The 288,358-nt window shown below is 42.0% G+C and overlaps 1 protein-coding gene and 1 long non-coding RNA gene across 3 annotated transcripts; one reads left to right on the forward strand and one right to left on the reverse strand.

Moving 5' to 3' along the window:
- Positions 1 to 84,342: 84,342 nt before the first annotated feature.
- On the reverse strand, positions 84,343 to 223,720 carry RAB28 (RAB28, member RAS oncogene family). 2 transcript variants are annotated; one of them, XM_075858195.1, is made up of 8 exons: positions 223,374 to 223,720; positions 175,815 to 175,911; positions 168,770 to 168,858; positions 161,964 to 162,093; positions 98,941 to 99,044; positions 96,109 to 96,186; positions 87,711 to 87,809; positions 85,457 to 85,545 (listed from the first exon to the last, which is right to left on the reverse strand). In XM_075858195.1, exons 1-7 carry the CDS (start codon positions 223,446 to 223,448, stop codon positions 87,717 to 87,719), a joined length of 666 nt encoding a protein of 221 aa, XP_075714310.1. In that variant the 5' UTR covers positions 223,449 to 223,720; the 3' UTR covers positions 85,457 to 85,545; positions 87,711 to 87,716. The 2 variants fall into 2 exon arrangements, with proteins under 2 accessions (XP_075714301.1, XP_075714310.1); XM_075858186.1 differs by lacking the exon at positions 87,711 to 87,809 and having other exon boundaries at positions 84,343 to 85,545; positions 223,374 to 223,715.
- A 38,811-nt stretch (positions 223,721 to 262,531) lies between these two features.
- Positions 262,532 to 266,334, forward strand: LOC142728997 (uncharacterized). Its single transcript, XR_012877950.1, has 2 exons — positions 262,532 to 262,612; positions 265,895 to 266,334. It is a non-coding gene; the product is annotated as an uncharacterized LOC142728997 (long non-coding RNA).
- Positions 266,335 to 288,358: the final 22,024 nt, after the last annotated feature.

The following is a 288,358-nucleotide window of genomic DNA, read 5'->3' on the forward strand; positions in this document are numbered from 1 at the left end:
TAGCGGTATTATTATAGTAATGTAGTGTTATTATTATAGTAATATAGTGTTATAGTAGTTCAAATAACTAATTGATTAACAATAATTTTGTATTGTATCAAATTTGAAAGTAATGCGGCCCGTCAACTTCCCATTTTTTCTATATGTGGCCCACTTACCCGGCTGAGTTTGAGACCCCTGTTCAAGACAATGGTGGACATATTAATGTCCTAAAAGTCATAGGCTCCAGGAGAAGAAGCAAGCCTGCCTGGACTTTTGGTCTTTACAGCATAAATAAAGAGTAATATCAGAATCACAATTTCAAAAAGTTGGGTTTACCTAACATTTTCTCATAAACACCATTGTATGTTTCCATTGACAAATCAAAAAGTGTAATAACAGGAACACTTTCCCGTCTATTTAATTAATAAGATTTACAATAAGAAAAATAAGGATTGCAGCAGACATCTTGAAGTTAAAAGGAAATAACTGAAATGAATGCAAAAATCGTCCAGGTTCAAAAAGGTTTTCTACACTAGAGATATGTTCTTGTAGGTTATTATATGCATTGTAAATGCAACAAGGTGTATCTATATTTTTGACATTAAATAATTATTATACGGCCAGGGTCCTACATACAGTTTTGTTTTTGCTCAGTTTTTTTTATCCAAAGCCATACGTGTATCCAAAAAGTGCACCAAAACTGCATATGTGTGATCCTGACCTAAACATCTGATTATGACCCACAGATCTCATGAATGGTTTAATGCTGATGCAATCCATTAATAGAGAAGCAGCCGTGATATAGGAGTGAATGAGAGTTACAGAAAGCTCTTACAAAGAGCACTTGGAGGGTTTCGAGTAATTTCAGTACATTATTATGGTCTTCACTAAACACGTGATAAGGGTCAAAAAAGGAGAACATTACTACACACAGCAAATATTTTGTGAGCTTTATAACATTTCTTTAGTGGTTATAATTTTGTCATGACCATTTTATGTACTGAGCGTAGAGCTAGATAAATATAATAAAATCTGGCAACGTGGTAAATAGAGATGAGTGAACCTGCCCCATTCTATTCACACAAGATGAGTAATGGGACCTGAATTACTCCTGGCATATCAACTGACCAATTCTTTATTTACAGTCCCAAAAAAAAATAAAAAAATAAAAAATACTAAAATAGACAGTACGGGCATAAGAGCAGTGTCCGGGGCCCATGGCTCTTAGTCAGTTAAAGCAAAATTTGAGTGAACATCAGGCAAAAAAATTGCTCCTCCATTGCAATTTGTTAACCCATCACAAGCGTATCATGTCCCTATGGTTGGTAAGGGTCCAGGCCTCTCTTGGTCTGACTGTGTATTATACGAGTATACAGTAATTAAAGGGGTTGTCTCATAAAGACAACCCTGTGCGTTTGCCCAATTAAGGAATATGTACGTCCTAGAGGTGGTCCCTTACTCAGGGCCCCCTTTATGAGCCAGAACCAAGGGATGCTCTGTATGATGCATTAAATGGACGCCTATTGATTTGATCATGTAATGCGGCTGCTTCAGGAGAAATGTATAGCCACTCACTTCTTCCCCTGGGTATAACAGCTGGTCTTCGGGGGTTAGAAAAGACAGACCCATGCCAGCATCTGTTAAAAAGGGGTTGTCGTATTTGCCCCCTGTTCAATAATGCTATGGTTTTCAGCTAATACTTTTGAGTATGCCTTTTGAACTGATTTTCTGGCCTTCTATGACAACAGGGCCAGATCAATTTTTGTGGAGGGGCAAAAATATTCTCTGCGGTGTTCTCATGATACCACCACAATACCCAAATAACATAGCTATAAAGTGCCTAAATAATAATGCCATACCATACATAATATTATTAATAGTGTCGAAGTAACAGAGCTTATACAATGTCCAGATAATATTGTTCAGTTCCCAGGTTTCCAAGGGAGAGCCTTGTAGTTGGGTAGGTTGGTGGTGGCACCATGGCATTTGCCCCGGTTGTCCTCCTTACAAACCGGCCCAGCATGATACATTCAAAGGGGTCTAGGAAGTCGAGGCATGGAGGGAATAATAGCTGTAAGTGATTTAAAACAGCTCTGCATAGTCAGAAATATTCCCCCACCCTTGCAGGGGTGTTTTTCACCACGGAAAGAAAAGTCACCATTGACCAAAGTCTTAAGTACATCTCATGAGCAGTGAGAAGCAGTTCTGAGTCTGAGGACTGCACGAAACTTCTCACTATATCTCAGTTTCCTGGAACCCTGTGAATGAGGGGGAAGAGGGATAATGGGGTTAACTTCAGTTACGTCATAGGAATCTATAGGGATTCATTGCCTGCAAGAGTATCAGCAGTGCAAAATTATAATTAAAAAAAAAAATGGCATGCAAAAGAATTAGAATTTTTTCCCAGAAAATATAAATAATTAACTGATGTATCATAATGGAAAATGTACACAAAGAATAAATATTGGGAGGTGCTGTTTTGGGAGTCAAGAAGCGCAGGATACGCACTAATTGAGAGCACTGGTTTGCTGGACTGTACCGGCACTGAACAGGCTCCCCCTGAAGAGACTTCCAGAGGCATGGCCGCCATTTCAAACTCCCCTATAGAGTGTATCTTGCGGTCTCCAACACCCATCCATAGTGCAATTTACAACTTGACATGCACATCCTATTGACTTGGGAAGATAAAGTTCAATATTTGCTGCTGGATACACTACTATTAGGGTATGAGGACCGACTTTTTCCTGGCACGTCATGGAAATGTTTGATCTACCTTTGGGAAAGATACAGGGGAATTATGTTATACTAGCAAATACTATCTACAACGTCACAGTAATTGAGCTTTCATATGACAGCGAGAAATAAGTAGATTGTCAAACATGGTGAAAATTGGCAAACAAGAGGGGTGTAGTGCTCCAAAACAACACAAGAAGTCGCAATCTGATATGGATAAATTTCTTACACAACGACCGCCATCTACTAAGAAGAGTACCACCTAAACCTGCACCCAGTTGGAGAATATAAACTCCTCGGGGGACAGCTCAGGGGAGGAAGATCCAAGGGGAGCCTCTGTTAAGGATCTGCCAGGCACAGCTTCTGTATCCACGCCCATAGGTAATCAGTCTGCACCTGCTTCTATGTCTGTGAGACTGACTCCATCTTCCACCACTCAGGATGGCAGGCTTAGGAGTGGGAGAGCCTATCACAGCCTGGCCAGACTGAGCTAGCTCCCGCCCTCTGTCTATTTATACCTGCCTTTCCTGCTCCTCCTTGCTTGTGATTCTTCTCTATTGGTTTCCTGGCCCTGCTGCAGCTTCTTGAACTACTTGTCCCTGCTTCGTATTGACCCTGGCTTACTGACTACTCTTCTGCTCTGCGTTTGGTACCTCGTACACTCCTGGTTCGACTCGGCTTGTTCACTACTCTCCTGCTCTGCGTTTGGCACCTCGTACTCTCCTGGTTTGACTCGGCTCGTTTACTACTCTTGTTGCTCACGGTGTTGCCGTGGGCAACTGCCCCGTTTCCCTTTGTGCTGTGTTTCCTTGTCCGGTTGTCTGTCGTGCACTTACTGAGTGTAGGGACCGTCGCCCAGTTGTACCCCGTCGCCTAGGGCGGGTCGTTGCAAGTAGGCAGGGACTGAGTGGCGGGTAGATTAGGGCTCACTTGTCTGTTTCCCTATCCCTGTCATTACATAATCACAAGCCCATATAACTACTCTACCCTGGTCCCTCACACCACTATGGACCCCCTTGAGACCCTGGTTCAGCAAATGCAGGGTCTCTCCCTACAGGTCCAGGCCCTGGCTCAGAGGGTCAACCAGCCTGATGCTACCATGGTAGTGCCCCTCACCTCACCTCTTGAACCCCACCTCAAGTTGCCTGACCGGTTCTCAGGGGACCGGAAGACTTTTCTCTCCTTTCGGGAGAGTTGTAGGCTCTATTTTCGTTTAAAGCCCCACTCCTCAGGTTCTGAGAGCCAGCGGGTGGGTATAATTATGGCTCCTGACGGCCCTGAACTTTCCTCCGTTGATCTTTTCTTTTCTGCTCTCGGACTCATTTATGACGAGACTGACAGGACTGCCTTTGCCGAGAGTCAGCTGTGACCTTACGTCAGGGTAAGAGACCTGTTGAGGAGTATTGCTCTGACTTTAGGAAGTGGTGCGTAGCTTCTCGGTGGAATGACCCTGCCTTAAGGTGCCAGTTTAGGTTGGGTCTGTCGAACGCCCGGAAAGACCTGCTAGTTAGCTATCCCTCTTCTGACTCCCTAGACCAGGTTATGGCTTTAGCGGTATGACTTGACCGACGTCTCAAGGAACGACAACGTGAGCGTTTATGTGTTTTCTCCTCTGACTCCCCCATGATGCCTCCCGAGGTTCCGTTGCTTCGTTCTTCCACGGAAGACTCGGAGGTACCTATGCAACTCGGGGCCTCCGTGTCCCCCCAACAACGTAGAGAGTTCCGCAGGAAATATGGTCTCTGCTTTTGTGGGGATGACAAGCATCAAGTAAACACCTGTCCTAGGTGTAAGAATAAGCAGCCGGAAAACTTCCGCGCCTAAGTGATCATCGGGGCGGTCACTTGGGCGCACAGGTATTTCCCGTAAATATGAAACGTAATAAAATCTTGCTTCCCTTTTAGGTCTCTTTTGGTGGTAGGTCTGCTACCGGCAGTGCCTTCGTGGATTCAGGGTCATCTGCTAATATCATGTCTGTGGAATTTGCTATGTCTCTAGCTATGCCTTTGATTGATTTGCCTAAACCTGTCCCGGTAGTGGGTATCGACTCCACTCCTGTTGCTAATGGTTATTTTACACAGCATACCCCTGTTTTTGAACTCCTTGTTGGCTCCATGCATTTGGAGCTGTGCTCTGTACTGTTGATGCAGGGATTATCGTCCGATTTGGTTTTAGGCCTTCCCTGGTTGCAGTTGCATAATCCCACGTTTGACTGGAATACTGGGGATCTTACCAATTTGGGTAATGAATGCTTGACGTCATGTTTTTCTGTTAATTCTATTTCTCCCCCTGAGGAGGTGAACACGCTACCTGAGTTTGTTGAGGACTTCGCTGATGTTTTCTCTAAGGAGGCCTCCGAAGTGTTACCTCCTCATAGAGAATACGATTGCGCTATCGATTTGGTACCAGGAGCTAAGCTCCCTAAGGGTAGGATATTTAATCTCTCTTGTCCCGAACGTGAAGCCATGAGAGAGTATATCCAGGAATGCCTGGCCAAGGGTTACATTCGCCCCTCTACTTCTCTGGTAGGTGCTGGCTTCTTCTTCATAGGGAAGAAGGATGGTGGTCTTAGGCCATGCATTGACTACCGTAACTTGAATAAGGTCACTGTAAGGAACCAGTATCCCCTTACTTTGATTCCTGATCTCTTTAATCAGGTTCAGGGGGCCCAATGGTTCTCTAAGTTTGATCTACGGGGGGCGTATAACCTTATCCGCATCAAAGAGGGGGATGAGTGGAAGACTGCGTTTAACACGCCCGAAGGTCATTTCAAATACCTCGTCATGCCCTTTGGGTTGTGTAATGCTCCCGCGGTCTTCCAGAATTTCATAAATGAGATTTTAAGAGATTACCTGGGGGTATTTCTTGTAGTGTACCTTGATGACATACTTGTGTTTTCCAAGGACTGGTCCTCCCACATTGAGCATGTCAGGAAGGTGCTCCAGGTCCTTCGGGAAAACAAACTGTTTGCGAAGACCGAAAAATGTGTGTTTGGGGTGCAGGAGATACCATTTTTGGGTCAACTCCTCATGAATTCCGCATGGACCCCGCCAAGGTCCAGGCTGTGGCGGAATGGGTCCAACCTGCCTCCCTGAAGGCGTTATAGTGCTTCTTGGGGTTCGCTAATTATTACAGGAGATTTATTGCTAACTTCTCGGTCATTGCTAAGCCTCTTACGGACCTCACTCGCAAGGATGCTGATCTCCTCCATTGGCCTCCTGAGGCTGTCCAGGCTTTTGAGGCCCTTAAGAAGTGCTTTATCTCGGCCCCGGTGTTGGTTCAGCCCAACCAAATGGAGCCATTTATCGTGGAGGTTGACGCGTCCGAGGTGGGAGTGGGGGCTGTCTTGTCCCAGGGTACCAGGTCCCTCACCCATCTCCGTCCCTGTGCCTACTTCTCCAGAAAGTTTTCGCCCACTGAGAGTAACTATGATATTGGCTCGATGGGCGTTATTTTTTACCAGATTCAATTTTTTGGTTACCTATAGGGCTGGATCTAAAAATATTAAGGCTGATGCACTGTCGCGTAGCTTCATGGCCAGCCCTCCTTCGGAGGAAGATCCTGTTTGTATTTTGCCTCCAGGTATAATCATTTCCTCTATTGATTCTGATTTAGTCTCTGAAATTGCTGCTGATCAAGGTTTAGCTCCCGGGAACCTTCCTGAGAACAAGCTGTTTGTTCCCCTGCAATTCCGGCTAAGGGTACTTAGGGAAAATCATGACTCCGCACTATCTGGTCATCCAGGCATCCTGGGTACCAAGCACTTCATTGCCAGAAACTATTGGTGGCCTGGTTTGCCTAAAGACGTTAAGGCCTACGTCGCCGCTTGTGAGGTTTGTGCTGGGTCCAAGACTCCCAGGTTCCGACCAGCGGGCTTACTACGTTCTTTGCCCATTCCCCAGAGACCTTGGACCCATATCTCCATGGATTTTATCACCGATTTGCCTCCATCTCAAGGCAATTCGGTGGTGTGGGTTGTAGTAGACCGCTTCAGTAAGATGTGCCACTTTGTGCCCCTCCAAAAACTACCCAATGCTAAGACGTTAGCTACCTTGTTTGTCAAACACATCCTGCGTCTCCATGGGGTCCCTGTCAATATTGTTTCTGACAGAGGGGTACAATTTGTTTCTTTGTTTTGGAGATCCTTCTGTAAAAAGTTGGAGATTGATCTGTCCTTCTCCTCTGCCTTCCATCCTGAAATTAATGGCCAAACCGAGAGGACTAATCAGTCTCTAGAACAATATTTAAGGTGTTTTATCTCTGACTGTCAATATGATTGGGTCTCCTTCATTTCCCTCACCGAATTTTCCCTTAATAACCGGGTCAGTAACTCGTCAGGGGTCTCCCCCTTTTTCTGTAATTTTGGGTTTAATCCACGGTTCTCCTCCGTTTCACCTGGTAGTTCCAACAATCCCGAGGTAGAGGTCGTTCATCAGGAACTGTGCACAGTCTGGGCCCAGGTTCAGAAGAACCTAAAGGCGTCCCAGAGCATACAAAAAACTCAGGCAGATAGAAGACGTTCTGCTAAACCCTTGTTTATGGTCGGGGATCTGGTGTGGCGATCGTCAAAGAACTTGCGCCTTAAAGTCCCGTCCAAGAAGTTTGCTCCCCGGTTTATAGGGCCGTACAACTTCATTGAAGTCCTCAATCCTGTCTCCTTCCGACTGGAGTTGCCCCCATCTTTTCGAGTTTCATGCCTCCCTCCTTAAACACTGCTCCCCGTCCTTGGCTCCCTCGAGGAAACCTCCTGTCCCCGTTCTCACCCCTGAGGGGGTAGAATTCGAGGTGGCCAAGATTGTGGACAGCAAGATGGTCCAAGGCTCCCTCCAGTACCTGGTCCATTGGAGAGGATACGGGCCTGAGGAGAGGACTTGGGTACCCGCCCGGGATGTTCACGCTGGGGTATTGGTCAGGAGGTTCCACCTTCATTTCCCCAATAAACCAGGTCCATCTAGAAAGGGTCCGGGGGTACTGTTAAGGATCTGACAGGCACAGCTTCTGTATCCACGCCCATAGGTAATCAGTCTGCACCTGCTTCTATGTCTGTGAGACTGACTCCATCTTCCACCACTCAGGATGGCAGGCTTAGGAGTGGGAGAGCCTATCACAGCCTGGCCAGACTGAGCTAGCTCCCGCCCTCTGTCTATTTATACCTGCCTTTCCTGTTCCTCCTTGCTTGTGATTCTTCTCTATTGGTTTCCTGGCCCTGCTGCAGCTTCTTGAACTACTTGTCCCTGCTTCGTATTGACCCTGGCTTACTGTCTACTCTTCTGCTCTGCATTTGGTACCTCGTACACTCCTGGTTTGACTCGGCTTGTTCACTACTCTCCTGCTCTGCGTTTAGCACCTCGTACTCTCCTGGTTTGACTCGGCTCGTTTACTACTCTTGTTGCTCACGGTGTTACCGTGGGCAACTGCCCCATTTCCCTTTGTTCTGTGTTTCCTTGTCTGGTTGTCTGTCGTGCCCTTACTGAGTGTAGGGACCGTCGCCCAGTTGTACCCCGTCACCTAGGGCGGGTCGTTGCAAGTAGGCAGGGACTGAGTGGCGGGTAGATTAGGGCTCACTTGTCTGTTTCCCTATCCCTGTCATTACAGCCTCCTTGTCTATTCACCTGTCGCAGCAAACTATGCAGAAAATAATTGAAAATGCTATTAAACCAGTTGTGAAAGAATTGAAAGACATTAAATACGAAATGAGAGAACTCAATGGCAGGGTCGAACACCTGGGGGAAACTCAGAGTTCGCTCCCCCATAATAGCAAAGCCACAACTGACGCTTTACAAACCTGCCAAACTCACCTGAATAGCCTTCTTACTTATGTCGAAGATCAGGACAATAGAGGTAGGAGGAATAATCTCCGCTTGAGAGGAGTGCTGGAATCTGTCCCCGTTACTGAGATAATGGTCACTACCAATGCCATCCTGAAATCGCTATTAAATGCTGACCTAGCTGCATCTTTGGAGATTGAAAGATCCCATAGGGCATTGAGACCTAATCCTAAGGATGGAGAACCGCCTCGTGATATAATTTGCAGAATTCTCAACTCTACACATCGAGATGCTGTTCTTCTGAAGTCGAGAGAAATCCAGTATGTGACTCATGATGGTCATAAGATTTCTATCTTCCAAGATATCTCACGGGTAACTCTCAACAAGCGGAGACAACTGAAACCTTTAACGGACATTCTTAGGGATAGAGCCATCTCCTACTGTTGGCTCTTCCCTTTCAACCTATCGTTTGTGCTCAAGGTCACTCTAAGGATCATTAAACGTCCAGAAGATCTTCTCCCAATATATGACGACCTGGGACTTGATCCGACTAAACCCTTGTCCTGGCTACTGATCACAGACTTTGCAGGACTCCCGGATCTTCCGGAAGTCATGCCGCGGTTTCCTGCTAAAGATTGCTCCTCACACAAGAGACTTACCAACCCGATGGATTGATCGCATGCGGAGCTCTCCTACGTCTTCGGAAAAATGCTTGGCAAGTAGTCCTTGAACATCACTTGAATGTTTTTTATGTTAATTCTTTCAAACAAAGTTATGATATATAAATAGTTCTGTAGAGCTGAACCATGGGAGAAAAATGATATGATATGTATATCTAATGATGTGCCTCCTATCCATGCTTACATAGACTCATACAAACTCTAATATTTTTGCTGTTTATGTATTAACTTGTGTATACTGTGCATGTAGTTAATTCTTTCCCCTGATATCTCCCGATATCTGGGCAATTGTTATTTTGCCAACATCCTACTTGGAGTCAATTCATTGTAATTCTTGACTCGTGTTTATCCTGTTTAATAGTTGATAAAAAAATTTCAACTTGATTTCTGTTAACATTATAAGTAATCTATTATTGTATAATGTCCACAGTACATTTTATTCTTGGAATGTAAAGGGGTTGAACTCGCCCACAAAGCGGTCTAGAATTTTCTAAACTCTCAGATCAAACCACACGGACATAGCGATCTAGCAAGAAACACATTTTGCTCAGGGTAAACTCCCGACTTTACCATGTACATATTTCTCCAAATGGTACCATTCACAGCATCACTCCTCCAAGAAAAGGGGGGTTACGATTTCATTTAAAAAAATCTATCCCTTTTTCTTTAATCTCACAATTAAACGACCCGGAAGGCCGGTTTCTGTTTAAGCGACCCGGAAGGCCGGTTTCTGTTCTTGAAAGGGACGATTGCAAATACACTGGTTACCATAGCTGGCCTATATGCCTCTAATACCCAGCAGATTCCATGGATAATTGACACTCTGACACAATTGCAAATTTTTCAATCAGGTACAGTGAAGGAAATAAGTATTTTATCCCTTGCTGATTTTGTAAGTTTGCCCACTGTCAAAGTCATGAACAGTCTAAAATTTTTAGGCTAGGTTAATTTTACCAGTGAGAGATGGATTATATATATAAAAAAAAGAAAATCACATAGTCAAAATTATATATATTTATTTGCATTGTGCACAGAGAAATACGTATTTGATCCCCTACCAACCATTAAGAGTTCAGCCTCCTCCAGACCAGTTACACGCTCCAAATCAACTTGGTGCCTGCATTAAAGACAGCTGTCTTAAATGGTCACCTGTATAAAAGACTCCTGTCCACAGACTCAATTAATCAGTCTGACTCTAACCTCTACAACATGGGCAAGACCAAAGAGCTTTCTAAGGATGTCAGGGACAAGATCATAGACCTGCACAAGGCTGGAATGGGCTACAAAACCATAAGTAAGACGCTGGATGAGAAGGAGACAACTGTTGGTGCAATAGTAAGAAAATGGAAGACATACAAAATGACTGTCAATCGACATCGATCTGGGGCTCCATGCAAAATCTCACCTCGTGGGGTATCCTTGATCCTGAGGAAGGTGAGAGCTCAGCCGAAAACTACACTGGGGGAACTTGTTAATGATCTCAAGGCAGCTGGGACCACAGTCACCAAGAAAACCATTGGTAACACATTACGCCGTAATGGATTAAAATCCTGCAGTGCCCGCAAGGTCCCCCTGCTCAAGAAGGCACATGTACAGGCCCGTCTGAAGTTTGCAAATGAACATCTGGATGATTCTGAGAGTGATTGGGAGAAGGTGCTGTGGTCAGATGAGACTAAAATTTAGCTCTTTGGCATTAACTCAAATCGCCGTGTTTGGAGGAAGAGAAATGCTGCCTATGACCCAAAGAACACCGTCCCCACTGTCAAGCATGGAGATGGAAACATTATGTTTTGGGGGTGTTTCTCTGCTAAGGGCACAGGACTACTTCACCGCATCAATGGGAGAATGGATGGAGCCATGTACCATCAAATCCTGAGTGACAACCTCCTTCCCTCCACCAGGACATTAAAAATGGCTCGTGGCTGGGTCTTCCAGCACGACAATGACCCGAAACATACAGCCAAGGCAACAAAGGAGTGGCTCAAAAAGAAGCACATTAAGGTCATGGCGTGGCCTAGCCAGTCTCCAGACCTTAATCCCATTGAAAACTTATGGAGGGAGCTGAAGATCTGAGTTGCCAAGCAACAGCCTCGAAATCTTAATGATTTACAGATGATCTGCAAAGAGGAGTGGGCCAAAATTCCATCTAACATGTGTGCAAACCTCATCAACTACAAAAAACGTCTGACTGCTGTGCTTGTCAACAAGGGTTTTGCCACCAAGTATTAAGTCTTGTTTGCCAAAGGGATCAAATACTTATTTCTCTGTGCACAATGCAAATAAATATATATAATTGTGACAATGTGATTTTCTTTTCTTTTTTTTTATATAATCTATCCCTCACTGGTAAAATTAACCTAGCCTAAAAATTCTAGACTGTTCATGTCTTTGACAGTGGGCAAACGTACAAAATCAGCAAGGGATCAAATACTTATTTCCTTCACTGTATATGTATTGTGGGAGGGGATTTTAATCTTACCCTAGAGCCTATAGTAGATTCCTCTAATGGACATTCCCAACAGTCATTTAGGAGTTTGAAGGCGCTCCATAGAAAATTGTCTGACTTACAATTCAGAGATGTTTGGAGAACCTTTTTTCCATTCACCAAAGATTACACATATTATTCTGCTCATCATTCCTACCGAAGAATTGATTATTTCTTTGTTAGGTCTCAACACGTTCCACTAGTAACTTCTTCTACTATTGCTCATATCACAGTCTCTGACCATGCACCAATATTGATGAACATGAACATTTTATCACTACCCCGAAAGCCATATACATGGAGACTCAATGAACTCCTTCTTAATAACGATAAACATAAGCAAAGTGTAGCAACGGTTCTCTCAAACTTCTTTCTGGAAAATGGGCAGGACCAAACCCCGATGCCCATAGTTTGGGAATCTCATAAGGCTGTGAGTTCATATCTCTGGGTTCACATGTAAAAAAATTACATTGAAAAGAAATTGATGATGTTTTGAAAAAGATATTACATCTGGAGGGAAGACATAAAATATCACTGGCGACTGAGGTTCAACAAGAGCTTACTGTACAGAGGGAATATTTGAAACAATTGCTGAACCTCAAGGCAGCCAAAACATACTTGTATAATCACAACAAAATGTATGTTCACGGAAACAGAGGGTCCAAATTGATGGCTACTATGACTAAGAAGAGACAGGAACAAACATACATGAAAGGTATATGTACTGAGGGAGGTCATTTACTTACAGAAACGGCTGACATTGCTAAAAAGTTTCAATCTTATTATGATCTACTTTATAACCTTAGAAATAATGAGTCCGAAACAGAATTGCATGAGAGGACATTAAAAATTGACATCTTTTTGAGAGATTTACCATTGCCTTCTCTTACTCCTTCCCAACAAGAACTTCTCTCTAAACCCTTTACTCTCTTAGAATTAGAGACTGCCCTGAAGAATACTCCCTTGGGGAAAAGTCCTGGACCTGATGGTCTACCTTCTGTATATTACAAATCCTTTCCAGACATACTTTTACCTCAGATGTTAAATACATTTAATTCCCTTCTTCACACTATGAGATTTCCCAAACAATCTCTGGAGGTGCACATTTCTATACTACCCAAAGTGGTAAGGATACCGCTGAATGTAGTAGCTATAGGCCAATCTCTTTGTTAAATGTAGACATTAAGCTTTATGCGAAATTATTAGCCAATAGACTCAAGCCTTTATACCCTGAGAATTCTAAATTTTATACACCATGCTGAGAAAACACATGTACCAATGGCCTTGCTATCTACAGATGCAGAAAAGGCATTTGACAGAGTGGACTGGTTAATTATGAAGTTGGCTCTACAAAAATTTGTGTTACCATTAACAGCTATCATGCAAATTATGGCTTTATACACCTGTCCGTGGGCGCAAATACGGGTTAATGGCACTCTCTCACCCTATATTACTATCTCCAATGGCACCAAACAGGGGTGCCCTCTGTCCCCCCTATTGTTTGTACTCACTATCGAGACACTAATCCAACATATTAGGCAGAACAAACTTATAAAGGGCTTACGGATAAAGGATCACACTCATTGTACAGCTGCCTTCGCGGATGATCTCCTCATTATAACATCAAATCCTGATAGATCTTTCCCTACCTTATCAGAGATATTTTTTTTTTCTTTATCAAAGATTTTTATTTTGAAAATACAAAAAATATAACAGCATACACAGTGTTTCATAAATTTGAAAACTTTGCACGCAGTGCAATATAATAACTTCAATATCGCATAAAATTTACAGAAACATAGAAACAGCAGTAGGAGGTAGCCTCCCAATCAGCAAGTATAAGCTAAATAAGAAATGCAATGAGAATAACCGTACCATAAGTGCAGTGGGATTAGTGCAATATTTAGGGAAACCAGTCCCCACATTTGATAAGAGTTGTCACATATAGGTGCACATTATACTTTAATACTAACACAGACACAAGACAACAAAGGGAAACACAAACGGACATAGCACCCAACAGTTGGCTATATAGGTGTTTCAAAAGAGGCCATCCAGCCAGAGAGGTAGATCAGTACCATCCCGGAATCCGGACCACACTGCCCAAGTGCGGACAAAGAGCTCAGATTTACCCCGATCAGCGGACATCAACTCCTCCATCCTCATAATCCCGTTCACCTCCGTTACCCATTCCTTCAAAGAAGGCACAGTACTGGACTTCCAGTGACGAGGGATAACTGTTCTCGCTGCAGTCAAAAAATGCCGAAAGACACCCTTTTTGAGGTGTGGGAGTGATCCAGGAACCATGGAAAGTAAGCCAATGGAGGCTGAAGTCTGAACCTCAGTATGAAAAAGTTTGTTACCAAGATCAAAATTTTTTCCCCAAAAGGGACGGAGCTTGGGGCAGTCCCACCAAATGTGCAGCATGGTTCCAGGAGCCTCCCCACACCTCCAACACTCATCAGATACATTAGGAAATATCCTATGCAGCAAAGCAGGACAGCGGTACCATCTGGTGAGTATCTTGTAATTTTTTTCCTGAGCGAAACACGAGGTCGGTAACTTGTGCGCCAGGAAGAAAGATGTACCCCACTCCTCAGCAGAATGTCGAGTCCCCAATTCCTCGTCCCATGCTGTAGTGAATGTCAACTGAGAGTAATCATATTTAGGTAGAAGGATCCCGTGTAAATAGGACAACACATGAGATGGGGCAGCAGTCAACAACAAATAGTGCTCCAGAGGAGTCTTATCCTGCAGCAATACAAGACAATCGCCCATGGAAGAAAGATAGGAGCGTAACTGAAAATAGGACCACCATATTGAATGTCTCCCTGGGCAGGCCTCAGAGACAACAGTCTGTGACAAAATTGCACCCTCAGGTGTAAGAGTCTTAGCCAAATAACCACCGTCCTGCCTCTCCCAACAGAGGAATGTGTCCACACCCACCGCCGGAGGGAAGGAAGGGTCATCAAAAAGAGGAGTCAGAGGACCTGGACGGTGAACAAGGTCCATCGTAGCAATGATCCGCTCCCAGACTACAAGAAACTGACGTGTGAGGGAAGGCAGAGAAGACGAAGGTCGCTGGAGAACAGACAACCAAGGCAGAGACGACAGTGCTAGGGGAGACATAGCCTTCTCAATGGGCACCCATTGCTTACCCGCACCTGAGCGGAACCAGTCTACCAATCGCATGAGGACCGCAGCTTGGTGGTAGCGTTTAAAGTCCGGCAAACCCGCGCCCCCCTCCACTTTTGGCAGACTAAGGACAGCAAAACGAATACGAGGCTTAGAGGAGCCCCATACAAATTTGGTTATGGCCCTATGCAAGGTTTGGAAGAAACTCGTTGGTACTATGATAGGGACGGTCTGGAATATGTATAGGAATTTGGGCAGAATGTCTATTTTAACCGCGTTAATGCGCCCAAACCACGATATGCGGTTCCCGCCATACGACATTAGATCCTTCAAGGTACGCTGCAGAATGGGTGTGTAATTCAAAGCGAACATATCCAACTGTTGTGTGGGGATATGCACCCCCAAATATTTTAGAGATTTAGATTGCCACTTAAACGGGAAGACCCGAGCGAGATGAGTGGCTAGAACAGTATCAAGAGATATATTCAATGCCTCCGATTTAGAATAATTTACTTTAAAATTACTCAGATGACCAAATCGCTCAAATTCCCCCGTCAAAGATGGCAAGGAAATCATGGGATTCGTAATGTACACAAGGAGATCATCAGCATATAGCGCCAGTTTGTGATGGTGTGCGCCTACACATACACCATTGATATTAGGGTTGTTCCGCAGTGCCACGGCCAGGTGTTCCATGACCAAAACATAGAGTAGAGGTGAGAGTGGGCACCCCTGCCCCGTGCCATTAGTAATAGACAAAGAGTCAGATAACAAACCATTAACTCGAACACGGGCCAGAGATATTTGACTATTTTCATGACCTATCAAACTTTAAGATTAACCCAGTTAAATCTCAGGCCCTCAATATCACATGTCCCCCTCAGATGATACTTGCAGCCCAGACTCAGTTTCCCTGGTCTTCCTCATGTATAAAATATCTAGGTCTGCAGATTTCCACGTTTCCGGATTCCTGGTTTGCACTCAACTATAACCCACTGTTAGACAACATCTCACTGATTATGAAATCTTGGAATCTCCCATATGTTTCTTGGATTGGACGGAGTCATTTACTAAAGATGCTCATTATCCTTAAACTGACATATTTGATGCAATCTATGCCTATATATTTGCCTCAGAGTTTTTTTTCCGTAAAATCCATAAGCTTTTATTGAATTATATGTGGAATGGGAAGGGGCATCGCTTATCCTTAAATACCTTGACTCGTCCGAAGCATCTGGGAGGGATTAATTTCACAGACTTACAGGTGTATTATCAAGCGATTCAGCTGGGTAGAGTTATTGAATGGCAACCTCAATATCGGCCTAAACTGTATGTACCGGTAGAGGAGGAAATTTGTGAATCTTCCTTGACGCAAGTACTCATTCGTTCTGATTATTTAGGGGGCACTGTACCTAGAGTCAATTTATTGACAAAAGCAGCCATATGGGTGTGGAAAAGGTTGTCTCCCACAATGGCAATAAGTCCCTCGCCTTCTCAATTGATGAAGGTAGGCGATTTACTGGGTATGGAAGACCCAGACCCGAAATTATGATCCTCCTTACAAAACTCTTTAAAGGGGAAAGGGATTGGTGACATAATGCTAGATGGAACTTTTCCTCCGTTTGAACTATTTCAGCTTACATTTCCTAACACACCTATTAATCACTTACATTACTCTCAATTTTTATTAAACTTTAGGAATCTTTCGAAACAGGGCTCTTTCCTACGAGATCTCAAATGGTTTGAACGATTGATGTCTGTGACGTAACCTGTTCCTATACTTACCTCCAAAATATATAAAAATCTCATCCTGAATGCACACCTTCCTCAGTTGTCTTATATTCGGGCCTGGGAATAAGGGTTAGATACTACATTTAGTCCTACTGACATATCTCATATATTTTAAAATTGCTTTGGCCCCTCTAGGTGTGTAGCTATACAAGAGACGACTTACAAATTGGTGAGTAGTTGGTATAAAACCCTGGCTCTCCTTCACAAATACGACAGCAGTATCCCCCAGACTTGTTGGAGATGTTTATCACATACAGGCTACCTACGCTCATATTTGGTGGGAGTGTCGCCTTATTAAACCTTTCTAGACTAAAGTAGAGGACATATTGTTATCCATTTGCCCACAGGCTCCTAGGTTATCCATGAAACTTGTGTTTTTAAATTTGCACCCAATTCTTCCGAGTTCATTTAATAGGGTGTTGTGGTTACATATGCTATCAACTGCTAAAGCCATGATTCCACTTTACTGGAGGAAGGAAGATACTCCTCCAATCTCTCAATGGTTGAATAAAATTACCCAGATTTCTAGACTGGAGGAGTTATGTCATGTAGCTGAGAGAACCATAGGGAAATATAACCGAATTTGGTCTGCCTGACATGCCTTTCTTCAAGATCCACAACAATACGGTAGACTCTCTTCATAGTGTGTAGAATTAATAGTCCACTTGAGTACAACTTCCTCCTCTACTCTTTATGTCACCATTTAGTCAATTCCTTTTAGACGGTCTAGTGGTATATGCTGGGGAAGTTAGCTCTCCTTTTACACATACTTGCATTCAGATGTGTCATTTACTTATTGCAGAAATTCCTTATAGATATGCATGTACTGACTTCGTGGTTTGCTGATTAGAGATATTTCTCTGCAGTTTATTCTGTAATGGTTTAATATGTTCTTGTAAATGTATGTTCACTAAAATATGTTATTGTATTGCAGTTTTTGCTACTGATGACTGTACCTTTATTGAGTACGTTGTTGTAGAGCGACAAAACTAATAAAAATATATTTGAAACAAAAAAGGAGAAATATTTTGACTACATTCCTAGATAAGTGTAATCTCAAACTGCAAGAACAAACAAACACGGGGCAGACTGAACAGGGCAAAGCTTCCCTGTATAAACCGAGGAATGTCCATTCACATGAAAATAAACGAATATAATGGAACAATCTAAGCTGTGTTCTGGTGTAAGGCAGCCACATAGATCAATGCCGGCTTTATGTGCAAGACACCACTGTCATAAGTAATAAAGGAAAGCAAGTACAGTATCAAGACATAAACAGAAATCACTTCTCTGAATAGTCGGCATATGGTTCTTTTCAAGCGCTGCACATTTACTCTGAACATGTCATGGGATGTGGTGTTTTGGTTAGAAAGAACTTAAGTCACTTAAGGACCTGAACAATGCGCATGTATACTTGGTCTCTTTAATAATGTATAAACATATGGTGATCCGAGGCTTGATAACAAAATATGACTGACTGTCTAGTATTGGCAACACCCAAAAACACTTAAGACTGACAAGTGAGTCCAGAAGGAAAACAAACTTTTAGTGTTAAGTGCAAGAAAAAAAAAAAGATCTTGCTGCATCCGTACAATTTACAATGTCATAAATCATTAATCATGTTGTCAGCCGAGATTTTACACATGCTGTAACCAATTTACGATCTTAAAGGGCGTCTCTTGTTGGGTGGTAACTGGTACTCTTGACATTGTCCTTACCAAGTAGTTGTGAGTTGCAGAATACGAAGCAGATCCTAAGTTTGTTATAAGCTACAGCAAGGTAGAACTAGAGCTTAGTGGCTGAATTGGGAAGTTCCTTCAGTGTAAATGGGGTGAGTTGTATACGTCTGCCATTCGCATGAACAGGCGGTAGAGAGGAAAACATGGCATAGAGCCTAAGTTCTCAACACAGGTGTTACATGATATGTCTGTATGGGGTGCTCGCACTGTCCACAGTGTATGATCATAGCCTTGGGGGTATGTTAATGAAGTTTATTTGAGTAGGGGGTACTTGCGTTTAGAATGTTACTTAGAGTGTGAATATGCACCACATTGATTGAGAAAACATGACAGGAACCAAATTGGTGACATAAAAATGCTAAGGAAGCTCATTATTTTACACTTAAGCTGGCCATAGACTTGAGATAAAGGTCAGCCGATCCCGCTGATTTCAGATGATGATCTCATATGTATGGAGGCCTCTTGGCTGCCTCCGATGGAAAATGTTGATTAGGCATATCGGATTTTAATATGCCCAATCCTTTGTTCCAGCAGGAGATAAGTTGCTGCCAGAGGATTCTGACAGCCGCTTATTTTCCTCTCTCGATCACAATAAACACGCATGCTCGGCCGAGCCAAACATGCATGTTTATGGTGGAGTAAAGAGCAATTGCTGTCACCCAAATAGCTTTCTGAAGTGTATGGCCAGCTTTAGTCTGTGGCTTTTACTTCCAAGTGACACTATAGGACAGATGGATGGAGCAGGGCTGAGGTTAGCGACCCACGTCACACATAACTATGACCAGGAGAATTGGTGTGGTGGTGATGTGGTATGTTTGCCTCTCCACACTTTAGCGCTGTCTCTCCCTGCCAGCTTCCACTGTTGTGGGTCCCTTGGCAAGGCTGACGGGGATATCAGTTGACAGGTATGCATGTACTGGTATACCCGGCTCTGCTGCATACCATTACTGAACCCTAAACTGTCTGATTACCCTTTTGCCCACTGTATCACATACCCAGCTCTTCTACATCTCTGTAATTTTTACTGGTACCATTGGGGTACACAGGACTTATTGATTAGCTCTAATTCTTTTTTTGAACAGGGGATGATCAAAAAAAGCTATTCCTCCATTTTTTTAAAGTTATAAATAACGCGCTAATTTTATAGTATGCGTCATTACGGTAATACTAATTGTGTATTTGTTTTTATATTTTCATTTTATTCCATAATAATACATTTTGTAAGAAGGAAAGATGTGTTTTTGTTATTTTTAATTTCAGAACACTTTAATAAAATTATTATTGAGTCCTGACCATGTGATCGCTTGATCGGTTTAATATTACACTGCAATACCTATGTAGTGCCATGTATTATGCTTGTCAGTGTAACACAGATGACATGGGGGAAATATACGGCTAATGGTGCCACGGGAATAAAGGGGTTGATCAGGGACATAGCTAAAGGCTCATTAGCCCAGGTGCAAAAGTTTTTATCTGCCCCCCCCCAACTTTTTACGGCTGACGGCCGGAGCCTACCTGTAACTTTCAGTGGCATTGCCAGGTCTCTTAAGTGAACCCATTAATGCAGCACCAGCAGCCATGGCAGTTGTTAGGGTTTTAAAAGATCAGGTAATATCATGTGGGATATTACTGTAGTTGCAGGAGCCTGTGCTGTTTACTACATAGGCCCCAGTTACTACAGTCACTGTAGACGGACGTGGTGCAGGGTGGGGGGGGGGCAATTGCTTCAGAGCCCGGTCGTAACTGTGACCACTGCGACTCTTTTAGCTATGCCACTGCCCTAATCCAAACCGAAATAGACTTATGTGACAGCTTAACAGGCAACAAAATTCTTGAATTATCAGTAGGGAATACCTGTGCGCCTAGGTAATGTCACGGTCCTGGGGTATGTGGACCCACTAGGCCGCTTCGCCATAGAGGAGTGGCAGCTGGCCAAACAACAGTCTATGCAAAAGTCTTTAGCACAACAGTACCTGTAAGAGTCCACACAGACTCGAGGTGCAGCAGACGCTTTGGCACAGATAGTTCTTGGCACAGATGATGCCTGACGTGGCAGATGACACCAGACGTGGCAGATGATACCAGACGTGGCAGATGACACCAGACGTGGCAGATGATACCAGATGTGGTAAATGATACCAGACATGGCAGATGACACCAGACGTGGCAGATGATACCAGACATGGCAGATGATATATATACACACACGACTCCAACAATAGGCTTAGATTCGGGAACAAACACAGCAATAGGATACAGGATACGGAGGCAGGATACGGGAAAACTGGGAGCAAGATACAACTAAGGGACCATTTGCAATACAAACATGAGTAGACAACAACAATGCTCAGGCAAGGAGTGGAAGAGCAGGGCTCTTTTTATAGTCCAGGGTGATCTGGGGATGATTAGATAACTTTTTGTAGGTGTGCGCACTGGACCTTTAACGCCGGGGGAAGCGTGCGCACCCTAGAGGGCACTGCCGAGCAGTGCGGCTACGTGTGCTGGCATCTCCCAGTAGGGAGATGCTGGCAAGAAGTCAGAGGTCTGCGGTCACAGCCGTCGGGAGGTGTGGAAAGCCGGTGGTCCATGACCGAGGCCGTTACAGTACCCCCACTTACGCCCCTCTTCTTGGGTCCAGAGCGTGAGAAATGTTTTTTATTGAGGGTAGGGCATTAAGGTTCTTTCTGGCTCCCAAGACCTCTCCTCAGGACCAACCCCTTTCCAGTCCACCAGATAGAAAGACTTTCCTCCTACTATCTTGTAGTCCAGAATCTCCTTCACCTCGAAGACGTCAGAAGAACCTCTGGGAGCAACTGCAGAACTAGGAGATTTACTGTAGAGGTTCAGAACCACAGGCTTAAGGAGGGACACATGGAATGAGGAATGGGAATCCTGATAGTAGGAGGCAGCCAAAGCTTATAGGACACAGGGTTTATTTGTTGCAAGAAAAGGACCGAGAAATTTGGTAGCGAACTTGTGAGAAGGCATCTTGAGACTAATGTTTCTTGAGGATAACCAGACCTTGACTCCGTGAGAAAATTGAGGAGGAAGCATTCTTTTTCTATCGGCATGCCTTTTCATGCAATCAACTGCCTGAAGGATCGCAGACTTGGTTTGCTGCCAGATGTGAAGGAAAGTCCCAAATGAAGAATTAGCTTCCGGTACTGGAGTCATGGCTGGTACAGGAAGGGGAACTCGTGGATGCATGCTGACTGTACACAATGTAGAAAGGAGAAGAGGCGATAAACTCACTAGTATGGTTAGTGTAAGAGAAGTCTGCCCAAGGCAGAAGTTGTATCTAATTGTCATGTTGGGCAGAAACAAAATTACGAAGGTAATTCCCTAATATTTGATTGGTCCTCTCCACTTGACCATTAGACTGTGGGTGATAGGCAGAAGATAAGTCCAGCTTTACATCTAGCAGATTGCAAAGGGTTTTTCAGAACTTGGACGTGAACTGTATACCCCGGTCTGAGTCAATATGCAGAGGTAGTCCGTGCAGACAAAAGATGTACAGAATGTACAGATTTGCCAGGTGAGGAGCAGATGGAAGGCCGGACAATGGAACCAAATGTGCCATTTTATAGAAATGGTACACCACTACCCAGACCGTAGTACATCCAGCCAAAGGAAAAGGTCAGTAATAAAGTCCATAGCGATATGTTGCCAAGGGGCATCAGGCACTGGCAGGGATAGGAGCAGACCAGCAGGTTTCGAATGGGTAGACTTGTTTGAGGCACAGTTTGTACATGAGGAAACATAGTCCACGACGTCTCTAGGCAGCATGGGCCACCAGTAGTGATGAGATATCAAGTCCCGTGTCTTAAGGACACCAGAGTGCCCAGCCAGTTTAGAATTGTGTCCCCAGAGGAGAATTTTGTCCTGTCTGCAGAACGAACAAAAGTCTTTCCGGGGGGAAGGTCTCTAATTTGCAGAGGGTTAGTGGCAATAATCCTGGAAGGATCTATGATATATTGAGGAATTTCCTCAGAGTCATCAGTATCAAATGACCAAGACAGGGCATCAGCCTTCACATTTTTGTTTGCTGGGCGGAAAAAGAGCAGGAATCGGAATCGGGCGAAAAGCAGTGACCATCTGGCTTCGCGAGGATTCAATCGTTGTGCAGACTGTAGGTACGCGAGGTTCTTGTGATCCGTATAAATGATGATAGGATGAAGAACGCTCTCCAGCAAGTGTCTCCACTCCTCAAAGGCCAACTTGATGGCCAGTAACTCCCGATCCCCGATGGAGTAGTTGCGCTCTGCAGGAGAGAATAGTTTGGAGATCACTTTATAATTATTAATGTTATATTCCCTAAAATCAAAAGTTACATATCTTACCCATAGGATGTCTTTAGATATAGTGCATCCCTTACCCGATCTGTAATGTGCACTGAAGGACAGGGGACCACGTAAACAATAGAGGCGCATTGATGGACTCGGTGGTCATGTGATATATCAGGTCAACGCTGCACTCATAGTGTCCCCTGGCAGGTATATACAAGCAGTTACTTGTACAGTGCTTGCAGGGGCGCTATGGGTGCAGTGGTCATGTGATACAACACATCACCAGCCTCTATTGTTTACATGGTCCCGTGTCCTGCAGCGCACTTTACAGATCGGGTAAGGGGTGCACTATATCTGAAGACATCCTATGGGTAAGTGATGTAACTTTTCATGGTAGGGCATATGACATTAATACTTACAAAGTGGTCAACCCCTTTAAATTCTATGACATAAGAATTACAGAAATTATAATAAAATGTGATAATCTTCTTCAGTTACCATCCTGTAACTATCTTTACAGCATACATTTCAATTTAATTACACTCCTGACTTCATTGTTTTACCTTTTGGAAATAAATACTATTGAAAACAAAGACTCAAGAGCTACACCTGAAGGAAGGAGACGCAAGATATAATAGAATATCAGATGTCCTTGACAGGTCCCTCATGCAATTCAAAAGGATAATAATAATAATCTGGTATATTGTGTCCACATACTTGATCTTTCTATGTTGCGGTCTATTCTTAAGAGCATATGGTATATGTAGACATCTTTTCAGCTACGTGGTTGATTGACACGGGGAAAATATAGGATACAAACTGCATTTCCATAGAACTCATACAGATAGGAGAAGCCATTCTCATAGAAGAGATCCTTTTACAGTACAGTATATACTGGCCCATAGCCAGACGACTTGTGCAAGTAAGGAAATGTTAATTTTTCCCCAATCTTTTATTTTATAATGTAAAGGGAACGATTAAGAACACCTGTACTGACCCATGAAATTTATAGGACTGTTAAAGAATTTATATTACATTAATAAGCAGGTGGTCTATGCTACCTATAAAAGCTGGGCTTGTACTGAACTGTACTCTATTTCAGCCCATCCAATAAGCCTGATGAGAAACCCATTAATATTATCAGACCATGTTTACATATTTTTGACAATCAGAAGTATTTTATGTTTTTGATAAACCTTGAGATTTTTTATCATATCATTATTGTTTAGGACTTTAACTATTCAGGATCAACTCTCTGCTATGTAGCCCCAGTGCTTTCATTTATCAAACCTCCAGTGTCTATTATAATATATTCCCAGGAGTCCCCAATGTAAGAAATATGATGGAAAACACATAATATAATTATAACACCTGGCCTGCGCATACATGCATTTAATAGTTGTTTTACAGGTTAGTTATATTGTTCAGAGTTAAATGTGGAAATTATGTCTAATCTTCCAGGCCATCCATTAAAATTAAAGACTTTTTGTTTGTTTGGTTCCAAAAAAAATAGACGTTTTTGCAATTTATTTATTTTGCCTATTATGTTTCTTTATATAGTTACTTGAAAAACGACACACATCCAGCAAGTTCAACCTTTTTCAGACCCGGCTGTTTGATCCAGAGGAAAGCAAAATGAAACCTACTGGACTACTAAGGCCAATTTTACCTCATGGGTGAAAAAAAATCCTTCCTGACCCCAGATAACCCCAGATAGTTTCCCTGGATCAATTGACCATTAGTCATTACTATGTTAATTATAACTGTAACACCGGCAGTAGCTCCTGCTCCTGCTGGAGGTCCGTGCCGCCTGGTCTCATACCTCCTCCAACGGCCTGTTCCTCCCCCAGGCCGTCAACGTTTGCTGGTATGCTCTGTTCGCGGCCGCTATGTCCTTAGTGCGCGAGCGCGCTCTCATTCCATCTCTTAATGGGCCAGCGTGCAGGAAATTCAAATTCACCCAATCGCCACCGCTACCTACCTGGTGCCTGAGCAACATTGGAACAACCTAGTGTTATCCAGAAAAGGTTCAGGTGTGTATATGATTCCAGTTTGCTATTGCTAATCCTCTGTGGGAACATCAGGGACCTGAGACCCGTGACTTGCAGTGCTTCTTACGGACCTTCCACTCGATCTTTGAGGAACCGGGGAGAGTTTCTTCGGCTGCTGCATCCCTGCTGACCCTACACCAGGGAGACCTCTGCGTGGGCGAGTATGCTATTCAGTTACGTTTCCTGGCTGATGAGTTAACCTGGAACAACGAGGCTTTGGTGGCCACATTCCGGAAGGGACTGTCTTCGGGGATTAAGGACGAGCTGGCTGCTCGCGATCTGCCATCTACCCTGGACGATCTTATCCTACTTGCAAACCGGGTTGACATGAGGATCCGGGAGAGTTCCCAAGAGGTTCTCTGGGAGAGAGAACTTCCTAGGCTGGATTCTACTTTCCAGCAATCCTCCTCAGTCGTCCCACCAGAATATCCTATGCAGTTGAACCATGTCAAATTGTTTATCCAGGAGAAACAACGCAGACGCACCTCTGGACTTTGTCTGTATTGCGGCCTCGGAGGCCATATTGTGTGTCTGTGTCCCCAGAGACCAGAGAGACCCCATTGCCTAGGATTGGTTGGAGAGACAACCCTAGGTGGAACAGTACCTAATAAAGCAGTAGTATGTGGTTACTACTCAAGACTTTTTTCTTCTGCAGAGCGCAATTACTCTATTGGGGATCGGGAGCTATTGGTGATCAAATTGGCTCTGGAGGAGTGGAGACATCTGCTGGAGGGCGCAGCTCACCCCATCCTGATCTACACCGACCACAAGAACCTCACCTACCTTCAGTCCGCTTAACAATTAAATCCCTGTCAAGCCAGGTGGTCGCTGTTCTTCACTCGTTTCCAATTTGTGCTCCACTACCGTCCCCCTGACAAGAATGTGAGGGCCGATGCCCTGTCCAGGTCATTTGAGACGGATGACACGGTGGAGTCTCTTCAAACTATCATAGACCCGTCCTGCATTATCACTGCCAATCCTTTGCAGGTTAGAGACATCCCTCCGGGGAGGACTTTTGTTCAATTAGCAGACAGGAGAAGAATTCTCCAATGGGGACACAGTTCTAAACTGGCTGGGCACCCTGGTGTTCGTAAAACCTGAGACCTGATTGCTCGTCACTTTTGGTGGCCCACGCTGCCCAAGGATGTTGTGGACTTTTTATCTTCTTGCACGGTGTGTGCTTCTAACAAGGTTACTCACTCTAAGCCTGCCGGCCTGCTTCAACCTCTGCCTGTACCCAACGCCCCCTGGCAGCACATTGCGATGGACTTTGTCACTGACCTTCCTCCCTCAGCAGGATGCAACACTGTCTGGGTGGTGGTGGACCGATTCTCGAAGATGGCACATTTTATCCCGCTGACCGCCCTTTCTTCTGCTCCCCAACTGGTGAGTCTCTTCATTTAGCACATCTTCCGCTTGCATGGCTTGCCTCTTCAAATTGTGCCCGATCGGGGGGGGGGGTTCAGTTTACCTCAAAGTTCTGGAGGATTCTCTGTTAACTCCTGGATGTGAGATTGGACTTTTCCTCAGCCTATCACCCCCAGTCCAATGGGCAAGTCGAGAGAACCAACCAGATCATGGAGAATTATCTCCGTCACTTCATCTCCTTGCAGCACGATAACTAGGTACAGCTTCTTCCATGGGCCGAGTTTTCGTACAACAACCCCACAAGCGAGTCCACCACTTCCACTTCGTTTTACATTGTATACGGTCAACATCCTAGAGTCCTTCTTCCAGTGTCTACTACTTCTCAGGTACCCGCTGCTGACTCTGCATTTGGGGACTTCCTGCAGATCTGGCAACAGACCCGGTCCTCTATTTTGCTGGCTTTCAATCGCATGAAGCGAAAAGCGGATACAAGAAGAAGAGAGCCGCCGCAGTATCTTCCAGGTACCAAGGTCTGGCTGTCCTCACGGAACATTTGTTTGAAGGTGCCTTCATACAAGTTTGCTCCCAGGTTCCTCAGTCCTTTTGAGATTCTGCAACAAATTAACCCTGTCTCCTATAAGCTGCGGCTGCCTGCTACCCTCAGAATCCCCAACACCTTTCATGTGTCCCTCTTGAAACCAGTGGTCCTGAACCGCTACAGCAAGACTTCCAGCTCCACAGTTGCTCCCAGCGGTTCTTCTGATGTGTTCGAGGTGAGTGAGATCCTGGACTGCAAGAGGGTAGGAGGAGGGAGTTTCTACTTGGTGGACTAGAGAGGGTTTGGTCCTGAGGAGAGGTCCTGGGAGCCGGAAGAGAACCTCAATGCCCCTGCTCTCGTTAAGAAGTTCCACTCTCGCTCTAGTCCCAAGAAGAGGGGGCGTAAGAGGGGGGATACTGTAGCGTCCATGGCCGCGGGCCGTCGGGTCCACTCACCTCCTGATGCCTACAGCCATGGATCTGTGAGCGCTGGTCCCCATCTCCTTCCCAGGAGAAGCCAGCGCTCACTTCCGCTCCGGTACGCTGTGTCCCGTAGGGTGCACACGCACACTCGTGCCCACTCTTCAAGGGCCAACGCGCGCACATGTAGGAAATCATCATCATCAACACACATGATTTCCTGGACTATAAGAGGGCACCAGCCCATCTGATCCTTGCCTGAGCATTGTTAGTAATTCCAAAGTCTGTCTTGCAAATGGTCCCTTAGTGTTTCCCGTTCCAGTTGTTACCCGTGTCCTGTTACCTGTTCCTGTATCCCGTGCTGTGTTCTTGCTCCTGTGCCTACTAGTAGGAGTCGTGTCTACTGCATCTGTGTCTTCCGCCACGTCCTGTGTCATCTGCCACGTCCAGAGGGATTCGACACATCTGGCACAACCTGCGGCATCTGTGTCATCCGCCACGTCTGGCGTTACCTGCTGCACCCATATCCATCAGTGCCAGAGTTGCGGCCACTGTCTGGACTATCCAGGTACCCTTGTGCGGGACTTTGTATTGATGGGGTTTCCTGTTGTTTGGTCAGCTGCCTCCCTGCTACGGCGGTACGGCCTAGTGGGTCCACAAACCCACAAACCGTGACAAGAACCAAGCTCAGTACATATATACAGCACCAAAACAATGCTCAGTACATATATACAGTACCAGAACAAATACAGCTCAATTTAGTGCAACCCCTGCCATACAGGTTTGTACAGCGTAAAACTACAGCTCCCAGCATGACCCGAACAATGGTAAGGATATGCTGGGAGATGGCGTTTCACAAAAAAAAAAAATCATATCATAATCAAACCACCCATCATCTCGCTGCAGATCATACACTGACTACATTACTGATTAGAGGCAGAATAAACATTTACATTAAGTGAGTGTATCAGATTCTAGTTCTTTTTCTCTTTTCTTCTCCATCAACTCCAGACCTCTATGATGACTTCTCACATCCACAGCCCATTTCTGCAGTTTTTTGCTCAGTTGTCTTCAGCTTCTGACTTTTACATTTCTGCTCCTATAAACGAAGATAAAATTCTCAACGCTTATAAATATAATAGCGCCATACACTGTGTCCCACACACACACCGTGCCCCCAGTAGATAGTGCCCCCATAGTCCCTCCGTAGATAGTGGTCCCATTTAGCCTCTGTAGATAGTGCCCTACATAGAAGCCCCTGTAGATAGTGCCCCACATAGAAGCCCCTGTAGATAGTGCCCCACATACAGGCCCCCATAGATAGTGCCCACATATAGCCCACCTCTGTAGATAGTGCCTCACATATAACTTCCCCAGTATATAGTGTCCCACATATAGCTCACCCCTGTAGACCGTGCCCTACATATAGCCCCCCTGTAGATACTGCCCCACAGGTAACCCACCCCTGTATATAGTGTCCCACATATTGATCCCCCTGTATAGTGTCCCACATATAGCCCATCCCTGTAGATAGTGCCCTACATGTAGCTCCCCATCTAGATAGTGCTCCACATCCCCACATATAGAACCCCCCTGTATATAATGCCACTCACAGTTTTATTAGAAAAAAACAAAACTTTACATACTCACTTGACTACATTGTAAGGCGCTGAATGGTCGTGGCCATTCAGCACTAATGTATGTAATTGGATCTGCGTGTTATAGACGCAAGTACAATTACTGCAGGAGGGGGTGGCGGCCACCGCCTGAGCGGAGAATCTCATCTCGCCTCGGTGCGGCCCTGTGCATACTATAATATTCTTTTGTATCTAAGTCCAGAGGATGCAGATACAAGTGAATGTGGCTGTCGCTAGCATCGGGGGCCCCCTCCGGTGCTAGCGACGCCATCGGGCATGAGGGGTTTAATGCCACACGGCTCATTAATGTTAGGGGCCAGGCAGCACGGGGCCTATAGTGGCGTCGCTATGGCTGTAGCAGCTATTACGGCTGCTAGCGGTGCCACCGGGCATGGGGGGGCCATGTCGGTGGGCGAAATGTGCCCCTCATGCTGTGGGCCCAGCAGTGTTAGGGCACTGGACTTAAGGAAGAGATAAGTGTCTAACATGTCTAACAAGATGCACCAAATTTATCATACAGCTAGTTTCATCCTGTCTTCATTAGGACAGAATTCATAAATCTCCGCCAATGAGTTACTTTTAATGAGGGCACCACAAATCATGGCACACTTCTGCAGCATGGCTCTAGGGATTCTGACCGTGCAATTGTATAATAATGTGTGGTTGGCCTCCCTGGGTCCACACTGCACCTGATATTTCTGTTTTGTTATTTTCTTTTTCTTTTTTTGTTTTCTTCCATTCTTCTTTTTTTTTTTTATTCTTTTTACTCTTTACTGCCAGAAGGGGTGCTGTCCTCTGTCAAATAGGGGTTAGCAATTGAATGAGGTAATTAATTATATTCTGTGATTGTGAACTTATATATTGTCTTTATAACAATGCCTATGATTGGCTGTGTATGACTTTAAATGACACCTCTATACTCCCACCGTTAAATTTGCTCAGGAGGAAGTCACATGGTCATCCAACCAGCCTCCAACTATGAGAATCTGGTATAGTACCTGTAACTACCCTTCTCGTCAAATCACCGCCTTATTAGGCTGAGTTCACATGTGCATTGTGAATTCAGTTTTTCAGTTCTGTCATAGGAGCACAAAAACAGAATTCAAAATGTGACGGATTGGTCACTGCTGCAGGCTGCACTATTTCTCCCTTCAAATGGACCGGAATCTGCGGCAGAGGCTCTGAACGGAGCCTGCGGCGCAGATGTGAACAGAGCCTTAATTTTTCCTTTTTTCCTTTTATATACTGGATTGAATAACTCCAGCCTATGGTAAATTAAAATAATACGGCAGAGGCCACATAACTTGTAAAATCCTAAAATATACTATTGAAGACTATATTATTTTTTTATTAGGGACTACAAGTACTTGCAAATCTCAGACACATTACAGGAGACAAACTTTCATGTTCCAAAAATAAGATAATATTTGAATTCATAATATTGGTAAAAGAGCTGCAAAACACATCAAACAGCAAAGAGAAACATCTTGGCCATATTTATATGTATGCTTTAATTCCTTCCCCATTTACTTTGATATTTAAGGATTTTATATATTGTAACCTATCTCCAAGATTAGATTGTGGAAAAGTCAATTTCCAAAAGAGCCAAGCCACACACCACATATGGTTTATAGGATTCCACTGAAAAGTGCACTTGAAGTGTTATTTATGTAAGTCTATATGTAACATTGTGCGTCTTTATCCTGAAGCACCACAGGGCAATAGCCGCATTCCAATAAGCTTCTTTGAAATTTAAAAGACCAACGTATACAGTATGTTTCTTATATAGAAGAACGGTTAAAAACATTCCCAAAAATATCTGTAAATGTTTTAGTAAATTATACATAAAGGGAAACTCTAGCAAAATAAAGCTTGCTAGTTCTTCATGCTCTATAATGTTGCTAAATTTTCTTAGAAGTGCCTATATAGGTATGGATGGTTGTCTGGGGAACAGTGCGGAGATCATCATTCCTATGATCCGTGGTAATCTTAGCTTGCCAATTGCTTTAGTGCTCGAGGGCCGGTGGCATATATTGATGTACCAGCACTAACACTGCATTTGGCCTATGCTATGAGCATGGAGCCTGTACGAGAACACTTGTAGTGCCTCTGGCTCTGTACAATGCCACCACATTATACAGATATTTTCCCATATAAGCAATGCTTTTGATGGAGAATGCCACGGATATTCAGCATACATATGGAATCCAACAGAACAAACATCTCTATGTCTTTGTATGTGATCGGCGGCATGTAGAGGTATAGTAGGGCCCCAAAGGTGGCTATGGATGGTGTATTACAGATCTGTACAACTAAGGGGTTATATGCACTTGTAATATGTCCATGTGCATGAATCCTAGCACTGAGGAAGAAAGGCACGAGACCCAAGTGCTACATTGTACATAGGTATTTTTTTTGGGCGGGGGAAGAGAGGTAGTAGCACAGACTTTTTTTCTGTAAAATAAAACTACGATTAAAGAAGGGGGTTAGTTTTACACACAAAAGACATTAGTTAATAATCTCGTTATATATGCCCCTTGTAACAATGCTGGCAGGCTACAAGACAGCAGGACTTGTGAACCAACCCCTCAGTCTAAGGGAACCTACATCTGCTGACTTACACTGCTGATTCAGCTGGGCCCACGTTTAATGTGTCCATAGGGTTCTATTAGCTCGACGGTGTCCAAAAGAGTGTACTTTTGGACTCTGCCGGACTGATATACGTCTGTATATCTTTTTTTTTTTTAACCGGTTAAGGACTAGGCTGTTTTACAGCTAAATGACCAAAGCAAATTTCACAATTTTGCTATGCGCTTCTTTAGATGACTATAACTCTGCAGGTGAATAAAGTTCATCTTTGAATTTTACACTCTTTTTAAAGGACAGATAGGGATTTGTTTTAGTGGCATTTGTCAGTATATATCATTTTTATTTTTTTCTCTAAAGTGGGCAAAATTGGAAAAAAATGCAAGAATTTAGCAATTGCGCCAGTTTATGCTAGCATTTTTCACACACGGTATGGACCACGGACAAAATTAATCTCCTTTCACATTCTTCCACTTCTCCCGTGCATGGGGATACCAAATATGTGTGCCTTATTCACTGTGCGGGCATGTGCCAGGGCTTGGCATAAAAGGAGGCTTTTCGGCCTTTTCGGTCCAGGAATTTTGCATTTGATTTTATAGCAGCATACTGTTTTCTGGGGGGCCTAATGCTGCTGAAACATTAGAAACACCCCATAAATGACTTCATTCACACAATTAGACCCCACAAGGTTTCCTTCAAGGGGTTTATCATATTTTTAGCAAGTCCAGTTTTCTTCTGAAAGTTTCTTGAATAAGATGGAACAAAAAAAAATCAGCTATTTTTTAGCAAATGCGTCAGTTTAGGCTAGTATTTTTCACACACGGTATAGACCACGGACAAAATTCATCTCCTTTCACATTCTTCCACTTCTCCCGTGCATGGGGATACCAAATATGTGTGCCTTATTCACTGTGCGGGCATGTGCCAGGGCTTGGCATAAAAGGAGGCTTTACGGTCCAGGAATTTTGCATTTGATTTTATAGCAGCATACTGTTTTCTGGTGGGCGTAATGCTGCTGAAACATTAGAATCACCCCATAAATGACTTCATTCACACAAGTATACCCCACAAGGTTTCCTTCAAGGGGTTTATCATATTTTTAGCAAGTCCAGTTTTCTTCTGAAAGTTTCTTGAATAAGATGGAACAAAAAAAAATTACCTTTTTATTTAACAAATGCGTCAGTTTATGCTAGCTTTTTCACACACAAAATGGACCACGGACAAAATTCATCGCATTTCACATTCTTCCACTTTTCCTGTGCATGGGGATACCAAATATGTGTGCTTTATTCACGGGCATGTGCCAGGGCTTGGCATAAAAGGAGGCTTTTTGGCCTTTTCGGTCCAGGAATTTTGCATTTGATTTTATAGCCGCATACTGTTTTCTGGGGGGCCTAATGCTGCTGAAACATTAGAAACACCCCATAAATGACTTCATTCACACAAGTAGACCCCACAAGGTTTCCTTCAAGGGGTTTATCATATTTTTAGACAGTCCAGTTTTCTTCTGAAAGTTTCTTGAATAAGATGGAACAAAATAAAATCAGCACTTTTTTAGCAAATGCGTCAGTTTAGGCTAGTATTTTTCACACACGGTATAGACCACGGCCAAAATTCATCTCCTTTCACGTTCTTCCACTTCTCCCGTGCATGGGGATACCAAATATGTGTGCCTTATTCGCTGTGCGGGCATGTGCCTGGGCTTGGCATAAAAGGAGGCTTTTTGGCCTTTTCGGTCCAGGAATTTTGCATTTGATTTTATAGCCGCATACTGTTTTCTGGGGGGCCTAATGCTGCTGAAAGATTAGAATCACCCCATAAATGACTTCATTCACACAAGTAGACCCCACAAGGTTTCCTTCAAGGGGTTTATCATATTTTTAGACAGTCCAGTTTTCTTCTGAAAGTTTCTTGAATAAGATGGATCAAAATAAAATTAGCAATTTTTTAGCAAATGCGTCAGTTTATACCAGCATTTTTCACACACGGCATAGACCACGGCCAAAATTCATCTCCTTTCACATTCTTCCACTTCTCCTGAGCATGGGGATACCAAATATGTGTGTCTTATTTATCACATAGAGAAGTAGGAGGGCGGACGATAGAAGAAGCTTATTTCACAAATCGCTTTTTTTCAAAGCTGGTTTTACAAAACTCAACAGAGTTTCTATAACACTTCCAAAATATCTGCTCTTGAAGCAGAAATCCCAAAATATTCATCTAGGGGTATAATGGGAATTTATTTTTTTGGGTTTTCTAAAATAAGAAATTGCAGGTTTATGCAAATGGAGCCCTCCAGCAGATGAACTTTAGAGAATATACAAACATGACATCCACCCCCCACCCACCCATTCCCTCCCTCACCCTTGGAGTAAAATCAGGGGAAAAATAAAAACGTAATGTAGGGCAAATATATTTTCAACAAATTAACTAAAATCTAATAATTCAGAACAGTGTGGTATTTTTTAAAACATGGCTCAATGCACAGGCCTGGTTGTGAGGGACATGAGGGACAGAAATATCGGGAATCTTTGCGGTGCCCGTCTTTTCTGCAGACGCGGCACTTTTTCTGGGGGTTGCTTCTGGTTGGTGTTGGGGGAATCCGACTGATGAAGTGTCTTTCAGTCAGTCGCGTGACATCCTCAGACTGGGGGCATTCTCGGGTGTCCTGAACATCAAAAATGAGGCCTTCAATAATTTTCTCCTGGAAATCCAGGTATGTGTCTCTGCCTCTGTTTTTTTTGTAGAGCACAAATGAGTTGTGGATGGCCACCTGTAACAAATAAATGGCCACTTTTTTGTACCAGGTTTTAGTTTTGCGTTTTACTAAATAGGGCTGTAAAACCTGGTCGCTTAAATCCACCCCCCCCCCCATGTACTTGTTATATTCGGACACGCTCACTGGTTTGTGCTTGTCCGTTGTTGCCCCCCTTTCCCTCACTGCCACTGTTCCTGCGGTATGAATTGTGCTTAGCACATACACATCTTTGCGATCCCTGAACTTGACTGCCAGCAATTCTTCAGATGCATAAGCACAGGAGTCCCCCTTTACCATGCGCTTCCCCACTAATTGCTGTGGAAAACCAATTCTGTTTTTGCGCATGGTACCACATGCCCCAGTCCTTGCAGCATGCAAATGCCTAAACAGGGGCACACTGGAATAAAAATTATCACAGTACAGGTGGTACCCCTTGTGAAGCAGAGGCTGCATTATCTCCCACACGATCTTACTGCTGGTGGAAAGATCAGGGGGGCATCCAGGAACATTTATTGTGCGGTCCCGCCCTTCATAAATTCTGAAGGCGGTGGTATATCCTGACCCGCTTTCACACAATTTGTAGAGCTTAACGCCATATCTTGCCCTTTTTGAAGGTAGATATTGGCGAAAGCTAAGTCTGCCATGGAAGTTGAGGAGGGATTCGTCCACACTTACATTCTGCTCAGGTGTGTAGAGTTGCAGAAATAAATTATTCAGGGAATTTATTAGCGGTCTTATTTTGAACAACCGATCCCGGTTTGCATCGGTACTTGGGGGGGCCTGTGCGTTGTCATTGAAGTGGAGGAACCTCATTGTTGTCTCATAACGAGACCTGGGCATTACTGCAGAATATACTGGGGTGGCTTGGGCGGGTCTTGTTGACCAGTAAGACCTAATGGAGGGCTTTTTGACAATATCCATATTTAGGGTGAGCCCCAAAAAATGTTTTAATTCCAGCAAATTGGTGGGCGTCCAATCTCTGGCATGGGTGGATGAAGGTTTCTGCCTTATATATTGAGTGGCATATAAATTTGTTTCGTGGACAATCTGATTTAGGATGTCGTCCGTTATAAATAAATGGAAGTAATCCATTTGGACAAAATTTGTATTGTCCACGGTTATGCCAGGAGTGGCAGTAAATCCGTGGATTCTAGGCCCAAAAGATGGGGCAGGTGCCCATACAAGAGCCTGGACTGAAGGGACCAGGCTGTCCCGTGCTACAGCGCTACTTGGCCCTGCGCTTTCAAGTTCTGCAGTTTCAACTGCATCAGGGACAACGTCCCCTGAAGATGAACCTGAAGTGACGCTGTCATCGTCACTACCTAAAACAGGTTCCATCTCGGACGCCATCTCTGATGCGGTCTCCGACTCAGACCACAGCATGGCGTATGCCTCCTCGGCGCTAAACAACTTCCTCGCCATAACGTAACTAACACTAACACTAACTAAACAAATTGTTTTTTTTTTTGTTTTTTTTTAATATAAAACACACAAACTAACTGCTATATATATCTACACTACCGCTAACAAAAAAATAAACCGCTATTGCTATATATATTATATATATGTGGATATATATATAATTATATACTCCCTACCTGCCTATTCTAATAGAATAAAAGATAGAAAGGTAGATATATAGAAAAAAAGATAGATGGATAGATAGATTGTATAGATAGATAGAAATCTATCTATACAGAGAATGTTTTAGAGTGTAACTGTATTTTTTGTGTAACTGTAACTGTAATCTTCTGGCAGCAATTCTCCCGAGTCTCTTCTTCTCCTCAAACTGAAACAATGTTTGAGGAGAAGAAAAGAGGCAGGAGATTTACTGCCAGAAAAGTGAAAACAAAACAAATGTGGTCGCTGTGATAGGTTTTCACAGCGACCACATGTTCAGGGACCATCAGATTGGTCCCTGATACTCTGCCCAGTGCCCAGAGCTGTTGGTAACAGCGTGGGCACAGGGCTGTGTGCACGCGATCGCGTGCACACTGTTTTCTATGCAGAAATGCATGTGATCGCTGTGATTGGTTGTCACAGCGATCACATGTTCCAAAAGATTGGCCCCTGACATTCTGCCCAGTGCCCATGGCTGTTAGCAACAGCCAGGGCACAGAGCTGTGTGCACGCGATCGCACGTGCACAGTCTCTGAAGTGCCGCCGTAAATAGTCTATAAATACGGCCAGCGGTCGGGAACCTGTTAAGGATGGAAATAACGTAGTATACTACACTATTCCATTCTGTGGGATCCTGCAAAAAAAAGTATACCGTATATGGGTATACATTTTTTTTTACTTGGGTGCCTATGTGTGACGGATGCCACTGTATGTTAAACGTATACCTTGGAATCCCCCAGAAGAGCATCAGGTAGCGCTTGGCCCGGGGATTTCGGCCCACGTATTGAAAGTGATGTCAGAGACTCCCTCTAGGAGCGGAATCCCTGGCCATATTGCTGCCCACGCTCTTGCCAGGGATTCTCGCAATACAAAGCCCCTAACGTCACTATCCATATATGGACAGTGACGTCAGGGGCTCCTTCAGGAGCCGAATCCTCAGCCAGGGCATTGCCGATGCTCTGGCCGGAGATGCCGGATTCTCAAAGCCCCTAATGTTACTGTCTATATATGGACAGTGACTTCCTGGGGTTGAGCGCTTAAAGTTGTGCTGTGCCTCGGGAGTTCGGGTGACGTATCCCATGGTATGTCTATACAGTGGGATACATTGGTGCCTTCCATTGGAGGTATACGTCCGAACACCTCCCGACGTATACCTCCGACGGAAGGAAATAATGTGAACAAGCCCTTTAAATCAGCCTATCTCAAATTTTGCCTCCTGGCAGCAAGAACAGGATTTTCAGGGAGGATATAGCTGTAGATTACTTCATCAAATCCAAACTGCTGTTATGTGGTCTCTTTTTATTAAAGTATTAACCATTTTAATGGTATTTAGAATGAATTGATCTCTCTGCTATAGGTAATCTGGCTAAACAAGTATTTGGAGGCATACTGCTTGTGTAATTTAGGTACCGGTACTTATAGCAGGATATAATCCAGTGGTGGACAAATAATAGATCATAAACTTTCAGAAGGTCTAACATATAGATCTGGATGTTAGGCAATCTGACCATTCTGTTCCTGGAAAAACTGTCTCCTGATAATATTAGGGTAAGCATCATATGATTCAATCTTATCATTGATAGACTTTTTCCCTTTTATTACCTAGTGTGGCTCAGCACTACTATGTCATATTTAAAAGTGTCTCCCGATCCAGAAAAGGTTTGGGATCTCTACAATCAGGAGCTGGTGTAAGTCACACTCCCTAATAGCTAATAAACACTGTAGCTACAGACACACAGAGGGTAGGAGCAGCATGGTCATGTATGAAGAGGTCAGAGTGGGGAGCAGCACAGTCATGTATGAAGAGGGCAGAGTGGGGAGCAGCACAGTCATGTATGAAGAACACAGAGTAGGCAGCAGCACAGTCATGTATGAAGAGGGCAGAGTGGGGAGCAGCACAGTCATGTATGAAGAACACAGAGTTGGGAGCAGCACAGTCATGTATAAAAAAGACAGAGTGGGGAGCAGCACGGTCATGTATGAAGAGGGCAGCGTGGGGTGCAGCACAGTCATGTATGAAGAGGGCAGAGTGGGGAGCATCACATGCATGTATGAAGAGAGCAGAGTGGGGAGAAGCATGGTCATGTATGAAGAGGACAAAGTGGGGAGCAACACGGTCATGTATAAAGAGGACATAGTAGGGGACAGCACAGTCATGTATGAAAAGAGCAGAGTGGGGAGCAGCCCAGTCATGTATGAAGAGAGCAGAGTGGGGAGCAGCATGGTCATGTATGAAGAGGATAGAGAGGGGCAGCAGGCTGTTCATGTATAAAGAGTACAGAGTGGGGAGCAGCACAGTCATGTATGAAGAGAGCAGAGTGGGGAGCAGCAGTCATGTATGAAGAGGACAGAGTGGGAAGCAGCACAGAAATGTATGAAGCGGGCAGACTGGGGAACAGCACAGTCATGTATGAGGAGAGCCGAGTGGGGAGCAGCATGGTCATGTATGAAGGGGACTGAGTGGTGATCAGCATGGTCATGTATGAAGACGATACAGAGGGGCAGCAGAACGTTCATGTATAAAGTAGACAGAGTGGGGAGCAGCACGGTCATGTATGAAGAGAGCAGAGTAAGGAGCAGTACAGTTATGTATGAAGAAGACAGAGTGGGGAGCAGCATGGTCATATATGAAGAGGATAGGGTGGGGAGGAGCATGGTCATGTATGAAGGGGATAGAGAGGAGCAACAGAACGTTCATGTATAAAGAGGACAGAGTGGCGAGTAGCACAGTCATGTATGAAGAGGGCATAATGGGGAGCAGTACGGTCATGTAAGAGAACATGGCTGTGGGGTAAGTGTAATGTGTAACTAACTGCGGCTGCTATCACTATAATCGGGGCACTAAGGCATCTGAAAAGGGAGTATGCAAAAAGATTTGCAGCAGTGATCCCTGGTTCCCTAAAGGATCACCTAAGGTTCCACAAATTAGATGCCATAGTGAACATGTTCAGCTACTCCTAATACAATCTATTGAGTTTTGTTATAATCCAGTCCATTTTGAAAAAGAAGTCCATCTTACGTTTTATGGTAGACTTGATGGGTCTTTTCTGTCTTCAGCCATGACACTGCTGCCTCCAGCTATTATTTTCTTAATAACACTGGTTTGAAGATGTCTGGTCTTAACATTAATTTAAACTCCTGATTTAGCTCATTCCCGGCTTCAGCCATATTTAGAATTTACAACATTAGGTTTGCTCATGAACCTTTTTTAATTCCCTCGTAATAGCCGGCTCATGAACATTTGATATACTTAGGTGTTGACAAAACGCACAATATTTTTCTTGAACATTTTATTAGTGGATAGTTTGACTCTCCGGTTATGTTACTTTTATGAGCAACTTGAAGACACTTCAGCAGTATGAGAGATTCATGCCGGGTGCCAATTAAAGATAGATCCATTTTACTGTAATGCTGGTCTTTTACAAGTAATACCACTATAATCACCTTGGGAATTTGAGGAAGACTGTAGAGCTAGTCACTGAAACAGGCTCAGATTTGATTTGGCAGGAAAAATAAACAGGTCTCTGTTTTATTTAGCAGCTGGCATGAAATAAAGCCATTTATTTAAAAATACTTATTCTGCCAGACAACACAGAGTCTTCTGAATAACAAATATAATTATACTTTATGATAAACCCTTATTAAATATAGTAATGCAACATCCATAAATTCTAAATGATTCTACAAATATTTCCTAATTGGAATATGCAAAAAAGTTGTCCAATCCAAAGCAGTAACTATTTAATGATCTAGAACAGGACTGGCTTTTTCAGGATGGGATCTACTTTTTCTGGAGATTGAGTTAGGTGATCCACTAGGGGATCAGGGGTAAACAAAGGTGGGACGCAGAAATATTGCTGCAAATTTGCAAATGAACCATAAAATTTGGCAAGTGCAAAAGTTTAGGAACCCTGTCAGTCAGTACATAGAAATCAAAGCCTTCAAACATTTCTTGTAAACTTACAGACTAGTATTCATTACAACTCTTCCTTGCTAAACACTTCTAGTTTAGAAATTTTCTTTGGTTGTCATGCATCCATTACATTGTCTTGTGAAAACCATTACTCAATTTTTACTCTTTCACTTCTTGAAGTTGCTCAAGTTGAATAGTGAAGTATATTTTAAATCATTGTTAATATTTATTAGACTAGAGTCACCTCTCTATCCACTTAGGCCTAGTTCACACCTGCGTCGCAGGCTCCGGTACAGTGGCGTAACTACTGCGGTAGCAGCTACGGGGCCAGCGGCTGCTACGGGGCCCGCGGCTTTAGGGGGCCCGTGCCACCAGCCGACACGCCCCCCCCCCCATATGCCTGGTGGCGGCGCTAGCTTTATGGCTGCTACAGCAGTAGCGCCGCTACTATGGGGCCCGCGCCGCCGAGCCTCCAACAAGTATGGGCCAAGCGACACAGGCCCACTCATGCCTGTAGGCGTCGCTAGCACCGGAGGGGGCCTCGGTGCTAGCGACAGCCAAATACATGCACTAGCGCTGAATGGCCCGACCATTCAGCGCCTTAGAATGACGCTGATTGGCTAGCGGCGCGATGACATCATCTCGCCGCTTCCATGCTTGAAAGGCCCTGATTGACGGGGCAACTCATTCTGCCCCGCCAATCAGCGTCATTGAACTACGCTCATTCAGCTCCTGCAGACCTGCTCAGAAGAGAGCAGATCTACATCACCAGTGAACAGGAACGGGATCATGTGAGTATGTAAAGTTTTTTTGTTGTTTCTCTCTCATAAAACTGTTAATGGCATTATCTACATTTGGGGCTCTATCTATAGGGGGGTCGTCTATATGTGGGCCACTATATACAGGGGGAGGTCTATATGTGGGGATGTGGGGCACTAGCTACAGAGGTGGTCTGTATGTGGGGATGTGGGGCACAATCTACAGGGGGGGTCTATATGTGGGAATGTGGGCCACTATCTACAGGGGGGTCTATATATGGGGCACTATCTACAGGGTGGTATATATGTGGGACACTATATACAGGGGGAGCTATATGTGAGACACTATACAGGGGTGGGCTATATGTAGAGCACTATCTATAGGGGAGCTATTTTTAGGGCATTTTCTATAGGGGTGGGCTATATGTGGGACACTATATACAGGGGTGGGTTACCTGTGGGGTACTAGCAGCAGGGTGGCTATATGTAGGGCACCGTCTACAGAGGTGGGCTATACATGGAGAACTACCTATAGGGGAAGCCATATGTAGGGCAGCACGGTGGCTATGGGGGCACTATCTACATGGGGCACGGTGAAGACATCTGAGCGGAAAACTGCAGAAATGGGTCATGGCTGGTAGAAATCCATCATAGATGTCTGAACCGGAGGGAGAAGAAAAGAACTAGAATCTGAGACGTCACCGGTGAGTCACTTAATGTAAATGTTTATTCTGCCTCTAATTAGCACTGTATGATCTGCAGCGAGATGATTATGATAGGATTTTTTTATGTGAAACAGCATCTCCCAGCATCTCCTCACCATTGTTCGGGCCATCCAGGGAGCTGTAGTTTTACACCGTACAAACCTATATGGAAGGGGTTGCACTAAATTGAGCTGTATTTGTCCTGGTGTTGTATATATGTACTGATCTTAGTTCTGATGCTGTATGTAAGTACTGAGCTTTGTTCTGGTGCTGTATATATGTCACGGGCACAGGGTATGTGGACCCACTAGGCCGCTCCGCCGTAGCGGGGAGGCAGCTGACCAGGTCACAGTCTAAGCAGAAGTAAATGGCAGACAGTAAGCTTGGGTACCTGAAATAGTCCGGGCGGTGGCTGTGGCTTCAGCACGGATGGAGGCAGGTGTGGCAAGTGGCGCCAGACGTGGCGGGCAGTATCCGATGACACTTGACGTGGCAGATGGCACTTGACGTGGCAGACGGCACTTGACGTGGCAGATGGCACTTGACGTGGCAGAAGACACTTGACGTGGCAGATGGCACTTGACGTGGCAGATGGCACTTGACGTGGCAGATGGCACTTGATGTGGCAGAAGACACTTGAACGCGGGTAGGCACAGGAACAACACGGAATACAGGAACGGTAACAGGGCACGGGTAACAGCTGGAACGGGAGACACTACAGAACCATTTGCGAGACAGACTGGGAAAGACTAACAACGCTCAGGCAAGGATTAGAGGGCCGGGTGCCTTCTTATAGACCAGGAAATCGTGGCAGTTGACGGTGATGACGATTTCCTAATTGCGCGCGCTGGCCCTTTAAGGCCGGGCGCGAGCGTGCGCGCGCACCCTACGGGATCCAGCCGAACGGAGCGGAAGTGAGCGCTGGCATCTCCTAGGAGGGAGACGGAGGCCAGCGCCCACAGATCCATGGCTGCGGGCGTCGGGAGGTGAGTAAACCCGACGGCCCGCGGCCATGGGCGCTACAGTATCCCCCCTCTTACGCCCCCTCTTCTTGGGGCCAGAGTGAGAGAGGAACTTTTTAATAAGAGCAGGAGCACTGAGGTTCTCTTCTGGCTCCCAGGACCTCTCCTCAGGACCAAACCCTCTCCAGTCCACCAAATAGAAAGTCCTTCCTCCTACTCCCTTGCGGTCCAGGATCTCCTTTACCTCAAATACATCAGAAGGACCGCTGGGAGCAACTGTGGAACTAGAGGTCTTGCTGTAGTGGTTCAGGACCACTGGTTTCAGGAGGGACACATGGAAGGAGTTAGGGATTCTGAGGGTAGGAGGCAGCCGCAGCTTATAGGAGACAGGGTTAATTTGTTGCAGGACCTCGAAAGGAGCAAGGAACCTGGGAGCGAACTTGTATGAGGGCACCCTCAAGCGAATGTTCCGAGAGGACAGCCAGACTTTAGTCCCCGGAAGATACTGAGGCGGCTCTCTTCTCCTAGTATCTGCCTTTCGCTTCATGCGTTCGACCGCCAGCAAAATAGAGGACCGGGTCTGTTGCCAGATTTGCAGGAAGTCCCCATATGCAGAGTCAGCAGCGGGTACCTGAGATGAAGTCAACAAAGGAAGAGGGACTTTGGGATGTTGACTGTACACGATGTGAAACGGAGTGGAAGTGGTGGACTCACTTGTGTGGTTGTTGTATGAAAACTCCGCCCATGGAAGAAGCTGTACCCAGTTATCGTGCTGTGAAGAGATGAAGTGGCAGAGGTAATTTTCCATGACCTGGTTGATCCCATCAACTTGCCCATTGGACTGGGGGTGATAGGCAGAGGAAAAGTCCAAACTCACATCCAGGAGTTTACAGAGGGCTCTCCAGAACTTGGAGGTAAACTGAACCCCCCGGTCAGACACAATGTGAAGAGGCAAGCCATGCAAGCGGAAGATGTGCAGAATGAAGAGACTTGCCAGTCGAGGAGCAGAGGGTAGGCCGGTCAGCGGGATAAAATGTGCCATCTTAGAGAACCGGTCCACCACCACCCAGATGGTGTTGCATCCTGCTGAGAGAGGAAGGTCCGTGACGAAGTCCATAGCAATGTGCTGCCAGGGGGCACTGGGTACAGGCAGGGGTTGAAGCAGGCCGGCAGGCTTGCTGTGAGTCAATTTGTTGGAGGCACACACCGTGCAAGCAGAGACAAAGTCCAGAACATCCTTAGGTAGCGTGGGCCACCAGAAGTGACGAGCGACCAGGTCTTGGGTTTTACAGACACCAGCGTGCCCAGCCAGTTTAGAACAGTGTCCCCAGCGGAGAATTCTTTTTCGGTCTGCCAACCGAACAAAAGTTCTCCCCGGAGGGATATCTCTAAGCTGCAGAGGATTGGCGGTGACAATGCAGGATGGGTCTATGATCGTCTGAAGGGACTCCACCGTGTCTTCCGTCTCAAATGATCTGGACAGGGCATCTGCCCTCACATTCTTGTCAGTGGGACGGTAGTGGAGCAGAAATTGGAAACGGGTGAAGAACAGTGACCACCTGGCTTGACGGGGATTCAGTCGTTGAGCAGACGGAAGGTAAGTAAGATTCTTGTGGTCGGTGAAGTTCAGGATGGGGTGAGCAGCGCCCTCCAGAAGGTGTCTCCACTCCTCCAGGGTCAATTTGATAGCCAGCAGCTCCCGATCTCCAATGGAATAGTTGCGCTCAGCAGAGGAAAACAGTCTTGAGTAGTAGCCACATACTACTGCCTTTCCTTTGTAGCTCCTCTGGAACAGAAGTGCGCCTGCACCAACAGAGTAAGCGTCCACTTCCAGTGAAAATTGCAGAGATACGTCAGGGTGATGGAGGATTGAAGCTGAGGTGAAGGCTTTCTTGAGGCTAATGAATGCGGACTCTGCCTCTGGAGTCCACACCTTGGCGTTCACACCCTTCTTGGTAAGGGTAGAGATGGGGGCCGTCAGAGAAGAAAAGTTCGCAATAAACTGCCGGTAGAAGTTGGCGAAACCCAGGAACCGCTGTATGGCCCTTAGGCCTTGAGGACGTGGCCATTCTAGGACAGACTTTAGCTTCTCAGGGTCCATCTTAAGGCCTTGATCCGAGATGACATAGCCCAGGAAGGGCAAAGACCTCTTTTCAAAGGTGCATTTCTCTAACTTGGCATAGAAGAGATTCTCTCTTAGTCGCAGAAGAACTTGACGAACATGCCTCCGATGGGTCATCAGATCTGGGGAGAAAATTAGAATATCATCGAGATAAACTACAACACACGTATAGAGGAGATCTCGGAAGATGTCATTAACGAACTCCTGAAATACTGCGGGAGCGTTACACAGTCCGAAGGGCATCACTAGGTATTCGTAGTGCCCATCGCGGGTGTTAAATGCCGTCTTCCATTCGTCACCCCGGCGAATCCGGATTAGATTATAGGCCCCCCGCAGATCTAGCTTGTAAAATTTTTTGGCTCCTTGTATGCGATCAAACCGCTCGGAAATGAGTGGCAACGGGTACTTGTTCTTGACCGTGATCTGATTGAGACCACGGTAATCAATGCAGGGTCGGAGAGATCCATCTCTCTTTTTAACGAAGAAGAATCCTGCCCCAGCCGGGGAGGAAGATTTTCGAATAAAACCCCTCTCCAAGTTCTCCTTGATATAGGCTGACATCGATAAAGTCTCTGGCAAGGAGAGAGGATATACTCGTCCACGGGGAAGAGAAGCATTGGAACCAGTTCAATGGGACAGTCGTAATTCCGATGTGGAGGCAACGTCTCAGCCTCTCGTTTGCAAAAGACATCCGCAAAACTGGCATACTGAGAAGGTAGATCGGAGAGTGACTGAGGCAGAGGAGGCACAACAGGACGGACTTGTGACAGGCAATGGCTATGGCATCTGGAACCCCATTGAAGAACTTCTCCAGAACTCCAGTCGAGTGTCGGGGCGTGTAGACGGAGCCATGGCAGACCCAGCAGGATATGATTGATAGCCTTGGGTAGTACCAGGAAGGAGATCTGTTCCGAGTGAAGAGCTCCGACCCGTAGTGTCAACGGCTCCGTGATAAGCATGATCGGATCAGGCAACGGTAGACCATTCACAGAAGCAACTGCCAGGGGTCTCTCCAGACGGACTGTGGGTAGTTGAAACCGGTCCACTAGATCCTGGTGGATAAAATTAGCAGCCGCTCCAGAGTCAAGATAGGCGGAGGAAGGATGTGATGCCTGTCCGGTGACGATGGCCACAGGTATCGACAATTTGGAAGAGGTTTTAACGTTTGGATACGTTCCACCTAGAGTTGCCTCTCCAATCAACCCTAGTTTCCCGGTTTCTGTGAGCATTGGCGCACAAAATGACCCTTGAGGCCACAATACATACAAAGTCCAGAGGAGCGTCTGCGCTGCTTCTCCTGTTCAGATAACCAGACTCTGTCTACCTGCATGGGTTCCTCATTTAGCGCACTAGGAGTGGACAATAGTGGTCTCTGCCAGAAGGTCGCCACCAGTGCCTCATTGTTCCATGCCAGCTCAGCTGCTAAGGTACGAAAGGAGATAGCATACTCCCCTATTGTGGAGCCCTATTGCTTGAGGGTCAGCAGAGTGGCTGCGGCAGAGGATGTTCGACCCGGCTCCTCGAACACAGCACGAAAGGACTGCAGGAACAAGGCTAGGTCTGCGGATACAGGTCCTTGTTGCTCCAAGATTGGGTTTGCCCATGCGAGGGCCTTGCCAGCGAGGAGGGAGATAATAAATGCCACTTTGGCCTCCTCGGAGGGGAAGAGATGAGGCCGTAGCCTAAAATGCACTGTGCATTGGTTGAGAAATCCTCTACATGCTCTGGGGTCACCGTCGTAGCGAGGAGGAAGAGGCAGAGGAACTGAGGATCCGGAACAAAGAGGGGGAGCAACAGGCAGTGGCACGGCAACAGCTTCAGGGGGAAGAACCGGGGGTGGAACAGCGAGTAGATCCAGGCGGACCAGGATAGAATTCACCGCCTCAAGGAGTTGATCCTGACGTGTGCGGAGGTCCTGCATCTCTGTCTGAATCTTCTGTACTGGGGTCTTGGGCTGGCCAGCGGGTTCCATGGCCTGAGCGTACTGTCACGGGCACAGGGTATGTGGACCCACTAGGCCGCTCCGCCATAGCGGGGAGGCAGCTGACCAGGTCACAGTCTAAGCAGAAGTAAATGGCAGACAGTATGCTTGGGTACCTGAAATAGTCTGGGCGGTGGCTGTGGCTTCAGCACGGATGGAGGCAGGTGCGGCAAGTGGCGCCAGATGTGGCGGGCAGTATCCAATGACACTTGACGTGGCAGATGGCACTTGACGTGGCAGATGGCACTTGACGTGGCAGAAGACACTTGACGTGGCAGATGGCACTTGACGTGGCAGATGGCACTTGACGTGGCAGAAGACACTTGAACGCGGGTAGGCACAGGAACAACACGGAATACAGGAACGGTAACAGGGCACGGGTAACAGCTGGAATGGGAGACACTACGGAACCATTTGCGAGACAGACTGGGAAAGACTAACAACGCTCAGGCAAGGATTAGAAGGCCAGGGGCCCTCTTATAGACCAGGAAATCGTGGCAGTTGATGGTGATGACGATTTACTAATTGCGCGCTAGCCCTTTAAGGCCGGGCACGAGCGTGCGCGCGCACCCTACTGGATCCAGCCGAACGGAGCGGAAGTGAGCGCTGGCATCTCCTAGGAGGGAGACGGAGGCCAGCGCTCACTGATCCATGGCTGCGGGCGTCGGGAGGTGAGTAAACCCGATGGCCCGCGGCCATGGGCGCTACAATATACGTATGAGATTGGTTTTGATTCTGTGTATCTATGTACTGAGCTTGGTTCTGGGGATGTATTTATGTACTGAGGTTTGTTCTGGTGCTGTATTTATGTACGGAGGTTGGTTCTGGTGCTCTATATATGTACTGAGCTTGGTTCTAGTGCTGTATTTATGTATTGAGGTTGGTTCTGGTGCTGTATTTATGTACTGAGGTTGGTTCTGGTGCTGAATATATGTATGGGCTTGGTTCTAGTGATGTATTTATGTACTGAGCTTGGTTCTAGTGCTGTATATATGTACTGAGCTTTATTCCTGTGCTGTATATATGTCAGAGCTTAGTTCTAGTGCTGTATTTATGTACTGAACTTTGTTCTGGTGCTGTATGTAAGTATAACAGAGAAGTAGATAGGATCCAGCGCAATGAAATAATTTTCAAAGAGTATATTTGTAAAGGGAAGTGTTCATATATATGTATATATATATATATATATATATATATATATATATATATATATCTGTATATATGTATATATGTATATATATATATATATATATATATATATATAGTATGTATGTATACAGTGTATGTGTGTATATATATATATACACATATATATATATAATATATATATGTATGTATAGTACATATAATGTATCATGAGCCAGGGCTGTAACAACAACAGCCCTGGTCATGAATACGGTTGGAAGCAGAGCAGGACAATTAGCATGTCCCTGCTTTGTTAGGAAACCATGGAGACAAGGGATAGTTATCCCCTGTCTCCATTTCAAGTCTCCCGCGCGCACGGACTGTCTCGTGCGGGCTCTCATGAGTCGGATGGTGATACATTATCACCATGCCGACCCATGCTAGCCTGGGGCAAGCGCCACACTCCCCGCTGCGAGCGTACCGACAGGGTTAAATAGCCCTGCATCGGTACGCTCAGTAGCCGAGCTCAGGAGCCGAAGCTGAAGAAGATCAGCTGAGAGCTGCCTTCACACACCACCGACGACGGCTCACCTCTCTCTCTCTCTCCTCCAAAGACCTGGGTTCCTGCTGCTGCCTCTGCTGCTCCACAAAGTCAAGCTAAGTATCAAGTGTAGCAGCAGCTACACTTAACCCTGTCTCTCCCTGTCTCCTCCTGCTGTAACCCTTGCTTCCCTGAGTTACTGTCCCTACTGTCCCTGAGTTAACCCTTGCTTCCCTGAGTTAACCCTTGCTTCCCTGAGTTAACCTCTTGCTCTCCCTGAGTAAGTTAACCCCTTGCTCTCCCTAAGCTAACCCTTGCGTCCCTGAGTTAACCCCTTGATACTGTCCTGAGTTAACCCTTGCTTCCCTGAGTTAACCCTTGCTTCCCTGAGTTAACCCCTTGCTCTCCCTGAGTAAGTTAACCCCTTGCTCTCCCTAAGTTAACCCTTGCTTCCCTGAGTTAACCCCTTGCTTCCCTGAGTCCCTGAGTTAACCCCTTGCTGTCCCAGAGTCCCTGAGTTAACCCTTGCTGTCCCAGAGTCCCTGAGTTAACCCTTGCTGTCCCCTTGTTCCTCCTTATCCCATATTAAGCCTTAGTGTATAGGGAAAGTTATATTAGGAGGGAGTGGGATAGAGCTAGAGAGCGTGTGAGAATCACAAGTAACTTATGTTTATTGTGTTGAAACGTAACTGTATTCTGTGTATGTTTATGTAAGTGGGTGGTATAATATCTTGATACTGTGTTTATACTGTACGGTGATTAGTTACTGTATTATACATATGAGAGTGATTACTGTATGTTAATAAATATTACCTTTATTTACTATACGGTCTTATTCCCTTGAGTAGCCGCTAAAGCAATTAGATCGACGTTAGTATAAGGAAAAGGTAGGGGAACTAGGCATTAACCCTAGTGACCCTGATTATAAAGGCGGAAGTAATAGTGGGTGTCACTAACCAGGGAATCCCGCTATTACCCCACCCCCTTTAACAATATTTAAAATTGAACCTTGTTCCAATTTTATTAAGTAACAGCATAAAAAACGGGAGTCCAAATCCCACGGAAGAAAGGTAGATGTATGAAAGGAATATATGTATGACTAAGGACGAGGAGATCGTCTGAAACGCGTAGGCTATATATACATATATTCCTTTCATACATCCACCTTTCGTCCGTGGGATTTGGACTCCCGTTTTTTATGCTGTTACTTAATAAAATTGGAACAAGGTTCCATTTTAAATATACTCTTTGAAAATTATTGAATTGCGCTGGATCCTATCTACTTCTCTGTTCCATTTCAACTAACGTGTGCCGACACGAGGATCCGTGCTCAGCGGGCAGTGGACTTTCTGCCATAAGGTGAGCTGGAGGTTCCCTCCTACATACTTTCTATACTGTATGTAAGTACTGCGCTTTGTTCTGGTGCTGTATATACGTATGAGATTGGTTTTGGTGCTGTAGATATGTAATGAGTTTGGTTCGGGGGATGTATATATGTACTGAGCTTTGTTCTGGTGCTGTATTTATGTACTGAGCTTGGTTCTGGGGATGTATTTATGTACTGATCTTTGTTCTAGTGCTGTATTTATGTACTGAGGTTGGTGCTGGTGCTGTATTTATGTACTGAGTTTTGTTCTGTGCTGTATATATGTATGGGCTTGGTTCTAGTGCTGTATTTATGTACTGAGGTTGGTTCTGGTGCTGTATTTATGTACTGAGGTTGGTTCTGGTGCTGTATATATGTATGGGCTTGGTTCTAGTGCTCTATTTATGTACTGAGCTTGGTTCTAGTGCTGTATTTATGTACTGATCTTGGTTGTGGTACTGTATTTATGTACTGAGCTTGGTTGTGGCATTATATATATGATAGAGCTTGGTTCTGTATCTGTAGTTATATAGGATATATTTATAATAACAAAATTGCAGGGCAGATGGAATTGTTCTCAATTCATTGTATATTTAATGGGAATCTGTCAGGTAGTTTTAACCCCTTGAACCGCCACCATGCGGTAATATATGACCTGACAATATTTCCAAACATCCCCTTGTATGTTTTTTTCAGATGCAGCAAAATTCTTAAAATCCCACTTTTAAAATTAAGTACACTATATGCTAATTACTCATTAGAGGGTCATGGGGCAGTGCCGCTATCCTGAAGAGTCACATAGTCCTGCCTCCAAACCCACCTTTCCATGTTTGAGTGACATCTCTCTGGCTGATACAACTTTCTCGGATGCGCCATTGCCTTGTGGCACTATACATAAGGGGGGGGGGCTGTGTGGCACTATACACAAGGGGGAGCTGTGTGGCATTATACACAGGGGGGAGCTATGTGGCACTATACACATGGGGGAACTGTATAGCACTATACACATGGGGGAACGGTATGGCACTATTTACAAGGGGGAGGGCTGTGGCTCTATCTACAGGGGCTGAGTGTGGCGCAATCTACAGGGGTCTGTGTGTGGCACTTTCTACTTAGGGGAGGCTGTGCTGCACTTTCTACTAAGGGGGGGCTTTGTGGCACTATATATAGTGGGAGCTGTATATCGCTATATACAGTGGGGGCTTTATGGCAATATCTACAGGGGGGCTGTATGGCACATTCTACAGGGGGCACTATTTATAAGGGGGACTGCTTGTGGCACCCAGGGGGGGCCCGGTCAAGAGTTTGCTATGGGGCCCAGTCTTTCCTAGTTACGCCCATGCTCCGATAGCTGCGTTATTGTTTTCAGTAAAACCACGGACACCATAACAGAACCCATTAAAGTCAATGTGTCCGTGGTTCAATGGAACTTTCGGCGCTTTCGTCTTTTCCCTTGTTCTGCTAATCTAATGAGGCAGAACAAGTGAATGGCGAACACTGGCGTGTACCCAGCCTTACTATTTCCAGTACCAATGACTGAAAAACAACAAATCAGACTACAGCACCACAAAGTCTCTGGCTTACCTATGTTTTGTGTGCTATACTTTGGATACATTAACTTTTGTGAACAGATTGCAAGGTTTTCTTCTGACTCTTGCGTGCAGATCATTTTTGTTCAAGCAAAGTTGCCCAGTAGAGAAGTGAACCATCACTTCTATGGCAGCTAGCGTTACTATAGTTCCTGGGCATTGGTCTGTGGGTCTTGTTTTGCATAGTTGATGTCTATGAGTAGAGGTATGTAGCGATTAGGGATTCAAAGGTAGCATTCGCACTCAGACCCTGGTTCCTCAGGGGCCCATAAGTCCTTCTGCCACATAAGAAGTCCCCAGTATTATAAATGGCACATGGTAGGGGGGCCCCTGTCATGGGTTTTCCATTGGGGCCCAGGCGTTTCAAGTTATGCCCCTGTATGATCAGTATAATCTGAGACTTTTCTTGATCTTCCTGATTTTGTCTTGACTTCCAACTATTCCCCTTAACTTTCACTTCGTAAATGAACACTAGAACTACAAATGAATAATATAATAATAGAACACAAAAACTTGCCCACAGTGTTTGTCAGTCTGCAGGATTTTCTGCAGCTCCTGAAACAAAAGACTAGAAATTATTTCCATTTTCCGCTGACTGATGTATAATAGGGCAGCCGGGTCTTAGTCAATGGGAGTGGAGCACAGCTGCATTGGTCTTCTATTGCACACAAAGTAGTGGGGGAGCCGCTAGACTTTAGCCACAGCAAGTAGCCTTAGGCTGGGTTCGCACGACCTATTTTCAGACGTAAACGAGGCGTATTATGCCTCGTTTTACGTCTGAAAATAGGGCTGCCATACGTCGGCAAACATCTGCCCATTCATTTGAATGGGTTTGCCGACGTACTGTGCAGACAACCTGTAATTTACGCGTCGTCGTTTGACAGCTGTCAAACAACGACTCGTAAATGGACTGCCTCGGCAAAGAAGTGCAGGGCACTTCTTTGCCACGTAATTTGAGCTGTTCTTCATTGAACTCAATGAAGCACAGCTCAAGATTTACGAGCGTCTCAGAGCGTCTCAGACGCCTGGTAAATTACGAGGAGGAGCATTTACGTGTGAAACGAGGCAGCTGTAAACAGTCTGTCTTTTCACACGTAAATGCCTCTCATCGTGTGAACATACCCTTACAGCCAGACACAGGACTGCAAAGGAAGGTGGAATAATGGCTGGTACACAAAGAATTTACAATTTTCACAAGTTTTCATTGTAATAAGAGATAGAATAGAATGGCGCGTAGTGATCCATTCTGTAGCGCAAGTAAAATTGTATGTCACTTTCCAACCCTAGGGCGGCAACCAGTGTCGACACAAACCATCAGAAGGGGTTTGCGCGACATTGGGCTATGTGCCAGGTGTCCAGCTACAGGTGTTCCATTGACCACACGCCACTGCTCTCAAAGCCTATCAAGGTGCAAAGCAAAATAATGGGGGCTCGGAATGGAGGTTTATACTTTTCAGCAATGAGTCCTTCTTTTGTCTGGGATGCAATGTAGCCTGAGATTGGTTTGGAGACTACGTAGGCAACACCATGAAGAGGCCTTCGCAAGGGAACGTCACACCGGTTCTACTCCCGGGATTATGGTATGGGATGGCATAATGTACAATAGCTAGACCCCTCTGGTCTTTATTTCAGGTATACTAACAGCTCGGCCCCACATTGAAATGGTCATGGAGCACGTGGTATGGCCATTATCCAAAGTATCCCAGTAGCCGTTTTTCAACAGGACAACGCCAGGCAGCATATTGTTCGTGCTTCTGTGAGTAGCTGCCGCCGTTGCCTAAACGTGCTACCATGGCCAGCAGCGTCTCTGGACTTGTCTCCCATCGAGCACATCTGGGACGCCATTAGTCATCAATTGCAAAGGGAGCTGCCAGCAGCCAATCTTGATGATTTGCTTGCCCAAGTGAATTCAGCATGGCATAACATTCCTCAGACAACCATTAATAACCTCATTGATAGCATGCCAAGGCGTGTAAGTGCATGTATTTCTGTGAGTGGCACTCAAACTCGAGACTGAATTAATCAAGTTGTTTAGAAATATTTTATTTCCATATTTTTTATCATTTGCATATCATTAACATATCTATCATCCTGTGATTTCCACAATACATTAGGCATCACGTGAACAGTCAGTTCTTGAAGTTGAAGTGTTGAAAGCAGGAAAAATGGACAACTGAAGGGCCTTTGACAAGAACAATATTGTGACAGCTAGACAACTTGGCCAGAGTATCTCGAAAACAGCATGTGTTGTGAGGTGTTCCTGATATGCAGTGGTTAGTACCTTCCAAAAGTGGTCCAAGGAAAGACAACCAGTGAACCGGTAACAAGGTCATGGGCACCAAAGGCTCATTGATGAATGTGGGTAGCGAAGGCTAGCCGGACTGGTCCGTTCCCACAGAAGAGCTACTGTAGCACAAATTGCTGAAAAAATGACTACTGCATAGGATAGAAAGCTGTCGGAACACACAGAGCACCACAGTTTGCTGCATTTGGGGCTGAGTAGTCACAGACTGGTCAGAGTGCCTATGCTGTCCCCCGTCCACTGCCTAAAGTGCCCACAATGGGCATGTTAGCATGAGAACTAGACCATGGAATCGAAGGTGGCTTGGTCTGATGAATTACATTACCTTTTACATCATGTGCACAGTCAGGTGCATGTGCATCACTTAGCTGGGGAAGAATTGGTACTAGGATGAACTATGGGAACAAGACAAGCTGGCCGAGGCAGTGTTATACTCTGGGAATTGTTCTGCTGGAAAATCTTTGGTCCTGACATTTATGTAGCTGTTACTTTGACATGTACACCCTACCAAAACAATGTTGCAGACAAAGCACAACCCCAACATTATTTCCTAATGACAGTGACCTCTTTCAGCAGGATAATATGCCCTGCAACACTGCAAAAATTGTTCAGGAATGGTTTGAGTAACATGACAAAGACTTCAAGGAGTTGACTTGGCATCTAAATTCCAGAGATCTAATTTTTTTGAGAATCTGTGGGATGTGCTGGAAAAACAAGTCCAACCTATGGAAGTCCTACCTGGGAACTTACGGGACTTAAAGGATCACCTGCTAACATCTGATACCAGATACCAGAGGACACCTTCAGAGGTCTTGTGGAGTCCATGCCTCGACAGTTCAGAGTTGTTTTTGGCTGGACAAGGGGGACCTACACAATATTCTAATGTTATGACTGAACAGTGTATGTATGTATAGATCTACATTTAGCAGTGGAAATTGCAAGAAGTAAGCATTCAGATTTTATTTTGATAGCCTTCTTCGGTTTTGTTAAGAGTCTGTTATCTATATTGTCAGATCCTCAGCCAGCTGATTAGAGGAGCTCATGGCTGTTGAACGTCACAGAATTATTACATACTTAAATAGTTTACATTTGACATGGATTAAAGGGGTTGTCCAGTCCCAAAAAATGAATGGCCTAACCTTAGGTTAGGTCATCAATAGCTGATCGGTCAGCTCCCGACACCCCACCGATCATCTATTTTGAAGGGAACGCTGCGCTCGTACATGTGAGCACAGTGTGAGCAGTAAAAGAAATGAAGGGGAAGCAGCGCTCGTATGAGCACTGTGGCCCCTTCAAAACAGCTGATCGGCAGGGGTGCCGAGAGTCGGACCCCGACCAATCAGCTATTGATGGTTGATCCTGAGGATTGGCAATAATTTTTTGGGACTGGACAACCCGATAGCAAACCAAAAAATAGGCAGCACACCGTAGTATAAAGTGCAAAATTCAAGAGTAATTTATTGCCCCATGTGCGACGTTTCAGCTCTGTCCTCTAGAGCCTTTCTCAAGCTTGAGAAAGGCTCTAGAGGACAGAGCTGAAACGTCGCACATGGGGCAGTAAAGTACACTTGAATTTTGCACTTTATACTAGGGTGTGCTGCCTATTTTTTGGATTGCTGTATAGTTGAGACCTTGGTCTGTTCCCTAGCGCTTGCACCCAGATTCGACCGGTGCTGCTGGATTTTCTGTTTAGATAGATAGACAGACAGACAGACAGACAGACAGACAGACAGACAGACAGACAGACAGACAGACAGACAGACAGACAGATAGATAGATAGATAGATAGATAGATAGATAGATAGATAGATAGATAGATGATAGACGGACGGACGGATAGACAGACAGACAGACGTAAAAAAAAAATTGCAGTCCAACATCATTAATGTGATAACTCAATGCTTTTGGTAGAAGTGATATTTCGACATAATTTACTTGTAAGTGTAGTAGAGTAGTAGAAAAAATACAGAGCCAACAATTAGAACATGCATGCCGCGCATTCTGAGGAATTGAATCATTAATTGAAAAAAAATTGAAAATTGGTGAAGTCCTTCATTCTGTGGAATAACAGGTGTCAATTTTGTCCCTTTTTTAACCCCTTAACGCTCAGTGACATACTATTCGGTCATGCTGACCGCCCCGTTCGGGCTCAGTGATGGAATAGTACGTCGCAGGGAAAATGCAGCGCCATTTTCCGCCGGCGCGTGCACAAGCTGTGACAGCTGCTGTTTTGGACAGCAGGCTATCACAGCTCAATACGCCGGGACCTGTCGTGATGGTCCCACCTCCACGATCGGTGCTATTGGTCAGTCAGTAACTGACCAATAGCGGCGATCGATGTCTAAACTTCCTCTCCCTGACATCACAACCTGCCGCACCCACCCTGAACGCCTCTGTTGGAGATAGCGAGGCGTTCAGAGCGGTTGTGTGAAGAAGAGAGAGAGAGAGAGAGAGAAGATCTACAAAAAGTCAAAAAAAGTTAAAAAAATGACTCAAAAAACAACTTTTTTCTGTATCCCACCTCTCCCATCCACTACCCACTCCTGTACCCTTCCTCTTTGTGTTCCCCCCACATGTTTGGTCAGTGATCTCCTATCACTGACCTCTTCTTAGTCTTCAGCACCAATTTCTTGGTCCCTGGGGATTATTTTTTTTTGTTTTGTTTCTTATAATATATATAAAACAAAAAAAAAATTAAAAAAAGAACAAAAAAAAGCATTTCATTTAGACAATTTAACTGGTTAGTTTAGTATTAGGGTTAGTTAGTGTCAGGGAACCGTCAAAAAGCGTAGTTAAGCAGAGCGTCAGGGAATTTAGTGTCAGGATTCCGTCACCGTAGTTAGATCTAGCGTTAGGGGTCCATCACCGTAGTTAGGTTTAGCGTCAGGGAAGCTCGGAATATTCTAGATAGGTTTAGTGTTAGGCACCCGTCACCGTAGTTAGCTTTAGTGTTAGGGAAGCTCGGAATAATCTAGTTAGGTTTAGTGTCAGGGAAAAGTCGCCGTAGTTAGATTTAGTCTCAGAGAAGTTCAAATAAAATCTAGTTAGGTTTAGTGTTAGGAACCCTCGCCCTAGTTAGATTTACTCTCAGGGAAGCCCACTCATTCTATAAAAACACCAATTTTTTTTGGCTGGTTTAGGTAGCAGCCTATCGCTCCTAGTTAGGGAAGCAAACAAACATGTCAAACAAACATTTAGTGCCGAAGAGGCATATTAATTTCTTGCCTCAGACACAGAGTCGTCGGATGGTGAGACTCTGTTTTATTTATCCACCTCCTCATCCAGTGTTGAAGAAGAGGAACCCTCTAGGAGACACCCCAGGAACACCACTACAGCTGAAACTCCCGAGTGAAATGACCCCGCCGCAGTTGAAACCCCAGAACGAAGTGACCCCATTTGGACCCTCACACCAGACATTTATGAGCCCCAAATCCCAGAGTACACGGGCAGCTCAGGGATAAAATTTAATACGGCAGGGCTCAGTGAAATTGACTTTTTCAAGTTCTTCTTCACTGATGACTTTATAGATCTTATGGTCTCCCAGACTAATTTATATGCCCAACAGTATATTACTAAGAACCCCACATCATGTTATGCCCAATCCCACAGGTGGACCCTTGTAGATGCAGCAGAGTTGGGAAAGTTCTGGGGACTTCACTTGAACATGGGGCTTCTGAAAAAGCAGTCCATTAGGACCTACTGGAGCACGGACATCTTATACCACACCCCGATGTACCGTATGGCCATGTCCAGGATGTGTTATGAGGTAATACTTCACTTCTTACATTATACGGATAATGAGCAATGCCCACACCGAGATAACCCCAGTTTTTACCGTTTGTACAAACTGAGACACCTATTAGACCATTTCAGTGCCCGGTTTTCCCAAGCATACACCCCCGAGAAGTGTATTTCTATTGATGAGTCCCTGGTACATTTTAAAGGGAGGCTTCAATTTCGCCAGTACCTGCTGAGTAAGAGGGCAAGGTATGGCGTGAAGATGTATAAGCTGTGCGAGAGTGCATCAGGGTATACGTACAAATGTAGGATATATGAAGGGAAGGACAGCAGTATTCAGCCCCCAGAATGCCCCCCGCTTACTGGGAATTAATGCAAAAATTGTGTGGGATTTGGTGCACCCACTGCTGGACCTGGGTTACCACCTCTACCTGGATAATTTTTATACCAGCGTCCCACTCTTCAACTGCCTCGCTTCCAGAAGTACTGTGGCATGCGGCACTGCTAGAAAAAATATGAGAGGCCTCCCTAAAACACTGCTTGGGCAAACACTCAGTAGGGGTAAGCGCAGGGCACAATCTAGCAGCAACATATTATGTGTCAAGTACAAGAGAGATGTCCTTGTATTGACAACAATACATGGCCACACCAGTACCCATGTACCTGTATGAGGTACCAATACAGAGACCCCCAAACCAGACTGCATCGTGGACTACAATAGGTACATGGGAGGGGTGGACTTGTTAGATCAAGTCCTGAAGCCCTACAATGCCATGCGGAAATCGAGGGTGTGGTATAAGAAGCTGGCCGTGCACATCATACAGATGGCATTGTACAACGCGTACGTGCTACGTCGATGTGCAGGCCAGAGGGGAACTTTCCTGGAATTTCAAGAGGTGGTTATCAAGAACCTAATCTTTACGGACCAAGAAGAGGGAGCAGCCAGTACTTCTGGAAGAGAGGCCACACACATCGTACCAGGGAAACACTTTCCAGGAGAAGATCCCCAAACTGGCAAGAAGGGAAAAAGTCAAAAGAGATGCAAAGCCTGCTATAAGAGGGGGATCAGGAAGGACACAATATACCAATGTGACCCGTGTCCCAAAAAAACAGGGCTCTGTATGAAAGATTGTTTTAGAATTTATCATACATCCCTTGATTTTTATTTACTTTGATGCACTCCGCACAGCTTATCCCCCTCATCTTTCCCTTCTGAGCCCTGTCGTGTGCCAAGGCAGCAGATAACAGCCGCATGTAGAGTATTGCCGTACCCAGGAGAACCCACATTACAGTTTATGGGGTGTATGTCTCCGGTGGCGCATGCTGGGCACAATATATCGGACACTGACATGGCATATATATATATATATATATATATATATATATATATATAAAATCTCACTCTGCACCATCTGCTGTGCATTATCTTTTACACAGTACCTGTGGGGTCAAAATGCTCACTACACCTCTAGATGAATGTCTTAAGGGGTGTAGTTTTTAAAATGGGGTCACTTCTCGGGGGTTTGAACTGTACTTGTACCACAGGGGCTTCTGCATACATGACAGAACCAGAAAAGCTCCAGTAGACCAAATGGTGGTCCTTTCCTTCTGAGCCCTGCCGTGTGCCCAGGCAGCTAATAACAGTCACATGTAGGGTATTGCCGTACCCGGGAGAACCCACATTACAGTTTATGGGGTGTATATCTCCAGTGGCACATGCTGGGTACAATACATCGGACACTGACATGGTATATATATATATATATATATATATATATATATATATATATATAACTGCAAATCTCACTCTACACCATCTGCTGGGCATTATCTTTTACACAGTACCTGTGGGGTCAAAATGCTCACTACACCTCTAGATGAATGTCATAAGGGGTGTAGTTTTTAAAATGGGGTCACTTCTTGGGGGTTTTAACTGTACTGGTACCTCAGGGGCTTCTGCATTCATGACTTAGCACCAGAAAAGCTCCAGTAGGCCAAATGGTGGTCCTTCCCTTCTAAGCCCTACCGTATGCCCAGGCAGCTGATAACAGCCACATATAGGGTATTGCCGTACCCAGGAGAACCCACATTACAATTTAAGGGGTGTATATCTCCGGTGGCGCATGCTGGGCACAATATATTGGACACCGAAATGGCATATATATATAGAAAAATCTCACGCTGCACCATCTGCTGCGCAATACCTTTTAGACAATACCTGTGGGATCAAAATGCTCAGTACAACTCTAGATGAATGCCTTAAGGGGTGTAGTTTCCAAAATGGGGTCATTTCTGGTGGGTTTCCATTGCTTTGATACCTCTGGGGCTTTGCAAATGCGACATGGCACCCGAAAACCAATCCAGCAAAATCTGGATTTCAAAGAACACATAGCGCTCCTTTCCTTCTGAGCCCTCCCATGGGCCCAAATGGCAGTTTATCACCACAAATGGGGTATTGCCGCACCCAGGACAAATTGGGAAACAAAATGGGGTATTTTATTCTTTGTGAAGAAGAAATTTTGAGCCAAAACGACATCTTATTGGAAAAAATTACATTTATTTTAATTCACAGCCCAATTCAAATAAATTCTGTGAAAAAACTGTGGGGTCTAAATGGTCACAGCACCCATAAATTAATTCCTTAAGGGGTGTAGTTTCCAAAATGGGGTCACTTCTAGTGGTTTTCCATTGCTTTGATACCTCTGGGGCTCTGCAAAAGCAACCGAAAACCAATCCAGCAATATCTGGATTCCAAAGAACACATAGCGCTCCTTTCCTTCTGAGCCCTCCCATGGGCCCAAACGGCAGTTTATCACCACAAATAGGGTATTGCAGCACTCAGGACAAATTGGGCAACAAAATGGGGGTATTTTATTCCCTGTGAAAAGAAGAAATTTTGAGCCAAGACTACATATTATTCGACAAAATTAAAAAAAATTTTATTTCACAGCCCAATTCAAATAAATTCTGTGAAAAAACTGTGGGGTCTAAATGGTCACAGCACCCAGAAATTAATTCCTTAAGGGGTGTAGTTTCCAAAATGGGGTCACTTCTCGTGGGTTTCCATTGCTTTGATACCTCTGGGGCTCTGCAAATGCAACATGGCACCCGAAAACCAATCCAGCAAAATCTGGATTCCAAAGAACACATAGCGCTCCTTTCCTTCTGAGCCCTCCCATGGGCCCAAACGGCAGTTTATCACCACAAATGGGGTATTGCTGCACTCAGGACAAATTGGGCAACAAAATGGGGCAATTTGTTTCCTGTGAAAATAATAAATTTTGATCAAAAATGACACCTTATTGGAAAAAAAGTCATTTTTTTAATTTCACAGCCCAATTCAAATACGCGCTGTGAAAAAACTGCTGGGTGAAAATGGTAACAACAACCATAAATAAATTCCTTGAGGGGTGCAGTTTCCAAAATGGGGTCACTATTGAGGGATTCCTACTGTTTTGGCACCTCAACACCTCTTCAAACCTGGCATTCTGCCTAAAATATATTCTAATAAAAAAGAGGCCTCAAAATGCACTTGGTGCTTCTTTGCTTTGGGGCTTGTGTTTTAGTCCACGAGCACACTAGAGCCACATGTGGGACATTTCTAAAAATTGCAGAACCTGGACAATACATATTTAGTAGTGTTTCTCTGGTAAAACCTTCTGTGTTACAGAAAAAAATAGAAAAAAATTGAAATTCAGCAAGAAAAATGAAATTTGCAAATTTCACCTCCATTTTGCTTTAATTCCTGTGAAATGCCTAAAGGGTTAAAAACTTTATAAATGCTGTTTTGAATACTTTGAGGGGTCTAGATTTTAAAATGGGGTGTTTTATGGGGTTTCTAATATATAGGCCCCCCAAAAAGTCACTTCAGAACTGAACAGGTACCTTAAAAAAAAGGCTTTTGAAATTTTCTTAAAAATCGGAGAAATTGCTGCTTATGTTCTAAGCCTTGTAACGTCCAAGAAAAATAAAAGAATGTTCAAAAAATGATGCCAATCTAAAGTAGACATATGGGAAATGTGAACTAGTAAACATTTTTGGTGGTATAACCATCTGTTTTACAAATAGATGCATTTAAATTCAGAAAAATGCTATTTTTTCTAAATTTTCTCAACATTTTGCAATTTTTCACAAATAAACACTGAATATATCGACCAAATTTTACCACTAACTTAAAGCCCAACGTCTCACGAGAAAACAATCTCAGAATCGCTTGGATAGATTTAAGCATTCCGATGTTATTACCACATAAAGTGAAATATGTCAGATTTTAAAAAATGGGCTCTGAGCCTTAAGGGCCAAACTAGGCTGCATCCTTAAGGGGTTAAGGTAGGAGGGTGGCAAATGTTGCACATGTTGGTTATAGTGCATTTCCTTCTGAAATACTGGGGAAAATGGGTCGTTCCAGACATTGTTCTGATGAAAAATTTACTTTGATCAAAAAGATAATTGGAGAGGGAAAAACATATCAAGAAGTGCAGCAAATTATAGGCTGCTCAGCTGAAATGATCTCAAATGCCTCTAAGTGGCAACTAAAAACTGAAATACCCGGAAGGAAGCGGGAATTACTGTGTGAATGGATTGAAGAATAGCCAAAATGGCAAAGGCTCAGCCAATGATCACCTCCAGAAAGAACAAAGAAGATCTGAAGTTACCAGTGAGTACTGCTACAATCAGAAGATGATTAAGTGAAGTTACCAGCAAGTACTCCCCGCAACGTCCCATAGATGAAAAAAAGACATGCCCTGAATAGGTTAAAATTTGCCAAGGAACACATTTACTTGCCCAATGAGAAATGGCACATCATTTTGTGGACTGATGAAAGCAAAATTGTTCTTTTTGGGTCTAGTGGCTGCAGACAGTATATCAGACGACCCCAGAGCATTGAATTCAAGCCACGGTACACTGGGAAGACAGTAAAGCATGGTGCTGAAAAAATCATGATATGGTGAGATTTCTCATTTTATGGTGTTGGGCCTATTTATCGCATATAAGGGATCATGGATCAGTTTGAAAATATCAAAATACTTGAGATCATGTTGCCCTATGCCGAAGGAGAAATGCCCTTGAAATGGGTGTTTCAACACGACAATGACCCAAAACACACCAGTAAGTGAACAACATCTTGGTTACAGTCAAACAGGATTGAGGTAACGGAGAGGCAGCCCAATCCCCTGATCTCAATCCCATAGAGAACTTGTTGGGTGACATCAAAAACGCGATTTATGAGGCAAAACCCAAAAATGCAGAAGAACTGTGAATTGTTGTCCAATCTTCCTGGACTGGAATACCTGTTCAGAGGGGCCATAAGTTGGTCGACTCCACACAACACAGACGTCAAGCAGCTCTCAGGAATAACGGTTGAGCCACTAAATATTAGTTCAGTAAAGTGAAATCTGAAACATTTTCCTAGTTTACACATTACATTTTTGAGTTTAAGAAAAATGCTGATCGCTATTTTTTTGAACAGCCTAATATTCCTTTTTCTTTACTTTGTGTAAAGAATTAATACAAACTGGATAAACGGTTATGGTTTTGATTTGGAATTTAATGTGTGGTATTTCCAGTGCATTTAGGCAAATAAAAGTTATTATAATGATTTTGCGATCTATAGATAGATAGATAGATAGATAGATAGATAGATAGATAGATAGATAGATAGATAGATAGATAGATAGATAGATAGATAGATGCCTTTATTTCTGCTGTTAGGAGAGATGTTGAACATCTAAAAAATACTAGTAAGAATATTTATTTCAAACATCCTAATATGACTGGGGATGATATAACTGCACTACAGACTCTGGTCCATGATGACCACATCACCATCAAGCCCGCAGACAAGGGTGGTGCTGTGGTCATCATGGACACGACCCAATATGAAACTGAAATAAATAGACAGCTGAGTGACATTGATGTGTATAAAAAATTGAGCTGTGATCCCAAATTTCGGATTAAAAGACGTATACAAAATATTGTGGATGAGGCCCTACAAAATAATGTGATTGATAAAAAAAAACTTGATTATTTAAATATTGAGAATCCTAGGACTCCAGTATTATATACGTTACCTAAAATACACAAGTCCTTGGTTGATCCCCCAGGACGACCTATAGTCTCGGGCACTGATTCTATCTTTAGCCATATAGCCACTTTCTTGGATAGAATTCTGAGGACCTTTTCCACAGAGGCCCTCTCATATATCCAAGATACGTCAGACTTCTTGAACAAACTCAAAGAGGTACATATACCACAGGATCAACAGGTCATTTTAGCATCATTTGATGTTGTTAGTTTGTACACGTCAATTACACATGAAAAGGGGTTACACGCTATGAGCCTATATTTACAACAGACTAGTTACACTACAGTGGCAAAAAAAATTTCTTGACTTATTAGAGATTGTCCTGACTGAGAATTATTTCTTGTTCCGAGACAGTTTTTATGTTCAAATTCAGGGCACGGCGATGGGGTCCAATGTGGCCCCAACGTACGCGAACACGTATATGCGATACCTTGAGGAGTTGTTCGTCTATGTTTCCCACCACTTCGGCCATGTGCTGAGGTGGTGGCGATACATAGACGACGTCTTCCTCATATGGGACGGCAGCAGTGGTGAACTACAGGACTTCCACATGTTTTTAAATATGATTGACCCTACAGTCAAATTCACTCTAGTCAGCTCAGTTTCGTCCATCCAATTTTTGAATGTGACGGTTGGAATCCATGAAGGTACCCTTACTACAGAAATGTTTGTTAAGAAAACTGATAAAAACAATCTGTTAGTATTTAACAGTAACCATCCCCGTTCTATGATTAAAAGTCTCCCGATAAGCCAATTTATTCGTGGTAAACGTATTACCAATTTGGAGGACAAACTGGAGGGTACTCTTCAAAAAATTGAGGATAAATTTGTTCAGAGAGGCTATCCATCAGTACCCCTTAGACAACAAAGAGCTAAGGTGGGAGTTATGGAAAGGGACACACTATTACAGACTAGAAAACGAGGGTTATTGCCTGCTCGCATACCGTTTGTGAGCACCTTTGCTGAAAATAGTGATAGTGTTAATAAAATCCTTTTAAAATACTGGCCCATCCTGAGACATAGTCTACCGCATATTCCTGAAATTAAGAGTAATCCTCTTTTTTCCTACCGTAGGTCACCTAATCTTCAGGACAGATTAGTACACTCTGATATAGGCCCTGGTAGAGCGCACAGACAAACGTATTTTACCAAAAGCAAAACAGGCTGTTTTCCGTGTCTGAATTGTGTCAATTGCCCTCTGATTCGAAAGGGCTCACAATTTATCCATCCCCAGGCGAAACGAACATATGATATTAGGTTCTACTTAAATTGTAACTCAGACCATGTCATATATGTACTAGAATGTCCATGCCACCTCCTCTATGTTGGAGAAACTTCGCTCGAATTCAAAACACGGTTAAATCAACACCGCTATACGATCCGCAAAAAACGTATGGACCTTCCTGTGTCCAAGCATTATATAGAAGCTGGACACACGGAAAAAGATATACGAGTATATTTGATAGACCATGTACCAATGTTACGTAGAGGTGGAGACCGTATTAAATCTCTCAAATATAGAGAGCTTCAATGGATTGAGAGATTGCAAACATTGAGACCTAGGGGGCTCAATGTTGACTTCATAACGCACGGTGTAGTCTAGGGATCTGCTTATACTCCGTGGGGATGTATTGTTCATAGGTCTTCCTGTATATGAACCAGTGTAAAATCTACCAAATTTGTAACCTTATCTATTTCATTTCTTCCAGATCTCTGATAAACAGAAAATATCAAGTATCACCTGTGTTTTACCTTGGATCCACAATTTCGGGGTATCGGACCATCTTTATCACATTGTTTTTCTTATGGTATCTTATTCAATTGCATTAAATAATACTTTATATATGAATATATCTGGCCCAAAAATTTTTGGGAGATAAAAAAAAAAAAAAAAAAAATTATTTTTTTTTTTTGCGAATTTTTTTTTAAGGATATTGTGCACACCATGCGTTTTGTACAGCGTTTTTCATGCGTTTTTCGAAATATATATATATTTTTTTTTTGGCTATCTTCCCAGGGGTAACATTACCATAATCATCATAATCCTTTCTGGATATGAATGATGACTGTCTTCCCTTTTTATTTTGCCATTTTTTATCTATAAATGGCTACCTTAAGTCTCTTTATCAACTGCTCTCATTTATATGCGCATCTTCAACACAACATATTTTTGACTCTTAAAGTTATTAGTCTATATCTCACAGTGCAGTTATGATTGGTGACTGGGTGTATTCCCTGTCATCTCCATTAAATTGCATTTTTTTTGGTATCTTCTAAGTTCCCTTTATGCTGTACATGGACGCAACCGACTGTGTGCACAGTTCCTAGAATAAAGTTTTCATTTTGACAATAAGATTATACAAACATGGCCGCTGCTGGCCTTGTATGCTGTACTAAGATGGCCGCCGCCTGCCTCATAGTGGTACTGCGCATGCACAAAAGTGCGCTGTAGCAAGAGACTACTCTGTCATAGATAGTCGCCACCCCACTTTTCAGGCGCCGGAACTACAACCCGAACACATGGATCCGAGGTAAACACAAGGCTCATGTTTTTAATTTGTTATATGATGTGCACCTGCACTTTTTCTAAAGTTGTTCACCAATTAGCATTTTTCTGCTGTAAACTGGATGGCCCGGATTGATCTGAGGACCATCATATATACACAATGGCACTTCTTTGTATTTTATAACTTTTACTGATGCAACATGACTGTATCTTTGTACTTATTTATGTTTTATGTTAAATCACTTGCCTAATGAGACCAGTTGTGTGGTCTCCATATATAGCACATGCTTTTACACTGTTTGTATGCTTGAGAAAGGCTCCATGTAAAGAGCCGAAACGTCGCACAGGGGCTAATAAAAAGCCGTTTTTTCCTATCACAATTTGGAGTGCTGTCTCTTATTGGACGAATAGATAGATAGATAGATAGATATGTGATCGAAAGATAGATAGATAGATAGATAGATAGATAGATAGATAGATAGATAAATAGATAGATAGATAGATAGATAGTCATCTTGATCATTTGATGTTCTCACTCTGATTTTGTTTCTGCTTTCTCTTTCCAGAAGTCCGATCTGACTGTATAAATCCAATAAAAAATATTGGGTTCTGCAGCTCTCTGGCTTCAAAGAACAACAATCATCCTCTATTTTATGCTGTACAGTATTTTTTCTTTCTCGTTGTGCAGTACTATAACTGTAAACGTGAAGTTGTCACCTGAGATCGCCAGCACATTTCGTCATATGAAAACATGACCTTACACATGAATGTCACTGGAAAGACTTCCTGGACTTCTACAATTTCAAAATAAACCTGAACTCAAAATAAGAAACTCATCATAGTCATAGCCACAGAAACGGAATCACATATACTGGCCACTGCTGCAAGGTGCCCAATGTTTATAAGCAGAGCAGATTGTGGGTGGGACCACTTCTTTTTGACAGATCTTTTTAGTCCTCATGCACACAGCCATACAGCAGGGCATGGTACGGAGCCTATATGGCACTGTGTGCCACTGTATGGTACGTTATCTGCCCTAAATGTAGAACTGTAAACAAACACACAGGTTTTTTATTTCTTTTTTTATACTAGTATTTATAACTTTAGGCTCTATTCCCACTGCATTTGCAGTGTAAATTTGGCATATTCACTGGGAATGCTCCCAGCGCATACACCGAACCTATCCATACTTATCAATTGCCTCAATGTATGCTCAAATCATTATGTTGGAGCCTTCCATCAGAGGTGTACGTCGGGAAATACTTCCAATGTATACGTCCCATGCAAAAACAAATCATTTCTGTTAAGAATCTGCCAGGCACAGCTTCTGTGTCTATGCCCATAGGTAATCAGTCTGCACCTGCTTCTATGTCTGTGAGACTGACTCCATCTTCCACCACTCAGGATGGCAGGCTTAGGAGTGGGAGAGCCTATCACAGCCTGGCCAGACGGAGCTAGCTCCAGCCCTCTGTCTATTTATACCTGCCTTTCCTGTTCCTTCTTGCTTGTGATTCTTCTCGTTTGGTTTCCTGGCCCTGCTGCAGCTTCTGTACTATTTGACCCTGCTTCATATGACCCTGGCTTACTGACTACTCTCCTGCTCTGCGTTTGGTGCCTCGTACACTCCTGGTTTGTCTCAGCTTGTTCACTACTCTCCTGCTCTGCGTTTTGTACCTCGTACACTCCTGGTTTGACTCGGCTCGTTCACCACTCTTGTTGTTCACGGTGTTGCCGTGGGCAACTGCCCCATTTCCCTTTGCTTCTGTGTACCCTTGTCTGTTTGTCTTTCGTGCACTTATTGAGCGTAGGGACCGTCGCCCAGTTGTACCCCGTCGCCTAGGGCGGGTCGTTGCAAGTAGGCAGGGACTGAGTGGCGGGTAGATTAGGGCTCACTTATCTGTTTCCCTACCCCCATCATTACAATCGATGGCCTATCCTGAGGATAGGCCATCAACGTTTAGGGTCTGGACAACCACTTTAAGATTACCATGTGGTAGGCTTAGATACATGGCCCCAGCAGACAGTAATCTTATACTGTATAAGACTACAGTCTGCTGGACCCTGTATCTAAGCCTACCTTAGGCTTAGATACAGGGTCCAACAAACAGTATCGCACATGCACTTAGGCCATGTATCTAAGCCTACCATATGTGTTAGGCTGTGTTCACATCAGCGTTGCCTTTCCGTTGAGGCGTTATCCGACGGTGATGTGAACAGGCCCTTACTAATGTTTTGGGGTTTTTTTGTGCTTTTTTTTTAAGGTTCGGTTGTTGGACTATGTCGGATTCGAGGAAAACTTCGATAACGGCTTTTTTTATTACCAATAAAATGGTTAATGAGGGTTGTGTCTGTTTTTTTTTATTTCAATAAACCTGTTTTTTCTATGTCTATTTTTTTTAACTTTATTACTACCGCCTTAGTAATAGCTGCTGGCTGATTGACATTACTACCCCGGTACCCACTACCACCAGGGGTGCCAGGTAGAGCCGGGTATGATCCAGTACCCGACCATCTGTAGCGATGGCAGGGCACTGGGATGGGCACAGGCTAGGAAAGGCCAGACACAGTGGCCCTTATCACCTGGCTAGGTTGCTGCTGTTGTGTTGTATCTGGCTGGTTATGAAAAATGGAGGGGACTGCACATAAGGTTTTTTAGAATAAATAATTGGAAAGGGGTTCCCCCATTTTTATAACCAGCCAGATACAACATAGCAGCAGCCTAGCATTACCAGGGTGGGAAGGGCCACTGTTTTTGGGCTTTCCTAGCCTAGTAATACCAGCCTACGGCCGCACCAGTGCCCAACCATCACTACAGATGGCTGTGGGTACCGGGGTAATAATGAGGGTTAGTGCTTGCCTCTTCATGTATAACATTAAGCCTCGCCTTAGTAATGGACGTTGTCAATCAGCCAGCAGCCATTACTAAGGTGGTAGTAATAACGTTTAGAAAAACACATAGGAAAAATATTTTATTGATATAAAAATTCCCCACACAACCCTCGTTATCTATTTTATTGAGAATAAAAAAAAAAAAGGCGTCATCAATGTAGTCCTCGAATCCAACGTACTCGAAGAACCAAACCTGTAAAAAAACACACACACAAAAATAATTAGTAACACATAAAAAAAGCAAAACAATTATTATTCTAACCTTTCCTGGGTCCAGCGCTGGAGCCGCAATGTCAGCGAGCTGGGCCCTATGTCTAATCCTATCATGTGCGATACTCTTATGCCAAGCCACTGTATCTAATCCTATAATGTGTGATACCATCTGCTGAGCCACTGTATCGTATCCTATCCATAGCTATAGGGTCGTAGTGCTGTAGATATGCGGTCTCCTATATACACATATACAGTTAGGTCCAGAATTATTTGGACAGTGACACAGTCTTCATGATTTGGGCTCTGCTGCCACCACATTGGATTTGAAATTAATCAACTGAGATGCAATTGAAGTGTAGACTTTCAGGTTTAATTCAAGGGGTTGAACAAAAATATCCTGTGAAACGTTTAGGAACTGCATCCATTTTCTAGACAAACACTTCATTTCAGGGGCTCAAAAGTAATTGAACAAATTAACATTACTGAAGTCTGGAACCCATGGACATCACCAAACGCTGGGTTTCCTCCGTGTTGATGCTGTGCCCGGCCTTTACTGCAGCTGTCTTCAGTTGTTGCTTGTTTGTGGGTTTTTTTGCCTTAAGTTTTGACTTGGCCATTGCAATTTTCCACTTCATTGCCTTATAAAACTCCTGGGTTGCTTTCGCAGTATGTTTTGGTTCATTGTCCATCTGCACTGTGAAGCGATGTCCAATCAACCTTGCTGCATTTGGTTTTATCTGAGCAGAAAGTAAATCCCTGACCACTTCAGAATTCATCCGGCTGCTTCTGTCTTCAGTCACATCATCACTAAACACTAGTGACCCAGTGCCTTTGGCAGACATGCATGCCCATGCCATCACACTGCCTCCACCATGTTTTGCAGAGGATGTGGTGTGCTTTGGATCATGAGCCGTTCCAAGCCTTCTCCATACTTTCTTCCTCTCATCATTCTGGTACAGGTTGATCTTAGTTTCATGCTGTTCCAGAACTGGGCGGCTTCTTTACATGTTGTTTGGCAAAGTCTAATCTGGCCTTTCTATTATTGAGACTGATTAATGCTTTGCACCTTGTGGTGAACCCTCTGTGTTTGCTCTCATGAAGTCTTCTCTTTATGGTAGACTTAGATACTGATACACCTACTTCCAAGAGAGTGTTCATCACTTGGGTAGATGTTGTGAAGGGGTTTTCCTTCACCATGGAAAGGATTCTGCAATCATCCACCACTGTTGTCTTCCGTGGACGTCCAGGCCTTTTGGAGTTCATGAGATCACCAGTGCGCTGTTATTGTTTTCAAGAATGTACCAAACTGTTGATTTGGCCACTCCTAACATTTGTGCTCTCTCTCTCTGATGGATTTTTTTCAGCCTAACGATGGTCTGTTTCGCTTGCATTGGGAGCTACTTTGACCTCATGTTGTGGGTTCACAGCAACAGCTTCCAAATGCAAATGCACACCTGGAATCAACTCCAGACCTTTTACCTGCTTAATTGATGATGGATTAACTCCTTCCCGACCGCCCACTGTCTTTTGACGTCAGGCGGTGCGGGTGCTTAGTCTACAGAGACGTCTTTTGGCGTCGCTGCAGATGAAGCTGATGAGCACTCGTCTTCTAAGCAGGAGCTGTAACTAACAGCTTCTGATCTTAGAGCAGCCTCCTGAACACAGCTGGGGTCGGCAAACATTCGGACCCCAGCTGTTTAACCCTTTGATTACCGCGGTCCATGACCGCGGCATGATCAAAGGGAATTCCCCTCTTTGATCGCATCACCGGGATTCCAGTGATGCGATCAAACAATGGGGAATCCCTCTGCAGTTAGCCCTGGGGACCTACAAAGGACACCAGGGCTGTCTGTTCCGTTTGTCTGCTGTTCGGGCACACTATGTGCAGCCCGATCAGCAGCATGTGTCATAGTGACACAGTGTAATGCATTAGCGTACAGAAGTATGCTAATACATTACAAGTAAAAAATAAAGTTACAAATAAAGTTATCCCTTGATGGGATTAAAAAAAAAAAAAGTAACAAAACAAATAAATAAATAAAAAAAGTCCCAAAAAGAGTCTTTATTTTGCATTAAATACATTTTATTGCCCCTACACTAAATAAAAACAAAAAACCTACACATATTAGGTATCTACACGACCGTAATAACCTGAAGAATTAATCTAATGGGTTATTTAGCGTGAAACGTGAACGGGATAAAAAACAAAAAAAAGTATTCCGAGAACCGCTTTTCCCTATATTCACGCCGTGAAATTTTTTTTTTTTACCCCCAATACTTTTTTTGGGGGGGGGGGCAAGAAGAATCTTTGCATCGGGGCCCATGAACCTTTAGCTATGCTCCTGAGTAGCAGGCTTTAAAGATTAAAATGTAAGTTCTCCAAAACGGCTTCAAATTCACATATTAGTGACCGCTGAAATCAGCGTGCCTGTTATTACTTTATGCTGCCCTCAATGAGGGCAACATACCAGAGGTAACCGGTTCCCTTTAACCCCCTAATGACCACGTATACGTGTTTTCACGTCGGCCATTAAGGGTACTTATGCCAGAGCACCACCTTTTCACAGTGGCGCTTTGGCATAAGATAGCGCCCCCTGGGAGGCGCTTAAACTCCGTGTACTCAGCTACGGAGGTAGCTGAGGCATCGGATCACAGACAGAGGACCGTTTTGTCCAGTCGTTGGTCACGTGATCGCCGTTATTCCCCGAATAACGGCGATCGCTGTATAACAGCGGCGGTTAGTTCTCTCTCTTCTCTAACAGAATATATTGGGGCCCCCCCATACTTGATCATCAAGATGGCGTGACTGACTGTCACGTCACAATGGCAGAACACATTACACTACGTAGGTAGTTTAATGTGTTCTAGCAGCAATCAGTGCTGCAAGTCAAAGAACACATGCACACGACCGTAGCCATGTGCACGGCCGTGATTTCCGGGTAGGCCGGCCACCGAGTGACAGCCGCGAGCCGCCCGCAAATCGCGGGCCGTGCACATGGCCGCGGCCATTATTTTCAATGAGCCCGGAGCCCGGGGCCTTGCACGGACCGTGAAAACCACGGTCGTGTGCATGGCCCCATAGAAATGAATGGGGCCGCAATTCTCCCGTGGATTTTCGGGGGAATTGCAGCCGCAAAAGCACGTTCGTGTGCATGGGGCATAAATGTCCCCTAGTGGGACAAGTAAAAAAAATAAAAAAAAGATAATAAAAATGTTTTAAAAAAGTGTAAAAATAAAAGTTATAAGTTACATAACCAAAAAATGCTTTTTTTCCTATATTAAGTCTTTTTATTTTCGGAAAAAAATGAACACATTAAAAAAAGTACACATATTTGGTATCACCACGTCCGTAACAACCCCAACTATAAAACTATAATATTATTTTTGCCGCACAATGAACACCGCAAAAAAAAGAAGTAAAAAAACAATGATAGAATTTTTTGGTCACCACCCCTCTCAAAATATAAATAAATAAAAAGTGATCAAAAAGTCACATGTACGCTAAAAACTACAACCCGTCCCGCAAAAAACAAGCTCTTACACAGCTTTTTTGACTGAAAAATAAAAAAGTTATGGCTCTCAGAATATGGTGACACAGAAAATAAATTATTTTATAAACAAATTATTTTATTGCGCAAACGCTGCAAAACATAAAAAAAGATATCGCCGTAATCGTACCGACCCGCAGAATAAAGTAAAATGGTCATTTATAGCCCAGGGTGAACACCGAAAAAAAAAAAAGAATAAAACATATTGTCAGAATTGATGGTTTTTGGTCACCTTGCTTGCCAAAAAATGGAATAAAAAGTGATCAAAAAAAAATTGCATGTACCCCAAAATGATACCAATGAAAACTACACATTGTTCTGCAACAAATAAGCGCTCACACGGCTCCGGTGGAGAAAAAATAAAGCAGTTCTGGCTCTCAGAATATAGCGATGCAAAATCTGTAGTGTTCCAAAAGCGGACAAGATCGGGCACCATTTATCAGTGCGACGCTGGCTATATATCTGCGGACTATTATTTATTTACCCCATTATTATACCCTCATATTATGCCCTGATGTTCTCCGTACAGCTTACATATGCCCCCACATTATAAACTGAAATACCAGCAAAACGTCAAACAGAACTATTACCAAGCTAAATCTGCGCTCCAAAAGCCAAATGCCACTCCCTCCCTTCTGAGCCCTACAGCGTGCCCAAACAGCAGTTTACGTCCACAGATATGGCATCGCCATACCCGGGAGAGCCCGCTTAATATTTTATGAGGTATTCGTCTTCAGTGGCACAAACTGGGCACAACATATAGTGCACTAAAATGGCATATCAGTGGAAAATTGCAATTTTCACTCTGCACCAGACGCTCCGTATTAACCCCTTCGCACACCACAACTTAATAGCATGTCGTGGAGTGGGGGGTGATGTATGGAGGGGGCTTATGCGCTGAGCCCGCGCCATACGCTGCAGGTGTCAGCTGTGTAATACAGCTGATACCCGGGACTAACGGACAGGAACAGCAATCGCGTTGTTACAGGAGCCTCTAAAAATTACCATATACTGCAATACATTGGTATTGCAGTGTATTGTACCAGCTATCTACTGATTGCTGGTTCAAGCCCCCTAGGGGGACTAATAAAATGTGTAAAAACAAAAGTAAATTATTATTAGTGAAAAATATTAAATAAATATTTCAGGACAGAGGTAATTTTGGCCCTTGAGGACCAGCCCCATTTTTTCAAATCTGACGTGTCATTTTATGTGGTAATAACTCTGGGATGCTTTTGCCTATCCAAGCGATTCTGAGATTGTTTTCTCGTGACATATTGTACCTTATGTTAGTGGAAGAATTTTGGTCACTAAATTCATAGCTTATTTGTGAAAAACACCAAAATGTAAAGAAAATTTGCAAAAATTATAATTTTTCTCATTTTTAATGCATCTACTTGAAAAGCAGATAGTAATACCACACAAAATTGTTGCTAATGAACATCCCCCATATTTGCATTGTTTTTTGAACATCCTTTTATTTTTATAGGACGTTACAAGGCTTAGAACTTTACCAGCAATTTCTCACATTTTCAAGAAAATGTCAAAATGCTATTTTTCAAGGACCAGTTCAGTTCTGAAGTGGCTTTGAGGGCCTGATGTACTAGATAGACCCCATAAATCACCCCATTTTAAAAACTGCACCCCTCAAAGTATTCATAACAGCATTCAGAAAGTTTCTTAACCCTTTAGGCGTTTGACAGGAATTAAAGCAAAGTAGAGGTGTTATTTACAAATGTCATTTTTTTTGCCGAAATTCATTTGTAATACAATTTTTTCTGTACCACAGGTTTTACCAGAGGAACGCAACTGAATATTTATTGCCCAGATTCTTCAGTTTTTGGAAATATCTAGTGTGGTAATGGACTGAAGCACCGGCCTCAGAAGCAAAGGAGCACCTAGAGGATTTTGGGGTCTCCTTTTTTTAGAATATATTTTAGGCACCATGTCAGGTTTGAAGAGGTGTTGTGGTGCCAAAATAGTGGAAACTACCCAAAAGTGGTTTAGGAGACTACACACCTCTATGAATTTATCTATGGGTATAGTTATCATCTTGACCCGACAGGTCTTTTGCTATATTTATTGGAGTTTGTCTGTGAAAACAAAAATATACTTTTTTTCTGAAAAAAATATAAAAAAAATGTAATTTTTACAAGGAATAAAGAATAAAAAGCACCCAAAAACTTGTAAAGCAGGTTTCTCCCGATTAAGGCAATACCCCATATGTGGTAATACACTGCTGTTGGGACCAACGGCAGAGCTCAGAAGGGAAGGAGTGCCTTTTTGAGCGCAGATTTTGATTGGTAGTAGTTGTTTGGGGTTTTACTGGTATTTCAGTTTATAATGTGGGAGCGTATGTAAGCTGGGAAGAGTACATGAGGGCATAATAAGAGGGTATAATAATGGGGTAAATAGATAATTCATAGATACGTGGCTGATGTTGCACTGATAAATGGTGACCAATCGTATCCGCTTTTGGAACGCTCTGTACAATTTCTGTCGCTATATTCTGAGCGCCAGAACGGTTTTATTTTTTCTCCACTGGAGCCGTGCGAGGGCTTGTTTGTTACATTGCAATCTGTAGTTTTCATTGGTACAATTTTAGGGTACATGTGATTTTTTGATCACTTTTTATTAGATTTTTTTTGGCAAGCAAAATGACAAAAAAAAACATACATTTTGACAATGTTTTTTGTCCTTTTTTTTTTTTTAGTGTTCGCCGTGCGCTATAAATGACATTTTACTTTATTCTGCGGGTCAGTACGATTACAGTGGTACCATATGTATATCGTTTTTTTTATGTTTTGTGGCGTTCGCGCAATAAAATCACTTTTCTATCAAATTATTAATTTTTTTTGTCACCATATTCTGAGAGCCATAATGTTTTTATTTTTCAGTAAAAAAAAGCTGTGTAAGGGCTTGTTTTTTGTGGGACGGGTTGTAGTTTTTATTGGTATTATTTTGGGGTACATGCGACTTTGATCGCTTTTTATTCTATATTTTGGGAGGGGTGATGACCAAAAAATAGTGATTCTAGCATTGTTTTTTAATTATTTTTTGCAGTGTTTACCGTGCAGGAAAAATAATATTATATCTTTATAGTTCGGGTCGTTACGAACGCGGTGATACCAAATATGTGTACTTTTTTTTTTTTTTTTAACGGTTTCATTTTTTTCCTATAATAAAAGACTTATTAGAGGAAAAAAAGCATTTTTTGTAACTTATATTTACACTTTTAGAAAACATTTTTATTATTTATTTTTTTACTTGAAGACCTGCAGCACTGATGGCTGCTATAACACATTACACTACCTAGGTAGTGTAACGTGTTATAAACTGTCATTCGGTTCGGCTATCAGAGAACAGGTTGCTGGGGAGCCGGGGACATGGACACCGCTGGCGTCAAGAGCGCTCTCCCCTGCGCTATGCCAGCAGAAGCAGGGGTCTGCAGGTTCACGTCCTCGCTGCACGGGGTATATGCGGATAGTACGTGAATAGGGTTAAAGTCCAAAAAAAAAACACCTTTCCCATTTTTTCTCTAAAGTAATACACAAAATTGGTATCGCTTTGTCTCTAAAAGTCCAAACTATTACAATATACCATTATTTAACTCGCACGGTGAACGCCGTGAAAAATAAAGAATTTAAAACGGCAAAAATCGCTGGTTTTTGGTCACCTTGTTTCTACCAAAAAATGTAATAAAAAGTGACCAAAAAGCTGTATGTAGCAAAAAAATGGTACCAATAAAAACAACAGCTCGTTCCGCAAAAAATAAGCCCTCACACCAATCTATTGATGTAAAAATAAAAAAGTTATGGAAATTGCTTTACAAATGTTCGGGTGCTTTTTCCTCCTTTATCTTTTGTGAAATTGAAAAAATTCAAAATTTTAGTGGAAATAATGTTGATAATCATTTTCACGGCCTAATTCTAATAAATTCTGCAAAAGACCTGTGGGCTATAAATGCTCACTATACCCCTAGATCGATTCCTTAATGGTGTAGTTTCCCAAGTTGGGTCACTTTTGTGTGGTTTCCACTGTTTAGGTCTCTCAGGGGCTTTGCAAATTCTACATGGCACCGGTAAACCATTTCAGCTAAATTTGAGCTCCAAAAGCCAAATAGCGCTCCTTCCCTTCTAAGCCCGCTGTGGGTCCAAACAGCAGTTTATTACCACATATGGCATATGTCCGTAATCGGGAGAAATTGTTTTACAAATGTTGGGGTGCTTTTTGCTCCTTTATTCCTTGTAAAAATTAAAAATTTATGTTTTTTCATAAAGAAAAGTAGATTTTTACCTTTACCGACTAATTCCGATGAACTCAGCAAAACAACTGTGGGGTCAAAATGCTAACTTTACCCCTAGAAAAATTCCTTGAGGGGTGTAGTTTCAAAAAATGGGGTCAGTTTTGGGGGGTTTCGGTCCCTCCAGTGCATTGCAAACGTGACACGGCACTGAAAACTATTCCAGCAAAATGATAAATCCAAATAGTGCTCCTTCTACTCTGAGCCCTGCTGTGGGTCAAAACAGCAGTTTATTACCACATATGGGGTATTGCTATAAATCGGGAGAAATTGCTTTACATATGTTGGGATGTTTTTTCTCCTTTATTCCTTGTAAAAATTAAAACATTTTATTTTTTCAAAAAAAAAAAAGTAGATTTTCATCTTCACATACTAATTCAAATAAATTTAGCAAAAAAAAAATGCTAACTATATCCCTAGATAAATTTATTATGGGGTGTGGTTTCCAAAATGGGGTAACTTTTGGGGGGTCTTTACTGTTTTGGCACCACAAGACCTCTTCAAACCTGACATGGCACCTAAAATATATTCTAAAAAAAGGAGGCCCCAAAATCCACTAGCTGCTCCTTTGCTTCTGAGGCCGGTGTTTCAGTCCATTAGCACGCTAGGGCCACATGTGGGATATTTCTAAAAACGAAAGCATCTGGGCAATAAATATTGAGTTGCATTTCTCGGGTAAAACCTTCTGTGGTACAGAAAAAAAATGTATTACAAATGAATTTTGGCAAAAAAAAAATGACATTTGTAAATTTCACTTCTACTTTGCTTTAATTCCTGTGAAACGCCTAATGAGTTAAAACACTTTCTAAATGCTGTTTTGAATACTTTGAGGGATGCAGTTTTCAAAATGGGGTGATTATGGGGACTTTCTAATATATAAGGCCTTCAAAGCCACTTCAGAACTGAACTGGTCCCTGAGAAAATAGCCTTTTGAAATTTTCTTGAAAATGTGAGAAATTGCTGCTAAAGTTCTAAGCCTTGTAACGTCCTAGAAAAATAAAAGAATGTTCAAAAACGATGCAAACAAAGTAGACATATGGGAAATGTAAATGAGTAACTATTTTGTGTGGTATTACTATCTGTTTTACAAGCAGATACATTTAAAATTAGAAAAATGCAAATTTTTGCAAATTTTCTCCAAAACTTTACAAATAAATTCAATAGTTTTTTACACATAAATATTGAATTTATCGACAACATTTTTTCACTAACATAAAGTACAATATGTCACGAGAAAGCAATCTCAGAATCACTTGGATAGGTAAAAGCATTCCAAACTTATTACCACATAAAGTGACACGTCAGATTTGAAAAATCGGCTTCGTCCTGAAGGCGAAAACAGGCTCAGTCCTGAAGGCGTTAAGACCAGCCAACAGCTCTAGTCCATATATGAATCCTGGTGACAGAGGATCAGCTACAATGTTAGAGATGTATTTGTCGACATTCTTGTTGACAGTTTCCAATAGCGATTAGCAGTTACATATACAGCTCTGGGCTATAATACAGGCTGTATTCCTAAGCAGTACAAATGAAAGACCTCCAGCAGAAATGTAACTTTCCATCACTGCGCACCACACCTAATAGTCTATCCTGCTCTGGATTTGTTTTATGTTGGATCTGGTCATTTCTAATAATGCAGATCTTGATGGGAATGTCAATGTTCGTGAAAACCTCGGTAACAGTGATCACAATATAGTTACATTTTACCTATACTGTAAAAAACAAACGCAGGCTGGGAGGGCAAAAACATTTAATTTTAAGAAAGCCAATTTCCCCAGGATGAGGGCTGCTATTCAGGATATAGACTGGGAAGAACTAATTACAAATAATGGGACAAATGATAAATGGGAGATTTTCAAATCTACTTTGAGTTATTATAGTGCAAAATTATTCCTATAGGTAACAAGTATAAACGACTCAAATTAAACCCCACATGGCTTACACCTTCTGTGAAAGGGGCAATACATGACTAAAAAAGGGCATTTAATAAATACAAATCTGAGGGTACAGCTGTGGCCTTTGTAAAATATAAAGAGCTTAATAAAATCTGTAAAAATGTAATAAAATTAGCAAAAATACAAAATGACGGGCAGGTGGCCAAGGATAGTAAAACAAATCCCAAAAAATTCTTCAAGTATATAAATGCTAAAAAGCCAAGGTCTGAACATGTAGGACCCCTAGATAATGGTAATGGGGAGTTGGTCACAGGGGATCAAGAGAAGGCAGAGATACTAAATGGGTTCTTTAGCTCTGTATATACAACTGAAGAAAGAGCAGCTGATGTAGCCGGTGCCAGTGGTGTTAATATATCAGTTGATATACTGAATTGGATGAATGTTGATATGGTCCAAGCTAAATTAAATAAAATAAATGTGCACAAGGTCCCGGGACCAGATGGGTTACACCCTAGAATTCTTAAAGAGCTTAGTTTAGTCATTTCTGTCCCCCTTTTCATAATATTCAGAGAATCTCTAGTGACTGGTATAGTGCCAAGGGACTGGCGCAGGGCAAATGTGGTGCCTATTTTCAAAAAGGGCTCTAGGTCTTCCCCGGGTAATTATAGACCAGTAAGCTTAACATCCATCGTGGGGAGAATGTTTGAGGAGCTATTGAGGGACTATATACAGGATTATGTGACAAAAAATAGTATTATAAGTGACAGCCAGCACGGTTTTACTAAGGACAGAAGTTGTCAAACTAACCTAATCTGTTTTTATGAAGAGGTAAGCAGAAGCCTAGACAGAGGGGCCGCTGTGGATTTAGTGTTTTTGGACCTTGCAAAGGCATTTGACACTGTCCCCCATAGACGCCTAATGGGTAAATTAAGGACTATAGGTTTAGAAAATATAGTTTGTAATTGGATTGAGAATTGGCTCAAGGACCGTATCCAGAGAGTTGTGGTCAATGATTCCTACTCTGAATGGTCCCCGATAATAAGTGGTGTACCCCAGGGTTCAGTGCTGGGACCACTATTATTCAACTTATTTATTAATGATATAGAGGAGGGGATTAATAGCACTATTTCTATTTTTGCAGATGACACCAAGCTATCTAATATAGTTCAGTCTTTGGAAGATGTTCATGAATTGCAAGCGGATTTAAACAAACTAAGTGTTTGGGCATCCACTTGGCAGATGAAGTTTAATGTAGATAAATGTAAAGTTATGCATCTGGGTACCAACAACCTGCATGCATCATATGTCCAAGGGGGAGCTACACTGGCGGATTCACTTGTTGAGAAGGATCTGGGTGTACTTGTAAACTAAATAACAGCATGCAGTGTCAATCAGCTGCTTCAAAGGCCAGCAGGATATTGTCGTGTATTAAAAGAGGCATGGACTCACGGGACAGGGATGTAATATTGCCACTTTACAAAGCATTAGTGAGGCCTCATCTAGAATATGCAGTTCAGTTCTGGGCTCCAGTTCATAGAAAGGATGCCCTGGAGTTGGAAAAAATACAAAGAAGAGCAACGAAGCTAATTAGGGGCATGGAGAATTTAAGATATGAGGAAAGATTAAAAGAATTAAACCTATTTAGTCTTGAAAAAAGACGACTAAGGGGGGACATGATTAACTTATATAAATATATTAATGGCACATACAAAAAATATGGTGAAATCCTGTTCCATGTAAAACCCCCTCAAAAAACAAGGGGGCACTCCCTCCGTCTGGAGAAAAAAAGGTCCAACCTGCAGAGGCGACAAGCCTTCTTTACTGTGAGAACTGTGAATCTATGGAATAGCCTACCGCAGGAGCTGATCACAGCAGGGACAGTAGATGGCTTTAAAAAAGGCTTAGATAATTTCCTAGAACAAAAAAGTATTAGCTCCTATGTATAGAAATTTTTCCTTCCCTTTTCCCGTCCCTTGGTTGAACTTGATGGACATGTGTCTTTTTTCAGCCGTACTAACTATGTAACTATGTAATATATATTGTACTCCTTTCCCTGCAGTCCAGCCTCCTGTTCGCTTCTCATCAGACACCATCTGAATTTTAGATTTCACCCAGCTTTTTTTCCTCAAACCCATCACAGCATCACATGAGCAGCTAGAGCCAGTACCATATCTGCCTGCTGGAGAGGACAGTGTGATTATTCTTTTCTTAATATTCTCCTAAATAAACTAAGAGATTATAGGTATAAAGCCAGGGAGGCTGACCTGTGATCTTCTTCATTATAACTGTGTGACAGGAACCGGTCTAATCATCATCAGTAACTGTAATAGGAGTTTGTGCCCCCCCCCCCCCCGGCCCGCATGGAAAGCCTGTGTGGAACAGTCCATGAAATTTCCTTATACAGGAAGATCTGGTGCATGTATGAGTGACACAGAATTATCCCCACTGACTCAACAAGAAAAAAATAAGTTTCACCAAAGCCCGATTGAGGCCCCATGCACTCGACCGTATTTTCATCTATATGTAAATACTGTCCGTAAATACGGATCCGTAGTCATCTGTAACTTTTCCATATATACGGAACGGTATACGCAAATACGGTCCGTAGTGCATCCGTATATATACGGATCCGTTTAAAAAAAAAAGAAGAGGCAGGTGGCAAATGATGTCCCCAACACGTTGCATAGCAATGCTTCCGTAAATACAGACTGTTTACGGATCCGTAGCCGTCCGTATTTACAGAGGCGCCCATAGGCTTCTATGGGAGAGTCCGTGCCGTAATTACGGACAAGAATAGGACAGGTTCTATAATTTACACGGTCGTGTGCATGGGGCCTTAGACTGTTGCTATGAAACGGCCTCAGTGTGATATTCAGCGATAGAAGCAGCAAGAACAACAGGACAGAGACTGACACATTGAATTCCTTAATGGAACACATGGGAACCTTTTGTTTTGGTTAAGTAAAGCAATGTACTCAGATTTAAAGGGGTTGTCTCACCATTAAATATCATATTCATTGTATATATAATAAAGTAAAATGAACAATGTTTGCCATTTACATGCTGTAAAAAAACGATCCAGTGAAGAGTTTTGACATTTACATAGTATTGCGCCATCTGGTGTTTAATGTACAGCGAACACCTAATGAGCTGAGTGCTTGTAGACACACATGCTCAGTCACTATACCCAAAGCCAGATCTCTGCATAGGGATCCTCTGTATACTGGAGAGCAGCCAATAGAAATAGCTTTCTGCCCTGCTTGTCAGGGAAGGAGCAGAGCCTTTGCAGTAGCATGGCAGCACAGCTGAGGAGACTCCTTCTGCATGGGAAGTAATCAGCTACCAAAGGGGGAAGGAGACTGATTCTGCTCAGAGCCCCTCCCAAGGGGGAGACATTCAAGCACAAAACCTAATTTTATGCTAGAAACACTGCAAATTACCTTAAAACAGCATGTCAGGACTTTCTTATGAAAATGTTTTATGTTATAACTCCTATAAAAGTAAATTTAAATTCTTGATCTAAACGGTATAATAGTGCTCAAAACTGACCATATGCTAAACGTTTGCTAAAGTAATTATGGAGGGAAAGTGTGTGGAAATGATCATTTACCGAACAAATGATTTATGTATGCCATCTGCAATAGCCATATGTCTACAATTCATACATTTGAGTGAAATCCTCATTTACAAGCGATTTCTTTTGACAGATTTGTCACGTAGGACAGTGTTAGTACTTTACTCTTTCCAGTGCAAAAAGGCCCCACCAAATTTGTGCAATAGACTGGATGACATCCAGATATCTCACTTCATATTTTCCTAGTCCGTCATCAAAATATTTTTTTCCACATGCCAATATGATGAAGCAGCTTTTGTTTATCCTCCATGTCGACACTAAGATTTGGAAACATAAACAAGAGATGGATGTGTTCCCTATCTGATCCTAAGCCCTTCTTTTACAGATCCTCTTCGTCTAAGGCTCTTAGCTGGTTTTGTTTTTCTAGTACTTGCAGTTTTGGGTCTTTCGCATAACGTGACTTCTCCGAGCTTTCTTCTAGGAAATTTTGTAGCATAAATCAGATGGTAGATTAAAATATAAGTGGTGAATAAGAGTGATGAGAGAAGATACTCATCCTAAAAGAATAATACAGGAACCACCTTTATATAGAAGACCTTATTTTAGGACTGATATAATATTACACCTTTTTAGAACAAATGTATAGAAATACTTCTAATTCTCTTATTACAATGTTACAATCACAAGAGCTGAGAGTGGAAAGAGAACTAAGTGTTTACTCCAAGATATGAGCTAAAGGGTGCTCGTTGAGGGACACCCAGTGGGGCATCATACGGATGTTATTTTTTAACTATTGTTAAAAAAAATCTTCATGTTTCGAAAAAAGGGAATAGCATTTTATTTTTTTTATCAGAAACAGTGCCACATTTGTCTGTGGGCTGTGTCTAGTATTGCAGCCATATTCCCTTGAATGCGGCTCAGCTGCACTACCAGACATAGCCCACGTATAAGAGTGGCACTGTTTCTGGGGGGGACGACAGACCCTATTTTTCTAACATTCTTTAAACTGCTGCATAACCGGTTATATCCGCTAGTCCTGCATATGGGGTAGAATTAACTCTACCGGTAGACCTCACAGGGAACAGTAGGTCATAGGTTTTGATGGTAGATCAGGCTGTTTTCCTGCCTCCTCATAGGTCTCCGTTTCCATGTGCCGGTCACCAACCTTTTCTAATGAAAGGCTGTTCATATAGAGAGAGTCTTGAGGCTCGGCCATGTTATTAGCTGGAATGGCACACAAACAAACAAGTATTCACCCGAGCACAAGGAAGAGGGCAGGACAGGCAGTACAGCCATGTGTGAAGACATGGCTGTGGAGCAAGTGCAATAAATAATCAACAGTGGCTGCTATCACTATTGTGAGAACTCCAGGATATCTGAAAAAGAGGCATGAAAAAAAGTTATGCTATCTTTGGAAACCCTTTAAAAAAAAACAAAAAACACACATATATATATATATATATATATATATAAAACACATGACATTATTACCTTTTCATGATATATTCAGCTATGTGCCATATGGAGATAGAATTTACAACGGGGGGAAGTGGGGGCAATAGGCCCACAATACTGTATAGGGTAACAGCAGCTCTATGTGGAGACACATTTTCTATAATGCTTACTGCACAGAGATGTAACATACCATGCAGTGCTATCTCACTATAAAATAATCATTTGTATAGGTAATGAATTAAACCTATGTTGCCTTTATTCCAATAAAAAACTCTACAACACAACAAAGAGAGACGTAGACATAGATTTAGCAATCAAAAAAATATTTATTTTTTCATTTGGTCTTTAATGTTACGGAATAAAGTTTTGCAGCCATATTTGAAATATGCACACACACATTTATATATATATATATATATATATATATATATATATATACACACACACACACACACACACACACACACACACACATTATATGTAGCGATCGTACGTGTACTGTAGTAACAATGCAACCTAAATTGAACATATAGCTGCAATACTAAGAGAGGTGTACAGTTATTCTGAAATAGTGCACAATGTATCTCTCTAGGAATTGTCAATTACAAAGTATTTTAAAGGATAAATAAAATTAAATATGTGAACAAAATTGTATATACTGCAGAAAAAAATTAACAGCTTACGCAGAGCTTTTCAGTCAGTCACCTAACCATCAAAAAATTCAATTTTTGTTTTATTTATTTATTTCCTTCAATTTTTAACTACTGTAATTACATGGATAAAAATCTTAGTGTAATATAGTATTATAAAGAATGAATATAAATAAATATTGTACATTCAGGACAAAGCACATTACTTATTTTATCAGTGGTTTAAAAAACATGGAACTTACTTGGAGAAATCTGTACCCATATGAACACCTGCTCCCCCAGCGGAATAGACTCTTCACATTCAACTTGCCGTTTTTAACATGCTACAGTATAGAACCAAATGTGTGTGTATGTGTGTGTGTATATATATATATATATATATATACACATATATATACATACATACAAGCACACATATATATATTTATTAATTAAAGAGCATATCTGGTATGAAAACTTTCCTGGTCTATAATCTTTTCTAAAAGGTGCAATATAAGAGCTCATGCTCATGGCCAAAGTTGTGCGTAGCCGTAATAGGGCATCCTATTACTGTACCTCCATATATTTCTAATTTCATACAAAGGCACACAGAGGTTTGTTTTCTGTTGGGTTTTTCATGATTCTGACAGAAAAACAAATTGTGGCATGCTCCATCAGATTCTGTATTATGAAGGTATTCACCCCTAGAAGCATTGACTCTGTAATACCCGCCACGTGGAGCACCATACGGCAGCACACAGAGTGCCTACAGCTCCGTAGTGCAAAACTGCAGGGTCTCCTTCTGCCGCTTTACTGCTTCCTGAACAAGCCTGTATTACAGCGGCAGACAATCTCTGAGTTATACAACGTTCATAGAAGTGTCTAAGGCCCTGTACGAATCCACAAAAAAAAATAAAAAAAATTGTAGCATGCATTATCGGATGGCCTATTATGGAGCTGTTCTCCCAGTTATTATAGAATACCGTTATAATACGGCAGCACGCACAGTGACAGCGCCACCATAGCAGGAGCTCCGAGTGCTGCTGTACAGCTTCCTGTAAAGGACATGAAACTCAGTTGAATGAGTTCAGTGATACGGTCACTTCCCTTGCCATAACACCTGAATTATTCAGCAGGGGGAGACAATGAGTATCAACAAAAACACCCCTGGGTGAAAAGATTTATATATCCCCAGTAGTACGGTGAAGCATGATGGGATGTGGGAGTGGAATGCCAAATTAAAAATAGGAATGTAACAATTTTTTCTTTTTATTTTAATATTCATTTAACCTATGAATATTACTGATCAATAGTTGCTCTTTAAGTACTTTATCATATGTATATTGAATGGGTCAGACAAATTGTATGAAAAACACCCCACAAAACTATTGATACCTGTATACTTTTCAGATCTCTAGATCGAGCAGACACATGAAGGCAAAGGTACAGTGCACACAGTTCTGAAATCTCCGTTCTAATTTATACTTTCTAGTGTGTGGTCCCGGCCTTGGATACCGGCCAACCTGGCGCCTGCTGTTCATAAAACAAAATATTGTAGTAGGTTTTTGGGACCTCTAAATGCACTGCATCAAGATTGTCGTTGTTACAATGAAGTTCATGGTGAACCGCTGGGCTGATCAACAGTAGAAATCATTTCTTCATTCAATCAAAGGTACTTTCACTGAATGTCACACATTGAACTGCGAGGAGGGTTTACCATTCTGGTGACCGGCTCTTGACTGTAGTTCACAATGTCAGCCTTCACCACTCTCTGTAAGACAAGAAAGAAATAACTTATTGTGAACTTGATGAGATATATATATATATATATATATATATATATATATATATACACATATATACACATACACACTTTATATGCATATATATATATATATATATACACACACACACACACACACACACTGTATATATATATATACATACACACAGTATATATATAATTGCTAGCCCTAGTTAGGAATAAATTTAAGGAGGAAATACATATAGAGGAAAAAACATTTAGTAGTCCTTTTAGGCAAAACACTGCGAAAACTCGGTCATTGCAGTGTTTTACCTAAAAGGACTAGTAAATATTTTCCTGTCATTTTGTTTTTCAAACATGTGAACATACCCATAAAGTGCATGTTTCAGGAGCTAGACAGCGGTCATTAAGGTATCATTTTACAATGGTCATTAGGGGAATTTTTAAGCAGCTGTCAGTCAGGTGTCTAGCGCTCAGAGGTCTATTTCTCCCCTGTAACTTTAGCTTTTGGGAGACACACTGTAATTAAAATAATAATAATAATACAAAATAATAATAATAATACAAAAGAACAAATTGTATTATTAAATTCGTAAAAAAAAAAAAAAAGATGTCTACTGACAACCATACCTGCAGTTCTAGGCCCATTACTATTACTCTAACTAGAGTTTACATATCAAAATAAACAGTAAATGACGGCAGACACAAATGTAAAATCTTACTTTAAGGTTGCTTTACATGATAAAAATAAATAAATTGTCGAAACACAAAGCTTTCTTATTGTTTTTATTATATTCACAAACTAAAATGTAATGATTTAAAAAGAATCCACAACTGTCATGTCCAAAAATGTGTGAAAACCACTTGGAATAAAGATACGTACTGAGCAGCTGCATTTCTTTAGGTTTGGGCACCAAGTGTGGGTTTGGGGGATGAAAGCTCCTAGGCTATGAGGGCCAGTGGTGTTCCCTTTATTATTAATCGCCCTGTGCGATTGTGGACCTTGATGCATTGGGTGACAACGGCAAATCAGAATAGCCATGTGTATTCTACTCGTCTCTGAATCTATTCGAGGCTGCTTTCTGTTTCCTGCAGATTATGTAACGCTATTGCCAACTAGTCATCTCTCTTCTTCTTCCCTGCAGTGGGCTTGACTTTGCTCAATGCTTGTGACATGCATGCTGCTGAAAAAGCACAGTCTGTAGACTCTCCTGTGCCTTTTCCTCCCTGTGTGAGGGGCAAGTCATCATGAGACAAGCAGTTACAAAAAGTACTAAGCGAATTCTACAATCAAGATGGTGAACATAAGCTGGGCTATTCTCTTCTATAAAGCAAGTAAAAGTTGGCATTAGAGAAAACAGAAGAACAGTGTTTCTCTTTTAGGCCAAAAATATCTCTGGTATTGAGGGATTAAATACAGACTTCTAAAGAGGTCCATTAAATGTTAAAGCAATGTGCCCACTATAGCTCCCTCTGGCCACACTTCTCAGTATTCTTCTAGGCTCTTGGCAAATGAGCAGGACTTAAATTCCATTTTTTCAAGGGCCTGTAGGTGAATGGGTAGTCAGTAGCAGACTCATTACAAAGTATTATATTGACGCTGTCATGTTTCCTGCCAATCTAGATCTTATTTCGTGCCATTATTTTACACAGCTACATGGTTATGACACACTCGTTTATTGAAATATGAGGCTAAATACTGACATGAAATGGTCTTCTTTTAGCTCCATATTTATATCCATATTAGAATATGAATCCCAAATACAAATTCTTTTCAATAAACAGCACCACTCTTGTCCATGGGCTGTCTGCTATTTCAGCAGTTCAGCCCCGTTTACTTGAATGGGCATAAGCTACAATACCAGACAGCCCAAAGACAAGAGTGGCGCTGTTTCTAGGGAAAAACAAAACAAAAAAACACACCGTTTTTTTCTAATCCCATAAAACTGCTTCAATATAGAAAAGGAAAATAGTTACATAAACTTGAAAAAAAAAAGAGAACACCCAATGACTGGTGGAGATCAATGTTCACTATAAGACTCTGCTAGGACTTTATAGTCACCGCAATGCAACCAGATATGAGAGGACTGTCTGTTACTGGACAATAAATGCATTTCAACAAGTCTCAGTACTGTTGCAGACACAGAAGGGTGCACTGTTGAATATAATACCTCCATCTATTGCAATGAGCAGACTTTACTCTGAGAGTGTGCCGAGTTCAACTGTTTATCGTCTTCAGGATAGTTCACTATTTCTGCCTTTACAATTCGCTGCCAACCCGGTGTCAAAATTATAAGCGAAAGCAAAATGGATGATCATGCAAAGGAAGAAAGAAGAGAATGATGAAAAGGAACAAAACAAATGTTATAATAATAGAAACACAGGGAAGGTAAGAAATGTGAGCAATGGAAGGACTCAAGAACATAGGACTTTATACATACAGCACAATGAAATGAACACATGCAGATTGAAGAGGGTTTCTTAATAATATCTATAGTCTGTCGTTGGTCCATGGAATACTAGCAGAGACTTTGCAGCAGATTTGATCAAACTTTGAATTAGGCAGGTTACAGCAGCGCCCTCTGAACTCCATCAAATCCAGTAAACCCATGGAACCTATAGAGTGAAACTACTCCGATAGGCCACCACTTTGAGAAGACCACCCTGAATCCAGACTACAGATTTTCAATTCCCTTATATCCTTTGTGTATTGGCACTTTTCTTTGGGAGGACTACCCTTCTAGAAGACCATTTTACCCTGCAGATATAGATAATCATTAATTGAAAGGGGCTTGTTCAAAATAATAGCAATGAGGAGTTAAATTGGTGAAGTCATTCATTCTGTGGAATAACAGGGGTCAATTTTGGCCCTTATTTAAAGAGGCTCTGTCACCAGATTTTGCAACCCCTTTCTGCTATTGCAGCAGATAGGCGCTGCAATGTAGAGTACAGTAACGTTTTTATTTTTAAAAAACGAGCATTTTTGGCCAAGTTATGACCATTTTTGTAGTTATGCAAATGAGGCTTGCAAAAGTCCAAGTGGGTGTGTTTAAAAGTAAAAGTCCAAGTGGGCGTGTATTATGTGCGTACATCGGGGCGTGTTTACTACTTTTACTAGCTGGGCGTTGTGTATAGAAGTATCATCCACTTCTCTTCAGAACGCCCAGCTTCTGGCAGTGCAGATCTGTGACGTCACTCACAGGTCCTGCATCGTGTCGGCCACATCGGCACCAGAGGCTACAGTTGATTCTGCAGCAGCATCGGCGTTTGCAGGTAAGTCGATGTAGCTACTTACCTGCAAACGCTGATGCTGCTGCAGAATCAAACTGTAGCCTCTGGTGCCGACACGATGCAGGACCTGTGAGTGACGTCACAGATCTGCACTGCCAGAAGCTGGGCGTTCTGAAGAGAAGTGGATGATACTTCTCTTCAGAGCGCCCAGCTAGTAAAAGTATTAAAAACGCCCCGATGTACGCACATAATACACGCCCACTTGGACTTTTACTTTTAAACACACCCACTTGGACTTTTGCAAGCTTCATTTGCATAACTACAAAAATGGTCATAACTTGGCCAAAAATGCTCGTTTTTTAAAAATAAAAACGTTACTGTAATCTACATTGCAGCGCCGATCTGCTGCAATAGCAGATAGGGGTTGCAAAATCTGGTGACAGAGCCTCTTTAAGGCAGGAGGGTGGCAAATGTTGCACACATTTGTTATAGTGCATTTCCTTCTGAAATACTGGTGAAAATGGGTAATTCCAGACATTGTTCTGATTAAAAATGTACTTTGATTAAAAAATTAATTGGAGAGGGAAAAACAAATAGAGAAGTGCAGCAAATTATAGCCTGATTAGCTAAAATTATCTCAAATGCCTTGAAGTGGCAACCAAAACCTGAAAGACGCGGAAGGAAGCGGGAACTAATGTTGGAATGGATCGAAGAATAGCCAAAATGGTAAATGCTCAACCAATGATCACCTCCAGAAAGATCAAAGAAGATGTGAAGTTACCAGTGAGTACTGATACAATCAGAAGACGATTAAGTGAAGTTACCAGCAAGAACTCCCCGCAATGTCCAGTTGAAAAAAAATACACGTCCTCAATAGTTTAAAATTTGCCAAGGAACACACTGACTGGCTCAAAGAGAAATGGCGCATGTGGACTGATGAAAGCAAAAAATTGTTCTTTTTGGGTCTAGTGGTCGCAGACAGTATGTCAGACGACCCCCGAGCACTGAATTCAAGCCACGGTACACTGTGAAGACAGTAAAGCATGGTGGTGCAAAAATATGGGGATGTTTCTCATATTATGGTGTTGGGCCTATTTACCACATACAAGGGATCATTGATCAGTTATAATAAATCAAAATACTTGAGATCATGTTGCCCTATGCCGAAGGAGAAATGCCCTTGAAATGGGTGTTTCAACACGACAATGACCCAAAACACACCAGTAAGCAAACATCTTGGTTACAGACAAAGGATTGAAGTAATGGAGAGGCAGCCCAATCCCCTGACCTCAATCCCATAGAGAACTTGTTGGGTGACATTAAAAATGCGGTTTATGAGGCAAAACCCAAAAATGCAGAAGAACTGTGGAATGTCATCCAATCTTCCTTGACTGGAATACCTGTTCTGAGGGGCCAGAAGTTGGTCGACTCCACACAACACAGACGTCAGGCAGCTCTCAGTAACATTGGTTGTGTCACTAAATATTAGTTCAGAAATCTGAAACATTTTTTCAGTTTATACATGAAATTTTTAAGATTTTAAAGGAAAAATTCTGGCTATTTTTTGAGCACCCTTTTTCTTTGCTTTCTGTAAAGGATTAACACAAACTGGAGAAATGTTGTTCTTGTTTTGATTTGGAATTGAATGTTTGGTATTTCCAGTGCATTTAGGCAAATAAAAGTTATTATAATGATTTTGCACTTTATTTGCTTTTTTAAACTCACTGCTATTTTTTTTTAACACTACTGTGTATATATATATATATATATATATATATATATATATATATATATATATAAATAAAAAGACATATCTGTCCATCTATCTATATATATAAAGAAAAAAAACAAAATTCCAGCAGCACAGGCGGCTTGTGGGTGCAGGCCCTGTGGAACGGACCCTCATCCCGTATATACACAGCAAGAAAAAGGTAAAATTCTGTAGACCATGCGAAAATTCAGGGGTACTTTATTACCCTCAGTACAACATTTCAGCTTCTCTCACTGGAGCCCACACACACACACTTTGTTTAAAAAAAATAAAAAAAATTATATTATATTATATATATATATATATATATATATACATATACATATATATACATATTCACTCAGTTTGCTATGAAACCCCTAAATAAGATCTGGTCAAATCAATTAAAGAGAACCTTTCACCTCCCCATACATTTGCAGCTAAGTGCAGCATGTAATAGACAGGGCTGCATAAACCCTGGGGCACTTTAATAAAAAAATTCTACCATCCTCCATTATTTAGATATCGGAGCCGTTATATTTGGCGCCCGATATTTAAATAACCCCCTGAACTGTCAACGGGGTGTGTAATGGCAAGGGGCGTGTTACTATGGCTGTGACACTGTCCAATCAGCTCTGGACAGTGTTACAGCGAGACCTGGAGAGAGGAGAGCGTGCACGCTCTCACTCTTCAGCTACCAAGATCAGTCTTCTGCCGAACTGGCAAGGGAGTGTGTCACTGCTACGGATAGTGTAAGAGCTGGAGAGAGGAGAGCGCACATCCTCTCTTCAGCTCTTGTGAGAGATCAGTCTTGTACTTTGTCTGCCGAACTGGCAAGGGGGCGTGTCTATGCTACGGACAGTGCGCGCTCTCCTCTCTCCAGCTTTTACACTGTCTGTAGAAGTGATACGCTCCCTTGCCAGTTCGGCAGAAGACTGATCTTGCTAGCTGAAGAGTGAGAGCGTGCACGCTCTCCTCTCTCCAGGTCTCGCTGTAACACTGTCCAGAGCTGATTGGACAGTGTCACAGCCATAGTAACACGCCCCCTTGCCATTACACGCACTGTTGACAGTTCAGGGGGTTATTTAAATATCGTGCGCCAAATATAACGGCACCGATGTCTAAATAAAGGAGGGAGGTAGAAAAAAAAAATGTAAAGTGCCCCAGGGTTTGTTCAGCCCTGCGCATTACATGCTGCACTCAGCTGCATATGTATGGGGAGGTGAAAGGTTCTCTTTAACTTTAGAAGTCACATAATAAGCTCTCCAAACAGGTCAGAGACAAAGTTGTGGAGAAGTATAGATCAGGGTTGGGTTATAAAAAAAATATCCCAAGCTTTAAACATTACACGGAGCAACATTAAATCCATTATAAGAATACGGCACGAATACAAATCTGATAAGAGAAGGCTGCCCCCCAAGACTCACAGACCGGGCAAGGAGGGCATTAATCAGAGATTCAACAAAGACACCAACAATAACACTGAAGTAGCTCCAAAGATCCACAGCGGAGATAGAAGTGTCTGTCCATAGGACCATGATAAGCCGTGCACTACACAGAGTGGAGCTTTATCGAAGAGTGGCCAGAAAAAAAAAATTGCTTAGAGAAGAACATAAGAGAAAATGTTTTAGTTTGCTAAACAGCATGTGGCAGACTCTCCAAACACATGGAAGGTTTTCTGGCCAGATGAGAACATAATTAAACTTTTTGGCCATCATTGAAAACTCACAACCCACAGTGCAGCGTGGTGGTGGCAGCTTCATGCTTGTGGGAGGCTTTTCATCGGCAGGGACAGGAAAACTGGTCAAGACTGAAGGAAAGATGGATGGCAGTGAATTCAGGGCAATTCCTGAGGAAAACCTGTTTCAGTCTGCCAGAGATTTGAGACTGGGACGGAGATTCACCTTAGAGCAGGACAATGACCCTAAACATTCTGCTAAAGCTACACTGGAGGGGTTTAAAGGGAAACATTTACATGTCTTGGAACGGCCGAGTCAACGCCCAGACCTCAATCCAAGAGAGAATCTGAGGCATGACTTGAAGACTTCTTCTTATTGTTTGTGTCACACATATGTGGTTGGCATGTTGTGTAAATATATGTGTATATATAAGTATCATGCACGCGGCAATGGTATGTGCAAGGACCCTGTATCCCGGCACACAGAGCTGCGGTTTGGTATTTCAGTGAGAAAAGCCTCTGTGTAAAATTGTCAGCAGGTATAAAATTGCCCCAGATGCAGAACATGATAATACACAACTCAGCTGTTGCAGACCTTCTCTACAAAAAGGATGAATGCGTTTCATATCAGTCAATTAATGGGGGACGGGAAGCTTCCCCTTCTCCTCAAAAAGTTGATCTGCAGCAGCTGCGGTGTGTATTATGAGGAATAATGTAAGAATATTAGGAGTCATCTCAGAGTTCTACGATATAATTTGCTATAAGTAATTGTGAATGGGCCGTACTCAGGGTTGGACTAGCCCACCAGAGGATCCTTCATTGAGCCCATACTCTGACCTAATAATGGGTCCCAAAAGGTCTAGCAGAAGGCAATCCTATTTGGAGCTGACTTAGCAGCCAAGCACTTGCCGCTAGGGTCTATTTCTTATGAGTGATTCACAAATAACCTTTTAGACCTTATTGACGATAGATCATATGTATAAAATGATAACAACAACTGGACTGACACTGCTTTTAAGGACCATCCAAGTGGGAAGATTAGAAATAGAGTTTATTGACTCCATGCTGTTAGCACAATGCAATGTGACATGGACTAAAGGCTTCTGCAATAGCCGCGTTGTGCAGGAGAATCAGTAGGAGTTTAGTGATGATAAATGCATTGTGGGTAAATGACTTATTTATTCCAATGTCAATGGGTGCGACATGCCCTTAATGTATTTATTAAGCAAAAATAAGGTGAAGAATGAAACAAACAAGGCCAGTATATCTTTAAGAGAACACTGATGGCAGACTTTATCTTGCATGTTAGACAGGTCCATGATTTACAGGGGTTCAGGTTATCTGCAGACAACTGAAGACAATTTGTAGTGCTCGGTGTGAAGTGCGGTTATCACACATGCAGAGATACCCTGTATTCATTCTGAAGAATTGTCAAGCAGTTATCAGTTTTACCAATCTTCACTTACTGCAAACATTTCTGCAACCGATTAACATCCCGGATCCTCGATACACATTATCTAAAATGGTCAGATAATGTGAAGAATAGAAAACCAAGTCAAACAGTTTACAAAATACACAGCTCCTTCCAAACATTTCCAGATCTATATAGAAGAAGACAATAGAAGACAGCAACCTCACATGCCGAAATGACTATCAGGGAAAAAAAAAATCAGTATTGGCGGAGAATCAGCATTATGGAAGCTTCCAAGCGGAGAATGAAGATTGAAGTCTATACAGTTCTTACTCAGGTGCATGATAACTGATACCTTGTATGTCACTCATTCCAAAAAATGTCCCCAAACACCACTAAGGCCAAGGTCAGACTATGCACTCTGGTACAGCCCAAGGTATTACTTGTGTTTTTCATTAATGTTTTCTCTCTATTGCAATCAATGGGGAAAAGATGCAATAAATAGATCTAGACCTTGGCCTACAGCTTCCCATGCAAAACCCAATTTTGAAATCCTATAAGGTGACCAGGACAAGAATGTGCTCTGTAAGGGCTCTGTATGTCTGAATATATTAGAAGATCTTTGTGAAATGGACACAAACTATTTACTGTTCTTGTACAATAGAGAAAGATCTGTTCTTCACTCCGGAGGTCTAGACCTCATGTTTGCTCGTTCAACGGCTGATCGTTGCCCTTTTTACACACGTCTATATGAACGGTCGTTTGCCCGATCAGGCCATGCTCACACTTTTGATTTTTGTACTGACTTCTCCAAGAAAGGTGGTGGAAGCAAGGTTGGGGTAGCATAAGAATGAATGTGTGTTGTCGGGTGGATTTATTACACAGTCAAGTCACATTATTATGACCTCCTACTTTCGACGTCGGCAGCACGTAGCCCATGTAGGAAGTGATATGCCATGGGCTGGCTTGGTGGGTATATAAGGTGTGCGATAGGCTGTCTGAACACATCACTCGCTGCCATGGGTAAAAGCAGCGATTTATCAGAGTTTCAAAAAGGGATGATTATATGCTTTCTGGCCAAGGGTGGAAGTATTTCCCAAACAGCGCAGTTTATGAACTGTTCGCGTGCTCCTGTGGTGAAAAAGTGTATCTTAAGTGAACAAATGGCACCATTGGGAATAACCGACGTGGAAACTGCTGAGCACCACATGCCATTGATGTGAGAGGTGCACGTCGGCTATGAAGGTGCGAGAGGGCCAAAAGACACGCTACAGTGGAGCAGCTCACCGTGAAAATCAACCAGGGGGCTACTAGACGTATAGTTTGTGTCCATCTCGAACCCTACTGCGAATGGGGCTCCGAAGCAGACGGACGGTCACTGCTCTTATGCTAACAAAGGTGCATAGGAAAAAAAAGGCTTCAATTTGCACGGTAGTATCAGAATTGGACAACCGATAATTGGCAATAATTTGCCTTCTACGATGGGTCTCGTTTTCTGCTTCATCTAACGGATGGACGTTGGCTTGCCAGGCGAGAAACATAATAGAACAAACACCCTGCAACCATTGCTGGAAGAACACAAACTGGTGGCGGCAGCATTATGGTTTGGGGAATTTTTTCATGGCATTCTCTGGGCCCACTCATCCATGTGGAAGGCTCTGAACTAATTTGGGTGTGAATCCATCGTTGCAGATCATGTCCACCCATACATGCTGTTTGTCTTTCCTGGGGCAGATGAAATCTTGCAGCAAGATAATGCGACATGTCACACGACTAGAAATGTCTGACAGTGGTTGGAAGAGCACGACCAAGACTTCCAAGTACTTCCCTAGCCTGCTAATTCGCCAGACTTGAACTCAATTGAGCATCTGTGGGACCACCTCGATCATCTTGTTCGCTCTATGGATCCTCCTACACGCACCCTCCAGCAAATATGGGATGCACTGCAGTCAGCATGGCTCCAGATATCGGAGACAACCTACCAGCACCTTATTGAGTCACTCCAAGCCCGTCTAGCTGCGGTCAGTGCTGCACACGGCGGATACTCTGGATATTAGGTGGTGGTCATAATAATGTAACTCCACTGTGTATTACGGTTATTAAAAATATTAGATGCTATCAAAGACTATCTAACTTATCCACCATGATCACAAACAGCATTCATCTCCTGACTGACTGGTCCTGTATGGCCAACATATCTAAAATTACAATTCCACTCTGAGTAATTTATAACTGCTGAGGAAGAATGGTAGGAAATAAGATGTTGTTAGCAGCGGGTATGGTTTACAGGTTCAATGAGAAGTCTCCTGGCCTAGTGAAATTCCACATTATATTGCAGTATTGGGCTGGAAAGTGCTGGATAATCAGATTTTCTGGATCAGCAGATACTGGATTAAAAAGGAACTTCACTGTATAAATAAATCTGCACGTAGGTTTTGCACAGACCAATCACAGCCTTTATCCTATATGGTTAGAAACAGTATTAGCGAATATCGTTACCTGAGATTGTTCTATTTCTGCCTTGTTTAATTTGATTCCAAGGATCTCTGCAGCGACTCTCTGAAAGCACAGGAAAACCTACAAAAGGGGGAAAATGGGAGTTAAAATGATTAAAAGCAGACATCCTCCAGTTACTTTCCAATAAATCAAGCCTTTCCCGGACTGTAAACACTGACGAGATGTAAACGCAGAATTTCGACTCGACAGTCCTTAAAATAACTTCAGCTTTGAAATTGGTGTCTTTTTAATACAGAAAAGTGTTGTGTTTAGCAATAGAATTGCAATACATTTACCAGATTTGTTTCATGGAACGTACATTTGTCTCATTGTTTTACAATCAAAATAGAAATCCGCACAAAGTCAGAACAAGAGAAATTAACTGGAGTAATCCAATGAAAAGTACTGCACGTACAATACAAAGGATTATGATGGAAAAAATATTAAAAGGTGCCAGTCACCTGCTCACAAGAATAAACTAAAACTTATGAAATGTTCTCAGTTGGCTCAGTGGTTAGCTGGTCATATATATTATAGTGCCAGTCTTCTAGTTACCAGCAGGAGTCCTATGTATGTTAATGCTGGTGTCAAATCTAAGTAATTTTCTTTGCCTACTGGATTATATGGCTTGGCGGCAGCCGATAGTGAAGCCCGCACCCTAACACATCTTGCACACGACCGAGTTCGGGCCGTGAAAAACGGTCCGTGTGTTGGCCGCATTTCCCGGCCCGACCACGGTACAGGTGAACGGGACTCCTGGCATCATATAGATTTTATGATGCTTTGAGTCTCTGATTCCACACAGAACTGCTGTTCCGTATTGTATAATTTTGCCCAGTACGGAACAATAGTTCCATGGGGAGGCAGAGACTCCTATCATCATAAATGTCTGGTGGCAGGAGTCCCGTTCACCTGTACCGTGGTCGGGTGCGGGAAATGTGGCCGACACACAAACCGTTTTTCGCGGCCCGAACTCAGTCGTGTGCAAGAGTGTTAACCAGTGTTATCCAACCTGTGGCTCTCCAGCAGTTGCAAAACTACAACTCCCAGTCTGCAGCTGTCAGAGTATGCTGGGGACTGGAGCTTCGCAACAGATGAAGAGCTACAATTTACACCCTTTAATGACCAGTTCATTTTTAATTTTCCCTCGTTGCCTTCCAAGTGGCATACGTTTTTTTTTTCCATTGACATAGTCGTATGAGATAGTGGTTTTTTTTTGCAGGGAGAGTTGTAGCTTTTAATGGCGCCATTTGATGTAATATATAATGTAGTAGGGAATTTTGAAAAATTATTTTGGAATAATATAATATATATATATATAATAGGAGGTGAAATGGAAAAAAAATCACAGCAATTTCCCCATTGTATTACGGCTTTCACCCTGCGGTAAACACGACATATTAACTTTATTCTGTGGGTCAATACGATTACGCCGATAACAAATTTATATCAAATTTTTCACAGCGTTCACAGTGGGGGTTAAATAATGTTATATTGTAATAGTTTGGACTTTTACGGACGCAGTGATATCAATTATGTTTTTGTTTTTCATTCTTTACATTGCTTTTGGCGAAGAATGGGAAATGTATTTATTCTTTTACTTTTAATATATTTTTTTGGTATATTAAAAAAAAAAAAAACTTTTTATATTTTTCTCAAAAGTCCCCCTAGGAGACTTGAACCATTCATTGTTGGTTCGCTTGCCTGATATCCTGCAATACTACTTGCAGGTATATCGTGAATTTTACTGGCTCCCATTAAGCTCTGCCTTTGGCAGGGCTTAATAGGAGAACAGATCTAGCAGACTTGTAGGCCTTCATTAGGCCCCCAGGCTGCCATTACAACCATCGGCACCCTGCAATTGCATCACAGGAGGGTCGATGGGATTTTAGAGGGTGCTGCCCCTCTCTTTCAACAGCTTAGATGTCGCGGTCGCTATACACTCCGGCATCCAAAGGGTTAAACAGCTGGGATCATAGTAATCTGGAAATCCCAGCAGTTAGAGCGGGGTGTCAGCTGTAATATATAGCTATGGCGCATGTGCAGCCCGGGAGCCCACTCTATACAACCTCCCTGGTGATCGTAAAGGCGTTAAGCCCTCAAACATGGCTTACAGGAGCGGGAGAGTGGGGGAGAGCAACACCTCGGCGGCGGCAGCTGCGTCTGTGCTGTGGATCACTGTTGCACGTGTGTGTGCGCGCGTGCTCTTCTACTCTCTCCCGCTCCTGTCACCCAGTGATGAGAATACTTTTGTGATCTTGCGAGGGAGATCACATAGCAGAAGCTGCTCTAACACTGCCCACAGCTGATTGGACAATCAGAGCAATGATTATCACTCCCCCCTGCCCTTTCCATGTCAAGGAACACCCCACTGACAGTACAGGGGCTAATTTACATATCGGGCACCAATAACAACGGCACCGATATCTCCAGAACGGCAGAGGCTAGACAGGTAATTCAAAGTGCCCCAGGGTCTGTGCAGCAGCGCCTATAACATGGTGCACTGAGCTGCACATGTATGGGGAAGTGAAGGTTCTCTTTAACAGGCATGGGCAGCAAGCCATTGAAAGGTTGCTGCATAATTGGCACAACAAGCGCTTTCGATGTAACCTGCAGCTTTAGAGGTTCTCAACAGAATATAATATATAATTGGTTGCTCTGCAATTCCCAATGTTATTGACAGAAACGGTCAACATTAAAGGTGTCCGCTGCCCTCCAGTGAGAGCTACGCAACCTTTCTTCTGCTGATCAACATTGACCCAGGGGTCGGCCCCTCATCGAACAAACATTGATGACTTATCCTATGGATAAACATAACAAAATATATTCACTTACAGAATCTCCGCTCTTTGCAGATACAAAAAAGCTTCCAAGTCCATTCTCTTGGCAAAATCTCTGGTGTTTATCTGCTTTTACTGTTCGCATGTGCTCCAAATCAACTAAAAAATAAATATGCAGATTAAACACATGAGCGAGTACACATAGATGATATACACACACAAACAGGAGAAATCATAAAGCAATAAATTATGTCAATCCTCCAACATTATGCCACATTTTGATACTTTGATGCGCAGCCAAAGCAGGAAATTAACAAGAAGCCTTCTGCAGTTTTTTACATTAACCATCATAAAAAAAACACAGTATCCTGTTAATTTCAAGTTGTTCACACGTAGGTCCGTACATCTGTGAGATACATTTGAGACGCGATGCTAAACTCTTTGATCTGATAAAAAAAAAAAAAAAAAAATAACACGGCTATATGGTTGTCCCCATATAAAATGTGTAAATCTCAGTATGTAAAGGCTTCACTTGTGAAAAATTAAGTGACCATGCAATAAAAGTGGAAGCAGGTGCGATATAATATATGCGGACATAAAACTAGATTAACCCCTTTTGGACCAGCCTATTTTGAGACTTTAGGACTATGTATCTTTTATAGTTTCTTCGTCGCTTTCCGAGAGCCACAACTTTTTATTTCTCAGTCAAGGGCATATTTTTTTCTTATCATTGTGAGTTACATATAGATTATTCATTACCTTTTATTAGCTTTTGTTGAGGGGGGGGGGGGGGTATAAAAAAAAAAAAACAGGAAAGGAAAAAATAGCAATTCTGCAATTGTTTGTGTTTTCAATTGACACCGTTCAATGTACAACATAATTAACAGGTTACCTTTATTTTATGGGTTGGTACGACTACGGCGATACCAAATATGTGTAGTCACATAGTTACATAGTTACATAGTTAGTACGGCTGAAAAAAGACACATGTCCATCAAGTTCAACCAAGGGAAGGGAAAAGGGAAGGAAAAATTTCTACACATAGGAGCTAATATTTTTTTGTTCTAGGAAATTATCTAACCCTTTTTTAAAGCCATCTACTGTCCCTGCTGTGACCAGCTCCTGCGGTAGACTATTCCATAGTTTTACATTTTACCACTTTTGCACAATAATAGCAAACGTGATTAAAACATTTATTTTATGTCATTGGAAGCAGTCATAACTTTTTATTTTTCCCTTCATGTAGCCGTATGAGGGCTTGTTTTTTGAAGGAAGCAATTTCATGTTTTTTTCCAGGTTTTTTTTTTTTTACAATGTTCAACATGTGGTTAAAATAACATATTAACGTTATTACATGAATCCTTACGATTGCGGTGATACCGTACTGTATATGTATTTTCCCTTTTTTTATTTTTACTCTTTATATTTTGTTCGCTTAATAACCTTTTTAATTATTCTTAAGCCACAGTTGCCATGACAACCATCAGCACCCTATGATCACGTTGCATATAAGGAGTTAAACGGCCGGGATCGGACTTATCTGCAATCCCGGCCGTTGCAGCGGTATGTCGGCTGTATACTAGTCGGCACCCGCTACTGAAATTGTGGGCACAGCTCCTGCGTCTACGCCATCATCGCAACTTAACTCGAACACATCGATGTGTAAGAAGTTAGTCCTCACCAAGACGTACGTAGTTGCATTGTGGAAATGCTGCGCCATATGTGTACTGATTGTATATCTGAGGGGTTCTTTGATAATCAGTGTAAATAAAAGGGGTTCCCTGATTAACCCATTCTGCACCATATAATCTTTTGGGTACAGCCCACCCTTAACATCTACAATTACTATGTACAGTCTATAATACAGTGTATAAAGAACTTGGTCTTGTAGGTTCTACAATCTTCAATGATTCAGCTGTCTGGAGGCTTAACCAACAGCACGTCCCCGTCCCCTAACCTCACCTTTTAGTACAGAGATAACAAGCATATCACATGTGAACTTTCGGTGACCACTATTGAATGTATTCTCTTGTGTTGCAAGTTTTCTAGCAACCACTTGACTTCCTGTCTGATAAATAGAAGTACAGTTGCAAGAAAAGGTAAATGAACCCTTTGAAATTACCTGGATTTTTGTATTGATTACTAATAAAATGTGTCTGTGTGTTATTTAAAGAGGCTCTGTCACCACATTATAAGTGCCCTATCTCTTACATAATGTGATCGGCACTGTAATGTAGATGAGTGTTTTTTATTTAGAAAAACAATCATTTTTGACCAAGTTATGACCTACTTTAGCTTTATGCTAATGAATTTCTTAATAGACAACTGGGCGTGTTTTTACTTTTTGACCAAGTGGGCGTTGTGGAGAGAAGCGTATGATGCTGACTAATCAGTGACCAATCAGTGTCATACACTTCTCCCCATTCATTTACTCTGCACATAGTGACCCTGCGTTGATCACTATGTGCAGTCACATACTCACACATTAACGTTACTGAAGTGTCTTGACAGTGAATAGACATCACCTCCAGCCAGGACGTGATGTCTATTCCCAATCCCGACACTTCGGTAACGTTTGTGTGGGACTTACAGCACAGCAAGCGTGATCTCGCTGTAAGCTGTCATTTACTGCGCTGTAAGTCCCACACAAACGTTACCGAAGTGTCGGGATTGTGAATTGACATCACATCCTGGCTAGAAGCGATGTCTATTCACTGTCAAGACACTTCAGTAACGTTAATGTGTGAGTATGTGACATCACACAGTGAACAACGCAGGATCACTATGTGCTGATTACATGAATGGAGAGAAGTGTATGACGCTGATTGGTCAGCGTCATACACTCCTCTTTACAACGCCCACTTGGTCAAAAAGTAAAAACTCACCCAGTTGTCTGTTTATAAAGTCATTAGCATTAATCTAAAATAGGTCATAACTCCGTTAAAATTGATCATTTTCTAAATAAAAAACACTGTTATCTACATTACAGCGCCAATCACATTATGTAGGAGATAGGGCACTTATAATGTGGTGACAGAGCCTCTTTAAGTCATAATTATATACAAACACAATGTAACTAAAACTAATAACACAAATAGTTGTACTGTTCCATGTTTTTTATTGAGCACAATGAGTAAACATCCACAGTGCAGGGAGAAAAAACAATAGTGAACCTCTGTGTTAATGACTTCTGCAAGAGCTAATTCGCAAAAGGTGTTTGAATTATAAAGAGTCTGGAAGTGTGGGTTTCACAGGTGCTTTGCCCATTAAATTATAGCACCCAAAGCCTGGTTACTGACAAAAACTGCCAAAGATTTGTTAGTGTGAACAATGTTCAGTAGACTTCAGAAGAGGAGTTAGAGAGATGCATGAAGTTCAAAAAGGCTACAAAAGCATTGCTAAACACCTGGGTGTACATCAATCCACAACAGATAGTCTACAAATAGAGAAAATGGGAATCTACAAATACATGTGCCAGACAGGAAATCAAGTGGTTGTTAGATAACTTGCAACACACGAGAATACATTAAAGGGGAGTACCAAGACACATCACTATAGAGAGTAGATTCGGCAAAGGTATACATATTAAACGTATGCTTCTTATACCTAAAACTTTATTCTTATATGACAACAATGGCAAGATGACGACTCTGATCATTATGAGTAACTCTTTTTGCATTCGTCCCAACTTAAATCTATACTATACATCTTCTGTTCTGCTGAATTGAATATTTTTGCATATAAAAAGCGGTTCACCCACTTTTCTGACATAATTATTTGATCTGCCATAAATGTCTTAATGACTCCCACCAATCCCATGCCTTGTTCCGGTTTCCTTTCAGAATGTTGGCTGCACTTGGGTGGTCACTTTCCATGATAGACAACGAGAGATACACAAACACTGTCATCTGGCTTTTTCAATATTTCCCAAATCAAATTGATATGCCATAAATGTTATTCATGGGAAAACGCACTAAAGGCGTAATTTCTAGTAGGAGAGACAGAATAGTATTTTTCATCCGGAGTAGGTTTCGTTCACATCTGCGTCAGGGTTCCGTTCATAGGTTCCGTCAGACCTTTCCGTCAGGGGAACCCGTTTCCGTTTGGTTTCCGTTCGTGGGTTCCCCTGACGGAAAGGTCTGACGGTACCCACGAACAGAACCCTGACGCAGATGTGAACAAAGCCTTACGGTCATGATCTCCACAAAGTGTCTGCCCCCATGATCACTACTTAATATCACATGTGGCCAGTTCTAGAAACCTCGTCAAACATTTGTATACATATGTGTAAATGATATTAGAGGCACTTTCCTTTCTATAAGCTGCACATTTTTCATCTTTGTATTATAGATTTTGTGACCCTATAACATATTTTACTCTGCGCTCCATTTGGATGATGGGAGAAGCATTTAGCAACACCTTTAAGCAATATTTAGGCCAGATTCCCACCGAGTGCAAACTCGGACGTGAAAAACTGCAGTTTTTCACGTCCGAGTTGCGCACGTGCGGGTCCCGTTTTCACGGATCCCTCATAGGACTTGTCTATCGAGGGATCTGTGAAAACGGAAGAAAATAGGACATGTTCTATTTTTCAACGGACCCTTCACACGGTTCGTTTAAACAACGGCCGTGTGAACGGCCCCATTGAAATACACGCGTCCGTGTGAGGGCCGTTGTTTTAACTGACGGATATATACTACGGTCGTCTGAATTCGGCCTTAGTATGTAAGTGATGATAATCCCTTGGAGACACAGGCGGTTTTGGCCTTGTGGACACAAGCCTATTTTTTTTAAATCTGACATATATCACTTTATGTGGCAATAACTTGGGAATGCTTTTACTTATCCAAGCGATTCTGAGACGGTTTTCTCGTGACATATTGTTCTTTAGGTTAGTGAAAAAATGTGATAGATAAATTCAATATTGATTTGTGAAAAACACCAAAATTTAGAGAACATTTGCAAAAATTTGAATTTTTCTAAATTTAAACGTATCTGCTTGTAAAACAAATAGTGAAACCACACAAAATGGTCACTAGTTTACATTTCCCATATGTCTACTTTATGTTTGCATTGTTTTTTGAACGTCCTTTTATTTTTCTAGGACATTACAAGGCTTAGAACTTTAGTAGCAATTTCTCAAGAAAATTTCAAAAGGCTATTTTTTCAGGGACCAGTTCACTTCTGAAGTGGCCTATATATTAGAAAGTCCCCATAAATCACCCCATTTTAAAAACTGTACTCCTCAAGTTATTCAAAACAGCATTCAGAAAGTGTCGTAACCCTTTATGCGTGTCACAGGAATTAAAGCAATGTGGAGGTGAAATTTACAAATTTCATTTTTTTTGCCAAAATTCATTTGTAATCATTTTCTTCCTGTAACCCAGAAGGTTTTACCAGAGAAACGCAACTCAATATTTATTGCCCAGATTCTGCAGTTTTCAGAAATAGCCCACATGTGGCCCTAGTGTGATAATGGACTGAAACACAGGCCTCCGAAGCAAAGGAGCACCTGGTGGATTTTCAAGCCTCCTTTTTTTAGAATATATTTTAGGCAACATGTCAGGTTTGAAAAGGTCTTGTGGTGCCAAAACATAGGAAAAACCCTCAAAAAGACAACATTTTGGAAACTACACCCCTAAGGAATTAATCTAGCTGTGTAATGAACATTTTGAACCCACAGATTTTTTGCTAAATTTCTTTGAATTAAGCCATAAAAATAAAAATCTGCAGTTTTTAAAATAAAACATACAAGTATTTCATTTCTACAAGTAATAAAAGAAGAAAAAACACCCCAACATTTATAAGCAATTTCTCCCGATTACAGAATTACCCCATATGTGGTCATAGACTTCTGTTTGAACACACAAAAGGGCTTAGAAGGGAAGGAGCGATATTTGGCTTTTGGAGCTCAAATTTTGCTGGAATGGTTTTAGTGCCATGTCGCATTTGCAAAGCCCCTGAGTAACAAAAACAGTGGAAACCCACCAAAGTGACCCCATTTTGGAAACTGCATCCCTTATGGAATTTATCTAGGGGTATAGTGAGCATTTTGACCCCACAGATTTTTGGCAGAATTAATTGGAAGTAGGCCGTGAAAATGAAAATATAATTTTTTTCACATAAAATGTAGATTTAGCTTAGATTCTTTCATTTACACAAGGGCTAAAAGGAGAAAAAGCACCACGATATTTCTTAAGCAATTTTTCCTGAGCATGGCAATACCCAATATGTGGACATAAATTGCTATTCGTACCCACGGCATGGCTTAGAAGGTAAGGAGTGTTATTTGGCTTTAGGAGCTCAAATTTTGCTGGAATGGTCACATTTGCAAAGCCCCAGCGGGACCAAATCAGTGCAAACCCCCAAAAGTGACCCTATTTGGGAAACTAGAACCCCTGAAGGAAATTATTGAGGAGTATAGTGAGCATTTTGACCTCACTGTTTTTTGCATAATTTAGTGTAATTATGCCGTGAAATTGTGATATTCTGATAAAACGTGGAAAATTATGTTTTTTTTTTACAGTGTTCACTGTGGGCTATAAATTACATATTTACTTTATTCTGTGGGTCGGCACGATTACAGCGATACCATACCTATAGTTTTTTTTAATGTTTTGCAGCGTTTTCACAATAAAACCACTTTTAAAAAATATATATATATTTTTTTGTGTCATGATATTATGAGAGCCATAACTTTTTTTATTCTTCATCAAAAAAGCTGTGTAAGGGCTTGTTTTTTGCGGGATGGGTTGTAGTTTTTATTGGTACTATTTGGTACTATTTTGGGGCATATGCGACTTCTTGATCACCTTTTATTCTATGTTTTGTAAGGGGTGGTGACCAAAAAATATTGATTTTGGCATTGTTTTTTATTATATTTTTTTGTGGTGTTCACCGTGCGGTAAAAAAATAAGATTATAGTTTTACAGTTTGGGTTGTTACGAACGCGGTGATACCAAATATGTGTACTTTATTTAAACGTTTTCATTTTTTTCCTATAATAAAATACTTATTAGCCATTGTTAGGCCACCGGTTGCCATAGCAGTGATCGGCAACCCTGTGATCACACCACAGCGATGCCGATCGGCTTCAAACCACTAAGATGGGGTTAATGGCAGGGGTTACGGGCTTAATGGCAGAGATCGGAGCTAGCTCCGTTCCCTGCCCTTGCAGCACGGTGTCAGATGTAACATACAGCTGACACCCGTGGCTCATGTCGCAGGCTCAGCTACTCAGTGTGGAGTGATCCTGCGTGCTTCCTATCATGCAGTCCATGGGTTTGTGCAATATCCTTTATTTATAAAGCATGGTCTTTGTTTTGGGTGCAACTTGGAGCTTTAGCTGTATACTCTTACATGTATGCACAATTGTGTGCTCTTCTGTCAGGTGCTAAATATATTTATGTGCTTCTGTTGTCCAAATACTTGATCTATATGATTATCTTTTCTATAGATATCTGCATTTGTTACCACATCACAGGATGTTTATAGTATGGTAGCATATATATTGGATTATTCACGCAGCTCCTCCATACTCTCCTTTTTAACTGTGTGCTATATTGTTTTTATATTTTGATGGCCAATGTGTTATGTATATTTCAATAAAGTTTATTTTATATTATCATGGTACATGACTTGTGCTATGTGTGTTTCATTTTCTGGATATACTAGTAGTCTTCACAGTCTGGTATAGGTATTGATATTTGCTTTATGATTTGTGTGGACGCATTATTGTTTGGCGCATGCCAATGGTCTATACTCGTATAGGTATTCATCAGCTTCTGAGCCATTTGGTTTCTGGGGACGGAAGCCTTTTAGGCCCCGCCTCCGAGCGGGACCTAACAGGCTTCCGTACTTGACAGACAGGAGGCGATTGTTACATCACTGGGTTCTGATCTGCTGGTAAACCCCATAGATGCAGCACTCGCTTTTGAGTGCTGCATTTAAGGGGTTAATTGGCCGGATCAGAAACTAGCTCCGGTCCTGGTCATGCAGCAGGGTGTCAGCTATAATAAAAGCGGAGACCCGCTGGCGATGGTGCGGGCTCAGCTTCTGAGCCCGCACTAGCAACACAATGTATAGTTACGTTGTGTTGCCTTAAGACCTTGGCAACAACAACATAATAGTACGTTGTATGTCGACAAGGAGTTAATAAAGAATGTGACAGGATCTGCTCTTTAGTGCTTATGTTCATATACATATATTATTACATATCATGTACTTAATGAGTACCTCTCACTAGGTGTAACACAACCAGCATGCCGTTTTGCAGCTGGTTTAGTATCAAAACTAAACACGTCAAAACTGGCAGTTTTTGCAATAGTTAGCGGAAGGACTTACAAGTTACCAAGAGGAATTGGGGAGAGGAGTCTAGCAGCGTTGGGCGCATGTGCAATGAACAGATGAAGCATTGGACAGTACACTTTGCTTCACTGTGCATGTACTTCAACTGCGCTAAGCGCATGCACCCGATGCCGATGGACCCTTCTTCTGGAGTCATCCCAGTAACTCTTAAGTTCTTTCACTCTGTTCACGTGGGCAAAGTTCTTTCACTCTGTTCACGTGGGCATGTTTGAAACACTAAACCCCATGTGCATAACGACACGCTGGTGGTTTGGTAGCTTCAAACCTAGTGACAGTTTCACTTTAAGTTATGTAACTGTAAACACATTAGATAACTTATTTTGTACCGATTCCGTGTTACAACCTCAATTATACTCCAGAGCTGCATTAAAAATTCTGCTCGTTGACAAACTTGTTATCAGACATCTTGTTAACATTTTTTTTTTCCTTTATCAACAATTTTTATTAGAATAAGAAAAATATACAAAATATTGCAACGCAGTGCAAGAAAAATCAAGACTCTACTATACATTTTTGTAAAGAACATGAAGAAACAATTTAGAAGGTAACCTCCCGTACATCAAAAATAATAACAGAAAATGAAAAGGATCATCGCTATAACTGCGATGTAGTGCAATATTCAGGTAAACCAGTCCCTAAAAGCTGTATATCTATGGGATATTAATTGCTAGAGTCTAAAACAAGTAGAGTTACGAAAAACACAAAGACCAGACAACAAAAGGTAAACACATACAGAAATGAAAGCAGCAGAGAAGCAGCGTTACAGGCATTCAAAAGAGGCCATGCAACCAAAGAGACAAAATCGGAGCCATTCCGGAATAATGACCATACTGTCCAAGTTTGAACAAACACTTCGGGTCTGCCCCGATCAGCGGCCAGCAACTTCTCCATTCTCATGATATTATTCATCTCAGTTACCCATACCCTTAAAGAAGGGACTTCCAATGACGAGGTATCACTGTCCTAGCTGAAGTCCAAAAATGCCTAATTCGCCCGTTTTAAGGTGTGGGAGCGACCCAGGAACCATGGAAAGCAATCCAATAGAAGGAGAAGCAGGAACAGAAGTATCATAGAGCTTGTTCCCAAGATAAAAAAAAAATTCCCAAAAGGGATGGAGCTTAGGGAAGTCCCACCAAATGTGTAACATTGTTCCAGGAGCACCCCCACACCTCCAACAATCTGCGGACACATCAGGAAATATCCTATGTAGAAAGGAATGGCAACGGTACCATCTTGTGAGAGTTTTATAATTTTTTTCTTGTGCAAAACAGGAAGTCGGTAGTTTGAGGGCTATGAGGAAAGAAGTCTTCCAATCCTCCTCAGAATGTTGAATGCCCATCTCCCCATCCCATGCTGTAGTGAACGCCAACTGAGAACAAGAATAATTAGGCCGGAGGATCCCATGTAGATAGGATAGCATATGAGAAGAAGACATGGACAGGTAAAGTTCCAAAGGAGTCTTATCCTAAAGCAAAGCAAGACAGGCTCCCATGGAAGAAAGATATGACCGTAACTGAAAGTATGACCACCAAATTGAGCGATTCCCCGGGCAGACCTCCAAAACAGCAGAAAGCGACAGGATTTCACCATCAGGAGTAAGGGTCTGAGCCAAATACACACTGTCCTGTCTCCCCCAGCAGAGGAACGTGTCTACACCCACGGCCGAAGGGAAAGAAGAGTTATCAAAAAGTGGAGTCAAGGGACCTGGAAGGCTGGAGAGGTCCAAAGTACCTACGACCCGCTCCCAAACGACAAGAAACTGACGTGTGAGAAAAGGCAGAAAAGACGTTGGTCGTTGTGAACTAGTCAGCCAAGCAAAGAGGACAATGCAAGAGAGGACATACTTTTCTCAATGTGCACCCATTGCTTACCAGTATGTGATTGGAACCAGTCCACTAGTCTCATGAGGAGTGCAGCTTGGTGGTAACTTTTGAAATCCGGTAAACCGGCACTACCCTCCAGTTTAGGACGACTAAGGACAGAGAACTGAATACGAGGTTTAGAGGAGCCACACACTAATTTGGTTATGGCACAATGCAACGTCTTAAAGAGACAGCGGGTACTGCAATAGGGACAGTTTGAAATACGTATAAGAACTTCGGCAGTTTATCCATTTTAATAGCATTAATGGGACCAAACAATGACATGCGCCCACTCCCATACACCTCTAAATCTCTCATAGTGCGCTGTAGGACAGGTGTGTAGTTCAATTTAAACAAATCAGACAAATGAGTGGGAATATGTACTCCCAAGTATTTCAAAGAAGTAGGCTGCCATTTGAATGGGAAGACCTGAGCGAAATGAGCAGCAAGAGGAGCACTATGTTCACACGGGGTATTTTGCCGAGTTTTTGGACGCGGAAACCGCGTCGCAAAACTCGGCAGAAACGGCCCGAGAACGCCTCCCATTGATTTCAATGGGAGGCGTCGGCGTCTTTTTCCCGCGAGCAGTAAAACTGCCTCGCGGGAAAAAGAAGCGACATGCCCTATCTTCGGGCGCTTCCGCCTCCGACCTCCCATTGACTTCAATGGGAGGCAGGAGAAAGCGTATTTCTCGCTGTTTTATGCTCAATGGCCGCGGGCGAAAAACGGCGCGATAATTGCCGCGAAAATCGGCATGCAGGGAGAGGAAAATCTGCCTCAAAGTTCCAAACTGAATTTTGAGGCAGATATTGCTCCCCCAAAATACTCCGTGTGAACATAGCCTTATTAAAGTGTAACTAAACGTTCAACAAACTTCTGACATGTTATAGTGATATCTCAGAAGTTTTGATGGGGGACCGAGCACGGAGACCCACACCAATCACTAAAACGAAGCGGCAGAAGCGCTTGTGTGAGCGCTCAGCCGCTTAGTTCCTGTTCGGCCTTTTCCAGAAATCAATGTATCAGAGTACGGACTCAATAGAAAGTCTGTGAGCCCATACTCCGATACATTGGGTTTCCGGAAAAGGCCGAACAGAAACTAAGCGGCTGAGCGCTCACACGAACGCTTCTGCTGCTTTGTTGTAGCAATAGGTGGGGGTCTCAGTGCTTGGACTCACAGCAATCAAAACTTCTGACATGTCACTATGACATGTCAGAAGTTTGTCAAACGTTTAGTTACACTTTAAGCTTTCTTTATATCTGATTACTGTCCAGAGCCTGGTGTAAAGACTACACTTCTCAGAATACAAAATCACCAGAAGAATCTATTGAGCCAAAAGGGAATACTGGAAGATTTCAACTCTGAAGTCTTCAGAATTGTGAATGCAGCTCTGGACAATAACACCTTCTGTAACTCAGGATCAGTGCAAGATAAGTAATGCAATGTTTTTCACAAAAGTTACTCAACATCTATTTTATGTATATAAACAGTTTTAAATATATTAATAGGATTCTTTCCATAATTGCATTTGAACCAAAATTCTAAACCCGACAAACTCAGTATTGAGTAGCATATCGGTAAAGTTTTGGTTATTTTTCACGTTTTATTCAGCGCACTTCAGCACAGCACTGCCTCACTGAGATCAAGTTAATGTAACAGCTATTTTTTGGGTAAATTTACCATGCAACACATTAGGTAGACTATAGCAAATGCTGTGTAAGCGCTTTAGAAACACTTGTAGCAGTTGATGTACTTTATTTGGAAGGGCAAATGTTAATCCCATAAGCCTATGCTCGAAAAAAGTTGTATTTAAACAGAAAATGCATAATTTAAGTGTGAGGTATATATTTAGTTTTTACTTTTAAATACCCACTGGAAAGTGAGCCAAACCCAACAAACAATGCCATGTTTCATAGGAAAGGGCATAGCATTTGAGCCGTGTACAGGTTTTATTGTACACATTCCAATTTCTCCAAATCTGATCCCGGGGTGACTGGAAGCTACACTGAACAGTTTCCCTTTTTATTGCATTGCAGTTTCTATAATGGTGTTGATTCAATGCCGTCAAATTATAGGGCAAATATATTCACAAGCATTTAAGGACAAGCAGGTTCTTTGAGTAAATACAGGGAAGAAAAAAAAAAAACCTTAAACTGATTTCCTGAGGAAGGGACCCAACTGGCTTGTAAAAACCTGCAAATTTGCAAATCTAGTAAGTCTGCATAATGGTGTCATTTGATTATCAACTAAAATGTTCACTTACTCCATAAAAACCTTTATTTAAAAATGATATTGGAGGTCTTTAATTTGTATACTCAGGAGATGTGTGTTGTTCTTGCAAAGCATTCCAAAGGCATACTTCACTGTAGTAATGAGCTAATAAGGCTTTACTGCAACATGCCGGGCGTCATAAAGCACTGCAGCGTTCGCCCTGGAAATGGCTACGCCTTATGTGATGTACAGGAAAAATGCAACTGCAATTCACTAACAGGCACAGCCATTTCATAACGGAAGATTTCATTTTCCAACATTTAACACAGATCAGTGCGTTTCCATTTAATACACTTATTGACGGTTACGGAGGGAGCGGTGGCTGGCTCCGAATGTAGCTGTTTCAGGCATCTCTGGCTGGTACAAGCTGTAAATGGCGGCGCATGAGGCTGGCGAACGGAGAACCTCAGTGGCATGATCTGAGGAACATTGGGGTCAATAATGTGTGCTGCATAATGCCCTATTCCGCAATTTGCTGCTGCAATGTACCTCATTGTTTTTCCCTCCTTGGTGGGTGTTTGGTGTATCACTTGGGTTACGATCAACAAAAAGTGGTTCATTTGAAAGAAACATTTGCCCATGTCGGTACTACCCTAATTGTATTTGAACCCATAAGACCAGTGCTACTGAAATACCACAAAGCAAAAAAACAGAAGCCGAGGTGGAGGGCAAATTAAATATACCCACATATCAATTCCCTTTTATCAATGAGTCATAGGGAAACCTTTGACACAAGTTATGGACAGTAAATTACATCAATAAATAATAAATAGTAATATAAAAACAATAACGTGCTGGAGTGGCCAAGTGGAAATCCAGAACTCAATCCATTAGAGAGTTTGTGCTTGAACTTGAACAATGCTGCTCACTCACGGTCTTAATACAACTCAGCAGAGCATGAACAAACATTAAAAAAAAGGGTTAAAACAGTGTTCATATGAGCAAAGTTGATCAAACCCATCCACACAGACTCTAGGCTGAAATTACCTAAAAATTGTCCAAATGGTGAAAATGTAAGCCTCTAATTATTTTGTTTTTAAAGGGGTTGTTCGTGCTTTAATAAAACTCCAAAAAAGAGGCTCCAAATAAGTTCAAACAACAAAAAGCCTTATATTCACTTTTTAAGAAGCCCACCTATACCAACTGAGGTCACTGCTGCAGCCAAATATTGGCTACAGGGGCACGTAACAAAAAGATGGCACGCCTAGAAAATGAAAAAAACGTTGTTTTTACGGATCTCACTGTGCAATTAAAGCAACATGTTAACTTTATTCTTTGGGTCAATACGATTACGGCGATACCAAATATATATATATAGTTTTTTCTATATTTTACTACTTGTACGCGTAAAAACCGAACTGTAAAAAATTTAATTTATTTTGTGTCGGCAAATTCCGAGAGCCATAACTTTGTTATTTTTCCGTCGATTAAGTGGTATGAGGGCTTATTTTTGGTGGGATAAGCTGTAGTTTTTAATGATACCATTTTGGGGTAAATGTGACGTTTTGATCACTTATTTCATTTTTTTGTGGGAGATTAGGTGACCAAAAAATAGAGATGCTGTAATAGTTCAGACTTTTACGGAAGCGGCAACACCAATTATGTTTATTTTTATTTTTTTTACTATGCTCTAAGGGGAAAATGTGAAAAGGTTTTTTTTTTTGAACTTTTAATTTTTTATTTACATAAAGAAAAAACTTTATTTTACAAATTTTTACCTTATTTTTATTAGTCCCCCTAGGGGACTTCAACCAGCTATCTTTAGATCGTTTGCACAATATACTGCAATACTAATGTATTGCAGCATATCGTGATTCTGACAGGCCGGACGCAGGGCTTAATAGGAGCACAAAGATGGCGGAGCCATAGCAACCATCGCCACCCCGCGATTGAATCGCTATTGACCGCGGCATTTAACGAGTCTTTTTCTATTATTCAGTGTAAAAAAACCGAACTAAATCTACTTAATTTTACAAAACAAATAAAAGAGTGTTCTGAATATTTTTCTTCAGGAATATTTTTTTCTAAATATTCAAGAATAAGTATGTTATATTAATATTTCTTCAAGCATAATTGCTAATATAACAAACAAAACTTAAATGTCATGTTACATGAATCTCTTTACACTCCAACTACCGTATGTTCTGAGCTTGCTTTTGTGACTTGGGCTCAAGTCGACTTTTCAGTTGTGATTTATAATTTTTAAAATTGAATAAAAAGATATTTCACAGAAAAAAAAATAATGTTAGGTTACGTATATAAGCTTATGCTGGACTGTTAGACAGTAGAGCGGAAACCATTAGTAAAAGTTTTAGATAAGATAAAGCAAGGACAATAAATCTTTGCATGTAAGGGCAGACGCTAACATTAGGCCAAATGTAATTGGCATTCCTAATAGACAAAGCTGAATTATTATAATTGTGCACATCATTTTTCCTTTTAAAAACAAGCTGGATTAACATTTGACATATATGAACAAAGTACACGTCCTGCATTGATTTGTGTCATAAACAACTTCATAAAGACTGAGTGTAAGACGCTGAGAACTGTTAAAAAGTACTACACAAATTTAACCTATGCATATACACCAGCAATTTATATTATGTAAGTAACAAAAGTAATTTCAAAAATCATCATAAAGAAATGTTTAATGACCAAATAATTTGCATCAGTTATCCAATTAATTTCTCACATACAAGAAAGAAGAATACAGTAATGTGAGCTAACTCTACAAAACACGGCAAAATTTGAGAGAACTGAGCGACCAAATTGGTTTTAACCAAAAATTTTCCAAAACAGATAAGTAAAACAAAATTTTTAATAACAGATGCAGAAGAATTAAGCAACTACATTTACTGTTTGTTCTGAACTGAAATACAAAAACATGGAAATGGCCCAACAACCCAGAAATGTCCATTCACTCTTTCAAAAAAAATAAAAATAAATCACTAAAATAGTCTATAGTGATAAGTTGAAGCAGTACCGTGTATGTATATATATATATATATATATATATATATATATATATATATAACTTTTTCCTGTGCTTTTTGATTGCCATAAAGAACATCTAAAATAAAAAAACAAATTAAAGACAATTAGATTGTAAAAACAGCTTATAGAAATAATGCACACACGTATATATATATATATATATATATATATATATATAACACATAAGTTCTCATAAAAAAATACTGCTACAATATGGCTTATTTTACTTGTACTTTTCCTATAGTAGCCAGTCTAATATAAAGTAGTCCCATAATGAAATTAACCATTTTTCCTTTTGATGCCGGCAATCATGAACTATTCACAAAGCCGGCGTGATTGACATGTAATTACTGGCACATCGGCTCTACTTAATTCATTTTCTCTCCTTAACCTTTGCTTAGCAAAACATAAGCAAAACCTTTTGAGTCAAACTGAATGACTGGCAGCTAAATGTATCCAAATTATCCAAAACTGCTACTACTCATTAATGTTCCACTGCTTGATTAATCACACTTGGTAACGCATCTTAGCTGCGTCTAAGGGGTTTTCGGCACCAGAACACCAAACACTTAAGTATTTAGTCTGTAAGGCAATATACAACGCTAGGGATGCTTGTAAAGTAATGTGAATGCTCATACTCGGGAAAAACCCATGAAGAAGTTTTATTTCTTATCGCAGAATTGAAGGCATAAATGTCTGATAGATGTAGGTCCCACCTCTCAGACCCACACCTATCTCCAGAATGAGGGTTACCTAACCCCCATCTCGCCTGGTTCTCTCGAGCAGCTCTCCCCATTATGTTCTTTGGGAATTATGGAAACAGGCAAGTAAACGGGACCCCCGTATCTATCAAATATTGATGGCATATCCTGTGGATATGCCATAAATATCTAAGATGGGAATAACCCTTTCGTTTGGTTCATGACCGTAGATCTCTAGGGCCTGCAGCTACCTGGACAGCACAGTTTTTTTTACATTTAGTGAGTCCACGTATGAGGTATATTTGCGTACATACATATCTTTGTATGATCCTAGTTGCAGATATGAACCTCATTCATACGACATTATCTACCGCCCAAAAACTATTGTTCAGCCAACGAGATCAGACTTGGTGTAAGTTGTAGAATGGTTTAACAGATGATATGATGCATGTTGGTATTTTAAGACGTTACAGTTTAGTTTTTAGGAGTCAAAAATGTATAATTGGAGTATTTTGCTTAGATAGTTATAGATAATGATGTTCTTACATACCGGCGTGGTGGACAGAAATTTGGAGCCCATCGTACTTGGCAGTGGTGGGAGACACAGACATCGGCCCCCTACCAAACTTTTATGACCTGTTTAATTGACAGATCATAAAAGTAAAAAAACGGGGTTGGCGTGGGCCTTTTTCTTAAAGGCTTAATATAAAACGTAATCATCCAATTATCCAACGAATAACTGACTGTAATCATTATCTATTGAAAATCCAGTGAATGCACAATCGGAACATTCAGATTGCGTAACATTTGTTGCATCCTATCGTTTTATGATTGTTAGCAATAGTATTGGAGTTATAACCATTACTTATAGAACCACCTTAAAGGGCCTTTTACACCAGCCGAGAAATCGTTTATTGGCGCTCGTTTGCTCCTGTCATACGGTGCTATGGATGGGGACGAGCGGTCGTTACTCCGATTGCTCATCCCCATACATTATCATGTCGGCAGCGCGTCTCCCTGTTTACACAATCGAAGAAAGGAAATGCAGCACTCAAGATTATCCAAAGAAGTGTATTTGGTTTATTCACCAAGCATAAAAACACTTGCAACATTTCAACCCATGAATGGGTCTTTATCAAGCTTTATCAAATGCTTGATGAAGACCCATTCATGGGTTGAAACGTTGCCAGTGTTTTTATGCTTGGTGAGTAAATAAAATACACTTCTTTGGATTATCTTGAGTGCTGCAGTACCTTTCTTCGATTGCACATTGATGGTCTCCCTTGGACCTGGGATTCTTTGCTGCGTGCACCACTTTGGGGAGTTTGTCCTTTTTACACTGAGGAATTTTTTGTGGCTGTGCTGCGGTTTTCCTGAATATCTCTGTTTACACAGGGAGATGTGCTGCCGACAACGATAATATTTCACTTTTTTTAAAACGATACAATCAACAGATGATCGGGCATTTGCTCGTTCATCTGCTGATCGCTGCCCTGTTTACACAGGGCAATTATCGGGAACGAGCGTTCTATGAACGCTTGTCTGCCCGATAATCGCCCAGTGTAAAAGGGCCTTAACTCGATATATAAAATGAACAAATCTGGAATGTTAAGACTCTAATAAAAACAAGTCCTTGGACTCTGCGTGGATAAACAGCCTAGTTAGCTCAGCCCGGCACATGTGCATGTGTTTAAAGCCTATTTGTATGCTAAACTAAAATTATATACATTTTATACTCGCAATAAAATAATGTTATAAAAACACTGCTGGGGAATAGAGTGTATACTGCTATGATTTGTAGGACCAAATCTCTCCCCACAAAAGTACTTGCAGCTGTTCATACAACTTGTGAAATTACATAATGCTTAAATAATGACCTATCATGATTAGCCCACACAGAAATGACAAGCAAAATGCACTAATAATTTATTAATTTGATTTACATGTGCTTAAAATTATGTACATATTTTCCCTTCTAAAAATACACAGGGGTCATAATTTGAAGGACCAAGGATATAGCAATTTCTTTACAACAATTATTGTGTAGCATTTTTCTCCAAGGTGTCTTAATAATCAGATATACCAGAAAGATCATGACTTCAAAGCTACCAAAACCATTTTTACATTTATTTTTTATCATTTCATTATCAAGTTGTTAGAAAAACAGACGTTATCAAGACCAAAATGAAACCAGATCAAGCTTAAAATTATTTTTGGATTTCATTTGTGGAATTTTCATCCAGCTAAGCACTCTTGTTTCCTATTACGATATTTACACACATATGTTAAAATAAAATGTATAAGAAACTTTAATTGTAAATAAAACGTACTGCATAAAAAAAATTCTACAAAACCTTTTTTTATGCATGGATTGTCCTAGATTTCGAGATTTTCCAATCCACTTTTTTTTTTATAAAAAGGTTTCTATTCTATTCCATAGTAGTTAATAAGAGTTAAATTTATCAAAAATAATAATTTTCAAAAATATATTTTTGTAACCCTGTCTACAATTTGCATGTCCTTGACCAGACTTTAATCAAGCAGCAAAAAGACAACATATACAAAAAACATAATCCACCTAAAACATAAAAATATTATAACAAAAATATTCTAAGAAATTAAATAAGATCATCGAACACCTAACATTTAAAAAAATAAAAATAAATAAATATATATATATATATATATATATATATATATATATATATATATATCTCTATATCCATCCATGTTAGTCTCTGTTTACATCAACACTATGTTCCATTCCGTATAGGTTCGAGTGTTTTTGACGGAAAGAATAGTGTAGTCTGCACTGCTATTATTCCTTTAAAAAAAAAAAAGAAAGCAGAACTCCAACAGAAATCTGATGATTCCCATCATAACTGGGATCTGCCAGGATCACTGGGATCTGTCATACCAGTCAGGGCTCCATGAAGAATGGAAGCCACGATGGTAGTGTGAACAGAGTCTTAGACTGTTGGCGCTCTCATTCAACATAAAATATTTTGCTTTTAGCTGCAATTTCAAAACTTTTACACAAAAAAAGGTCAAATAATAATATCATTAATTGTAATAATCTATCTAAAATAAAATTATGCATCCGAAACATTTTTTATATATTTTTTAGAGCAAAACGTGTCAATTCTTTTCATCCACTTTTCTCATTTTACTAGTTTTTAATAAATGTTAGAAATGTCACATGCCGTATACTTTGCAAAAAAAGCTGGAACTTCTGAACCAAATGATATTGTTCTTGTTTATAAATCGAATAGTCTATAATATTGTGTGCCATGAAGGATATGCTTATAAAAGTTTCTTACTTCGAGACAAGCTGGAAATAATCTAGAATAGTGTTTTTTAGCAAAGATCTCAATTTTTTTGGGTTATCAGGGAAACATCTTGAGCGTCGATCTGGTTTTACTCATTTTAGACAAACTGCGTGTCACATTAACTACCTCCAGGAAGTTAGTCCAAACACAAAATAAACTGTTTATGCCCCTGCTCAGATAGATAGCATGACAGATTGTTATTAGTTGTAGACAGATGAAATGCATTAATTTGATCATGAACGTGTGTTTATGTTTTACCTGCCATGTACACTCCAATCTGACGCCTCATTACAATGACACAGTAGATCCAGTGCATTGTGATCTGACCTGCAAATGAATACTTATGGATGCAAAGGGTTATCCAAATACGTTCTGAGCACAGTACAACTTTCTACCAAGGTATTTTCTTCAGATATACAGCGGTCTAACATTGGCCATAGACACAGTTTTGTTTTGCCTGGCATAAGCTGGGTTCACACCTGTGTCAGTGTTTTCGTTGTTCCGCTCCATCAGAGGTGCGGAACAATGAAAATACAGTGAAAGCCATTCCGCTGTATGACGGACACCATCGGCACCCGATGGAACCCATTGACTTTAATAAGTTCTTTCGGGTCTCTGTCAGGGTAGCCGTGATTTTACCGGAAACAATATTCCAGCATGCTGAGCTATTATTTCTGGTATTTTCGGTCGGATCTGTGACGTAGACCCCTAGCGGAGCCTCCAACGCAGATGTTAACAGGCTCATAACTACAAATGATTAGGGCTGAGCAATTATGACCTAATAGAAAACACGATTAATTAAACATGTAACCTCGAGAACGATTAAGAACGATTTTGGACCACACACTTTTGCATACCACGACCCCTATTTGCATGCCATGCCAATTAATATAGATCCCCCGAGCCTGCTGTATACTACTGTATATAATATACCTCCCGACACAGTCCCTCACACAGCATAATGTTCCTATAGCTGCCCCCACACAGCATAATGCCCCCATACAGCCCCAATAGTGCCTTATAAAAATAATAAAATAAATACTCACCTAACCAACGACAAGTGGAGGAGATACCTCTGCTCCTGTGATTTCGGTGGCTCAGCACATATTTTCCAGTTCCGCGGTACTTCTTGTATATACCAGCGTTTCAGGCATCCTATTGGTTAACAGTGTCCTCAATGCCCGCCCCATTTACGGCTTGTTTAGTCTCAATGCGCACACGCCATGACTAGTGGACAGTGCCCGCCCCAATGGTGTATATATACGGATGATGGGGGTTATATGTAATATACAGGGACCCCCATCATCCTTGTATATAACCCCAATCATCCCTGTATATACCATTGGGGCAGGCATTGAGGATAAACAAGAAATAAAGGTGGAAGGGATTGAGGGCTCCGTGGTTCAATAAGCTGTCTGAAAAGCCGGTATAGGCTTTTCAGAATATGAAAGAAGTGCAGCGGACTTAATACATTTGTGCTGACGGCTCACCACAGACGCGAGGCAGTGACGTCAATGCGCCTGTCCGCACTGAGCCGTGAGCGGCCAGCGTTATACAGTAAACAGTAGAGCAGGGAACTGACATTCCTTGCTCTCCCATAGGATTCAACTGTATCTGCGTCCAATGACCTCGGTTATCTGCAATGAATTTCGGTTTCGCTTTCTTTCCGATTAAACGCCCAGCCCTACAAATGAGTATCGGTACAAGTAATTAGTGTGTATGTGGTAACACAATCCCTTTTGACTAATTTATTGGCCACGCTTTAACCCCTTCCCGACATTTGACATTTGACGTATCCATACGCCGAAGTGGGGTAGGGGGAAGTATGAGTATGAAGTCGGGTAGGAGCCGACACCTCAGAGTAACTAGCGGCATCGCACTCAAGCGCGATCCCGCTAGTTTAACTAGTTAAATGCCGCGGTCAACAGAGACCGCAGCATTTAAATCGTTAGAAAGAGGGGGCGACCCCCTCTAACAGCTCATCGCGCCCCCCGCAACACAATCGTGGGTGGGCGATGGTTGCTATGGCTGCCTGGGGGCCTAATGAAGACCCCCAGGTCCGCCATATTTGTACACCTATTAAGCCCTGCCTCCGGCAGGACTTAATAGATGCCTGCCAGGATCACGATATACTGCAATACATTAGTATTGCAGTATATTGTGCAAGCGATCTAACGATCGCTGGTTGAAGTCCCCTAGGGGGACTAATAAAAAAAGTAAAAATGAGTTAAAGTTTTTTTAATAAATAAACATAATTGGTATCGCCGCGTCCATAAAAGTCTGAACTATTACAATATATCATTATACAATATATCATTATTTAACCCGCACGGTAAACACCGTCAACACCAGAATCGCTCTTTTTTGGTCACCTAATCTCCCACAAAAAATGAAATAAAAAGTGAACAAACCGTCGCATTTACACCAAAATGGTATTATTAAAAACTACAGCTTATCCCGCAAAACACAAACCCTCATACCACTTAATCGACGGAAAAATAAAAAAATTGTGGCTCTCGGAATTTGGCGACACAAAATAAATTTTATTTTTTACACTTAGATTTTTACTTGTAAAAGTAGTAAAATATAGAAAAAACTATATATATTTGGTATCGCCGTAATCGTATTGACCCACAGAACAAAGTTAACATGTTGTTTTAATTGCACAGTAAATTCCGTAAAAACGGCGCGCAAAAAACCATGGAGGAATACCCCACAAATAATTTTTTTCCCGTTTCCGAGTACATTATATGGCAAAATAAATGGTGCTACGAAAAACGACAACTCGTCCCACAAAAATCAAGCCCTCATAGGACTATATCGACGGAAAAATAAAGACGTTATGGCTTTTGGAAGGTAGGAAGGAAAAAACTAAAATGACAATCTGAAAAAGGGCTGCGGCGGGAAGGAGTTAATATTTTCCTTGCATTGTTGATCACAAAGTTCTCCACAACTCCTCCCTACATGTCCAGTTTTATCTCATCCCTTCCAATTGGCCAATGATCTACGGCCAGGGGTTGTCTCGTCAAAATGAAATCTTTTTTAACCCCTTCCCGACATTTCACGTACATGTAAGTTATTGTCAGGAGGGGGAAGTATATAGCGGGCTCACGAGTTTACTTTTACACTGGACACCTTGCACTAAGGGATGGGATTGGAGATCACGCCAATCCCAGCCGTTTAACTACTTAGATGTCGTGGTCAACAGCAACTGCAGCCTCTAAGCCATTAGACAGTCCTAGTGGGATTAACACCTTCCCGACCGCCCACTGTCTTTTGACGTCAGGCGGTGCGGGTGCTTAATCTACAGAGACGTCTTTTGGCGTCGCTGCAGATCAGGCTGATGAGCGCTCGTGAGAGCACTCATCCTCTAAGCAGGAGCTGTTACTAACAGCTCCTGATCTTAGAGCAGCCTCCTGAACACAGCTGGGGTCGGCACACATTCCGACCCCAGCTGTTTAACCCTTTGATTACCGCGGTCCGTGACCGCGGCAAGATCAATGGGAATTCCCCGCTTTGATCGCATCACCGGGATTCCAGTGATGCGATCAAACACCGGGGAATCCCTCTGCAGTCAGCCCTGGGGACCTACAAAGGACCCCAGGGCTGTCTGTTCCATGTGCCTGCTGTTCGGGCACACTATGTGCTGCCCGATTAGCAGCCTGTGTCATAGAGACACAGTGTAATGTATTAGCATACAGAAGTATGCTAATACATTACAAGTAAAAAATAAAGTTATCCACTGATGGGATTCAAAAAAAAAAAAAGTAACAAAACAAATAAATAAATAAAAAAAGTCACAAAAAGAGTCTTTATTTTGCATTAAATACATTTTATTACACTACACTAAATAAAAACAAAAAACCTATGCATATTAGGTATCTACACGACCGTAATAACCTGAAGAATTAATCTAATGGGTTATTTAGCGTGAAACGTGAACGGGATAAAAAAGAAACAAAAAAAACGATTCCGAGAATCGCTTTTTCCTATATTGACGCCGTAAAAAAATTTTTTTTTACCCCCAAACTGTGGGAAAAAAATATATACTATTTCTCTCGCATAAAACAAGGCCTCATACAGACACGTCAATGAAAAAATAAAAACGTTATGGCTGCTGAAACGCAGAGAGGCAAAAACAGAAAAATGTAGCTGGTCATTAACCCCTTCCCGCTCCTTGACGTACTATTACGTCATGGCAGCTGTATCGTTCGCGCTCCATGCCGTAATAGTACGTCTCGGGAGTAACGGCCGTTTCGGCCGTCCTCCCGACACATACAGGAGCTGTGACGCTGCTGTCTTGTTCAGCAGCTGTCACAGCTCCTACAGCGGGGACCGATCGCTGTGTCCCCGCTGATTAACCCCTTAAAAGCCGCGTTCTATAGAGATCGCGGCTTTTTAGGGGTTAAGCTGCCATCGCCGGCCTGCTACGCGATAGCGGCCGGCGATGGTGACTATGGCAACCGGACACCAAACAATGGCGTCCGGCTATGCCATAGACGGAAGCCTAGTGGGTCCTGACAACGTCAGGACCCACTATGCTTGCTGTCAGTGAGTAGCTGACAGTTCTAATACACTGCACTACGCATGTAGTGCAGTGTATTAGAATAGCGATCAGGGCCTCCTGCCCTCATGTCCCCTAGTGGGACAAAGTAATAAAGTAAAAAAAAAGTTAAAAAAAGATGTGTAAAAATAAGAAAATAAAAGATTTAAAAGTATTAAAAGTAAAAATCCCCCTTTTTCCCTTATAAGTCCTTTATTATTAATAAAAATATATAAACAAACAAATAAACTATACATAATTGGTATCGCCGCGTCCGTAACGGCCTGAACTACAAAATGATTTCGTTATTTGTCCCGCACGGTGAACGCCGTAAAATAAAATAATAATAAACCGAACCACAATCACAATTCCTTGGTCACTTCACCTCCCAAAAAATGGAATAAAAAGAGATCAAAAAGTCGCATGTACCTAAAAATGGTACTGATCGAAACTACAGTTCATTACGCAAAAAATAAGTCCTCGCACGGCTTTATTGATGGAAAAATAAAAACGTTCTGGCTCTTAGAATAAGGTAACACAAAAAGTGAATGATTGTTTACAAAACGTATTTTATTGTGCAAACGCCATAAGACATAAAAAAAAACTATAAACATCTGGTATCGCCGTAATCGTATCGCCCCGCAGAATAAAGTGAATATGTCATTTATAGCGCACGGTGAACGCTGTAAAAAAAATAGAATAAAAAAACAATAGTACAATTGCTGTTTTTTAGTCACCACGCCACCTAAAAATAGAATAAAAACTGATCAAAAAGCCGCATGCACCCCAAGAAAACTACAATGGATTCCTCAAGGGGTCTAGTTTCCAAATTGGGGTCACTTTTGGGGGGTTCCCAATGTTTTGGCACCACAAGACCTCTTCAAACCGGACATGGTGCCTAATAAAAAAGAGGCTTCAAAATCCACTAAGTGCTCCTTTGCTTCGGAGGCCGGTGCTTCAGTCCATTACCACACTAGGGCCACATGTGGGATATTTCTCAAAACTGCAGAATCTGGGCAATACGTATTAAGTTGCGTTTCTCTGATAAATCCTTTTGTGTTATGAAAAAATGGTATAAAGAGGATTTTCTGACAAAAAAAATATGTAAATTTCACCTCTACTTTGCTCTAAATTTCTGTGAAACACCTAAAGGGTTCATAAACTTTCTAAATGCTGTTGTGAATACTTTGAGGGGTCTAGTTTCTAAAACGGGGTATTTGATAGGGGTTTCTAATATATGGGCCCCTCAAAGCAACTTCAGAACTGAACTGGAACCTAAAAAAATAAATAAATGAGGCAATACTTCGCTTCTTACATTATACTGATAATGAGCCGTGCCCACCCCGAGATGACCCCAGTTTTGACCGTTTGTATAAACGGAGACCCCTATTAGACTGTTCCAGTGCCCGGTTTTCCCCAGCATACACCCCCGAGAAGTGTATTTCTATTGATGAGTCCTTGGTACATTTTAAAGGGAGGGTTCAATTCCGCCAGTACCTGCCGGGAAAGAGGGTAAGGTACGGCGTGAAGATGTATAAGCTGTGAGAGTGCATCAGGGTATACCTACAGGTTTAGGATATATGAAGGAAAGGCCACCCCCAAACCAGACTGCATCCTGGACTACAATAGGTACATGGGAGGGATGGACTTGTAAGATTAAATCCTGAAGCCCTACAGCGCCATGCGGTGTGGTATAAGAAGCTGGCCGGGCACATCATACAGATGGCATTGTACAATGCGTACATGCTACGTCGATGTGCAGGCCAGAGGGGAACTTTCCTGGAATTTCAAGAGGTGATTATCAAGAACCTAATCTTTAGGGACCAAGAAGGGGGGGCACCCAGTACTTCTGGAAGCGAGCCCACACGCATCGTACCAGGGCAACACTTTCCAGGAGAAGTTCCCCAAACTGGCAAGAAGGGAAAAAGTCAAAAGAGGTGCAAAGTCTGCTATAAGAGGGCGATAATGGATGGCACAATATATCAATGTGACACGTGTCCCGAATAACCAGAGCTCTGTATGAAAGTGTTTTAAAATTTATCATACATCCCTTGGTTTATAATTTACCCCAATTTTACTTACCCTGATGCACTCCGCACAGCTTATCCCCCCTCGTCTTTCCCCTCTGGGCCCTGCGGTGTGTCCAGGCAGCTGATAACAGCCACATGTAGGGTTTTGCCATACCCGGGAGAACCCACATTACAGTTTATGGGGTGTAGGTCTCCGGTCAAAACTCACTACACGGGTTTCAACTGTACTGGTACCTCAGGGGCTTCTGCATACATGACTTCGCACTAGAAAATCCCCAGTAGGCCAAATGGTGGTCTTTTCCTTCTGAGCCCTCCCATGGGCCCAAACGGCAGTTTATCACAACAAATGGGGTATTGCGGCACTCAGAACAAATTGCGCAACAGAATGGGGTATTTTGTTTCTTGTGAAAATAAGAAATTTTCAGCCAAAACTACATATTATTTGAAAAAAATAATTTTGTTTTCATTCCCAGCCCAATTCAAATAAGTTCTGCGAAAAAACTATGGGGTCAAAATGGTCACAACACCCATACATGAATTCCTTGAGGGGTGTAGTTTCCAAAATGGGGTCATTTGTGGTGGGTTTCTATTGCTTTGATACCTCTGGGGCTCTGCAAATGCGACATGGCACCCGAAAACCAATCCAGCAAAATCTGTACTCCAAAGAACACACAGCGCTCCTTTCCTTCTGAGCCCTCCCATGGGCCCAAACGGCAGTTTATCACCACAAATGGGGTATTGCCGCACTCAGGACAAATTGGGCAACAAAATTGAGTATTTTATTTCTTGTGAAAATAAGAATTTTTGAGCTAAAATGACATATTATTGGAAAAAATATATATTTTTTAAATTCCCAGCCCAATTCAAATAAGTTCTGTGAAGAAACTATGGAGTCTAAATGGTCACATTACCCATAAATGAATTCCTTGAGGGGTGTAGTTTCCAAAATGGGGTCACTTCTGGTGGGTTTCCATTGCTTTGATACCTCTGGGGCTCTGCAAATGCGACATGGCACCCGAAAACCAATCCAACAAAATCTGGACTCCAACAAACATATAGCGCTCCTTTCCTTCTGAGCCCTCCCATGGGCCCAAACGGCAGTTTATCACCACAAATGGGGTATTGCCACACTAAGGACAAATTGGGCAACAAAATGGGGTATTTTGTTCCCTGTGAAAATAAGAAATTTTGATCACAAATGACATTTTATTGGAAAAAATGACATTTTTTTCATTTCAGAGCCCAATTCAAATACGTGCTGTGAAATAACTGTGCGGTCAAAATGGTAACAACAACCCTAAATGAATTCCTTGAGGGGTGCAGTTTCCAAAATGGGGTCACTATTGGGGGATTCCTACTGTTTTGACACCTCAACACCTCTTCAAACCTGGCATGCTGCCTAAAATATATTCTAATTAAAAAAGAGGACTCAAAATGCACTAGGTGCTTCTTTGCTTCTAGGGCTTGTGTTTTAGTCCACGAGCGCAGTAGGGCCACATGTGGGACATTTCTAAAAACTGCAGAATCTGGACAATACATATTTAGTAGTGTTTCTCTGGTAAAACCTTCTGTGTTACAGAAAAAAAAAATGAATAAAATTGAAATTCAGCAAGAAAAATGAAATTTGCAAATTTCACCTCCACTTTGCTTTAATTCCTGTGAAATGCCTGAAGGGTTAAAAAACTTTCTAACTGCTGTTTTGAATACTTTGAGGGGTCTAGTTTTTAAAATGGGGTGTTTTATCAGGGTTTCTAATATAGGCCCCACAAAGCCACTTAAGAACTAAAGAGGTACCTTAAAAAAAAGGCTTTTGAAATTTTCTTAAAAATATGAGAAATTGCTGTTTATGTTCTAAGCCTTGTAACGTCCAAGAAAAATAAAATAATGTTCAAAAAATGATGCCAATCTAAAGTAGACATATGGGAAATGTGAACTAGTAACTATTTTGGGTGGTATAACCGTCTGTTTTACAAGCATATATGAATATATCGACCAAATTTTACCACGAACATGAAGCCCAATGTGTCACGAGAAAACAATCTCAGAATCGCTTGGGTAGGTTTAAGCATTCCGACGTTATTACCACATAAAGTGAAATATGTCAGATTTGAAAAATGGGCTCTGAGCCTTAAGGCCAAAACTAGGCTGCGTCCTTAAGGGGTTAAGGTCTTTTCAGGCCCGGTCGTTAAGGGGTTAAAAAAAATGCAAAAGGAAAGTTTTTTAGAATACACATACATTAAACTGTGGAAAAACAACAACTTTTCTTATAATTTCCTGTAAAATAATGCAAACAATGAAAAAATAAACAAAATTGGTATCACGCGCACGATCCAAACTATTAAAATATAACTTTATTTATCCCGTACAGTGAACGTCATAACAAAAAAAAAAACACACCTAGAATTGCTGTTTTTAAGTAAACTTGCCTCCCCAAATTTATGTAATAAAAAGGATCAAAAAGTCCCCCAAACTAATAACAATAAAAACGACAGCTAGCAGCGCAAAAAACAAGCCAATAAGCTTCACCGATTTTTGCAGGCATTATAAGCGGAAATACCTATGTATTCCCCTGTCAGGAGTTTTCTTTTGATTAACATCCCTTTAGAACTATATTTTCCTCCATTCCGGTGTGAGGGTTCATTCCGGCACAATGTAGGCTCTCCTGAATTTATTTTTGTACATATCTGCACCCAAAAGGAAGCAGAAGAGGTATGACAATCGGAAAGTACTTCTACTGACTGACAGATACATGAGAAGGGAGGAGAGCCCACAAAACATGCTGATCTCACAAACAAGCGCACACACACACACACACACACACACACACACTTTTGGCTAAAAGTATGCTTTAAGTATATTCAGTTAACATATGTGAAATTGTACATAATTATTTGCAATTTAAAGCCAACTGTAGCAAAAACGCACAGCTTTCCCAAATGTACAATCCTTTCCAAACACGGTAAGATAACAGGTATGGAGTGGAACTAATCCTTAACCCCTTCCCCCTGCTTGCATTCTGGGCCCTAATGGCCAAGCCATTTTTTACATTTTTCCATTGTCACATTCGAAGACCTATAACTGTTTTATTTTTGCGTCGACATAGCTGTATAAGGTCTTGTTTTTTGCGGGACGACTTGTAGTTTTTACTGGTACCATTTGAGAGTAGATGCGACTTTTTGATCACTTTTTTTTAAAGTCAGGATTAACAGAAAACAGCAATTTTTCCATTGTTTTTTATTTTTTATTTTATTTTTTACGGCGTTCACAGTGCGGGTTAAATAATGTAACAGCTTTATAGTCGGGGTCGTTACGGATGCGGCGATACCAAATATGTGTCACTTTTTTGCTTTATTGTGGTTTTTTTTAATAGTAAAGCATTTTGTAAGGGGAAAAAGTGGGTTTTTCATTTTATTTCACTTTCTTCAACTTTTTTACTAGTCCCACTAGGGGACTTCACTATGCGATCCTCCGATCGCTATTGTAATACACTGCAATACTTTTGTATTGCAGTGTAGTACTGCATGTCCGTTTAAAACGGACAGGCATCTGCTAGGTCATGCCTGCGGCATGATCTAGCAGGCATTCACGACAGGCAAACCTGGGGGCCTTTATTAGGCACCCGGCTGCCATCGCAGACACAGACACTCGGCGATCTTATCGATTTGTTGTTCTGGCCGGGATCAGCCTGGGAAATGTAGCATTACATGGCAGCTATTCAGAGGAGTAGAAGCGCCGGGTCAGCCAGAACTTCATTTTAGGGACCGGTCAGACCAATGAACTTAGGCCTCATGCACACGACCGTATTTTTGTCCACCTGTAAATACTGGCGTAAATACGGGTCCTTGGTCACACGTATTCGACCCGTATTGCACCAGTATTTACGGACCCGTGCCCGTAAATACGGGTCCGGTGTCACCCGTATTCCATCCGTATTTACGGGCACGTTTTTGGCGCAAAATTGCACTGCACTAATCGGCAGCCCTTCTCTCTATCAGTGCAGGATAGAGAAAAGGGACAGCCCTTTCCGTAATAAAAGTAAAAGAAATGCATACTTACCCGGCCGTTGTCTTGGTGACGCGTCCCTCTCTTGACATCCAGTCCGACCTCCCTGGATGACACGGCAGTCCATGTGACCGCTGCAGCCAGTGATTGACCTGTGATTGGCTGCAGCGGTCACATGGGCTGTGACGTCATCCCAGGAGGCCGGACTGGAGGAAGAAGCAGTGTTCTGGGTAAGTATGAACGTCTTTTTTTTTTTTTACAGCTTTATCTATATTGTGATCGGTAGCCACTGTCCAGGGTGCTGAAACAGTTACTGCCGATCATTTAACTCTTTCAGCACCCTGGACAGTGACTATTTACGGACGTCGCCTAGCAACGCTCCCGTAATTATGGGTGCACACACGTAGTCACCCGGAATTACGGGAGCCCCATAGACTTCTATGGGCTGCCCGTGCCGTAATTACAGCCTGAAATAGGACATGTTCTATCTTTTTCAACGGCACGGGCACCTTCCCGTAAGCATACGGGGAGGTACCCGTGGCCAATAGAAGTCTATGGGCCCGTAATTACGGGAGTTTTTACGGTCGTGTGCATGGGGCCTTAGGTAGAACTGGAGTCTGTACTGCATAGAAGTGTATATATTATACGTTAACAATAAGTCAATATGCTGTTTCTAATCCGTTTGAATTGTATTATTTCCTACATTCACATAACAGAACTTTCTTCATATGTCCATACGACAGGAGTTAATCGTAACATTTAAAATGCAATTTACCTCAAAATGTTATAATTTTACCTAAACATATGTAGCAAACTTTAACTAGACATTCTCAACGGCATTAGATGTGATAAGAGTAAAGGTAAAGTAAAATATAAACACTGTTTAGCCATAACATTAACCGCTCCCCACCGCAGCCATTATTCCGATTTTCACTTTAGTTTATTCCTCCCCACATTCCAAAAGCCATAACTTTTTTATTTTTACGTTGATATAGCCATATGAAGGCTTGTTTTTTGGCAGGACGAGTTGTAGATTTTCACGGCACCATTTATTGTACCATTTAGTGGGAAACTGGAAAAAAATTCTTTGTGGGATGGAATGGGAAAAAACTGTGATTCCTCCATTTTTTTTTTCGGGGGGGGGGGGGGGGGCAGAGGGGTTCTTTTTTACAGCATTCACCATGCAGTAAAAATAGAACGTAAAAGGGGTTATCCGGGGACCAAAAATTGCATTGCATTAATATTTTTATGTAAAAAGAAGTCACTCACTAATTTACTTTGTTTTCAAATTCATTTAAAAAGAACTTGAACCAGCGATCAATGGATCGCTTGCATGATATACTGCAATACTGATATTATACGGACAGTCTCCTATGAAGCCCTGTCGGAATAAATACTTCATAGGAGTACAAAGATGGCAAACCTGGGGGCCCCCCCATGAGGCCCCAAAACTTCCACGCCAATAATCGGCAACCCGCGATCGCGTCGCAAGGAGGCTGATGCAACGTCACAGGGGGCCGGCCTGTTTCTAATCACTTAGATGTCGTAGTCGCTTTTGACCGCGGCACCTAAGGGGTTAAATAAGCAGGATCCCACTCGTTACACTGAAGTGTTGGCTGTTACACAGAGCTGACATGCTCTTTCTATGGAGCGTGCTTAGCCCGTGAGCCCCCTTCATACTCCCCCACCGAACCTGTGCTTTATATATATATAGCAGTTGTCGGGAAGGGATTAAATCCACCTAAACAATATGGTGTAGGTCGCCCTCGTGTCGCCAAAACAGCTCTAACCCATTGAGGCATGAATGCCACAAGATCTCTGAAGATGTCCTGTGCTATCTGGCCCCATGACGTCAGAAGAAGATTTTTTAAAGGGGTTTTCCGACCCTAATTTAAAATTTTTAAGAAGGTCTGGGCGCACTAAATATCTTTCAATGACCCCACCCCCTAAAATACCTTCTTCTTGTTTCTGATGTTTTCCTCACGATGCCTCTCCTTGCAAATTTTCTGTTTGTTTACATCCAGGAGTTCCGGTCCACGTTAGTTTCCGGTCCCACCTAGACTACATTTACCACAATGCATAGAGCTGGTGTTTCAGCCAGCTCCAGAGCCGCTTAGCACACCTCCTCTGTTCTCAGAAAGACCGCACATTGGTTCTACATTGGTCGCTGGGAATGGCACAGGCGCAGTGTAGTCAGCAGGGCTTGTGTGAAGAAAGAATACTCATGCAGGTGAGGTGGAGGCAATGGACTGAGCATGCATGGAGGAAACCGTTCGCATACTCTGTGAATTATTGAGCCTATCTGGCCCGCACCCTTGTAAGTGACAACAGTAATGGAGCTCCGTACATGGATCAAGCCGGAAGGAAGTAAGTGTCGACAGTGGACGGATGGGAATTCACCGGAAGAGTGAAAGTCAGATGGGGTTGGCGTCACCACGTGACCCACGATGCGATCGGGCAAACTGTACAGATTCTCCAGCGTGAGTAATTTGAAAAGGCACTTATATTGCCAACTGTAGGTGATTGACCATTACATGTCAGGTTCTGGAAAACCCCTTCAAGTCCTGTAAGTTGTGAGGTGCGGCATCCATGAATCATGCTTGTTTTTCCAGCAGATCCCATAGATGCTTGATCCGATCGAGATCTGGGAAATTCCTCTAACTATTCCTGAATAATTTTTATAGTGTGGCAGGGCGTATTATCCTGCTAAAAGAGGCCACTGTCATGAAGGTTTGTACTTGGTTCGTAACAACGTTTAGGTAAGTGCTACAGGTCAAAGTAACATCCACATGATGCGAGGACCCAAGGTTTTACTTTCTCCAGAGCATCACACTGCCTCCTCCTGCCTCCCTTCTTCCCATAATGCATCCTAGTGCCATTCTCCCCATGGGTAAGTGGTATGCACTCGGCCATCCACATGATGTAAAATAAAATGATTCATCAGACCCGACCACCTTCTTTCAGTTCGGATGCCGACATGTCCATTGTAGGCGCTTTTAGCAGTGGACAAGTGTCAGCATGGTTTGCACCCATGCAGCCCAAACACAGCAAGCTGCGATGCCCTGTGTGTTCTGACACCTTTCTATTATAGCCAGAATTAACTTTTTCAGCAATTTGTGCTACAGTACCTCTTATGTCGGATAGAGCCAGATGGGCAAGCCTTCTCTCCTCACTCGCATCAATGAGCCTTAGGCACACATGACCCTGTTGTCGGTCCACCGGTTTTACTTCCTTGGACCAATTTTTGCAGGTACTAACCACTGCATACCAAGTTCTGCCAGTTTGAGATGCTCTGACCCACTTGCCCTGCCGTCCCAATTTTGCCCTTGTCAAAGTCGCTCAGATCCTTACGCTTGCCCTTTTTTCCTACCTCTAACACATCATCTTCAAGAACGGATTGTTATTTTGCTGCCTAATACATCACCCTCAGTTTTAGTAGCACTTGTTAATGTGCAGGTTAGATAAAATTATTTAATTTCTCATTCTGTCAATCATTCTTTAATGGACTGGATTTTGTATTTAGGAATTTATATTTTATGGATTTTTTAAAATTTGTATTTTCTCTTAATAATGTATTGTGCCCCTTATACGAGAGCTTATTGCAAATCAAATGCATGGTATGAAATTACTACTGCATTTTACTAGGTATTGAATTTTGTGAAAAAAATACAAAAATATATATTATTCACAAATGTAATTTTTTTTAAAGAATATGTTAAAAATATTTAAAAAAAAAGTTTCTGCGATACATTCAGACCAATATTTTTTTAGATGAATTTAGCTCAGTTTTCTGGTATCTCACAAACAATGTGAAAGCAAAAAATTTTTAAAAAAGTTTCTTGGCCGGGCACACAAGTCCAGTTATTTATTATCTTTTCATATAAGTGTGCAAGTATCTGCCTCAGAAAATACCAAGCAAGTATCAAAAAGTTCCTCAACACGCTATTCCTCATAAATGTGTTTCTTGTCCAGCTGTGAAAAAAACTGAAGACTATTCATGAGTAGCTGGCAAAACGATGGGATTATTCTTTGTGTGATTTTAGATTAGTCATTCTGATAAGAGTTCCAATATTTGCCCAAGTATTTTCACATACTGCCAGCTGGGACCAGACTGTTGCTCTCCACTTATAAAGCAATCACTTAAGCAAAACACAGTTATGGTATTAAAAGAAGCAGCTCGGATTATTCTTGGCTTAAAATATAAGTAATCCTATATGTACTCAACCTTTAAACTCTCAGTTATGTACAGATTTTCTAAATGTTTTTCGCATATGCCATCTTATTTTGCCATTTGTTGTGTCTTCTATCTCTGTGATATGTTTTGCAATACAAATTTAAGAAATATATAAATAAAAATAAAAATGATTTTACCGAGTCCAATGCTGCCAAATTATTATAATTTTTCAATAATAACATAAAAGGTAACTCATTTATTATTCTCAGTTCTGGGTAAATATTGAGGGTCATTTCTCACATACCATTTTAGTGCATTTTGGCCGCTGTGGTAACTTATTGCAGCAGCTAGATAGATCAGATTGCAGTAAATGGGATTTAGAAACATATACAGCTTAAAAAAAAAATTACAATTAGGATAGCAATTTTTAGGATTGGGATTTATTTAAACAGATCTACTGCATTATCTTACCCTTATCTGTGCGGTACCGCTATGGAGTTTACCAAAAAGAGACAGCTTTTTTCCTAGAACTCTCTTTAAAAAGAATAAAATTATCAGCACAGAAAAACTAAGGATACAAATAAAAAAGTCTCCTAAATTAAAGCTTTCTTCATTTAAAGGAAATGTTGGTAAAGACTAAATTATGCCAATTTCAATTCTTAGGGTCCTATTACAGGGCCCAACGAGAGCTGTGTAAATGAGCACCAATCAACGATACAGCTCCGAATGATGTGATGCGGCCGGCACTGAAGAGAGAGAACATGGCAGGCGCTGTGCAGTGCACCCTCCATGTTCTCTGCCTTCAGGGCCAGCGCCGCCGCTCATTGGCTCAGCACTGGCCGCATCACATCAAACAATACTAAGCTGTGCGGCCGTCTATCTAGCCATATAAGGGCTTGATTTTTGAGGGACGGCTTCTAGTTTTTCACGGCATTGTTTATTGTACCGTATAATGTACTGGGAAACTGGGCATTTCTTTGTGGATTGGAATGGGAAAAAACAGTGATTCCTTAATTTATTTATTTTTTTTGGGGGGGGGGTTTATTTTTACGTAATGTATCATGCAGTAAAGACGACATGCTAACTGGCCATACCAAATTGATATAGTTTGTGCTTTACAACTTTTACAAGAAAAAAACAAATTGTTAAAAATAAAATAACAATTATTTGTTTTGTTTATGTCGCATATTCTGAAAGCCATAACATTTTTTTATTTTTCCATCGATTGAGCGGTATGAGAGATTTTATTTTTTTGTGGGGAAAGTTGTAGCTTCTATTGGTACCATTTTGGGGTACATGAGACTTTAAGACTTTTTATTTCATTATTTTTGTGGGAGATGAGGTGACCAAAGAACAGTGATTCTGGCATTTAAATTTTCTTGAACTTTCTTTTTCATGGCATTCACAGTTCGGGTTAAATAATGTTATAATTCGGCCTTTTACGGACGTGGCAATACAAGTTGTGTTCATTTTTTATTTTTCTTCATTACGTTTCGGGGAAAATGGGAAAAGGTTTTTTTGCACTAATATATATATATATATATATATATATATATATATACACACACACACATATACATATATATTTATTTTGTGAGGGATTTAACATCAGTGGAGCGAGGCAAGCGAGTTCACAGCAGTAAGAGACAACGCAAATGTAGTCCAAACAGGGCTTGTCTGTGTTTTATTTTTATAGTCCAAAATGAGAACAAATAAGCCTTTTACAATTCAGGCAAAAACAAAAGAAACCTGCTCGGCTGAGTACTAGCTACACAAATGAAGTCCCTGACTATACCAGGTACCTTCCTACCAGGCTCTGGAAACTCAGTAACACAGATTTTTACTCACAGACGGCAGGCGATGTCCCAGACTCAGGAGTCAGACCCATAAGTGAGCCAGTCAGCCTTGTGTCTGCACCTTTTTATGCACATTCTACAGGTGCAGCTAACTGACCGGAAGTCTAGACCTAATGACAGAGATGGACTAGAGATTTGGGAATCCACTCTCCTCTTCCAGAGTCTGACTCTAGATCCTTTTCTAACTAGCCAGCTCTCAGAAGTCTGAGTTTTCCATTTTAAACATTCCCTGGAGACTAAGACACATACAACAGGACTCTAGGGGAAATGTACCTTCCCTCAATGACTTTACCCATCACGGTTTCACTATATATATATATATATATATATATATATATATATATATATATATTACTGTGGATCAATTAAAGATATATATATATATATATATATATATATATGTATATAAAAACTTTACCTGATCCACAGTAATATATATGTATATATATATATATATATATATATATATAAACTTTACCTGATCCACAGTCAGTCCAATACAAACAAAATTATTGCAGCACTTCCGAAGATATCCCAAAAAGTGTCTACGCGTCCAGTGACAGACAATAGATCCTCCTCTACTGTGGGCTTGTTCATGCATCACATGACAGTACATGTCATGCTGCCTCACATGACCAGTTCCCCCCCCCCGTAGCGGATTTTATCTACAGCACCATTGGCTAGTTGGAGGTCTACATTTCATCTTATTCCATTGGTTCAGCATTGAGGATGAGCAGTATGTAGATATAAATGCTGATTTATCAGCAGCATGTTGTTTTCTTAGTATAATTTTGTCCCATACAACATTGATTATTAATTATGTAAAGGTTTCATTTGGTTTTGTATAAGAGCAAATTTGTATGTATCACTATGCTTGAAAAAAAGTTATATTGTGAGGACTGAAATGTTGCACCTTATGAGATAAATAAAGAGGAAAATGCTTTTGTATATACACCTTTGAAAGGGCTGCAATCATTTTGTTTATAATATATATATATATATATATATACACATACATATACACACACATACACACACACACACACACACACACACACACACACATATATGTATATTTGAAAAACTTTATTTAACTATGTTTTACTGGTCCCCCTAGGGGACTTGAACCAGTGATCATTGCTTGCACAATATACCATATATATATATGTATATATACACAGACACAATATATAACGCGATACTGAGAGGCTCCTGTTAAGCCCTGCCACCGGGCTGCCAACCATCGGCACCCCACCATCGCAACATGTGGGGGGCGATAGAACATCAGAGGGGACCTCGGTTCGTGAGCCTACTCCATACTCCCTCCTTGACCTATAAAGAGGGAACTACTGCAAAGACCATCTCTGATTCTGGAGGACTAAGTTGAACCACGTGTATTACACGGTCTCCATTCATTTTAAATACTAAATTTCTCCTGCATCAGTTGCTGCGGGAGCAATTGTGGCCGCCCACGGCTTCCCCTATTGCTGCCTGCTGTTTGCCAGGTATTTCAGCTGCTAGATCTGCATTGATCAGCTGATAATAAGTGGGTCCTCATTTAGAGACTTTTGTCCAGATGGGACAACCCCTTTAACTTCTTAAGCAGTGGTATTTAAAGAGCTTGACAAATAGAGGGAGCTCCTTCTGTCTGCCCATCAGTGCCCAGAGACGCAATCACGAGGTATCTACAGGATAGGTCATCATTACATGATCATGGGGGCCAGCCACCCGGGCCCCGCACCGATAAGCCGCTCCGTCTGCCACTGGGCGACGGATGTTTCGAATGGTATGCAGTAGTTGGTGCCGGAAGCAGATGGCTCCGGTCACGGAATAGCGGCCGAGCTGCAGTACTGCAGCTCCGCTCCTATTCAAGTTAATAGGAGCAGAGCTGTCGTTCTGCAGAACAGCCGCTATGCAGTGGTTGGAGCCATCTGCTTCCGGCACCAACTACTGCATACCGTTTACAACATCCGGCGCCCGTAGGCAGACGGAGCAGGTGATCAGTGCAGAGTCCGGGTGTCGGAAGCGCACCTATCATTGACCTAACCTGTGGACATAATATTTATACTGCACGGCAAATGGTGTAAAAGAAACGTAAATTGCTGTTTTTTTTCCATTTCCCCCTAAAAAAATGAATAAAAGTTAATCAATTATATCTACCCCAAAATGGTGCCAATAAAATTATCTGACATGATCTGATTTAACTCTATGATAAACTGGTCCATGGGTGAGGAACACGTATATAGATAAATATTAATACACAGGGAGAAGAATCTTCCTTGGTACAGTCACCAGACAAGGCTTGCTAAACTACACTGAAATTAGGGTGTAAAAGAATCGATTCTCCTGTTGCACTGATTTGCTAGTCCATAGAATACAATAACAAAATCAATACACCTATTAATCTAATAAATACACCAAAAGCAAACCTGAAAACTGGCACATTCATTCGCTACTAGCCGATAAACCAGGCAAAAATGCAAAAAATAAGTGAAAAATTGCTGACCTCTATTTGAAATGCTAAAAGCCTACCCACACAAAACAGCTATTCTAGAACTGACCCAACCCATATCCACAAGGGAAGTCCACATATTGCCCACTTACCAAGCACACATATTTTAATAAAAGAAAAAACATTGTTATATTTTCCACCAAAAATAAAAAATCTCAAAACAATTTGAACAATAAATGTATTTCAGGTGTTTAATAGGCTACACTTCAGCTGCACACAAAAAAATTACTTTATGACTTTTCCCTTTAAACACTGTAATTGCATGCAACAATTACAAGGAAATAACTTGTTCTACACAAGGGAGCACGATGGGAATAGTAGTGATTATATGACCTCATTTAATATTGGTTTCCAAAAACAATATGGTATGCAATAAAACGACTTTAAAGAAAGGCTGATGTTACGCAGTCTAAAGAGCGGAGAAAGACTTATTTATCTGTAGGGGAAAAAACGAATTCTCCTAAACCCAAATACTGAAGGACAATACATTAATTTCACATTTAAAATGCCTCAGTGACCGTATTTTACTTCTGATAGATATTTCTGTAGCAGATATGAGCCTATATTAAAAGGGTTGCAATAAATTCTGTGTTTAACCAGGTATATGTTGATATTGCTAGCTAAGGCTATATTCACACAACCGTGGAAAAAAAAATTGTCCGTTAAAAACGGATCAACTGTCAGATATATCATTGCCGCTTTGAGTCTCAAATTTTGTCAATCGTTTGCCATAAGTTTTTTATGGCTATTAAAAAAACAAATTAATTTAATGTCAGGTTTTTTTTGTCCCAACCCCCTGAAAACAGCAGTAGATGGTGCCCACATAGATAGTGCCACAGTACCCACTGTACATAGTGCCCATATAGTGCCAGTGCCCACTGTAGATAGTGCCGATGCAGATAGTGTCACACACAGTGCCCATGTAGATAGTGCCCACATAGTGCCACACCCCGCTCCCCCTGTAGACAGTGCGCTCTGGCAATTCTCGCATTACAAAGCCCCTAACGTTGCTGTCCATATATGATGACGCTCTGGCCGTGGATTCCGGCATCGCAAGGCCCCTAACGTCACTTTCCATATATAGACATTGACATCAAGGATTGGAATCCTAAGAGTATCACCGACGCTCTGGACGGGGATTCTCGCATTACAAAGATTCTGGCAACAGAACAAATACAACACAATCTGAAGACTAATTAACTGTTCATTGACACAAAAATTTTAATCCTTTTGCGCTGCTACTCACCAAAAGTTTGGAGCGGCAACGCTTAAAAGGTAGTCAATGATCAGGCAGTTGCTCATAGAGTTTGAACACAACCTCCTGTAGTGTGCATATGCAAGGTATCTTACAGATACAAAAATAACCCTTGCAGCACCACCTCGTTTATTTCCACCTGAGTAGTAGGGCCAACAAGCTCCCTACCCAGTGGAATTTGTTTAAAGCTGTAATCACACTGTGCAATAATTGAATCAAAATACCACACAATGTGGCAATAAAGGGGACATTGCACAGTATAATCCTTCTCCTACTACACTAGTCGGTATCAATAAAAAATTGAAGGCGACATATCTGATCGGACAATGTCACAGCCATAGTAACACGCCCCCTTGCCAGTACACGCCACGTTGACTGTTCAGGGGGGTTATTTAAATATCGGGCACCAAATATAACAGCACGGGATATCTAAATAATGTAGGGAGGTCGAAAAAAAACGTAAAGTGTCCGAGGGTTTGTGCAGCCCTCCCCATTACATGCTGCACTCAGCTGCACATGGATGGGGAGGTGAAAGGTTCTCTTTAAGTGGAAACCCTATTGGCGGGTGCTGGCCCGTTAAGAGCTCGAGAGTCATAGTTACATAGTTAGTACGGCTGAAAAAAGACACATGTCCATCAAGTTCAACCAAGGGAAGGGAAAAGGGAAGGAAAAATTTCTACACATAGGAGCTAATATTTTTTTGTTCTAGGAAATTATCTAACCCTTTTTTAAAGCCATCTACTGTCCCTGCTGTGACCAGCTCCTGCGGTAGGCTATTCCATAAATTCACAGTTCTCACTGTAAAGAAGCCTTGTCGCCTCTGCAGCTTGAACCTTTTTTTCTCCAGACGGAGGGAGTGCCCCCTTGTTTTTTGAGGGGGTTTTACAAGGAACAGGATTTCACCATATTTTTTGTATGTGCCATTAATATATTTATATAAGTTAATCATGTCCCCCCTTAGTCTTCTTTTTTCAAGGCTAAATAGGTTTAATTCTTTCAATCTTTCCTCATAACTTAAATTCTCCATGCCCCTTATTAGCTTCGTTGCTCTTCTTTGTATTTTTTCCAACTCCAGGGCATCCTTTCTATGAACTGGAGCCCAGAACTGAACTGCATATTCTAGATGAGGCCTCACTAATGCTTTGTAAAGTGGCATTATTACATCCCTGTCCCGCGAGTCCATGCCTCTTTTAATACACGACAATATCCTGCTGGCCTTTGAAGCAGCTGATTGACACTGCATGCTGTTATTGAGTTTATGATTTACAAGTACACCCAGATCCTTCTCAACAAGTGAATCCGCCAGTGTAGCGCCCCCTAGGACATATGATGCATGCAGGTTGTTGGTACCAAGATGCATAACTTTACATTTATCTACATTAAACTTCATTTGCCAAGTGGACGCCCAAACACTTAGTTTGTTTAAATCTGCCTGTAATTCATGAACATCTTCCATAGTCTGAACTATATTACATAGCTTGGTGTCATCTGCAAAAATAGAAATAGTGCTATTAATCCCTTCCTCTATATCATTAATAAATAAGTTGAATAATAGTGGTCCCAGCACTGAACCCTGGGGTACACCACTTATAACCGGGGACCATTCAGAGAAGGAATCATTGACCACAACCCTCTGGATACGGTCCTTGAGCCAATTCTCAATCCAATTACAAACTATATTTTCTAAACCTATAGTCCTTAATTTACCCATTAGGCGTCTATGGGGGACAGTGTCAAATGCCTTTGCAAAGTCTAAAAACACTAAATCCACAGCGGCCCCTCTGTCTAGACTTCTGCTCACCTCTTCATAAAAACAGATTAGGTTAGTTTGACAACTTCTGTCCTTAGTAAAACCGTGCTGGCTGTCACTTATAATGCTATTTATTGTCACATAATCCTGTATATAGTCCCTCAATAGCCCCTCAAACATTTTCCCCACGATGGATGTTAAGCTTACTGGTCTATAATTACCCGGGGAAGACCTAGAGCCCTTTTTGAAAATAGGCACCACATTTGCCCTGCGCCAGTCCCTTGGCACTATACCAGTCACTAGAGATTCTCTGAATATTATGAAAAGGGGGACAGAAATAACTGAACTAAGCTCTTTAAGAATTCTAGGGTGTAACCCATCTGGTCCCGGAGCCTTGTGCACATTTATTTTATTTAATTTAGTTTGGACCATCTCTACATTCATCCAATTCAGTATATCAACTGATATATTAACAGCACTGGCACCGGCTACATCAGCTGCTCTTTCTTCTGTTGTATATACAGAGCTAAAGAACCCATTTAGTAACTCTGCCTTCTCTTGATCCCCTGTGATCAACTCCCCAGCACGTGAATGCGCAGTAGGTGCACCAGAGGCCACAGTAGCAGAGTGGCGGCAGTGAGGGAGACGGAAGGCAGAGCGAGCCACAGAAGGAGCGGGATATCGGCTAGAACAGAGAGTAGAAAGAGCTCGGAGGAGAGCGGTATGTCGGGAAGGGATATGTTTACAACGGTGGGAATGTACCGAGCAATGGGGCCAGACAGTCAGTAAAGCAGAGCCAATGGATAAACTGAGTACAATGAGCATAAATGCAGCTGCAGTCCAATACATTTTTGCTTGAGTACTTCACAGTGACATAACTCTAGTTACAAAGTGACTTAGCCAGCTTATTAAAGAAAGAAATAGTATTTAGCCCTTGCATCTGGTTGTCTTGACATTTCACATGGTTCATATATATGCAAATACTAAAATTCTATGTCAGTATTTGGAGTTGGGCCGCCTCTACAGGACAAATTAAACTCACAAAATGTCTAATGAATATTAGAATAGAGTTGAAAAGTTAAAAAATATCATAGTAGCTTAAATGTATAATATTATAAAGAAGCAACTTTCCTCTAGATATAAAGTGATGGGAGGTGGAGGCGTTTTTTTTACAGCGAGCAAAAAAAATAGAAGCGACATGCCCTATCTTGAGGTGTTTTTCGCCTCACTAAAGCCATTGAAATCAATGGGAGACAGAAATAAAAACACTTTTTTGTACGCGTTTTTCAGCAAAAAATGCGCGCGGAAATTCTCTGTCTCTTGAAGAAATAGGAATAAAAACGCGGCAAAAAACACGTCTAAAATTGGGTCAAAAAAAGCATAAAAAAACACGTGTGGTGCAAAACCACTTCAAAAAAACCGGAGCTGATTTTTCCAGACAGAATTTTCTGCCTTGAAAAAAAAACTCAGTTGAAATAGGCCGTTAGAAGTAAGGATTTTGAGCTACAGTATACTAAATCAATTATAGGTTTTCCATAGTGTTATGGTCCTTAGTTGCAATATTTTAAAGTACAATTGTAACTTGAGGGAGCACGGTAGCTACGCAGCTTCCGTAACTCCCAATCATGAAATCCAGAAGTGGTCGGGAGGAAGCAAGAGCACAAAAAGCTAGAACGGGGTTTAGGGGACCCCGTTCTAGAGATGGGTGTGGGCTCCAGAGGTGGGAACCGCATCTACCTGACATTTGTGACATATCTTGTGGATATGTCATAAATGTCCTTCATGGGAAACAAACCCTTTAAGTTCAGTGAAATCTTGATGCAATTTAAACTATAGATGCTATAAATTAAACTCCAATTAACCCCTTAACACAATATTACGTACATGTATGTCACGGAATGCCTTGTGTTAAAGCACCATGTCATACATTAAGTTGTGTCACCCGGTTGGTGATCGACAGCTGGGCACCTACTGCAACGATCCCGGCCATTAACCCCTTAGATGTCTTAGTCAGAGCGTAAAGTTACAGTAATTATTTATGCTGCACAGCTCTTAAATAAAAGAAAAAAAAGGCAATTTTTTGTTTTTATAAAGATTAGTCATTAAATTCTCTTCTTGACTTCCTTCCCTAAGTCTTGATGCTAATATGATTGGGCACTGCGTTGCCCTATTTACATGTATGTATGTTTTGTCTTTCTTTTGTTCTCTGGTGCTTCCTTCACTTTTTCTCTGTTGAGGTTAAAGTGAAAAAAAAAAAGGAAATAAAATAAAGAAGTTTAAATAATAAAAAAAAAAGGCAATAAATTATATGTACCACAAAATAGTACAACTAAAAACTACAATCCGTCCTGTAAAAAACAAGCCCTTATATGGCTACAATCGACGGAAGCATTAAAAAGAAGTTCTCTCAAGATCTCTCAACATGGAGACACAAAAATAACTGCCTTTTTCCATAAAACATGCCTTTATTGTGCAGTTCTTTTCAGTGCAAGAAAAATGTCAGAATTGCTGTTTGTTTTGCACCCCCCCCCCCCAAAACAAATATTAGAAGTTAATCAACGGTCCAGATGGTGGAATCGTAGTTCGATTAGTCACTTGCTGTCTGTAGCTAAAATGCCTATGTAAGCCAATCTCACATGCAGTCACATGACCATGCTCCTGGTGCTTATCTCCTGCTTGTTTGATGTTCTGTACATTGAACATGTGGTTATCTCCCCCTCCCTGTAGCACGGGACGTCACACAGCACATGCCTCTTTATCTCCACTGCTCCCGCCCTGCCTCTAGAGGGATCGTGTTTCACATGCTGGGCAGCTTAGGGTATGTGCAAACGACAACGCCAAATACGTCTGAAATTACGGAGCTGTTTTCAGGAGAAAACAGCTCCTAAATTTCAGACATTTTTACAAGTGCACGCGTTTTTCACTGCGTCTTTTACGGACGTAATTGGAGCTGTTTTTCATTGGAGTCAATGAAAAACGGCTCCAATTACGTCCCAAGAAGTGACAGCAACGCGTAAAATGACAGCTCGTCTGCACAGAACATCGTAAGACCCATCGCAAGCAATGGGCAATGTTTGCCGACGTATTTGAGCCGTCTTTTCAGGCGTACTTCGACGCGTAAAACTCCTCCATTACGTCTGAAAAGAGGTCGTGTGCACATACCCTTATAGTGCAGTGTCAGTAACAGATCTAGGTTGTGTGTGAAGATCGTGAATATTTACGGCACTGCCTTACACCTTGTAATAGAGGGGCCTGCATGCAGCTGTAAATAAAGGCCATGTCTGTGAGAGGGTATAGGAATCATGGTAACTGTAACCCTTTACATTATTAATCCCGCCCACATTAAAGGAGGTTTCATACTAAGCGGGTGTCGGTGGTATGATACAGCCGACTCTTCACTGCAACGGGTAGGATCATAGATGGCTACAATCCAGCTCATCTACCTATTAGATGCTGCGGTCGACCGTGGCATAAAAGCAGTTAGAAACAATGGGCAGCTGCCCCCCCCCCCGACAGCCCATCACCATATATCCCCCCCCTTGACGTGATCATGGGTTGCCAGTGGTTGTAATGGCAGCCTGGGGGCCTGATAGGAGCAAATAAAAAACACAGTATACTGCAATACAATAGTATTGCAGTATATTGTCCAACAATAACGGGTTCAAGTCCCCTCGGGGGAACTAATGGAAAAAGTAAAAAAAAACACAAAGTTTTTTTTATATACAAAAATATATTAAAAAGTACAAAAACAAAACCTTTTCCCCTTTTCCCCAAAAGCAATGTTAAAAAACAAACAAAAAAGAAAACTGGTATCACCGCAAACGTAAACTATTATAATATAATGTTGTTTAACCCACAAGTTGAACGATGTAAAAATAATAATAATTTTAAAAGCCCGGAATCACTGTTTTTTGGTCTCCTGGTCTCCCACAAAAAATGGAATCAAAAAGTCTTGTTACCCAAATGGTACTAACAAAAACTACAGCTCATCTCTCAAAAAACAAGCCCTCACACCACTCAATCGATGGAAAAATTAATAAAGTTATGGCTCTCAGAATACGGCGACAAATTTATTTATTTTTTATAATAATTTTTTCCCTTGTAAGTAGTAAGACAAAGAAAAACTATATACATATATACATTTGTACATATATACATTTGGTATTGCCGAGATCATATTGATCTGCAGAATAAAGTATCATGTCATTTTTATCACATAGTGAAGGCCATAAAAAAAAAACTGAAAAAATAGAATTTTTTCCCAGTACATTATATAGTACAATAAACGGTAACATGAAAAACGACAACTTGTCCATCAGAAAAACAAGCCCTCATATGGCTACATAGATTAAAAACTAAAAAAGTTCTAGCATTTGAAAAGTAGGTAGGAAAAAAGGAAAAAACGAAAAACTGAAAAATAGCTGCGGAGGGAAGGGGTTAAGTCCTAGCTAAATGAAAACAACAGTGCTGCCCAGAGCCGGGCAACATAATGAAAATCTACTTCTGCGCATAACCTGGTGAGCATTCATTTTTGGTAGTTTTTTTCAGAAGGTTAGAAAACTCTTTTAAGGGGTTAACAAGCTACTAAAGGGTTAAAACAGCAGGTTTTTTTCATGTTTGTCTATTTAAAGTCTTTATTTCTGCATGGGATAAGTGCATCAAACCGCCTCGCGGGAAAAAGAAGCGACATGCCCTATCTTTGGGTGTTTACGCCTCTGAACTTCCATTGACTTCAATGGGAGGCAGAGAAAGCGTATTTCGCTGTGTTTTATGCCCACGGCGCTCAATGGCCACGGGCGAAAAACGCAGCGAAAATCGGCGTGCAGGGAGAGGAAAATCTGCCTCAAACTTTCAAACGGAATTTTGAGGCAGAAATTCTGCCTGCAAAAAACACTGTGAACATAGCCTTAAAATAGTGTTACTTATCCTGCACGGTGTACATTGTAAAATAAATATATATATATATTCCCAAAGAATGGTAAAGAAAAAAAAAAAGTGATCAAAAAGTTGGATGTATTTCCAAAACGATACCAATAAAAACTGCAGATTGACTCGCAAAAAAGAAATAAAAAATAAGCCCTTATATAGCTCCTTAAAAAAAAAGTTTTTTAGTACATTATATGGTATATTAAAAACGGAAAACAAGCCCTCCTACGGCTATGTCGAGGGAGAAATAAAAAAAAAAAGTTATGGCTTTTCAAAAGCAGGGAGGAAAAAACGAAAACGAAAAAAACAAAAAAACAGTCTGCAGTGGGATGGGGTTAAGGCCTGTCACTGTTAGGGTATGTGCACACGACCATGTTACGTCCGTAATGTACGGAACGTATTTTGGCCGGAAGACCCGGACCGAACACTGCAGGGGGCCGGGCTCCTAGCATCATAGTGATGTACGACGCTAGGAGTCCCTGCCTCTGCGTGGAACTACTGTCCCGTACTGTAATCATGATTACAGTACGGGACAGTTGTCCTGCAGCGAGGCAGGGACTCCTAGCATTGTACATCACTATGATGCTAGGAGCCCGGCTCCCTGCACTGTGTTCGGTCCTGGTCTTCCGCCCGAAATACGTTCCGTACTTTACGGACGTAACATGGTCGTGTGAACCCAGCCTTAGGGTATGTGCACACGATGAGAGGCTTTTACGTCTGAAAAGACAGACTGTTTTCAGGAGAAAACAGCTGCCTCGTTTCACACGTAAATGCTCCTCCTCACATTTTGCGAGGCTTCTCCGACAGCCGTAAATCTTGAGCTGTGCTTCATTGAGTTCAATGAAGAACGGCTCAAATTACGTCTGAAAGAAGTGCCCTGCACTTCTTTTGACGAGGCTGTATTTTTACGCGTCGTCGTTTGACAGCTGTCAAACGACGACACGTAAATAATGACAGGTCGTCTGCACAGTACGTCGGCAAACCCATTCAAATGAATGGGCAGATGTTTACCGACGTATTGTAGCCTTATTTTCAGACGTAAAACGAGGCATAATACGCCTCGTTTACGTCAGAAAATAGGTCGTGTGAACCCAGCCTCACAGCAAACCCATTGTTACAAAAAAAAAAAACAAGAAACAAAACCACATCACTCCGTCTGTATATGTGTAGATGTAGTGCGGCCAGATATGTGGGCTTTACATGGTTTTTCATAATCATTAGGAACCTCTAGTCTTCCCAGAGTTCTGCGCCCTTCACAATCCCTTGTAGAGCGGGTGGCTGGGAGGACAGATCCATACTTAGCAGAATGCTATGGTATATCTTAGTGATCTGCCATGATGGGAATAGTCATTTAAACCAAAAATTGGTCTTGTCCTGAAAAAGTTAATATCATCATGACTATTTCAGATGTAGCAGACAATAATCAAAATTCGTATCTTTTTTTTTCTTTCATTTAAACTTTTTAACCGTTCGGCACATGAACAGACAGAACGTAGAAAATAAAGGTGAAACGCAGAACTAAAAAAATTGAATCGTCAAGAGCCTCCCGACTTCCTTGACCACACTTTCTGATTGATTCTCTTCTCTCATCAGGTGCTTTGTGAGATAAGAAGCCATGTTCGGAGTTCCCGGTGTCCTTTCCTCACTAATCGATGTGTTCCAGAGGTGGAGAAATAAAAGGGCATTTCACTGTAATGATGCGTCCAGACTTCCCTCAAGTCAGGTGGTTACTCGCAGTTAATGATCTGTGACATGCCACACAAGTAGCCCTAAAAAGACGCATTATCCACTGCATGTGCAACAATATTTGCTTTATGGATGGCTAAATGAATGAAGACATTCAATGTGACTGTAAAAGTAGAAAAAAAAAAAAAAATCAAACGAAAACTTACAAGTAACATGTTTTCTCTGAGTAAAAAGGCTGTGAACATTTTCCATTAATACTTAACCTTTTGCTGGAGTAGAGCAACCACAAGTAATGACTATATCCAGGAAGCCGGAAAGTTACCCATAGTTAATTTTTTATTCACTGCTATAAACAGAATGTTTCATACTCTTAAATATATAAGATCGCCGGCCTCTCAAGGATTAGCCATCAAATTCTGATGTCACACTGGGGAGAACCCAAATTTCAGGCCGTATTTTTTGAATTATGCTGCTTGTTATGAACGGCGTCTGGAGAGCTGCACACAAACAGGAAACAGATACTGATCACTTTAATTAAATGTGCGTTGAACTTAAATCCCGAAAGTGTTAAAGCGCGGCCGCGGCCAATAAAAAAACGGATTGTCAATCTGGCCACAAGCGAGTTAAACCTATGATATCTCCCCAGTTGCCATCAGACGCTCCAGACATTCACACGTTTTCTGTTTATAATTTTATTTCGTTTACTAGACTCAACTTTTGTCCACCATATGTCCACTGTAGATTAACTATTCCCTTGGGCACAATTAGGTCTTTCCATTTGTTGCAAGAAGACCTGGATATGAAAGACACAGCCAGAAACAACATTTCTACCTAAACCAAAAACAGAAGCACATTGAGATGGAGGGAAAAAAAAAAAAAGGCAACAGTTTATGTAGCATCTTTTTTTATTAGGCATAAACTGGCCGCAGACGCACACATTAACCCCCAACGCAACAAGCGTTAATGTGGAACAATATATTAAAATGTTTAAAAGTAAAAACAATCAGCAGCTCCGTGTTCAAAAACAACCCTATGTTTTATAGCAAAAAATAAAAATGGGTAAATAACACAAAGCACACTAAAGAGCCCGGCCAAAGCTCCAAGACGTAACTCAAAACGCGTAAGCTACGGAGATGCTGCTTGTTGCATAAAGGGCCTACAGCGTAACCTACACCAGGGAACTACTAAGAGAGTCTGTTAAATATACGAGTCCATGAAATCCAGGTTTGCTGAACAACTTAGCATAAAATTTCATCGTTTTCAAGATATTTGTGTGGTAAAATGTTTGAATTGAATTATGTTGTTCCAGAAAACTTTGGGGTAGATTATTCTACAACTACAAGGATAAAAATAATACATTTTTTAGGCATCTACAATACATTTTGAAAGTGATCAAATTGTTCTTAAAAACAATGGTTTTATTTCCAGGGAATTGTTGAAACAAATGCTTGGCGGGGTATTGGTCCAAATGTCCATATATCTATGACCAAATGTATGATCTCATGGTAAAGAATAAAATTCTAACACTAAGCAGTATATTTGAATGAATTCTAAATGTATATAGAGTACTTCAGATTTCATCGATATATTGAATACTTCTATGCATAATTTCACAGCAGAGCTGCGTACACACAGATTAACCAGTAGGACATACCTTGGTCTCTGTTTATTTTATTTGGGGTTAGGTCGCCTAGCACTATATACAGAAGTGGTGACATAAAGTTCTGTCTGCTCTAATAACACATTGCACCTCTATGGTACCTCTTGTACTCAGATCTGCTTTCTCCGGAGGCTGCATGGTCGACCCACCATAGTCAATGACGGCGCGTGCAGCCTTCATAAAAAACTGGATAAGCTCATCAACATGTTAGTTACAGAAAAGATAGGGAAACCATATGGATTGTAGTTTTTCTGGTTGTTTCTCGGTTTTTATTAGTCAGCATTTAAGTTTTTTTTTTCAGGGATACAACATTTTTGTACTAATATTCTATGTCTAAATTAAATAAACTTCCTTATATGCATTCTGTCAAAAATTGGAATGCATTTGTTCCTATTCCCCCTACCTCTGGCCGGCTGGAAGTTCTGCTTTTCATCCTAGTGTTTTGTTTTTTTTGCTTCGACACACGCTCGTGCACGGGAGGACCAGTGTCGATACCTCAATGAGTATCGACACAGGTTTGGCATTGAAGCATAAGCAAAGAATGAACGGCGCAGTCATTGAGGAGGCTGTGGACCAATAGGATGCCTCAATCCCAGGTGAACGTCAGAAGTCCTGGGTTTGAAGCATCCTATTGGTCCACAGCATCCTCAATGCCCGCACCATTTTCTTCGTGTTCATGAAATTCCTTGCTTGTGCGCTGCCCGCCTCGAAAATGTAGCGTCCCTGGAAAACCCCTTTAAAGCAAATGTACCATCTTATTTTATTTTTTATTTTTAAATACCAGTGGCCAGTGTGAAAATTGCAATCTTTTAGTGTACTTCTTTTTGTGACAATAAATAGTAAGAAAAACTTAAAAAATTATTTATTTTTTTATGATAGAAACCCTTTCATTTCAAACATTTGGTACTCTGCACCTGTCTGGCCCAGTAAGTATCAGTTAAGGCTCATGTATGTGCCCGTGTTTTTCTTCAGTGTGCTATTAACATTTCTTGCAGATCTTTCACTGACCCATTCATTTCTATGGGGCCATGCACACATCCGTATTTTTTGTGGATCTGTTGTTCCACTACACAAATTATAGATCATGTCCTATTTCTGTCTGTTTTTGCGGACTTGTGCTGCCATTCAAGTTTATGGGTCCGCAAAAATAACAGATAGCGCACGGAAACCATCCATGTGCGGTCCGAAACAACATGGCCGTAATATATGGACATATGGAAAGGCTGCGGAGGCAAGTCAAAAGCTTTACGGACCCAAATACAGACACTAGGGTCCGTAGTTTGCAGCCAGTAGTCGTGTGCATGAGGCTTAACTTTCACTTTAGGCCCCATGCACACGACCGTAAAAAACCTCCGTTTTTGCGGACCACAATTGTGGTCTGCAAAAATGGACTCATTCACTTTCATTGAACGCGGACACCTTTCCGTAGCACTACGGATGGGTGTCCGTGCCGTGGAAATGTTCCGAAAATTATGGAACATGTCCGTTCTTTTGCATTTTGCGGGCCGTGCTCCCATACTTTGTACGCGGGCCGTGATTGCGGGCACGGTCGTGTGCATGGGGCCTTAAGTACACCAATTTCTCCTAACACAAAAGCTATAGGGGAAGGAGCTTCAGTATTAAAGCAGATCAGACACCAAAATATTGAGTTCTACTTAAAGGCTATGTACACCTTTGAAATAGACATTTTAAAAAAAATTAAAAAATTAAAAAAATCTCTACCAGGTGTGATTGGTGCAACTTTCAAAGTACTTTTTATTAAAAATTATTTTAACTTTTTGAGATACAGCGGCTTTGCATCCTATATACAGACCAGCTGAATCTAGAGCTGTAACCTGTATCCGTCAGGATACACAGGATCCAGCTGTTACCGATCACATCTAAGTTCATAACTTAGATATGATCAATTACAGGTGGATCACGCAGGACCCGCTGACACTAAACCCATCAGTCCCGCTGACCTGATGGATTCAGGTCTTAGTGCAAGATACAGCTGCTCTATATACAGAATACAAAGCAGCTGCATCTCAAAAAGTAAAAATAATTTTTAATAAAAAATATTTAGAAAGTTGCACCAAACAGATTTGTATTAAACAAAAAGGTTTCAAAAAGGTTTACATAGCCTTTAAGGATAGCATATTATAGTGACGAAATTGAACAAAAAAAATAAATAGCGTGCATCTAAGACAGAATACTGCAGACTCATAGTTACGAGTCCCTGTATTCATGTGGAGAGCCGTCTACCACTCGTCTTCCTCACCACTATAATGCCTCATGCACATGACAGAGTGCACCGACCGGGTCCCATCAGTGATCCATTTTCACGGATCGGAGAATCGGGTCAGTTTTCACGAGCCCGATTCACCGGCTAAAGTGAATAGGTCTGTGAAAACCATCGGGTGACACTCGGATGCCGTGAAAAACGGCCCGAGTGGCACTTGGTTGTGTGCAACTGCATTTAGTCTTAGCTGCTATTAACCAAATGGCACAATATTTATTTTTTTGCGGTTTGGTCTAAAATCTCAGCAGACCTGTCCCTATAATAGGCTGCCCCTAAATAGGACACAATATTTTGGTAACAAACTAACTTTAACGCATTGTATTTGTGTCATGTGACAACTCATCTACTTTTATGCAACGAAACGGCTTTTCAACTCTTCACTTTGGGCTTCTATGTGTAGTAACAGGCTCCTATTTATTCATAATTAAACATCGCTGGAGGACTTCTGATTTTCATTTGATTTATTAAATGATGGTAAAACAGCAGAAGGATTTGCCAAGTGAAGTGGCACATGAGGTGTGGGAAGCTTGATACAGAAGTCTGGCAGAAGGAGTTGAATAAATTTCAATCTGACGTCAAACGTGACCACCAGTTGTGGCTTTAGGGAGGACGGAGGCTTTGAAGCTGCGTTAGTAGCAATGTCTTCTGGAGAGGACTCCTGCACGGTTATGGAAAGATCCTGTTTCTGAGTTAATAAATTGTCACCTCTTGTTATCTGCTAAATGACAAGCTACAATTGACTAATGCCATTATTTTTATATGAAGTAGTGTCCAGAATGGACATCACATAATCACATCTATGATTATATTCATTTTGCAGCGTTTCATATACTTAAATGAAAACAAAAATATCTGTAGCCCAATAAACATGAAGAAGGAACATTTTAAAATACAATCTGAATTCATAAATATAAGGCACTAAATTAGATTCTGTTGACATAGATTTTGGGGCCAATTTACTAATACTGTCTAAGTTTAAGACAGTGAAAGGCCCCAAGCACGCGACCATAAAAATCGTCCGTAATTGCAGTCTGCAATTACAGACACATTCAATTCGATTGACCACGGATACCTTCCTGTATATTCACGGGAAGGTGTCCGGGCCGTAGAAGCATACTGCAAAAGATAGAACATGTCCGTTCTTTTGCTTTTCACAGACCGTGCTCCCATACTTTATATGGGAGCACGAGCCGCGAATGTGGGTGGCTGTCCGTGGCAGGCCGTGCCCGCAATTGTGGGCTGTGATTACGTGTGCATGGGGCCTTAATTTAGATGAGGCAGTCAGAAAATGTGCCAAATGTATCAAAGTGGTGCATGCTGTATGATGAATTTGGCGCATCTAGCTAGACATACTTATTTCCTTAATGAGGCTCTGTCACCAGATTATCAAACCCCTATCTCCTATTGCATGTGATCGGCGCTGCAATGTAGAGAACAGTAACGTTTTTTTTAAAAAAAAAACGATCATTTTTGGCCAAGTTAAAGCAATTTTATATTTATGCAAATGAGCCTTTCTAATGGCATGTTTTCTCTTATTTCCAACTGGGCGTGTCTTGTGTTTTTAGCAACTGGGCGTGTTTACTTCTTTCACTGCACAATTACACTGTGCTGTGGATCATGCCGGGCTGGAACAATGAGAAGTGCAGGACACTGATTGGTCACTGATTGGTCAGCCTCATACACTCCTCTGTACAACACCCAGTTGGTAAAAAGTAAAAACATGCCAGTTGTCCATTGAGAAACTCATTAGCATAAATCTAAACTAGCTCATAACTTGCTCAAAAATGATCGTTTTTCAAAATAAAAATCACTGCTGTTATCTACATTACAGCGCCAATCAGATTATGTAGGAGATAGGGCACTTATAATCTGGTGACAGAGCCTCTTTAAACTTCCTATTAAGCGGCTTAATTCGAACCAGTTTGTCCTCCCCAAATTTGGTACATTGGCACATGGCGTCACATTTTAAATCATGTTCCCTTTCCAATAGACCACACCCTAACAGTTAACGAATGTGGTGCACAGCATGTACACTAGAATTCTGGCTCAATTTGAGTCCGAATTCTAGAGCATTTTGAATAGTAAATTTGCCCCAAAATTTACCTTCCATCACGGTTCCAGTGTTTGACTGCATGAACAAAGTAATCTGCAAAAACTCTTACAGTCAACAACACCAACTCTGATGGAAACCGGACAGAATTAATTTTAGGTCCATGGGATCGGTCAGAATTATTTTGCAAATGGATGTTCGGTAAGGAACAGAAAGGAAAGAACATAGTCCCTAATGCTGCTATGTGACCTGGGAACAAGAACTGGGCACAGAACTCCTCCTCTTCAAAAGTAGGACAATTTAAAAAAACAAAGGAAACGAGATACGGTTTGACGATCACACGGCCATCCTCTGCTACAAAAAAAAAAAAAAAAGCGCGCTCCATAGTGCAGTATGAAAAGAAAAGGGTGTGAATAACCCACCGTGAGGACCAAGACACACTCACCAAAAAGAGTTGTGCAAGCCAACAGGATGGGGGCATGTGGTGGCATAAACAAGCATTGTTTGGACTTTGCTATGCAAACTACCTCCTCTATGTGTCCAGACAAATCACACAGTACTTTTGGACTGTTTGGGCAGGTATCATCAAGCTTACGTCTCTCCTATATTATTTCTTGAATGGCCCTAGGATTCAAAAAAAAAAGTGTCCTATATATCTTTTTGTTCCATTATCAACCAGTGAGATACATGAACAGTCTTTGAGGACTCTTTGATTGTTCCGACTACTGTACTTGACTGAGGACAAGACATAAATTAACCACACAGATAAATCTTCTGTTTGGTGTATGATGTGATCGGATAGAAGCATTCTTAACATATTAGGATTTCCATATTTCTTCCGTATGTTTTTCTAACATTGGAAACATTTAGGCATTTCCAGTGCTTTTCTGAAAAAAACGGAAGTGAAGGTTGATGAATTTTGCTTATAATAATGACTAGTAAAGGTTTGAGAAGGTTCAGTGCTACTGTACATTGGGAGAATGTGTGTGGAAGGATCCCAGCAAGGTGATGGATGGTGAGGTGATTGTCATTTTGCAATTCCCAGTACTAGATGAAAATTTTTTTTTTACCTTTCTTTTGGTGTTAAGATGAGGTGGAACAAGATCTTAAAGGGGTTTTCACATAATCATTATCACCTATCCACAGGGCAGGTGATAAATATCTGATCGGTGGGGGTCCGACCGCTGGGGACGCCTGAGAACGGGCTTACCTAGCTGTTCCAGTGAGCCGCATATGAATGGAGATGTACTGCGCATGCTCGGCCACTGCTGTAGATAGGCGATAAATATTGATTATGGGAAAACTCCTTTAGAGCTTTTTACATCGACCTGATGATCAGGGGGATGGAACGCGCGGTCACAATCATCGGCCTGTGTGAAAAGGCACAGTGATCAGATGATCGCATCGTTTATGCAGGAACGAAAATCATCGTTGTCGGCAGCACATTTCCCCTTGTAAACAGGGGATGTGCTGCCGACAATAAGGTAAACTGTATGGAGACAAATGATCTATTCATCCCCATAAAGTACAATGACTGATCCATGTAGATGGAGCTAAATGATCGTAGATCGCTGCTCGTTTATAGACAGTGTGTCGGTGTAAACCACTAGTTACAAGTGGTAACTAAACAGCAGATCTCAATCTTTTGGTAAACTAGTGAGCTGGCTTCAACATAGAATTAGAAAAATTGGCTCTTCATAGGCTTGGGTCTCAGTGTGCCATTACCACACTATTGTAGTAAAATGCTTATCGGTGAATCATAGAGACTCGTGAGGTTTGGCCAGTGTCATTATCTGTAGTGAAGTCTTGAATGAAGGAGGAAAATGTTAAAAAAAATTTAAAATGGAAGTCAGCATTATCTCCAAAAAGTTTCATTTGTTGTTCCATATCAAAAAACGCATCAGCACTTGGCGCAACCAGACGCCTCACCTGTCTTCACACGTGAACCTCTGCAGGATTCCTCTCCACAGATCTACCCGGAATAAGGAAACATCTACCGGACGATCGTACACGAGGACTCCAGTATATTGGGTGACTTTTTCTACTACACACTGATGAATATATGTGTATATGCTATGTATATCACAAGTTTTATCTTAAGAAAAATATATTTATTTTTCCTATCTTAAATACGGTTGTCATCCTTACTTGCGTGCATCTTTAAATTTTTGGCCATAGAAAGACTTTGAAAGCGTCCTTCCTGCACGCCTACACCCAAATGCGAAATTAGGTCTATCTATATCTTTCCTTATTCCATATCAAAAAACACCATGCAACATTACGAACTACAAGAGGCCTTTCTCAAGCTCGAAACGTTGCATGATGTTTTTGATATAGAATAATAAATAAAGCATTTTGGAGATAATGCTGACGTCCCTCTACATTTTTTGAACATGCATTGGATGGGTGAGAGCTGACCCGTTGAGACTTCTATTGCATCAATTGAGTGACGAATTTGTGCTGTTCCTGCCCTATTTCCGTACGACGGAGGCAAGGCTGTAAAGCAGTATATAACTATGGCTGCGAGAACTATTATGGGCATTTGAAACCGGGGCAAGCCAAACAAATTTGCAGCACTGTCATTTGAACACGACATTGGACTTTCCATGGACAACCCTCTAACTGGGGCTAGACAAAAAATAGATCCCATGCTAAAAAAGTTTGGCTACTTCGGTCTTAGACCAACTGGTATTTGAGATTCGGTGTTCAGTGAATTTAGGGCAATGTTTAACTTCTCTTCCTTCATGCTACTTGTATTAACCTAGCTAGCTAAAATACACTTTCTATGTTCTCTACAGTAAGAATACCCTCTGAAGAGTAAGGGCGTGCATTCATACCCACAGTTTACACTGAACCATAGGGGTATGAGATCATCAAATTTGGACTGTAATAATTTTAATGGGGAGGTACAAGAAACATACCCACAGTGGTGAGTATCTTGATAAACAGAGCCTTAATGGATTCTCCGGATTAGCTTAATGTAAGAATAACAACTTTCTAGTTACATTATTCAGCTCAATACCGGAGTGTTTCCCAAGGTTTGAGCTTATGAATGGACCCACCAACATTTCTTAAGCAGGTTCTGAAAATGAATGTTTACACTGTGTTTAAAATGAAACACATAATGTAGTGTTTTGTTACCTTCATAAATTTTGCTTGATGCCAGCGAACAAATTAACACTCTCCTGCCACCTCTTACAGGAAGGAGACGCTCTCAGAACATCCTGCATTTACTTATGAAAACCATTCTGTGCCCTTCTCAATGCAAAAATTACTAAATCCTTTTAGAAGCTAAATTACTGATAGTCCAGACAAAGCTCCCCCAGACTTCTAACATTTCTGGTAATAATTACAGTTTATTATAATATATTATACACGTATCCCCGTATATGTATCACACGACCACCCCCCCCCCCCCCCAACCACCCCCCGGGGGACACATTCTCTATACAGCTAGGCAAAATAAAAATGATAGGTTTTGGGTAATTGTGGTTCAGAGGTGCTGCCCTTTGCGTCGAATACATGATTTATCTATTTTATGATACTGTAATATATTTTTAGAACATGCAAATATTTTTAGCTTATAAGAGCTAGATATGGCTGTATTTCTGATTAGACAATGATAAATCGATTTAAGTGTCGCTATTATGGCGGCAGCACCCAGACATCCCATGGTTCCTCTCGCCGGGTGTTGCAGCCGTAATACGGACATTTAAAGAACACCTATTACCTCCAGGGAAAACTCATGAAGTAATAGGTTTTATATTTTGGTCCCCTTTCTCAAATATATGTAATTAGAAAGATTACAAAAATGTCTACTTTAATTTAGTGATGAAAGCTCTGGCCCTTTAAGAAATGAAGACAACTTCAGAAGAAATGAACATTCAAATTCTCACAGATTTTGACAGCTGTGTGAGACTTCTTGTTTCTAAGTTCTCCTTCACACCACGTTCATTACCTACGCTAAGCGTGTACATCGGGAAAGCTCCAGGCGTACACAGGCCTCGTGCACGCTTCAGTCTTTTTCTTCAGGGTGCTAACCGTTTTTCTAACGGCTAGCACCCTGACCCATTCATTTCAATGGGGCCATGCACACTTAAGTTTTTTTGACGGTCCCATTGCTCCGTTCCGACAAAAGTAGAGCATGTCCTACTTTGGTCCGAGATTGCAAGCCAATGGGGCCGTCAAAAAAACTGAAGGCACACGGAAGGCATCCGTGTGCCATCCGTGTGTGACTGAGCCGTTGCCTAGCAACGGCCAGAAGTACATTACAGATATATTACACTAATCGGCAGCCACTTCTCTCAATCCAGCACTGATGGAGAGAAGAGGCTGCTGATAAAAATAAAAAGCAGTTCATACTTACCCGGTCGTTGTCTTGGTGACGAGTCCCTCTTCTTCCTCCAGTCCGACCTTTCTGTATGACGCGGCGGTCCATGTGGCCGCTGCAGCCTGTGATTGGCTGCAGAGGCAGTCACGTGGGATGAAGCGTCATCCCTGGAGGCCGGCCTTCTGACGTCATCCAGACTTGCGTGACCGCCACTACAGCCTGTGATTGGCTGCAGCGGTGACATGGGATGAAACGTCATCCCAGGAGGCCGGACAGGAGGAAAATGCAGGGAGTTCTGGGTAAGTATGAACTGATTTTTCAATTTTTTATTTCATTAAAATTGTATTTTGCGAGCGCCGAGCTTTGTCATTTTTCAGCGCTAGTCACTGTCCATGGTGCTGAAAGAGTTACCGCCGATCAGTGCAGCCCATTAACTCTTTCAGCACCCTGTACAGTGACTAGCGCTGAACAACCCTGCTCGGAAACACGGAGTGCACACGGCCGCTAAAACGGGCACGCGGATCTGTCCAAAACGGGCGTGAAAACGGTGATAGAATTGTGCACGAGGCCTAAAAGAGTATCAGGCTCCAATAGCGCAATGGAATCAAAAAGACGAGCAACAGCAGAGGTAAATCCTGTCACAGCTTCCTCCTCATTGACTGCCGCTGTCTCTGTAGTGAGAGACTCTGATTAACCCTTTACAAGCAGCCGTGCCCTCCCCTAGCAGATTAACCCTTTAAAAGCAGCTGTCTAATCATCTAGCTGCGTTATAAAGTGGGAAAGCGGCGTTTACGTTACACATATCCATTCAACTGAAAAGAGTGCTTATTTGGCCTTCTTCGGGCTGGTATACCTTTTTTTTTTTCTCTGCTGTAAGTAATAGCGCAGATGTGTCTGCTATTCCATACAGCGGTATCCAGCAAAAACAATGTATACTGCCCGAAATAAGTTTTTTTTTTGTACAATGGGCGATGAAGGTTACTGTTGCCTATACACTGGCATATTTCAGAGGTATAAATCTCCTGACGTATAGCATCGTCGAACACTGGGAAATGCGCAGTGTGAAAAGGGTCTAATGCACAGCAACATCTTATCAAATGGCTGATAAAATTAAAAATATTCTGTATAAAGTGAAGTTCAGATTCCTGGCTGGAGGTATGGTCATTTTTGCCTGATTTGCATTTCGCTGCCATTACGTGGAAATGGGGAGTTAATTCGCCAGGTTTCAGATTCACTTCTGGTATTTTTATGAGGAAAATGGAGGAACTCCTTTTATTGTATTCTATGGACCAGCAAATTCACAAAAGAGCGAAACTGGTGAATTGATTCTCTCACCCTAAATCCTGAGCACAAGTCTCCACTATACATTCAGATGTTCCATAGAATCAGCTCCACCCGTTCCCAGTTGATTCCTCTTAGAGAAGAAGAGAATATCATTCTGCTGAACTTAATAATGAGGGAAATCCTCGGATTTGATAATAAGATGCATGAGAAAAATCTTAGCATTGAATCTATTGTCACTTTTCGTGTTCTTCTCAGAACGGATAGCTCCACTTTAATCCTGTATTAAGGCTATATAAAAGTGGTCTCTCTCTCTATCTCTCTCTATCTATACACACACACACATACATACATACATAAATAGTCCTAATTTATTTCAGTAATTCAATTCAAAAAGGGAAACTCATATAATATATAGATTCATTACACACAGAGTGATCTATTTCCAGCATTTTTGTCTTTTAACGTTGAGGATTATGGCTAACAGTTAATGAAAACGCAAAATTTAGGGTCTCAGAAAATTAGAATATTATATAAGCCCAATTTCAAAATTGATTATTAATACCGAAATGTTGGCCTACTGAAAAGTATGTACAGTATATGCACTCAATAGTTGGTCGGGGCTCCTTCTGCATGAATTACTGCATCAATGCGGCATCGCATGGAGGCGATCAGCCTGTGGCACTGCTGAGGTGTTATCAATGCGGCATGGCATGGAGGCGATCAGCCTGTGGCACTGCTGAGGTGTTATCAATGCGGCGTGGCATGGAGGCGATCAGCCTGTGGCACTGCTGAGGTGTTATCAATGCGGCGTGGCATGGAGTTATCAGCCTGTGGCACTGCTCAGGTGTTATCAATGCGGCGTGGCATGGAGGGGACCAGCCTGTGGCACTGCTGAGGTGTTATCTATGCGCCGTGGCATGGGGGCGATCAGCCTGTGGCACTGCTGAGGTGTTATGGAAGCCCAGGTTGCTTTGACAGCGGCCTTCAGCTCGTCTGCATTGTTGGATCTGGTGTCTCTCATCTTCCTTTTGACAATACCCGGTAGATTCTCTATGGGGTTTAGGTCAGGCGAGTTTGCTGGCCAATCAAGCGCAGTGATACTGTGGTTATTACACCAGGTATTGGCAGTGTGGGCAGGTGCCAAGTCCTACTGGAAAATGAAATCAGCATCTCCATAAAGCTTGTCAGCAGAGGGAAGCATGAAGTGCTCGAAAATTTCCTGATAGACGCTGCGCTGACTCTGGACTTGATATAACACATACATATATATATATATTGAGAGATTACTGTGTCATCTATACCATTTATTGTGTAAGACCTAAATGCCTAAAAAATGTAGGTCTTTTGTAAAATATGAAAAAAAAAAAAAAATTATATTATATTAAGCAAATATCCCAGCAATTCTTTTTTATGACATATTTATTACTGCTTCCACCTTAGGCTTTTTCTGTATATCTGTAGGATTCTTCAGATTTTTTTTTTTTTTTAAATGACAAATAATAAAAACAACAACAATAATTATTATTATAAAATAAAAAAAAATCACTATGTTAAATCACATGACAAATAAACATATTTGAAATAAAAAAAGTCTATACATATTGAACATTTAAAATTTTTGCAAATTTGACAAGTGTTAAACTAACCGTGTGCACCAATGAGAATACTGATCCTGATTTTATATATTTCAATCAAAACATTACACTAAGCTCTCCTATTATGCATTGACAAAAATTTGCTTTCTGAGGGAAGGGTTATAATACTCGTAGATCATGGCTGAAAGCAGAAAACCCCAGTTAAAAAGTACATTAGCACGTAACCTTTAAACTTCACGCTGTAACAGCCCCTCACTTTTTGCAGAGAGATCTCCCTACGAGGACGATCCATCAAGGTTGCAGAGAACATACAGTCAACATTCTTAATTAGGGTTGACACTCTCTCCTCCTTGCCCCTGTCTGTCAAGAAGACTGTTTAAAAATCTGACTTATTAGTCCATATTAGAGAACAGGGGAACAGGTCTGGTTAATATCTTTATGTTGAAATCATTCATCCATCCTTGGTACGCTGGTGCCTGATAATTCCTACCCTCACTAGAGGTTGCAGATAACCACTGGCCCTGAGACAAAGGCGCTATAAATCAACGGGAGTGCAGCTCCCATACATCCTGGGTTAATATCTGTTTATAATATCTCTGCTGGGAATGTAGTCTTGACACATTTGGAGTCATCTCAGAGAGTGAACAGGCTAAGCAGGCAGGGTTACTTAAGAACACGAAAATAAGCTCAAGAAATACACATTTGTCAAACATTTGATGTGGTAAGTGCCATTTTTACTGACCAAAGTCACTGGTGATAAATCTTAGATTAGTGAGGGTCCGACCCCTGGAATCCCCGCAACTAGAATAGGAGACCAACGCCCTCGGTTCACTGTATTCTGATTGGTTTTGGAGGGAAGACTGATGGATCGGACTGTGGCCTCCACTTCGCTCTCCTCCATTCCGTAGCGGACCTGATCACTGTACATTTTATCCAGATTTCTTTTTTATATATTTCACCCATTTCTTATTGTAAACATAAATTGGCTATTGGCTCAATATCAGACTGTGCTACATCCAAATATAAAAAGGAATAAAGACATGGGCCGTGCTCTAAACGCAGAAATAATGGTTCTTCGATACAACTGGATATAGAAACCTATCAAGAGATCTCTATACTTCCTATTTATAAAAGTGTTTCCCCATCTAAGACATTTATGGTATATGCCATAAATATCTGATAGATGCAGGTACCAGCTCTGGGACCTGCACCTATCTAGAGAAGAGGGTTCCTCGTCCCGCCTACTGAGGCGGCTATTGCTACCAGGTGGAAAATGATGGAGAGGTGGCTGCACATGTGCGCGTCTTCCCCCAGTCTGTTCTATTGGAGTTACGGACACCGCCGAGCTGGCGTGCACAACATTGCTGCGGGTTTGAAAGCTGGGACCCACATCTATGAGACATTTATGGCAAATCTTATAAAAGTCTTAGATAGGAATAGCCCTTTAATAAAAAGTAAGTATGGAGATCATACAGAACATATGGGACGACCCTTGATTTGAGGACTTGCCAACCTATGACGTTACTGGTTGCTTCATGTAAAAGCAAAATGCACAAATACAAACAAACATACTACATAAACCAGTGGTGTAGAGTTCAAGTGATTTTTTTTGCACTTACTTTTGTTGCCTACAAGAGCTACAAACGGTTGTGTTTCAGATTCTTCATTTACTTTCTTTACCATAGAAAACCAGTCTTCCAAGTTCTCAAAACTTTGATAGTTGGTTATATCATATACCAAAAGAACTCCCTGAAAGAGAGTGTTATACATCGTAAGCCACAGAATCATTCGTTTCCCTTAGAACTAATAACTACAGTTCATGTAAAATCAATTCATTTTGCAACTATGAGACTAATAAATAATGTTAAACTAGAGTTACTGTAGACAAAATAGCGATGGCTGGCATGTTTATATCCTATGACAAACATTAATATTCGGCAAGCATTAACTGGATTAACTGAGGTTATCTATAGGTGGCACAAGCAGCAACAAAGACATGCTTAGCAGAAGATAATTGTTTCAACATAGATAAGAACACAACTGCTGAGTAACAACAGAGTCCACAAGAGAGATCCGAGGAGAAATAGTCTTTATTCAAAAGGTATGATGCTATTAAATAGAGTAACGTAAAGGCCCTATTACACCGGCCAATTTTGGCCGGTGCAGCGAGCGCTGATCAACTAGACAGCTCGTTGATCGGTGCTCGTTTGCTCCAGTCACAAGAAGCGATGTATGGAGTTGAGCGCTCGTTTCTCCAATCGCTCGTCCCCATCCATTATTATAATGTTGGCAGCGCGTCATGGAGATGTGCTGCCGACAACGATAATATTTAACTTTTTTAGAATGATACGATCAGCAGACGAACGAACGAACGAACGAAGGTGAGTGCGGCTTTTTTCTCTCTACTTGCATTGTGAATGAACACAGGACACATTGCATGTTTTTTCTTGACCCATTTCTGAATTGGAGTCAGTTCACAAGGCGTATTTTGCGTAGCGGGTCCCACCGCAAAATCCATCGTAGAAATATTCCTTCCTTCGGCAGGAAGATTCCTCCTCCCATTGACTTCAATGAGAGGTTCAAGTGGAATTCGCCATTAGATCAAGCAGGACACTTCTTTTTCCCGCTAGCTGAAAAAATCAGCTAGCATGAAAAAGAAGCGTCCAACTCCCATTGAAATGAACTAGAGGTAGAATTTAGTACCCAATTTTTCTTTTTTCTTTTGCATTAACAACCTATAGGTACGGATATTCCATAACTCCCTCACCGATATGGATAATTTTTTTTCTGTTCCTAACTCCCATTTGTTTTTCCTTTTCTAGTTATTCGTTCTTGTTACGGATCTCTCTCTTTGTTAGAAAAAATTTATAAATATGGCTCTAAAAAATGTAGTATAACCCGTATAATGAGTAGATAAAGTTGGTGACAATTTATCTAAAACTCATTAGTTAGTCAATCGAATGGAAAATGTAAAGTTTATTTTATTAGTCAATAAAAGTAAAATGGGACATTTCTTGGGTGGTTTAAAACATTGAAAACATTCATTCCCTTATTACATAGGTTTATATTTGACTCATAATTACGCTCGAGTCGGGCATCCTGCTGTCGTAGGGTCAAGCCATATAGCATGAATTAATGAATAGCATGATATGCAAGTTCATTTGGAAAGAAATTAATTCCCAAAATAGTCAAAGTGAATAGTCTCATTCACAAATGCAAATAGGGTCTCCCTGGAAAAGTCCGTAAAATAATTACATTCTTCCAAAAGCTTGGCCAACATTTTGGCAAGTCAATTAACGTAAATTGTATCCAAAAGTTGTGGCAATCATTTATATACTACAGAGCACATGTGTGGATACAGCATGGCTAGTCAATGACTGGACAGAAGGTTCTACAACAAACCCCTCTCTTATTTCCTGTAAAATTTGATCAGGAAAAAGTTGCTAAGACACAACCATTTACCAAAAAAGTAAAGAAGATGCACCAATAAGATGTGAAACCCCAAATGAAGCAGATCTTACAGCGACTTGCAAATGTATTCACTATTGTTCAGTATTGGTGTTTATCCAGTTTTGTTGCATTACAACATGGAATTAAAATTCATTTAAAATGTATTTGTATGTAATGGACCTGACAAAATAGTCCAAATTGTTACAATGGAATAAAAAAATAAAAAAACTACCTTGGTAAAAAAAAATAAATTAAAACAGAAAAGTTGGTAGCGAACATGTATGCGCCCCTCTTTGCTATGAAATCCCCAAATAAGGTCAAACCAAACTTCAGAAGTCACATAATTAGTTGTATAAGGTCGCGCTGTGTGCAATCAAAGTGTCACATGATGTCATGTCCGTGGCTGCGGGCCATCAGCGCCACTCGCCGCAGCCATGAGTTGGCGAGCGCTGGCCCCAGTCTCCATCCCAGGAGACGCCAGCACTCGCTTCCACTCACCTCAGCCGGATCCCGTAGGGTGCGCATGCACGCTCGTGCACGCTCTTAAAGGGGCAGCGCGCACCGGACTTTGATGAAGCATCAGGCCGTGAGTACCTTGGACTATAAGAGGGGTCCAGCCCCCTGATTCGATGCCTGAGCGTTGTTGTTGTTTCCCTAGTTTGTCTATGCAATGGTCTCCTAGTGTGTTCCTGTTCCCTGCATTCCGTACTATCCTGGTCGAGTACTGTGCTGAGCCAAAGTCATGCCGTGCTGTATAGCACGCCTGACCTGCTTCACCTCGCCTGACGTCTACCTGCTGCCTAGTCCCAGCCGAGCCTGCCTTGCTAGTGTCCGAGCTGCCACAGGTACCCTATACGAACCATAGACATTGACCTGCTCCCTGTTGGCCAGCTGCCATACCGCCAAGGCGGCCCAGTGGGTCCACAAACCCTGCGTGACACATGATCAGTCACATGATCTCAGTATCAACACTCCTGTTCTGAAAGACCCCTGAGACTACACCACTAAGCAACATGAAGACCAAGGAGCTCTCCAAACAGGTCAGAGACAAAGTTGTGGAGAAGAATAGATCAGGGTTGGATTATAAAAAAAAGACATCCCAAACTTTAAATATCCCACAGAGCACCATGACATCCATTATAACAAAATGGAAAGAATATGGCACAAATACAAAATTCAACAAAGACACCAACAATAACACTGAAGGAGCTACAAAAAACAGCAGCGGAGATGGAAGAATCTGTCTATAGGATCACTATAAGCCGTACACTACACAGAGTGGTGCTGTATGGAAGAGTGGCCAGAAAAATGCCATTGCTTAGAGAAAAAAATAAGAAAACACATTTTGAGGTCACCAAACAGCGTGTGGCAAACTCCCCAAACACATGAAGAAGATTCTCTGGTCAGATGACACTAAAATGTAACTTTTTGGCCATCATGGGAAATGCTATGTGTGGCACATAAAACTTTCCGTCACCCCAAGAATCCCAATCCCACGGTGAAGCATGGTGGTGGCAGCATTATGTTGTGGGGTGCTTTTCATTGGCAGGGACTGGAAAACTGGTTAGGATTCAAGGAAAGATGGATGGTAGTAAATACGGGGCAATTCTTGAGGAAAACCTGTTTCAGTCTGCCAGAGATTTGAGGTGGGACAGAGGTTCACCTTCCAGCAGGACAATGACCCTAAATATACTGCTAAAGCTACACTGGAGGGGTTTAAGGGGAAATGTCTTGGAATGGTCGAGTTAAAGCCCAGACCTCAATCCAATTGAGAATCTGTGGCATGACGAAGACTGTTGTACACCAAACGCAACCCATCTAACTTAACCCCTTAAAGTCCAAGCTATTTTTCGTTTTAGTTTTTCACTCCCCACCTTCCAAGAGCCATAACTTTTTTTATTTTTATATTTTGTGGGAGCAGTTGTAGTTTTTATTGTGACCATTTAAGAGTACCATAAAAATTATTTGTCGGCTGCAATTGAAAAAAAAAAACGTGAGGTAAAAACATCAACTTATTTTTTTTTATTTTTTTTAGTTAAACAATTATTTTTTAAGTGATTACACATTGTTTTAATTTTTTCACAAGTCAGGAAATATTATAAATTAGATTCTAATTTATAACATTTCCATTTGCTGGCCACTAGAGGGAGCAGTTCCCAAAATTGCAGCATGGTCAATGTGGTAAAGCAACCTGATTGATTTATGCTGCAAATTTGGGGTGGACACTCTCTCTAGTGTCCTCACACAATCCCCCCTCCCTTCTTCTGGCTAGTGCCAGGAGAAGAAAGCGTTTGAATCTTCAAACCTCCTACACTGTGTGCCGCCATTTTCTGAGCGACTGCACAGTGTAGGAGGATTAGATACAGTGCTCAGCAGACAGTATAACACGAACATAATACACACATCATATACACGAACATAAATTACCTTCTCCTGCCGCCGCCGCCTCCGCTCCTATTCCTTGCGTCTTCGCTTCCTTGAACATATGGCCGGAAGCCGCAGCCGGAAGTAGTCATCTTACTGTCCGACAGCGGTTTCCGGTCCACATGAAAATGGCGCCGGATTTCGCTCTGCGAACGAGCTTCGTTTTGGTCTGTGTGGGAGCGGCGCATGCGCCGTTCCCACACAGACGGCGTATGCTTCAGAGAATGGAACGGCTCCCGTTCGCATTCTCTATGGGGTTGTATGTGCCGTATTCCATCTCTGTATGTGTCGTTAATCGACACATACAGAGATGAAAAAAAAATGGCAGCCCCCATAGAGAAGTAAAAGTAAGTACCAAGTAAAAAGTAGAACTTGAGAACACAAATAAATAAAATTTATGTTAATATCATATTAAAAGCAATATGATGAGAAAAAAATAAATAAATTACATGACACCTTCCCTTTAACTTTATTCTGCTGGTCAATACGATTACGGCGATTCTAAATTTACAGTTTTTTTAATGTTTTACTACTTTTACAAGCAAATAAGGATAGGCCATCAAATTTTTAATTATCCCGGATAACCCCTTCAAGGAAAACCTGTCACGTCTCCTTACGTTTGATTTAGGAAATACTAACATTCACATAAAATAACAATTCTGGATATTTTATTCTTACAACTCTGCAATATGCCATCCCTCCTGGTTTATAAGCACCCAAAAACAGATTTAATGTAAAGAAAAAAAAGCCTGGAAAAGGTGTACATAGCCTTGAAGTGTAGAAAAGCCTCAGGAATAGAAAAACAGGCTCTCTCCACTCCGTATTCTCCTTCTTGTCTTGTGAGATTTCAGAATATCCTGAAGTTGTGAGCTGAAAACAAGTGTCAGGCTGCCAGAATGTCAAGAATTTTTGTATGCCGGAATAACGGAATTTTACTATTGGCTTGCATTTATGCAAAGTGTCTCTTGAGCTATACTTTAATACAAGATTTGCATTATTTTATAGCGAATCAATACATAGGGGCAAAAGGACCAATGAACTATACATAGACCAAAATAATAGTATAGAAACCCTGGTGTAAAATGATCAATCCTCCATTTAAATTGTCATTCTTTTACGGCTCGGTTCCACTACTTCCACGGCATCCTAGCAGTTTATGATTACACTCCGGGTGTAGGATCATTGTTAATTTCCTCTTTTACTTATTTCACTTATTTTTCTCCCACTTTCCCTCTCCAGGGGACATGTGCACTGAAAATTGTACCTGTGGTGTTGATTTCCCCAAAAATCCTCTACTAATTACTGCGATTTTCACATCTGACCCAAGCCACAATGCCTGGAAATGAGAAGCCGTCTCTCCGTAACAGCTGGGGATCTACAAACAAGGCCGTTTGCAGTGCTGAACTGGAAAGCCAGGTCAAGACAGCTTTACTACATCTCTACATAAATCCAAATTATATTAATATTAAACCTTATTGCTCCTTAAAATGAAAGTCTTACTTAGCAACGTACATTGGATTTGCAATAAAGTAAAAGCGCTCAGGCATGTAACATCCTGGCTAGTGCATTTTATGCTTCTTTTCCTCTGCAAGGCGTTTTACAAGCATTTTTTCAAAATCGAGTCTAGAAAGAATAAAGACTAATGTGCAATTAATATCTCTTTTGTGAGTATGTTGTTAGAAAACTACAGCTAAGTGGAGGAGAGCGAGTGGTTATATTAACGTGTGTTGTTAAAGTACATTTATTGGCCAATCCCATAGAAAATTCTTAATAGTAATTATATATATATATATATATATATATATGTATATATATATATATATATACACACACACACACACACACACACACACACACGATATATTATAGGAAGTTCCATCTTACAGAACAGAATGAACTACAGAATTTACAGAGAAGGAGCAAGACTTGAAAAGAAACTATGACGGAGAGAGAGAAAGAAAGAGAAAAACTAACGTCCAACTCCTTCCATCCGGTGGACGTCCTTCTCTCCAGAGATGTTTGCACATGCATCCGTCCTGTTCCACAGTGAGCACCAGGGTGCGCTCGCAAGCTTAGTCCAGCCTTAAGGAGCCAGAGCGCACACAGGTGTGAGATTGAGCTGATTGCTCCCAGAGCACCCTGGACTATAAGAAGGGCTCTGCCCCTTCTACCTGTATCTCGTGCTATCCTGGTCAAGTGCCGTATTGAGTTGGAGTCGTGCTGAGCTGAGTACCACGCCTGTCCTGCTTCACCACGCCTGGTGTCTGCCTGCTGCCCAAGTCCCAGCCGAACCGGTCTTGCTACTGTCTGAGCTACCACAGGTACACTTATACGAACTATAGACTGTGACCTGTGTCCTGTTGGCCAGCTGCCATACCGTCAAGGCGGAGAAAGAAAGAAAAGAAAAAGAAAAAGAAAGAACAGACAAAGAGATAGACTGTCTGGATGGAGAACATGAGATCATAAATGATTGGGCCGGTACATCGTACATGACTGGTGATAGTTCTAGCATTGCATTGTACTGTAAGAACAGACATGACCATTATAATACCTGTGTTCCATAAATATATTTATCCAGCATTTTGCCACCTATCGTTTGTCCTCCAATGTCCCACACTTGAAGAGTAACATTCAAATTTCCTAAAAGAAGAAAGAAAGGAAAAAACAGTCGCTGTAATATTTGCATAAGAAAATGATTGATGACTTTTTCAGAAATGAAGCTTCCTTGTCCTGGGGCATAATAAATGAGATCCTGTGACTTGTGCAAAACAATGTCCAACTAGGTCACACAGGAAACATGGAGAGCAATTATTAAGCCTTGGACAAAAGATACACTATATGTAAAACTATGTGGACACCTGACCATCACACCGACATGAGCTTGTTAGACATTCCAAAACATAGGCATTCATATGGAGTTGTCCCCCTTTGGTGGCTAGAACAGCCCCCACTCTTCTGGAAGGCTTTCTACAGAATTTTAGAGAGTATGTGCGGGAATTTTTGCCCATTCAACAAAATGGAACATTAGACAATGAGACGTAATCAGAGAACACTAGTACTTATTGCATTTATTAAGGCCTGGCCTACACGACGGCTTGTGGTTGTGTGCGTTTTGCAACTTTCCGATGGCAAAAAAAATATATATAAAAATCAGACGACCTTGGAAGAGTTACAAAGCAATCTGCCATGGCGGGCTATAAGGGGGTTGTCTCATGAAGAGAACACCTTTTTAACTAGGAGTGAATAAAAGCAGCATCTAAATGTTAAATGTAGCATTACAAGGTGGCCATTCAAACAAACGGCCGTCCATGCAATGCACAAAACGGGCCGGAACCACAACAGCTCTCGTTTTAGCTCATAGAGGGGGTCTCAAATGAAATATGGACGGTGGTGGTATTTAGGAGACAAACCCTATTGAAAACAGCTTTTTTGATTATGTAATGACTGGAATACTGTAAAGTGTCTCCGTCATGAGCAGAGGTTTCAGCAGAACGCTGACGAACAGCCCCTTTCTCATGGCTTCCGCCGTCCCTGTGAAAAGGACGTGCAGGAAACACTTTAGATGGAGATCCTTGTCAGTCAGCGGCTCTCCTCCAATCAATGGTTTTCGGCCGACCAACGGCATCAGGCAGCCTAAGGGTTTATTCACACACCAGGAATTAGCGGCCGCGTCACGGACGTTTTTGTTTTTTTTAACGGCCGTCACACGGCTGCAGTAAAATCAATGCACATCTATGGTGCTATTCACACGGCCATTTTTTTAAGGGACTGTGTGAATGGGCCATTAAAAAAGGCCTATTTTTGCCTGCTTTCCGGATCCTCAATAGACTCAAGTCTATGAGGTATCCGTGAAAATAACTCCTGCACGGATGCAAAACGGTCGTGAAAAACTGCACTTTTTTCATGGCTGATTTGACAGCAGGTTGCGCGAATATGGCCTAAGTCGCATTAGAATGTCGTAACCTCCAAAATCATTCTACCTGATAAAAAACAGGGAAGATGTATAATCCAGGCTGTGTTTTTAAAAACGGATGCAAATTCCAGACCGAATCTGAAGTGTGTGTATGAAGCCTTATCCTGAGGGAATGATCATAGTGCACAAACATAGTGACAAATTCAGCACTGCTACATCTGTGTATATATATATATATATATATATATATACATACACACACACCTAAATATGTAGAATATACACATATCAAGCTCAATATACCCAATGCTCCCATAAAATTTACATAAAGAGTGGAATTCGACTGTTCTAGTCAATCAAACTGAAACTTTCCAGCCACGTAGCAAATCTAGCCTTCTGAATGGCAAATAACAGAAAATACATTGAAGTTGTGATTGTGGACAGGGTAACATTTGATTATTTGTATAAAGCCACCCTGAAATTCAGTCAGTAAACTCGTAAAATTATGCTAGGTTCTTTGGTTAACCTAAAATTTAAGTGCTGCATGGCCAAAATGTAAGTGAAAACACGCGCCTGCCCACTTCTAGCACGAAGGGCTTAAAATATCTCCTGCACAGTGGAGGCCTTTCTGCTGGCTTATACCCACAAACTTCCTGGAGGTATTTTGTCTGCGAAGCGAACAAATCTCTTTCTGCAGTCCCGGATTCAGTGGTCCGGCGTATGGAGCTATAAAATGTGCACAGTGACTGCATCTAGACTACACAGCACGCCGGGTTACGAGCATTCCAGAATAGGCCGGTATTTGCCCTGTATTGGTCTCCGAAAAAATATTTATGTGATTTGGGATAAACATCGCTGCACAATTAACGCCTTCAGCGGCTGCGACATTTCTTCTGTAAAGCCTTGTCGGACCCTCCTGTGCTCCTGGTACACTCAGGATTTATAATGAGGGGGGGTTTTAAGAAAATGACAAAACATTAAACGTGTAATTTTTATTGTAGAACAGCATAAGTCGGGATTTTCAGATATGTATGAAATACAAAAATATACCAAAAGAAAATGCAATAAATAAATAACTACTTGGGTGGCCCTGCTCGTCTCATCAATTCCTCACAAACCTCAGGTGAGCAAAAATAAAATAATCACAAGAAGAAGAATACCGCTGTTGTAATATTAATAATATTTTGTATTATTATTATACAGTACAATTTGAAACCAAATTTATTTTTTGCTCTCACCTTTCTACATTTTTCACAAAACAAACGACAGGAAACCAAAAGATAAAAATAGTAAAAGTGTGCCCTATTTTATCTACCCCTAAGTAATTTGGTATGTATAAATTTTATTTTTAAATTAAAATTGGCCAAAACGTCACATTTTATCGATAAGAATTGTATACACTAAAATTCCTTTAATTCGGCACCAACAGGAACAGACAAGTGACCGATTATCTGTTATTCTGGATTATTGGACAGCCTTAGAAACGTATATAAAATGTACATTAGAGCGGATCTCTCAGATTAATATGCTACTCTATATTGGGGCAGCATATTACAGATACAGGTACTTACTCCTAGTAGCCAAAACCTCAGGCCGATGATTGACAGGCTGCTATTTGTATATAAATCAGCCTGTCAATCACCGCAGAAAGGGGCGGGGAAGCCGGCATGAAAAAATAATGTGCCGTTTGGCTAATAAGAGCACAAAAAGAATACAGCGGAATCCTAGTTACGAGTCCGGCGTGTTCATGACGGGAGAACTCCCACACCCCTCTATGCGATGACTGACAGGCCGATGTTTATACATGTCTACACAGGAGCCGGTCATTCACGTCAGATTATCAGACTTTGTGTTATTGGACGTCAGATTTTAGTAATTTCAGTGTAGAAGTTAAATTAAAGATGTACAAGGTTGTACGACGTGTCAAAATGCCAGCACAGGGAGCGATTGATTGAGATATTCAACAAGATCCATATGACATAAATATACCTTGCAGGGCTGTTATTTTAGGATATATCATTTTAAATTCACCCATACAGTACACCTCCAATCTGTCTCAATTGACCTCCTGCCCAAGAACTGAGCAGGTCACCTACATCTACATACTGGAACTTGCTCCAGGCTTTCAATACACAAAGTAGGGGCATCATGTCTACATATCTCCGCCAGTCATTTCCAATTTAAATTCTAAATTGTATGAAATATAAATGTCATTAGATGAGAAATCCATGAACTACGCAGTAAGTATGCTCTGCATATAAATATCGTATGTGTCAGTCATCCACTTCGTACAGGTCGCTGATCCATAGTCTACCGGCGGTCTTCAGCTCCGGTTCTGCTTGTAGTGAGATGTATTATTCGTCCGCAGGCATACAGCATTTAGAGTGAAGCGACCAGCAGCAGGCCAGTGATTCAGAGCTGCATTAATCTGAAGCGCATGAATCCCGCTCTAAAAAAGAAAAGGATTCTCTCGACTTCAAAAAGGATGTTTTCTACTTTCTTCCACTTGCAGCCTGAGCGTTACACTTTCCACTAACGTCAAACTGATTTAGTCGGTGGCACGTCGCCCGTTATGTTTATTTTGTAAACTACTTTCTATCTGTTTCTAGGAAATGCTGGAACACGATCTCTACATGTTCGTAACGATCAGATCCACTGGAGCCGAATACAAAACGTCCATGGCGCGGTGACGGATCACTGCGGAGGGAATACTCATCCTAGAAAGATCTATTTTCATGTAAATCCAGAGCTTAGACTCTGTTCACATCACCTTTTTCCCCTTTACATTTGATGTACAGTATACACAGGTGAAATCTCCTGATGTATGTGTCGAAGGTAAAGGCCCGACATATGCCTCTACATGCCATACATTGCCCATTGGCCCCCATGCAAAAAAACAAAACAAAAAAAAACACTTTATAGTATATAACGTTTTTTTTACGGTGGTCTACTTTATAGGAAAGCGCAGCAGACTACTTTCCTATACAGTAAAAAAAAAAAACATAAAATGCCTAACACTGACAATTGGTGCTTAAAATTTCCAGATATCTAAGAAACGACACAGCTGTAAATGAATAAGTCTAAAAGATTCCAACGCGTTCAACAGTTTGACGGACACAGGGCTGTGAAGCAGTAGTCAATTTTCTGTAACTGATGTAATATCACTTCCCAAGTCGTAAAGAAGTAGTAAGCCATTTTTGACACTCTAGCTGTTGTAAAACTACAATTCCCAGCATTCCCTGACAGACCTTGGCAGGAATAATAAAGCCTTTGGCTGTCAGGGCATGTTGGGAGTTGTAGTTTCACACCAGCTGGAGTGCCGAAGGTGGCGGGCCCCTGTTGTAGTGTATGACTGGGGCTGGAGTGCCGAAGGTGGCGGGCCCCTGTTGTAGTGTATGACTGGGGCTGGAGTGCCGAAGGTGGCGGGCCCCTGTTGTAGTGTATGACTGGGGCTGGAGTGCCGAAGGTGGTGGGCCCCTGTTGTAGTGTATGACTGGGGCTCACATTGAAAAATATGTCAACATAAAGGGTCTCGTATGTACAACCTTTTTATCTATGATCGTGGGTGCTCATGCTGGAAGCTGCTGTATCATTGCTTGATTCTGTGGAATTGAGAGGTGTAATCCAATATCGGATGCAGCCCGCAGATTGATTTTGTAAATTGGAAATTAACTCAAGTTTCTACTATTGTAATTTAATATTTATTTGCAATACGAGTTTGTGTTACCAACTAAAGTACTAGGTTTCAGATGGTCACTCTGGTTAAGGAGGACCTGTCACTCGGTCATAGAAGTTGAACTGGTTTACTGACCTGAATAGCGTGGTCTTCCTGATTCCAGTGCTGTTTTTCTTTTTTCCTTGAACCCTCCATTCCAGAGGTATAGACCACTGTTGTGTTGGCTCCCTATATGCTATTTTGCTGTAGTCAGCCAACAGGGCGTAAACTAATCTCAAGCTGCTTTGCACTAATTGGTCAGCATCAGAGGCAGGGAAGCCAACTCCACCCCATTGGCTAACTACAGCAAATTAGCATAGAGGGAGCCAGGGCCTAAAAGGTTCCTCGGGCATGAGGAGTAACTAGTTGTCACAAACAAAAATTGTGTACAGGTGTGCTGCTTTTAGAGGAAATAGTGCCCTGGGCAAAAACAAAAGCTCTTTCTATAGCCCCACCTAATGTACTATGCACTGGGCAGACTTTCTGGCCTCCCAATGGGGTATATTAATCATTAGTGGGGGATCAAACAAAAAAAAATACTCACCAGGTGTCCGCACATTGGACAGTCACTTTAACATCAGACCCGTGTGCATGTGGAGACCAAATCGTGGAGGACACAGGGCAATGTGAAGACAAAAATAGTCCTAACTATACCTGAACGAACACCGACGGTACTCTTGTCAAAATAAGCTTTCTATGGTGCTCATCTCAAGCAAATACTAGAAGAATTTAGTAAGGGTTTGTGTGATTTAGGGAAAAATCCATTACCAAAAAATATGTTTCCAACATTTCTACAAAAAATGGTGAAGAACTTTGCAAATACTCTAAGAAGTTTTCTCCTCCATTCAGGTCCAAAGCAGCTTTTTAGAATTCTGCTTGTTTCCGGTTATCGGAGTGGAGTGCATTGTGGGAGTTATAACAACAGTTACACAGTTAGGCCTCATATAGAGTGGACGGAGGCATATGGCAGTCTGTAGTAAAAACCCATATTGCAGCCCATGAGGCATAATATTCTCCCCTAGAAGACGGCAGAGAATATGTTTATGTGGGGCCTAAGTGCTGATCTGTGAGGGCACATGAATGTCTGCAAAGTGCAGATAAACCACAGTGTAATATGAAAGGTAACTAAAAAAAAAAAGCCTTAGATAATAGGAGGGAAAAAAAATGAATAAGAAAAAAAGGACATGATGTAACTAAAAAAACTGTAAAAATGTTTTAACCAGTTGGCTAAACTATAACCAAGTCATGTGGAAGCCTATGATGCCAATGTGATATCCATGAAAAGACAATACACCCCATCTATACGGTCCACTCCTCACAAGGTGTTGGCATATAGCCTTCCTCTTACTGTGCGGTCTTAAACATCCTGCACGGGCCTAAAACATTCTGGCAATAAAATAGTTAACTAGCGTCAGCAATCCCCCTTTTTTCCATGCAATGTGCTGCAACCAGCATCTAAATGGTTCCTTTGCACCATGAACTGAAACATCTTGAATGCTCAAACTGTATTTTTATGAGTGTCCTGGGACACTAAATTTTAGTGGTCTATTAAATGCCAGCAATTTCATGCTGCCTTGCATAAAACAGCATTCACATATCAGGACTCGCTGGTTACATAGCTATATTATACTTTTTTAACACGTATAAGATTAGTCGTTTCCATTAATAACATTATGCTTTGTTTCTCAGGAATACCTTTTTTTGCCATAAAAATGATGTAGGTATTATTTTAAGAGAAAATCGGCTATTGTGCAGGACGCTCAATAAAGTTCTTGTTCTGAATAATCACAAGAATACATCAACATAACACGACAGAGGTAAGCGAGAGCCGCGACAAATACTTCATGATGTGCAGTGGGTGCGGGAATAAATCAGGTATTCGTGCTTATTGAAGGATACTAAAGCTACGTCTCACCAGTGATCTCAGGAATAACATGGTGCTGAACCCACAAACCAGAAAAATCTTACCTGGCAACGTGATCCTTTTCAGAAAGAAATCCAGCCCCACTGTTTGTTTGTACTGTTTTCCGAATGATTCCTGGGCAAACCGCATGGCCAAAGAGGTCTAAAAGAAAATGTGTGAAATTTTCGCATTTAAACTGCTTGGTATGGCAGGAAAAAAAAAATACTTGTGCTTTCTGAAATTATTTAGAATGAAGCATAACTCCTATAGATGTAGTAGTAGTTATAGAAATAATAGGAGCAGCAGAAATAATAGTAGTAGTAGCAGTAATAATACAAGTAGTAGTGGTGATAATAGTAGAAGTAGCAGTAATAATATAAGTAGCAGTGATAATATAAGTAGTAGTGATAATAATAGTAGTAGTGATAATAATAGTAGTAGTAGTAGTATCAGCAGCAGTAGTAGTAGTGATAATAGTAATAGTAGTAGTAGTAGTAGTGATAATAGTAATAGTAGTAGTAGTAGTGATAATAGTAGTAGTGATAATAGAAGTAGTAGTATCAGCAGCAGTAGTAGTAGTAGTAGTAGTATCAGCAGCAGTAGTAGTGATAATAGTAGTAGTGATAGTAGTAGTAGTATCAGCAGCAGCAGTAGTAGTGATAATAGTAGTAGTAGTGATAATAATAGTAGTGATAATAATAGTAGTAATAATAATAATAGCAGTAGTAGTAGTGGTGATAATAGTAGCAGTGATAATAGAAGTAGTAGTAGCAGCAGCAGTAGTAGTAGTAGTAGTATCAGCAGCAGTAGTAGTGATAATAGTAGTAGTAGTGATAATAATAGTAGTAGTAGTAGTAGTAGTGATAATAATAGTAGTGATAATAGTAGTAGTAATAGTAGTAGTGATAATAATAATAGTAGTAGTAGTGATAATAGTAGTAGTGATAATAATAGTAGTGATAATAGAAGTAGTGATAATAATAGTAGTAATAATAGTAGTGATAATAGTAGTAGTAGTAGTGATAATAATAGTAGTGATAATAGTAGTAGTAGTAATAATAATAATAGTAGTGATAATAGTAGTAGTAATAGTAGTAGTGATAATAATAGTAATAATAGTAGTAGTGATGATAATAGTAGTAGTAGTGATAATAGTAGTAGTGATGATAATAATAGTAGTAGTGATAATAGTAGTGATGATAATAATAGTAGTAGTGATAATAGTAGTAGTGATGATAATAATAGTAGTAGTAGTAGTGATAATAATAGTAGTAATAATAGTAGTGATAATAATAGTAGTAGTGATAATAGTAGTAGTAGTGATAATAGTAATAGTGATAATAGTAGTAGTGATGATAATAATAGTAGTAGTGATTATAGTAGTAGTAATGATAATAATAGTAGTAGTAGTAGTAGTGATAATAATAGTAGTAGTGATAGTAGTAGTAGTGATAATAGTAGTAGTAGTGATGATAATAATAGTAGTAGTGATGATAATAGTAGTAGTAATAGTAGTAGTGATAATAATAGTAGTAGTGATAATAATAGTAGTAGTGATAATAATAGTAGTAGTGATGATAATAATAGTAGTAGTGATAATAGTAGTAGTGATGATAATAATAGTAGTAGTAATGATAATAATAGTAGTAGCAGTAGTAGTGAGTGATAATAATAATAGTAATAGTAGTGATAATAGTAATAATAATAGTAGTAGTGATAGTAGTAATAATAATAGTAGTAGTGATAATAGTAATAATAATAATAGTAGTAGTAGTGATAATAGTAATAATAATAATAGTAGTAGTAGTGATAATAATAGTAGTAGTGATAGTAGTAATAATAATAGTAGTAGTGATAATAGTAATAATAATAATAGTAGTAGTAGTGATAATAGTAATAATAATAATAATAGTAGTAGTAGTGATAATAATAGTAGTAGTAGTGATAATAATAGTAACAAAACCAGAACAAGAAACAAGTCACGACCAGGTGTTTGAAAAAATACAAATAATCTTTATTAAAGTCAATTAGACACATGGAGACAACATATAACACTTAGACATAATAAAATGCCATGGACCCTCGAACACAAACGGAATCCGAACGTAAAAGCAGAGTAGCCCCCCAGATGTAAAAATGGTCTGACACAACCTATATATGGCTAAAGTGCATAAGTACATATTGATAAGCAGGTACTAGGCATGGTACGCTTTGCACAGATGAACACATAAATAAGTATAGAGAATATATATAAGGTACAATCTAAGTAAAAACGACATGTAAAGTAGTATACCTACACCTGCGTATAAGAGGATAAATAGGAGATCAAGACCAGGAGGGGGACCTCTGCTTAACCCAACGCGCGTTTCGCTGGTGCTCAGTCAACCCCTGACGGAGCACCAGCGAAACGCGCGTTGGGTTAAGCAGAGGTCCCCCTCCTGGTCTTGATCTCCTATTTATCCTCTTATACGCAGGTGTAGGTATACTACTTTACATGTCGTTTTTACTTAGATTGTACCTTATATATATTCTCTATACTTATTTATGTGTTCATCTGTGCAAAGCGTACCATGCCTAGTACCTGCTTATCAATATGTACTTATGCACTTTAGCCATATATAGGTTGTGTCAGACCATTTTTACATCTGGGGGGCTACTCTGCTTTTACGTTCGGATTCCGTTTGTGTTCGAGGGTCCATGGCATTTTATTATGTCTAAGTGTTATATGTTGTCTCCATGTGTCTAATTGACTTTAATAAAGATTATTTGTATTTTTTCAAACACCTGGTCGTGACTTGTTTCTTGTTCTGGTTTAGTTTTAATTAGTCACTAGGACCACTAGTATCATTCGGGGCATTATTCGGTTTGATAATAATAGTAGTAGCAGTAGTAGTGAGTGATAATAATAATAGTAGTAGTAGTGATAATAGTAATAATAATAGTAGTAGTGATAGTAGTAGTGATGATAGTAGTAGTGATGATAATAATAGTAGTAGTAGTGATAATAATAGTAGTAGCAGTAGTAGTGAGTGATAATAATAATAGTAGTAGTAGTGATAATAGTAATAGTAGTAGTGATAATAATAATAATAGTAGTAGTAGTGATAATAGTAATAATAATAGTAGTAGTGATGATAATAATAGTAGTAGTTATAGTAGTAGTAGTGATTATAGTAGTAATGATAATAATAGTAGTAGTAGTGATAATAGTAGTAGTGATGATAATAATAGTAGTAGTGATAATAGTAGTGATGATAATAATAGTAGTAGTGATAATAGTAGTAGTGATGATAATAATAGTAGTAGTAGTAGTGATAATAATAGTAGTAATAATAGTAGTGATAATAATAGTAGTAGTGATAATAGTAGTAGTAGTGATAATAGTAATAGTGATAATAGTAGTAGTGATGATAATAATAGTAGTAGTGATTATAGTAGTAGTAATGATAATAATAGTAGTAGTAGTAGTAGTGATAATAATAGTAGTAGTGATAGTAGTAGTAGTGATAATAGTAGTAGTAGTGATGATAATAATAGTAGTAGTGATGATAATAGTAGTAGTAATAGTAGTAGTGATAATAATAGTAGTAGTGATAATAATAGTAGTAGTGATAATAATAGTAGTAGTGATGATAATAATAGTAGTAGTGATAATAGTAGTAGTGATGATAATAATAGTAGTAGTAATGATAATAATAGTAGTAGCAGTAGTAGTGAGTGATAATAATAATAGTAATAGTAGTGATAATAGTAATAATAATAGTAGTAGTGATAGTAGTAATAATAATAGTAGTAGTGATAATAGTAATAATAATAATAGTAGTAGTAGTGATAATAGTAATAATAATAATAGTAGTAGTAGTGATAATAATAGTAGTAGTGATAGTAGTAATAATAATAGTAGTAGTGATAATAGTAATAATAATAATAGTAGTAGTAGTGATAATAGTAATAATAATAATAATAGTAGTAGTAGTGATAATAATAGTAGTAGTAGTGATAATAATAGTAACAAAACCAGAACAAGAAACAAGTCACGACCAGGTGTTTGAAAAAATACAAATAATCTTTATTAAAGTCAATTAGACACATGGAGACAACATATAACACTTAGACATAATAAAATGCCATGGACCCTCGAACACAAACGGAATCCGAACGTAAAAGCAGAGTAGCCCCCCAGATGTAAAAATGGTCTGACACAACCTATATATGGCTAAAGTGCATAAGTACATATTGATAAGCAGGTACTAGGCATGGTACGCTTTGCACAGATGAACACATAAATAAGTATAGAGAATATATATAAGGTACAATCTAAGTAAAAACGACATGTAAAGTAGTATACCTACACCTGCGTATAAGAGGATAAATAGGAGATCAAGACCAGGAGGGGGACCTCTGCTTAACCCAACGCGCGTTTCGCTGGTGCTCAGTCAACCCCTGACGGAGCACCAGCGAAACGCGCGTTGGGTTAAGCAGAGGTCCCCCTCCTGGTCTTGATCTCCTATTTATCCTCTTATACGCAGGTGTAGGTATACTACTTTACATGTCGTTTTTACTTAGATTGTACCTTATATATATTCTCTATACTTATTTATGTGTTCATCTGTGCAAAGCGTACCATGCCTAGTACCTGCTTATCAATATGTACTTATGCACTTTAGCCATATATAGGTTGTGTCAGACCATTTTTACATCTGGGGGGCTACTCTGCTTTTACGTTCGGATTCCGTTTGTGTTCGAGGGTCCATGGCATTTTATTATGTCTAAGTGTTATATGTTGTCTCCATGTGTCTAATTGACTTTAATAAAGATTATTTGTATTTTTTCAAACACCTGGTCGTGACTTGTTTCTTGTTCTGGTTTAGTTTTAATTAGTCACTAGGACCACTAGTATCATTCGGGGCATTATTCGGTTTGATAATAATAGTAGTAGCAGTAGTAGTGAGTGATAATAATAATAGTAGTAGTAGTGATAATAGTAATAATAATAGTAGTAGTGATAGTAGTAGTGATGATAGTAGTAGTGATGATAATAATAGTAGTAGTAGTGATAATAATAGTAGTAGCAGTAGTAGTGAGTGATAATAATAATAGTAGTAGTAGTGATAATAGTAATAGTAGTAGTGATAATAATAATAATAGTAGTAGTAGTGATAATAGTAATAATAATAGTAGTAGTGATGATAATAATAGTAGTAGTTATAGTAGTAGTAGTGATTATAGTAGTAATGATAATAATAGTAGTAGTAGTGATAATAATAGTAGTAGTAGTGATAATAGTAATAATAATAGTAGTAGTGATAATAATAATAGTAGTAGTTATAGTAGTAGTAGTAGTAGTAATGATAATAATAGTAGTAGTAGTAGTGATAATAATAGTAGTAGTAGTATTAGTAGTAGTAGTAGTAGTAGTAGTAGCAGCAGCAGTGGTAGTAGTAGTAGTAGTGATAATAATAGTAGTAGTAGTAGGAGGAGGAGAGGGTGTAATAGTAGCAGCAACAGTAGTAGTAATAATAGGAGAAATAGTAATAGTAGGAATATTTGCAGCAGTAGTAGTAATAATAGAAGTAGCAGTAATAGTAGCAGTGATAATAGTATTTTTTTTTTAGAAACAATTGATATTAAAGGGGTTTTCCTATAACAGAAAGTGATGGCCTATTGCTAGAATATGCCATTACTTTCTGATCGGTGCAGGTCCAACTGCTGGGACTCCCACGCTCTTGAGATTAAACGGGCTGCAACGTCTCCTTCAAAGTTTCTTTGTACACCGGCGCTCCTGGCCATTCACTTGAAAGGGGCCGTGCTGCAGCTCCCAGTACAGCTGGTGCCAAAAGCGCCGCTGAGCAGGGAAAAACAGCGAAACTGCCACAGAGCTATACTAGTGCTGCAGCACCTCTATTCTCAACTGTGTGGGAGAATTATTGATCACAGGGGCAGTCGGACACCACGGATCAGAAAGTGATGGCATATCCTAACTCAGGGAACTGGTGATGTAGTAATAGTGGTAGAAGTAATAATAGTAGAAGTGTTTCAGTAAGGGGTTCTGATGGTCACCCAGTGAGTGCAGTAAAGCAAGTCCCTCGGCAGAAACAAGCTCTTGTAATATAATGTAAAGTTTATGTTTATGGTTATACAGCATATATAGCCTACAAAAAGGAGGTACAATTAACACATGGAATATGAAGAAATGCTAAGAATACTTTATTTAAATACATACGAACAGTTTAAAAGATGAGTCACGCAAAGCATGAAAAAGCCGTTGGTCTATGCAAGGAGCATTCACAAAGAAAGATATATAATATATGGTGGATACTATAACTATGTTATCTTGAATGTACCAATAGGTTGTATTGTTATGCGATCAGTGCATGTCAGCAGACACAATGCGGAGTTATGTCCTGCAGTATAAAGCACTACCAGTACTGCTGACATATACAATGAATATGATCAAAACCAAATGTAAAAGCAAATCAACTTTCCAAATGTCGTACTAGGCCACATATTAATTTTGGTTTGATTGTTTCCCTAGTTGCACAGATTATTGGCACAAACATTGGCGATCAATCGGAACATCTGAAGTAGGATATCCTGTACTATGGCGCCGTAGGCACTCCGCCATATGTTGCTCTGTTCAGCAATATATTATGGAGAATAACCTCAACAATTCGGCATAATTAAGTTGGATTCATTTATAATCTGACAGAAAAGACCTCCGTATGTAACTGCAGTATAGTGGGGCCCCATAGAAGTACCGTATATGTGACCCATGGAGCCATAAATTAGTCATGTGCAGTAAGAACGTGTGTTTTTCTTATTTACTGAACATGTTCTTTTTTCTAACAATCTTCTTCACCTTCTTTGATGCTACAACCTCCAGGCGGTCAGGACACAGATAGGCCTGGGCTGCAGGCTACTGACGGGGGCAAAAACCACAACGCCAATATACAATCTTCTCATAACAGTGTCCATTTCAAAACCCACAAGAACTAGTTAAAAGATCTTCTAGGTAAGTAATAGGGATCAAGCTAAGCCCATGCTTCAATCCGATTACCCACAGCTCACAGGTAGACCTCCAAAGCCACGGCTTCAGTACTAGGATACTGAACATTATCGGAACATATAACTGTATTGTAACCGCTTTTGAATATTCTAGAAAGAAAGATGAAAAACATGGTGCGGGTCACAAAATATAAAGGTAGAGCAAACCACATAAATAATGACTGCTCACCTATTAAAAGTTGTGCTACGACAGGCACAACACTGGTAGAAGCGGAAGTGATGTACATGATGAAGCTGCAGCTAGGTTCAGGAGCCGGTCACCTGAGCAAGGAAATCGCTGTAATAGGAACTAAGGCATATGGAAAAGGTGAACCCAGAAATAGCGCTGCTACCATCCAAGGAAAGTCATGTAAGTAATGGTATAAAGCTTATTTTATTGCGCAGACTACGTGTTTCAACACCGAACAGGTGTCTTCCTCAGGTCAGGTACAAAAGGAAACAAAAACCACTGGCTTATATAATGATTGACAGCATGATCAGAAAACACATTGAAACGGAAAGGCCGCCAAATAACAGTTCAAAAAGAACAGCTGTGACGTAATGTCAGAACAGAAATAAACACACAGCTCGATTGTGCAATGCATTCGAGAAACTGCACAACCATATTAACAAAATAAAAGATGCGGTATAAATCATTAACGTGTAGCTAAACATTCGACAAACTTCTGATATGTCATAGTGACTTGTCAGAAGTTTGGATTGGTGGGGGTCCGAGCACTGAGAACCACCAATCTCTAGAACGAAGCAGCTGAAGTGCTCTTGTGAGCGCTCAGCTGCTTCGTGTCTGTTCGGCTTTTTCCGGAAATAAATGTATCGGTGTACGGACTCAATACAAAGTCTATGAGCACGTACTCCGATACATCAGCTTTCCGGAAAAAGCCGAACAGAAACAAAGCGGCTGAACGCTCACACAAGCATTTCAGCTGTTTCGTTCTAGAGATCTCCGTGCTCGGACCACCAATACAAACTTCTGACATGTCACTATGACATGTCAGAAGTTTGTCGAACGTTTAGCTACACTTTAAATGAATGAAGGAGTTGCACATGTATATCCAATGGATGTCGATCTGATGTTCCCTTGCAGACCGATGCACCATTGTTTTAGATGACATTTCCTGTACATCGGATACTCCATATATATATTGGTCCATTGCCAACTCCTTCATTCATTTTAAAGAGAACCTTTCTCCTCCCCATATATGTGCAGCTGAGTGCAGCATGTAATGGGGAGGGCTGAACAAACCCTGGGGCACTTTACTTTTTTTTTTTCTACCTCCCTCCGTTATTTAGACATCGGTGCCATTATATTTGGCCCCCGATATTTAAATAACCCACTGAACTGTCAACGGGGCGTGTACTGGCAAGGGGGCGTGTTACTATGGCTGTGACACTGTCCAATTAGATATTGAGTGTGTTACAGCAAGAGCGAGGAGAGAGAGTGTGCATGAGCGCAAACAAACACTCTCTCTCACTCTTCAGTTTTCACGATCGGTCTTCGGCCGAACTGGCAAGGGGGCGTGTCACTGCTACGGACAGTGCAAGAGCTGGGGAGAGGAGAGCGCGCTCTCATCTCTTCAGCTCTTGCGAGAGACCAGTCTTGTATTGTCTTCCGAACTGGCAAGGGTGCATGTCTCTGCTGCTACGGACAGCGTAAGCGTTACCCAGCTCTTTTAACACTGTCCGTAGCAGTGACACGCCCCCTTGCCAGTTCGGAAGACAATACAAGACTGATCTCTCGCAAGAGCTGAAGAGATGAGTGCGCTTGCGCGCTTTCCTGTCCACAGCTCTTACGCCTTCCGTAGCAGTGACACGCCCCCTTGCCAGTTCGGGTGAAAAGACTGATCTTCAAAGCTGAAGAGTGAGAGTGTGCGCGCACTCTCTCTCCTCGCTCTTGCTGTGGCACTGTTCATATCTGATTGCCCCATTGACAGTTCAGGGGGTTATTTAAATATCGGGCACCAAATATAACGGCACCGATATCTAAATAACGGAGGGAGATAGAATTTTTTTTTAAAGTGCCCCAGGGTTTGTTCAGCCCTCCCCATTACATGCTGCACTCAGCTGCACATGTATGGGGAGGTGAAAGGTTCTCTTTAATGTTTTAATGATTTATCACTTTATACGGCATCTTTTATTTTCTTAATATGGTTGTACCATTTCTTATGTTTCTCTAATGCATTGCACAATCGAGCTGTGTGTTTATTTCTGTTCTGACATTACGTCCCAGCTGTTCTTTTTAAACTGTTATTTGGCGGTCTTTCCGTTTCAATGTGTTTTCTGATCATGCTGTCAATCATTATATAAGCCAGTGGTTATAGTTTCCTTTTGTACCTGACCTGAGGAAGACGCCTGTTCGGCATTGAAAACGCGTATTCTGCGCAATAAAATAAGCTTTATACCATTACTTACATGACTTTCCTTGGATGGTAGCAGCGCTATTTCTGGGTTCACCTTTTCCATATACCTAAGTTCCGCTTTTGAATATAACACTTTCTAGAAGCTCCTGTAAGGGTGGATTCACACGCAGCGTTTTTAGGGACGATTTTCACATTTTGTGGCATTTTTCCTGGGGTATTTTGCAGCAAAAAAAGCTGCGGCCAGATGTTCATTTGAAGTCAATAGGAAATTAACAAAACGCATTACAATCCATGCGGGGTTTTTTTTTTAGGCGTTTCTTTTTTTTTTTTCTGTCTTGCGTCAGTCAGTGGCGTTTTGGTAGCATTTAGTAGCGTTTTGCTCCCATAGACTACCATTGTTTTTTATCCTTTTGCATTTTTTCATGGAGTTCTGTGTGGCGATATTTTCAGAATAAATTAAGTCTTACAAACAGGAATCGTAGCATCACACGATTTGCAATGTGAAAAATCCCACCTAATCACGATTTGCAAAAAAACACCATAAAACCGGATGTACCATATTATTAAAAAGATTTTGCAAAAGTATTTTGCAGGCAGAAAAAAATTCACCTTAAAATTTTTTCAGGAATTTCTTGCCGAGGTTTTGACTTCGTTTTCACCCACAGTAAAAAACACTGCAAAAAAACGCTTTTTCTGCCTCCCATTATTTTCAAATGGGAGGCCAGAGGCAGAACCGCAGCAACAATGAATATACCGCTATCTTCCCCCGCGAGTGGCTAAAAGCCGCCCAGTAAAAAAAGCCACCTCCACCTCCCATTGAAATCAATGGGAGATGATTCGGACGTTCTTTTGAGCTGATTCCAACACGGTTTCCACTTGAAAAAAACTCTGTGTGAACTGGGCCTAAGTGTAGAATAGCTAATAATTACATGAATTACGAATCTGGTTACTGAGTGGTTCTGGTAGATGCCGTTCCCACTATAAACAATGCCGAGACTGCAAAGGTTTCTCTATGCAGCCTGTTTACACAATAAAGAAGAACGCTGAGTTGTTATTATAAGTAACATTGGTTAAAGGGGTTGTCCAGGCATGGGGCGGTTTTTCATTCTGATGACCTATCCACAGGATAGATCATCAGTATATGATCGTGGGGATCCGAAACCCAGACCCCTAAACAATCAGCTGTTCTGGCTGCCTCCGGGCATCGGAAGTTATGCAAGGGTTGGTGCCAGAAGCGGATGGCTCCAGTACAGCGGCTGTGCTCCAGTACTGCAGCTCTGCTCCTAGTCAAGTGAACAGCTGATCGGAGCGGGGTCCGGAATTTGGACCCCCACCGGTCATTTACTGATGACCTATCCTGTGGTTAGGTCATCAGTATAAAAAACCACCCCTGCCCAGACAACCTCTGCAAAGGCTATGTACGCCTAAGGAATCGTTTTGTTGATTTTTTTCAATAAAAATATCTATCAGTGTGTTTGGTGTAACTTTCAAAATACTTTTTATTAGAAATGATTCTTACTTTTTGAGATACAGCTGCTTTCTATCATCTATACAGAGCAGCTGTATCATGCGCTAAGACCTGACGGGTTTAGCGACAGCGGATCCTGCGTGTCATCTAAGTTATGAACTTAGATGTGATCGATGGCAGCTCGGTCCTGGGAGTCAGTGACACAGAAGGGAGGAGAATTAGAGGAGCACGTCATACTATGCAGTTCGTCAAAAGTTAGGAGCGCAAGGGGAGTCCGAGCCATCACCCCAATGTACAGTTACGTTGAGATGTGTTAACACATTGGTGGCTTCGATGTAACTGTACGTTGAATGTTGCCAAGGAGTTAAAGAAGCAAGCAGGCAGAAAGAGCATAGTAATGGAAAACGCCAGGTTAAAAAAAAAGAAAAAAAAAAAAGGGGAAAATAAGATGATCAAAGTTGGCTCATATCCAGACAAAAAAAAAATTATATATCCCGGTTTTTACTAGAAAAAAAAAAAAAAAGACTACGTTATTCTAGAAAGCTCTAATTTACGGTCATCACTAAAGTGATGATTTTGTTAATTCTGTGCTGGTTAATTCCGTAATATATCTTTACAGTAGTTGGAGCTATATTTTCTGATTCAGAGCTCCAAATCCCTGCAGACACTAGTGTTAAATGATAAAACTGACTGCCTGTAGCCACCACTAGAGGGAGCTTACTGCATGTGGTTTTATTAGCCCCTTTAGGCCGCAGCCTGTTTTGGCCTTCTGGACACAGGCAATTTTGTTCAAATCTGACTTGTTCCTGAATGTGGTAATAACTATGGAATGCTTTTACCTATCCAAGCGATTCTGAGACGGTTTTCTCGTGACACATTAGACTTTATGTTAATGTAAAAATTTGGTCGATAAATTCAGTATTTATTTGTGAAAAATACCAAAATCTAGAGAAAAACTTGCAAAAATGTACATTTAAATTTAGAAAAATGCATCTGCTTGTAAAACAGATATTAATACCACACAAAATAGTTACTAGTTAACATCCCCCATATGTCTACTTTAGATTGGCATCGTTTTTTGAACATCCTTTTACTTTTCTAGGACATTACAAAGCAATTTCACATTTTCAAGAAAATTTCAAAAGGCAAATTTTTCATGGACCAGTTCCGTTCTGAAGTGGTTTTGAGGGCCCTATATATTAGAAATCCCACATGAATCACCCCTTTAAAAAAACTTCACCCCTCAAAGTATTCAAAACAGCATTTAGAATGTTACTTAACCCTTATCCGTTTAACAGGAATTAAAGCAATGTATAGGCAGATTTACAAATTTCATTTTTTTCCCCAAAAATTCATTTGTAGTATATTTTTTTCTGTAACACAGAAGGTTTTACCGGAGAAACGCAACTCAATATTCATTGCCCAGATTCTGCAGTTTTTAGAAATATCCCACATGTGGCCGTAGTGCGGTAATGGACTGAAGCACCGGCCTCCGAAGCAAAGGAGCACCTACAGGATTTTGGTGCCTCTTTTTTATTAGAATATATTTTAGGCACTATGTCAGGTTTGAAGAGGTCTTGTGGTGCCTAAACAGTGGAAACCCTCAAAAGTAACCCCATTTTGGAAACTACACGCCTCGAGAAATTTATCTCAGGCTATAGTTCGCATTTTCACCCCACAGATTTTTTTGCAGAATGCAGTGAAAATTAATATCAACATTTATTCCACTAAGATTTTGGATATTTTAATTTTCACAAGGGTAAAAAGGAGAAAAAGCCGCTCAACATTTTTAAAGCAATTTCTCCCGATTACGGCAATACCGCACATATGGTCATAAATATTTTTCATTAGAAATTAATTAACCCTTTCAGGACTGATTCTTTTTTGCTTTTCTTTCTTGCTTTTCCATTTTAGCTTTCCTCTCCCCGCCTTCAAAGAGCTATAACTTTTTTATTTTTTCCGTCAATAGAGTGGTGTGAGGGCTCATTTCTTGCGGGAGGAGTTGTAGTTTCTATTGACTCCATTTAAAGTACCATATAACGTACTGGGAGACTGAAAATGAAATCCTTTGCAGGCTGAAATTGGAAAAAAAACTGCGATTCCTCCATTGGTTTTTGGGTTTTGTTCTTAAGTCTTGCTCTGTGCGGTAAAAACGAAAACTTCTTATTCTGCGGCTCAATACGATTACGGTTGATACCAAATTTATATAGGTTTTTTTTATATTTTACTACTTTTACAATAGAAAAAAACGGTGCTAAAAGAAAAATATTGTTTTGGCATATTCTGAGAGTGATTTTGGAGTTTTCAATTCTTTATTTTTTTTATGGCATTCACCGCCCGCTATAAATTAAAATTTTACTATATTCTGTGTGTTGATACGATTACGTCTATACCATATGTATATCGTTTTATTACGTTTTGCAGCGTTCGCTCAATAAAATCACCTTTTTTTACAAAATAATTTTTTGTGTCTTCATATTCTGAGCGCCATAACTTTATTTTTCAGCCAAAAAACTGTGGGAGGGTTTGTTCTTTGTGGGACGGGTAGTCTATAGTGGTATTATTTTGGGGTACATGCAACTTCTTGATCACTTTTTATTCTATATTTTGGGAGGGGTGGTGTCCATAAAATAGCAATTATGGCATGTTTTTTTTGTTGTTTTTTTTTGCAGTGTTCACCGTGCGGGAAAAATAACATTATAGATTTATAGTTTGGGTCGTGCGGCGATACCAAAATTGTGTACTTCTAACGTTTGCTTCCCTATAATAAAAAAGTTATTATAGGAAAAAAGTTGTTTTTGTAACTTGTATTTTTACACTTTAAATAAAAAATATATATATATATATATATACATACACACACACACACACACACTTCTTTTTTTTTTTATTCCACCAGGCGACTTGAAGACCTGCAGCGCTGATCGCTGCTAGAACACATTATACTACCTACTTAGTGTAATGTATTCCAACTGTCAGTTTCACACGGACAGTGACAGAACAGGAAACCTGGGAGGATCAGCCTGAGGCCGATCCTCATAGGCTTCCATACATGGCACGCTCCCGCTGCACACGGTCACCGACAGTGTGTACCACTCAGTAACTATATGTCCTTCTACGGGAAGTAGCCTACCGCGACGACGTATAGTTACTGACTCGTGCGGGTAGGGGTTAATCAGTTAAATGTACAACAGTATGAAGCAAGCTCCCCCTAGTGGTGGCCACAGGCAGTCAGAGTTTTATCATTTAGCACTGTTGTCTGTAGGGATTTGGAGCTTTGTATCAGAAAAGCGTAACTCTGACTACTATAAAGATGTATTACAGAATTATTCAGCACAGAATTTTGGATCTATTTGGTAAAAAAAATGGTATTCAAGGGTGGACATACAGTTTAATCACCTAAAGCCCAACCTTAGTGAGAAGTTAGACCAGTGACCTTCAGAAGAAAACATTTTCTTACAAACTTATATAGAGTTTCCACCAATTTTGACACAACATAGTAGATAATAGTAGCGGTCACTCTGAATATAGTTGAATAGATAAAACACGAGCCATTTATTAAAAACCAAGGTATGTTCTCATCCATTCTGCCAACACAGTTAATACCTTGTCGGCGGTTTCCCTGAATTTACATTCGGCTTTCCTGCACACGCCTTTTGGTTATTCTACCAATGATATCAGGCTTTTTATTTTTGTAATAATGTAGGTATTTTCTCAAATGAAATGAATTCCCCAAGCATAGGATTAAGCAGGCAGAGTTATGAGTCTCTAAGCAGAAATCTACCTTGTCCGCGGTTTTAATTAAACCACAAATCAGATCACAAATGGTTGGGTTTGCTCATACAATATCACATTTGCAGGATTAAAATGTTGGAAACGACAGTTATCATCCATTAGAGGATCATAAAACCACAAGAGTCTCCGACCGTGATTAACAGTGAATGACGGGTAAACCTCTCCCTCCTTTGTCAGTGAAACAGACCATGACTAAGTTGTAAGACGCAAGGCACTAAATTACAACCTGAAATATTTTATGGATGAAAAACCGATGCCAAGCTCCAGAAGTCCCAGATAACCCGGAATGGTCAGTACCCAAAAGTGGACACAAAAGCACAGGAAAAGTGGAGTCGGGGGCATTGGGAGATGAGCGACAGGTACGTGCAGAGGTAACCCTGGCACGTGCAGAGGTAGTCCTGGTTCCTGAGGGGGCGCAAAGACCCATCAGAAACTTAAGAAGTATTATAAATAGCACATGAACGGTGGGGGCTCTGTTGTAGATTTTGCATTGGGGCAGAAGAGCTGCAAGTTATCCCTTTGATCAGCGATAGGATTTAAAGGGGTTGACCGCTTTTATTTTTTCTATTAATTTATTTATAGAATAGGAAATCATACAGATTTCTAATATAAAAGAAGCAAGAGAGACTTTGATCCAGCGCTGATGGTATGTAAAAGGAATCGGAGTTCCAATTTTATTTAATTTACAACTTTAACATTTTCAAAGTGCAAGAAAGGGGTGAATCACATTGATCGTTCGCCTACGCGTTTCAGACACCTCCTGTGTCCTTAATCATGGCATGAGATTTCTAATATACATGTATTTAAAATTTGGACCACATACCTTTCTTATATCAGTGCAGTTGTCGGTCTAAAAAAAATGGTCTAGCTCACAGAGTATTCCATAGTAATGCACCCATAGAACATCTGAATGGACTAAAGATGGAGGCAGTCATTTGACCCACATCATGTGACCCCTGACATTCAGGTAACTCCGTCCAGGTATAGAACAGGTGAATAATATATTATTGAAGAGCAGAAGTATTTCTACATCCTGCAGCATCTTATCATCATGTCTGTCAGTGTCTGAGGAGCCGCTCTAAGGCTGGGGTCACACAGAGTTTTTTGCAGGCAGAAAATATGCCTCAAAATTCCGTTCCGTGTGTGTGCGCCAAATGACGGACGCCATGTTTAGTCATATTCAGTCAGCCTGTGGATACATTACACAGGACTGATCTGTGGGTTATACCATTCCACTGTGACAGGGGCCTCATGCACTATAAAAAAAAAAACTTATGTGAGCAGAGTTTCTAATACATGTATGATAGAAAACTGAATGATTTCCTATTCTACAATTAAGTAAAAATCCCTTTAAGAAAACAGGTGGGATCACTCTACAACTTCACAATCATTTGTTATAGGCATATATTGGGTGTACTAAGATGGCTTCTGCCTTAGTTCTAATTAGATTGTCATATAGATGCCACCCTGAGGACGAAGCTATGTGAATATATACAGCTATGGAGATATGTGAATATATACAGCTACGGAGATATGTGAATATATACAGCTACGGAGATATGTGAATATATACAGCTACGGAGATATATGAATATATACAGCTACGGAGATATGTGAATATATACAGCTATGGAGATATGTGAATATATACAGCTACGGAGATATGTGAATATATACAGCTATGGAGATATGTGAATATATACAGCTATGGAGATATGTGAATATATACAGCTATGGAGATATGTGAATATATACAGCTACGGAGATATGTGAATATATACAGCTATGGAGATATGTGAATATATACAGCTATGGAGATATGTGAATATATACAGCTACGGAGATATGTGAATATATACAGCTATGGAGATATGTGAATATATACAGCTATGGAGATATGTGAATATATACAGCTACGGAGATATGTGAATATATACAGCTACGGAGATATGTGAATATATACAGCTACGGAGATATGTGACTATATACAGCTACGCAGATATGTGAATATATACAGCTACGGAGATATGTGAATATATACAGCTACGGAGATATGTGAATATAATAGGGTGCAGGTGAAAATCACTAATACAAGTCCTTTGCAAAATAACAATTTCTCCACTCTCCTGCACTATAATAGTTTTTCCTTTATAATGGCAGTATAACTGGAGATACTGTTTATGGAAATAAAATATAGAAAACCCATATCCTACATCACACAAGTGTTGTCCCATCAATAAGCCATCTGGGATGTCAAATTTGACTTTGAACCGGTCCCTTCCAAGTCCTTATGGGAACCCTGTGGATGTGCCAGAAATGTCTGAGACGTATAAATCAAGAGGGACCCAACATGGCATCGCTTCAGTGGGTTATGGCTTTCTTTATGGCGCCGCGGCTGATTTAGTGGACACTTAGAAAAGATACACAAATAATCACACATCAATATTTCGACAGGACTTTTTAGATTCAACGGGGGTGACAATTGTCACTCAACAGGCTGTGACGTCACAAGAAACCCATAACCGCCATAAACATACATGATTCAACCAGTACAGATCAATATTCCTGCTTTCTCATCAAAATAAGCACAAGACATTTAAGGGTAAATGTACACATTGCGGAATGCGAACCCGCAGGTATACACCGGTGTTTCCGCAGGTAAATTCTGCTCATAGACTTTCTAATGAGTCTGTACGACGTTACGTTAAAAAAGATACCTTACCTACACCAGGGTTTTTATAGTACTGGCCTCATCGTATGTGTCAGAGGCCCCAGGGTCAGAGTGTGATTGCGATCTCTGCTCTCCCTGACGGTTGTGGTCAGATCACGACTGTAACAAGCACATCAGCTTTATGAACAGGACTAGGTCAATGTAAGGTTTTGTTTATTCACTGACTGAAAGCAGGGGCGTAGCTAGGGGGGGGAGGCGGGGCATGTGCTCCAGGCGCAACCCGGAGGATAGGGAAGGGGGGCCGCCGAAGAGCAGCTGATCGCTGCTGACAGGCGCCCCGCATGTGGGACACCTGCAGCAGCTTAGGAAGAGCCAGGACATTACGGCGTTCTGACTGGTGTCTGACGGCCAGGGAGTGGACCAGTCCAGTCACCTGACCTCACGTCAGTGACATGAGGTCAGATGACTCAGGTCAGGGGACAGGTCCACTCCCGTGCTGCAGCCTTCCAGCATCTGAAGTTACACATGCCGAGAAGGAGAGAGGAAGCTCCGCCCACAGCCCGTCCTGACCTGTCAGCAAGGAGACATGGTGAGTGTCTGTGTGTGTAGTGTGTAATGTGTGTCTCTGTGTTTGTATGTGTATATATTACAGTGTGTGTGTGTGTCTCAGTGTCTCTGCATGTGTTTGTCTCTTACATCTACTACATTATCTGTACTCAGAGAGTTATCTCTGTGTTATCTGTGGTGTTACATAGGACTGCAGGGAACATTTACTACATTATATGTACTGTGTGCTAAATTACAATCTCAGCCCTGCTACACAGTACAGATAATGTAGTAGAAGTTACCTGCAGTCCTATGTAACACCACAGATAACACAGTGAGAACTCTCTAAATACAGATAGTAGTGTTACCTGCAGTCCTATGTAACACCACAGATAACACATTGTGCTAAATTACAATCTCAGCTCTGCTACAATGTGTTATCTGTGGTGTTACATAGGACTGCAGGCAACAGCTACTACATTATCTGTACTCAGAGAGTTATCAGTGTTATCTGTGGTGTTACATAGGACTGCAGGTAACACTACTATCTGTATTTAGAGAGTTATCACTGTGTTATCTGTTGTTACATAGGACTGCAGGTAACATCTACTGCATTATCTGTGCTGTGTACATATGTGCCTGTGTGCGTATATATGGGTCTGTTTGTGAATGTGTCTTTGTGCTTGTATATTTCTGCCTTTTATGTATTTGTATATGTTCCTGTGTATTTATATGCCGGTATGTGTGCGTGTATATATATATATATATATATATATATATATATATACCTGTATGTATATATTCCAGATGTGTGTATGTATATTTGCCTGTATATTTGCCTGTATGTCTAAATATCTATCTTTATGTATGTACAGTATATATGTTCCAGCGTGTCCATATATGTGGTTCATTTTTGGTTTGTGTAGGGGGCGGCAATAGAGAGTCCCGCACAGGGCGCCATCCAACCTAAGGCCGGCCCTGGCTGTCACCAACTCTAGTCAGAAGAAACTCTGCCGCTGCCTGCGCCGAATGACCTCCTCGGCTCCTCCGGTAAGTCACACCAGGCAGAGCGGAGAGTGGTAGCGGTAGGCTACTGCTCACCGGTCTGTTCACAGTGTGGCGCTAAGTACAAGGGGTGGGAGTGTGGCGCTATTTAAAAGGGGGGGGGGGAGTGTGGCGCTATCTACAAAGGGGCAGCGGGCTGTGTGTGGCACTATTTACAAGGGGGGCTGTGTGTGGCACTATCTACAAGAGAGGGGCTGTGTGGCGCTATCTACAGGGGGCTGTGTGTGGCCTCTTTAATTTATTTTATTTTAATTTCTTTTTATGTTAATTACATTATAGAACTAGATTGCTTGTAAAATGTAGAAATGCTTTTATACTCGAGTTACATTAAAAAAATTGTGAACAAAAAAATTACATCTCATTGATTGGTAGGGAAAGAAAACATGGCGAGGGGAAATAAGTTGGGGGGGCGCCAATCTGAATCTTTGCCCCGGGTGCAGGAGAACCTAGCTACGCCTCTGCTGAAAGCACAGGTTTTGAAGCTGTGAGGATCTGATACACAGACTATATTATATGGCGATTACGCTTTATTTACATAAGCTTGGACGACCTCTAACTTTGCGCTTACTTTCCATCGTTTCTTATGGCCGCTGCTAATAGAAAGCTGCACGCTGAGAGGAAGAAAATTATTTTAATTTAACAAAGCAATAAATTGGTGTGAAATAACGCTCTTCAAGTCCTGTACAAATGGGCTTTTCTTTTTACTTGTCTCATGGGGAAGACGGCCAAATTCTTAAAAGGAGATCATCATGGAAAATGGTGAAATTGTCATCGGCTCTGGTGTAGTCACTAGATCTGACGGTTTGCCGTGTTGCCAAAGGAAAATGTAGTTTGCTGGGTGTAAAATCAAAAGACTTTGAGCCAAAGTTCCTTTTCCATGGCAAGACTTTCTACTGTATCTATGCTGATAGTTTTACTAAAGTCTCTGATTTTCACCCCTACACTTCACATGTAATGTTCCAAAAATGTAACCTGGAACACCCAACAATAAAGGCATTCATTACCCCATATGTATTTCACAGCTTCCACAAGCGGATATATAAAATGACCCATGTATTTAATAATCCTGCTGACATGTGTGATTTAAAGGGATGGCCGGTCCTTAAAAAAATATTTTAAAGCGTACCTAACTTTTCAGGTGACTTTTCATAATAAGCTGTCATATGTGTGTACATGAGGAATAACACAAATTCTGGCTGTTATATGACTGTCTCTAATTCTCAGTTGTCTCGGAGCTAGTTGGCAGAGCCGAACTGCTATCATGTCTTCTATACACTGCACACATAGCAGAATTCTGCTCTCCTACCTCTATCACGTATAGAAGCTGCAGCAGCATGGAGAGATTATACGGCAGAAATGAGCAGTGTAGCTGTGAGTCCAACACTGGGCTGAGATAAAGAACTTCGCAAGAAGCTGTAGCACATTTGTGTGTCTCACTCTGCTCCTGCTCATTCCTCCCCTCTCCGTAGACTTCTATGGGCAGTGTGTCTGTGACTCTCTCAATCTCTCTCTTTGCTCCCCTTCCCCTCTCTATAGACTTTTATTGGCAGTCTGTGAGTAGACATACCTCCACTATCTGCTGTGCCATCTCCTCTGTAACTAAGGGACAGACTTTGCTTGACAACAGGGGGTGGACAATAGATTACAGGAAGAGAGTCACCTAGTAGCAGTAACTTCACACAGAATTTGCATAGATAAAACAACAACATTTTTGCAGTAAGTAACGGGACACTAACTTTACGAACAACTTATGCTGATCTTATAGTATACCTGATATACATCAACTTTTACCTACTGTTAAAATGTGGTTGTAGGGATGTCACGATACCAGAATTTGGACTTCGATACCGATACTTTGTGTAGTATTGCGATTTCGATACCAAAACGATACTTTGCCAACAGTAATAAAAAAAACATAAGTTCTTCCATTTTCTGATGTGAGGTGCGTAGTGTGATGATGAATTTTGAATGTGCATCACATTAATAGTAATTAACCCCATGATGGGGTTAATTACTATTAATGTGAGGCACATGGAGGTTAAATTCATCATCGCACCTCGTGCCCCACAGTAAGTAAAAGAAAGCAGTTCTTATTTGATTTTTTTACAGCGTAGACATCATAAACGGCGGCAAAAAAAATTTGTGCATGTTATTACGGCCGCGCCAATAGCGAATATGTGTATTTTATGTATTGAGACTTATTTTAATGTTTATTGTAAAAAAGGTGTATGTGTATTTTTTTTTTAAATTTAATATTACCTTGTTTTTACTTTATTTTGAAACTGTAACGTCCTGGCATATATCTATATATGAATAGTACACAGGCAGTTGTTAGGACATACGTCAGTATGTCCTAACAGGAAATATGGTCATACAGTCTTGGGGTCCTTCAACGGACCCTGGCCATATATGGTATGTCCCTCAATCGCGTCACAGGGATTCCTTTGATGCGATCCAGGGGCATCCCCTCTTCTCATTTTCCCCTGAATGCTGCAGTCCGCTTTGATCCCAGCATTCAGGGGAATAACTGGCGGAGATGAGAGGTTTCTCTGATCTCCGCTGTTATAGAGCGGGGCTGCGGCTGTGTAATACAGCCATTGCCCCGCTCCTAACAGTAAGTGCACGCGCGGTCAGCACGAGCTGATGCGGCCGGCGTTGCACTAATGAGCGCAGCCACTGAAGACAGGACATGGGGGTGTTTTGCAGTGCGCCTGCCATGTTCTGTCTTCAGTGCCGCCGCTCATTAGTGCAGCGCTGGCCGCATCCCATCATCCTTGTCAGGACTCAGGAGCGGGGCAATGGCTGTATTACACAGCTGCAGCCCTGCTCTCATACATTCATGTATTACTATAGTGAGCTGTGCGGCCGCACATCTTAGTATCGAAATACATGAAATAACGTAATCAAACTGTTTGGGGGTGCGCGGTATCGAAACAGTATCGAAGTCTCGATGCATTGTGCATCCCTATGTGGTTCTTTTATCCATGTAAATCCTGTGTGAAGTTACTGCCACTAGGTGAGTAACAGACATGCTGCATGTAAATCTATGGGGGAAAGGGGTGAGCAGGGGGAGGAAGCAAAGCAGAGCGGGAAAGACACAGGCTGCTGGTAGTATTTCTAGGTCACCCCAGTGCTGGATTCTCAGCTGCACTTCTCATTACTGCTGTATAATCTCCTCCATGCTGCTGCAGCGTCTATACATGTAATAGATACAGATGGGAGAGCAGATTCTTCTCTTCTCTGTGGGCTGTGTATAGTAGACATGATATCAGTTAGGTTCCGCACTCTAGCTCAGAGAAAACTGAGAATTAGAGATAGGAGAGCCTATAGACCCTTGCTCAAGGAAGACCCTCACAGGCTGTCAGTGTAATAATGCAGATTAAATCCGTGGCACTCTGCAGGTTGTCTGGGTGCTGTAGGTAGAGTTCCTACCCCGTAAATATGTTTAGGAGATAAACTCAAGCACTCCTTTAGGTGAAATATACGAAAAGGTGATTTATTTAAATAAGGCAATATTTAGATAAAAGTAACGTTTCGGACACAATCCGGCCTTTGTCAAACTCTATTGCCGCTGGTCAATAGAAAAAAGGTCCTCAGAGAGATAGCGCTTTAGGAAAGGGTAGCTAGCTCCATGGGTATACGCATATCCTTTCCTACAGCGCTATCTCTCCTCATTTCTATCGACCAATGAAAACAGTGTAATAATGACAGGCACAGTATACTGCAATACAGAAGTAATGCATTGTATTATCTGAGCGATCAGAAGTTAAATTTTAAAGAAGTTCAACAAAGTAAAAAAAAAAAAAAAAGAAACAGCTTTATAATAGGAAAAAAAAAAAAATACACATAATTGGTATTGCCGCATCCGTAACGCCCCGGACTATAAGACCTAAAGCATTCGTTATCCCGCATCGTGAACACCATAAAAAAAACAATGGCAGAATTGATATTTTTTGTCATCTTGCCTAACAAGTAATCAAAATGTCCCCAAAATTGGTTTCAAAACATACCCCAAAATCAACAACTCATACCATAGGGCTCTGTTGACAGAAAAAAATAATAAATATGGCTCTTTGGTATCACTGTAAGGCCTCGTTTACACGAGCGTGTGCGTTATGTGCACGCAAAAAATGCGGCGTTTTGTGTTCCGTGTGTCATCACCATATGATGCGCGGCTGTGTGATTTTCGCGCAGCCGCCATCATTATGACACTCCGTTTGGATGTTTGTAAACAGAAAAGCACGTGGTGCTTTTCGGTTTTCATTCATCCTTTTCACTGCTGTTGCGCGAATCACGCTGTTCGCATGGAAGTGCTTCCGTGTGACATGCGCGGTTTTCACGCACCCATTGACTTCAATGGGTGCGTGATGCGCGAACAGCGCACAAATATAGAACAGGTTGTGAGTTTTTTGCAACGGACTCATGCTGCACAAAATTCACGGACTGTCTGCATGGCCCTATAGACTAATATAGGTCCGTACAACACACAGGAAAATCACGCGCGTCACACGGACGAATAACACGCTCGTGTAAACGAGGCCTAACTGTAACAACCTGCAGAACAAAGTTAACATGTCATCTATAACGCATAGTGGAAGCAAAAAAAACAAAAACACTCAAAAAACAAGAGGAATTGCTGTTTTTTTTCCATTATGCCCCACAATTTTATTTTTTTTATAAAAGTTTTTCAATACATTATATGTACTGTACCCCAAAATGGTGATATAAAAAAATATAACTTATTCCGTAACAAACAAACCCTTACACGTAAAAATAAAAAATAAAAATAAAGTTATGGCTTTGGGAATGCCAGAGTGCTTCCGTGCGGCATGCGTGGTTTTCACGCACCCATTGACTTCAATGGGTGCGTGATGCGCGAAAAACGCAGAGATATTGAACATGTCACGCTTTTTACGCAGCGGACAAACGCTGCGCAAAAAGCACGGACTGTCTGTACTGCCCCATAGACTTCTATTGGTCCATGCGAGCCGCGTGAAAACCACGCGACCTGCACGAACGCAATTCACGCTCGTGTGAATCCGCCCTTAAAGTGTAGCTAAACGTTTGACAAACTTCTGACGTTTCATAGTGGCACGTCAGAAGCTTGGATTGGTGGGGGTCCGAGCACTGAGACCCCACCAATCGCTAGAACGATGCTCGAGTGAGCGCTTAGCCGCTTCGTGTCTGTTCGGCTTTTTCCGGAAATAAATGTATCGATGTACGGGCTCATAGACTTTCTATTGAGCCCGTACACAATACATTTATTTACGGAAAAAGCCGAACAGACACTAAGCGGCTAAGCGCTCACACAAGCACTTCTGCTGCATCGTTCTGGCGATTAGTGGAGGTCTCCGTGCTCGGACCCCCACCAATCCAAACTTCTGACATGTCACTATGATAGGTCAGAAGTTTGTCAAACGTTTAGCTGCACTTTAAAGAGGATCTGTCACTAATTTATCAATTCCCCATCTTACTAATCTAATAGGCGCTATGATGCGGATGACTACAGTGTGATTTGTTTTTCAAAAACTTTTATTATTTGCAAAGTTCTGAGCATTTTTCAAAATATGATAATTTGACTAGAATTACCAAATAGGAGGTGACTCTTACTATTCACTCTGGGCGGTGTAATGTTTTCTGTATGCCACTGTCCAATCAGCTTACAGCTTCACCCCCTTCCCTGCCCAGCAACACAGCATGATCATATAGTATACAGCTTCCATTCCTGACTGTGTATTCAACTGGTGATACCTCCGGTTTTGGTTTTAGGAATCTCATCTTTCATATGCCACCAGAACTGTTCTAGGTGGACCACAGCCCGAGATATGGCTGTTTGAAGTGATCCCACTTCCCTCCAGCCTCAGTCTCTCACACTGTGTGAAGCAGCTTCATGCTGATAGGACAGCGTCAGAGGCTGTGACGTGGCTCCAACTCAGGAGAATCGCTGCTGTTGACACTTGTTTAGTATAGCCACATTTGATAGAGAAAAAAATCATAACTTAACTCAAAAATATTAAACTTTTTGTGACTCCATTTTCAGCAGCATTATCAGTCACAGTGCCTATTAGATTAGCTAGGAGATTGGGCATTACTAAACTAGTAACAGATCCTCTTTAAGGCCCAGTTCACAGAGTTTCTGCTCCAGAATTTTCATGGAGAATACAATAATTTACTAAAATAGACGTGTCAGGAGAGGTGTCAGGTCCTCTTTACTAAATCAAATAATATTGAGTAAAGTAACCCAATCATTTGTGCGTTATTTTCCATTAGAAAGCCCCTTAGTATTGACCCCATGAAACACTGATCCAGTGAAAACAATGTCATCAGAAACCGCCACGTAACCTCACTTTCATATAAATATATTATGTGCAGAGAGCGCAACTACAATCAAATATTAATATCCTAACAAAGCTTTCACGCACGGCTACAGTTCCCACATGACACAATGCCCACGCTAAGGCTTCGTTCAGTCTCTATTCTGACGTTCTATATTTCAAAATACGATCCAAACAACAAAATTATGTGGAAAAAATAACACTTTAGACTTTTCTTGACATCGTTTTTTTCACTTCATATTCGGTCATTACGAGTCTTCCACATCATTTATGCCCGTAATACAGTTTTTTAAATATTGTTCAAGATCGCACAATTATTAGTCACTTTTTGGATCTAACACACATTCTTCTTTTAGTGTCTAACAATATGAGCTTTCGTATAGTCCACATGACGTAGTGCGCGTGCCTATTTATTGCGGGCGCGGTGTCTGATTTTAGCCGCTGCAGCGTTCGGTGTGTGTGAAATCATGGTCAGCTGGTACATGTTACCACGGCAGCGGCCTCACACATACGCTGGGCGCGTCGTCCTGTCTCAGATTCCTTTAGCGTTGACGGAACATCAGGTCATGCGCCGACCAATACGTCGATCATGTGTTTTAAATAAAAGCATTTGCGAGTTGCGAATAGTGTACGAGTCACGTGAGATATGACCTCAGCAGCACGTAAGTCACACTCCCACCTATCTATAGATCACATGTTTAAATATGACCAATGATGAGATAATTCTTCCCCTATTTAATGTGTAAGCGTCACATCCCTAAAGCCACTACTCCGGAGGAAGATCATTCCGAAATGCGCGTCGAGGCGGCTGGGTTTACTCAGTGTTTTGGTGAGTCCGTCCAGTGACGAATATCCCTGCTTGACCGTCAGTTACTACCATCTTACTCACCTAACATCTGCGGTTCAGCAGTGGCTTATTGTTCTTCTTTGCTCCTACATACTAAGCTAACCCTTTTTTCATACTTTTTTCTTTATACATTTTTCTGATTTCACTTTTATAATATGCATACTGTGATGTTTAGTGGTATAAGAAATGTCAGGTATGTTACATAACCATGATCAGGAGAGTTTTAGGGTAGTTTCTTGCTATTGCATCTGCATCACACATTTGCCTTGTAATAACTGTATCACACCCAGTATGATCCAGCTCCTTTTTGTATGTATCTGTCTGTTTGTTAATTTAATGGATAAAATAAAATGCATATTTTAAATTTTGACATGTGGTGGTCATCATACTCCTTTAAGAGTGGTGTATAGGTTGTCTATTCTGACGTTCCGTCTGAGGTTTCCGTCAGAATGGACCCCCGACTGACAAAAATGGAAATCATAGGTTTCCGTTTGGGTCAGTCAGGGCTCTAATCTGACGGAAACCTAAGACGGAACGTCAGAATAGAGCCCAAACGGAAATGTGAACGAAGCCTAAGATCTACTTATTAACCATCTGTTTTTCGGGGGAAATCTGTAGATATATTATATGAAAATAAACCGTGACTTTCCTAAGAGTCTGTGCAGGACGGAGCGATCAGCGTGGTTGTAATATACAGCTACATGGCCGACCTAAGGGGTGTCACAGGCCGCATCAGTTGTCACTACTAAAAGGGGCACCACTGGCCCTGATGGCCTCTTAACCCGGATCTTGCACCTCTGATCCCACACTTGTACTGGATTCAGCTACATTCCCTACTTTATTGATTGGGCAGTGTTATTTAGGCACCTTAAAGGGCTTTTCGGGTTAATCAAAAAGCATCCAAAGGGGGGGAAATGCAATAAAAACAAAAAAAGAAGAGTCACTCACATGGCAGAGCCACCGGCAATCCAGCGTAACTGTTCTGGTCCTCCCCACCGCTATTTGTTGACATGGCTGAAGCGATGACATGCCCGTATATTTACCTGATCGCTGCAGCCAATCACTGGCCTCAGTGATCCTGGGCCCTATACCCACTGGGGACAGTGATTTGCAGAAGCGACCATGTCCGTATTCAGGAACGTCATCAATGCAGCCATGTCAACAAAACAGCAGTAGTTGGGAGGATCGCAGCAGCAGAGCTGGTACTCCTGGGGTTCGGACGGGTGAGTAATGCTTCTTTTTTGTTTTATTGCATTGCCCCTCTTGGCCACTTTTTTGACTCGGGGGGGAAAAAACTTGTCACGGTATTATATGCTTACTTATACACTGTATCATTGTATTATTTGGGCACTATATGGTACACCATTAGGGAGAGGGCGCTGCACAGAGGAGCACACTCCAAGCCCGTGTAGCTTTACATCTGTGCAATAAAGTGATCGGCTATACTTTAATGTTGCTGTGTTATTATAGCATAAGGGAGGATCAATGATCCACAGATAGTAGGGGAAACTCAATAGATTTATAAATACTAGAGACAGCAGAGGTCACATCCATAGGACAGTCTCAACACACACTGCATTTGACACCTCCGTCAGAAGTATACTTCGGGAGGCGGAAGGCTCGGATGCATGCCACTGTATTGGCATTCAGTGGCTTACGTCACCTATAAGATCCCATTGTAAAGAAAAACTTTTTACTGGATGCCTCTGTATTTAATAGTGAAGTTGACAATGCTGTTCCATAGAGTAAGAGAAAAGACATGCCAAGGAGGACACTCTAACGGCATATGTTGGGTAAATGGGGCCCTATATATAGTTTCAGTATATGCGACAGGAGCATTACCGATTCATATGTTAAACATACACGGTGTATGAATAGAACACAACGCTGACCTAGTACGTGTGTGATTACGTGGCACATTCAGACGTGGCAGAAACCCCACATTCTGTACTAAAAACTCTGCAGTAAACATCATTACTATCATAAACTGTGTCACACCTCAGGCAGCATACTGTAATACACTTATATTTTCACACTTAATATATGATACGATTATTTGTAGAAGGTATGACATTACTGCACGGCGCACAAACCAACGTAAGGCTGGCCCTGCCACAAAAAATAAATGTTGAAGACTAACACAGGCACAGCATACGCCAAGGACGATCTGGTTATGGAATATACTGAGGACATTCCATGGCAGAGGATATGTGATAGAGAACGCCAGGAACAGTGTATATCAGGGACTGTTCACTACAGTATATAGGGAAGATGATGCTGTGCACATGGTATTAAGAACGTAAAACAAGGTGCAAAACGTACTGAGGATGGTCATGGGATATTGGGTAAAGTGTATGGCAAGGTTGGTTCTGGATGGTTATGCTGAAGTGGATAGTAGGCGCAGAGTATATTGGGGATGTTCCAGGGCACAGTGTATGAGGAAGACAATATTGGGCACATTAAATGCCAAGGACAGTTCTGAGCAAAGAATATACCGAGGACGGTCCACAGCACAGTATGTTCACAGAGGGTCTTACCACAGAGAATGTAGAATAAATAAAGAGGATGGCACCAGGCCTAATGTACATGATATTATGTAGGGTGGCGCAGGGCAGGGGGATAATGTACATAATGTAGGGTGGTGCAGGGCACGAGGTAATGTACATAATGTAGGGTGGCAGGGGGTAATGTATATAATGTAGGGTAGCACCGGTCAGGGGGTAATGTATATCATGCAGGATAGCACAGGGCAGGGGTTAATGTATATGATGTAGAGTGGCACCGGTCAGGGGGTAATGTATATGATGTAGGGTGGCACAGGGCAGAGGGTAATGGATATAATGTAGGGTGGTGTAGGGCAGAAGGTAATATAGTTGTGAAGGGAAGGGGGTAATGTACACTCCTCAACATTGAAATTGCAACTCCAAGACAGAAAAGCTTTGGAATTATGGAAATCACAGGATGGATAGACATGTTAATGATATGCAAATGATAAACAAATAGCAAACAAAATATTCCAAACATCTTGATTTATTTAGTATTGAGTGAGTGCCACGTGCAGAAATACACGCACTTACACGCCCTGGCACACTATAAATTAGGTTTTTAATTGTTGTCCGAGGAATGTTATGCCACGCTGAATGCACTTGGGCATGCAAATCATGATTGGCTGCTGGCAGCTCCCTTTGCAATTGCCGACCAATGACGTCTCAGATGTGCTCGATGGGAGACAAGTCCGGAGACGCTGCAGGCCATGGTAGCACATTTAGGCCACGCAGGCTTCTCACAGTAGTAAGAGCAACATGCGGTCTGGAATTGTCCTGCTGAAAAACGGCTTCTGGGACACTTTGGAGAAATGGCAGTACCACTAGTCCCACGACCAAATCAATGCTGAGCTGTTAATATACCTGAAATGAAGACTAGAGGGGTCTGGCTACCGTACATTATGCCACCCCACACCATAATCCCGGGTGTAGGACCAGTGTGATGTTCCCTTGTGAAGGCCTCTTCATGGCGTTGCCCACGTGGTCCCCAGACCAATGCCCGGCTATCATTGTGTCGGAGGCAAAAGCGGGACTCATCACTGAAGAGGATAGACCTCCATTCCGGCCCCCATTGACGTCTTGCTGTGCACCATGAGAGCCTTGGTGAGCGGTGGCGTGTGGTCAATGGAACACCTGTAGCTGGACGTCTGGCTTGTAGCCCAATGTCGTGCAAACTCCTTCTGATGGTTTGTGTCGACACTGGTTGCCGTGACGTCCAATTTCACTTGCAGTACAGAATGGATCACTACACGCCATTCTTCCAAGCAGACCATCCGTCCGTGCAGAGGTTCACCTCGGCGCATTTCTTGCGGTCATTCCAGTTCATTGTTGTTCTCCTAACCTCCGGGACACGCAACGTTGAACAGTGCTGAGTAGGGATGTCACAATACCAGAATTTGGACTTTGATACCGATACTCTGTGTAATATTGCGATTCTCGATACCAAAACGATACTTTGCCAACAACAATAAGAAATAAAAAAGTTCTTCCATTTTCTGATGTGAGGCACGAGGTGTGATGAATTTTGAATGTGCCTCACATTAATAGTAATTAACCCAATCATGTTTTTCAGTCATAATGGACAACATTGGGTTAACGTGTGAGGTACATGATGGGGTTAATTACTATTAATGTGAGGCACATGGAGGTACTGAATTCATTACACCTCGTGCCTCACATTAATCAAATAAAAACTGCTTTCTTTCACTTATTTTTTACAGCGTACACATCATAAACGACGCTATAAATTTGTTATTACAATCACGACGATACCGAATGTGTGTATATTTGATGTATTGAGACTTTTATTTTAATGTTTATTGGAAAAAAAATGTGTGTATTTAAAGAAAAAAATAAAAAAAAATTCTATTTAACATTACTTTATTTTTTTACTTATCCATTTTTTTAATTTTATGTACTGGCATATATCTATATGCCAGTACATTAGCCTGTGTACTGATCGGATGAGGTTTCTCTGATCTCCGCCGTTAGAGCAGGGCTACGGCGCTGTAATACAGCCATTGTCCCGCTCATGACAAGTGTGCGCGCGCCGTCAGCATGAGGTGATGCGGCCGGCACTGAAGTCAGAAAACGAGGGTGCTTTGCAGTGCGCCCGCCATGTTCTCTGTCTTCAGTGCCGGAACTTATTAATCCAGTGCCAGCCGCATTACATCACGCTGACCGTGCGTGCACACTTAGGCTGGATTTACACGAGCTTGTGCGTTTTGCGCGCGCAAAAGGTACTTAACAGCTATGTGTGTCATCACCATATGATGCGCGGCTGCGTGATTTTCGCGCAGCCGCCATCATTATGACACTCTGTTTGTATGTTTGTAAACAGAAAAGCACGTGGTGCTTTTCCGTTTTCATTCATAGTTTTTACTGCTGTTGTGCGAATCACGCGCGTCTCACGGAAGTGCTTCCGTGTGCTGCGCGTGATTTTCACGCACCCATTGACTTCATTGGGTGCGCGATGTGCGAAAAACGCACAAATATAGGACATGTCGTGCTTTTTACACAGCGGACTCACGCTACGCAAAAATCACTGACAGTCTGCACTGCCCCATAGACTAACATAGGTCCCTGCGACGCACGTGAAAATCACGCGCGTTGCACGGAAGTATATCACGTTAGTGTAAATAAGCCCTTATTGTCAGGAGCGGAGCATTGGCTGTATTACGCGGAACTGCTCTGACTACATTCATGCGTTACTATACATGAATCAACGGTATTGAACCCTTTCAGGGTGAACGGCATAGAAATAGTATCAATATTCCGATGCATCGTGCAACCCTAGTAACATCTTGGCCTAGGAGCATATTCATCCACCGTAGCGATCTAACAAGGTCTCTCAGTTCAGGGATTCTGTCCCCTGCAGTTTGCGATAAGTGCTGATAACTGGCACATCGACGAAAAGGAGGCAACGCACAATCATCCCTCGCCAATTCATCTGATTTTTTTAGGTTGCATGTGACTAAAAAAAAAACTCTTTCAAATCCCCCCACCACCACATGCCACAGATTGGAGCTCGGTGCTTGAAAATTTGATCATTTGCAGTTCTCAGCGACACCTGCTGTGTCCTCGATTTGCATTACCTTTCAGCTTATCCTTCTTGGTGTTGCAATTTCAATGTTGAGGAGTCTATATACTGTATGGTAGGGTGGTGCAGGGCAGGGGATAATTAATATAATGTAAGGTGGCACAGGGGTAATATATAATGTAAGGTGGGGTAGGGCAGGGGGTAATATATATGATGTAGGGTGGCACAGGGGTAATATATAATGTAAGGTGGGGTAGGGCAGGGGGTAATATATATGATGTAGGGTGGCACAGGGCAGGTGGGTAATGTACTTATTTTATGGTAACAGGGGGTAATGTTTATAATGTAGGGTGGCGCAGGGGGTAATGTATATAATGTAAGGTGGGGGGGTAATGTATATAATGTAGGGTGGCGCAGGGGGTAATGTATATAATGTAGGGTGGTGGAGGGCAGGGGTAATGTATATTATGTAGGGTGGTGGAGGGCAGGGGTAATGTATATAATGTAGGCTGGTGGAGGGCAGGGGGTAATGTATATAATGCAGGGTGGTGGAGGGCAGGGGGTAATGTATATAATGTAGGGTGGTGGAGGGCAGGGGTAATGTATATAATGCAGGGTGGTGGAGTACAGGGGGTAATGTATATAATGTAGGGTGGTGGAGGGCAGGGGGTAATGTATATAATGTAGGGTGGTGGAGGGCAGGGGTAATGTATATAATGCAGGGTGGTGGAGGGCAGGGGGTAATGTATATAATGTAGGGTGGTGGAGGGCAGGGGGTAATGTATATAATGTAGGCTGGAGGAGGGAAGGGGGTAATGTATATAATGTAGGGTGGCAGGGGGTAATGCATATAATGTAGGGTGGCGCAGGGGGTAATGTATATAATGTAGGCTGGTGGAGGGCAGGGGGTAATGTATATAATGTAGGCTGGTGGAGGGCAGGGGTAATGTATATAATGTAGGCTGGTGGAGGGCAGGGGGTAATGTATATAATGTAGGGTGGTGGAGGGCAGGGGTAATGTATATAATGTAGGGTGGTAGAGGGCAGGGGGTAATGTATATAATGTAGGGTGGTGGAGGGCAGGGGTAATGTATATAATGTAGGCTGGTGGAGGGCAGGGGGTAATGTATATAATGTAGGGTGGTGGAGGGCAGGGGGTAAATGTATATAATGTAGGGTGGTGGAGGGCAGGGGGTAATGTATATAATGTAGGGTGGCGCAGGGGGTAATGTATATAATGTAGGCTGGTGGAGGGCAGGGGGTAATGTATATAATGTAGGGTGGTGGAGGGAAGGGGGTAATGTATATAATGTAGGGTGGTAGGGGGTAATGTATATAATGTAGGGTGGCGCAGGGGGTAATGTATATAATGTAGGCTGGTGGAGGGAAGGGGGTAATGTATATAATGTAGGCTGGTGGAGGGCAGGGGTAATGTATATAATGTAGGGTGGTGGAGGGCAGGGGGTAATGTATATAATGTAGGGTGGTGGAGGGCAGTGGTAATGTATATAATGTAGGCTGGTGGAGGGCAGGGGTAATGTATATAATGTAGGGTGGTGGAGGGCAGGGGTAATGTATATAATGTAGGGTGGTGGAGGGCAGGGGTAATGTATATAATGTAGGGTGGCAGGGATAATGTAGGGTGGTGGAGGGCAGGGGTAATGTATAAAATGTAGGGTGGTGGAGGGCAGGGGTAATGTATATAATGTAGGGTGGCAGGGATAATGTAGGGTGGTGGAGGGCAGGGGTAATGTATATAATGTAGAGTGGCAGGGATAATGTAGGCTGGTGGAGGGCAGGGGTAATGTATATAATGTAGGGTGGTGGAGGGCAGGGGTAATGTATATAATGTAGGGTGGTGGAGGGCAGGGGTAATGTATATAATGTAGGGTGGTGGAGGGCAGGGGGTAATGTATATAATGTAGGGTGGCAGGGATAATGTAGGGTGGTGGAGGGCAGGGGTAATGTATATAATGTAGAGTGGCAGGGATAATGTAGGGTGGTGGAGGGCAGGGGTAATGTATAAAATGTAGGGTGGTGGAGGGCAGGGGTAATGTATATAATGTAGGGTGGCAGGGATAATGTAGGGTGGTGGAGGGCAGGGGTAATGTATATAATGTAGAGTGGCAGGGATAATGTAGGCTGGTGGAGGGCAGGGGTAATGTATATAATGTAGGGTGGTGGAGGGCAGGGGTAATGTATATAATGTAGGGTGGTGGAGGGCAGGGGGTAATGTATATAATGTAGGCTGGTGGAGGGCAGGGGGCAATGTATATAATGTAGGGTGGTGGAGGGCAGGGGTAATGTATATAATGTAGGGTGGCAGGGATAATGTAGGGTGGTGGAGGGCAGGGGTAATGTATATAATGTAGGGTGGTGGAGGGCAGGGGTAATGTATATAATGTAGGGTGGTGGAGGGCAGGGGGTAATGTATATAATGTAGAGTGGCAGGGATAATGTAGGCTGGTGGGGGGCAGGGGTAATGTATATAATGTAGGGTGGTGGAGGGCAGGGGTAATGTATATAATGTAGGGTGGTGGAGGGCAGGGGGTAATGTATATAATGTAGGGTGGTGGAGGGCAGGGGTAATGTATATAATGTAGGGTGGTGGAGGGCAGGGGTAATGTATATAATGTAGGCTGGTGGAGGGCAGGGGGTAATGTATATAATGTAGGGTGGTGGAGGGCAGGGGGTTATGTATATAATGTAGGCTGGTGGAGGGCAGTGGTAATGTATATAATGTAGGGTGGTGGAGGGCAGTGGTAATGTATATAATGTAGGGTGGTGGAGGGCAGGGGCAATGTATATAATGTAGGGTGGTGGAGGGCAGGGGCAATGTATATAATGTATGGTGGTGGAGGGCAGGGGGTAATGTATATAATGTAGGGTGGTGGAGGGCAGGTTGTAATGTATATAATGTAGGGTGGTGGAGTACAGGGGGTAATGTATATAATGTAGGGTGGTGGAGGGCAGGGGTAATGTATATAATGTAGGCTGGTGGAGGGCAGTGGTAATGTATATAATGTAGGCTGGTGGAGGGCAGGGGGTAATGTATATAATGTAGGGTGGTGGAGGGCAGTGGTAATGTATATAATGTAGGGTGGTGGAGGGCAGGGGCAATGTATATAATGTAGGGTGGTGGAGGGCAGGGGCAATGTATATAATGTATGGTGGTGGAGGGCAGGGGGTAATGTATATAATGTAGGGTGGTGGAGTACAGGGGGTAATGTATATAATGTAGGGTGGTGGAGGGCAGGGGTAATGTATATAATGTAGGCTGGTGGAGAGCAGGGGGTAATGTATATAATGTAGGGTGGTGGAGGGCAGGGGGTAATGTATATAATGTAGGGTGGTGGAGTACAGGGGGTAATGTATATAATGTAGGGTGGTGGAGGGCAGGGGGTAATGTATATAATGTAGGGTGGTGGAGGGCAGGGGGTAATGTATATAATGTAGGCTGATGGAGGGCAGGGGTAATGTATATAATGTAGGGTGGTGGAGGGCAGGGGTAATGTATATAATGTAGGGTGGTGGAGGGCAGGGGTAATGTATATAATGTAGGGTGGTGGAGGGCAGGGGGTAATGTATATAATGTAGGGTGGTGGAGGGCAGGGGGTAATGTATATAATGTAGGGTGGCAGGGATAATGTAGGGTGGTGGACGCCAGGGGTAATGTATATAATGTAGGGTGGCAGGGGGTATATAATGTAGTGTGGTGGAGTACAGGGGGTAATGTATATAATGTAGGGTGGTGGAGGGCAGGGGTAATGTATATAATGTAGGGTGGTGGAGGGCAGGGGGTAATGTATATAATGTAGGCTGGTGGAGGGCAGGGGTAATGTATATAATGTAGGGTGGTGGAGGGCAGGGGTAATGTATGGTGGTGGAGGGCAGGGGTAATGTATATAATGTAGGCTGGTGGAGGGCAGGGGTAATGTATATAATGTAGGGTGGTGGAGGGCAGGGGTAATGTATATAATGTAGGGTGGTGGAGGGCAGGGGGTAATGTATATAATGTAGGGTGGCAGGGATAATGTAGGGTGGTGGACGCCAGGGGTAATGTATATAATGTAGGGTGGCAGGGGGTATATAATGTAGTGTGGTGGAGTACAGGGGGTAATGTATATAATGTAGGGTGGTGGAGGGCAGGGGTAATGTATATAATGTAGGGTGGTGGAGGGCAGGGGGTAATGTATATAATGTAGGCTGGTGGAGGGCAGGGGTAATGTATATAATGTAGGGTGGTGGAGGGCAGGGGGTAATGTATATAATGTAGGGTGGTGGAGGGCAGGGGTAATGTATATAATGTAGGGTGGTGGAGGGCAGGGGGTAATGTATATAATGTAGGCTGGTGGAGGGCAGGGGGTAATATATATAATGTAGGGTGGTGGAGGGCAGGGGGTAATGTATATAATGTAGGCTGGTGGAGGGCAGGGGTAATGTATATTATGTAGGCTGGTGGAGGGCAGGGGGTAATGTATATAATGTAGGGTGGTGGAGGGCAGTGGTAATGTACATAATGTAGGGTGGTGGTGGGCAGGGGTAATGTATATAATGTAGGCTGGAGGAGGGCAGGGGTAATGTATATAATGTAGGCTGGTGGAGGGCAGGGGGTAATGTATATAATGTAGGGTGGTGGAGGGCAGTGGTAATGTATATAATGTAGGGTGGTGGAGGGCAGGGGTAATGTATATAATGTAGGGTGGTGGAGGGCAGGGGGTAATGTATATAATGTAGGCTGGTGGAGGGCAGGGGGTAATGTATATAATGTAGGGTGGTGGAGGGCAGGGGTAATGTATATAATGTAGGGTGGCAGGGATAATGTAGGGTGGTGGAGGGCAGGGGTAATGTATATAATGTAGGCTGGTGGAGGGCAGGGGTAATGTATATAATGTAGGGTGGTGGAGGGCAGGGGGTAATGTATATAATGTAGGGTGGTGGAGTACAGGGGGTAATGTATATAATGTAGGGTGGTGGAGGGCAGGGGGTAATGTATATAATGTAGGGTGGTGGAGGGCAGGGGGTAATGTATATAATGTAGGGTGGTGGAGGGCAGGGGGTAATGTATATAATGTAGGCTGGTGGAGGGCAGGGGTAATGTATATAATGTAGGCTGGTGGAGGGCAGGGGTAATGTATATAATGTAGGGTGGCAGAGATAATGTAGGGTGGTGGACGCCAGGGGTAATGTATATAATGTAGGGTGGCAGGGGGTATATAATGTAGGGTGGTGGAGTACAGGGGGTAATGTATATAATGTAGGGTGGTGGAGGGCAGGGGTAATGTATATAATGTAGGGTGGCGCAGGGGGTAATGTATATAATGTAGGGTGGTGGAGGGCAGGGGGTAATGTATATAATGTAGGCTGGTGGAGGGCAGGGGTAATGTATATAATGTAGGGTGGTGGAGGGCAGGGGTAATGTATATAATGTAGGCTGGTGGAGGGCAGGGGGTAATGTATATAATGTAGGGTGGCAGGGATAATGTAGGGTGGTGGAGGGCAGGGGTAATGTATATAATGTAGGGTGGTGGAGGGCAGTGGTAATGTATATAATGTAGGGTGGTGGAGGGCAGGGGGTAATGTATATAATGTAGGCTGGTGGAGGGCAGGGGTAATGTATATAATGTAGGGTGGTGGAGGGCAGGGGTAATGTAGGCTGGTGGAGGGCAGGGGTAATGTATATAATGTAGGGTGGTGGAGGGCAGGGGTAATGTATATAATGTAGGGTGGTGGAGGGCAGGGGGTAATGTATATAATGTAGGGTGGCAGGGATAATGTAGGGTGGTGGACGCCAGGGGTAATGTATATAATGTAGGGTGGCAGGGGGTATATAATGTAGTGTGGTGGAGTACAGGGGGTAATGTATATAATGTAGGGTGGTGGAGGGCAGGGGGTAATGTATATAATGTAGGCTGGTGGAGGGCAGGGGTAATGTATATAATGTAGGGTGGTGGAGGGCAGGGGGTAATGTATATAATGTAGGGTGGTGGAGGGCAGGGGTAATGTATATAATGTAGGCTGGTGGAGGGCAGGGGGTAATGTATATAATGTAGGGTGGTGGAGGGCAGGGGTAATGTATATAATGTAGGCTGGTGGAGGGCAGGGGGTAATGTATATAATGTAGGGTGGTGGAGGGCAGGGGTAATGTATATAATGTAGGCTGGTGGAGGGCAGGGGGTAATGTATATAATGTAGGGTGGTGGAGGGCAGTGGTAATGTACATAATGTAGGGTGGTGGTGGGCAGGGGTAATGTATATAATGTAGGCTGGAGGAGGGCAGGGGTAATGTATATAATGTAGGCTGGTGGAGGGCAGGGGGTAATGTATATAATGTAGGGTGGTGGAGGGCAGTGGTAATGTATATAATGTAGGGTGGTGGAGGGCAGGGGTAATGTATATAATGTAGGGTGGTGGAGGGCAGGGGATAATGTATATAATGTAGGCTGGTGGAGGGCAGGGGGTAATGTATATAATGTAGGGTGGTGGAGGGCAGGGGTAATGTATATAATGTAGGGTGGCAGGGATAATGTAGGGTGGTGGAGGGCAGGGGTAATGTATATAATGTAGGGTGGCAGGGATAATGTAGGCTGGTGGAGAGCAGGGGGTAATGTATATAATGTAGGGTGGTGGAGGGCAGGGGGTAATGTATATAATGTAGGCTGGTGGAGGGCAGGGGGTAATGTATATAATGTAGGGTGGTGGAGGGCAGGGGGTAATGTATATAATGTAGGGTGGTGGAGTACAGGGGGTAATGTATATAATGTAGGGTGGTGGAGGGCAGGGGGTAATGTATATAATGTAGGGTGGTGGAGGGCAGGGGGTAATGTATATAATGTAGGGTGGTGGAGGGCAGGGGGTAATGTATATAATGTAGGCTGGTGGAGGGCAGGGGTAATGTATATAATGTAGGCTGGTGGAGGGCAGGGGTAATGTATATAATGTAGTGTGGTGGAGGGCAGGGGTAATGTATATAATGTAGGGTGGCAGAGATAATGTAGGGTGGTGGACGCCAGGGGTAATGTATATAATGTAGGGTGGCAGGGGGTATATAATGTAGGGTGGTGGAGTACAGGGGGTAATGTATATAATGTAGGGTGGTGGAGGGCAGGGGTAATGTATATAATGTAGGGTGGTGGAGGGCAGGGGGTAATGTATATAATGTAGGCTGGTGGAGGGCAGGGGTAATGTATATAATGTAGGGTGGTGGAGGGCAGGGGTAATGTATATAATGTAGGCTGGTGGAGGGCAGGGGGTAATGTATATAATGTAGGGTGGCAGGGATAATGTAGGGTGGTGGAGGGCAGGGGTAATGTATATAATGTAGGGTGGCAGGGATAATGTAGGGTGGTGGAGGGCAGGGGTAATGTATATAATGTAGGGTGGCAGGGATAATGTAGGGTGGTGGAGGGCAGGGGGTAATGTATATAATGTAGGGTGGTGGAGGGCAGTGGTAATGTATATAATGTAGGGTGGTGGAGGGCAGGGGGTAATGTATATAATGTAGGCTGGTGGAGGGCAGGGGGTAATGTATATAATGTAGGGTGGTGGAGGGCAGGGGTAATGTATATAATGTAGGGTGGTGGAGGGCAGGGGGTAATGTATATAATGTAGGGTGGTGGAGTACAGGGGGTAATGTATATAATGTAGGGTGGTGGAGGGCAGGGGGTAATGTATATAATGTAGGGTGGTGGTGGACAGGGGGTAATGTATATAATGTAGGGTGGTGGAGGGCAGGGGGTAATGTATATAATGTAGGCTGGTGGAGGGCAGGGGTAATGTATATAATGTAGGGTGGTGGAGGGCAGTGGTAATGTATATAATGTAGGGTGGTGGAGGGCAGGGGGTAATGTATATAATGTAGGGTGGTGGAGGGCAGGGGTAATGTATATAATGTAGGCTGGTGGAGGGCAGGGGTAATGTATATAATGTAGGGTGGTGGAGGGCAGGGGGTAATGTATATAATGTAGGGTGGTGGAGGGCAGGGGTAATGTATATAATGTAGGGTGGTGGAGGGCAGGGGTAATGTATATAATGTAGGGTGGTGGAGGGCAGGGGGTAATGTATATAATGTAGGGTGGTGGAGTACAGGGGGTAATGTATATAATGTAGGCTGGTGGAGGGCAGGGGTAATGTATATAATGTAGGCTGGTGGAGGGCAGGGGGTAATGTATATAATGTAGGGTGGTGGAGGGCAGGGGGTAATGTATATAATGTAGGCTGGTGGAGGGCAGGGGTAATGTATATAATGTAGGCTGGTGGAGGGCAGGGGTAATGTATATAATGTAGTGTGGTGGAGGGCAGGGGTAATGTATATAATGTAGGGTGGTGGAGGGCAGGGGGTAATGTATATAATGTAGGGTGGCAGAGATAATGTAGGGTGGTGGACGCCAGGGGTAATGTATATAATGTAGGGTGGCAGGGGGTATATAATGTAGGGTGGTGGAGTACAGGGGGTAATGTATATAATGTAGGGTGGTGGAGGGCAGGGGTAATGTATATAATTTAGGCTGGTGGAGGGCAGGGGTAGTGTATATAATGTAGGGTGGTGGAGGGCAGGGGTAATGTATATAATGTAGGCTGGTGGAGGGCAGGGGTAATGTATATAATGTAGGCTGGTGGAGGGCAGGGGGTAATGTATATAATGTAGGGTGGTGGAGGGCAGGGGTAATGTATATAATGTAGGGTGGTGGAGGGCAGGGGGTAATGTATATAATGTAGGCTGGTGGAGGGCAGGGGGTAATGTATATAATGTAGGGTGGTGGAGGGCAGGGGTAATGTATATAATGTAGGGTGGCAGGTATAATGTAGGGTGGTGGAGGGCAGGGGGTAATGTATATAATGTAGGGTGGTGGAGGGCAGTGGTAATGTATATAATGTAGGGTGGTGGAGGGCAGGGGGTAATGTATATAATGTAGGCTGGTGGAGGGCAGGGGTAATGTATATAATGTAGGCTGGTGGAGGGCAGGGGGTAATGTATATAATGTAGGGTGGTGGAGGGCAGTGGTAATGTATATAATGTAGGGTGGTGGAGGGCAGGGGTAATGTATATAATGTAGGCTGGTGGAGGGCAGGGGGTAATGTATATAATGTAGGGTGGTGGAGGGCAGGGGTAATGTATATAATGTAGGGTGGTGGAGGGCAGGGGGTAATGTATATAATGTAGGCTGGTGGAGGGCAGGGGTAATGTATATAATGTAGGGTGGTGGAGTACAGGGGGTAATGTATATAATGTAGGGTGGTGGAGGGCAGGGGGTAATGTATATAATGTAGGGTGGTGGAGGGCAGGGGTAATGTATATAATGTAGGGTGGTGGAGGGCAGGGGTAATGTATATAATGTAGGGTGGTGGAGGGCAGGGGTAATGTATATAATGTAGGCTGGTGGAGGGCAGGGGTAATGTATATAATGTAGGCTGGTGGAGGGCAGGGGTAATGTATATAATGTAGGCTGGTGGAGGGCAGTGGTAATGTATATAATGTAGGGTGGTGGAGGGCAGGGGTAATGTATATAATGTAGGCTGGTGGAGGGCAGGGGTAATGTATATAATGTAGGGTGGTGGAGGGCAGGGGGTAATGTATATAATGTAGGGTGGTGGAGGGCAGGGGGTAATGTATATAATGTAGGGTGGCAGGGATAATGTAGGGTGGTGGACGCCAGGGGTAATGTATATAATGTATGGTGGCAGGGGGTATATAATGTAGGGTGGTGGAGTACAGGGGGTAATGTATATAATGTAGGGTGGTGGAGGGCAGGGGTAATGTATATAATGTAGGGTGGTGGAGGGCAGGGGGTAATGTATATAATGTAGGCTGGTGGAGGGCAGGGGTAATGTATATAATGTAGGGTGGTGGAGGGCAGGGGTAATGTATATAATGTAGGCTGGTGGAGGGCAGGGGTAATGTATATAATGTAGGCTGGTGGAGGGCAGGGGGTAATGTATATAATGTAGGGTGGTGGAGGGCAGTGGTAATGTATATAATGTAGGCTGGTGGAGGGCAGGGGTAATGTATATAATGTAGGGTGGTGGAGGGCAGGGGGTAATGTATATAATGTAGGGTGGCAGGGATAATGTAGGGTGGTGGACGCCAGGGGTAATGTATATAATGTATGGTGGCAGGGGGTATATAATGTAGGGTGGTGGAGTACAGGGGGTAATGTATATAATGTAGGGTGGTGGAGGGCAGGGGTAATGTATATAATGTAGGGTGGTGGAGGGCAGGGGGTAATGTATATAATGTAGGCTGGTGGAGGGCAGGGGTAATGTATATAATGTAGGGTGGTGGAGGGCAGGGGTAATGTATATAATGTAGGCTGGTGGAGGGCAGGGGTAATGTATATAATGTAGGCTGGTGGAGGGCAGGGGGTAATGTATATAATGTAGGGTGGTGGAGGGCAGTGGTAATGTATATAATGTAGGCTGGTGGAGGGCAGGGGTAATGTATATAATGTAGGGTGGTGGAGGGCAGGGGTAATGTATATAATGTAGGGTGGTGGAGGGCAGGGGGTAATGTATATAATGTAGGCTGGTGGAGGGCAGGGGGTAATGTATATAATGTAGGGTGGTGGAGGGCAGGGGTAATGTATATAATGTAGGGTGGCAGGGATAATGTAGGGTGGTGGAGGGCAGGGGTAATGTATATAATGTAGGGTGGCAGGGATAATGTAGGGTGGTGGAGGGCAGGGGGTAATGTATATAATGTAGGGTGGTGGAGGGCAGTGGTAATGTATATAATGTAGGGTGGTGGAGGGCAGGGGGTAATGTATATAATGTAGGGTGGTGGAGGGCAGTGGTAATGTATATAATGTAGGGTGGTGGAGGGCAGGGGTAATGTATATAATGTAGGCTGGTGGAGGGCAGGGGGTAATGTATATAATGTAGGGTGGTGGAGGGCAGGGGGTAATGTATATAATGTAGGCTGGTGGAGGGCAGTGGTAATGTATATAATGTAGGGTGGTGGAGTACAGGGGGTAATGTATATAATGTAGGCTGGTGGAGGGCAGGGGGTAATGTATATAATGTAGGCTGGTGGAGGGCAGTGGTAATGTATATAATGTAGGGTGGTGGAGGGCAGGGGTAATGTATATAATGTAGGCTGGTGGAGGGCAGTGGTAATGTATATAATGTAGGGTGGTGGAGGGCAGGGGTAATGTATATAATGTAGGGTGGTGGAGGGCAGTGGTAATGTATATAATGTAGGGTGGTGGAGGGCAGGGGTAATGTATATAATGTAGGCTGGTGGAGGGCAGGGGGTAATGTATATAATGTAGGGTGGTGGAGGGCAGGGGTAATGTATATAATGTAGGGTGGTGGAGGGCAGGGGGTAATGTATATAATGTAGGGTGGTGGAGTACAGGGGGTAATGTATATAATGTAGGGTGGTGGAGTACAGGGGGTAATGTATATAATGTAGGGTGGCAGGGATAATGTAGGGTGGTGGAGGGCAGGGGTAATGTATATAATGTAGGGTGGCAGGGATAATGTAGGGTGGTGGAGGGCAGGGGGTAATGTATATAATGTAGGCTGGTGGAGGGCAGGGGGTAATGTATATAATGTAGGGTGGTGGAGGGCAGGGGTAATGTATATAATGTAGGGTGGCAGGGATAATGTAGGGTGGTGGAGGGCAGGGGTAATGTATATAATGTAGGCTGGTGGAGGGCAGGGGTAATGTATATAATGTAGGCTGGTGGAGGGCAGGGGGTAATGTATATAATGTAGGCTGGTGGAGGGCAGGGGGTAATGTATATAATGTAGGGTGGTGGAGGGCAGGGGGTAATGTATATAATGTAGGCTGGTGGAGGGCAGGGGTAATGTATATAATGTAGGGTGGTGGAGTACAGGGGGTAATGTATATAATGTAGGGTGGTGGAGGGCAGGGGGTAATGTATATAATGTAGGGTGGTGGAGGGCAGGGGTAATGTATATAATGTAGGGTGGTGGAGGGCAGGGGTAATGTATATAATGTAGGCTGGTGGAGGGCAGGGGTAATGTATATAATGTAGGCTGGTGGAGGGCAGGGGTAATGTATATAATGTAGGCTGGTGGAGGGCAGTGGTAATGTATATAATGTAGGGTGGTGGAGGGCAGGGGTAATGTATATAATGTAGGCTGGTGGAGGGCAGGGGTAATGTATATAATGTAGGGTGGTGGAGGGCAGGGGGTAATGTATATAATGTAGGGTGGCAGGGATAATGTAGGGTGGTGGACGCCAGGGGTAATGTATATAATGTATGGTGGCAGGGGGTATATAATGTAGGGTGATGGAGTACAGGGGGTAATGTATATAATGTAGGGTGGTGGAGGGCAGGGGTAATGTATATAATGTAGGGTGGTGGAGGGCAGGGGGTAATGTATATAATGTAGGCTGGTGGAGGGCAGGGGGTAATGTATATAATGTAGGCTGGTGGAGGGCAGGGGTAATGTATATAATGTAGGCTGGTGGAGGGCAGGGGGTAATGTATATAATGTAGGGTGGTGGAGGGCAGTGGTAATGTATATAATGTAGGCTGGTGGAGGGCAGGGGTAATGTATATAATGTAGGGTGGTGGAGGGCAGGGGTAATGTATATAATGTAGGGTGGTGGAGGGCAGGGGGTAATGTATATAATGTAGGGTGGCAGGGATAATGTAGGGTGGTGGACGCCAGGGGTAATGTATATAATGTATGGTGGCAGGGGGTATATAATGTAGGGTGGTGGAGTACAGGGGGTAATGTATATAATGTAGGGTGGTGGAGGGCAGGGGTAATGTATATAATGTAGGGTGGTGGAGGGCAGGGGGTAATGTATATAATGTAGGCTGGTGGAGGGCAGGGGTAATGTATATAATGTAGGGTGGTGGAGGGCAGGGGTAATGTATATAATGTAGGCTGGTGGAGGGCAGGGGTAATGTATATAATGTAGGCTGGTGGAGGGCAGGGGGTAATGTATATAATGTAGGGTGGTGGAGGGCAGTGGTAATGTATATAATGTAGGCTGGTGGAGGGCAGGGGTAATGTATATAATGTAGGGTGGTGGAGGGCAGGGGTAATGTATATAATGTAGGGTGGTGGAGGGCAGGGGGTAATGTATATAATGTAGGCTGGTGGAGGGCAGGGGGTAATGTATATAATGTAGGGTGGTGGAGGGCAGGGGTAATGTATATAATGTAGGGTGGCAGGGATAATGTAGGGTGGTGGAGGGCAGGGGTAATGTATATAATGTAGGGTGGCAGGGATAATGTAGGGTGGTGGAGGGCAGGGGGTAATGTATATAATGTAGGGTGGTGGAGGGCAGTGGTAATGTATATAATGTAGGGTGGTGGAGGGCAGGGGGTAATGTATATAATGTAGGGTGGTGGAGGGCAGTGGTAATGTATATAATGTAGGGTGGTGGAGGGCAGGGGTAATGTATATAATGTAGGCTGGTGGAGGGCAGGGGGTAATGTATATAATGTAGGGTGGTGGAGGGCAGGGGGTAATGTATATAATGTAGGCTGGTGGAGGGCAGTGGTAATGTATATAATGTAGGGTGGTGGAGGGCAGGGGTAATGTATATAATGTAGGCTGGTGGAGGGCAGTGGTAATGTATATAATGTAGGGTGGTGGAGGGCAGGGGTAATGTATATAATGTAGGGTGGTGGAGGGCAGGGGGTAATGTATATAATGTAGGGTGGTGGAGGGCAGTGGTAATGTATATAATGTAGGGTGGTGGAGGGCAGGGGTAATGTATATAATGTAGGGTGGTGGAGGGCAGGGGGTAATGTATATAATGTAGGGTGGTGGAGTACAGGGGGTAATGTATATAATGTAGGGTGGTGGAGGGCAGGGGGTAATGTATATAATGTAGGGTGGCAGGGATAATGTAGGGTGGTGGAGGGCAGGGGGTAATGTATATAATGTAGGCTGGTGGAGGGCAGGGGGTAATGTATATAATGTAGGGTGGTGGAGGGCAGGGGTAATGTATATAATGTAGGGTGGCAGGGATAATGTAGGGTGGTGGAGGGCAGGGGTAATGTATATAATGTAGGCTGGTGGAGGGCAGGGGTAATGTATATAATGTAGGGTGGTGGAGGGCAGGGGGTAATGTATATAATGTAGGCTGGTGGAGGGCAGGGGTAATGTATATAATGTAGGGTGGTGGAGGGCAGGGGTAATGTATATAATGTAGGCTGGTGGAGGGCAGGGGTAATGTATATAATGTAGGCTGGTGGAGGGCAGGGGGTAATGTATATAATGTAGGCTGGTGGAGGGCAGGGGGTAATGTATATAATGTAGGCTGGTGGAGGGCAGGGGGTAATGTATATAATGTAGGCTGGAGGAGGGCAGGGGGTAATGTATATAATGTAGGGTGGTGGAGGGCAGTGGTAATGTATATAATGTAGGCTGGTGGAGGGCAGGGGTAATGTATATAATGTAGGGTGGTGGAGGGCAGGGGTAATGTATATAATGTAGGGTGGTGGAGGGCAGGGGGTAATGTATATAATGTAGGCTGGTGGAGGGCAGGGGGTAATGTATATAATGTAGGGTGGTGGAGGGCAGGGGTAATGTATATAATGTAGGGTGGTGGAGGGCAGGGGTAATGTATATAATGTAGGCTGGTGGAGGGCAGGGGGTAATGTATATAATGTAGGGTGGTGGAGGGCAGGGGGTAATGTATATAATGTAGGCTGGTGGAGGGCAGTGGTAATGTATATAATGTAGGGTGGTGGAGGGCAGGGGTAATGTATATAATGTAGGCTGGTGGAGGGCAGGGGGTAATGTATATAATGTAGGGTGGTGGAGGGCAGGGGGTAATGTATATAATGTAGGCTGGTGGAGGGCAGTGGTAATGTATATAATGTAGGGTGGTGGAGGGCAGGGGTAATGTATATAATGTAGGCTGGTGGAGGGCAGTGGTAATGTATATAATGTAGGGTGGTGGAGGGCAGGGGTAATGTATATAATGTAGGGTGGTGGAGGGCAGGGGGTAATGTATATAATGTAGGGTGGTGGAGGGCAGTGGTAATGTATATAATGTAGGGTGGTGGAGGGCAGGGGTAATGTATATAATGTAGGGTGGTGGAGGGCAGGGGGTAATGTATATAATGTAGGGTGGTGGAGTACAGGGGGTAATGTATATAATGTAGGGTGGTGGAGGGCAGGGGGTAATGTATATAATGTAGGGTGGCAGGGATAATGTAGGGTGGTGGAGGGCAGGGGGTAATGTATATAATGTAGGCTGGTGGAGGGCAGGGGGTAATGTATATAATGTAGGGTGGTGGAGGGCAGGGGTAATGTATATAATGTAGGGTGGCAGGGATAATGTAGGGTGGTGGACGCCAGTGGTAATGTATATAATGTAGGGTGGTGCAGGGGGTAATGTATATAATGTAGGGTGGTGGAGGGCAGGGGTAATGTATATAATGTAGGGTGGTGGAGGGCAGGGGTAATGTATATAATGTAGGCTGGTGGAGGGCAGGGGTAATGTATATAATGTAGGCTGGTGGAGGGCAGGGGGTAATGTATATAATGTAGGCTGGTGGAGGGCAGGGGTAATGTATATAATGTAGGGTGGTGGAGGGCAGGGGTAATGTATATAATGTAGGCTGGTGGAGGGCAGGGGTAATGTATATAATGTAGGCTGGTGGAGGGCAGGGGGTAATGTATATAATGTAGGGTGGTGGAGGGCAGGGGTAATGTATATAATGTAGGGTGGTGGAGGGCAGGGGGTAATGTATATAATGTAGGGTGGCAGGGATAATGTAGGATGGTGGACGCCAGGGGTAATGTATATAATGTAGGGTGGCAGGGGGTATATAATGTAGGGTGGTGGAGGGCAGGGGTAATGTAGGGTGGCAGGAGATACATAGCCGGTGATAGATACATCGCATACAGTTATACTAGCAATACTATATGATATAGTGGGTTATATACTGACCTTTCCACACGCTCCATCCCCTAGAATGACTATTTTCAGCTGCCGGTCCTGGCTCTCCTCCTCGGAGTCAGACATGTTGCTCTCCCGGTCGGTGTTTGGCTGTAGGATTATGACACCGGATTTACAGCAGCGCTAAGCAACCGGACGCCATGTTCACTGGAGACTCGTCACTGGCTGCAGCTCCGGCACAAACCAAATACAATTCCGGGGGTGACAAAGAAGACGCCGGAGAGAGAGCTGGACAATTCTCAGCCCTGCGTTATACACACATCACGTAACGCTACGTGCGGCCTCGTCTCATCATATACGTGTGGTGCGGCGGTGGGGAGCGGCCGTGAATCGGATCTTAACCCCCTTTGATTGACGAAATGGTTCCGTCCTATCAGTGACGCCGCTTGGTTAATAAGGTGAACGGTGGAGGTCGGGATACAGCGGACGCGGGCACCGGGGCATAGCGGGAGGGAGATCTCATGTAAGGTGGCAGCCTGGGCACTTGAGGGCAAAGCAGCTGGTAAAGAGAATAGTAGACGAAATAAGTGCGGGTACTCTGCTATTATGTGTGTAGAAAGTGTATCCTGTAGGTGACTATATACATTTATGGCGTAGACTGGTGTCAATCTATGTGGGCCCCTGGGTGACATGATTGGGCCCCCTGTCTACCCCACCCTGGTCTTCACAAGCCTGGACCAGGTGTAACCAGGTTGGCATGGCCTAGCGTGTACCTCAAATACCGCCCAACCTCTTTTTTAGTTGAGAGGCACATTGGGGCCGGTGTCTTCAGGACCAGAGACATCTTATCTACACATACATAAGGAGCCGCCGATGGTCAAATGCTCATTCAGCCACCAGCTGCCCCCGCCACCCATAATCACGTATGTCAGGAGCGGTCGCGCATTCATGTTTATTTCAGGGGTGATAATCGGCTACCGGACACGTGTGGCATCTCAATTTTCTTAAGACTATTTCATAAACTGAAAAAAATACCAAGAGATCATTTAATAAATTATTTTCTTTACATAAATCACTTTTTAACATATAATAATTGTACGTAACTTCACAACTTTTAAGCTCTGCAAATACTTTTTTTTTTTTTTCTTATTCAAAAATTTTTTATTGAGTTTTAGAACACAAAATTACAAAACATATGGGAGAGAAGGCCTCCACCCATAACTAAAAGAACAAACAAGGTCAGTGGACCAAAGCAAAAACATACAGAAAAAAAAGGGAAAAATCAATAATGTGCATCACATCTTGACATGAAACAGAATTATCAGTGTACAACAGTAGCATGAATAATCATAAAGGCATAATCATCAAAAGGTACAATGAGATCACTTAACTCAAACAGAGAAGGAGAGGCACTCAGCCCTAGTCAGGGGGAAAGAAAGTACAGAAAAAGGCCCCACGAGAGGGAAGGATAGGGGGGAGGGGAGAGGACAGGAGGGATCCTGGACTCCAGTTCCAGCGTATTATGAGTAAAAAATCAGCAGCGAGCAAGAGCCGTAGTATGTTTCACAGGGGCATAGGCCGACTCAGGCTACAACCGTGAGGTAGGAAGGCGAAGAAAGAAACACTATCCAAGGAGACCATGTAGACGTGTATTTTACCACAGCTGCCGGGGAGTGAGCCACCAAGTGTTCCATTCGCTGTATCAAGGCAACTTCCCGAAACCACTCATCTAATGTTGGGGGCATTGCCGTTTTCCACCTGCGCGGGATCACTGACTTTGCCGCCTGAAGCAGATGTCTAGTTAGGGAGCTTTTATAAATGTGTAATGGCATCGGGAACATGAATAAGAGAGCTGCCTCCGGAGAGTTGGGGACAGAGACTCCAGTAACCTCCAATATCAATTTAAGTACCGCATCCCAAAAACTCCTCAACAAGGGGCAACTCCACCAAACATGAGACATGGAACCTCCCACAGCACCACAGCGCCAACAATTATCAGGCACAGACGGATACCATTTATGAAGCGCAGCCGGGACAAATACTTTTTTTTTACCAGAAATACAATTGGAAAAATGTCTATCTAATTGATTATAACGTCTGTGTTCCCCGGCAGGGAACAGGTTAACAATCTATAATCAATGATGTGCTGCGTGCACTAACATCCCCCTCTGCCCGTCACCCCCTCAGCCGGTCTCCGACATTGCAGGCGAGAGCAGTGTAAATTGCAGCGGGGCCAGGCAGATAGCGCTGAGCGGGCACTCTGCGGAGAGATTACATCATAGTGTCTGAGGGCTGAGCAGGACCCTGTGCAGCACCGGCCCCACCATGGAGGGTTAAATAAATGACATTAAGGCCGGATTCACACGACCGTGATTGGGCCGTGAAAAACGGTCCATGTGTCAGCCGGATTTCACGTCCCGTCCCCCAAGTGTCCCTGCAATGTATGAATAATGCCCTAAAGGCCCGGGTGGTGAGTGTTGGTTGGTTTTCACTTACCACTGGGCGCTCCTTTTCTGCTTCGGCACTGGAGCATAGAAGAACCGCCCGGGCTGGACGGCAGCTGCAGAGTTGCCGGGCCGGTTTTAGACAAAGTGTTGCCCTGGGCAAAGATAAAAGTGAGGCCCCAAATTATTGTATCAATAATGCAATGAATTCCGAAGGCGATGTGTAGAGAACGGCATCACTGATTTCTACAGCGTCTAGAAGTGGTGCAAGCCACGAAGTATATGTCCCCCGTCTCACACAAAAATATATATACTGGTCCTTCTCAATGAATTAGAATATCATCAAAAAGTTAATTTATTTCAGTAATTCAATTCAAAGTGAAACTCATATATTCTATAGATTCATTACTCGCAGAGCGATCTATTTCCAGCATTTTTTTATTTTAATGTTGATGATTATGGCTAAGGGTATGTGCACACACAAAATCAAAAACATCTGAAAATACGGAGCTGTTTTCAAGGGAAACAGCTCCTCATTTTCAGACGGTTTTTATTCAAAGTCGCGTTTTTCGCGACGTTTTTAACGGACGGTTTTGGAGCTGTTTTTCTATAGAGTCTATGAAAAACAGCTCCAAAAAGGGCTGAAGAAGTGACATGCACTTCTTTTTCGCGGCCGTTCTTTTACGTGGCCGTTTTAAAAAACGGCCACGTAAATAACGCCCCGTGGGAACAGAACGCAGTTTTTTCCATTGAAATCAATGGGCAGATGATTGGAGGTGTTCTGCTTCCGATTTTTCAGCCGGTTTTCGGGACGTATACGGAACAAACAACAGCTGAAAACACTCCGTGTGAAAATACCCTGAGGCTATGTTCACACACTAGACTAAAAACGTCTCAAAATACGAAGCGTTTTTTACGGTAGTTTTTGGAGCTTTTTTTCAATAGAGTCTATGAAAAACGGCCGAAAATAGGCCGTGTGAACATACCCTAACAGTTAATGAAAACCCAAAATTTAGTGGCAGTGGCGGCAAAACAAGACGAGCCTGTGGCAAGCAACGCATTTGGGCCCCCATTGGAGGACCTCTCCAGAACTCTATTCGAGAACCGGAGCATGTAGGCAAAGCCAAGGCAGGCCCAGCAGGACTTGGTTGATGGCTTTAGGTAGAACGAGGAATGTAATCTGTTCCGAGCGAAGAACTCCGATTTGCAGTGTCAGTGGTTTAGTGACGAATACGACAAGATCGGGCAAAGGTAGTCCATTCACAGAGGCAACCGCCAGGGGTCTCTCCAGAAGAACAGTGGGTAGATGTAGGCGAACCACTAGATCCTGCTGAATAAAAATTGCAGCTTTTCCACAGTCCAGATATGCTGAGGAGGAGTGTGATGTCTCACCAGAGATGATGCTTATAAGAATGGATAACTTAGGAGAGTTTTTGACGCTTGGCGTCGTCCCACCTAGGGTTGTCTCTCCAACCAACTCTAGGTGCTGGAGTTTCCCGGTTTTTGTGGACATTGGCGCAAAAAATGGCCTTTAAGGCCGCAATACAGACACCGACCTGAAGAGAGTTTGCACTGTTTCTCCTGCTCTGACAGTTTGATTCTGTCTACCTGCATAGGTTCCCAAGGTAGGACAACAGGAGGAGGCAATAGTGGTCTCTGGAACGAGGGTGCCAGTCTGTGGAAATGTCTCTCCCGCTGAACCTCCTGAGCACGTTCCTGGATTCTCATGTCGACCCGGGTAGCCAACAGGATAAGAGCACCCAGGGTAGAAGGAATATCGCGGGGCTGCTAGCTCGTCCTTGATGTGCGAGAACAGTCCCTGCTAAAAGGTCCCCACCAACACCTCATTGTTCCATGCCAACTCTGCTGCCAGGGTACGGAACGACATAGCATACTCTACTACTGTGGACCCTCCTTGCTTGAGGTTTAGCAGTGTGGCCGTAGCAGAGGATGTTCGACCCAGCTCCTTGAACACAGTATGGAAAGTCTGTAGGAATAAAGCTAGGTCCGAGAATTCAGGTCCCAGTCATTCCAAGATGGCATTCGCCCATGCCAGGGCCTTGCCAGCGAGAACGGAAATGATGAATGCTACCTTGGCCTCATCAGAGGGGAAGACATGAGCTCGAAGCCTGAAATGAATGACTCATTGGTTGAGGAAACCTCTACAGGCTCTAGGGTCACCGTCATAGCGGAGAGGAAGAGTCAACAAAACTGTGGATCCGGAACAGACAGGAGGAGTGACGGGCAGTGGAACGGCAGCAGCATCCGGAAGAAGAGCAGTAGGTTGATCCAGTCGGGTGATGATGGAGTTTACAGCCATGAGGAGTTGATCTTGGAGTGCATGTAGGTCACGCATATCTGTTTGTGTCACCTGAACTGCGGTCTTGGATTGGCCAGCGGGTTCCATGGCCTGAGCGTACTGTCATGATCTTGGGGTATGTGGACCCACTAGGCCGCTCCGCTGTTGCGGAGAGGCAGCTGTCCAAGTCACAGTCTATGCAAAGTCTATTACAAAAGTTCGTAACTCAAGGGTACCTGAGATAGGCCAGATAGTGGCAGAGGCTTAGGCAAAGATGGGGCTAGATGTGGCAGGTTGCGCCAGATGTGGCGGACAATACCAGGGATGGCAGATGACACCAGACATGGTGTATAACAGCAGGTGGCACAACACAACTCCAACACTAGACAGGCTCAGGAACCAAACACAGCACGGGATACAGGTAGCAGGGCTCGGGAAACACTGGGAGCAGGATAACACTACGAGACCATTTGCAATACGAACATGGGGAAACTACAACAACGCTTTAGCAAGGAGTGAAAGGGCAGGGCCCTTTTTATAGTCCAGGGTGGTCTGGAAAATAATTACATATGCGGGCGCTGGCCCTTTAAGGCCGGGAACCAGCGCGTGTGCCCTCCCTCGTGGACATTGCAGGACAGAGTGTCCAAAATGTCTTGGTATGCTGAAGAATTAAGATTTCCCTTCACTGGAATTAAGGGACCTAGGCCAACCCCTGAAAAACAACCCCATAGCATTATCCCTCCTTAACTAAACTTTACAGTTGGCACAATACAGTCAGGCGGGTAACGTAAAAGATTCTGTGGTCTGATGAAACCAAGATTTAACTTTTTGGCCTCAATTCTAAGAGTCATGTCTGGAAGAAACCAGGCACTGCTCATCACCTGCCCAATACCATCCCTACAGTGAAGCATGGTGGTGGCACAATCATGCTGTGGCAGTGTTTTTCAGTTGCTGTAACATGGAGACTGGTCAGGGTTGAGGGAAAGATGAATGGAGCAAAGTACAGAGATATTCTTAATGAAAACCAGATCCAGAATGATCTGGACCTCAGACTGGGCAGAAGGTTCACCTTCCAACAAGACAATGACCCTAAGCACACAGCCGAGACAACACAGGAGTGGCTTAGGGACAACTCTGAATATCCTTAAAGAGGCTCTGTCACCAGATTTTCAAACCCCTATCTCCTATTGCAGCAGATCGGCGCTGCAATGTAGATAACAGTAACGTTTTTCTTTTTCAAAAACGAGCATTTTTGGCCAAGTTATGAGCATTTTTATATTTATGCAAATGAGCCTTTCTTATGGACAACTGGGCGTTTTTAATCTTATTTCCAACTGGGCGTGTATTGTGTTCATTACATCTGGGTGTGTTTACTTGTTTTACTAGCTGGGCATTGTGAATGGGAGTGTAAGATGCTGACGAATCAGCATCATCCACTTCTCTTCGTTACCACCCAGCTTCTGGCAGTTTACAGACACACACACAGCGTGTCCTCGCTCGTTCCTCCTGTGGGAGGAAGTGAGTGACGTCACAGCGTGATCTCGCGAGGACACGCTGTGTGTCTGCACTGCCAGAAGCTGGGTGGTAACGAAGAGAAGTGGATGATGCTGATTCGTCAGCATCATACACTTCCATTCACAACGCCCAGCTAGTAAAACAAGTAAACACACCCAGATGTAACTAACACAATACACGCCCAGTTGGAAATAAGATTAAAAACGCCCAGTTGTCCATAAGAAAGGCTCATTTTCATAAATATAAAAATGCTCATAACTTGGCCAAAAATGCTCGTTTTTGAAAAATAAAAACATTACTGTTATCTACATTGCAGCGCCGATCAGCTGCAATAGGAGATAGGGGTTTGAAAATCTGGTGACAGAGCCTCTTTAAGTGGCCCAGCAGAGCACTGACTTGAACCCAACCAAACATCTCTGGAGAGACCTGAAAATGGCTGTCCACCGACGGTCCCCATCCAACCTAACAGAGCTTGAGAGGATCTGCAGGGAACAATGGCAGAAAATCCCCAAATACACCATACACAAGAAGACCAGAGGCTGTTATCACTGACAAAGGTGCTTCAACTAAGTCCTGAGTAAAGGGTCTAAATACTTATTTCAATGCAATATTTTAGTTTCTCCTTTTCAATAAATTAGCAAAGATTAACCCCTTCCCGCAATTTCACGTATCCATACGCCAAAGTCGGGTAGGGGAAGTATGGAACGGGCTCACGGAGTGAACCTGCTCCATACGATACACTTCAGAGTAACGAGCGGCATCCCGCTCGTTTAACTCGTTAAATGCTGCGGTCAATATCCACCACAGCATTTAAATCGTTAGAAAGAGGGGGGCGACCCCCTCTAACAGCTCATCGTGCCCCCCCCCGCAATGCAATCGCTGGGGGGCGATGGTTGCTATGGCTGCCTGGGGGCCTAATGAGGGCCCCCAGGTCCGCCATCTTTGTGCTCCTATTAAACCCTTCCTCCGGCATGACTTAATAGAAGCCTGTCAGAATCACAATATACTGCAATACATTAGTATTGCAGTATATTGTGCAAGCGATCTAACGATCGCTGGTTGAAGTCCCCTAGGGGGACTAATAAAAATGAGTTAAAAAAAATTATAACACCTCTCTTTAAAGTGTAACTAAACTTTTAACATGTCATAGTGATATGTCAGAACTTCTAATCGGTGGGGAGTTTGAGAACTGAGACCCCCACCGATCGCTAAAGTGAAGCGGCAGAAGCGCACGATTGAATGCTGCGCCGCTTTGCTACTGATCGGCATTCCTCGGAGTGGGGTACGTCTGTACACTGCTTGCTCGGCTTTCAGAGAAAAGCAGATTAGAAACTAAGCGGCACAGCGGTCACCTGAGTGCCACTTTGTTTTAGCAATCCATGGGGTCTCAGTGCTCGGACCCCCACCGATCAAAACTTCTGACATTTCACTATGACATGTCAGACGTTTTTTAGAAGTTTAGTTACACTTTAAAGGGATTTTCCCGTGAGGGAACTTTATGACATATCCTGTGGATCCTGTCAGATAGATGTAGTTCCCAGAGGTGGGACTTGCATCTATCTCTAAAACCGGGCCCCCTAAACCCTGTTCTACCTCTTTCTGCTATCGCTGCCTCTCAGCCACTTCCTGACCATGAACTTTCCGTAACTCATAGTAGTGAATGGCAGGTACGGAAGCAGCGTAGCATGCAAGCTACACTGTTTCCGTAACTACCATTCAGTTCTATGGGACTTACGGAAACAGTGTACCAGAACCAAGCTCAGCACATAAATACAACACCAGAACCAAGCTCAGTACATATATACAGTACCACAACCAGGCTCAGTACATATATACAGTACTAGAACAAAGCTCATTACATATATACAACACCAGAACCAAGCTCAGTACATAAATACAGCACCAGAACAAAGCTCAGTACATTTATACAGCCCCAGAACCAAGCTCAGTACATATATACAGCCCCAGAACCAAGCTCAGTACATAAATACAGCCCCACAACCAAGCTCAGTACATACATACCACCCCAGAACCAAGCTCAGTACATATATACACCCCCAGAACCAAGCCCAGTACATAAATACAGCCCCAGAACCAAGCTCAGTACATAAATACAGCACCAGCACAAATACTGCTCAATTAAGTGCAATCCCTGCTGTATAGGTTTGTATGGATAAAACTACAGCTCCCAGCATGGCCCAAACAATGGTAAGGATATGCTGGGTGTTGCTGTTTCCCCCCAAAAAATATCATACCACCCATCATCTCGCTGCAGATTATACAGTGACTACAGTACTGATTAGAGGCAGAATAAAAATTTACATTAAGTGACTTACCGGTGACTTCATTTCAGATTCTAGTTCTTCTTTTTCTCTTTTCTTCTGCATCCGGTCCAGACCTCTATGACTTCTCCTGCCCACGATATATTTCTGCAGTTGTCCGCTCAGATATCTTGGGCTTCTCACTTTTCAAACATTTCTGCCTCTATAAACAAAGATAAAGTTATCATGGTGCCGCACAATATGTCCCTATATATAATAGTACCATACACTGCACCTCTAATTATAATAATGCCATACACTGTGTCCCTGATTATAATAGCACCATACACTGGGTCCCACACACACACATAGAGCTCCCTGCTGATAGTGCTCCCATAGATAGATCATCCTGTAGATAGTGCCCCACATATAGCCCCCCTGTTAATAGCGCTCTACATATAGCCCCCTGAAGATAGCGCTCTGCATATAGCTACCCCTGTATATAGTGCCCTACATATAGTCCCCCTGTAGAATGTGTCCCACATAAAGCCTCCCATGTCGATTTTGCGCCACATATAGCCCGCTGTAGATTGCGCTCTACATATAGTGCACCCTGTATATAATGCCCTACATATAGTCCCCCTGTAGATTGTGTCCCACATAAAGCTTCCCCTGTAGATTGTGCCCTACATATAGCCCCCTGTAGATCGTGCTCTATATATAGCGCCCTACATATAGTCCCCCTGTTGATTGTGTCCCACATAAAGCCTCCCCTGTAGATTGTGTCCCACATAAAGCCTGTCCTGTAGATTGTGCCCCAAATACAGCCCCCCCCCTCCTGTATATAATGCCGCCCACACTTTTTAGTTCAAAACAACAAAATTTACATACCGTGATCCTGTTCCCACGCCGTCCGGTGTCAATGCAGGCCTGCTCTCTTCTGAGCAGGTCTGCTGGGGCTGAGCGACTCCATTGCGTCGTTGAAAGGCGCAGATTGGCAGGGCAAAATGACATGCCCCGTCAATCAGCGCCCTTCAACAACTGAAGCAACAAGTTGAAAGGCGCTGATTGGCGGGACAACTCATTCTGCCCTGCCAATCCGCGTTATTGTAAGGTGCTGAATGGTCGGGCACTGAACGTACCCGGCCATTCAGCGCTTATGCATGTAATTGTCCCTGCATTCTATAGACGCAGGTACAATTAGTGCAGGAGGGAGTGGCGGCGGCTGGTTTCAGTTGCGCCGCCGCCCCCTCAGAAAGGCAGCAGGGTGAACGGTGCGGCCTTATTCCCTCTTAGCCCACCCCTCCCCATTAGTGGCACTGGCGCGCTGCATTGTAGTTTTTTTAAAATATGCTGTTCGGGCGGCCATGGGCCCCCTGGGAGCCGTGGGCCCCGGGTGGTTGCCCGAACCGCCCATATGATAATCCGCCACTGCGTTCAGTTGAGCAGTAACTTTGCGCACCTGGGCGTGCAGTTACGTCTGCGCTTTAACAGTTAACCGCCGCGCGGCGCTACACCGCAGCGGCGGTTAACTGTGCAGGGTGTCTGCCCTGCTCTCCCCTTTGCCGATCAGTGGCAAGTCGCCGCTGAAATTGTCAATTAACCCCTTCGATGCGACGGTCGACTGCGATCGCCGCATTGAAGAGGTTTAGATCAGATCGGCAGCCCCCGACATGCATTTGCGGGGGCTGGCGATCATTGTCACGGCAACCGGAAGCCAGACAATGGCCTCCGGGCTGCCGTGTATGGAAGCCTATGAGGATCAGCCGGAGGCTGGTTCTCATAGGCTTCCTGTCAGAGTGACTGTCGCGTCACAACGACAGTTAGTACACGTTACACTACGTTGGTAGTGTAATGTATTCCAGCAGCGATCAGAGCTGCAAGTCTAAATGTCCCCTAGTGGAACAAGTAAAAAAGTAAAAAAAAGATAATAAAAATGTTTTAAAAAAAAGTGTAAAAATAAAAGTTATAAGTTACATAAACAAACACTGCTTTTTTTTCCTATAAGTCTTTTATTATAGGAAAAAAATGAACACGTTAAAAAAAGTACACATATTTGGTATCATCGCATTCGTAACGACCCCAACTATAAAACTATAATATTATTTTTCCCGCACGGTGAACACCTCAAAAAAAAATAAGTAAAGAAAAACGCTAGAATCACTATTTTTTGCTCACCACTCCTCCCAAAATATACAATAAAAAGTGATCAAAAAGTCGCATATACCCCAAAATGATACTAATAAAAACTACAACCCGTCCCGCAAAAAACAAGCCCTTACACAGCTTTGTTGACTGAAAAATAAAAAAGTTATGTCTCTCAGAATATGGTGACACAAAAAATAAATTATTTTAAAAATAAGTAATTTTATTGCGCAAACGCTGCAAAACATAAAAAAAAACTATATACATTTGGTATCGCCGTAATCGTACCGACCTGCAGAAAAAAGTAAAATGGTCATTTATAGCCCAGGATGAACGGCATAAAAAAAAAGAATTAAAAACATTGTCAGAATTGGTTTTTGGTCACCTTCCTTGATAAAAAATCACATGTACCCCAAAATGGTACCAATGAAAACTACAGATTGTCCCGCAACAAATAAGGGTATGTTCACACGCAAACTCAAAAACGTCTGAAAATACCGAGCTGTTTTCAAGGGAAAACAGCTCCTGATTTTCAGAAGTTTTTTAAGCCACTCGCGATTTTCGCTGCGTTTTTTACGGCCGTTTTTGGAGGTCTTTTCAATAGTCTATGAAAAATGGCTCCAAAAATGTCCCAAGAAGTGACCTGCACTTCTTTTTCGCCGCCGTTTTTTACGCAGCCGTTTTTGAAAACGGCCGCGTAAAAAAATGACCCATCGGAACAGAACGCAGTTTTTCCCATTGAAATCAATGGGCAGATGTTTGGAGACGTTCTGCTTTCGATTTTTCAACAGTTTTTCGGGCGTTTACGGCCCGAAAAGCTGCCGAAAATAGCCAGTGTGAATATACCCTTAGCCCTCACACAGCTCCGGTGAAGAAAAAAGAAAGAATTTCTGGCTCTCAGAATATGGCGATGTAAAATGTGAAGTGTTCTAAAAGCGGATAAGATTGGGCACCGTTTATCAGTGCGACGCTGGCCAAATATCTGTAGATTATTATTTATTTACCGCATTATAAACAAATACCAGCAAAACGCCAAACAGAACTACTATCAAGCTAAATCTGTGCTCCAAAAGCCAAATGCCGCTCCCTCCCTTCTGAGCCCTGCAGCGTTCCCAAACAGCAGTTTACGTCCATAGATATGGCATCGCCATACCCGGGAGAACCCGGTTAATAATTTATGATGTATTTTTCTTCAGTGGTACAAACTGGGCACAACATATTGTGCTCTAAAATGGCATATCAGTGGAAAATTGTAATTTTGACTCTGCACCATCCGCTACGCATTAACCCCTTTGCGCACCACGACATAGCATGTCGTGGTGTGGGGGGTGATGTAGGAGCGGGCTCACGCGCTGAGCCCGTGCCATACGCTGCGGGTGTCAACTGTGTATTAGAGCTGACACCCAGGACTAACGGAAAGGAACAGCGGTCGCGCTTTTACAGGAGCCTGTAAAAATTACAATATACTGCAATACATTAGTATTGCAGTGTATTGTACCAGCGATCTTCTCATTGCTGGTTCAAGTCCCCTAGGGGGACTAATAAAATGTGTAAAAACAAACGTAAATAGTAATTATTAGTGGAAAAAAATTAATAAATATTTAAAGTCCCCAAAAAACCTTTTGGCCTTTTTTTCTCTAAGGTAATGTAAAAAAATAAAAAAACACAAAATTGGTATATCTGCGTCCGTAAAAGTCAGAACTATTACAATATACCATTATTTAACTCGCACGGTGAACGCCGTGAAAAATAAAGAATTTAAAACTGCAAAATTGCTGTTTTTTGGTCACCTTGGCTCTACCCAAAAATTTAATAAAGAGTACTCAAAAAGTTTTATGTACCAAACAATGGTACCAATAAAAACTACCGCAAAAAATAAGCCCCCACACCACTCTATTGACGGAAAAATAAAAAAGTTATGGCTCTTGGAAAGCGGGGAGGCAAAAAATGGTTCAGTCCGGATAGGATTAATTACTTTCTAATGAAAAAACATTTATGACCACATGTGGGGTATTGCCGTACACGGGAGAAATTGCTTTACAAATGTTGGGGTGCTTTTTCCTCCTTTATCCTTTGTGAAATGTAAAGAATTCAACATTTTAGTGGAAATAATGTTGATATTCATTTTCACGGCCTAATTCTAATAAATTTTGCAAAACACCTGTGGGGTCTAAATGCTCACTAGATAGATTCCTTAAGTGGTGTAGTTTCCCAGATGGGGTCACTTTTGGGGGGTTTCCACTATTTTGGTCCCATTGCAAACGCGACACGGCACTGAAAACTATTACAGCAAAATCAGAAATCCAAATGGTGCTCCTTCCCTTCTGACCCTTGCTGTGGGTCCAAACAGCAGTTTATTACCACATATGGGGTATTGCTATAATCGGGAGAAATTGCTTTACAAATGTTGTGGTGTTTTTTCTCCTTTATTCCTTGTAAAAATGTAAAATAAAAAGTTTTTTCAGAAAAAAACACATACTAATTCAAATAAATTTAGCAAAAAAAACTGTGAGCTCAAAATGCTAACTATACCCCTAGATAAATTCCTTGAGGGGTGTCGTTTCCAAAATGGGGTCACTTCTGGGGATCTTTACTGTTTTGGCCCCACAAGACCTCTTCAAACCTGATATGGTGCCTAAAATATATTCTAAAAAAAAAGGAGGCCCCAAAATCCTCTAGGTGATCCTTTGCTTCTGAGGCCTCTTTCAGTCTGTTAGCACACTAGGGCAACATGTGGGATATTTCTAAAAACTGCAGAATCTGGGCGATAAATATTGAGGGTTAAAACATTTTCTGAATGCTGTTTTGAATACTTTGAGGGGTGCACTTTTCAAAATAGGGTGATTTCTGGGGACTTTCTAATATATAAGGCCCTCGAAGCCACTTCAGAACTGAACTGGTCCCTGAAAACATAGCCTTTTGAAATTTTCTTGAAAATATGAGAAATCGCTGCTAAAGTTCTAAGCCTTGTAACGTCCTAGAAAAATAAAAGAATGTTCAAAAAACGATGCAAACATAAAGTAGACATATGGGAAATGTAAACTAGCAACTATTTTGTGTGGTATTATATCTGTTTTACAAGCAGATACATTTAAATTTAAAAAAGTGCAAATTTTTGCACATTTTCTCCAAATCTTGGTGTTTTTTTACAAATAAATATTGCATTTATCGACAACATTTTTTCACTAACATAAAGTACAATATGTCACGAGAAAACAATCTCAGAATCACTTTGATAGGTAAAAGCATTCCGAAGTTATTACCACATAAAGTTACACATGTCAGATTTGAATCGGCTTCGTCCTGAAGGACAAAACAGGCTCAGTCCTGAAGGGGTTAACATCTAATTTTACCTTAAGATAAGGTAAATATATACAGCCCCAGAACCAAGCTCCGTACATAAATACAACTCCAGAGCCAAGCTCAGTAAATATATAAAAACCCAGAACCAAGCTCCGTACATAAATACAGCACCAGAACAAAGCTAATTACATGTATATAGCACAAGAATCAAGCTCACTACATACATACAGCACTAGAACCAAGCTCAGTACATATACAGTGAAGGAAATAAGTATTTGATCCCTTGCTGATTTTGTAAGTTTGCCCACTGTCAAAGACATGAACAGTCTAGAATTTTTAGGCTAGGTTAATTTTACCAGTGAGAGATAGATTATATATTAAAAAAAAAAAAAAAAAAACACATTGTCAAAATTATATAGTTAGCGCCAGTCACACTGCCCCTGTAGATAGCGCCAGTCACAATGCCCCCTGTAGATAATGCCAGTCACAATGCTCCCTGTAGATATTGCCCAGTGTAGGTAATGCTCCCTGTAGCTATTGCCCCCAACGCTGCTCACAGGAAAAAACAACACATTCTCACCTGTCCCCGTTCCCGCGACTCAGTACTGGTCAGACACCAGGCAGTCATCCGGCGTAGTCGGCGTGATGATGTCATTGCGCCGACTGCGTCATTGTTAAAGCGCCGAATGGCGAGGCAGGAACTAATAGTTCCCGTCTCGCCAGCGCTATAGTAATCAATTGTATCTGTGTTCATAGGACGCGGACACAATTGGGTGAGAGGTCCCACTTCACCCCGGTTCTCTGAACTAGCTGTAATTTTAACAACCAGTTTGGGAGAACGGGGGCGAACTGGGCCCACTTTCAGCCTCAGGAAACAATTGTGACCCTAGGTAGTCAGCAGGTATAATATATATGGACAATAGGAGGAATGCCTGCAGGCAAACAAAACCTTTTTTCCTGACTACCCAATGATAACAAAGAACAAATTCAAATTTTATTAAGCTACTTGTAGCAAGAACAGACCACATATATAACGATTTAAAACTGTCACTGCCTAAAACTGAAGTGAAAGTAATTCACTGGAGAACCAGCAGAGTATAGAAATAAGTGCTGGCCGACATGCAGCGAGTCAATTACAGCCAGTAAACACCATGTGGCCTAGGGGGAAGTAAATTCAGCTAAGGCAGGAGATTAAAACAAACTGAGCCCCCCCGACATGTTTCGCTACCTAGTAGCGTCCTCAGGGGTACACGGGGCTAATGGCGACGCGGCGAGAAAACAAATCCTCTTATGGGGATGTAGGATGACGTGGGTGGAGGGAGGGTGTGAGGGCAGACCGCCAATGAAATAAGATAAGACACGGCGGCTGTCAGAGAGAGAATCAGTGACAGATCAGTGACAGATCAGTGCAGAGGCGACGCGCATGCACAATGAGGCATCATAGGAACTTAGAAAAATAAACAGAATTTGACAGGTCGGCGCGAGCGCCGTACCTGTCAATTAGAACTTGGTGCAGGGAGCCATAATATCCCCCATGATAAAATAGCAGTGAGTGCACGGTCAGGACTGCAAAGACAGTCTAGGTCGGCACAACTGCGCCACTAGTAAGGAAGAGACCAGTAAGACAGGATATTAAAAATAAACATCAAGAATGCCCCTCGGAACCACAGACAATGGTGATAGCTACCCCCCACTAAGGTATCTCAGCATGTCTCTATAGAGATACAATTATTAATGACAGGCACACCCAATCCCCCATCAGAACAAGTAGGGTTCTGAGGAATTAATGAATATTAAATACATAAATAAGTTTTGAATATAGAACAATACACATACAATACCGGTCGCACATTATAAAACATATATGGTCATAATTAGTAATTCAATAGTCAAATTGAGCCATGATAAATCAAAATACAGCCGCTCTATTAAGGGAGGCTGTAATAGACATAAATGAGGCGAGCTATATAGTCCTTGAAACCAACTGATCGTATAAAAATATAACGATACAGACAACATAGACATCCATACAGAGCGCAGAGGGAAATGACAGACGAATCAAAGGAAGGCACTATAGGTGAAACCTTCATTAAGGCCCTGAGGGGTCATAGTCCCAAGACGGTGGATCCAACGTGCTTCCTCCTGTAGGAGTTTGCGGTCTAGATTGCCGGCCCTGGGTCCCAATTTTAGTTGTTCAATGCCCCAAAATTGGAGTAACTTGGGGTTATCGGGGTGAAACCTGTGCATATGTCTAGAGAGAGTGGTATCCTCCTTAAGATTGATGGTACTAAGATGTCTAGATACTCTCCTCCTCAGTTCCTGCAGAGTCTTACCGACATATAATTTCGGACAGGGGCACTTGGCTAAATAAATAATCCCACTGCTTTGGCAATTAAGAAACTGCCTAATATGATAAAGTCTATCATCCAAGGGGTTAGTAAAACTCCTAACCCTAGGCATTAAGGGACAGAAGGAACATCTGCCACAGGGATGGAAGCCAGTGACAGGTGATTTTAGCCAAGTGGATGATGCATTGGACGAGGTGGGGGAATAATGGCTATGCACCAAAAAATCACGTAGATTTTTTCCCCTACGATAGGTAATGGCAGGATTGGCGGGAATGACTTCCGCTAAATCAGGGTCAGCAGTGAGAATAGACCAATGTTTCTTTAAAACCCCAACAACCTGGGAGGAGCATACGTCGAAAGTGCCAATACAGCGAATGGCATTGGACGATGATGGCAATGCGGATACAGTACTTCTATCAGAAAGTAGATCAGCTCTATGAGAAGCCCTAGCCCTAGCATAAGCCCTATGAAGCCACTTCTTGGGATACCCCCGTGCCAGGAATTTATGATAAAGACCATCGCATTCTCTCTGAAAGGAGGACTCATCAGAACAGTTGCGTTTGGCTCGTAGATATTGACCGATAGGTATCCCTCTCTTAAGGGCAGGGGGATGATGGCTATTCCAATGCAGAAAACTGTTGGTGGCCGTTGCTTTACGGAATATATCAGTTTGGACACCGCCAACAGGGTCCAGAGAGATCTTAAGGTCAAGAAAGTCAATCACCCGATCATTTATATCAAAGGTGAATTTCATACCAATAGAATTATTGTTGAGCATAGACATGAAGTCAGTAAAAGTGTTGACATCCCCATCCCACAGGATGAGAATGTCATCAATATATCTTCCCCAGAAGGAGATATGTGACGTAAAGAAAAGTAGATCGTCGGAGAAAACTATGGTGTCTTCCCACCAACCCAAGAAAAGGTTGGCGTAAGAGGGTGCACAAACAGTGCCCATGGCCGTGCCTTTTATCTGATGATAATATTTGGCATCAAAAGTGAAAAAATTATGAGTGAGCAAAAAACGTAGTAATGACAAAACGAAATTATTATGTCGATGAAATTGAGTGCCTTTAGTGCTCAAAAAATATTTTACTGCAGTGAGACCTAGGTCGTGCTGAATATTAGTATATAATGACTCCACGTCTATGCTTGCCAACAGGGTGGTGGAGGTAACATTGATCTCTTGGATCCTGGTGACGGTGTCCTTAGTGTCCCTAAGGTGGGATGACAGAGCAGAAACAAAGGGGGACAGAATCTCGTCCACATAAAGGCTTATGCCCTGTGTGAGACTGTCATTTCCCGACACTATAGGTCTGCCAGGGATAGGGCTTTTGTTTTTGTGAACCTTTGGTAGAGCATAAAAGGTTGCAAGAGTGGGAGTAGGATTGTATAGACGTTTAAATTCATCCAAGGTGATAAGGTTATTTCTCTTAGCATCGGTGAGAAGATCATACAATTCTGACAAGTAACTAGTGGTAGGGTTGCTTTTTAAGATAACGTAAGTTGTATGGTCACCTAGTAGCCTATGGACCATATCTGTGTAATCCACACGGTCCATCACTACAATGTTACCTCCTTTATCGGAGGGTTTAAGTACCAAATCCGCATTACCACATAAATCATCCAATGCCACCCTCTCATCACTACTAAGATTCCCAAAAGACAAAGATCTATCGCCTCTCAATTTCTTAAGGTCTTTACAGACCATTTTAACAAAGACATCAATATGTCCATACTGGGAGAAGGGAGGCGTAAGCTTGGACTTGGGACGTAACGTGGAAAAGGGACCAACCGCTTCAGCAGCTCCAAATTGATTCTCATGAAGGAGACTCTCAAGAGCCTTCATGGTATTTTGTTCTTGACGATCCTGACGAATTCCATCCTGTATGGGACCCTTAAAGTGCTTATGTAGGGCCAATTTCCTGGCGAAAAGGTTGATATCCTTTGCCCATGTGAATTCGTCAAAAGGAGGTGCAGGGGTATATGAGAGTCCCTTTTGCAGAAGGGTCACCTGATGTGGATTCAAATTATGTGAAGATAAATTGAAAATCTGCATATTCTCACTATTGATAGCTGGTACGCTAGGGGTTATGACTTGAGCCCCCAATGCATATTGAGTGGTCCTAAAAAAGGAAATGTGGTAGAGGGGCCCATGGTGGCATTGATGCCATTGCCCCCATTCGGAACCGTACTTGAGGTAGGTAACTGAGAGTTGCCCATCATGCTTGTGGCACTTTGGGTGTACGTAGGAACAGGTATAGATAAGATAGATGAAGAATTGGAGACAGCAGGTGGACATGGTCTATTTCTGCTCAGGGGTTCAGTGAGGGGCTGTTTTGATACGGTAGGTGTTCTTTTAGAGAAACCAGGCCTAATGTTCCTAACCTTACGCTTTGTGCCTAGTCTAGGACTATCACTGGTAGATCTAGAAAGTTCCGTGCCTGAAGTATCCGACTCGGAGAAATCAGTATACACGGTGGTCCGTTTAGGGGTCGGGACAAAGCGTGTTTTATACGTATAGATTTGGCCTATATCGAAATCCCTCCGATCACGTATATATTTACGATGTTTACGTTCCTTAATCTCCCCCTGTAATTTCTCGATGTTTTTCTGCAGTTTAGCCTCTGAGGCGCCAAATTCAGGACAAGATTGAAAGACCTGTATGTCCGCTATCTCTTTTTCAAGCTGAGCGCCGATTTTACTATAGTTCTGTTTCTCAAACTCCAGCAGATACTGAAGCATACGCAAGGAGCTTTCAGTAAGAAGGTCCTCCCACCCCTTTGTGAAGGCGGTATTATCACGATAAGAGTTAGGTGTAATATTGATTCTTAAGCCCCTATAGACAATCTTCTGCTGTACATAGGTCTCAAGACTGGCTATCTCCCAACATGAACGTACAAATTTTTGATAGGTCTTTTGCAGATCCCTGAATGCTGTATGGATGTCAAACTGATGCAATGGAATATTGTCGGTGGAGAAGACATAAGCCACCTCAGCGGACAAAGTCTCTATATTGGGCTTCTTGGACAAAAAACCAGCCATAACAAATAATTAGAAAGAAGTATAAAGGGTTCCACAGTGGGAACAGGGTCAAAGAGGAAAGGGTAATTAACCCAGCAGTACTATACAGGAAACAATTGTGACCCTAGGTAGTCAGCAGGTATAATATATATGGACAATAGGAGGAATGCCTGCAGGCAAACAAAACCTTTTTTCCTGACTACCCAATGATAACAAAGAACAAATTCAAATTTTATTAAGCTACTTGTAGCAAGAACAGACCACATATATAACGATTTAAAACTGTCACTGCCTAAAACTGAAGTGAAAGTAATTCACTGGAGAACCAGCAGAGTATAGAAATAAGTGCTGGACGACATGCAGCGAGTCAATTACAGCCAGTAAACACCATGTGGCCTAGGGGGAAGTAAATTCAGCTAAGGCAGGAGATTAAAACAAACTGAGCCCCCCCCCCGACATGTTTCGCTACCTAGTAGCGTCCTCAGGGGTACACGGGGCTAATGGCGACGCGGCGAGAAAACAAATCTTCTTATGGGGATGTAGGATGACGTGGGTGGAGGGAGGGTGTGAGGGCAGACCGCCAATGAAATAAGATAAGACACGGCGGCTGTCAGAGAGAGCGATCCAACCAATGGGGATCGCTGTAGCAGGAGACCAATGAGAGGCAGCGGGCTGCGCTGTCGCACTGTCAATACGGCCAAATTAGTTCAGAGGATACGCGCATGCGCAATAAGACTCAAAAGGGACTTCGAAGAATAATGAGGGAAAGGAGATGTGACAGGTCGGCGTAAGCGCCGTAGCTGTCAGTTAGGACTCAGTGCAGGCGCACCGCCGAAACTGACAGATCAGTGCAGAGGCGACGCGCATGCACAATGAGGCATCATAGGAACTTAGAAAAATAAACAGAATTTGACAGGTCGGCGCGAGCGCCGTACCTGTCAATTAGAACTTGGTGCAGGGAGCCATAATATCCCCCATGATAAAATAGCAGTGAGTGCACGGTCAGGACTGCAGAGACAGTCTATGTCGGCACAACTGCGCCACTAGTAAGGAAGAGACCAGTAAGACAGGATATTAAAAATAAACATCAAGAATGCCCCTCGGAACCACAGACAATGGTGATAGCTACCCCCCACTAAGGTATCTCAGCATGTCTCTATAGAGATACAATTATTAATGACAGGCACACCCAATCCCCCATCAGAACAAGTAGGGTTCTGAGGAATTAATGAATATTAAATACATAAATAAGTTTTGAATATAGAGCAATACACATACAATACCGGTCGCACATTATAAAACATATATGGTCATAATTAGTAATTCAATAGTCAAATTGAGCCATGATAAATCAAAATACAGCCGCTCTATTAAGGGAGGCTGTAATAGACATAAATGAGGCGAGCTATATAGTCCTTGAAACCAACTGATCGTATAAAAATATAACGATACAGACAACATAGACATCCATACAGAGCGCAGAGGGAAATGACAGACGAATCAAAGGAAGGCACTATAGGTGAAACCTTCATTAAGGCCCTGAGGGGTCATAGTCCCAAGACGGTGGATCCAACGTGCTTCCTCCTGTAGGAGTTTGCGGTCTAGATTGCCGGCCCTGGGTCCCAATTTTAGTTGTTCAATGCCCCAAAATTGGAGTAACTTGGGGTTATCGGGGTGAAACCTGTGCATATGTCTAGAGAGAGTGGTATCCTCCTTAAGATTGATGGTACTAAGATGTCTAGATACTCTCCTCCTCAGTTCCTGCAGAGTCTTACCGACATATAATTTCGGACAGGGGCACTTGGCTAAATAAATAATCCCACTGCTTTGGCAATTAAGAAACTGCCTAATATGATAAAGTCTATCATCCAAGGGGTTAGTAAAACTCCTAACCCTAGGCATTAAGGGACAGAAGGAACATCTGCCACAGGGATGGAAGCCAGTGACAGGTGATTTTAGCCAAGTGGATGATGCATTGGACGAGGTGGGGGAATAATGGCTATGTACCAAAAAATCACGTAGATTTTTTCCCCTACGATAGGTAATGGCAGGATTGGCGGGAATGACTTCCGCTAAATCAGGGTCAGCAGTGAGAATAGACCAATGTTTCTTTAAAACCCCAACAACCTGGGAGGAGCATACGTCGAAAGTGCCAATACAGCGAATGGCATTGGACGATGATGGCAATGCGGATACAGTACTTCTATCAGAAAGTAGATCAGCTCTATGAGAAGCCCTAGCCCTAGCATAAGCCCTATGAAGCCACTTCTTGGGATACCCCCGTGCCAGGAATTTATGATAAAGACCATCGCATTCTCTCTGAAAGGAGGACTCATCAGAACAGTTGCGTTTGGCTCGTAGATATTGACCGATAGGTATCCCTCTCTTAAGGGCAGGGGGATGATGGCTATTCCAATGCAGAAAACTGTTGGTGGCCGTTGCTTTACGGAATATATCAGTTTGGACACCGCCAACAGGGTCCAGAGAGATCTTAAAGGAACAGTGTCATCACAAATTATTTTTTTATATGTCAAAGATGTTAGTGCTTTATTAAAAACGTTTATATTCATTTGTGTGTTTGTGTTTTACTTTTTCTTATTTTTACACTTTTTCTTCCCTATGGGGGCTGCCATTTTTTGTTCCATTTCTGTGTGTGTCGATTAACGACACATACAGACATGGAATACGGCAGCCACAGTCCCATAGGGACTGCGGACGGCTCCCGTCCCATTGACTGCAGTGTACGGCGTCTGTGTGGGAACTGCGCATGCGCCGCTCCCACACAGTCCTATTCGAAATTGGCGCCGTACGGCGCCATTTTCCTGTGGACCGGAAGTCGCGGCCGGACAGTAATATTACTACTTCCGGTCGCGGCTTCCGGATTTGTGCACTTGCACCAGCGGCAGCAAACAGAGCGGACGGGCCGGAGGGAGCCGCGGCGGCAGGAGCAGGTAAGAGATCTCAATGTATGTTCGTGTTTGTGTGTGTTTACTACTGTATGTTAACCTACTACACTGTGGGTTAGCTCAAAAAATGGCGACACACAGTGTAGGAGGTTACACCGTTCAAACCCCTCGTTTATCCCGGCAATAGCCAGGATAAAGGAGGGGGGAATGCTGAGAGCTCACTAGAGCGAGGGCTTTTAACCCAATGTTGCAATGCTGCAACTTTGGGAACTAGCTCCATCTAGTGACCAAAAATGGGTAGTATTATAAATTAGAAATAATTTATAATATTTCCTGACTCGCGAAAAAAATAAAAAAAATTTGAACAATGTTTAATCACCCACACACTAAATGTTTAATTTTAAAAAAAAAAACATGTTTTTCTGGCAACACATTCCCTTTAAGGTCAAGAAAGTCAATCACCCGATCATTTATATCAAAGGTGAATTTCATACCAATAGAATTATTGTTGAGCATAGACATGAAGTCAGTAAAAGTGTTGACATCCCCATCCCACAGGATGAGAATGTCATCAATATATCTTCCCCAGAAGGAGATATGTGACGTAAAGAAAAGTAGATCGTCGGAGAAAACTATGGTGTCTTCCCACCAACCCAAGAAAAGGTTGGCGTAAGAGGGTGCACAAACAGTGCCCATGGCCGTGCCTTTTATCTGATGATAATATTTGGCATCAAAAGTGAAAAAATTATGAGTGAGCAAAAAACGTAGTAATGACAAAACGAAATTATTATGTCGATGAAATTGAGTGCCTTTAGTGCTCAAAAAATATTTTACTGCAGTGAGACCTAGGTCGTGCTGAATATTAGTATATAATGACTCCACGTCTATGCTTGCCAACAGGGTGGTGGAGGTAACATTGATCTCTTGGATCCTGGTGACGGTGTCCTTAGTGTCCCTAAGGTGGGATGACAGAGCAGAAACAAAGGGGGACAGAATCTCGTCCACATAAAGGCTTATGCCCTGTGTGAGACTGTCATTTCCCGACACTATAGGTCTGCCAGGGATAGGGCTTTTGTTTTTGTGAACCTTTGGTAGAGCATAAAAGGTTGCAAGAGTGGGAGTAGGATTGTATAGACGTTTAAATTCATCCAAGGTGATAAGGTTATTTCTCTTAGCATCGGTGAGAAGATCATACAATTCTGACAAGTAACTAGTGGTAGGGTTGCTTTTTAAGATAACGTAAGTTGTATGGTCACCTAGTAGCCTATGGACCATATCTGTGTAATCCACACGGTCCATCACTACAATGTTACCTCCTTTATCGGAGGGTTTAAGTACCAAATCCGCATTACCACATAAATCATCCAATGCCACCCTCTCATCACTACTAAGATTCCCAAAAGACAAAGATCTATCGCCTCTCAATTTCTTAAGGTCTTTACAGACCATTTTAACAAAGACATCAATATGTCCATACTGGGAGAAGGGAGGCGTAAGCTTGGACTTGGGACGTAACGTGGAAAAGGGACCAACCGCTTCAGCAGCTCCAAATTGATTCTCATGAAGGAGACTCTCAAGAGCCTTCATGGTATTTTGTTCTTGACGATCCTGACGAATTCCATCCTGTATGGGACCCTTAAAGTGCTTATGTAGGGCCAATTTCCTGGCGAAAAGGTTGATATCCTTTGCCCATGTGAATTCGTCAAAAGGAGGTGCAGGGGTATATGAGAGTCCCTTTTGCAGAAGGGTCACCTGATGTGGATTCAAATTATGTGAAGATAAATTGAAAATCTGCATATTCTCACTATTGATAGCTGGTATGCTAGGGGTTATGACTTGAGCCCCCAATGCATATTGAGTGGTCCTAAAAAAGGAAATGTGGTAGAGGGGCCCATGGTGGCATTGATGCCATTGCCCCCATTCGGAACCGTACTTGAGGTAGGTAACTGAGAGTTGCCCATCATGCTTGTGGCACTTTGGGTGTACGTAGGAACAGGTATAGATAAGATAGATGAAGAATTGGAGACAGCAGGTGGACATGGTCTATTTCTGCTCAGGGGTTCAGTGAGGGGCTGTTTTGATACGGTAGGTGTTCTTTTAGAGAAACCAGGCCTAATGTTCCTAACCTTACGCTTTGTGCCTAGTCTAGGACTATCACTGGTAGATCTAGAAAGTTCCGTGCCTGAAGTATCCGACTCGGATAGTAATCAATTGTATCTGTGTTCATAGGACGCGGACACAATTGGGTGAGAGGTCCCACTTCACCCCGGTTCTCTGAACTAGCTGTAATTTTAACAACCGGTTTGGGAGAACGGGGGCGAACTGGGCCCACTTTCAGCCTCAGGCCCATGTGCCCAGATTGCCCTCATTATAATCTGCCCCTGGTCGCCATGTAGCCCTTGCTCTAATCCAGATCCAGTTCAAACAATCATTGTTTTATGTTTGGATCACATAGTTCCACACAATAGCCATAATGATGTAGCTGTCTATTAAACTGATTACATTTTTATGCTCTCACATAGTTTTCAGATGATTTCATGATGTTAGAATATATTCCATGATTTCCCACCAGAGGGAACAGTAAAGCTAGTTATAATCTCAATAGTATTGTTTTAATTGGAGAAATTTTGTTGGTTATTTCAGAGGTATAACATTTTTTAGATCGCATATCTCTTAGGCTAGATTCACACGAGTGTGAGGACACTCGGATGTGAAAAACGTGACGTTTTTCACGTCCAAGGTGCCCCCGTGTGGGTCCCGTTTTCACAGATCCCCATAAACTTGAGCCTATGAAGGGATCGATGAAAATGGAACAAAATAGGACAGGTTCTATTTTTCAATGGACCCTTCACACGGTCCGTGTGAACGGCCCCATTGAAAAACAACGGACGTCACGCGGATGTATACAACATTCGTGTGGATAAGGCCTTACAACAAAGTTGTGCCCGTGTGTTTGGCAGGACAGCGGCAATGATAGACATTCCAGACTGGTTTACACGAACAGTCTGGGGCCTAAGTGAAGCATCCAGGGCTGTCCAGTTATAAATACTATTTTAATATACACAGGCATAATGCATTAGTATTTATGCACATACACTTTATGGACAAAAGTATTGGGATACCTACATAGTTTATGACATCCCATTCTAAATGCATAGGCATTAATATACACCGTGTTCCAAATTATTATGCACATTGGATTTAAGTGTCCTAAACATTTAATTATCAATTTTTCAATTAAACTCATGGATGGTATTGTGTCTTAGGGCTCTTTGGATCATTGTAATCAATCTCAGACACCTGTTATAATTAGTTTTCCAGGTGCGCCCAATCAAAGGAAAACTACTTAAGAAGGACGTTCCACATTATTAAGCAGGCCACAGGTTTCAAGCAATATGGGAAAGAAAAAGGATCTCTCTGCTGCCGAAAAGCGTGAAATAGTGCATTACCTTGGACAAGGTATGAAAACATTGGATATTTCAAGAAAACTTAAGTGTGATCATCGTACTGTGAAAAGATTTGTGGCTGATTCAGAGCACAGACGGGTTCGTTCAGATAAAGGCATAATGAGGAAGGTTTCTGCCAGACAAATTAATAGGATTAGGAGAGCAGCTGCTAAAATGCCATTGCAAAGCAGCAAACAGGTATTTGAAGCCGCTGGTGCCTCTGGAGTCCCGCGAACCTCAAGGTGTAGGATCCTTCAGAGGTTTGCAAGTGTGCATAAAGCTATTATTCGGCCACCCCTAAACAATGCTCACAAGCAGAAACGGTTGCATTGGGTTCAGAAATACATGAACACTAATTTTCAAACCATGTTGTTTACTGATGAATGCCGTGCGACCCTAGGAGGTCCAGATGGATGGAGTAGTGGATAGTTGGTGAATGGCCACGATGTTCCAACAAGGCTGCGACGTCAGCAAGGAGGTGGCGGAGTCATATTTTGGCCTGGAATCATGGGGAGAGAGCTGGTAGGCCCCTTTAGGGTCCCTGACGGTGTGAAAATGACCTCTGCAAGGTACGTAGAGTTTATGACTGATCACTTTCTTCCATGGTGCAAAAAGAAGAACCGTGCCTTCCGTAGCAAAATGATCTTCATGCATGACAATGCACCATCTCATGCTGCAAAGAATACCTCTGTGTCATTGGCTGCTATGGGCATAAAAGGAGAGAAACTCATGGTGTGGCCCCCATGTTCCCCTGACCTCAACCATATTTAGAACCTTTGGAGCATCCTCAAGCAAAATATCTATGAGGGTGGGAGGCAGTTCACATCAAATCAGAAGCTCTGGGAGGTTATTCTGACATCCTGCAAAGATATTCAAGCAGAAACTGTCCAAATTCTCACAAATTCAATGGATGCAAGAATTGTGAAGGTGATATCAAAGAAGGGGTCCTATGTTAACATGTAACTTGACCTGTTAAGTTTTTTTTGATTGAAAGAGCTTTTGATTTCTGTAAATATGACCTCCTGATGCTGCAAATTCAACAAATTACCATTTTAGTTCTCTTTACAACCTTTAAAATGTTTTGATCTCTGTTGTGCATAATAATGTGAAACAGTGTATTTTGAGTTTTTTACTTCTAAAAAAAAAATCTGTTATCATTAGGAGATTTGTTCAATAAAATTCGCATTATACTCCAACGGTTGATGGCTTGAAGATTATACTGACTGTCATTTGCATCGACTATTTAGGAAAATCAGCGAAAAATAACATTTGCATAATAATTTGGAATGTGGTGTAGAGTTGGTCCCCCCTTTTTAGCTAAAACAGTTTCCACTCTTCTGGGAAGTCTTTCTACAAGATTTTGGAGGGTATCTGTGGGAATTTTTGCCCATTCATCCAGAAGAGCATTTGTGAGGTCAGACACTGATATTGGATGACAGGGCCTGGCTCACAATCTCCATTCTAGTTCATTCCAAAGGTTTTCCATGGAGTTGAGTTCTGGGCTCTGTGTGGGCCAGTCACGTTCTTCCACACCAAACTCACCCAACCACGTTTTTATGGACCTAGCTTTGTGCACTGGAACAGAAATGGCCTTCCCAAAACTGCTCCCACAAAATTGAAAGCTACAATTGTCCAAAATATCTTGGTATGCTGAAGAATTAATATTTCCCTTCACTGGAACTAAGGGACCTAGGCCAACCCCTGAAAAACAACCCCAAAGCATTATCCCTCTTCCACCAAACTTTACAGTTGGCACAATGCAGTCAGGAAGGTATCGTTCTACTGGCATTCACCAAAACCAGACTTGTCCATCAGACTGACAAGATAGAGAAGCGTGATTCATCACTAGAGTCCAGTGACGGCGTGCTTTACACCACTCTATCTGACACTTGGCATTGTGCTTGGTGATGTACTGTTGACATGTAGCTGTTCGGCCCCTATGCGATGAAGCTCTCGGAGCACCGTGTCTGTGCTGATGTTAATGTCAGAGGAGGTTTCGAGCTCTGCAGTTTTTGAGTCAGCAGAGCGTTGGCGACTTTTATGCACCATGGCCCTCAGCACTCGGCGATCCCGCTCTGTAACTTTACGTGGTCTGCCATAATGCATACATAGAAGCTGCATTGAAAAAAATAAAGTACATTTTTAATAAATGTAAATTTGAAAAATGTTTAATCACATTACAACATACATTTCCTAAAAAAAATGGCTACAAAGGTTTACAAAGTCTATATGGACTTAATATGTTTGGGTACCTGGTTGCTTTAATAAAAGGACACGCTACTAGGATGCCACCCCCAGATGAAAGCAGGCAGATGCTGGCACTGTTATACTTATTACGGGAATAGTAGGATGACATCGTTTGAATATCCCTTTGTATTATATTTAAATTGGACCTATATTCTGCTGTGAATATTTTACACATTTCTTATTTAGCTCTACAGTTTACATTTTGTAAAATGAATCCGCATGGATCACCCAATGCACGTTTGCACTTTTTTAGAACGTGCTAAAATGTCTGTTTTCTCGGGGTGTTACTCTTAAAAATACAACCTCTGCTGTACGTTTCTGAGGTGGCAGCGGCGGTTGTCAAAACACCCCCTGAGTCCTTCAGCAGAATGAAAACACTCCTCTTGTCATTTTTATTGATTTGTTTTAGCTAAGGAGGTTTATATTTTTAAACTCAATTGATTAGTACAAATTCGGGTGCTTGGCTTCAAGAAAAATAAAGTTTTACATTTGCTGATCTGTTACTAATTCTTTCTTTGACATTATATTTGTGACACAGCATTACCACTACTGTACTTCGCCCTGGCCCTGAAAAAATTACCCCAGACCCCAATATCAGATTTTAGACCACAGAATCAGATGCAAAAAGTGCAGTCGAGATTGGGGGACGCTCGCCTGAGTGAGTGCTGTCAGTGCAGAGTGTCTCCAGCTCTAGATCTTGTCTGTAGTGAATGCGGGCCTCCGGCTTGATGATAGGGAGTGACTGATGTGTAGGTGGGGGACGCTGGCGGAACGACAGTACAGCTCCTCCATCATTGCCCACCACAAACACAGTTACGCGCCTCTCCCTCTTCTAGTAGCCACCAAATATGCAGAAGTCTGATTTCAAAGCGTACCAATACCTTGACAGGTGTCAATGATGTTCGTTAAAGGGGCTGTCCCACCAAATGCACGTTTCCTTCTCCAGTCAAGAACAGGGACTACGGGCATCTCGTTCCCGGCAACAGTGGAAGTCCTAGAGATCAAACCCCCACCAATTTTACTTTTAGAACCTGTCTGAATTATCTTGGTACAACCCATTTAAAGTTTGGCATTTTAAATAGCCCAAATGCTGCATTTATTCTTGACTAGCAGCTGCCCAATGTGTCAATACTGAATAGGCGTTTTAAGCCCAATATATGATATTTGACTATAATATTACTTTTACTACACACTGAGTGGATACTATTACATTATTGCCATAGTAACGTTCTTGTGTAGGTATAATACTTTTGCAAAAAGAAGTCTACAGCTGCATTATTGTACCATAACTACAGATTTATCCATGTGTGGGTCTGTTAGTGCCGTCGTCTGTGGCACCACAACAGAACTCCCCTTTACCAAGGGTATAAATCTGGCTGTGTATTAAGCATTACTGCAGGGAAGGGAGTAGATTGTATTCACACAAGCTGTTTTTTTGTAGCCAGAGATAGAACAAGTAAATTATTTTTCCACTTCCAGGCGTTACAGGTTCACATAATTTTATATGCCTGTTGGCCATTCAGGCTGCACTTCTCACTTAGAACTTATGTAGTGCTTTGGGCAGACCTTTTCAGCATGTACATGAGGCCCCAGGGTATTTTCTGCTCAGCCTCTTTTCCCACTTCATAAAACAAAATTGAAAGAAGAATTAGCTACACAGGACCATCACCACTAGGAATATATTTTCTGCAAAATTGGTAGTTCACATGAAACAACCCTCACAGTCAGATCTCCAAATTGCATTCCAGGTAATATTGCTGTGTTAACATTTATACGTACAGCTGAATGAAATTCTAGTAATTCGGCTCTCATAAAACCAGCAGTACATATTAATAATTTCAAGCGTTTTCTTGGACTCTTCTTGTTCCAAATACTTAAGGGAGGTGCGTGCAGGTCTTTTTGAAACACTCTGCCAAGCAACCTACGCTAGATTTCTAAGTACATTGCTTGCTGGATGGTGATTTACCTACTACAGCAGCCATTTTATACAGTTCACATAAAAAACTATTTTGCATGTAAGTATATAAAATGAGCAGGTATTTCAGAAGCAGAAGTTCATATTAAAGGGTAACTAAACTTTTAAAAAACTTTTGACATGGCATAGTGACATGTCAGAGGTTTTGATCGGTGGGTGTCCGAGCACTGAGACCTTCACCAATCGCTAAAACTAAGTGACAGAAGCGAGCGAGCAATGTGCCGATTAGTTTCTGACCAGCTTTCCTCAGAAAGCTGAGCTTGCGGTGTACAGGCCATAGAATTTCTACTTATCCCGTACACTGCTCCAAAGAAAGCAGAGGAAGCCGATCAAAAACGAAGTGGCACATCGCTTACCCGACCACTTCTGTCAGTTAGTTTTAGGGATTGGTGAAGGTCTCAGTGCTCGGACACCCACCGATCAAAACCTCTGACATGTCACTATGCCATGGCAAAAGTTTTCTAAAAGTTTAGTTACCCTTTAAAGCAAGGAGATATTAGGGCAGGTAACTTGAGGAAGATTAAACATAGAAAATGCACATCTCCTCCTTTCCTTTGATCTCATTTGTCTTATATTACAATTAAAACTAAAAATATATAAAGAAATCTGTGTGTCCCATGAGCTCAGCCATCTGTCCCTCCTCCTTACTGTCCTGTAAGACAACTAGCAGGAGTAGAAGCATCTGCCCTGTCTGTAGTAGGTAAAAAAAATAATAATAAGCCACTCCCATTTTCTAAGCCCCACCCCTCAGTCATTCCTCAATCAAAAATGGAATCGATAAGCAGTAGACTGATCCCTGTGTTTTCTGCAGGATTTCTACAAGACTGCGGGATTTTCTACATGTTTCTGAAACAGACAGAGTGCAAACAGTGCTTAGGTTTAGTGTTCCTTTAATGAAGTAAGACTAAATGTAGAAAATACACATCACACTATATAAAAAATAAATCTCTTTAATTTCCTCTCCATTTCTATCCTGTCTCCTATTGCAATTAAAACTTCATGAAAAGTATAAAGAATTCTTCCGTATGATTCCCTGGAGATTAGCCATTATTCCAGTCCTCTTTTTCATGATTCTATGTCTGGCTGTAAGGCAACTGGCTGCAGAAGGCTTCCCTCACTACTCTGTCTGCAATAGGATACCAGGAATACAAAGCCCTTCCCCATTTGTTAAGCCATGCCCCCTTTGTTAAGCCCTGCCTCTCGGCCATATGTCAGAAGAAGATGGAAATTATCAGGAGGAGATTAAATCCTGTGTTTTCTACAAGATTCCTACAAGACTTTCATGAGCTACAGACAATCATTCAGACTGACAGTATGGGACAGTTTTATTTATTTTTATCATTTGTACCTATGTTTTGTGTTCCTTTAACTGAAGCATTCAGTTTGGAAAGGAAATTCTAAGATAAACAAGAAGTACTACAATTCTACATACTGTACTTAATCTGCAAGCAGTAAACGGTTGCTCTTACGGACTATTCAATGAGGACTGTTTTAAGGCAAAAATCACAAACTCCTTTAGACTCTATCCCTTAGTTTAGCCCTAAGCCAAATCTAATAGTGATACAGTGGGTCCACGCTCCTGCCTGACTGGCACATCTAGTTTATCTTCAGCCCTGCTCCCAGGATACTGAGTTCTGCTTATTGTTTCTGTAATCCCTTAGGCTTCATTCACATATGCTTTGTGCCTTCCGTCCTAGCAGATCCGTCATTTTAATGGGTTTTGTTTTTGCATCAGTTGTTCTCAGTTAGGCTCTTTTCCGTCAGGTTCCCGTTTTTTTTGACTGATGCAATAGCGTAGTCTGCTGCACTATAATTTTCGTCAAAAATTACGGAAACCTCACAGGAAGGACCTTTCTGTTTTTTTTTTTTAACATTGCAGTAAATGGATGACAGATACAAACTGATATGCCATCGGTTTGTATCAGTTATGCATTAGGTTTAATGGATCAATTTTTTTTCTGCACATGCGCATACTAAAAATTAAAGCAAGAAAGGTGCAAAGATAAAAACTGATCCGTTAAAAACAGAGTATAACTGATAACAAACTGACACAAAAGGAAAGAAAAAGATTTTTGCCGGATCCGGTAAACTGATCCGTAAAAAAAAAAATATTTTACCTTCCGTTGCATTCCGTCTGGCATCCATCAGTCTGTACACGTTTTTTTTTATTTCAACGGTTCCGCTAAAACAGATGCCGTAACGCAGATGTCAACGAAGCCTTATACCTACTTTGTCCCTTGGTGTATTCATTTTTATTTTTCTGATCCTACTCTGCAATCATCTGTTTGTTACATATCCCTGGTCAGTCTTATATGGACAATTCCTTGTTTTTTGCTTCATATATATATAACCCCAATGGTCAGTTTTCGGTTAAGGCTTTCTTTACTAGGTAGCGCCACAAACTATCCACACACATCAAGACTACCATGCTTGACCTGGGCATCTGGCTCAGGATCTAGACAGTAAGCCTATTTTATATAGCAGAAGTTAGATTGAAAGTCCTGATTGAACATGGCCTGCTGTGCAAAAAAGAAGTTCAGTTGGACAGCACTGGATAAAAATATGTGCACTGCTCAAAACATAAATGTTTAAGACTACCTCCAAATAAAAAGCTACAAAAAACATGACTGTGTTGTGTACTTCTAATGTAAGTATGATGAGCTGTCTTTGCAGCCAACTTTTTCTGTCACCCAGATGGTTTATCCTCTCTGTCTTCCTGGCAACCAATCACAGAGATGGGAACCCTCCCACTCACAACCACAGTGAGACATGCTTGATTGATTCTTAATAGATTAAAACATGATCTGGCATCTCCGACCAAGTGTTATTTTATCTGTCAAGGATGTGTCAGAGTAAAGCCTTCACTGTACTTTATAGACTGTAATGGTTCAAGCGTTTTTCTTTTCTCTTTTTTAAGTTCAAAATAAGAAATGCTGAAAAGAGTAGCTCAGTAGTGACATCAGCAAAGAAGGAAGTAGCTAACTTCTCCTCCTACACGGGTTTCAATAGAAATATTCATAGTTGGTCGACATTGTATTTTAACAGACAAATGTAACCGTTTTATTGTACACCCCAAGAGGGTTTGCCTTCAGTTTATGCCTATTATGCCCTGCCAAAGGCAGGGCCTAATAGAAAGTGTTTCGTTTAACACTGACAGACATTATACACTGCACTACAGAAGTACTGCACTGTATTATAAAAGCATTGTAAAGTCCCACAGTGGGACTAAAAAAAAGTAAAAAATAGTTTAATAGAGTTTGTAATTAATAAAAAATCCAAAATAAGAGAAATGAAAAACCTACTTTCCCCTTACAAAATGCTGTATGTACCCCAAAGTGGTGGCATTAAAAAAAAAAAATACAACTTGTCACACGGCTACATCTACAGAAAAATAAAAAAGTTATGGCTTTTGAAATGCATCGATCAAAAGACTGAAAAAAATTAACTCCATCATTAAAGAGGATCTGTTACCCGTTCATCAATTCCCTATCTCCTAACTAATCGAATAGGCTGATAACTACAGTGTGATTTAAAAAAAATATATATATATTATTATTTGCAAAGTTCTGAGCATTTTTCTAAATATGCTAATGTGGCTCTAATAGCCAAATAGGAGGTAACTCTTTCTTTTCACTCTGGGCTGTGTAATGTTTTCTGTATGCCACTGTCCAATCAGCACACAGCTTCTCCCCCTTCCCTGCCCAGCGACACTGCGTGATCATATAGTATACAGCTTCCATTCCTGACTGTGTTTTCAACTGGCGATATATACGGTTGGGTCACAGCTAGAACTGCGATCCTGGTGTCACATGAAAGATTAGAATCTCCACAGCCTGAGATATGGCTATTTGATGTGATCCCCGTTCCCTCCAGCCTCAGTCTCTCACACTGTGTGAAGTAGCTTGATGCTGATAGGACAGCATCAGAGGCTGTGAGGTAGCTCCACCTCCGGAGAATCGCTGCTGTTACCTCCCACTTGTCTAATAATGTCTCATTTACATATTTAGAAAAAAGCTCATAACTTTTAAAATAATAAACGTATTGGGACACAATTTTCCCTAGAATTATCAGTGTGGCAGCGCCTATTAGATTAGCTAGGAGATAGGGCATTACTAATCTAGTGACAGATACTCTTTAAGGCCCAAAAGAGGCTGGTCACTAAAGTGTTAATAGTTTTAGATAATTATGGCATCACATTTATATTTTGCATTGCATTATTCAAAACATATTCCATGGATGATATTTTTACATGACATTTATGAGGGAACACACGGTTTGCTACCTAATTGCCGAAAACCTCTGACTTCCAGAGTCTTTTGTATAAGCAGTAAGCTTTTAAAAGTATCTTACAACCTCGTAGTGACTCAAGTACACAAATGTTTATGATAGTAATGTCTACGGGCCGGGAATGTAACGACAGACAGGCCCAGCTGCTGAATGTGATGGACTCTGTGAATTGTAGAGATTTATATATATTTATCTTTTCTAAAGTGGTATCTAATCAGTTATGGTTTCGAGATGTGAGTGTTAGAGTAATGCCTATTCTGTACACATTTTAAACACTTGGCACTTTACAAGTGATGGCAGAGGAGTCTTGTTAGACAACATAGTTTTCCAGGGAACATGGATTTATTGTTTGTTACTAGGTAACAATTTGTGATGTATTTCCACATAACACCTGCATGCTATCGTATTGCTTCTTGTCTCGTGTATTATATATATTTTTTTAATATTTGAATATGTTACAGAAAACTCTAAATAACATAATTACATTAACAGGGTTGTCTCACTAAGGCCGAGTTCCCACATAGCGTAAATGCTGCGGGAAAAAAACGCAGCGAAACGCTAATAAATTGACTTGCGGTGCGGAATTTAAATCTGCAGCATGACCATTTCTGCTGCATTTTGATGCAAAACCCGCAACAAATAGCCAAGTCTTGCGACTCAGAAAAACAAAAATTATACTTACCCAGATCTTCCTGCCTTTTCTTCCAATCCGGCCTCCTGGGATGACGTTTTTATCCCATGTGACTGCTGCAGCCAATCACAGGCTGCAGCGCTCACGTGAGCTGCAGCATCATCCGGGGAGGCCAGACCGGACGGCAAAGGAGGGACACAACCCCATTACAACGGCCAGGATAAGTATGAAGGTTTTTTCTACGCTGGTTTCCGCATCAGAAATTCAGAGCGAAAAAACCGCATGAAATGTGCTGCGGGTTCCAGGTCGGATATACTGAAGCCTGAGTGTAGAGGTGTGATGGCATTTCTTGATCGCTGCAATGTAATAACCACTGGGATTGTTCACTTATATTATTATAATGCAGATATATGTTACACAGTCTGAAGCTATTGCACACAGCGGCACAAATGGTAAACATTGGTTTGGCTCCACGTCCCAGGAGCTTCAAGCTACATCTCTGCAGTGATACATAATTAGGATGTAGTCCTGTAATGTAATATCCAGAGGCCCACATGCAGAATCTTTAACAGAGCCCCCCAACTTTACATGCAATGTATAGTACTGGCATTCCCTCAGAGGAATCATTGGGTCACCTCAGACACCAGTGCACAGGTGCAACCTCATTTTCTTACACCCCTAATGTCACTGCACAGGAATTATTCTTGCAGTTATGTCACAGTTCTGCATAATGTACACAATGATAACAATGACGCAGTACAGAGATAATAAACAATGATGTCACAGTAAAGAGATAACAATGATGTCATAGTACAAAGATAATAAACAGTAATGTCACAGTGCAGTGCAGAGATAGTAAACACAGTGATGTCACAGTGCAGATAGTAAACACAGTGATGTCACAGTGCAGAGATAGTAAACACAGATGTCAAAGTGCAGAGATGGTAAACACAGTAATGTCACAGTGCAGATAGTAAACACAGTGATGCCACAGTGCCGAGATCGTAAACGCAGTGATGTCACAGTACAGGGATAATAAATACAGTGATATCACAGTACATGGATATTTAAAACATTTAGGCAGATTTACTATTGTTCCTGCACCAGAATTCTGGCCTAAGTTGCTGGGGTTTTTTGTTTTTTTTGTGTAAAAAAAAAAATAGATGTTTGCATCTAGAGAAAAGGAAAAGGAAAGTGACTTAGTGAAAAATGGCATGGTTTAAGAACTTAAGCCCTGTTCACATCTGCTTTCGGGTTTTCCATTGTTCCATCATAGGAGCAGAACAACAGAAAAACAAAGCTGACAGATCCGTCGCATGACAGAAATCAATGGCGTCCAATGGAACTTTAATGGGTTTCGTCAGGTTTCCGTCATGGTTACTGTCGTCTTCATGGACAAAATAGTGCAGTATGCTGTGTGGCAATTACATCAAAATCCGCAATGTGAACAGATCCTTAGTCAACCTAGAGGGGATCTAAGGAAGAAAGACGTGTCTAACATGTCTAGCAAGATGTGCCGCATTGATAAATTTGGTGCATCTTCTGCGTGCCTTGTCTAATTTTACGCTGTTTAAATATTAGTGGCGTTGCTACCGCTGTAGCAGCCATAGCAGCTGCTAGCGGCCACACCGAGCATTAGCGCGCCTGTCGGGACGGCCACCCATGGCTGGCGGCGCCGCTAGCAGCCGCTGCGGCTGCTACAGAGGTAGCGACGCCACTATAGCAGAGCAGGGGGGTATCTCCTTGCTCTGTTATCTACTAGCACCACTGTAGTTCCCAGAAGGAGAAGAATCCCCTTGTGGCCGGGGATTCCACTCCTGGAGCGCTCCGCTTGATGTCTCTGTCCATATATGGACAGTGACATCTGGGGCAACTCCTGAAGCAGAATCCCCGTCCACAGCGTTGCTGACTCTGTGACCGGGGATCCCACTCCAGGAGAAGCGATTGACGTCACTGTCGACGGGCTTCTGCTGGAGTGGAATCCCCGGCCACAGCGTCGGCAACGCTGTGGACGGGGATTCTGCTTCAGGAGTTGCCCCTGATGTCATCGTCCATATATGGACACACACATGAAGCGGAGTGCTCCAGGATCGGAATCCTCGGCCACAACGGGATTCCGCTCCAGCAGGGAGCTACAGTGGCGCTATCCACAGGAAGGGGGTGCTATCTACAAGGGGGTTGTGTGGCACTATCTACAGTGGGAATCTGTGAGTGGCGGGCTGATGGTCATTTTACTGTGAGTGGCGGGCTGATGGTCATTTTACTGTGAGTGGGGGGCTGATGGTCATTTTACTGTGAGTGGCGGGCTGATGGTCATTTTACTGTGAGTGGCGGCCTGATGGTTATTTTACGGTGAGTGGTGGGCTGATGGTCATTTTAGTGAGAGTGGCGGGCTGATGGTAATTTTACTGTGAGTGGGGGGCTGATGGTCATTTTACTGTGAGTGATGGGCTGGTGGTTATTTTACTGTGAGTGGGGGGGGGTGGGCTTGATAGTCTTCAAGTGGTTTCCACCTCAGAGCTACAATAAAATTAATAGGAGGCAGAAAATACCTGAGGCGCTCGTTTGGTGCTTTTTTGCCTGCGTCTTTTGCATTAGCTTCAACGGCTAAACAACGCTGTCAATTCAAAATCTGCTTTAAAATTCCTGAAGGAATTTTGAGGCAGATTTTTTTTTGCCTTACAAAAATCGCTCTTTGAACATACCCTTAGAGTGTAGTGCTTGTTTTTAGCCGTTTTCTGTCTTACTCGAAACTATGTTTGGTAGGGGTGCCCTGAAGAAATTTTATTTTTCCAGTGGTGCCTCGAGTCCAAAAAGGTCGGTAGACTCTGTACTAGGCTACAGGATCATGCCGTCCCATGCAAGGATCCCGTTGTGGAGCAGCTCAGTTCGTCTTGGGAACGGGGCCTAGGTGAGTGCAATTTTTTTTTGGGGGGGGGGCACCGTCTACAAGGGGGAGGTGGGGGCTGTATGGCACGATCTACAAGGAGGATGTGGGGGACTATGACACTGTCTACAGGGAGGCTGTAGGGCACAATCTACAGGGGGTACTATCTACAAGGGGGGGGGCTGTGTGTGGCAGCCATGGGAGGGGGCATTATACTGTGTGTGGGCCACTAAGCAAACATTATACTGTGTAGAGGTACTGCAGGGGGCAATATACTGTGTGTGGCACTTAGGGGGCAAAATACTGTGTGGGCACAATTAGAGGGCAAAATACTGTGTCCTTGAAGGGGTTATAATAATAATATGTTATATTATTAAATATTATTATTATTATTATTATACAGTATGGGGGCACTAGAGGAGCATTATACTGTGTGGGGGCACTATATAGGGCATTTTACTGTGGGGGCATTATACTTTTTGTATGGGAATTTTTTTTTTATGTGGGTGGGGCACAGAAAGATAATTTCGCACGGGGCACCATCTATCCTAAGGCCGGCCCTGAATAGACCTGTCACAGTGCAGAGATAATAAACACAGTAATGTCACAGTACAGAGATAATAAACACAGTGATGTCACAGTAAAGAGATGATAAACGCAGGGATTTCACAGTAAAGGTATTTTAGACACAGTGATGTCACAATACAAACATAAAAAACAGTGATGTCACAGTAGAGGAATAATAAACAATGATGTAGGAATAATAAACACGGTGATGTCACAGTACAGAGATAATAAACACAGGGATGTCACAGTACTGAGAAAATTAGCACATTTATGTCACAGTAGACAATGTTATCACAGTAAAGGAATAATAGACACAGTTATGTCACAGTACAGAAATAATAAAAACAGTGATGTCACAATACAAGAATGATGCACACCGTGATCATGGTCATAGTTTATCACAGTACAAGGATAATATACAAAAAAAAAGGAAGAACAAACTCAGTGATGTCACAGTTCCTGTATAATAAATTGAAGTCATAAGGAAAGGTAGTTGCCACCCTTAACACTGCCATCACAGACAGTTGGTGATCTTGTCTGCCATGGCAGTGATGGTGCAGGGGCGCGACGATGAGTGTTGCTTTGGATGGCTGTTATGGGAATCTGGGTGCATCTTTGTTCTTGAAACATACACTTCGGACTCTATTTGGTTCAGCATGATCCTCCTTTCTGCTTTAGTCACATTTTGTACCTTCATACTTCACTTATGTCCCACCTTCGACACTGAACATACATATTTATGCAACACTTCTACTATCAATATTTTAAGTTATGTACTACTGTATGTCACTATAGCCTTACATGTACATTTGTAGCACAGTGATGTCACAATACAGAGGTAAGAAACACAGTGATGTCACAATACAGAGGTAAGAAACACAGTGATGTCACAGTACAGAGAAGAAACACTGCTATTCCATAATGTGACAGAGAGCCTGTGGGGGGCTTCCTCAGGTCCTAGGGCCCAGTTGTGACTGCAACCTCTGCACCCCCTCAGTGTTACTGGTAATGTCCAATGAAACAAACTGTATATAAACATTTCAGTTTACCAGTAGTGTCTATTGTGCAAAGAATACCCGGTCATCTGCACTGTTTAGTGTCAAAGTTAACGGGTGAGCTGTTAAGTCTCACTGAAATGAAACTTTATGTAGTGTGTAGATAAAAAAAAATTCTCAAGGTGGAGAATACTGCAAATAATAGGGCAGAATCTCTTCTTGGTTTTTGTTTGAGTCATTTATGTCTGTTTTGATATAACAAATGATTGTCAGGCGCAGCGCTGCTCCACTAAGCAATGTTCTGTGTTTAACTTAGTTTTGGCACTGATTTACTTTGTCCTAATACCCCGAGTCCATTTAAATACATTAAAGCAAATGCAATTGAACACACTCAGCCCTTCTCCAGCTTCTATCTGTGTTACTGTCAGTCAGAGTATTAGCTGCCCACACTTGGCTTCCAGGGGTGGCTTTCCTTGTTCTGCTTCTCACATCTGCAAGTGTGACTCTCGGCAATAATTCATGTGATATTTGAGAAAGGAATGAGTCAGATTGTGTAATCTGTTTGACAGGCGCTTATTGCACATGAATTAGGAATTTGAAAAGTTTGCATATTTTTCAATTAGATCTTCTCTGTGAGATAATATTTTGTATATTAGGATTGAAATTTGTTTTTGGTCAGTCCAATACTTTAATTAAAATGCACACGTTGTTATATATATATCTGAAATAAATCACTTTAAAAATGGCACTCCAAAAAGTCTCTCTTCAGTTTAAAGGTTATGGACACTTTTTCAACAATTTTTAAGTGCTCCAGTGCTTTCAAAATAAAAAGTTAAGCAGCTTTCAAATAGTATTGAGTTAAAAAAATGGTACCGTTTTTTGTTTACATCTCCTTTGCAGAGCTATGTGTCTCCATGGTTACAAGCTACAAACTAACCATGGTTTTAGTCTGATCCTGGAGTCATGTGTTACCTTTTCATCCGACTTTTATTCTTGCTTACCCACATACAGACCTTTTTGTTGTCATCTTTGATCAAATATAAAAAGTTTAAAAAAAAGAAGAAGAAGGGAATGGGGCAGATTTATTTGGCACAGAGACACGCAGGACCCGCTTTCACTGGACCCGTCAGTCCCCGCGGACCTGACGGATTCAGGTCACAGTGCACAATACAGCTGTTCTGTATACAGAATACAAAGCAGCTTTATCTCAAAATGTAAAAATAATTTTTAATAAAAAGTATTTTGAAAGTTGGCGCAACTTTCTAAATACTTTTTATTAGAAATTATGTGATGCAACGGCCTGTGTAAACATGGCAGCGATCTGCCGACAAACGAGCAAACACACGCTTGTCGACTGATCACAGTGTTTATGCAGCTTAAAATATCATCGTTGTCGGCAGTACATCTTCCCGTATAAACAGTGGATGTGCTGCCGACAATGATGCAAACTTCATGGGGACCAAACAATCATATTAATGATGATTCATCCCTATACAGTTTGCATCGTCCCATGTAAAATGACCTGTAAACAAGCGCCAATCAACATCTTATATCGTCGATTGGCGCTTGTTATGGGCTGAAATCTGTGTAAACTTCGCTTTACTCACAGTCACAGTAGAGTGGATTAATAAATACATTATTATGCAGTGGATTATTATTTAATACATGTTTTTTTTTTATTTGGATATGATCCCCGTATGAGATATTCCAGTTTCAGCAAGTAAAGGTTATTCTTTGTATAGTGAAAAGCTTTCCAATTTTCCAATATACTTTTTGCATCAATTCCCCGTGGTGTTTCAAGATCTCGGAATGTGGTCATTCAATAGGAACCTCATTTTTCTACTTCCAGGGGATGAAAATTTGACCTGGTCATGTGATGATCACACAGGTACATGGTTCATTAGGGCATGACCACACGTGGCGGATTTCCTCCGCAACTGTCCGCATCAATGCCGCACAGAATCTGCGTTGCAGATTCTGCTGCGGATCTGCACAAAATGTGCAGTAAATTGATGCGGACTAGCTGCTGCGGACTGCGGGAAAAGTGCTTCCCTTCTCCCTATCAGTGCAGGATAGAGAGAAGGGACAGCACTTTCCCTAGTGAAAGTAAACGAATTTCATACTTACCGGCCGTTGTCTTGGTGACGCGTCCCTCTTTCGGCATCCAGCCCGACCTCCCTGGATGACGCGCCAGTCCATGTGACCGCTGCAGCCTGTGCTTGGCCTGTGATTGGCTGCAGCCGTCACTTAGACTGAAACGTCATCCTGGGAGGCCGGACTGGAGACAGAAGCAGGGAGTTCTCGGTAAGTATGAACTTATATTTTTTTACAGGTTGCTGTATATTGTGATCGGTAGTCACTGTCCAGGGTGCAGAAACAGTTACTGCCGATCGCTTAACTCTTTCAGCACCCTGGACAGTGACTATTTACAGACGTCTCCTAGCAACGCTCCCGTCATTACGGGAGCCCCATTGACTTCCTCAGTCTGGCTGTAGACCTAGAAATACATAGGTCCAGCCAGAATGAAGAAATGTCATGGCAAAAAAGCAAGACGCATCCGCAGCACACATAACATGTGCATGACAGCTGCGGACTTCATTGCGGAACTTAGAATCTCCATTGAAGTCAATGGAGAAATTCTGCCATGAGTCCGCCACTGCTCCGCAACAGACAGAGCATGCTGCGGACACCAAATTCCGCTCCGCAGCCTATGCTCCGCAGCGGAATGTTACGCATCGTCTAAACGAACACTTCTAAATAGAAGTGGAAGTCAATGCAGAAACGGCTCCGCTGCGGATTAACGCTGCGGAGTGTCCGCAGCGGAATTTAAGTGAAATTCCGCCACGTGTGAACCCAGCCTTACAAGACACAGCTCTGGTAACTACTGTAAATGTAACAAGCCCTGCACCTGTGTGTCCAGTACACAACTAGGACAGATATTTATCCACTGAAAGTAAACAATAGAAGTTCATAATTGAATTACAGCAAGCAGAGATCTTGAAAACGCTGTAGATTTGATGCAGAAAGTATATAGGAACATTGCATAACTTTTCATTATACAATGAATATTTATTATCTGAAACTGGACAACCCCTTTAACATTGTTACACTGAGATATGAGGGTTCTTCTATTCAGCAGAAATTAAAACAAACGTAGCTACTAATGTGGTAAGATAAGTTCAATTTATCATTGGGGGAAATGGCATTGTCTTTGAATTTCCTTATCATGCCAAACTTCTTCACAATACTTTGTAGTAGTTTCTTACTTATATATTTGTCTCTGGTAAACTAGGTGACAACAATTATGGCTTCCATAGAGGTGATCACCATTCTTTCCCAAACTCCCGAATGACAAGTCTGCCTATTTATGCAGTGATACAGCAACAAGGATCCAATGCTACATAACAGATTGGCGGATCAGGACTGTAATTGCCATTCTAGCCGCCATATTAGCGGAAGTGAGCGCTGGCGTCTCCTAGGGAGGAGATGCGGGTCAGCGCTCACAGATCCATGGCTGCGGCCGTCGGGGGATATGTAATCCCGACGGCCCGCGGCCGTGGATGCTACAATAGGGAGGGTCTTTCTTTATATAAATGCAGCCAAAAACATAAGGAAGGCCCCCCGGGCTGTCCTGTGATAATGACTGTTAGGAAAGTATTGCCTATGCATAATGCATTGGCATCTAGAAGGACATTATAGTTAATAAAGCACAATGCAGCAGTTTGTAATGTACCGTATGTGATTTGTTGGCTTTTGGATTGGGGTCACATATATCAGTTTTGTCTGCCTGACTTCTTGTATGCCTGAGTCAGACACAACTGATGACAATGTTGTGCAGACATCTGGTGTAAATATCTTGAGAGAGAAATGCTGCATACAAGAATTCAGGTAGAAGTCTGGTGTCTCAACTAATGCCACTGGACGCAAAACTGTGTCCATAAGTAACATACAGATGTGTACAACCTTGCCTTTGCTTGAGTTTGGATAAGGACTGCAATTTCTTATGAAACCAATTCAATACAATTTTGCAACATCCTAGTAGAACTCTTGACAGGCTGCAATTCACATCACAACCACTGGATGACCACACAGACACATATAGCATAGACATCTCGTAACAGAGTATCGCGACATCATGTGGTCATCTCACGCCACAGATCTCAGGATATGTTGATATATAAGAAAAGGCAAGGAAGGACACATCTGTATGTGGTCCGTTTTGTCATCAATTTCCTTCTGGATCTTTTGTACTATGCTGAAGGAAATCATGACAGTCATGATCAGTTGTTTTTACTAAATATGCTGCAAGAAAAAAACATTAGTGTGAATGGGCCCTTGAAGGGTTTTTTCCATCTTTAAAAATTGTGCTTAGATGGTTTAACTGTCCATGTTGTGGAAATATTCAGAATATTAAGGAACATGTCCGTTCTTTTGCATTTTACGGGCAGTGCTCCCATACTTAGTATGGATGCACGGTCCGAAAATGCAGGCGGCCGGCCGTGCCCGCGGTCACGGGCCGTGATTACGGGCACGGCCGTGTGCATGGGGCCTAACTAAGGTGCTGTTTGTAGCTGAAATGCTTCTGCAATCCAGGCTCATATGCAGTCACATGTCTACGCGCCTGGCGTTTATATCCTTCCTGTGTGACGTTCAGTACTCTAAACATGTGGTTATCACCCCTCTCCCCCTCCCTATAGTGTACAGGGTGTCACACATCACGTGCCTCTCCACTACTCTCTACCCTGGATGGAAGGCTCCATTTCTGCTCTAGAGGGATTGTGTTTCACATGCTGGACAGCAAGTAGTTCAGAGTATATATCAGAGAATATCAGAGCTGTGTCTCAGAAGCAGACAGTGAGTAATTTCAGCACTACATTACACCTTGTAATAGACATTGCTAGCTGTAAATATGTTAGAGGGGAGAGAAATCATGAAAACTGTAGCCCTTAACATGGTAATCCCGTCCACAACAAGCCCTAGAAAAATGAAAACAACAGTGCTGCACACAGCTGGGCAACATAATAAAAATGAAAAATAACTACTGAGCTCATTTAGGGACCAATCAGAAACATATATGTACTTTTTGGTTTTTTATAAGACTGGAAAACCCCTTTTACTTGGCTAAAATTCAGATCCTAAATGCTGCTCTTCAGTACCATGAGTGTATGTGTGGAGATGAATGGAGCATTGTTACTTGCATAGTCTTTTCCATATATACAGATACAATAAATACATGTAAATAGTCATCCTCCCACAGCAGCTGTGGTCTTGGAGATCAGCTCTCACAGGTACATTTTATTTATGCACTGAAAAGTTTGAGAACATAGTTATTGTTTATTTTTTTCTACTTCTACTTTCTCCAGAAAACAATAAATGTGTATATTTATTTGTAATAATAGTGACACAACTAATACAATACTAATAATAGTAATATAATAACAGTAGTATAATACTGCTAATAATAATAATAATAATAATATAGTAATACTAATAATAATATAATAATCATAATATAATAGTAGTAATAATAATAATATAATAATAATAATAATAATAATAATAATAATATAATACTGCTAATAATATATAGTAATAATAATTATAATAATAATAGTAATAATAATAATTACTTGATTAATTGTAGGCAAAATAATGGATACCACTGTGTTAGCATATAAGACACTATGCATCAGCACAAGAAAATAATCCAGTAAACTATTACCTACCAGATAATAATTTTTTTCCATTGATAATAAATGCCTATTGCCCTTGTGTGTAACCTGCCCTTACAATAGTGACTGCTGAAGATGTGGGGCTATGCACTGGGCTGTGTTGACAGCTAGTATAGAGATTGCATAGCAGGAGCCAGACTTCACTAGCACAAGGCAAGACAATAGGTTTATGTTCCCTCTCAGTGCATTAATTCCTGGAATAACATTGCCAGTGTAGCCGGGGCTGTCATAAACACCTGGCACAGGTGGGTAAGCAGCTCTATTTGTAGAGCCTCTCTTATTGCTCAGCTGGGACCCTGTAAATAATCCTAACATTATTTAAGCTAATGTGTTTTTAATAGGAACATACAGTTTAATGGGGTCTTAATGAAATGTAAATAAGAATGGCACTACTGTTTGGGGCTAGTTAACTTTGTTTTCCAGCAGTTTGTTCTTTTCTCTTTTACAGCACTCTGCAGACTTTTATATGGCAGCATGATGGCTGGATGCATGTTCACATGTTGTTATGTTGTATGTTTGCACCCATTATAAGGGCATATAAAGACTTCATTACCAACCAAGCACTCTCAGGACTGAGCCTGTAACCCCACTGCTGTGATCTGCTGCTGTCACTCACCTGGACTGTTCTCTCTCTGTTCTCTCTCTGTGAAACAGCCTTGCGTCTGCACAATTTATCCCCTGTCCTGCCTTGTTATTGACATTGACATACAGTTGTCCCTAGCAGAACGTTTTATATATATATATATATATATATATATATATATATATATATATATATATATATATATATATATGTGTGTGTATATATATAGAAGTAATTGCTAAAATAAGATATATAAAGCAGTAATTGGTATAAACAAATTATTTTTTGCTATAGATATATAGTAAAAATACAGTAGATATGACATTGAATATACTACATACCAATATTATTAATAATTTAGAATAAAATAGTATATTCACTGTGTAATACTTATTATAATTAATACGCTCATAATATTCATCTATACATATATATAGAGGGAGATATTTATTACAATAAAAATAATATTCATATGTAACTTATGAAATAATTACAATGCTACTATTTTAAACTATTATTATTGTTGTTTTTGTTGTTAGATTCTCTATTTAAGTAAATAAAATAGCATCTGTACAATGACATCTTATTTCACTTCATAGACCTTTATGAATCATGCATACATGTCATTTTTTCACATTTCCGATAATATGCAATAGGTTTCTACACTGCACAACCGCGCAATTCTATATATATATATATTTATATATATATATATACACATATTTATTTTAAGAAAAAGTGTGGAACTGAAAAATCACACTGTAGCATAAATCTGTGCAGTACAACAGTATGATCAGGATTATATACAAGGGTCAAATGCTTGCAAAGAAAAGTAAATCGTGGTGTTTCATACTTTCGCACATCACAACTATCAATCCTTTCTACATAGCGATATGACTATTGGGAGCTAGAACCCGCTACATTGTATAACCAACAGGAGGTCCCGTACAGCGCTAAAGAGCCCCCCAAAATAGTACCTATATTATCTCATCTATACATCTATATTACTATAACTAACACCTCAAGTATTATCTTCTATCTATCTATCTATCTATCTATCTATCTATCTATCTATCTATCTATCTATCTATCTATCTATCTATCTATCTATCTATCTTTCTTTCTCAATCATTATGACAGCTCACACAGTAGAATGCATCGGTTGTGTTATATGTTGCAGATGTTGTATAATATCACCGGTCCCTACACACCTGTTTTATCAATGTATGCAGATTACTATAGTCACAATACACGGACAACACATCTATAATTCTCCTAATATCACATCACAGGCACATGTTCTGTATTCCTCGGGATCATCGCCACATAATATCAAATGCAGCAGAGCTAACCCTCCACAATGTGCCCGTGGTTCGATGGTAAACAAAAATGAAATCAATCATAATAATAAATTTATATATATATATATATATATATATATATATATATATATATATATATATATATATATATATATATATAAAGCCCTTTATATGGATTTTGTGATTTTATTTCAGTCCTTTTATAGTTAATAATTTCTATTCATTCCATAGACAAAAAGAAAACTAATGTAAGTCCGATCCTCCCACTGATGTCCGTATTTATTTTTGTAGTGTTTTTTAATGTAACGTTTTTACTTTACTCCACATGACTGATCAGAATTGTAATAATAAATGCAGAGTCCCGACAATAAAACATCGATGTGTTGGCGGGGTGAGTCGCATTATGTCCCTCTTCTTTGGGGCAGGATATAAATCGCTAGTTTTATTATATTTTTGTATTTGTGTAGGTGGATCCCCATAGAATGTATTATGTCCCCTGTTGCACAGTATCTATCAGTGCACTCTGCTACATATTACATAGTCACATCCCGATATCTACAGTATATTATCACTCTAGTATCTGTACTGTCCTCCTCATCTATATTGATAACCACATATCCACTATTCTATTCCCCTTTAGTACTATAATAAATGTATACCCCTCTCCAGACACATATACACCGGAGATATTATCTCAGAGCCATGCCTTTCATCTCACATATTTAACTAGTTGGTTTTGATTTCTGTTTTTTCTTTTGTGATTTTTTTTTTTATGTCACCGTTCTGACTGACATTATGGGATAAATTTCAGAGCTAAAAAAATAAAAATTGAGCCGTTAGATAATATTTAATGTTATTTAACTTATTTTTACATTATTTAATTTGATCAAGGCAAATGTGCCCCCAAAAAATAAATAAATATTATAAAGTGAAAACTTCAAATAAAAGAAAATCACCAGTAAATATTATTTTGTCCTCTATTAGTTAGTAAATATTTTACTCAATTACAGCTGTTACTTGAAAATATATAAAGCTCGCTCCAGCTCACTTTTGGGCACATTCACACGGATATGCAGCGGAATTCCACTGTGGACAGTCCGTAGTGGAAATCCTCAGCAGTCTTTTTTTTTTTTTTTTTTTGCTTTCTATAGCTTTTTCATTTACTTAGTGCAGATGTTGCAGAAAAATGCTGCAAGGCTGAAATCTGCGCCAAGTCTGCTGTGAAACCCGCCTCGTCTGTTTAAACTGTCAAATATGCAAATTTTGTTCCATAAGTCCCCCGATTTTGCCGCAGCAGAAAATTTCCGCCACGTCTAAACGTGCCCTAATGGCTGTCATTCTTAACTTAATAAACTTGATCTGTATTTATTTTTTGACAACTCCCCTCATTCTGCATTTAGTGAAATATATATACTATGGATACACACCTTGCTTCAATATAGGTGGACTGGATTTTCAGGAAAGCTGGGTGACGAGCCCAGTGAGGAGTGTACTTTCAAGAAAAGTTAGTCAGAGCAAGGTTATACTATATCTTGAAGAATACATCAATAGGTGTATGCCTAGTTGTTCTAGTAATGGGTTGGGAAGATTGTGGGTCAATAGCAGGTAGAGTGGGGGAGTTAATTCGGCAGGTTGCACTGATCACATGAAAGCCTGCAGTAATGTCACCACATTGTGGATGGGTGACATGCCTTCCTATTACTTTTCAGCCTAACAAATTTACTTTTCATCAACATGTGGCGTGTGGATTTAGGTGTCAAAACCCGGAGAATTAGAAATGGTAATTTTCCATCATTAAAGGTGAAATGTGATCTGTGACAACAACTGCTGCATGTCTGTGTGCTAGGGCAAATAATTCCTATGATTGGCCATCATTATGAATGTCAGGCGGACTCCATTAACTTGTAGAAAGGAATTATCCTTGACGTGCAAGTCCTAAACTCCAGGCTGCACAGGCATAGCATTCAGTCAGCTGGGCCCTGGAAAATTGCTGTTTTCTTAATGATCCACTGAGCTAATAAACAGGACTAGTATCACCCTGGAGATCTGAGGAATGACTGGAGAAGAGCACAGGGCAGAAGAGCGGGACATTAAGTACTCACACTATTAGTCTGATGGTAACTACTCTGCCTGGTCAATTAGATGTTCAGTTCCTGTGCCAGCCAAATTCCCCAGAAATTGCTGCCTTTCAGTCTCACGGATCCAGTCATGCTGCATATGAATACTATTTTCATCCCCAGTGAAGAGTTTTTACATTGCTGAATTCCTTCATAGAAACTGTTTTTCAAGGAAGACTTTTACGCCTGTTACCAAGGATCAGGACAGGTACCTAGGGATGTCATGGTTCAATTCAAGTATAGAAGGGTGCTATAAATTCAATCAGTTGAACAAGGTGACATGGATGAAGTTAGGTGCCTAGAGGATACATAATGTTTAAGACTAAGTAGTCAGAGGTGCCACCAATTAAGTTAGGTGCCAAGGGGTACTTTGGATCAAATCAGATGCTAAGGACTGCCATGGGTTCCCAGTCAAGTCAAATGCCCTATAAAAGTGCCAGTATTTAAGTTAGATGTCTAAATGGGTCACTGCCATGTATCAAGTCGGTTGTCTAGGGTTTCCAAATTCAACTCAAGTGCTAAGAGGTCCCATGAAACCAAGCAAGGTGCTCATGGGTGTAATGGGTCAGGTCAGTTGTCCAGTGGCATCGTGATTCAGGCGCATAGGAGAAGACTGTAGCACATCTGGCAATCTTTCTGCTCCAGTGCCAAGACAAACATTTGCTTCTAAAGGGTTAATGTTGTGGTCTCGGAATGAATTAGCTGAAATGGGTGTCTTATGTTCTCATCACTTAGGTCAATCTCACAGTGAATACAGACTGAGCTCCTGTGACTAATACAAATGTTATGGTGTTTACTGTGGAATAAGGTCACAAAGAATTCATAGGACGGAGAGGACCAGACAGTTCACTGGAGACGGCCATGATTGGAGTATGGGAGCACATGCAGGCCTCGAATTCTACACCGGATGTCTATCAGTAACGTAATGACTCTTTCCATAGTGAATGCGAGAAGATTAATATTACAAATCACCACTGTGCAGAAACTAACAATATGAAATCCTGAGACTCATAGTGCCACAGAGCCATGGTACAGTGCATGCTAATACCGGACAAATGATGGTCATTATAGAAAGACGGGGCCCAACCCATAGGCCACTGTCGATCAGTAAGGGTATATTCACATGAGGTAGATTTGTTGCAGAAATTACCGCAACTGAAAATCTGTTCCATACATTTTAAAGTGGTTGTTTCTTCATTAAGCACATCGATTTCGGCAAGCACCATTCAGATAAATGGGACGATTGCAGAAAGCTCTGCAACAAATCTGTAATGTGTTAATAAACCCTTAAAAGGGTTTTCCCACAAAACGCATGTATCCCCTATCAACAGGATAGGGGTTCCATGTGTGATCGCTGAGGGTCCGACCGCTGTCTACGGCAGCTCCATAGAAATGATTGGAGCACTGGTCGAGCATGCGCACCAGCACTCCATTCTCATTGACGACTTTGGAGGACTTTCGGTCCCCCGTTCTCCTCATCGTTGGGGGTCCCCCAGCGATCACATATGTATCCCCTATCCTGTTGATAGGGGATGATACATGTGTTTTATGGACAATAATAGCAATCTTTATTTATATAGCGCCAACATATTCCGCAAAACACTTTACAATTCAGGGGGTACAGATAATATCAGACATTACATAGTGACAAAACTAATTTACAATTCAAACGAGGAGCGAGGACCCTGTTCGCAAGAGCTTACAATCTATGAGAAAATAGGGGAGACTCAAGATGTAAAGTGCCTGTTAAGTACTATGGTCCAGCACCACTTTAAATGTAATCTTGAGTAAATTTACACAAAAACATCACCAATAAGCAATTGCCAAGTTGTGATATTCTTCCTTTTGTTAAAGGGGTTGATTCATCAAGAAAACTCCTTTTCCTGTTGAAGCAGCTCAGTGATCAGCTGATCGCTGCACATCCGGCTTCAGAAATTAGTGGCTGTTATCAGCGGAGAAATCTGCATCCTCTGCAGGGGAAATGTGGTAGTACATGCGGACCAATCAAATGAAAGTGAGTCTTTGTAATACATGGTCTTTTATCGTTGGTTAATCTTTTGAATCTTTTCAATAATTGCTAAATGGAAATGCACCTTGAACCTAGCAAATGTGTGCTATGCCAATCCTAATGTAAAATATATAGGATAATATAGCTACTACTATAATCATAGGAATACTAAAGCTTAACGGGGGAACCTATACAATCATATTGCCCAGATCAAGTGCTTATATACAGGTGACATCTGAGATTGTTAAAGGAAGATTCCAAGAGAAACTGATACACTGTGTGTAGGAACTGAGGGGTGGAGCATGACAAAGAGATTTTCTCTCTGTGTCATTAACCACACCCTCACCCCCTTCTCTATGCATAACAAAGTGTATCACTTGTGCCCAGAGTGTTTTTTTAAAATAGTTTACAGAATTGGGTACATTGTTTCTTACAATAAATACTTCAGCTGTTGCAGGACCTCTTTATGTAGAAGAAGTGGTAGTCAGCCATAGTGGTCCCATACTGTGCCAGCCACAATGTGCTTTCATATGCCAACTACAGCCCCTTAGACTTACCTCCTGCTCCTTCCTCCTGGACTGTCCTCCGCTCCTGTAGTAGCTATAGTCCCTTGCTGCTCATAACTTCCTCTTCCTGGGCTGGAGGTTATCACAGGAGGTAGAACTCCTCATGCTTCTGCTGAGTGAGAGATAAGCGGTGCTTATGTAATATACACATCAATGGGAAAAATTTAATTAACGCATTACATGTATATTATTACGGGAGAGACATCCAGCTGTTTGTTTTTGCTCAATAGAGCAAACAATAGTTTGCATTGTAATTCTGTAATATTGCGTATTTACTGCATTGTCTCTCTATAACCGTACGTTGTTTCTTGTTTTTACATAGGACTGCAGGTACACGAAAATCATTTACTTTATTATCTTTACTCCGATTCATCACAAATCAAAATATTATGCACAAGGGGTTAAATAACAAATCTAGTTGTGATCCAGTTGTACATTTAATATTTCATTTAGCATCGGATATATATCATTTCTGGTGAGCTGACTTTCCCACGTAGTGTTCCTTTATACAATCTGCATGTAGAATCTGAAGCATTCCCTAAATTAACACCAAAAAAAAAATCATGATTACATTTTGGAAAGTCGTGTATAATATGCTCCTCATACCTGACAGAGGGGATACAGGACATAATACAATAGTGGTAAAACCTATAAATGTGTACATTACAGGATGGAGTATGATCCCACAGTTATGCAGCGGATTTTATCTCCGGCTGGAAAATCCATCATTTTCTCAGTGACCCCGGTAATCCCTTGTGAAAACAGAATTACCCGCTGTAACGCCTTATCATCTTCTCCAGAACATGAGGGGTTACACAAGTTTATAGTGAACAATAAACTACACATCATTATTGAACATGGGGATGTGATGTCGTAACTTGATGAATACATTGTATGTATGTACTTACATATACAGTATATTTCTTTTTTACCCACTTAAAGGGGTTGTCCATTTTTGGCAGAAGAGTATAGTAAGCTGATCATAAGGAACCCTGCTGTTGTCCCCCCTCCCCCATGCTTTGAGCTGTGAGGGAAGCTGGCAGAAAGTGTTCAATTCCCCTGCAGCGCTACCACAAAATGAAAAATGATGAATTACATGGTGCCCATTAAAGGGGTTCTCCGCTTTGGACAATCCCTACTTGTTACAATGGTTCCTAGACAATAAGCTGATCACAAATGTCCTCCTGTTGGGACTCCCAGCGATCAGCTGTAATCTATAGGGAAACCTGGCAGTAAGTGTTTAATTTCCCTGCATCGCCACCACAGGGGAAATGAAGTATCACACAGTGCCCATTCACATCAATGAATTATTTGTGTCTTGCAGGACAGGACAGGTCCTCCAGAGCAAGAGACACTCTTTGTAACTACTCTACACTCTGGTGAAGGCGTCAGGATCCTGAACAGAAGACCACCCTCTATTAACTTCGAATTTCCTAGTAAGGGGTATGAAAATGGGTTCACTTAACAGGGCAACTTCTTTAAAAATCAATGTTCATGTAATGTGCAGACATGTTGGGTCCTCCAGACAGATATACGCTTTTTGTGGCCACTCTCTGCTCTGACTAATTGATGTAGGTGTCGGATGAGGAAACCCTATCTATTAACTCAGGATGCCTTAACCTCTTCACGCTCCTTGACGTATTATTCCGTCATGATGAGCGCATCGTTCGCACTCCATGACGGAATAGTACGTCACTGGAGGAACGGCCATTTCGGCCATCCTACAGAAACATACAGGAGCTGTGACAACTGCTGTCTCGTACAGGAGTTGCCGCAGCTCCTTCAGTAGGGACCGATTGCGGTTGTCCTGGCTGATTAACCCTATAGAAGCCTCATTCAATAGCGATCACGGCTTCTTAGGAGTTAAACCACCATCGACGTCCTGTAACATGATCGCGGGCGGCGATGATTGCTATGGCAACCGGAGGACTAACAATGGCCTCCGGCTATGCCATTTACGGAAGCCTAGTGAGTCAGAACCCACTATGCTTGCTGTCAGTGAGTAGCTGACAGCTCTAATACACTGCACTACGTAGTGCAGTGTATTAAAATTGCGATGAGGGCCTCCTGCCTTCAAGTCCCCTAGTGGGACAAAAAAAAAAGTTTAAAAAAGTTTAATTCAAAAAATTAAAGTTTGAAAGTAATAAAAGTAAAAATACCCCTTTTTCCCTTATTAGTCCTTTATTATTAAAAAAATTTACATAAATAAACTGTACATAATTGGTATCGCCGCTTCCGGAACAGCCTGAACTACAAAAGTATTTTGTTATTTATCCTGCGCGGTGAACGGCGTAAAATAAAATAATAATAAACCGTACCAGAATCACAATTGTTTGACCACTTCACCTCACAAAAAGTGTAATAAAAAGAGATCAAAAAGTCACATGTACATAAAAATGGTCCTGATCGAAACTACAGTTCGTTACCAAAAAAGCCCTTACACAAAAAGTAAATGATTTTTTATAAAAAGTATTTTATTGTGCAAACGCCATAAGACATAAAAAAAACCTCTAAACATAAGGTATTGCCGTAATCGTATCGCCCCGCAGAATAAAGTGAATATGTCATTTATAGCGACAATGAACGCTGTAAAAAATAGGAATAAAAAAGAATAGTAGAATTGCTGTATTTTAGTCACCACGCCACTTAAAAAATAGAATAAAAACTGATCAAAAAGTCGCACGCACCCCATGAAAATTACAATGAATTCCTCAAGGGGTCTAGTTTCCAAAATGAGGTAACTTTTAAGGGGTTTCCACTGTACTGGTAACTCAGAAGCTCTGCAAATGCGACATGGCACCCAGAAACCAATCCAGCAAAATCTGCATGCCAAATATCGCTCCTGCCTTTCTGAGCCCTCTCGTTTGTCCAACCAGCAGTTTATGACCACATATGGGGTATTGCCGTAATCAGGACAATTTGCTTTTCAAATGTTGGGGAGCTTTTTCTCTTTTATTCCTTGTAAAAAAAATAAAAAATTGGTACCTTTTGTCTGAAAAATTGTGATTTTCAATTGCACAGCCTAATTCCACAAAATGCAGCAAAAAACATGCGGGGCCTAAATGCTCACTATACCCCTCAATAAATTCCTTGAGGGATGTAGTTTGCCAAATAGGGTCACTTTGGGGGGTTTCCACTGTTTTGGCACCACAAAACCTCTTCAAACTGGACATGGTTAATAATAGAAAGAAGGCCTCTAAATCCTCTAGGTGCTACTTTGCTTTTGAGGCCGGTGCTTCAGTCCATTACCACACTAGGGCCACATGTGGGATATTTCTCAAAACTGCAGAATCTGGGCAATAAATATTGAGTTTCGTTTCTCTGGTAAAACCTTCTGTGTTACAGAAAAAATGGAATAAAAAGGATTTTCTGACAAAAAAAAGAGATTTGTACATGTCACCTCTACTTTGCTTTAAATTCCTGTAAAAAGGCGCAAAGGGTTAAGAAACTTTCGAAATGCTGTTTGAATACTTTGAGGGGTCTAGTTTTTAAAATGGGGTGATTATGGGGGTTTCTAATATATAAGGTGCTCAAAGCCACTTCACAAATGAACTGGTACCTAAAAAAAAAAATCTTCAAAATATGAGAAATTGCTGCTTATGTTCTAACGTCCAAGAAAAATAAAAGAATGTTCAAAAAATGATGCAAACATAAAGTAGACATATAGGAAATGTGAACTAGTCACAATTTTGTGTGGTATTACTATCTGTCTTACAAGCAGATACATTTAAATTCAGAAAAATTCAAATTTTTTCCTAATATTTTCACAATTTTGCTATTTTTCACAAATAAACACTGAATCTATCGACTAAATATTACCACTAACATAAAGTCCAATGTGTCACGAGAAAACATTCTCACAATCACTTGGATAGGTATAAGCATTCCAGAGTTATTACCACATAAATTGACACATCAGATTTGAAAAATATTTTTTATTTTTTTTAAATCAGACAGCCTCTATAAAGTGCAAACCATTGCATATATGTAAGTCTCGTGGGCTCATGAATGTTCCTTTTTTTATGTTTGTTCAGTTCGCCACATGTACTGTAAAAGCAGCAGTTTGTGATCCAGAGCAGCTATTTCTATTGTAAAAGATAGATAAATGTGCAACCAAAGTAAGCCATTTTGGAGGCTATGGAGGGCTGTCTTTGGTCATGCAGTCACCCACCTACATACAAGTATAGCAAAACTTCTAATCTCTCTCCTCCTTTTCTGTGTATTGATCTTGAGCATGACCCTCACATAGTCCATTTGTATGTTACCCTCTACACTAAATTAGGAATGGTCATATCACAGTCAATGGCAGCTTTCCCTCTTACGGTATGTTCACGTGGCCTATTTTTAGCCGTTTTTCGGCCCGTAAACGTCCTGAAAAATGGCTAAAAATACTGGGGCTGAATGCCTCCAAACATCTGCCCATTGATTTTAATGGGAAAAAAAACGGCGTTCCATTCCCACGGGGCGTTTTTTACGCAACCGTTTTTAAAAACGGCTGTGTAATAAAAAACGCTTTGTAAAACGGTCACTTCTTGAGCCGGTTTTAGGGCCGTTTTTCATTGACTCAATAGAAAAACAGCTCCAAAAACGGCCGAAAAAAACGCTAGTTGCTTAAAAAACGGCTGCAAATCGGGGGCTGTTTTCCCTTAAAAACAGCTCTATACTTTCAGTTGTTTTTTGTTAAAGAGGCTCTGTCACCACATTATAAGTTCCCTATCTTGTACATGTGATCGGCGCTGTAATATAGATTACAGCAGTGTTTTTTATTTAGAAAAATTATCATTTTTGACGGAGTTCTGAACGATTTAAGCTTTATGCTAATGAGTTTCTTAATGGACAACTGGGCGTGTTTTACTTTTTTACCAAGTGGGTGTTATGGAGAGAAGTGTATGACGCTGACCAATCAGTGACCAATCAGCGTCATACACTTCTCTCCATTCATTTACACAGCAGCATTGTGTTCTTACTAGAACACGATGTGCAGCCACATACACACACATTAACATTAATCAAGTGTCCTCACAGTGAATATACATTACCTCCAGCCAGGACGTGATGTCTATTCAGAATCCTGACACTTCTGTAGCATTTCTGTGAGATTTACAGCAAGGCAAGCGTAATCTCGCGAGATTACGATGTAACCTCTAATTTTAAACGAGATTACACTTGCCTTGCTGTAAATCTCAGAGAAACGCTACAGAAGTGTCAGGATTCTGAATAGACATCACGTCCTGGCTGGATGATTCATTGTATATTCATATATTCATTGTCAGGACACTGCAGTAACGTTATAGTGTGTTTATGTGGCTGCACATAGTGATGTAATAAGAACGCTATCTGCTGTGTAAATGAATGGGGAGAAGTGTATGAGGCTGATTGGTCACTGATTGGTCAGCGTCATACACTCCTCTGTACAACGCCCACTTGGTCAAAAAGTAAAACACGCCCAGTTGTCTATTAAGAAAGTCATTAGCATAAAGCTAATATAGGTCATAACTCCGTCAAAAATGATTGTTTTTCTAAATAAAAGACACTGCTGTTATCTACATTACAGCACCGAACACATTATGTACAACATAGGGCACTTATAATCTGGTGACAGAGCCTCTTTAAGTGTGTGAACATAGCCTTAGGGTATGTTCACACGCAAAATCTTAAACGGCTGAAAAATGACGGAGCTGTTTTCAAAGGAAAACAGCCTCTGATTTTCAGCCGTTTTTGCAGCCGAAAACGTTTTCTGAGGCGTTTTTTTGGAGCCGATTTTGGAGCTGTTTTTCCATTGACACAATGTAAGGGTATGTTCACACGGCCTATTTACGGACGTAAATCGGGCGTTTTTGCCCCGAATTACGCCCGAAAATAGCGCCTCAATAGCGCTGACAAACATCTGCCCATTGAAAGCAATGGGCAGACGTTTGTCTGTTCACACGAGGCGTATTTTTACGCGCCGCTGTCAAAAGACGGCGCGTAAATAGACGCCCGCGTCAAAGAAGTGACCTGTCACTTCTTTGGCCGTAATTAGAGCCGTTATTCATTGACTCCAATGAATAGCAGCGCTAATTACGCCCGTAGTTGACGCGGCGTTCAAGCGCCTGCACATGCCGGTACGGCTGAAATTACGGGGATGTTTTCAGGCTGAAACATCCCCGTAATTTCAGCCGTTACGGACGCCCTCGTGTGAACATACCCTAAAACAGCTCCAAAAATGGCTCAAGAAGTGACATGCTCCTTCTTTTCATGGGGCATTTTTTTACAGCCGTTTTTTAATACAGTAGCATAAAAAAACACCCCGTCTGAACTAAACGCCGTTTTTCTCATTGAATTCAATGGGCAGATGTCTGTAGGAGTTTAGTTAGCATTTTTCCAGGCGTATTTCAAGTAGTTTACGCCTGAAAACACTGTGTGTGAACATACCCTTAGGATTTTTATTTATTCCAATGCGAGGGTCAATGAGGCAGAACCAGCTGTAATGATATGAGAAGACATGCAGTGGGTGATTAAAATATGGAGGTACACTTATCTCAAGTGCTATTTTGGCATCATTTTCTTTTATTTTAATTTTAAACATATTTTTTATTGAATTTTTTCACCACAAAAAAAACACAAATCATACAATAATGCATTGCCATAATAATAAACATTACAAAAAATGTATAAATGAACATGTGATAGTGAATGCTTCCCAGCAAACTAGGTTTGATCTTGGAAGTTATTCCCCATGGGCTATCAGCCCTCCTTCATCTCCTCTATCTCCTCTATCCTTCCCTTCCTTTAACCCCACATGTCGGGTATTCCTGTAAACATTGTTACATAACTTTGCATATCTGCCTAACTTACATAACTAAACAATACACAGAACAAATAAGAAATTGGAGCATACATAACAATTGGAGCTTCGTGAAGCAGTTCACCAACTCAGGCAGCTAGTCCGCAAGAATAAAGAAATCCCAGTGGATATATATGCTTTACTCCCGTGATATTTTCAGTGCCCCTAAAGTGCCCTTAAGATCTTCAATCAAGTACCATGACGTTCCCGTAAACGGATCTATGATGTCCCTTCGTTCTTCACTGGTGAAATATTTTGTGAGGAAAAGCTTCCATTTCTCAAAGAATTTTTTGCTCTGCGTGTCTTTATTCTGTAATATACCAATGCGGTCTAGATAAAACAGTTTCCTCAACCCCTGGACCACCATGTTCTGAGTCGGTACTTCAGCTACCAGCCAGTTTTGGAGTATGCACCTCTTTGCCACTATCAGTGTGGCATGGGCCATGGGAGCTAAATGTGTCGTTTCTGTCTCTTCTAATTCTCCATCATGTTGTATATGGAATAAGACCTCCATTGGCCCTAAATTCCCATGGAACCTGCCCACCTGCTGCAATAAGGATGTTATCTCCCCCCAGAATGGCTGAATATGTGCACACGCCCAAAGGCCATGATACATGTCTGTCTTTGAGATATTACATCTAGGGCATGACGTTTTCCTATCTGGTTGTGAGGCGGAGGGGGCCAGGGTAAATGCATATATTGCTTGGTGAATGATCTTCAGATGAGTTTCCCTCCAGTTTTCGTTGTGCACGTGTGCCCTGAAATCCACCAGCCCTTTTTCAATATGCTTTTCAATGCCTGGTAAATTAAACAGTTTTTCCCATCTCCCAAAGGCCTGCCCCGGGGACATCTTCACTAGTGTTGGTCTGAGTGTACTATATAATTGGGAAATGGAGTGTCTGTGATTGTCCGTGAACCATGAATCAAACAGGTTGGGGGGGACCTCATCCGCTACATCCGCTAGTTTAGTTTTACAGTGATTAACTACTTGTAAGTACTGTAAGTGCTGATGCCGAACAAAAACATATTTATTCTGGAGCTCCTGCAAGGTTAACCACCTCTTATCCTGCGCGTGGAACATATCCCCCAGAGTCGCTACCCCTTTCTCCCTCCATTCTGACATTAGCTTGTTAGATCTTCCTGCTGCAAACTCTGGGTGCTGCCATAAGGGCATATGTTTTGAAATGCGATAAGAGAGGTTATAGTGTTTGCGCAATACCTTCCAGGCAATGATGGTATCTCGTAACAGAGATGATTTCTTGACGATCTTTGGGAGACAAGTGAACGTTGTGTGTACCAGAGCCATGAGATCCCAAGGTTTTGCTAGCTGTCTCTCCAGTCTAGTATTGGAGTGGAACTCTGTGTTGTGTTTCCAATCTAGCAGATGTCTACTCAAGCAGGCCAGGTTATAACCCCGAATGTTAGGGAAATTGACCCCTCCTTCCGCCTTCCTCATCATGAGTTTCGTGAGCGCTATTCTTGGTTTCTTCCCCCCCCATATGAATTTGGTAAATGATGAGTTGAGTGTATTGATATCTGAGTGCTTGACCAGAAGTGGGATAGTCTGGAGCGGGTAGAGTAATTTCGCAAATCCTGACATTTTGACCAAACAGCTCCTTCCCATCAGTGATAGAGGTAGACTGTGCCATCTCAGAAGATCTGCTTGGATATCTTGTATAAGGGGGGGATAATTTAGATCATACAGCGAGTTGGGTGCCCGACCCACTTTAATACCCAGATAAGTAATGTTTGACTTAGCCATCTCAACATCCAGGGAGGCTAGGGACCGCCTATATGTTGGGTCCTGCGTTCCCAAATCTAATAACTGGCATTTTAACGTGTTAACTTTGTACCCTGAGTAGCTCCCAAAGTCGTTCAATGCCTGGAAGATACGCGGAACATCTTTAAGGGGGTCTGCGAGAAATAACAAGATGTCATCTGCAAACAACGTTTCCTTGACCTCCATCTCCCCCACCCTTATGCCCGTATATAAATTGGATGACGCCAGATAACGTGCCAGCGGCTCCAAAGCCAGATTGAACAGCAGTGGCGATAGCGGGCACCCCTGTCTTGTACCTTTACATAGACGGAATGGTTTAGACAGAAAGCCTGGTGTGGAGATTCTAGCCTTAGGGTCTTTGTATATGTGGTGTAATAATATCCTGAATGCCCCCGTTATTTCCATCTTATCCAGGACAGCATCCAACCAACCCCAACGGACATTGTCAAAAGCTTTCTCCGCGTCAAGTAAAAGTAAAGCCGAATGTTCCCCCGGAAATGGGTTATGCTGTACTCTATCTAGCACTGCCAGAACCGTCCTAATGTTGGTGACCGCCGACCTACCTTTAATAAAACCTACTTGTTCTGGGGCTATGAGGAACGGCATTATATTCGCTAACCTATCAGCTATGATTTTGGAAAGGAGTTTAGCGTCCACGTTTATGAGCGATATGGGTCTGTATGATCCTGGTAGTAGGGGGTCCTTTCCAGGTTTAAGCAATAATTTCACATAAGATGTGTCTGCTGATGGTGGTAACCCCTCCTCTCCCAGAGCATTGTTAAACAAGGAGACCAAAGTCTCCGTAATCTGTTCCCGCATTACTTTAAAAAATTCGCCGGTCAGCCCATCTGGACCAGGCGCCTTACTATTTTTAAGGTTTCTTATTGCCTCATCCACCTCCCCCCTTGTGACCCTGGCATTTAGAAGTTGCAACTGTTCCGCGGAGATGACCGGTAAAGTGACCTTGTCTAACAGTGTGTCTGTCAGCGGAAGGGAAGATGTATCAGAGTATAGCTCCTCATAAAATTTAGCCAAGATGGAATTAATACTAGTTGGATCGCATGTTTCTCGCCCATTATGATCCCTTAATTTCGCTATGTGCTGCACTGAGCGCTTTCCTCGAGCCATATTGGCCAAAAGTTTACCCGCCTTACTTCCGAACTTATGTAAAGTAGCTTCAAAGTCTCGAGTATATATTGTTTCTTTCTGAGCTGCCCACTCGTCAAAAGAGTGTTTTGCCTGAATCCAGGCCTGTCTGGCATCTAATGTAGGGTGTGCCAAATATGCTGTATAGGTTGCCCTCAGTGCAGCACTAGAAGCATTAAATTTTTGTGTTATTTCCCGTTTTTTGCTGGCAGTATACGCCATTATCCTCCCCCTCAGCACTGCCTTGGCCGTATCCCAGTACAGTGAGGGGTCATCTCTGTGTTCTGAATTCGTCGACGTGTATTCTAACCACCACCCTCTTAGCTGTCTCACAAAGGTGTCATCAGTTGCTAAATGAGCCGGGAATCTCCATATGAAGTCTGATCCTCTGGGATATATTTCCTGAAAATCTACTCGTACCGGGGCGTGATCTGAGATCACTAGGTCCCCTATCTCAGCGGCCCTCAGCCTCGGTTGTAGTGTTGGGGATATTAAGAGGTAGTCAATCCTGGACCAGGACTGTTGAGCGTGGGAGTAATGTGTAAATTCCCGGGCATCCGGGTTACCCCTTCTCCAGGGATCTATTAAGTGTATTCTTTCCATCAGAGGTCCCAACACTCGGTCCTGTTTTCTGGGAGCCCCTGTTGGAATGGATCCCGTGCTTTGTGAACTGTGTGTGCGTCTATCCTCCTTGTGATCAGAAACTGAATTAAAGTCACCTCCCACTATTTTGTGCTGGACATTATCTGACATAAGGGCCCTTTCCAAACCATTGAAAAACTCAATATTATCACTATTAGGTCCATACACATTATAAATGCTTAATACCCCACATGGTGTGCTTAGAGTAATATGGAGCAGTCGCCCTTCCTTATCTGCATCAGTATGAATTACCTCATGTACCAGGTTTCTATTTATTAAAATAAGTACCCCCGCTTTACGGCCACAAGCTGAAGAGCCGTATACTTGGCCCACCCACAACTTTTTCATGCGGTGGAAGTCGCTCTCCTCCAAATGTGTCTCCTGAAGAAGAGCGATGTCCGTATGGAGTTTTTTTAAGTGACGGAGTACCATCATTCTCTTGTTAGGGGACCTAAGCCCCTTTACATTCCACGAGGTCAGCTGCATAAAGTGGGCGTTCCGAAAAGGTTCACAATTGACTGGTCATAAATATCTAATTCTAGGCAAGCGTGCTTTGCTGCCTTGGTAGCCGCCCGGCGGCGTCTGCTCCAGATTGCTCCCAACATTACAATAACAACATTTACATTCGGTGCCAGAAAATTGGCACAACCTTTAACAACAAAATGCCCATCCAGGAATGTCACCAGCATTTCCTGTGAGACAAACTTTAAATTGGCATACATAACTTCACTTTTTTCTGGTCTGTGACCCCTCCCCCCCTCCCCTTCCCGCCATCTTTTCGTGATATATTGGAACTTCACATTTTAATTTTTAAAGTATCAAAAAATAAGTTGGGCTTCCTATACAACACGGGTACAAGTGCTTATGCCTATTATAGCAGGAATTTTGTCGGCATAATATCCCACCAGAACCAATTGCCACATTAATATATAAGGCACAATCAAATGCGCTCATGGAGCCTCTATGCGATACTTATCAGTCCGGGATGGTTGCAAGCCGGTTTTCTGAGCGTTGTCGATGTGGCATCTTCGACGATTCTGCCCGTTGTTGCTTGGGTGAGGAAGTGGAATTGCGGGCGATATCTGACCATGTACAGTCCCTCGATGAAGAAACTGGTGTACGGGGACCTTCACCTCCTGTATCTTGACTCGCCGTCTCCTCTCCCGATTGTCTAGGGCCCCGAAGTCCAGGGATCTTGTCTACATATAATGCCGCCTCCTCAGGATTGTGGAATACCTTGGTGGCGCCATCCGTCTGCATGATCCTCAAAGTGGCCGGATACTGTAGCTGAAATTTAATTTTGCGTTTGTAGAGGGAGGTGCAAACCCCTCCAAATGCTCTCCGCCGCCTTGTGACTTCTGCCGAATAATCTGCAAACAGGATGACTTTTGCCCCCCTTATATGCAAAGGGGTATTGCGGTTCCTGAAAGTGCGCAAAAGTTCCTCTTTGTCATTGTAATCCAAGTACCGCATGATCACCTGGCGCGGTCTGCTTTGCGGCTCTCCTTTGGCGTTGGCGCTCGGACCAGGGGGGCCCACTCTGTGTGCCCTTTCCACTCTGCAAGATCTGGTCAGACCTAGCGCTTCTGGTAACTCCGTCTCGCAGATGCCCTGGAGGAGCTGCGGTCTAATATGCTCAGGCAGTCCCACTATCCTTAAATTGTTTCTTCTGGACCGATTCTCAAGATCTTCTAAGCGGTCTCTGAGTTTTGTGTTATCTCGCATTAGGTCTCTAATGCAGGTATGTGCCCCTGCTGATTCATCCTCCATGAGACCAACCCGCTGCTCCAATTCATCTAGTCGATTGCCATGAGATGTCACCTCATTTTGGAGTTTTTGGAGCGTTGTTGTGACTGTGGCTATTAAGGATTCTCTGATGTCGGGGGCCAGTTGGGTAGCTACCTCAATTGCCAGCTTCCGATAATCAATCTGTGAGTCAGTCATTACCGACGGCGATAGCATTTCCCTCTGAATTTCTGGGCTCTGAGACCGGCTTTGTGAAAGTGGTGGCTGCAGCGGCGCCGCCATCTTGGATGGCCCCTCACCTCGTGTGCTGTGCTCGGCCGGACAGGAGATCTCTCTGCTGCCGCTCCGGAGGAGATATCTCTCCATAAACCTCCCGGTTCTTGTCCCCCACCTCTCCTCCTAATGCCTGGGTGTTTATATCCTGCGGGTGTGTGGCGTAGATGGGTTAGGGGATCAGGGCTTCAGGAGCTCATGCAGCTCCGTCCTCACATCCCAGCGCCGGAACCGGAAGTCCATTTTCTTTTATATTATAACTACAACTCCCAGCTGGATTCCAGGTTTGGAGTTGTAGCTCCACAACTACTGCTTAGCCCCAGGCTGAAGACCAATCAGTAAATCCTAGAACCTTTCAGTATTTGATAATAATGATATTACATACACATGAAAATCAGATTATTACACATTAATGGCCTGCAGATGACGAGGAAAGCCGGGTGCCTGGTGTCTGTGAGGCCTGTGTGCTTTTCCAATGAGGCGTGCTGTAAATACACATTGATCCGTACAGGGGGAACGGCAGGTAGGATGCTAATCTTCAAGGCTCATAAATCCTTATTCACAAATTGCGCAAGAGGACTTAACAGGTCCTATATTTCTTCAGTTACTCCGTGACTTCCTATGTGTGATTTACTAGGTGAAGAAATGATTTTCCTCTCTACCTGTAACATAATATGTTGCACAATCATACCTGAATGAAAGACTATTTTGTTCATCATTTGCATATGAGTGTCTCTCTTTATACATTCACATATATACAGATGTAGCAGAGCTGAGTGTGTAATTTGCTGCAATGTGTTGTGAAATCTAAATGCGTTATCACAGGCTTTTCATAGAACACTAAGTAATGTTATCTTACCTCGACATAATGTACAAAAGAATCAAATGACAAAAGCGGCTCTGCTACATCTGTGTCTATATATACTGTATTTTAAAATATATTGATTTGACAGCAGCATGCTCGTACATGTACATAAACACACATGTGTGGCTCAATGCCAATGTATATGTGCAG

Source organism: Rhinoderma darwinii, chromosome 1 (assembly GCF_050947455.1).
Source record: "Rhinoderma darwinii isolate aRhiDar2 chromosome 1, aRhiDar2.hap1, whole genome shotgun sequence".
NCBI lineage: Eukaryota > Metazoa > Chordata > Amphibia > Anura > Rhinodermatidae > Rhinoderma > Rhinoderma darwinii.

What these genes read in the sequence shown, in the direction of transcription:
- RAB28 (XM_075858186.1), bottom strand. Translation starts at nt 223,448, where the DNA reads ATGTCTGACTCCGAGGAGGAGAGCCAGGACCGGCAGCTGAAAATAGTC. An exon ending in GAAAAGGATCACGTTGCCAG is followed by an intron (nt 168,859 to 175,814) that starts GTAAGATTTTTC and finishes TTCTTCTTTTAG; the next exon opens with GAAATTTGAATGTTACTCTT. An exon ending in CTGCAAAGAGCGGAGATTCT is followed by an intron (nt 96,187 to 98,940) that starts GTAAGTGAATAT and finishes CCCCTTTTGTAG; the next exon opens with GTTTTCCTGTGCTTTCAGAG.